The 263,375-nt window shown below is 43.9% G+C and overlaps 5 protein-coding genes across 6 annotated transcripts in view; 2 read left to right on the forward strand and 3 right to left on the reverse strand.

Moving 5' to 3' along the window:
- Positions 1-18,411: 18,411 nt before the first annotated feature.
- Positions 18,412-97,563, forward strand: LOC311099166 (epidermal growth factor receptor-like). The gene is made up of 27 exons (XM_084139843.1): positions 18,412-18,643; positions 69,126-69,277; positions 69,730-69,916; positions 70,998-71,129; positions 71,404-71,472; positions 72,318-72,436; positions 73,480-73,621; positions 76,345-76,461; positions 76,808-76,934; positions 77,059-77,132; positions 77,214-77,301; positions 77,451-77,650; positions 80,230-80,362; positions 81,848-81,938; positions 85,125-85,291; positions 86,903-86,941; positions 87,101-87,245; positions 87,363-87,485; positions 87,837-87,935; positions 89,340-89,525; positions 90,166-90,321; positions 90,680-90,755; positions 92,849-93,093; positions 93,262-93,429; positions 94,838-94,891; positions 95,057-95,150; positions 95,600-97,563. The coding sequence occupies exons 1-27, from the start codon at positions 18,514-18,516 to the stop codon at positions 96,040-96,042; spliced, it is 3,756 nt and encodes a 1,251-aa protein (XP_083995969.1). The 5' UTR covers positions 18,412-18,513; the 3' UTR covers positions 96,043-97,563.
- Positions 97,564-97,847: 284 nt separating this feature from the next.
- On the forward strand, positions 97,848-125,606 carry npc1 (Niemann-Pick disease, type C1). Its single transcript, XM_084139842.1, has 25 exons — positions 97,848-98,003; positions 104,629-104,757; positions 104,926-105,032; positions 105,255-105,418; positions 107,020-107,187; positions 108,255-108,504; positions 108,603-108,685; positions 108,828-109,198; positions 109,475-109,701; positions 109,979-110,079; positions 110,548-110,650; positions 110,803-110,992; positions 111,419-111,601; positions 111,748-111,862; positions 114,097-114,224; positions 117,214-117,348; positions 117,476-117,565; positions 117,668-117,858; positions 118,149-118,264; positions 119,283-119,412; positions 119,671-119,856; positions 121,729-121,960; positions 122,165-122,278; positions 123,018-123,180; positions 125,115-125,606. The coding sequence occupies exons 1-25, from the start codon at positions 97,926-97,928 to the stop codon at positions 125,192-125,194; spliced, it is 3,834 nt and encodes a 1,277-aa protein (XP_083995968.1). The 5' UTR covers positions 97,848-97,925; the 3' UTR covers positions 125,195-125,606.
- Positions 125,607-129,194: 3,588 nt separating this feature from the next.
- Positions 129,195-160,724, reverse strand: LOC311150435 (CDK5 and ABL1 enzyme substrate 1-like). Its single transcript, XM_084187921.1, has 10 exons — positions 157,430-160,724; positions 147,484-147,555; positions 145,450-145,542; positions 143,840-143,917; positions 141,794-141,899; positions 141,425-141,584; positions 140,941-141,047; positions 134,426-134,532; positions 133,975-134,182; positions 129,195-133,329 (listed from the first exon to the last, which is right to left on the reverse strand). Exons 1-10 carry the CDS (start codon positions 157,996-157,998, stop codon positions 133,189-133,191), a joined length of 1,641 nt encoding a protein of 546 aa, XP_084044047.1. The 5' UTR covers positions 157,999-160,724; the 3' UTR covers positions 129,195-133,188.
- Positions 160,725-198,472: 37,748 nt separating this feature from the next.
- LOC311099228 (GATA-binding factor 6-B-like) lies at positions 198,473-209,571 on the reverse strand. The gene is made up of 7 exons (XM_084139910.1): positions 209,467-209,571; positions 207,622-208,557; positions 206,595-206,761; positions 205,469-205,594; positions 202,948-203,035; positions 202,737-202,831; positions 198,473-201,647 (listed from the first exon to the last, which is right to left on the reverse strand). Exons 2-7 carry the CDS (start codon positions 208,499-208,501, stop codon positions 201,474-201,476), a joined length of 1,530 nt encoding a protein of 509 aa, XP_083996036.1. The 5' UTR covers positions 208,502-208,557; positions 209,467-209,571; the 3' UTR covers positions 198,473-201,473.
- Positions 209,572-241,794: 32,223 nt separating this feature from the next.
- The window catches only part of LOC311150635 (E3 ubiquitin-protein ligase mib1-like), a 105,619-nt gene continuing 84,038 nt past the window's right edge, over positions 241,795-263,375 (reverse strand). The window contains exons 13-22 of one of the 2 annotated variants that reach the window (XM_084188125.1): positions 254,862-254,994; positions 254,217-254,303; positions 253,401-253,559; positions 250,069-250,250; positions 249,688-249,877; positions 249,231-249,309; positions 248,824-248,970; positions 247,483-247,560; positions 246,821-246,921; positions 241,795-244,928 (exon numbers count right to left, since the gene is read on the reverse strand). In XM_084188125.1, the coding sequence (XP_084044251.1) occupies positions 244,788-244,928; positions 246,821-246,921; positions 247,483-247,560; positions 248,824-248,970; positions 249,231-249,309; positions 249,688-249,877; positions 250,069-250,250; positions 253,401-253,559; positions 254,217-254,303; positions 254,862-254,994 (1,297 nt within the window). In that variant the 3' untranslated portion in view covers positions 241,795-244,787. The remainder of the gene's footprint in view (positions 244,929-246,820; positions 246,922-247,482; positions 247,561-248,823; positions 248,971-249,230; positions 249,310-249,687; positions 249,878-250,068; positions 250,251-253,400; positions 253,560-254,216; positions 254,304-254,861; positions 254,995-263,375) is intronic. The other variant, XM_084188126.1, reaches the window with a different exon arrangement.

Genomic DNA, 263,375 nt, shown 5'->3' on the forward strand with positions numbered 1-263,375 from the left:
TTGCCATTCCTTTTGCCTCATCCCTCTCAACCATACATTTTCCAATTCCTCATCAATACACAGGGATTTAACAGTTTTTACAGCAATTTTCTTAATGGGTGCATGCTTATTAGTAACTGGAATTAGCAATGTCATAAATGTGTCAAGTGCAGCATCTAGTTGCTCCTCATTACACACCACAGACCAGCAAATATTATTTACATCTTCAACATAGGAATCACTACATGTGATGCGTGTGATAGAAGGAGTCAGGCGCAGGAGAGTAATACGCATCCAAAGAGTTTATTCCGTCGATAAACAGTTGCGCAAGCATGCGACAACAAAACTCAGGCACAGGGGAAATATCTACCCTGGCAACAACAAGGTAAGGGTAGCTCAACCGAGCTACACACAGCTCACTACAAACAATCACCCACACAGACAAGGAAGCAGAGGGAACACTTATACAATGACTAATTGGGGATATGGACCAGGTGTGTATGATTAATTAGACAAGACAAGTGGAGTGATGATAAATGGATCGGCAGCAGCTAGTAAGCCGGTGACGACGAACGCCGAAACCTGCCCGAACAAGGAGGGGAGGCAGCCTCGGCGGAAGTCGTGACAGTACCCCCTCCTTTGAACGGCCCCACAAACCACGGGCTCAGATTCCGGCAGGGCAGGCGGAGGGGCAGATTCCGGGTCGAGAGCCAGACCCGATCCCCCGGTACAAAGACGGGGGCCTCACTGCGGTGGCGGTCACGTTGGCCTTCTGACGATGCACGGCGCATTGGAGGTGAACGTGGGCAGCATCCCATGTCTCCTCCGCGCGCCGAAACCAGTCATCCACCGCAGGAGCCTCAGTCTGGCTCTGGTGCCACGGTGCCAGAACCGGTTGGTAACCTAGAACACACTGGAAAGGCGTTAGGTTAGTGGAGGAGTGGTGGAGAGTTCTGGGCATATTCTGCCCATGGCAAGAACACAGACCACTCCCCCGGCCAGTCCTGGCAGTAAGACCGCAGGAACCTACCCACGTCCTGATTTACCTGTTCCACCAGAGGTCAGGCTGACCGAGAACCCCAGACATTCCATGAACGCCTTCCAGACCTTGGACGTGAACTGGGGACTTCGGTCAGACACTATATCCTCTGGTACCCCGTAGTGCCGGAAGACGTGAGTAAACAGGGCCTCCGCAGTCTGCAGGGCCGTGGGGAGACCGGGCAGAGGAAGGAGGCGGCAGGACTTTGAGAAGCAGTCCACAACGACCAGGATGGTGGTGTTACCTTGGGAGAGGGGAAGATCAGTCAGAAAATCAATGCTAAGGTGAGACCATGGTCGTTGTGGAACTGGTAACGGTTGTAGCTTACCCGCTGGGAGGTGCCTAGGTGCCTTACTCTGGGCGCACACCGAGCAGGAGGAGACGTACACCCTCACGTCCTTAGCCAAGGTAGACCACCAGTACTTTCCGCTCAGGCAGCGCACTGTACGACCGATACCTGGGTGACCAGAGGAGGGTAACGTGTGTGCCCAGAAGATCAGACGATCACGGATAAGAGCAGGCACGTACTGCAGCCCAGCTGGACACTGCGGTGGAGATGGATCTGTGCGTAATGCCCGCTCTATATCCGCGTCCATTGCCCATACTACCGGCGCCACAATGCAGGAGGACGGGAGTATGGGGGTGTTGTCTCTGGGCCTCTCCTCTGTGTCATACAGCCGGGACAGTGCGTCTGCCTTCACGTTTTTCGTACCCGGAATGTATGACAATGTAAAATCAAACCGGGTGAAGAATAGGGCCCACCTGGCCTGGCGAGGATTCAGCCTCCTCGCTGCCCGGATGTACTCCAGGTTACGGTGGTCCGTCCAGACGAGGAAAGGGTGTTTTGCTCGCTGTAGCCAATGCCTCCACACGGTCAAGGCTCGGACAACAGCCAACAGCTCCCGATCACCAACGCCGTAGTTCTGCTCCGCCGGGCTGAGCTTCTTCGAGAAGAATGCACAGGGGCGGAGCTTGGGTGGCGTACCCGAGTGTTGAGACAGAACAGCTCCTATCCCAACCTCAGACGCATCCACCTACACTACGAACGGTAGTGATGAATCGTGGTGGGCCAGTACTGGGGTTGAGGTGAACAGACCCCGCAGTTTGCTGAAGGCCAGGTCAGCCTCAGCAGACCAGCGGAGCCGGGACGGCCCACCCTTCAACAGGGAGGTAATGGGAGCTGCGACCTTGCCAAAGCCCCGTATAAACCTCCGATAGTAGTTGGCAAAGCCAAGGAAGCGCTGCACCTCCTTAACCGTGGTTGGAGTCAGCCAATTACGCACGGCTGAAATGCGATCTCCCTCCATCTCCACACCTGAGGTGGAAATGCGGTATCCAAGGAGGGAGACGGACTGCTGGTAAAAAACATACACTTCTCTGCCTTAGCATAAAGGTCATTTTCCAACAGTCGGGCCAGCACCTTGCGAACCAGGGACACATACTCGGCACGCGTAGCGGAATACACAAGGATGTCACCGAAATACCTCGTTCACAAAGGACTGGAAAACTGAGGGAGCATTCATCAAACCATAGGGCATCACCAGGTATTCATAATGCCCCGTGGTTGTGCTGAATGCTGTCTTCCACTCATCTCCCTCTCGGATACGCACCAGGTTGTATGCACTCCTGAGATCTAATTTGGTGAAGAAGCGCGCCCCATGCATTGATTCAATCACTGAAGGAATGAGGGGGAGAGGATAACTCAATCTTATCGTCTCCCTGTTCAGTGGTCGATAATCAATGCACGGGCGCAGACCTCCGTCCTTCTTCTTCACAAAGAAGAAACTCAAGGAGGCAGATGAAGTGGAGGGACGTATATACCCCTGACTCAGGGACTCGGTGACATATGTCTCCATAGCCACCGTTTCCGCCTGTGACAGGGGGTATATATGACTCCTGGGAGGTACAGCGTCTACCCTGAGGTTTATCGCGCAATCCCCCGCCCGGTGAGGTGGTAACCTAGTCGCCTGCGTTTTAGAGAACGCTTGTGCCAGATCACGGTATTCAGGGGGAATGCGCACAGTGGAGGTACTATCTGGACTTTCCACCGTGGTTGCACCAACAGAAACATCCAGACACCTACCCTGACACTCACGCGACCACCCCGTGAGAGTCCTCTGCGGCCATGAGAAGGTGGGGTTGTGGAGTGCTAACCAAGGGATACCTAATACCACAGGGAAAGCAGGAGATTCAATAATCGAAAAAATCACATGCTTAAAATGATTCTCCTGGGTGATCATGGTGACTAGTATAGTGACTTCCATAACAAATCCGGACCCTAATGGTCGACTATCGAGTGCTCTGAGGGGACGTGGAATGGAGAGGGGAACCAATGAAATGCCTTAACGGCGTGTGAATGCCCTATCCTTAAAGTTCCCAGCTGTGCCTGAATCGACTAGCGCCTTACACTGGGGAACTACCATGTGATCGGGAAAGTGAATAGATAGGGTACAGTGCGCAACAGAGGGCTCTGAACAAGTGTGGGTGTTCGATACCTGGGGTGATGCGTGAGTGCCCTGCCTGCCGCCTCCAGGCCCAAAAGAACGTTGACTACGACGTGTGGTGGATTGTCCCTTCGTGCCACCAGAGTGGCACTGTCGTTGTCCTCCTCCACTCTCTCGGCCGGCGGCTCCACCCAGCTCCACGACGAACGCCGAAACCTGCCCGAACAAGGAGGGGAGGCAGCCTCTGCGGAAGTCGTGACACTACAAAACCTCTTGTATGACCTCTTATACACTATATTAGTCCCATCCTTTGAAACTTTGGTTTTCCTAGATATGGCTACTATATTATGATCACTACATCCAATGGATGTGTATACTGCTTTAGAGCAGATTTCTGCAGAATTAGTAAATACATGTGGATAATTTAATTCCTGTGCTGTTTGTAAATACCTTGGTAGGTTGACTGATAACCTGAACCAGGTTGCAGGCACTGGGTACACTTTGAAGCTTTTTTTTGAGTGGGCAGCTTTAAGAAAGCCAGTCAATATTTAGGTCACCCAGAAAATATACCTCTCTGTTGATATCAAATACATTATCAAGAATTTCACACATATTACAGTATCCAGATACTGACTGTTGGTCCTTGGTGGTCTATAGCAACATCCCACAAGATCGGGCTTTAGGTGAGCCAGGTGAACCTGTAGCCATAATATTTCCTCAGCATTTGACATGAGATCCTCTCTAAGCTTTACATTAATATACTTTCTGAATATAAACCGCAACACGATCCCCATTGGCATTTCTGTATTTTCTATAGATGTTGTAACCATGTATTGCTACCACTGTATCATCAAACGGTATTATCTAAGTGAATTTCAGAGATTGGCAGTATATTAATGTTATCTGTTACTAACAAGTTATCAATTTCATGAACATTGTTTCTTAGGCTACATATGTTAATGAGGGCTATTAATGTGGGCTATTGTTGATTCTTCTTTTTTTATGGCATCATACTCTATGAGGAAATAGCAAGCATTTTTGAAACGGTCTGTTTGAGATACACATTTGAGGTGGGGTTTTTGAAGTGTTTCTTGTCCAATTTATGCTTTGGCCACAAATACGAGCACAGGACGAGTCAACGATATTATTTCGGTATGTGTTAACAGAATATGAACTTTTAAAAGTGAGATTTTCACTAGACAGTTACTTTAATGGATTGATGGGTCAATCTGCCAGATGCTACAGTGAGGGAAAAAAGTATTTGATCCCCTGCTGATTTTGTACGTTTGCCCACTGACAAAGAAATTATCAGTCTATAATTTTAATGGTAGGTTTATTTGAACAGTGAGAGACGGAATAACAACAAAATAATCCAAAAAAACGCATGTAAACATTTTTATAAATTGATTTGCATTTTAATGAGGGAAATAAGTATTTGACCCCCTCTCAATCAGAAAGATTTCTGGCTCCCAGGTGTCTTTTATACAGGTAACGAGCTGAGATTAGGAGCACACTCTTAAAGGGAGTGCTCCTAATCTCAGCTTGTTACCTGTATAAACGACACCTGTCCACAGAAGCAATCAATCAATCAGATTCCAAACTCTCCACCATGGCCAAGACCAAAGAGCTCTCCAAGTGTCACGGTTTCGGCCGAGACTGCTCCTCCTCCTGGTTCGGGCAGGCTTCGGCGTTCGCCGTCCCCGGAGTACTAGCTGCCACCGTTGTATGTTTCGTGGTGTGATTGCTTTAGTCTGTCTTGTACACCTGTGTCTGTTTGTGTTCTGATTACGTGTCCTATAAGTTCCCTGTTTTGTATTAGTTAGATTGTGTGTTGTTGTTTGCCTGTCGTGCGGAGCTGCGTGTTTGCGCTCTGTTAGTTTTGTTTATTGTTTTACGCATGTTGCGTAATTCCCTCGCCTCCGTTTGTTGTCGAGGTCGTGTATTGTTTTGTTGCACTTTGGACTAGTAAAGTCTTTTTGGACGAATCCTCTGTGTCCTGCGCCTGACTCCTCCACCACATCCACATCGGTTCTTTTGACAGAACAACACACCAACTATGGAGTCAGCAGGAGCAGCGGCGGCACCCAAGTCGATGGAAGAGCGGATCAGCTATCAAGACACCATGATCCGGCAACTTGGGGCCGCCATGGACGAGGTGTCCAACACTCTGCGCCGGTTGGTGACTGGAGAGGTGCCTACGCCTTCTTACTCCATCCCATCACCAACGGCCAGTCCTCCTCTCTCAGCACCGGAACCCAGTGGCATTCGGCTCTCGCTCCCGAGGGCATATGACGGTTCTGCAGCCAGGTGTCAGGGGTTCCTCCTGCAGGTGGAACTCTACCTGGCTACCATACACCCAGCGCCCTCGGGATACGAGAGCGTCTCCGCCCTCATCTCCTGTCTATCCGGCAAGGCGTTGGAGTGGGCCAACGCCGAATGGAGGGGAATAGACGCCGCTACCATCACCTACGCGGAGTTCTCCCGCCGCTTCAGGGCTGTCTTCGATCACCCACCTGAAGGGAAAGCGGAGCGTCTGTTCCACCTCCGACAGGGGAAGAGGAGCGCACAGGAGTTCGCACTGGAGTTCCGGACGCTAGCGGCGGATGCGGGGTGGAATGAGAGGGCCCTCATCGACCATTACCGGTGCAGCCTACGAGAGGACGTTCGTCGTGAGCTGGCCTGCAGGGACACCAACCTATCATTCGACCAGTTGGTGGACATCTCCATACGTCTCGACACCCTGCTGGCTACCCGCGGACGTCCCGAGTGGGGGTCGACCATTCCACCCTCCAGCACCTCCGAGCCGATTCCCATGGAGCTCGGGGGTGCTGGCGCTAGAGAGAGGAGGAGAGAGAACCCGAGGGGGGCCACCCCCTGCACCAACTGTGGCCGTGGAGGACACACCGCGGCCAGGTGCTGGGGAGGGTCTCCTGGGAGAGGGGACAACAGGTCACGCACTGGGGAGTCATTTCAGGTGAGTAGGCGCCCCACTTACCCAGAGCTTTCTGTTGGTCACATGAGTATTCCTGTGAGATTTCCACAGGTGGCACCTCATTCCCAGCATAAGGCGCTAGTAGATTCAGGCGCAGCTGGGAATTTTATTGATCGGGCATTTTGTTATAGGTTTGGAATTCCCCTTCGGCCGGTAGAAGCCCCCTTTCCTGTCCACGCCTTAGACAGCCGGCCGTTGGGGTCGGGGCTGATCAGAGAAGTCACAGCACCACTTACTATGACGACGCAGGGGGGTCATGAGGAGATCATTCAGTTTTATCTGATTGACTCTCCTGCGTACCCCGTGGTGTTGGGGCTTCCCTGGTTAAGCACCCATGATCCTACCATTGCGTGGCAACAGAGGGCTCTTATGGAGTGGTCTGCCCAGTGTGTAGGGAGATGTCTAGGTGTTTCCTTAGGGGCGACCTCGGTTGAGAGTCCGAACCAAGTGCCCGCAATGCACATTCCCCCTGAGTATGAGGACTTAGCACTCGTGTTCAGCAAGACGAGGGCAACACGGCTACCACCTCATAGACAGGGGGACTGTGCGATAAATCTCCAAACAGGAGCGGCTCTTCCGCGGAGCCGTGTGTATCCCCTGTCTCAAGAGGAGACAGCGGCTATGGAGACTTACATAGCCGAGTCCTTGGCACAGGGATACATACGGTCCTCCACTTCCCCGGTTTCCTCAAGTTTCTTCTTTGTGAAGAAGAAGGACGGGGGTTTGCGCCCGTGTATTGATTACCGTAGTCTCAATCAGATCACGGTTAAGTACAGTTACCCTCTTCCACTGATTGCGACTATGACGGAGTCATTACGCGGAGCGCAGTTCTTCACAAAGTTGGATCTCAGGAGCGCGTACAATCTGGTGCGCATTAGGGAGGGGGATGAATGGAAAATGGCATTTAGCACCACCTCGGGTCATTACGAGTATCTCGTCATGCCATACGGGCTAATGAATGCTCCTTCAGTCTTCCAATCCTTTGTTGACGAGATTTTCCGGGACATGCATGGGCAGGGTGTGGTAGTGTACATCGACGACATCCTAGTGTACTCTTCTACACGAGCCGAGCATGTAGCCCTGGTGCGCTGAGTGTTGAGAAGACTGTTGGAGCATGACTTGTATGTCAAGGCAGAGAAATGCCTGTTCTTCCAGGAGTCCGGAGTTTTGGGTTATCGGTTGTCCGCGTCTGGTGTGGAGATAGAGGTAGACCGTGTGTCGGCTGTGCGTAATTGGCAAACTCCAACCACTGTAAAAGAGGTGCAGCAGTTCTTGAGTTTTGCTAATTACTACCGGAGGTTTATTCGGGGCTTTGGACAGGTTGCAGCGCCCATTACGTCCCTGTTAAAGGGGGGTCCGGTTCGTCTGCAGTGGTCAGCTGAGGCGGACAGGGCATTTGTCAAACTGAAGAACCTGTTCACCTCGGCCCCGGTGCTGGCGCATCCGGATCCCTATTTACCATTCCAAGTAGAGGTAGACGCGTCCGAGACCGGTATTGGGGCAGTCCTGTCACAACGGTCCGGCACGCCACCTAAGCTCCGCCCCTGTGCGTTCTACTCTAAGAAACTCAGCTCGGCAGAGCGCAATAATGACGTTGGGGACAGGGAGCTGTTAGCTGTAGTCCAGGCCCTAAAGGTGTGGAGGCATTGGCTTGAGGGGGCTCAACACCCTTTCCTCATTCTGACCGATCACCGTAACCTGGAGTACATCCGGGAAGCTAGGAGATTGAACCCTCGTCAGGCTAGGTGGAACATGTTCCTGACCCGGTTTGTTTTTAAGATCACATACATCCCAGGGTCCCAGAACGGTAAGGCAGACGCCCTGTCCCGGCGGTATGACACAGAGGAGAGGTCCATTGAGCCCACTTCCATACTGCCGGAGTCTTGTCTGGTGGCTCCGGTGGTGTGGGAGGTCGATGCGGAGATCGAGCGGGCACTGCGTGCCGACCCTACTCCCCCCGAGTGTCCTGTGGGGCGGAAGTACGTTCCGCTCGAGGTTCGTGATCGTCTTATTTATTGGGCTCATACATCACCCTCCTCTGGACATCCAGGTATTGGCCGGACAGTGCACTGCCTTAGCGTGAAATACTGGTGGCCAACGTTAGCTAAGGATGTGAGGGTTTATGTCTCCTCCTGCTCGGTGTGCGCCCAGTGTAAGGCGCCTAGACATTTGCCCAGGGGTAAGTTACATCCCCTGCCCGTTCCACAACGACCATGGTCCCACCTCTCGGTGGATTTTGTGACCGACCTACCCCCTTCCCAGGGGAATACCACCATTTTGGTCGTTGTGGATCGGTTTTCCAAGGCCTGTCGTCTCCTCCCAATGCCGGGTCTCCCTACTGCCCTACAGACCGCCGAGGCCCTATTTACCCACGTGTTCCGGCACTATGGGGTCCCCGAGGATATTGTGTCTGACCGAGGTCCCCAGTTTACCTCCAGAGTCTGGGGGGCGTTCATTGAACGCTTGGGGGTCTCGGTGAGCCTTACCTCGGGGTACCACCCAGAGAGCAATGGGCAGGTTGAACGAGTCAACCAGGATGTGGGTAGGTTTTTGAGGTCCTATTGCCGGGACCGGCCGGAGGAGTGGTCCAGGTATATCCCCTGGGCCGAGATGGCCCAGAACTCTCTCCGCCACTCCTCCACCGGTTTAACACCTTTCCAGTGTGTTTTAGGGTATCAGCCGGTCCTGGCACCGTGGCACGAGAGCCAGATCGAGGCCCCTGCGGTGGACGAGTGGGACGCTGCCCATGTCCATCTGCAGCGGGCCATCCGTCAACAAAAGGCGAGCGCCGATCGCCACCGCAGTGAGGGACCGGTGTACGCACCGGGAGATCGAGTCTGGCTCTCGACTCGAAACCTGCCCCTCCGCCTGCCCTGCCGGAAGCTGGGTCGGCGGTTTGTGGGGCCCTTCAAAGTCCTGAGAAGATTGAACGAGGTGTGTTACAGGTTACAACTGCCTATTGAATACAAAAATATTAACCCCTCGTTCCATGTGTCTCTTCTCAGGCCGGTGGTAGCTGGCCTACTCCAAGAAGATGAGATAGGAGAGACCCCTCCGCCCCCTTTGGACATCGAGGGGGCCCCGGCATACAGGGTCCGGACCATCTTGGACTCGAGGCGCCGGATGAGTGGTCTCCAGTATCTCGTGGAGTGGGAGGGGTACGGTCCGGAGGAACGGTGCTGGGTGCCTAGGAGGGACATCCTCGATCCATCCCTCCTGACTGAGTTCCACCGTGGGCATCCCACGCGCCCAGGTCCGCGTCCTCCTGGCCGTCCCCGAGGCCGGGGTCGGCGCACGGCTGGAGCCGCGCATCAAGGGGGGGGTACTGTCACGGTTTCGTCCGAGACTGCTCCTCCTCCTGGTTCGGGCAGGCTTCGGCGTTCGCCGTCCCCGGAGTACTAGCTGCCACCGTTGTATGTTTCGTGGTGTGATTGCTTTAGTCTGTCTTGTACACCTGTGTCTGTTTGTGTTCTGATTACGTGTCCTATAAGTTCCCTGTTTTGTATTAGTTAGATTGTGTGTTGTTGTTTGCCTGTCGTGCGGAGCTGCGTGTTTGCGCTCTGTTAGTTTTGTTTATTGTTTTACGCATGTTGCGTAATTCCCTCGCCTCCGTTTGTTGTCGAGGTCGTGTATTGTTTTGTTGCACTTTGGACTAGTAAAGTCTTTTTGGACGAATCCTCTGTGTCCTGCGCCTGACTCCTCCACCACATCCACATCGGTTCTTTTGACACCAAGGATGTCAGGGACAAGATTGTAGACCTACACAAGGCTGGAATGGGCTACAAGACCATCGCCAAGCAGCTTGGTGAGAAGGTGACAACAGTTGGTGCTATTATTCGCAAATGGAAGAAACACAAAAGAACTGTCAATCTCCCTCGGCCTGGGGCTCCATGCAAGATCTCACCTCGTGGAGTTGCAATGATCATGAGAATCAGCCCAGAACTACACGGGAGGATCTTGTCAATGATCTCAAGGCAGCTGGGACCATAGTCACCAAGAAAACAATTGGTAATCCACTACGCCGTGAAGGACTGAAATCCTGCAGCGCCCGCAAGGTCCCCCTGCTCAAGAAAGCACATATACAGGCCTGTCTGAAGTTTGCCAATGAACATCTGAATGATTCAGAGGAGAACTGGGTGGAAGTGTTGTGGTCAGATTAGACCAAAATCGAGCTCTTTGGCATCAACTCAACTCGCTGTGTTTGGAGGAGGAGGAATGCTGCCTATGACCACAAGAACACCATCCCCACCGTCAAACATGGAGGTGGAAACATTATGCTTTGGGGGTGTTTTTCTGCTAAGGGGACAGGACAACTTCACCGCATCAAAGGGACGATGGACAGGGCCATGTACCGTCAAATATTGGGTGAGAACCTCCTTCCCTCAGCCAGGGCATTGAAAATGAGTCGTGGATGGGTATTCCAGCATGACAATGACCCAAAACACACGGCCAAGGCAACAAAGGAGTGGCTCAAGAATAAGCACATTAAGGTCCTGGAGTGGCCTAGCAAGTCTCCAGACCTTAATACCATAGAAAATCTGTGGAGGGAGCTGAAGGTTCAAGTTGCCAAACGTCAGCCTCGAAACCTTAATGACTTGGAGAAGATCTGCAAAGAGGAGTGGAACAAAATCCCTCCTGAGATGTGTGCAAACCTGGTGGCCAACTACAAGAAACGTCTGACCTCTGTGATTGCCAACAAGTGTTTTGCCACCAAGTACTAAATCATGTTTTGCAGAGGGGTCAAATACTTATTTCCCTCATTAAAATGCAAATAAATTCATAACATTTTTGACATGCGTTTTTCTGGATTCTTTCGTTGTTATTCTGTCTCTCACTGTTCAAATAAACCTACCATTCAAATTATAGACTGATCATGTCTTTGTCAGTGGGCAAACGTACAAAATCAGCAGGGGATCAAATACTTTTTTCCCTCACTGTATATAGCCTCAAACTGACACAGGATCCTCATATATGATATACCATATGGTGTTTACGGTACTGTACAGTATCTCCTCCTCCTCCTCTATGTGCCTGTCTCCACCCACCTCCTCCAAGATACTTCTCTCTCTGAGGAGGATTGGGGAGGGGACTCTGTGTATTATTAGGGTTTAAAGTGTTTTGGTACATTAAATGAATAACCTAGTGAGATGAGAGAGGCCCCTGGTCCAGATGTTTCCTGTGATGCAGAGCAGAGCCCTGAGACCTGGAGGGTACCTCCCTCACATCACGGACACAGTCACATCACTTCTCGCTCTGCTTCAATGAACCACTTAATTGGTTTGACTTCTTTGTCCGGTTATTGTTTAATAATTAGGTGTTACATTTTCCTTGATGGACAGGTAGCTATCATAGTTGGGTTGCTTCTCTTTTAGTTACTGTAGATGCTGCTAATACCTTCTTCAGTCGACTTTGTGTGTAGGCTATAGACCTGCTCCTTAACAACGTCTCCCTCCTTTATATGAAAAACGTGTTTCTCCTCCAACAGGTCATTCCCTGAGGAGCAGGTCTTGAATACCTGAGGAGGGGCTAAATTGAAAGTTGATGAGTGAAAGCAAGAAGGGATGACCAGCCACTACCTTCATTCAGCCACCCTCTCCCTTTCAGAGGAATCCCCAGTAGACTAGCTGGTCATTATGTTGTGTTTGTTTGGAGTTTCTGCTTGGCTGACAGCTGTTGTATAGGGCTGGGGCTGGGGCTCTGAGTAGATTACAGTAGGGTCTACACCACAACAACAGCCTGAGGGAGAGCAGAGCAGTGTAGGGTACCAGATAGGGAATGTTGGGGCGTGCTCTGATAAAGGGTTAACATAGTAAGGGGGTTTATGACAGGTTGATTAGAAGGACCTGTCACAACAACATGTTTTCAATATGGCCATACATTTACAGTGCATTCGGAAAGTATTCAGACCCCTTGACCTTTTCCACATTTGGTTACGTTACAGCCTTATTCTAAAATTGATTTTTTTTTAAAAGCCTCATCAATCTACACATAATACCTCATAATGACAAAGTGAAAACAGGTTTTTAGACATTTTTGCAAATTTATACAAAATAAAAAACAGAAATACCTTATTTACATAAGTATTCAGACCATTTGCTATGAGACTCGAAATTGAGCTCAGGTGCATCCTGGTTCCATTGATCATCCTTGAGATGTTTCTACAACTTGATTAGAGTCCACCTGTCGTTAATTCAATTGATTGGATATGATTTGGAAAAGTACACACCTGTCTATATAAGATCCCACAGTGAGAGTGTATGTCAGAGCAAAAACCAAGCCATGAGGCCGAAGGAGTTGTCCATAGAGCGCCGAGACAGGATTGGGTCGAGGCACAGATCTGGGGAAGGGTACCAAAACATTTCTGCAGCATTGAAGGTCCCCAAGAACACAGTGGTCTCCATCATTCTTAAATGGAAGAAGTTCGGAACCACCAAGACTCTTCCTAGAGCTGGCCGCCCGGCCAAACTGAGCAATCGGGGGAGAAGGGCCTTTGTCAGGGAGGTGACCAAGAACCCGATGGTCAATCTGACAGAGCTCTAGAGTTCCTCTGTGGAGATGGGAGAACCTTCCAGAAGGACAACCATCTCTGCAGCACTCCACCAATCAGGCCTTTATGGTAGAGTGGCCAGATTGAAGCCACTCCTCAGTAAAAGGAACATGACAGCCCACTTGAGTGGCCCAACCAGAGCCCGGACTTGAACCTGATCGAATATCTCTGGAGAGACCTGAAAATAGCTGTGCAGCAACACTCCCCATCCAACCTGACAGAGCTTGAGAGGATCTGCAGAGAAGAATGGGAGAAACTCCCCAAATACAGGTTTGCCAAGCTTGTAGCATCATACCCAAGAAGTCTCGAGGCTGTAAACGCTGCCAAAGGTGCTTCAACAAAGTACTGAGTAAAGGGTCTGAATACTTATGTAAATGTGATATTTCAGTTTTTTATTTTTAATAATTTAGATAACATTTCTAAAATCCTGTTTTTGCTTTGTCATTATGGGGGATTGTATGTAGATTGATGAGGAAAAAAAACAATTGAATCAATTTTAGAATAAGGCTGTAACCTACCAAAATGAGAACAGAAATAGCAGAGGTCCTTGAAAGTTTTTCTGAACAGCACGGTCTTTAGCTGTGCCTTAAAGGAGGACATAGACTCTGCACTTCCAGACACTCTAATAGTGTCTGGAAGTGTGTTCCACAGCCACGGAGCCGTGCAACTGACAGCCGTCACCCATAGTTTTTAGTCTGCTGTGGGGCTGCAGAAGGGAGACGGACCTGGAGGAGCGAAGGGTGCGTGTGGGGCAGGAGGGTAGAATAAGGTCAGACAGGTACTTGGGTCCAGAGTTGTGGATAGCTTGGTAGGTGTTGACCAGGATTTTGTAGTCGATGCATGAGCATATGGGGAGCCAGTGGAGGTTGAACAGCACTGGAATTATGTGCTCGCCGGAGGAGGTGTGGGTGAGGACACGTGCAGCACAGTTTTGGACAAATCGTAGCCTGTTTAGGCACTTGGCAGATACGCCAACAAAAAGGGCATTACAATAGTCCAGACGGGATGAAATAAAGGCGTGGATAAGTGGCTCAGCTGCAGGTTATGATGGCATAGGCCGTAACCTGGCAATGTTCCGTAGATTAAACATTTTGACTTGAAATAATTTTGACATTATTTACCATTCATTTATATTGGGCACAACATAATCAGAAACACAACCAAGACAAACTACAAATGCGTCCAGCAAGTTTGTAGAGTCACAAGCTTGATGTAGTCATTGCGCGCTAGGGACATGGGACCAAATACTAAACTTTTGACAATGTAATACACTATAAGTGAATTTGTCTAAATACTTATACCTTCAAATAGGGCTACTAGATACATCATGTGCATTAATTTCTAAACGGTAAAACAGATATGTATGAAAATACCCTGAAATAAAAGGTGACATTCTGTACTGTTGCCTCATATAAAACATTTGATCTCAAATCCAAAATGTTGGAGTATAAAGCCAAATTGAACGTTTTAGCTTCACTGTCCAAATGAATACATAAGGGAGTGTATACTCATGTCTATATGCTCATGTGATGAGTACCCTGAGACCTGAAGACTTGTGTTGGCTCTACTTCTGTCTTTATTCCCAGATATGGGTTCGTCCAGCCATTTGCAAAAATGCAAATTCATAATGTGGGGGGGGGGGGTTGGGACATGTCCCCCGTCCCCAGTGAATGTTGCGCCCCTGCCTATAGCAGTGACCTTTCTGAAGATACACAGTGCTCCATCTGTCTGGATGTGTTGACTGAGACAGTCTCCATTCCATGTGGATACGATTTCTGCATTTCTGCAAGACCTGTATTAGTGAAAACTGGGACAGCAGCGACTAGTAGTATGAAAAAATGTATGCACTCACTGTAAGTCGCTCTGGATAAGAGCGTCTGCTAAATGACTAAAATGTAAAATGTAGTACCAATGTCCACTCTGTCTGGAGATATTCCACAGAAGACCTGAGCTATATGTCAACATAACAATCAGAGAGTCTGTTGATAACCATATAGCCCCAGCCAAAGCCCTAGTCCCAGTCCGAGCTCCAGGCCCTGCCACAGCCATAGACCCAACCCCAGCCCTAGTCCCAGCCCCAGCCATAGCCCTATCCCGAACTCAAGCCACAGCCCCTGCCCTAGACCCATCCCAAGACAAACCATCTGGAAGAAAGAGGTCAATGAGTATTAAAGACAAACCATCTGGGAGACTGGAAAGAGATAATATAAGGCATAACAATACAGTGGAGGCTGCTGAGGGGAGGACGACTCATAATAATGGCTGGAACGGAGCAAATGGAATGGCATTTGATACCATTCCACTGATTCCGCTCCAGCCATTACCACGAGCCCGTCCTCCCAATTAAGGTGCCACCAACCTCCTGTGCAACAATAAGTACCTTCCTATAAAACAAGTAGTTGGAGTGTAGTCCACTCGAAAGACTATTACGGACTACAAAGGGAAGCACAGCCGCGAGCTGCCCAGTGACACAAGCCTACCAGACGAGCTAAATTACTTCTATGCTTGCTTCGAGGCAAGCAACCCTGAAGCATGCATGAGAGCATCAGCTGTTCCGGACGACTGTGTGATCACTCTCTCCGTAGCCGATGTGAGTAAGACCTTTAAACAGGTCAACATTCACAAGGATTACCAGGACGTGTAGTCCGCGCATGCGCTGACCAACTGGCAAGTGTCTTCATTGACATTTTCAACCTGTCCCTGACTGAGTCTGTAATACCAACATGTTTCAAGCAGAACACCATAGTCCCTGTGCTCAAGAACACTAAGGTCACCTGCCTAAATGACTACCGACCCATAGCACTCAAGTCTGTAGCCATGAAGTGCTTTGAAAGGCTGGTCATGGCTCACATCAACACCATTATCCCATAAACCTTAGACCCAATCCAATTTGCATACCGCCCCAACAGATCCACAGACGATGCAATCTCTATTGCACTCCACACTGCCCTTTCCCACCTGGACAAAAGGAACACCTACGTGAGAATGCTATTCATTGACTACAGCTCAGCGTTCAACACCATAGTGCCCTCAAAGCTCATCACTAAGCTAAGGACCCTGGGACTAAACACCTCCCTCTGCAACTGGATCCTGGACTTCCTGACAGGCTGCCCCCAGGTGGTAAGGGTAGGTAACAACACATCTGCCACGCTGATCCTCAACACGGGGGCCCCTCAGGGGTGCGTGCTCAGTCCACTCCTGTACTCCCTGTTCACCCATGACTGCATGGCCAAGCACGACTCCAACACCATCATTAAGTTTGCCGATGACACAACAGCGGTAGGCCTGATCTCCGACAACGATGAGACAGCCTTTAGGGAGGAGGTCAGAGACCTGGCCGTGTGGTGCCAGGATAACAACCTCTCCCTCAACGTGATCAAGACAAAGGAGATGATTTGGGACTACAGGAAAAGGAGGACCGAGCACGCCCCCATTCTCATCGACAGGGCTGTAGTGGAGCAGGTTGAGAGCTTCAAGTTCCTTGGTGTCCACATCACCAACAAACTATCATGGTCCAAACACACCAAGACAGTCGTGAAGAGGGCACGACAAAGCCTATTTCCCCTCAGGAGACTAAAAAGATTTGACATGTGTCCTCAGATCCTCAAAAAGTTCTACAGCTGCACCATCGAGAGCATCCTGACTGGTTTCATCACCGCCTGGTATGGCAACTGCTCGGCCTCCGACCGCAAGGCACTACAGAGGGTAGTGCGTACAGCCCAGTACATCACTGAGGCCAAGCTTCCTGCCATCCAGGACCTCTATACCAGGCGGTGTCAGAGGAAGGCCCTAAAAATTGCCAAAGACTCCAGCCACCCTAGTCATAGACTGTTTTCTCTGCTACCACATGGCAAGCGGTACCGGAGCGCCAAGTCTAGGTCCAAAAGACTTCTTAACAGCTTCTACTCCCCAAGCCATAAGACTCCTGAACAGCTAATCAAATGGCTACCCAGACTATTTGCATTGTTCCCACCCCCCCATCCCCTTTTTTACGCTGCTGCTACTCTCTGTTTATTATCTATGCATAGTCACTTTAACTCTACCTACATGTACATATTACCTCAATTACCTCGACTAACCTGTGCCCCCACACATTGACTCTGTACTGGTACCCCCTGTATATAGCCTCCCTACTGATATTTTACTGCTGCTCTTTAATTATTTGTTATTTCTCTATTTTTCTTCTTCTTTTTTTTTTACTTATCTATTTTTTACTTAACACTTATTTTCCAAAAAACTGCATTGTTGGTTAAGGGCTTGTAAGCATTTCACTGTTAGGTCTACACCTGTTGTATTCAGCGCATGTCACAAATACAATATGATTTCATTTGATTTGATGTTCCTCTCTGTCCACAGCTGAAGAATGTGAAGGCAACAGCAGATCCAGGAGAAACTGAAGGTTACAGAGGTCCAACACAGCAAGGTGAGTCCTGACCTCTCATATCAGGTTCAATTGTGTTCAGGGTAGGCTGCCATAAACTACAAACCCCATATGCCATAGACCAGCCATACTCAACAGGTGGACCGCGGTCCGGATCTGGACCCAGAACAGGGTCAATACGGACTGTGTAAAAAAAATATTTAAAAAAATAAGGATTCCTTTTTCCTAAGAAACAGTTGCAACACACATCCACATTCTCAACATAGCATAAAAAATTAAACACTACCTATTCACACTGTGAGGAGTGTGGAAATGGTAATAACTTCACCAATAAACATGATATCCTCTTCCTCCTCCGTCCTGCAACCAAAGACAATTTGCAGAGCCATTAGACTCCAGCATAATTAGATAACGACTGATGTGACAAATGTTTTCTATCACTCCTGTCCCCATAGAGTCTGCTCTGTGTATAGAAAAACAAACCCCCCACCATTTAGATCACTTTGACCCGGCTGACCAACAATTGTCTGCACATGCTATTAATTGTCCATTAACTTGTCAGCCCCTGACTGTGTTACTGTAATCAGTTGTTTGTTTTATGTTGAAAAAATAAGTGAGGAAGACTGAGGGTGATAAGATTGCAATATATTGTTGATATGGTTTTAGTCAAAGGAACACTTCCTATGAATACCCTCTTCATAATGCATTAGAAGAAGCTATGCCTCTATCTAACTAAAGGCTTATGCATGTAAATTGTAGTGAACCATTTATATAGACTATCAAATTAATTATAAGTCTTATTTTCGTTAATCATGCAAATTACATTAGAATATGTAGCTTCATATAGAAAAATTGGAAAGGGACCCTTAAAATTGGAAAGGGATTTCTTATCTGGTGACCCGCTTACCTGAGAGGATACATGAGAATTTACACCAATGTTCCTCCCTGCCGATGACGTCAGAAATCCCTTCGGTTTCTCTTGCTTTCCTTCGAACGCCTCGTACTGTTGGGATATACAGGAGGAGAAGGAGCTGTCAAACTTACAAGTAAAGAAAAGTCCTTCAGTTGACGCCACCTCACAGTTTTAATGTAAAGTTAGTTGAATTTTATGCAGAATTAGTATGGACTGACATGTTTTCATACATTCGGGGAGGAAGAATGAAGACGAGTTTAAAAAATACCATGGCTACACAGTTTCAAATCTGGATCATTTTCACCTCTTTGGTATCCTTGGGCTCATATGCTTTGCCGGAAAAGAAAGGTAAGACAACGAACTTTAATGTGCTTATATTTCATTTAGAAACTCCAGACAACCAGCACGGGAAAGAATCCAGTAGTGAAGAACTCTTCCTGGTTATTACTTGTCTGGGACTATGTAGCCCACTTGTGAAAAATAGTTAACTCAAGGTATATTATGATTGCCTAAATGTAAAGAAAGTTCGATGATAGACTGTCATAGTAGGTCCTGTTTGAGGTGCCAAGGAACACAAACACAAACATGGACCAATAGACCACTATAGCGCAACTACAGTACGCATCCCATGCGAAACGAAGAACGTATACTGCGTTCATAACCAAGTGGGAAGGTGGTATTTACCACATAAGAATGGGAAAAATCCACTTGAACCCCCCTCAAACTGGTAATTACTAGCGGGAAACTTGTCTATCATCCCTGAGTTCCGACTTCTCCCACATGCTGACCTCTGATGTCACCTACTAAGGAAATGACCTCAATAACAGCATTTTCAGCAGTTAAATGCAACAACAAAACATTATTTATAAAAAGCAATCTATTCATATGTTTATTGAATACTATAATTTATTTACAAGCATGGTAGCTGTACTTTTAGTTTATGGTTGACACAGCTTGTTGGCTATTAGTTTCTTAACAAGTTCAAAGTTGGAAGAACAGAATTGTCTAGAATGTCATTGTATGCTGTAGCGTTAAGATTTCCCTACACTGGAACTAAGGGGCCTAGCCCGAATCATGAAAAACAGCCCCAGATCATTATTACTCCTCCACCAAAATGTACAGGTGGCACTATGCATTGGGGCAGGTAGCATTCTCCTGGCATCCGTCAAATCCAGATTCGTCCGTCGGATTGCCAGATGGTGAAGCGTGATTCATCACTCCAGAGAACGCGTTTCTACTGCTCCAGAGTCCAATGGCGGCGAGCTTTACACCACTCCAGCCGACGCTTTGCATTGCGCATGGTGATCTTAGGCTTGTGTGCGGCTGCTCGGTCATGGAAACCCATTTCATGAAGCTCCCTAAGAACAGTTATTGTGCTGACGTTGCTTCCAGAGGCAGTTTGGAACTCGGTAGTGAGTGTTGCAACCGAGGACAGACGATTTTTACGCGCTTCAGCACTCGGCGGTCCTGTTCTGTGAGCTTGTGTGGCCTACCACTTTGCGGCTGAGCAGCTGTTGCTCGTAGAGGTTTCCACTTAACAAAACAGCACTTACAGTTGACCAGGGCAGCTCTAGCAGGGCATACTTTTGACAAACTGACTTGTTGGAAAGGTGGCATCCTATGACGGTGCCACGTTGAAAGTCACTGAGCTCTTCAGTAAGGCCATTCTACTGCCAATGTTTGTCTATGGAGATTGCATGGCTGTGTGCTCGATTTTGTACACCTGTCAGCAACGGGTGTGACTGAAATAGCCAAATCCACTCATTTGAAGGGGTGTCCACATACTTTTGTATATATAGTGTATGTTGGAGAATATGTTTTTGTGCATACTTAATTGACATACAGTACCAGTCAAAAGTTTGGACACACCTACTCATTCAAGGGTTTTTCTTTATTTTTACTATTTTTTACATTGTAGAATAATAGTGAAGACATCAAAACTATGAAATAACACATATGGAATCATGTAGTAACCAAAAAAGTGTTAAACAAATCAAAATATATTTTTGATTTTTCAAATAGCCGCCCTTTGCCTTGATCACAGCTTTGCACACTCTTGGCATTCTCTCAACCAGCTTCATGAGGTAGTATAATAATAATAATCACCTGGAATGCATTTCATTTAACAGGTGTGCCTTCTTAAACGTTAATATGTTTGAGCCAATCAGTTGTGTTGTGACAGAAGATAGCCCTATTTGGTAAAAGACCAAGTCCATATTATGGCAAGAACATCTCAAATAAGCAAAGAGAAACGACAGTCCATCATTACTTTAAGACGTGAAGGTCAGTCAATACGGAAAATTTGAGATGGTTTGGGATGAGTCGGACGGCAGAGTGAAGGAAAAGCAGCCAACAAGTGCTGTGCTATGTGGGAACTCCTTCAAGACTGTTGGACAAGCATTCCAGGTGAAGCTGGTTGAGAGAATGCCAATAGTGTGCAAAGCTGTCATCAAGGCAAAGGGTGGCTATTTGAAGAATCTCAAATATAAAATATATTTTGATTTGTTTAACACTTTTTTGTTTACTACATGGCTCCATATGTGTAGGCCGTCATTGTAAATAAGAATTTGTTCTTAACTGACTTGCCTGGTTAAATAAAGGTTTAAAAAAAAACACCCTTGAATGAGTAGGTGTGTCCAAACTTTTGACTGGTAGTGTAGGTTTTTTATTTTGACCATTGCTGCAGCATCCTCTGGTGACCGATGGTAGATTGAGTGATGTCCCATCAAACATACACTATATATACAAAAGTATGTGGACACCCCTTCAAATTAGTGGATTCTCCTATTTCAGCCACACCCGTTGCTGACAGGTGTATAAAATCGAACACACAGCCATGCAATCTCCATAGACACATATTCATCAGATGTGGTTGTTTGAGTATGCCAGTATGCCACTGACTTTACTTGCTGGATGATTTGTGCATTAGCTTTGAGAAACTCCAGGTGGTGATTGTTCTGCTTTACTCAGTCAGTTGCCATTTGACCACTCTTCTCTCCTGTTCTTTGGACTTCACATTTTAGACTTGACGTTAACATTTTCTTATCTTTGGGTATTTATTGCTCTCCCTACTATGTACTTTTGACACCTCATATGCATTTTCAGCCACTGTACACACCTCAGAACATCTTCTGTTTTAAATAGCCTTTATCTGAATTAAACACTGACAAGTCAACAGCTTTTTCTGCTTCTATTAATAAACATCAAAGAATATATTACATTTATGGAGGAATCAGGTTTACTGTAGAGAAAGCAGTGAAGGTCTTTTGAAGTAGATACATTCTCATGGCCTTGTTTTAAAGGTCATTAAAATGAACGTAGCCTATTATTTTTCAAACTAGAGACAAGTGGAGCTGTTATGGATGCTCCTCTAAACAATGTTCTTTGTCTGTATTCTTCAACCATTATAGATTTACTTTTAACCACTTCGGACACCAGTGTGTAATGAAACAAGCAGGGAGAGTGAGCTTGTCCGCGGTGGTATTCAAACCCCCAACCTTCTGGCCCGTAGCCCAGCGTGCTTCCACAAAAGCATGCGGCAGAGTCGATATCTGCGCTTATAAACACAAGTTCACTACAATACCATTGTAATGATTCTAAAGTAGACAAATTAGTTTAGTTACATGTCACATTAAAGGTGTTTTGGTTGGTGGGACTTTCTCTATACAACATGTATGACTTCTGCCACCATTTATTTTGCATTCTCAGTAAGCCTGAATAGACTAAGTAAACAGAAGCTTTGAGGCAGAATAAACCAGAGTAAACCAGAATAAACCAGAGTAAACCAGGAGGCAATAAGACAAACATCCAGTGAAGTACATGTTATCCCTCAGCTGACAAGAAGGCAAATTGATTCTTTTGTGGTGGCAATATCGTGGAAAAAAATCTTTATTGAGATCAAAACATTTATGTTTCATTTGAGTCATGTAGGTTAGCTAGCGGATGTTCTTATTTAGAGCGATTTACAATAAATGCACTCAAACTAGGTGGCAAAAAAACATAGTTCCTGACTAGTCCCAATTGCAACCGGTTTCATCAGCCGGTTCTACTAAGTTTAGGGCTGGGAATTGCCAGGAACCTCACCATATGATATTATCACGATACTTGGGTGCCGATACAATATGTATTGCGATTCTCACGATTCTATATGTATTGCGATACGATACTGGGATTTTTTTGCGATTCGATGTTTTAAACATATTGCTCACCATATGTCTGCCTCAGAGAGACAAGAGAGAGCATGAGAAAACTAGTTTTGATCATCAGTCAGGGAAATAAAAGTGTAAAAATAAATTGGCTCCCTATTTAAAAAGAAGATCGAGAACAAGTTTTGGAGGAAAAAATAATTTTGGTAAAGGTACTGGCAACAAAAAAAACAATTATATTGCGATATTGTCAAAACAATATGATATATCGTCAAAAATAATATCCCGATATGTAACTGTATCGATCCCCCCCCCCCCCCCATCAGTAATTAAGATCCTCTCCTCTCCCAGTCCCAGCCGGTGTTCACAGAATCATAACAAGGCAGGCGTGTTTGTGAGCCAAAAGACAGATTTCCTAAATATTTCAGAGCAGCTAAACAAACCGGACAGCGCACATTGGGCCCCTGTTGTGAAAGGACCCTAAATTAGGCTTTTAGAGAGTCAATAAAAAGAGAGAAAACCAAAGAAATAGTCACTGGACTGGAGAAGTTGTCTTTTTAAGTTTCAGTACATAGAACATACGTTTAGAAAGCTGGTGTTACATAGAATTTCACAGAAGTTCAAGTCCTGACATATGGTTTAAGAGGATGAAGGCAAAAATGGTTTTGTTTTTGTTCTTTGGCCACGGGCTGTGACAGATGTTTATTTTACGCACAACTTTTTAATGACACACACTCACAATTTCCAAAATATTAAATCCAGTATGAACATGTTGCGAAATTACAGTATGTTATAGTCTGTTAATTTTACATAATTCTCCTCATTTTGGCTGATGTCAAAACAACAATCTGAAATGTTTCAGCTCCTGTATGTGTGATAAAAGTAGCTGAGAAGTTCGGATTGCAAAGATGAGTGTTGGTGGTTACACATAAAGTGATGTGAGTTACTCAGTAGAGAGAGAAGAATGTCACAATATGTTAATGAGGTTCAGGTTGTACCTTGTCTTTCCCATTCAACTCCTCTTTTGAAATGTACTCAAAACTAGTGGATTTCACTACAATTCTAGATAGACTATTCTATTTCTCTCCTGGGGATAAATGTCAGTGTTGAACTGGTGGGAGAAAAACACTAACAAACCTCCACAGTACTGTTCTTCCTAAATGAGTGACAATAAGAACTGAAAGTCTTGCCTGAGTTTGCACTGGGTATCTGAATGTATTTAGTAGAGGTTGTTATCCTGTATGCTTGGGGAAGACATCAAGGCGAGGCAGTGGGCTGCTGTGCTCCTTATTCCATATTTGAGATGAATGGGAGATGTTGATAATGCATTTAGCAGCAATTACCCATCTCCCACAGGAAGGGGGCCCTGTCAGTTCTGCCAGTCCTACTGTGACAGCCTGGGCCCGGCACCCCATTTAGTGCTGCTGGTGGTGGGATTTAGGTAGAACTAGTGTTGAGGGACATCGTCCAATGTTTCTTCCTGCAAGTTGGTCCTGACCTGGTCCCAGATCTGTTTGCACTGTCTTGCCAACTCCATTGCTGTCATCGTCATGCCAAACAGGCTACGTTGGCACAGAGTTTCCCCTAGATAGTTTTTCACTGGCGGGGTCCCTAAATCAATATCCATGGACTCTAGCCAAGGGCCTGCCTACAATATAAGGTAAAAAATAATATTCTGAAAGATCTGAGAGATTATCTGATGTTTCTTACTGCACGTCATTGGTATCAATGATAATAAACTGTTATCTTCTGAGAGGACGCTAATATAACCCATATAATGATCCTCATCATCCACCCAGAAGCAATCACTCCAGCAATTATACATTATTGGGCTCGAATGCATTTCAGTCAATGTGTCTTCCAGTGGATCTCTATTTGGAGAATTCGGAGATGGTTGAGATGGTTCTTGTTGCAGTCACCCCAAAATTCCGTTTTTTGATGGGTAGAGATAACACATTGAATTTGCAGATAGCTGACATTTTTCTTATTGCAGGCAGTCCTAAAAATGTATCCTATCTTTTTGATGTGTCATCTCATCACATCTCTCCCCATGCCAAGCTGTCAGAGAGAGAAGAGATATGGAGTAGGAAGAGGTCCCCTCAGGGCCTTTCTATCTGTCTCTGTGGGTCTAGAGATAATAAAAGATGACCTGTGACAGATCAGTCTAATCATAGGGACATGTTTGCAGCTAAATCCTTAATCAGGCTGCCTGAAAAGCAAGGCCTGCGTGGGAACAATTTACCAAACCCGCTTGTATCAATATGCTGCAATATTCTGCTATTCCCGGTTAATAGATTACTGGAGCTCTTGTATGACTGTAGGTCTGGTTGAGTGAGAGCATGTGAGACGTGTAGGTAAATGTCCAGTGAAAGTGCCACAGCCAAACTGCTATCTTTTAATGAAGCTGTGTGAATAGTATCGTATATTCAGACTAATGTATCTCTCCTATTCTTGTATAAGATAATATTACATATTGGCACAGCAGGTGCTGGAGGTCAAAGACTATGTTCAGGTCTGACCTGATGAAGACCTAAGGGATAAAATATTGTCATTAAAGCATAGATTGCATTGTGCTTACTAGCCTTTTTTTTTTACCACTGGCCTTCTTGCACACCTTATATGATCATACCTCAGTGCCACTACACTACACCATACCAGAAACCTTATAATCTTCCATAACACTTCATGTTCTCTGTTGCAATCCAACCAACCAACATCTCTCTATTCTCTCCATCCATCATCTATTGTTTTCCATCATTTCAGAAAAAACATTGGATTTTATTTTCATTAAGGCCCACTCTTTAGGATCAGATGTGAAATATAGGTTACAATACTTCAGTAACACTAGAATCTCAGCCGTGCTGTTCAGTAGAATCTAGGGGGTGCTTGCCTGGTTATTGTAGCCTCTCGGACAGACCTGAGTTCAAACAGTATTGGTTTTCTTTCAAATACTTTTGAGTGTTTGATTGAGCCCTGCTTAGAGTGCCAGATGTGAGGGGATTGCACTTTCGGGACTACCCCATTGTTTCAATTGCGCCAGGCCAAGCTCATTCAAGGGCAGCTAAAGCGTTTGAAAGAAAACAAACACCATTTGAACCCAAGTGTGTTTTCTGATGACCTTCCCAGATTTCTCAAGCCATTGTTGTGGATATGGCTTCTGGAGCGTGGCCATGAGAGCTAACTGCTGGCTGGCTGCTGGGGGAAAACGCACTCTCTGTTTCTGCTACTCTCTTTGATAAACTACCCAACCTCAGTGGCAGAGAGAGATTACATTTGGAGTACGGTTTCACAGAGGGACAATGGTGTCTCTGTAGATTGCAGGTATCCAGGAAGCAACACCTATATACCTCTGGTGAGCACTGTGATCTATGGCCGACATGAGCAGGGGCACCCAGCTGTGGTTCTAGGTAGGGCCGGGACGATACCAGTGTCACGATACTCGTTAGTATCGTGGCAAGGAAACGGGAAAAAAAACGGATTTAACTAATGTTGGAAACAAACATCATTATGTTGTCAGCCAGAGTCACATGTATTTATTTTCCAAGCTATAGCACACAATATTTTACATACAGCAGGTATTTAAAGGACCAAAGAGTTGATCTGCTTCGTGTTTTTCAAAACATATTGTGATACTGGTATCATCACAGCCCTAGTTCTAGGCCATATCTGGTCTTGAAGTGCTGTTAGAAATATCACTGTATGTGTTCCACAGGAGGTTGGTGGCACCTTAATTGGGGAGGATGGGTTCGTGGTAATGACTGGAGCGGAATAGGGGGAATGGTATCAAATACATCAAACACATGGTTTCCATGTGTTTGATGCCATTCCATTTGCTCCGTTCTGGCCATTATTATGAGCCGTCCTCCCCTCAGCAGCCTCCACTGATGTGTTCATAAGCTAGTGCTGAGCGATTAGTGCTGTTTGAGTTCGGATCAATTAGCGCTAACTATACTCAACAAAAATACAAACACAACATGTAAAGTGTTGGTCCCATGTTTCATGAGCTGAAATAAAAGATCCCAGAAATGTTCCATATGCACAAAAGCTTATTTCTCTAACATCCCTGTTAGTGAGCATTTCTCTTTTGCCAAAATAATCCATCCACCTGATGTGTGGCATATCAAGAAGCTGATTATACAGCATTATCATTACACAGGTGCACCTTGTGCTGGGGGCAATACAAGGCCACTCTAAAATGTGCAGTTTTGTCACACAACACAATGCCACAGATGTCTGATGTTTTGAGAGAGCGTGCAATTGGCATGTTGACTGCAGTAATATCCACCAGAGCTGTTGCCAGAGAATTTAATGTTAATTTCTCTACCATAAGCCACCTCCAACGTCATTTTAGATCATTTGGAAGTACATCCACCGGCCTCACAATCGCAGACCACGTGTAACCACGCCAGCCCAGGACCTCCACATCCGGCTTCTTCACCTGCGGGATCGTCTGAGACCAGCCACTCGGACAGCTAATGAAACTGTGGGTTTGCACAACTGAATAATTTCTGCACAAACTCAGGAAGCTCATCTGCATGCTCGTCGTCCTCACCAGGGTCTTGACCTGACTGCAGTTCGGCGTCGTAACCGACTTCAGTGGGCAAATGCTCACCTTCTATAGCCACTGGCACGCTGGAGAAGTGTGCTCTTCACGGATTAATCTCGGTTTCAACTGTACCAGGCAGATGGCGTCATGTGGGCGAGCGGTTTGCTGATGTCAACGTTGTGAACAGAGTGCCCTATGGTGGTTATGGTATAGGCAGGCATAAGCTACGGAGAACGAACACAGTTGTATTTTATCGATGGCAATTTGAATTCACAGAGATACCGTGACGAGATCCTGAGGCCCATTGTCGCCGTCATCACCTCATGTTGCAGCATGATAATGCACAGCCCCATGTCGCAAGGATCTGTTCACAATTCCTGGAAGCTGAAAATGTCCCAGTTCTTTCATGGCCTGCATACTCACCAGACATGTCACCCATTGAGCATGTTTGGAATGCTCTGGATCGACAAGTACGACAGCATGTCCCAGTTCCTGCCAATATACAGCAACTTTGCACAGCCATTGAAGAGGAGTGGTACAACATTCCACAGGCCACAATCAACAGCCTGATCAACTCTATTCAAAGGAGATGCTGCGCTGCATGAGGCAAATGGTGGTCACACCAGATACTAACTGGATTTCTGGTCCACACCCCTACCTTTTTTTTAAGGTATCTGTGACCAACAGATGCATATCTGTATTCCCAGTCATGTGAAATCCATAGATTAGGTCCTAATGAATTTATTTCAATTGTCTGAATTCCTTATATGATCTGTAACTCAGTAAAATCTTTGAAATTGTTGCATGTTGCATTTATATGTTTGTTCAGTGTATGTAGAATATTGGCCTGTTGGAAACTACAATTCCCTACTACATCGCACAGTTCGGGCTTGATCTGATTTATCTCTAGAGAAACTGTGCAATGTGCGCATTGAGCTCACCAAAAGGTCAATTAGTTGTTTAAAAAAAATAAACGGGATTTTTAGTTAATCGCTCAGCACTATCATAAACTGAAGCTATAGGAGCCCCATTGTAATTCTTGATTTCCATTCTGTCATTAGGACATCATTAATGCCAGCTTGTTATCATTAATCTGGCTTCTGTTCATGTTTGCTGTCATGGAAATGAATCAATACATGTCATGATAAGCAGTTTCTGTGCTGTTAGGCATAGCAGATGGTCAATAGTGATTTCAGTGATGGAAATTATTGAACAAAGTCCCTGTCCCTCTCTCACACAGACACACTTACAGTTGATTATCAATAAATAACTGTTTGTATCCCTATGTAGACTACTATGTCATCACCAATGTAGAATGCTGAAGATATGCATGGGAAAAGTGACTTTGTCTGCATGTAGTTACTCATTGAGCTGATTTCTTTGTTTGGACATGGTAACAGAGTCATGGAGTTCTTTTTCAGCCTTTCCATGATCCAGTGGGTCACCTGTGGCTGTGTGAGAGGCTCCAGTGGAAAGAGACGCATTAATTTAGGCTGGAAAAACTAGCTGAAGGACCTGCTGCTATCTTACCATCTCAACAGGTGCAGCCAGTCTCGTGTACCAGGAAAACAGCCCACTGTTCACTTGAGTTCTTCTTATAATTATTGCATTTAAGCCATATTTTACCAATAACAAAGTTTATCAGATAATACAGATTGTGAATTGAATGCTTTGACTGAATATAAATGTTGTCTTCCCCATAAGCAAAAGCACTCCCAATATCCATTAATACAACACACAGATAACTTACAATATTTGTATATGTTGTTGCATGATCTATAAATGTGGCATAACAGTAGGCCTGCATCAATATACAGCAGCAAACAGCTATTCAAATATTGAACAGCAATAATGGCACAAACATTGGCAGTTGTCCCTCTGTGTTGTAAAAGAGACGAGACCAGAGCCATAAGTGCAAAAGGGGTTGTATGCCAATAATACCATATTGATGTCAGCTAATTGAAAAAGCAACTTCCAGTTCCCCTGCTTGTTTTTTGTCTGCTTGGTTGGCTGAAAGCACTGAAATGGTTTATCCAAACAGAAGTAGTACGTAAAGATGGAAAGTGGCAAATAAATGCATTTTCCATTGTGGCTTAGGCCTTTCCTGTGGGTCTCTCACCCTCTCTCTCTCTTTCTCTCTTTCGCTCTTTCTCTCTCGCTCTTTCTCATCTTGACTCATCTCACAACTAAACCTTGGTCTTCAACAGCTGAATAAGTGACTCATCTTTCTTCTCTTTTGACCAAAAAAGGAAGATTTGATCACCTAAAAATACAATGCACATTTACCCTACGGTGGTTTGCAAAGGATATAAATATTCATACCTTTTTGTTATTGTGCATATTCATTTGCGTATGGTTATACAAATTATGTGTGTTGTTGAAAGATGACAGAGAGATAGACAAGATGAACAGATCAAGGAGAGAATCATAGAATAAAAACAGGAAAATCAAAGATGCACAAATTTCAGAAAGACAGGGTCATATTTTTTTGTCTTGCTAACATCAGCCTCTCTACGTGGGTTACTTGTCAGCCAGGCTACGGATTCTTGACTTTATTTCCTTGCCATCCCACAGTTGCCTATCATAGTCAGTCAACTTTATTCACTCCCTAACATATATCACATTTCGATACCACAGTCTGGAATTTCTAATTTTCTCATCACTCTAGGTGTGGCAACTTTAGTTACAAGCCTACTCTTGGGTCTTTAACCAGAACATTTCTGTGGAATATGGCTTGCACAAAAAGGGAATCCCCATTGGCAAGAGAACAATGGTTCCACTAACCAAACAAAGTGTCTTCCCTTCTCCAAACCTTCCTCAGGGCTAGATCAAGGGAGGTGGTTGTTTGATTTCAATAATGGGTGCGCTTTCCTAATACCATTTAGTGTGTTCCTGTGTGGTCCTGCCATCGGTCTAATAAACTACATGGTTATATGAAATCTCTACATGAGTCTCATGTTTGTCATTCATTTATCATGTTTGTGATGGGTCCTATCTGACCTGCTCCATTAGTTCACATAGCCTACAGTGCATTCGGAAAGTGTTTTTGCAGAGCTATTTTCAGCTCTCTCCAGAGATGTTCGATCGGGTTCAAGTCCGGGCTCTGGCTGGGCCACTCAAGGACATTCAGAGACTTGTCCCGAAGCCACTCCTGCGTAATTCTGAATTATCATCAAAGGATCCAACACATTTTCAATAGACAATTACATATTTGAAGGTATAGACAGGTGCTCAATTAAGCCTACGAAAAATCACGGCTCTTTTATGCCCAAGCACCTCTCTGAAGTGTCATGGGCGGCAGGTAGCTTAGTGGGTAAGAGCGTTGTGCCAGTAACCGAAAGGTCGCTGGTTCTAATCCCCGAGCCGACTAGGTGAAAAATTGGTCGATGTGCCCTTGAGCAAGGCACTTAACACTAATTGCTCCTGTAAGTCGCTCTGGATAAGAGCGTCTGCTAAATGACTGTAATGAAATGTAGATTGATGAGGGGAAAAAATAATGTAATACATTTTAGAATAAGGCTGTAATGTAATAAAATGTGGAAAAAGTCAAATACTTTCTGAATGCACTGTACACTTTTATATGTAAATTCATTCTCCCATCTGTTCTGAATCTAGATTGAGATTCGGAATGTTTCCCTTCTAATTTCCCTTCCGGTTCTAGTTCTAGGTTTGCTGCTTGTTTTATGATATCTTGATTATGAGGAATCCCTATTCACTCTGGCCCCAATTCTGACCTGACTTAAGCGCGCGTAAATGGAACGTAATTCCCTTTTATATGCACTTTTCTCTCTAGCGTATTCTGACCTTGAACATAAGCATGAGAGTGGCATGCTATTCACCCGCAATTTGTTTGGGGTGGAAATCGAATAAATGAATGTGTGGCAAAGGTGTGTCTACAGATATGCCCGTATTCTGACCTTGACTTCATTCCCTGATAATTCCACCACCTTACCTCGCAAGGAAACCATGAATAAGGTCAAGCGAACCTACCAGTTCCAAGTGGAAAAAGCATCTAGTTCCCATAGAAATAACACCATTCTCAATGCACTGTAATTTACAACTTGATAAGAGATTTAGGTAAATGAGAAATCCGAATGGATAAGGAAATTGTCAATATAAATGACACTTGTTTTAGATATATTTTACCTTATCACTGGAGACAAATGTGAAACCAGTCATATTGCAGGAAACTGAAGCATTAAAGTTGATGAAATGCTTATGCATTCTCAAATGTCTTAATTATAGGCTACCCTGAACTCTGTCTCCTTTTTCTGTCATGTTAAATATCAGTCTCGACCTTCAGTAGGCCTAATAACCACACACATTAAACTTCCAATTTCCCTTCAGTAGGTATAGCCTGCATTATTATTCCATTTAATTACATTATTTAGTTTACCTTACCTAATTTGTTTCCTCTGTAAACGGCGTCACGGTCATGTGATTGTTTCTGAGGATCGTTTGTAAAAGTTGATCATATAAAAATAAAAGTAGGCTAAATAAATCATTATGGAGCGCAGACCAAGCCATATAGCCTCATTCACATTACCCATAAGCACTCCGTTATGTTGCGTAGGATGTAATGCAACATTTCAATTGAGACGTCCACAACAGAGTGAAAACGCAATGCTCCTTTACAGTTGAAGGCTCCGTTGCGAGACAGACACTGCATACTTTAAAATTGTTCTAACTTTGCGTTGTCTTCAGTCCAGCCAGAGTCCGTCGAAGAACAGGAAGTTAACAAAACAGAGAAGAAGATGAAAATACAGTATGTGGTTTTCACCTGTGGTAAATTCAATTGATTGGAAATTATTTGGAAAGGTACACACATGTCTATATAAGGTCCCACAGTTGACAGTGCATGTCAGAGCAAAAACCAAGCCATGAGGTCAAAGGAATTGTCCATATAGCTCCGAGACAGGATTGTGTCGAGGCACAGATCTGGGGAAGGGTACCAAAACATTTCTGCAGCATTGAAGTTCCCCAAGAACACAGTGTCCTACATCATTCTTAAATGGAAGAAGTTTGGAACCACCAACACTCTTCCTAGAGCTGGCCACCCGGCCAAACTGAGTAATCAGGGGAGAAGGGCCTTGGTCAGGGAGGTGACCAAGAACCTGATGGTCACTCTAAGAGAGCTCCAGAGTTCCTCTGTGGAGATGGGAGAACCTTCCAGAAGGACAACCATCTCTGCAGCACTCCACCAATCAGGCCTTTATGGTAGAGTGGCCAGACGGAAGCCACTCCTCAGTAAAAGGCACATGACAGCCCGCTTGGAGTTTGCCAAAAGCACCTAAAGGACTCTCAGATCATGAGATACAAGATTCTCTGGTCTGATGAAACCAAGATTGAACTCTTTGGCCTGAATGCCAAGCGTCACGTCTTGAGGAAACCTGGCACCATCCCTACGGTGAAGCATGGTGGTGGCAGCATCTTACTGTGGGGATGTTTTTCAGCGGCAGGGACTGGGAGACTAGTCAGGATCGAGGGAAAGATGAACGGCGCAAAGTACAGAGAGATCATTGATGAAAACCTGCTCCAGAGCGCTCAGGACCTCAGACTGGGGCAAAGGTTCACCTTCCAACAGGACAACGACCCTAAGCACACAGCCAAGACAACACAGGAGTGGCTTCGGGACAAGTCTCTGAATGTCCTTGAGTGGCCCAGCCAGAGCCCGGACTTGAACCCGATCAAACATCTCTGGAGAGACCTGAAAATAGCTGTGCAGCGATGCTCCCCATCCAACCTGACAGAGCTTGAGAGGATCTGCAGAGAAGAATGGGAGAAACTCCCCAAATACAGGTATGCTAAGCTTGTACCGTCATACCCAAGAAGACTCGAGGCTGTAATCACTGCCAAAAGTAAAGGGTCTGAATACTTATGAAAATGTAATATGTCCGTTTTGCATTTTTAATACCTTTGCAAAAAATTATAAAAACCTGTTTTTGCCTTGTTGTTATGGGGTATTGTGTATAGATTGATGAGGGGGAGAAAAAAACAATTTAAATCATTTTAGAATAAAAAAGTCAGGGGGTCTGTATACTTTCCAAATGCACTGTATATTATTAACTGTTTCTAATGATCCTCAACAACAACCACACGGCCGTGTCGGCGTTTAAAGAGGAGGAAAAATGAAGGTAAAGGAAACAATGTCATTAAATGGAATGATAATGTACAGTCGTGGTCAAAAGTTTTGAGAATGACACAAATATTAATTTTCACTAAGTCTGCTGCTTCAGTTTTTATGATGGCAATTTGCATATACATTTACATTACATTACATTTACGTCATTTAGCAGACGCTCTTATCCAGAGCGACTTACAAATAGGTGCATTCACCCTATAGCCAGTGGGATAACCACTTTACAATATCTTTTTTTTTTTTTTTTAGGGGGGGGGGGGGGGGGGGGGTAGAAGGATTACTTTATCCTATCCCAGGTATTCCTTAAAGAGGTGGGGTTTCAAATGTCTCCGGAAGGTGGTGAGTGACTCCGCTGTCCTGGCGTCGTGAGGGAGCTTGTTCCACCATTGGGGTGCCAGAGCAGCGAACAGTTTTGACTGGGCTGAGCGGGAACTATGCTTCCGCAGAGGAAGGGGAGCCAGCAGGCCAGAGGTGGATGAACGCAATGCCCTCGTTTGGATGTAGGGACTGATCAGAGCCTGAAGGTACAGAGGTGCCGATCCCCTCACAGTTTCATAGGCAAGCACCATGGTCTTGTAACAGATGCGAGCTTCAACTGGAAGCCAGTGGAGTGTGCGGAGGAGCGGGGTGACGTGAGAGAACTTGGGAAGGTTGAACACCAGACGGGCTGCGGCATTCTGGATGAGTTGTAGGGGTTTAATGGCGCAGGCAGGGAGCCCAGCCAACAGCGAGTTGCAGTAATCCAGACGGGAGATGACAAGTGCCTGGATTAGGACCTGTGCCGCTTCCTGTGTAAGGCAGGGTCGTACTCTCCGAATGTTGTAGAGCATGAACCTGCAGGATCGGGTCACCGCCTTGATGTTAGCGGAGAACGACAGGGTGTTGTCCAGGGTCACGCCAAGGCTCTTCGCACTCTGGGAGGAGGACACAATGGAGTTGTCAACCGTGATGGCGAGATCATGGAACGGGCAGTCCTTCCCCGGGAGGAAGAGCAGCTCCGTCTTGCCAAGATTCAGCTTGAGGTGGTGATCCGTCATCCATACTGATATGTCTGCCAGACATGCAGAGATGCGATTCGCCACCTGGTTATCAGAAGGGGGAAAGGAGAAGATTAGTTGTGTATCGTCAGCGTAGCAATGATAGGAGAGGCCATGTGAGGATATGACAGAGCCAAGTGACTTGGTGTATAGGGAGAATAGGAGAGGGCCTAGAACTGAGCCCTGGGGGACACCAGTGGTGAGAGCACGTGGTGCGGAGACAGCTTCTCGCCACGCCACTTGGTAGGAGCGACCGGTCAGGTAGGACGCGATCCAGGAGTGAGCCGCGCCGGAGATGCCCAGCTCGGAGAGGGTGGAGAGGAGGATCTGATGGTTCACAGTATCAAAGGCAGCAGACAGGTCTAGAAGGACAAGAGCAGAGGAGAGAGAGTTAGCTTTAGCAGTGCGGAGAGCCTCCGTGACACAGAGAAGAGCAGTCTCAGTTGAATGACCAGTCCTGAAACCTTACTGGTTTGGATCAACAAGGTCATTCTGAGAGAGATAGCAAGAGAGTTGGCTAAAGACGGCACGCTCAATAGTTTTGGAAAGAAAAGAAAGAAGGGATACTGGTCTGTAGTTGTTGACATCAGTGGGATCGAGTGTTGGTTTTTTGAGAAGGGGTGCAACTCTCGCTCTCTTGAAGACGGAAGGGACATAGCCAGCGGTCAAGGATGAGTTGATCAGCGAGGTGAGGTAGGGGAGAAGGTCACCGGAGATGGTCTGGAGAAGAGAGGAGGGGATGGGGTCAAGCGGGCAAGTTGTTGGGCGGCCTGCAGTCACAAGTCGCAAGATTTTATCTGGAGAGAGAGGGGAGAAAGAAGTCAAAGCATAGGGTAGGGCAGTGTGAGCAGGACCAGCAGTGTCATTAGACTTAACAAACGAGGATCGGATGTCGTCAACCTTCTTTTCAAAGTGGTTGACGAAGTCATCCACAGAGAGAGAGGAGGGGGGGGGGGGATTCAGCAGGGAGGAGAATGTGGCAAAGAGCTTCCTAGGGTTAGAGGCAGATGCTTGGAATTTAGAGTGGTAGAAAGTGGCCTTAGCAGCAGAAACAGATGAAGAAAATGTAGAGAGGAGGGAGTGAAAAGATGCCAGGTCGGCAGGGAGTTTAGTTTTCTTCCATTTCCGCTCCGCTGCCCGGAGCTCTGTTCTGTGAGCTCGCAATGAGTCATCAAGCCACGGAGCTGGAGGGGAAGACCGAGCCGGCCGGGAGGATAGGGGACACAGAGAGTCAAAGGATGCAGAAAGGGAGGAGAGGAGGGTTGAGGAGGCAGAATCAGGAGATTGGAGGGAGAAGGATTGAGCAGAGGGAAGAGATGATAGGATGGAAGAGGATAGAGTAGTGGGAGAGAGAGAGCGAAGGTTGCGGCGGCGCATTACCATCTGTGTAGGGGCAGAGTGAGTAGTGTTGGAGGAGAGCGAGAGAGAAAAGGATACAAAGTAGTGGTCGGAGACATGGAGGGGAGTTGCAGTGAGATTAGTAGAAGAGCAGCATCTAGTAAAGATGAGGTCAAGCGTATTGCCTGCCTTGTGAGTAGGGGGGGACGGTGAGAGGGTGAGGTCAAAAGAGGAGAGGAGTGGAAAGAAGGAGGCAGAGAGAAATGAGTCAAATGTAGACGTAGGGAGGTTGAAATCCCCCAAAACTGTGAGGGGTGAGCCATCCTCAGGAAAGGAACTTATCAAGGCGTCAAGCTCATTGATGAACTCTCCAAGGGAACCTGGAGGGCGATAGATGACAAGGATATTAAGCTTAAATGGGCTAGTGACTGTGACAGCATGGAATTCAAATGAGGAGATAGACAGATGGGTTAGGGGAAAAATTGAGAATGTCCACTTGGGAGAGATGAGGATTCCTGTGCCACCACCCCTCTGACCAGATGCTCTCGGGGTATGCGAGAACACATGGTCAGACGAGGAGAGAGCAGTAGGAGTAGCAGTGTTTTCAGTGGTAATCCATGTTTCCGTCAGCGCCAGGAAGTCGAGGGACTGGAGGGTAGCATAGGCTGGGATGAAGTCAGCCTTGTTGGCAGCAGAACGGCAGTTCCAGAGGCTGCCTGAGACCTGGAACTCCAGGTGTGGGGTGCGTGCAGGGACCACCAGGTTAGAGAGGCAGCAGCCACGCGGTGTGAGGCATTTGTGTAGCCTGTGCGGAGAGGAGAGAACAGGGATAGGCAGAGGCATAGTTGACAGGCTGTAGCAAATGGCTACAATAATGCAGAGGAGATCGGAATGAAATGAACTAAACATCTGGGAAAGGAGAGAGTAAAAACCAAAACTCCCAAATATAACTCTCCCAACTTCACCTCAGAAACTATAATTGTTTCACTGAACCACCCGAATAAAACTCTCCCAACTTCCACTTTAGAAATTAGAATTGTTGTGAACTACAGCGGTTCAATGTTTCAAGGAATAGACTCAACTTACTTTATTCAGCTAGCTAACTATGACGCTATAGCTAACTAGCATGCTAGCATCCAATAACACACAGTTTAGCACCAATACTTGGTTACAACAAACTACCAATAGTGTGTTAACACACTAAACAGATAATTCGTGTCCGTGTCTAGTTCCTTTCATAACGCAGCAATAATTAAACGTTGGCTAGCTAGCACAAATATATTGTATTTAGCTGCTACAGTACAGCTAGCTGGTCGTGTTGGCTAGCTAGCAATGGCTGCTGTGTTGACTTTGTTTGAATAACGGCGGCGCTGCGAACAATTGTAGCTGGCTAAAAGGATATTGTATTTAGTTGCTACCGTTGCTAATAGCTACTCGCCAGCTAGTCCAGGAGGTGAGTTAGCTAGCTAGCTAGCTTCGTGCTACACCCGGCACCGCCGAATACTCCAGAATGTTATGAAGAGTGATCAGATGAATTACAATTAATTGCAAAGTCCCTTTTTGGCGAGGCCACTCCAGGACCCTAATGTGCTTCTTCTTGAGCCACTCCTTTGTTGCCTTGGCCGTGTGTTTTGGGTCATTGTCATGCTGGAATACCCATCCACGACCCATTTTCAATGCCCTGGCTGAGGGAAGGAGGTTCTCACCCAAGATTTGATGGTACATGGCCCCGTCCATCGTCCATTTGATGCGGTGAAATTGTCCTGTCCCCTTAGCAGAAAAACACCCCCAAAGCATAATGTTTCCACCTCCATGTTTGATGGTGGGGATGGTGTTCTTGGGGTCATAGGCAGCATTCCTCCTCCTCCAAACACGACGAGTTGAGTTGATGCCAAAGAGCTCGATTTTGGTCTCATCTGACCACAACACTTTCACCCAATTCTCCTCTGAATCATTCAGATGTTCATTGGCAAACTTCAGACAGGCCTGTATATGTGCTTTCTTGAGCAGGGGGACCTTGCGGGCGCTGCAGGATTTCAGTCCTTCACAGCGTATTGTGTTACCAATTGTTTTCTTGGTGACTATGGTCCCAGCTGCCTTGAGATCATTGACAAGATCCTCCCGTGTAGTTCTGGGTTGATTCCTCACTGTTCTTATGATCATTGCATCTCCACGAGGTGAGATCTTGCATGGAGCCCCAGGCAGAGGGAGATTGACAGTTCTTTTGTGTTTCTTCCATTTGCGAATAATCGCACCAACTGTTGTCACCTTCTCACCAAGCTGCTTGGCGATGGTCTTGTAGCCCATTTCAGCCTTGTGTAGATCTACAATCTTGTCCCTGACATCCTTGGAGAGCACTTTAGTCTTGGCCATGGTGGAGAGTTTGGAATCTGATTGATTGATTGCTTCTGTGGACAGGTGTCTTTTATACAGGTAACAAACTGAGATTAGGAGCACTCCCTTTAAGAGTGTGCTCCTAATCTCAGCTCGTTACCTGTATAAAAGACACCTGGGAGCCAGAAATCTTTCTGATTGAAAGGGGGTCAAATACTTATTTCCCTCATTAAAATGCAAATCAATTTATAATTTTTTTTACATGCGTTTTTCTGGATTATTTTGTTGTTATTCTGTGTCTCACTGTTCAAATAAACCTACCATTAAAATTATAGACTGATCATTTCTTTGTCAGTGGGCAAACGTACAAAATCAGCAGGGGCTCAAATACCTTTTTCCCTAACGGTGTATATATATATATATATATATATATATATATATATATATATGCGAGAAAAAAAACGACAAAAAAAACATATGGGGGATTGGAAGTGATGCAGACAATTACATTGATGGAAGTTACAATCTACAGTGAGGGAAAAAATCTCTCCACCATGGCCAAGACCAAAGAGCTCTCCAAGGATGTCAGGGACAAGATTGTAGACCTACACAAGGCTGGAATGGGCTACAAGACCATCGCCAAGCAGCTTGGTGAGAAGGTGACAACAGTTGGTGTGCGATTATTCGCAAATGGAAGAAACACAAAATAACTGTCAATCTCCCTTGGCCTGGGGCTCCATGCAAGATCTCACCTCGTGGAGTTGCAATGATCATGAGAACGGTGAGGAATCAGCCCAGAACTACACGGGAGGATCTTGTCAATGATCTCATGGCAGCTGGGACCATAGTCACCAAGAAAACAATTGGTAACACACTACGCCGTGAAGGACTGAAATTCTGCAGCGCCCGCAAGGTCCCCCTGCTCTAGAAAGCACATATACATGCCCATCTGAAGTTTGCTAATGAACATCTGAATGATTCAGAGGAGAACTGGGTGAAAGTGTTGTGGTCAGATGAGACCAAAATCGAGCTGTTTGGCATCAACTCAACTCACCGTGTTTGGAGGAGGAGGAATGCTGCCTATGACCCCAAGAACACCATCCCCACCGTCAAACATGGAGGTGGAAACATTATGCTTTGGGGGTGTTTTTCTGCTAAGGGGACAGGACAATTTCACCGCATCAAAGGGACGATGGACGGGGCCATGTACCGTCAAATCTTGGGTGAGAACCTCCTTCCCTCAGCCAGGGCATTGAAAATGGGTCGTGGATGGGTATTCCAGCATGACAATGACCCAAAACACACGGCCAAGGCAACAAAGAAGTGGCTCAAGAAGAAGCACATTAAGTTCCTGGAGTGGCCTAGCCAGTCTCCAGACCTTAATCCCATAGAAAATCTGTGGAGGGACCTGAAGGTTTGAGTTGCCAAACGTCAGCCTCGAAACCTTAATGACTTGGAGAAGATCTGCAAAGAGGAGTGGGACAAAATCCCTCCTGAGATGTGTGCAAACCTGGTGGCCAACTACAAGAAACATCTGACCTCTGTGATTGCCAACAAGGGTTTTGCCACCAAGTACTAAGTCATGTTTTGCAGAGGGGTCAAATACTTATTTCCCTCATTAAAATGCAAATCAATTTATAACATTTTTGACATGCGTTTTTCTGGATTTTTTTGTTGTTATTCAGTCTCTCACTGTTCAAATAAACCTACCATTAAAATGATAGACTGATCATTTTTTTGTCAGTGGGCAAACGTACAAAATCAGCAGGGGATCAAATACTTTTTTCCCTCACTGTATCTGCAATATTAAAGCTGATCTACCCCCTAAAAATAAAATAAAATAAATAAAATAAAAGGAGGCCTACAAACCTGACTCCGTTACACCAGCTCTGTCAGGAGGAATGGGCCACAATTCACCCAACTTATTGTGGGAAGCTTGTGGAAGGCTACCCAAAACATTTGACCCAAGTTAAACAATTTAAAGGCAATGCTACCAAATACTAATTGAGTGTATGTAAACTCCTGACCCACTGGGAATGTGATGAAATAAATAAAAGCTGAAATAAATAATTATCTCTACTATTATTCTGACATTTCACATTCTTAAAATAAAGTGGTGATCCTAACTGACCTAAGACAGGGAATTTTTACTAGGATTAAATGTCAGGAATTGTGAAAAACTGAGTTTAAGTTTATTTGGCTAAGGTGTATGTAAACTTCCGACTTCAACTGTACCTACTGAAGGGAACAAACAGTAAATTGGCAGTTGAATATGTGTGGTTATTAGGCCTACTGATGGTCAATACTGATATCTAACATAATAGATAAAGGAGACAGAGAAAGTCAGGGTAGCCTATAATTAAGACATTTGAGAGTGCCCATCCCTGCAAGTTAAAAGGCCATACAATTTAAATTCTGCATAATGGCACAGCATTTCATAAACTTTACTGCGTCAGTTTACTGCCATATGACTGGTTTCAATTTTGTCTCCAGTTATTATAAGGTCAAATATATCTAAAACAAGTGTCATTTATATTTATAATTCACTTATCCAAATGGATTACTCATTTACCTAGCTCTAATCAATAGCGCTTATCAAGTTGTAAATTACAGTGCATGGAGAATGGTGTTATTTCTTTAAAATAAAGAAAAAATAAAGTACTGTAAATGCTTTTGCGACTTGGAACTGGTAGGTTCGCTAGACCTTATTCATGGTTTCCTCGCACGTAAAGGTGGTGGAATTATGAGGGAATGAAGTCAAGGTCAGAATATGGTGTATCTGTAGACACACCTCCGCCACACCTTCATTTATTCGATCTTTACCCGAATGAATAGCGGGTGAATAGCATGCTATTCTCATGCTTAAGTTCAAGGTCAGAATACGCTTAGAGAGAAATTCCCCCCTATATAATGCTCTGCTTTTGGCTAGAGCCATATGTCTGTCTGTCTGTGGTTCAATTTCTGCCCCCTGGAAATATTAGTCACACTTTATTTGGATAGTCTGAATAGTCCTTCTGTAGATTCTCTACAGATTGTCATACTATCAACAAACTATCTGTTGATAAGAAACTGCTTGCTAAGGTTAGGTTTAGAATAAGAGTTAGGGTTAGGGTTAGGATAAGGGTTAAGGCTAGGGTTAGTTTACTGAACAAAAAATAAACAGTTACAGTTCATATAAGGAAATCAGTCAATTGAAATAAATTCATTAGGCCCTAATCTATGGATTTCACATGACTGGGAATATAGATATGCATCTGTTGGTCACATATACCTTAATAAAAAGGTTAACCAGTCAGTATTTGGTGTGACCACCATTTGCCTCATGCAGCGCGATACATCTCCTTCGCATAGAGTTGATCAGGCTGTTGATTGTGGCCTGTGGAATGTTGTCCCACTCCTCTTCAATGGCTGTGCGAAGTTTCTTGATATTGGCGGGAACTGGAACACACTGTCGTACACGTAGATCCAGAGCATCCCAAACATGCTCAATGGGTGACATGTCTGGTAAGTATGCAGGCCATGGAAGAACTTGGAAATGTTCAGCTTCCAGGAATTTTGTACAGACCCTTGCAACATGGGGCCGTGCATTATCATGCTGAAACATGAGATGATGGCGGCAGATGAATGGCACGAATAGGCCTCCGGATCTCGTCACGTTATCCCTGTGCATTCAAATTGCCATCGATAAAATGCAATTGTGTTCATTGTCCGTACCATAACCCCACCGCCACCATCGGGCACTATGTTCACAAAGTTGATATCAGCAAACCGCTCGCACATACAACGCCATACACGTGGTCTGCAGTTGTGAGGCCAGTTGGACGTACAGCCAAATTCTCTAAAATGACAGTGGAGATGGCTTATGGTAGAGAAATTAACATTCAATTCTCTGGCAACAGCTCTAGTGGACATTCCTGCAGTCAGCATGCCAATTGCACGCTCCCTCAAAACTTGTGACATCTGTAGCATTGTTGTGTGACAAAACTGCACATTTTAACTTGCCTGTATTGCCTCAACTTGGTAAGGAGAACTCAAATGTCTTACAAAACCGAGTGAGCAAACAGTTGATTCATGGCTTGTCAGTGACTTTTCATCACTTGACGACATGTAACTGCAGTACGGCATGTTATCTTTCCCCATGATGGCATTGCATGTTCTCTTTCAATGGGTGTGGTAAAAATTTTGATCAAAGCCTATATAGCTTTCCATTATCTACTTGAATGTTACTTACAGTGCATAGAGACTGTTTACAGATGAACAGCCATTGTTTGGTCTAAACGTGCCACCATTTTAAGTACAACTGATTGTGCTTCCTGCAAGGCCATGGCCGAAGAAAAAACCTGAGCCAATAACGTTATATAATTGCCCTCAGAAATTCTACTGTTTCTACTGCAAATATATTTATCTTACCAGAATACCAACACTAACAGAACAGGAGTTGTGGAGACTTTCAGCTGGACAACTTTGTATTTTATACCCCCATCGATCTGCCTAATCAGTCAGAAAATCCCTATAATTTATTTTCACTGTACAGTCAGTGTTCCTGTGACAGTTCCTGTTACAGTTCCTGTGAAAGACAGTTCCTGTGATAGTTCCTGTGACAGTCAGTTCCTGTGATAGTTCCTTTTGATAGTTCCTTGTGATAGTTCCTGTGATACTTCCTGTAATGAGAAGAGAAGAGCCTAAACAGAACAACCATCAAGTGATACATGTAACTCCCCCACCCAGCTTCATTCAGTCAAAACCCTTCTGTCAATAAATACAGGTCTGAATAATGTTGACAAGGGAGCTAAAATCTGAAAGCATGGGCCTTTGACTACATTCTGAAGTCATGGCCCCGTGTAGCTCAGTTGGTAGAGCATGGCGCTTGCAACGCCAGGGTTGTGGGTTTGATTCCCACGGGGGGCCAGGGGGGCCAGTATGAAAATGTATGCACTCACTAACTGTAAGTCCCTCTGGATAAGAGTGTCTGCTAAATGACTAAAATGTAAATGCATGCTTTAGGCCTACAGACAGAGCAATGGCGATTTGTGTGTGTGTAGGCTATGTGTGTTATCCCCCTGGCTCCTGATCAACAGCCTCCTTTGACATGACTCGTTCTGAGGGCTGGATTCACTAAACACACACAAGGTCCCAAGAGCTTTACTCAACAGGAGCTTTACTCAATGGGCCGGCTGGTCTGTCTGTAACATCTACAAGCTTTACTCAACGGGCCAGCTGGTCTGTCTGTAACATCTACAAGCTTTACTCAACGGGCCGGCTGGTCTGTCTGTAACATCTACAAGCTTTACTCAACGGGCCGGCTGGTCTGTCTGTAACATCTACAATCTTTACTCAACGGGCCGGCTGGTCTGTCTGTAACATCTACAATCTTTACTCAACGGGCCGGCTGGTCTGTCTGTAACATCTACAATCTTTACTCAACGGGCCGGCTGGTCTGTCTGTAACATCTACAATCTTTACTCAACGGGCCGGCTGGTCTGTCTGTAACATCTACAGATTGAGTGCTGTCCTGTTTGGGTGTTACATGTTCTGATGAACTTATTATATGCTAGAGAGGGAGAGGGAGTGCTAACTGTATCCAGCCTCTGATCCAAAAATACAGACCGACCCTGAATGGATAGCTCCATCTCTGTGGAAACACCAACCCCGTTGGACAAAAGGTTCTTTCTCCACCGCTTTGGTGTCTGCTGTGACACTGGCTTGTCTGTCTTCTGGGGTGTTAATGGCTAAGTAGACATGACATTTAGACACATTGTGATTTAGCTCTATGTCAACACAGGGAGAAAGGCCAGTTTCTTGACTGATATTTATGGGCACCAGAGAATGCACTTAGATGGGTCAATCTTTCAGATAATAAGATAATCCAGATTTTAGCTGATGTACCTCTCTGATAAAACATTTAGGCATAAAGAAAGCAACTAGTCCAATTTTACATTGTGTCAGTAAAGCTTTGTATTAACATAGTATTTATATAGGCAGTTATAGTGTAGGCTAACTAGTGTGCAGGTACATGATGTTAAAACTACAATATGAGTACAACATTTGTTGGAGGGAACTGGTAAACCCTACCTACGTGTACTATACGTTACTGGGGAGGAAATTACAGACATTGCACCTGATGACATAGTGCCTATCCCTGTTTGAGTTACAGACATGATGATAGGGTAGCAGGCAACACTAGCCAGACTAGCAGCACGTCATAGCCAGGCTAGCAGCACGTCATAGCCAGACTAGCAGCACGTCATAGCCAGGCTAGCAGCACGTCATAGCCAGGCTAGCAGCACGTCATAGCCAGGCTAGCAGCACGTCATAGCCAGGCTAGCAGCACGTCATAGCCAGGCTAGCAGCACGTCATAGCCAGGCTAGCAGCACATCATAGCCAGACTAGCAGCACTTTGGGCCTTCCTCTGACACCACCTAGTATATAGGTCCTGGCCCCAGAGATGTACTGGGCTGTACGCACTACCCTCTGTAGTGCCTTATGGTCGGATGCCGAGCAGTTGCCATACCAGGCGGTGATGCAACCGGTCAGGATGCTCTCGATGGTGCAGCTGTAGAACATTTTGAGGATCTGGGGACCCATGCCAAATCTTTTCAGTCTCCTGAGGGGAAAAAGGTGTTGTTGTGCCCTCTTCACGACTGTGTTGGTGTGTTTGGACCATGATAGTTTGTTGATGATGTGGACACCAAGGAACTTGAAACTCTCGACCCACTCCACTACAGCCCCATCGATGTTAATGGGGGCCTGTTCTCCTTTTCCTGTAGTCCACGATCAGCTCCTTTGTCATGCTCACATTGAGGGAGAGGTTGTTGTCCTGGCACCACACTGCCAGGTCTCTGACCTCCTCCCTATAGGCTGTCTCATTGTTGTCGGTGATCAGGCCTATCACTGTTGTATCGTCAGCAAACTTAATGATGGTGTTGGCTACGCAGTCGTGGGTGAACAGGGAGTACAGGAGGGGACTGAGCACGCACCCCTGAGGGGCCCCAGTCTTAAGGATCAGCGTGGCAGATGTGTTATTGCCTACCCTTACCACCTGGGGGCGGCCCGTCAGGAAGTCCAGGATCCAGTTGCAGAGGGAGGTGTTTAGTCCCAGGGTCATTAGCTTAATGATAAGGTTTGTGGGCACTATGGTGTTGAACGCTGAGCTGTAGTCAATTAACAGCATTCTCACATAGGTGTTCCTTGTGTCCAGGTGGGAAATTGCAGTGTGGAGTGAAATGGCGTCATCTGTGGATCTGTTGGGGCGGTATGCGAATTGGAGTGGGTCTATGGTTTCCAGGATGATGGTGTTAATGTGAGCCATGACCAGCCTTTCAAAACACTTCATGGCTACCGACTTGAGTGCTACGGGCCGGTAGTCATTTAGGCAGGTTACCTTCGCTTTCTTGGGCACAGGGACGATGGTGGTCTGCTTGAAACATGTAGGTATTACAGACCTGGTCAGGTAGAGGTTGAAAATGTCAGTGAAGACACTTGCCAGTTGGGCCGTGCATGCTCTGATTACACGTCCTGGTAATCCGTCTGGCCCCGCGGCCTTGTGAATGTTGACCTGTTTAAAGGTCTTGCTCACATCGGCTACGGAGAGCATGATCACACAGTCGTCCGGAACAGCTGGTGCTCTCATGCACGCTTCAGTGTTGCTCGAAGCGAGCATAAAAGGCATTTAGCTAGTCTGGTAGGCTCGCGTCACTGGGCAGCTCGTGGCTGGGTTTCCCTTTGAGGTCCGTAATAGTTTGCAAGCCATGCCACATCCGACGAGCGTCGGAGCCGGTGTAGTAGGATTAAATCTTAGTCCTGTATTGACGCTTTGCTCAGCATTCCCGAATAGTCCAATTACAAGTCAGAATGTTGAACAAACTTCATTTCAACTTACTTTCACTGTTTTATTCCCTTGTTGGAGGTAATTTGAGACAAAATATCCACAGAGAAGCGTTATAACCTGACCTTCAGTACACTTGTCTGTATATAGCTTTTTCGCAGCGTCAAACACTTGCACAATATGGCTAAGCCTAACCGAACCACAAACCAAGCATTGTCCCACACAATCAGCTGGCAAATTTCACAAACACTTCCAGCTGATTGCGAGGAAACATGATTCGGTCGACTACGTTTGGTTACATTCGGCTATTGTTTACATATTGTGCATCACGTGCAATGCGTCTGGACATTGAAAATACAAGTGACAGAACCTACCGGCGCCGCAAAAAGTAAGGGTATCCACAGGAAGGTGTTGTTTAACTATCTCCACCTCCTACCGTCAAAAGGACCAACAGCACAGACACCTGGTAAAGTAAGTCTAAATATCATTTTATTTAACATTCTGGCTTGTAGAGCAGGGGTCTCCAACAGGTCGATCATGAGCTACCAGTAGCTCGCAGACCACCTATGAGGTGCTCACCAAACAATTCTGAAAGTACATGCAATTTTCAAGTGTTGCACCGCAAACTGGCATAAAGAAATGTATCAGACACCGCAAGCTTCCAGCTACTATCTAGCCGACGCAACATTGACATTATCTCACCCCTGGTTAGAAAGTAGTGATGGGTCGTTCGTGAATGAACGGCTCTTTTTGAAAGGCTCTTTTTGGTGAAAGTCAGGAACCGAATCGCATATGTGAAAGAGCCGTTCATTTGGCTCCCTGATTTGCATACTTTTACTATTGCTATTGAGCTCCAGACATCAATTATCTGCAGATAAGTTATAAAAAACATTCTCTGAAGATAGTAATTCCTCAGTGCAGGAACAATATAGTGAGGAGAGAGCCTCATTCAGTCTTCATTTTATTTTGCAGGGCATCTAATAATTTGGTCAGGTAAAAATGTATTTCAACTCACATTTCACGATCTGACTTTTTAGGCTTTAATAATTTTTTTAAATCATGGTTTTAGGTCAATTTCGAAGCATTACTGAGCGAAGAGCCATTTGGGAACCAAATGAACGGCTCTTTTAGGTGAACGGAGCAAAATGATCCGGCTCACAGAAAAGACTCGGAATGCACCATAGTGCCCTCAAAGCTCATCACTAAGCTAAGGATCCTGGGACTAAACACCTCCCTCTGCAACTGGATCCTGGACTTCCTGACGGGCCGCCCCCAGGTGGTAAGAGTAGGTAACAACACATCAGCCACACTGATCCTCAACACGGGGGCCCCTCAGGGGTGCGTGCTCAGTCCCCTCCTGTACTCCCTGTTCACCCATGACTGCATGGCCAGGCACGACTCCAACACCATCATTAAGTTTGCCGACAACACAACAGTGGTAGGCCTGATCACCGACAACAATGAGACAGCCTATAGGGAGGAGGTCAGAGACCTGGCCGTGTGGTGCCAGGATAACAACCTCTCCTTCAACGTGACCAAGACAAAGGAGATGATTGTGGACTACAGGAAAAAAAAAGAGGACTGAGCACGCCCCCATTCTCATCGACGGGGCTGTAGTGGAACAGGTTGAGAGTTTCAAGTTCCTTGGTGTCCACATCACCAACAAACTATCATGGTCCAAACACACCAAGACAGTCGTGAAGAGGGCACGACAAAGCCTATTCCCCCTCAGGAGACTGAAAAGATTTGGCATGGGTCCTCAGATCCTCAAAAAATGATACAGCTGCACCATCGAGAGCATCCTGACTGGTTGCATCACCGCCTGGTATGGCAACTGCTTGGCCTCCGACCGCAAGGCACTACAGAGGGTAGTGCGTATGGCCCAGTACGTCACTGGGGCCAAGCTTCCTGCCATCCAAGACCTCTATACCAGGCGGTGTCAGAGGAAGGCCCTCAAAATTGTCAAAGACTCCAGCCACCCTAGTCATAGACTGTTCTCTCTGCTACAGCACGGCAAGCGGTACCGGAGTGCCAAGTCTAGGTCCAAAAGACTTCTCAACAGCTTCTACTCCCAAGCCATAATACTCCTGAACAGCTAATCATGGCTACCCGGACTATTTGCACTGCCCCCCCCACCCCATCTTTTTACGCTGCTGCTACTCTGTTAATTATTTATGCATAGTCACTTTAACTCTACCCACATGTACATATTACTTCAACTACCTCAACTAGCCGGTGCCCTCGCACCTTGACTCTGCACCGGTACCCCCCTGTATATATAGCCTCCCTACTGTTATTTTATTTGACTTCTGCTCTTTTTTTCTCAACACTTTTTTGTTGTTATATTCTACTTTTTTTATTAAAAATAAATGCACTGTTGGTTAAGGGCTGTAAGTAAGCATTTCACTGTAATGTCTGCACCTGTTGTATTCGGCGCATGTGGCCAATAAAATTTGATTTGATTTGATTTGAATGCCCAACACTAGTAGCCAGTTGATGTGATAACAGTCTTGTGGGTTGACAGAAATGCTTTCCCCAAAACCTTCACAGTTAAATGTTACTGCAAAGTAGGCTTACCTGGCAGAAGTATATCATGAGTAACTATATAATTTGTATCAATTATTTGTTATTTGTAAACTTTGCCATGAAGTGAGCAGCAGTACAGAACCATCACTAGACCGGCACATTAGACGGCACACTAGATATGCAATTAATGGGCCAGATGGGCATTTAAAGGGGAATAACACTCAAATCTAAATATTGCAGACTAATTCAGAACATCTAATTTAGTTGTTTCTCTATGAACAGTTGTGAAAAACCAAAAAAATCTAAAACCAGGAAAAATGAAACTGAGAAAACATAATTTGGGAAAATATAAAACAGAATTACCATGGGGTAACCATGGTAACAGTTTGATGTTTAGGCAACCTCCAGTTCAGCCTTTACAAGCTCACATCAATGTTTTTTCCACGTCATTTCAATGAAATTACGTTGAACCAACATGGAATAGGCGTTGAATTGACGTCTGTGCCCAGTGGGGAGGCATCTCGACTATGGAACAATGTTTTATCATCCACAGTTCTTTACTACAGGGAGGATCTGCTTGTTGATATCTAGTGGGTATCATCGTTTACTATCAGTAGCATAAAGATGATCTGTGATTAGTTTTTTGTCTGTTTAACTTGAGATACTGGTATTGCATTAACTATCAATAGCATGGTGAAGTTTATCTCTTGATGTCTCTAACTTGATGTTAGAGAATAGATACCGGTCAGTGTCATTACGATTGCCCGTCTCCCACCTTTTTAACTGTCTTGTCTTGTTGATTCAACCAACTGAGGCCTCATTGCACTTAAAATTAATTTCCTGGTGGGAGACCGAGAGAGGGGGGTCTTTAAAAGGCGGAATTACTTAATGACCACATGTCATAATAGGAGCCAGAAGCCTATAAAAAGAACATAATTTTCCCGTCTGTAGAGCAGGGCATGATTCAATTTCTCATTTTTTGACCGTACAATGTTAGGCTACTTCCAATTAAACCTGTATTTATCCAGGTTAGTCTTGTTGAGATAGAATCTATTTAAGAGAGACCTGGTTGACATTAGCATATTAGGCCATGTGTATTTCATCCCATACATGGCATGACATTATAGCATAATGAGTCATCTGGAGCAGAGGTATTATTGGAAACTCATCTGCTCTCAGTCTAGTGGAAACGATTCGTTCTAGGGACCGAATGGAGGTTTATGGTGGTTTCCATGATAGATGGAGTGAAAAGTTGGACTGATTCCAATAGGATAAGCCCAGTATACTTCTGTTTACTGTACCAACCATCTCACTCTGAACTGATTATGCTAGAGAGTCTCTGAATTTGTAATATGGATGCACTTGTCACACTGGGTATTATTAAGGTATTATCCACCGTGGGCATACACAGTAATAATCGCCCACACAGAATATTGCCCCAAAGATTAGAATAAGCTTACATTGGTTTAGGGGGTCAAAGAGCAACACAAGCAAGTTAAATTGCTTTCAAATAGTCACACATGAGGCATGTGAAGAAAGCCAAGCTGCTATCTCCATTGGCAGCGAAGGGGGAACACTCCGTTGGGTCATGGTAGTATGTGGGTCATTTTCCCCTGTTTCGTTTTCAACTCTGTCTGTATGAGGCAAACAATGGATTTGCAAGCAATGGATAGCCTTTAGATCTCAGGCATTTAGCGAAAGGATGTGATGTTCTCCCAGGTCAAATTACCCCTAGTTCTGTGTTGTGAAGTTTTGGCACCAACAAAACCTAGGACTGGAAAAGACATGGAAAGTTAAAGACATCCAACATTTTTAACAAGAAACATCATTGCATCTGCTGAGAGGAGTTAGATCCAAAACTCACATCTCTCAATAAGAATGCTGTGATGCCATTGGTTGGACTGCGTGTTAGCCGTTTTAGCCAAACAATTGTGACATAGGACCAAGTTCTTCATATCTTCTCCCTAGCTACTCACTCCTATAAGCGGTCTGTGTGTATGTCTGTAGTATAGAGCATGTCTCACCCATACTGACTGTGAGCCAGGGCCTTAGTGCTCAGAAGTGAGTGCAGTGCACCCTGATAGGGGAAAGATTCCCTGGCCGCAAAGCCCCAGACCCTTTGATGACTGACGCAAGACAGCCAGCGCTCAGCACTGAGGTCCAGAGGTGCCTGCCAAGAGCACTGCTTTGTATCCAGTGAGATGAGGGGGCGGCTTTGAAACAACTGTCCCCCGCTCTGCACTGCAGCCATGATCACTTCAAACAACCAATGGCATTGTTTTGGCTTCCGTTACCATCCATGTGTGATATGTATTTTTGTCACACAGAGGATCATCACACACTCCGGATCTAACAATAGAAGCCATATGAGCTGCCGTTTCTGTGAGAGAGTGGTTTTTCACATTAAGGAAGTGTTACAGCGTTTAATGTCAGTCAGGTGTCATGTCATATTGTTCACTCCATTTCCAGAGAAGGGGATTGTTTTCTAAATACTCGAAGGATTATTAACAAGCTGAATAATCTACTTTATTATACCCCAAGCTCCAGCTCTTGGCACCTCTTTCACATTTCTGGCATTTCAGTTTGATGTGTCATCTGCAAGTCATGGCTAAATTCTGTTGAGCTTCACGGTGAAAATGTAATTGGTCACACTATGGGCCAAAACAAGACACAATGTAACCAAATCCCCCTTTCTTAGTGTCGTTAATTCTGAGGGCTCCTTAGACAGCTAGGCTAATTCTGCTAGGCTAAGTCGCTAAAGACCTTGCAGTCATTGTATTGAGTCACATAGCTAGTAGCCAGCTACCCTCAGTGTGTGTGTGTGTGTGTGTGCGACTGAATGAGAAGGAAACTCTTCATCACTAGTAGGAGGTTATAGGAGAAGCCCCCAGTCTGTCTGTTTAATGCCTTAACCAGGGGGGAAACTGACGGTGAGTAAGAGCTGAGCAACACAATGCAACTTACGGACTAAAACCTCAGTCTCTTTTAGAAAAGGCCTATGTATTTTTATGGGAACCCTTGTAGGGCAACTGACTGATGTGTGAGTCCAGAGCGGCATAGGGTGAGTTAATAGGGAAATGACTAAGGCAGTAGTTGGAATCACACAGGAACAGTACTGGAAGAAATTCAATGTGATCCTTGATATCGCCACCCTCCAAGCATCCCTAGTATAGACTGTTTTCAGACTACTCTGTCCCATTTAAAAGTTGAGAAAGTTCAGGTTCTACTCACTACAGATGGTGTAGGATCTTCATTTGATCACCCTGTTGCAGGATAACCTTCCTGCAATGCAGGACATTTTAAAACGGTGTATTTGAGGTTTAAAAAGGCTTCTGAAGTTTGTAATTTCCACTTTGAAATTGACTTTGACTTACGAAAAATGTATCAACCCCTACAAAAATGTCCATTAACTATAATCCACATAATAATTAACATTTCCTGTTGCTGCAGGATTATTTTCCTGCTGTAGCAAACTGGCTCAAATGAAGATCCTACACCTGTAGCACTGACTGACTACCATGACTTAACTGTAGCTTTCAGTGTAGGGTTGAAAAGTGGCAACCAATGTCTTTATCTCCTGTGTCCTCAGATTCTGTTAAGGAGGGAGAGCTCAGCCTCCTTATCTGTGCTGTGTACTGCTCCACTCTGAGCCGGTACGGCTTTGGGAATGCTGCTCAAACCAACCTATAGGGGAATCCTGAATCACTGCGGCTTTTTCCTGCTGGAATGATGTGTGAAATGTGTTGTTTTTTCTACCTGTGGTTGTCTTTTCCCCCCTCCTTTGACAGGCATAGTTCTCTAAGAGCATTTGTAAATAAAAGGAGACCAACCTCTACCTCTGTGTGTGTGTGTGTGTGTGTGTGTGTGTGTGTGTGTGTGTGTGTGTGTGTGTGTGTGTGTGTGTGTGTGTGTGTGTGTGTGTGTGTGTGTGTGTGTGTGTGTGTGTGTGTGTGTGTGTGTGTGTGTGTGTGTGTGCGTGCGTGCGTGCGTTAGCAGGCAGCAGTGAGTTTGTCTTGCTGGCCTCTCTGCCAGCCGAACCGCCCACTCTCTCCAGTCTTCCTCTAACTGACTTCCTGTGGGATTTCTGAAGAGGAGGATAGTGTTAGCAGTGGATGGGGGAGATGGGGGAGAGGAGTGGGGAGACGGGGTAAAATGTATTGAGTTTAAAGTGGGACAATGGGGAGAATGTCTGGAGTGAAAGGAGGAGTGGGCAGACTGTTGAATGTTTAAGGAGGCTGGTGGGTAGATTATTGGACGCTAAAGGGGACAGAGGATAGGAGGTTGGGGAATAGGAGTTTTGAGTGTTGGGTGACTGGTGGGATGCAGTGTGATTTGAAAAAGGTCAACAGAGAAATTGATAGCACATACAGATAGTGCCAAGTATGGCTTTGTTTATGACGTGGGTGTTTAATGATTATAAGGCCCAGTTTCTATAGTGCTGTTCTACTGTATATGGGACAGCTGTGTGGAGTGAAACTGGTGCAGATATGTATGAAGATTGGCAAGCTAAAATACATTGTTTCTGTGTTAAATTGACACTTGTACTTGGTTATTTACATATCTATAATATCTCTTTCTGTGACCACAAAGGGGCATCATTAAGAGCAGTGAATGCACCATTGATAGTTGAAATAAATTAATGAATAGTATGTCTGTTGTGTGACCAGGGATCACTGTGGCAATTCAAGGGATCACCGACTTCAATGCCATGAAAAGAGCTTCTTATATGTTCAGTCATTACATGATTGATACATGCTTACTCAATATCAAACTGCAGCTCTGTATAAGCCAAGCCTACATGTCTATTGGCAAGCTTCCCCAGTTAAGTCATAGCCGAGAGAGGCACTGACATGTTTGAAACTATCTGATGACGTTGTGGCTTCGTAGGGAGAATGTTTGGGGGGAGGGGGGTAGATATACAATCAGGAGCCCCTTGGTTATTGTTGCGACTTACGAGCAACGTTGTGTGTGCTGTGTGCCGGAGTGCAGAGTGACTGGGTCTATTCCTGTGTGTTTGTAAGGAACTTACATCCAGCATTCCACCACAAGGTCACAGAGTAAATACACGACTGACCATTCCTGCTGCAGATATCTGGAGTGTCTCAGTGATGTTAGAGAACCCTCTGTTAGCACAGAAACCCTCTCCAACTGGGATAAACATGAGCCTTTCGGCCTTTATTTGGTCTCTTTTCCTTCAGCTTCTAAAGGACCAAGCCGCTAAGAAGACTCCATTTTCAAAGGCGTTTACTTTCAGCTCAAACTGTTAGAGCTCTCCCAGTGAGAAGTCATGGAGTTGTCTTCTAACAGAAGACTCAATCTGCTCTCCAGATAGACGTACGTCATTTAAAGTGAACACAGTTTGGAAGGATAATCGGTCATTCACAGCAGTCACTAGTGTTTGCTTGCCTTGTGCTCCACAGCTGGGCTGGTGTTTTGTCCTCTATGCAACCCTAAGGGATACAGGCAGCCATTTTATTTTCCTCTATCAAGGATGAGGCCTAAAGATATCCCTCTCTCTCATTACAGTATGCAACACAGCTTCAGGCACAGTGGCTCTTCAACATCTGGCTGGGTTGGTTAAATCACCTTCCTTTCTCTATAGCTCAGATCTAGAACATTCTCCTTGCCCCCCTGAGACAACAATCCAGGCAGCATCTGGGTTAGCATAGCTTTGTAGCTCATATCTCAGCATAGCTCTCTCTGACGGGACTGACCCCATGCAAAGAAGACATTTCCTGAGACAAGTCAGAGGGGCCTGCTGTGTAGTTGCATCCATCCATTCTGTATGTGTGTGTGTGTGTGTGTGTATGGAGGAGGGATATCCGCCCCCCCTCCACTCCCCTTGTGGGCCCTTTTCTTCTGAGAGAAGTTGTTTTCTCAAAAGGATTGATGCTGCATGCATTTCTCACGTAGAGGAAAATGGAGTGTCCCTCTGGCCTCACAGTAAAAATAACAGGAGGTTAGGAGGAGGGTTTCTCAAACTGCATGTCTTTACTCATGCACAGTAGGCCTACGCAGGGTACTTAGAATTAAGGTTTTAAATTATGATCCCATACCTATGTATGTTAACTGCATTGGTAACTGGTAAACCAAAGTATTATCTTTAGAATCATATTGTGAAATCGGGACTTAATCTCTCACCCCCTCGTCAACATCAGCCAATCAGAAAGGAGGAGAGGAGGAAGTGTGTGCTCAAAGCAAAGGAAGTATGGAGGCTGGGGGTCTGGATGAAAATTTGAGGCAGTGCACTGCACCCAAGGAAAGCAGAAGAACTGCTACACAATGCATCTGTTTTTCCCCTCAGAAGCATGGTGTCTTTGCGTTTAGGAGATTGATTGTTGTAAAGGAAATAGATGATTATTTTTATTAAACTTTTCTGACTCTGACACAATTTATTAAATATATTTAATTTTATATTGATGATACTATATTTCTGCATTAATAGAAATGTAGCCTAAGTCTTACTAAGGACATTCGTTTGGCAGTGATTTGTAATGAAGAGAGGAAAACACTGGTGGTTGGGTTATACACAATGCTTTGCTGGGATTCTTTCTTCATGGGGGAAATATTAACAAGAGTATCAATTAACATAGCCACTTCCCTTTAATGATGAGTAAAACTGAACTAATAGAATGATCAGACTCTGGCTGCAGTGTAATTGAATTGTAGGTAGTAAATGAGGGGAAGGGAACAAGGTTGTTGGATCATTTCTATTGTCCCCAGTAGGCTTTCAATCATCATGACCTTTAGTGAAGATAGGTTATAGATACATTAGTACAACCCAGTTGGCATAATATGAATATTGTTTACAGTTTGCTTTGGTGAAATGAGAGCAATTCTTGATACAAAATTAAACTTGGACAAATTCCTCACCCTAATAGGCCTACAGAGGTTCCCTGTAAACACTCTTTAGTAACAGCTTTTAAAAACAATGTAATACATATGCTCACTTTTGGAGATGAAGTAGGGACCTCATTCCATTTCCTGCAGCTTAAAGATCTGATGCCTCCAGAAACAGAAACCTGTTCTCACACCCTTGAGTTCTAACACTAGTCCAGTGAGCAAACATCAAAAGGCAGATATCTGACCGCACATTGCAACAAGCTCAGATGACTAATGATCAGGTTAGTCTACGCTGTGTGTGTATGTGTGTGTGTGTGCGTGTGTGTGCGCGTGCGTGTGTTTGTGTGTGTGTGTGTGTGTGTGTGCAGGCACGCACCCGTATGCATTGCAGTACAGGGCTCTGCAGGGAATGTTCTGTACACCTACCTGGGCCTCTGAAACAGGGTGTCACCTACCTGACTGCATCTCTCACACACACACACACACACACACACACACACACACACACACACACACACACACACACACACACACACACACACACACACACACACACACACACACACACAACGAGGTAGAGGTTGTGGAGACTTGCCAGAGCCGCCACACCCTGCGTCCTTCTCCTTGGCTTCTGGACATACTTAGTGACGCCACCACAGCTGGGAGAGAGGAAGTGAAGCAATCACTGAAGCATTTTAACAATCTCACAAACTCTCCTCACTCGTCCCATTGACTTACTAATTAACCACTCCCTGTGTATCTTATGTAGAGTGACAGTACTGTCTTTCTTGATGAGTCAAAAGAGCATCAGGTGTGACTGAAGATATGGATTATCAGGTTTGAGTTGCAGTTTCCATTGACATTTCCTATCAGGTTTTTTTAGTTTTTTTATGGGAACCTCATTGCTACTTGTGGGTTCTTGATAAGCTATTTCCTCAATCAGTTCTCATGAAGGATTGTAATGGAATAATATCCAACTAGGGCTGTGTCCAACGTATTTTAATGGTTCTCAGATGCGTGTACAAAAAGGAAAAAGCACTTGCACAAATACCATTTTTCAATGAGGATCTGTTATTCATTAAAAATCGTATGATCTCTGTGAAATATGAGTGTGTGCATGCCGGTTCTGTGTTGCTGTTATTCTAACTTCAACAACCAGGCCACTAAAAGGACTAAGGCTACATCTGAAAGGGCATGATATTTCCTATGAAGTACACTACTGTTAACCAGTATAGTGCACTACTTTTGACTAGAACCCTATAGACCCTAGTCAAAAGAAGTGCTCTATATAGGGGATAGGGTGCCATTTCATACGCACCTTAATTTTGTTTCTCCTTGTCGTAGCACAGTGTAATATCAGGTATTTTAGAGCACCGCTGAGCCTGGGTCTGACTGCCATAAAACTATTGATTAAATCAAATATAGTGCAATGTTTACAATAGCTTGTACACACACACACATTTATATATATATATATATATATATATATATATATATATATATATATACAGTGGGGAGAACAAGTATTTGATACACTGCCGATTTTGCAGGTTTTCCTACTTACAAAGGATGTAGAGGTCTGTAATTTTTATCATAGGTACACTTCAACTGTGAGAGACGGAATCTAAAACAAAAATCCAGAAAATCACATTGTATGATTTTTAAGTAATTAATTTTCATTTTATTGCATGACATAAGTATTTGATCACCTACCAACCAGTAAGAATTCCGGCTCTCACAAACCTGTTAGTTTTTCTTTAAGAAGCCCTCCTGTTCTCCACTCATTTCCTGTATTAACTGCACCTGTTTGAACTCGTTACCTGTATAAAAGACACCTGTCCACACACTCAATCAAACAGACTCCAACCTCTCCACAATGGCCAAGACCAGAGAGCTGTGTAAGGACATCAGGGATAAATTGTATACCTGCACAAGGCTGGGATGGGCTACAGGACAATAGGCAAGCAGCTTGGTGAGAAGGCAACAACTGTTAGCGCAATTATTAGAAAATGGAAGAAGTTCAAGATGACGGTCAATCACCCTCGGTCTGGGGCTCCATGCAAGATCTCACCTCGTGGGGCATCAATGATCATGAGGAAGGTGAGGGATCAGCCCAGAACTACACGGCAGGACCTGGTCAATGACCTGAAGAGAGCTGGGACCACAGTCTCAAAGAAAACCATTAGTAACACACTACGCCATCATGGATTAAAATTCTGCAGCGCACGCAAGGTCCCCCTGCTCAAGCCAGCGCATGTCCAGGCCCGTCTGAAGTTTGCCATTGACCATCTGGATGATCCAGAGGAGGAATGGGAGAAGGTCATGTGGTCTGATGAGACATAAATAGAGCTTTTTGGTCTAAACTCCACTCGCCGTGTTTGGAGGAAGAAGAAGGATGAGTACAACCCCAAGAACACCATCCCAACCATGAAGCATGGAGGTGGAAACATCATTCTTTGGGGATGCTTTTCTGCAAAGGGGACAGGACGACTGCACCGTATTGAGGGGAGGATGGATGGGGCCATGTATCGCGAGATCTTGGCCAACAACCTCCTTCCCTCAGTAAGAGCATTGAAGATGGGTCGTGGCTGGGTCTTCCAGCATGACAATGACCCGAAACACACAGCCAGGGCAACTAAGGAGTGGCTCCGTAAGAAGCATCTCAAGGTCCTGGAGTGGCCTAGCCAGTCTCCAGACCTGAACCCAATAGAACATCTTTGGAGGGAGCTGAAAGTCCGTATTTCCCAGCGACAGCCCCGAAACCTGAAGGATCTGGAGAAGGTCTGTATGGAGGAGTGGGCCAAAATCCCTGCTGCAGTGTGTGCAAACCTGGTCAAGACCTACAGGAAACGTATGATCTCTGTAATTGCAAACAAAGGTTTCTGTACCAAATATTAAGTTCTGCTTTTCTGATGTATCAAATACTTATGTCATGCAATAAAATGAAAATTAATTACTTAAAAATCATACAATGTGATTTTCTGGATTTTTGTTTTAGATTCCGTCTCTCACAGTTGAAGTGTACCTATGATAAAAATTACAGACCTCTACATGCTTTGTAAGTAGGGAAACTTGCAAAATCGGCAGTGTATCAAATACTTGTTCTCCCCACTGTATGTGTATATATATATATATATGTGTATGTGTATGTATGTATATATACAGTGGGGAAAAAAAGTATTTAGTCAGCCACCAATTGTGCAAGTTCTCCCACTTAAAAAGATGAGAGAGGCCTGTAATTTTCATCATAGGTACACGTCAACAATGACAGACAAAATGAGAAAAAAAAATCCAGAAAATCACATTGTAGGATTTTTAATGAATTTATTGGCATATGATGGTGGAAAATAAGTATTTGGTCAATAACAAAAGTTTCTCAATACTTTGTTATATACCCTTTGTTGGCAATGACACAGGTCAAACGTTTTCTGTAAGTCTTCACAAGGTTTTCACACACTGTTGCTGGTATTTTGGCCCATTCCTCCATGCAGATCTCCTCTAGAGCAGTGATGTTTTGGGGCTGTCGCTGGGCAACACAGACTTTCAACTCCCTCCAAAGATTTTCTATGGGGTTGAGATCTGGAGACTGGCTAGGCCACTCCAGGACCTTGAAATGCTTCTTACGAAGCCACTCCTTCGTTGCCCGGGCGGTGTGTTTGGGATCATTGTCATGCTGAAAGACCCAGCCACGTTTCATCTTCAATGCCCTTGCTGATGGAAGGAGGGTTTCACTCAAAATCTCACGATACATGGCCCCATTCATTCTTTCCTTTACACGGATCAGTCGTCCTGCTCCCTTTGCAGAAAAACAGCCCCAAAGCATGATGTTTCCAACCCCATGCTTCACAGTAGGTATGGTGTTCTTTGGATGCAACTCAGCATTCTTTGTCCTCCAAACATGACGAGTTGAGTTTTTACCAAAAAGTTATATTTTGGTTTCATCTGACCATATGACATTCTCCCAATCCTCTTCTGGATCATCCAAATGCACTTCAGACGGGCCTGGACATGTACTGGCTTAAGCAGGGGGACACGTCTCGCACTGCAGGATTTGAGTCCCTGGCGGCGTAGTGTGTTACTGATGGTTGGCTTTGTTACTTTGGTCCCAGCTCTCTGCAGGTCATTGACTAGGTCCCCCCGTGTGGTTCTGGGATTTTTGCTCACCGTTCTTGTGATCATTTTGACCCCACGGGGTGAGATCTTACGTGGAGCCCCAGATCGAGGGAGATTATCAGTGGTCTTGTATGTCTTCCATTTCCTAATAATTGCTCCCACAGTTGATTTCTTCAAACCAAGCTGCTTACCTATTGCAGATTCAGTCTTCCCAGCCTGGTGCAGGTCTATAATTTTGTTTTTGGTGTCCTTTGACAGCTATTTGGTCTTGGCCATTGTGAAGTTTGGAGTGTGACTGTTTGAGGTTGTGGACAGGTGTCTTTTATACTAATAACAAGTTCAAACAGGTGCCATTAATACAGGTAACGAGTGGAGGACAGAGGAGCCTCTTAAAGAAGAAGTTACAGGTCTGTGAGAGCCAGAAATCTTGCTTGTTTGTAGGTGACCAAATACTTATTTTCCACCATAATTTGCAAATAAATTCATTAAAAATCCTACAATGGGATTTTCTTGATTTTTTTTTCTCAATTTGTCTGTCATAGTTGACGTGTACCTATGATGAAAGTTACAGGCCTCTCTCATCTTTTTAAGTGGGAGAACTTACACAATTGGTGGCTGACTAAATACTTTTTTTCCCCACTGTATATAATATATATGTGTGTGTGTGTATATATATATATATAATATATATATATATATGTAGGTGTATGTATGTATATATATATACAGTGGGGGGAAAAAGTATTTAGTCAGCCACCAATTGTGCAAGTTCTCCCACTTAAAAAGATGAGAGAGGCCTGTAATTTTCATCATAGGTACACGTCAACTATGACAGACAAAATGAGAAAAAAAAATCCAGAAAATCACATTGTAGGATTTTTTATGAATTTATTTGTAAATTATGGTGGAAAATAAGTATTTGGTCAATAACAAAAGTTTCTCAATACTTTGTTATATACCCTTTGTTGGCAATGACACAGGTCAAACGTTTTCTGTAAGTCTTCACAAGGTTTTCACACACTGTTGCTGGTATTTTGGCCCATTCCTCCATGCAGATCTCCTCTAGAGCAGTGATGTTTTGGGGCTGTAGATGGGCAACACGGACTTTCAACTCCCTCCAAATATTTTCTTTGGGGTTGAGATCTGGAGACTGGCTAGGCCACTCCAGGACCTTGAAATGCTTCTTACGAAGCCACTCCTTCGTTGCCCGGGCGGTGTGTTTGGGATCATTGTCATGCTGAAAGACCCAGCCACGTTTCATCTTCAATGCCCTTGCTGATGGAAGGAGGTTTTCACTCAAAATCTCACGATACATGGCCCCATTCATTCTTTTCTTTACACGGATCAGTCGTCCTGGTCCCTTTGCAGAAAAACAGCCCCAAAGCATGAAGTTTCCACCCCCATGCTTCACAGTAGGTATGGTGTTCTTTGGATGCAACTCTAATTGTCCTCCAAACACGACGAGTTGAGTTTTTACCAAAAAGTTCTATTTTGGTTTCATCTGACCATATGACATTCTCCCAATCCTCTTCTGGATCATCCAAATGCACTCTTGCAAACTTCAGACGGGCCTGGACATGTACTGGCGTAAGCAGGGGGACACGTCTTGCACTGCAGGATTTGAGTCCCTGGCGGCGTAGTGTGTTACTGATGGTAGGCTTTGTTACTTTGGTCCCAGCTCTCTGCAGGTCATTCACTAGGTCCCCCCGTGTGGTTCTGGGATTTTTGCTCACCGTTCTTGTGATCATTTTGACCCCACGTGGTGAGATCTTGCGTGGAGCCCCAGATCGAGGGAGATTATCAGTGGTCTTGTATGTCTTCCATTTCCTAATAATTGCTCCCACAGTTATATATATTTTCCCCACTGTATATATATATATATATATATATATATATATATATACACAGTACCGTTCAAAAGTTTGGGGTCACTTAGAAATGTCCTTGTTTTCGAAAGAAAAGCAATTTTTTGGTCCATTAAAATAACATCAAATTGATCAGAAATACAGTGTAGACATTGTTAATGTTGTAAATGGCTATTGTAGCTGGAAACGGCTGATTTTTAATGGAATATCTACATAGGCGTACAGAGGCCCATTTTCAGTAACCATCAGTCCTGTGTTCCAGTAGCCACCCTTTGCCTTGATGACAGCTTTGCACACTCTTGGCATTCTCTCAACCAGCTTCATGATGAATGCTTTTCCAACAGTCTTGAAGGAGTTCCCACATATGCTGAGCACTTGTTGGCTGCTTTTTCTTCACTCTGCGGTCCAACTCATCCCAAACCATCTCAACTGGTTTGAGGTCGGGTGATTGTGGAGGCCAGGTCATCTGATGCAGCACTCCATCACTCTCCCTCTTGGTCAAATAGCCCTTACACAGCTTGGAGGTGTGTTTTGCGTCATTGTCCTGTTGACAAACAAACGATAGTCCCACTAAGCACGAACCAGATGGGATGGCGTATCGCTGCAGATTGCTGTGGTAGCCATGCTGGTTAAGTGTGACTTGAATTCAAAATAAATCACTGACAGTGTCACCAGCAAAGCACCCCCACACCATCACACCTCCTCCTTTCTTTGCAGCAATTCGACCATGAAGGCCTGATTCACGCAGTCTCCTCTGAACAGTTGATGTTGAGATGTGTCTGTTACTTGAACTCTGTGAAGCATTTATTTGGTCCGCAATCTGAGGTGCAGTTAATTGCCGATTTCTGAGGCTGGTAAGTCTAATGAACTTATCCTCTGCAGCAGAGGTAACTCTAGGTCTTCCTTTCCTGTGTCGGTCCTCATGAGAGCCAGTTTCATCGTAGCGCTTGATGGTTTTTGCGACTGCACTTGAAGAAACGTAGAAAGTTCTTGACATTTTCCGTATTGACTGACCTTCATGTCTTAAAGTTTGACTGGTACTATATATACAGTTGAAGTCAGAAGTTTACATACACCTTAGCCAAATACATTTAAACTCAGTTTTTCACAATTCCTAACATTTAATACTAGTAAAAATTCCTTAGGTCAGTTAGGATCACCACTTCATTTTAAGAAAGTGAAATGTCAGAATAATAGGAGAGAGAATGATTTATTTCAGCTTTTATTTCTTTCATCACATTCCCAGTGGGTCAGAAGTTTACATACACTCAATTAGTATTTGGTAGCATTGCCTTTAAATTGTTTAACTTGGGTCAAACGTTTCGGGTAGCCTTCCACAAGCTTCTGGCCCATTCCTCCTGACAGAGCTGGTGTAACTGAGTCAGGTTTGTAGGCCTCCTTGCTCGCACACGCTTTTTCAGTTCTGCCCACAAATTTTGTATAGGATTGAGGTCAGGGCTTTGTAATGGCCACTCCAATACCTTGACTTTGTTGTCCTTAAGCCATTTTGCCACAACTTTGGAAGTATGCTTGGGGTCATTGTCCATTTGGAAGACCCATTTAATAATAATAATATGCCATTTAGCAGACGCTTTTATCCAAAGTGACTTACAGTCATGTGTGCATACATTTTTACGTATGGGTGGTCCCGGGGATCGAACCCACTACCCTGGCGTTACAAGCCCCATGCTCTACCAATTGAGCTACAGAGGACCACGCTTTAACTTCCTGACTGATGTCTTGAGGTGTTGCTTCAATATATCCACATAATCTTCCTTCCTCATGATGCCATCTATTTTGTGAAGTGCACCAGTCCCTCCTGCAGCAAAGCACCCCCACAGCATGATGCTGACACCCCCGTTCTTCACGGTTGGGATGGTTTTCTTCGGCTTGCAAGCACCCCCTTTTTCCTCCAAACATAACGATGGTCATTATGGGCAAACAGTTCTATTTTTGTTTCATCAGACCAAAGGACATTTCTCCAAAAAGTACGATCTTTGTCCCCATGTGCAGTTGCAAACTGTAGTCTGGCTTTTTTATGGCGGTTTTGGAGCAGTGGCTTCTTCCTTGCTGAGCGGCCTTTCAGGTTATGTCGATATGGGACTGGTTTTACTGTGGATATAGATACTTTTGTACCTGTTTCCTCCAGCATCTTCACAAGGTCCTTTGTTGTATCCCTGTAGCTCAGTTGGTAGAGCATTGCACTTGCAACGCCAGGGTTGTGGGTTTGATTCCCACGGGGGGCCAGTATGAAAATGTATGCACTCACTAACTGTAAGTCGCTCTGGATAAGAGTGTCTGCTAAATGACTAAAATGTCTGTTGTTCTGGGATTGATTTGCACTTTTCGCACCAAAGTACGTTCATCTCTAGGAGACAATGCGTCTCCTTCTTGAGCGGTATGACGGCTGCGTGGTCCCATGGTGTTTATACTTGCGTACTATTGTTTGTACAGATGAATGTGGTACCTTCAGACGTTTAGAAATTGCTCCCAAGGATGAACCAGACTTGTGGAGGTCTACAATTTTTTTTCTGAAGTCTTGGCTGATTTCTTTTGATTTTCCCATGATGTCAAGCAAAGAGGCACTAAGTTTGAAGGTAGGCCTTGAAATACATCCACAGGTACACCTCCAACTGATTCAAATGATGTCAGTTAGCCTATCAGTAGCTTCTAAAGCCATGACATCTGTTTAAAGGCACAGTCAACTTAGTGTATGTAAACTAACTGACTTGCCAAAACTATAGTTTGTTAACAAGAAATTTGTGGAGGGGTTGAAAAACTAGTTTTAATGACTCCAACCTAAGTGTATGTAAACTTCCGACTTCAACTCTATATATATATATATATATATATATATATATATATATATATATATATATACACACACACACACACGCAGCCAGATACAGTACAATGTTTAACATGGCTTATTGTGCAACTGCCTTATGTAGTGTTTTCTTCAGACTGAATGTGCCACTGTACAGCTAGTCAGCCAGGCCTCAGTTGTGTTATTGTAAACAATAACTTTTGACCTTTGCTCATCTTTCATTTTAATTCTTCAATAGATAACCTCTCACTGAAAGAAAGGTTACATTGATAAGACACAGGGTCATGTTGTAGGCCTGATTTGTAGCTGAACGTGTAGTTTGATATAGTAAATAATGCTTATGCCACACGACTGGGATCAATATGTTATCCCTCCCTGTGACGATATATTATATGATGTCAAATTAGATAATATGTTTATACAATTTCCACTTACTGTATATAGACAGGTTGTAATTATATATTTTGTTTATTCCTTTTCAGCCTTTATGTCAGAGTCTTAATTCAGTTGATTAAATTAATTAAATCTCACATCATGCCTCTCCTAATTATAAAAGAAGAGGCAGCTTGCTGCAGTAACATCCTAAATCTGCCTCTGTTGCCACGGTGTCACGGCGTTAATTAAGTTGTGTCCCAAATAACACTCTATTCCCTGTATTTAGTGCCCTACTTTTGACCATATTAGTGCACTATAAAGGGAATAGGGTGCCATTTGGGTGGCATCCTTAGTCAGGCCAGTGGTTTGGATGGTAAGGGTTCATGTCAGGGTGTCCCCTCAGGGACATGTTAATGAGGACAAGAACTTAATGTCTTCACAGAAGAACACAGCTGTTCATGTCCTATACGCTCTCTCTGATTGGGCCCATCTCTATCCTGGTCCAAGATCTGTTTGTGCTGTCTTGCCAGCTCTTATTTTTTTAGTGAGACAATTACCAGATTAATTGAAAAAAAAAGCATAAACAGATCTGGGACCTGGCTAGCCCATCTCAACTGATCATGAGTGGGAGCAATAACAGACAATTGAAGTGTACCATAAATAAACAGATTTGATTGTACTTTGACATTTGTGTTGCCAGTTTCATTATCAAGTTCAATGGCATCATTCCCAAAAAAATTGTCAGTCTTTACAGCTATGGTATAGGAATCTACTTTCACTTATTTTTTAAATTGATTTCATCACTTATTTTGTTTTATTGTTCAATAGAAGAACAAAGACCACAAAAAAAAAATGCCATAAAAAAAAGAACTTTGAAAGAGGACAACCTTTGATAGGAAAATAATCCTGGTGACATGTTTATTTCCTCCATTCTTGGAAATGAAAAGGTCAGTGTACGACAGCAAAAGGTTTGTTTTATGCTGAGGCAACTGCTTGAGTTGTGGAGCTGTTCTGGCTTTGCTGTCTAGACCAGGCATGTTTAGGAATGTACTGTATTCCTAGGAATAATACAACAACAAGACCGACTGAAATAGGAGGAAGAGAAATCCCCTGTTTGTCCCAAAGCGCTTACTCTGACACCAGGGACAAAATCACCAGAATGTAAAGTGAGGCAGTGTCACTCTTGCTCAACCAAGACCATAGTTTGGCAGAGTGATTTGGTAGAAGGCTGCTTTAGTGAGTGTTGTGTAATCTCAGCAATGCAGAACCAAATCTCTATGTTTCGTCTGTCCGTGAGAGACTAGTTGTTGTGCAGAAGATCCCTGGTTCGAGCCCAAGCTACTTTGTTACAGTGAAAGTAAATAGAATTTGTTCACACATTTAACTCTTTACTGTGCTTATATACGATCCCTTTCTGTCTGTGGTCTTTAGTGTGTGATGGATGGTTCTTGGGAAACCAGACGTCATGCATCTTTCCTGTTGCCTAGTGACTTTACCCCTACAATACATAGCTACCTCAAGTTCCTCGTACCCCTGTACATCGACTCGGTACTGGTACTCCCTGTATATAGCCATGTTATTTTTACTCTTTATTGTTATTCATTATTCACTGTGTATTTATTCTTCATGTCACAATTTCTATTTGAAAAAAATCTTCTTTATCTTTAATTCTGCATTGTTGGAAAAGGACCCATAAGTAAGCATTCTGTTAGTCTACACCTGTTCTTTACGAAGCATGTGACAAATACAATTTGATTTGATGTGCCCCTGCTTCACAGTATCACAGTGTCAGTCACAACAACCTGTCAGACCAGCTCAAGGGACAGACATACTGAACAGGAAGTCAGTAAAGTGACCTGTTTCCTCCAGGTCTCCTCAGTCAGCCTCTACTACTCTGTAAAGGATCCTCTTGTCTTCCTCTGTATCTTCAATAGTGTCTCACTGCATTGACTTATTCAAACACGTTTTTGTAATCGTAGATTAGAGCAGGGGTTTTCAATCTTTTCTTCCCCAGAAAATAATCACGTCTCGTCTTATCAGGTGAATGATAATGGCAAGAAGAAGTAATCAACATTTTAAAAATGAATAGATTTTGTAGATATATTTTAATTATTTTGACCATCCAACTGTTCATTGGAAGAGGAAGTGTAAACTCTAACATAGTCTATTAGCTAGAAAGGTATCTTGGCGGTGTAGAGAAAATGTTGCTGTTGTAAAGCTAATTTTCTGCAATTCTACACATTAAAATGTTTCGATTCTCCCTGATTGTCTAGCTTTTATTTGATTGTTAGTTCTCAAAGATTGTATTATAAAAAATATATATATTGTTCAATATCTTCTCTTCTCTATCTGGTTTTGGTCTTTTAAGTTGACACTGAAACTGTTTTTCCATCCCGCCTAAGAATTTTCTATACAGAAAAAACCCCTGTAATTAGCTCCAATGACTGTAATTTCTTCCATATTAAAGGGATAGTTAGAGATTTTGGCCATGAAGCCATTGATCTACTTCCCCAGAGTCGGATGAACAGGAACAGCTAGCTTGCTAACTGTTCCTGTGGACTTCCAGTCATTGCACTAACGCTAGTTAGCATTGGCTTGTGAAACTACCTCTAACTTCCTTCATACTGGACGCAGAGACATAAAAATGTTATCCACGATGCTATTCTGTTGCAGCTAGTGATATTCATAAAATAGTAATTTTTCACATTAAGGCACTACAGAGGGTAGTGCGTACGGCCCAGTACATCACTGGGGCCAAGCTTCCTGCCATCCAGGACCTCTATACCAGGTGGTGTCAGAGGAAGGCCCTAAAAATTGTCAAAGACTCCAGCCACCCTAGTCATAGACTGTTCTCTCTGCTACTGCACGGCAAGCGGTACCGGAGCACCAAGTCTAGGTCCAAGAGGCTTCTTAACAGCTTCTACCCCCAAGCCATAAGACTCCTGAACATCTAATCAAATGGCTACCCAGACTATTGTCATAGACTGTTCTCTCTGCTACTGCACGGCAAGCGGTACCGGAGCACCAAGTCTAGGTCCAAGAGGCTTCTTAACAGCTTCTACCCCCAAGCCATAAGACTCCTGGACATCTAATCAAATGGCTACCCAGACTATTGTCATAGACTGTTCTCTCTGCTACTGCACGGCAATCGGTACCGGAGCACCAAGTCTAGGTCCAAGAGGCTTCTTAACAGCTTCTACCCCCAAGCCATAAGACTCCTGGACATCTAATCAAATGGCTACCCAGACTATTTGCATTGTCCCCCTCTAACTACATGTACATATTACCTCAATTACCTCGACTAACCTGTGCCCCCGCACATTGACTCTGTACCGGTACCCCCTGTATATAGCCTCCCTACTGTTATTTTACTGCTGCTCTTTCATTATTATTTGTTATTTTAATTTTTTTGTTATCTATTTTTTACTTAAAACTTATTTTTCTTAAAACTGCATTGTTGGTTAAGGGCTTGTAAGTAAGCATTTCACTGTAAGGTCTACACCTGTTGTATTCGGCGCATGTGACAAATAAAATGTGATTTGATCGTAGGCGTTTGTTTTACTGGCTCGCTCAATGGCTCTATAGTTGTTGTTACATACATACATCATCAACACTTGGAAGATCCTTAGAGGTTTGTTGATTCGTGCCAAGATTGGGAGTTATCACTCAAAATGGCTCCGGCTATAATTTCTAGGAAATCCTTAAATAATCCTCGTTATCTAACTCGAAAACCTGTCTGTTCATAAACTTCAGAAGATGCAGTATTCGTGGACCGATAACGTTAATGCTGCCATTATTCCTCCTAGTGACAGGGAGATGAGTGGAATAGATAATAGCCCCCATGAATAATGTGTGTGTGAATAATAACTCCAACATTTCTACACAAAGATGACATGGCGCAGAGTCGGTAGGTGTTTGTTTTAACTAGCCTGAAGAGCAGTGGAAAGAGTCTCAGCCAAGATAAATACGGCCAGCCAGCTCAGAGCTCACTGCGACTCATGAGTAAGCACTAGCATTGTAGGTATCGAGTTCTCATTCTAGATTGAATCCAGATCAGTTATTTAATGCATCTGAATGAGCCAAATGATGACTGTGCACACTTACAAACAAATATACTAAACAACTGTGATACCTATGTGAAGAGAAGCCAAAGGGAAACAGAGAGTGGTGTCCTTTGTTGTCTTGGGTATGCCAATATGAATTTGAACAGAGACTGCATGATCCATGTAACTGGGCTTGGTAGCTTAGATATTTCCTGTCTACACTGAGTGTACAAAACATTAGGAACACCTTCCTAATATTGAGTTGCACCCCTTTTGCCCTCAGAACAGACTCAAATTGTTGGGGCATGGACTCTACAAGGTGTCAAAAGCATTCCACAGGGATGCTGGCCCATGTTGACTATAATGCTTCCCACAGTTGTGTCAAGTTGGCTGGATGTCCTTTGGGTGGTGGACCATTCTTGATACACACGGAAAACTGTTGAGCGTGAAAAACCCAGCAGCGTTGCAGTTCTTGACACACTCAAACCGGAGCGCCTGGCACCTACTACCATTCCCCGTTCAAAGGCACTTAAATATTTTGTCTTTCCCATTCTGCCTCTGAATGGCACACATACACAATCCATGTCTCAATTGTCTCAAGGCTTCAAAATCCTTCTTTAACCTGTCTTCTCTCCTTCATATACACTGATTGAAGTGGATTTAACAAGTGACATCAATAAGGGATCATAGCTTTCACCTGGTCAGTCTATGTCATGGAAAGAGCAGGTGTTTTGTACACTCAGTGTAGATCAAGGCAGCAGTTTTTTGAGAACAGCCATATTTGCTCTGGCCAGCTCACCAACTTCAAGTTTACGCTCTGATGTTCTCTCTTCTACTTTCCTGGATCATCATCTCCTCACTCTTCCTCCACAGTGTGCCAGGGCGTCACCAACCGGTTCAACCTGCTGGGGTCAAAAGAGGACCACTACCTGAACATGGTCAAGACCTACAGCAACTGCACCGTGGTCCTGGAGAACCTGGAGGTCACATACATGGAGGACTACCATGATCTGTCTTTCCTCAGGGTAAGATAAAGGAATGCTAGCCTGGTCCCAGATCTGTTTGTGCTGTCTTGCCAAGTCCTATGGACAATGACCATAGGAGAGACCAGGCTACAGGTCAGGAACACCTTTGTCTGGAGAAAGCAATACTGGATAAAAACATAACAGCTCCTAAAAACATCTAATAAGCTTGCTTTAACCTACAGACATGGTCCAAAGTGTCCAAAACACTTGAAGCCTCATTAGAGCCTTGTTGCTTCAGTTGAAATAGTCTTAGGTTGAGTTTATAATGCTGAATAGGATCAGTGGGTTACTGGAAGTACCCTTGTGTGAACCTTGTCTAGCTATGAGGATATAGACAGGCTGATGCGAAAACCAGCAGGACTGGAGCTGGACCATGTAGGTCTGGAGTTGTTCACCCCTGGCATCGCGTGTGAAGACCAGCTTATACCAAACCTTTCCTTGTTTGTCTCCAGTCCATCCAGGAGGTGGGTGGCTACGTTCTGATCGCCCTCAACACAGCCAATAGGATTCCCCTGGACAACCTGCGCATCATCCGAGGCCACACTCTCTACGACAGTGGCTTTGCCCTGGCTGTGATGCTGAACTATAACAAGTCCATGGGAGAAGGCACCACTGAGCTGCCTCTGACCAGCCTCACAGGTCAGTCTCTAGGCCTGTCCCTGCTCTGCCCAGGCAGTTGTAAACCCAGCCTCATAATGACTAGTCACTGAGGGCCTTCTCACATACTAGAGCCAAACCAGGGAAACTGAGCCCTAGTTATAAGCTATAAGCTATGGTTAGAGTTAGGATTAGGGTTAACCCGGGATGTGGACACGAAGCTAGAGTTATGGTTAAGGCTAAGGTTAGGGTTGAACCAGGATGTGGACACGAAGCTAGGGTTATGGTTAAGGCTACAGTTAGGGACACGAAGCTAGGGTTATGGTTAAGGCTACAGTTAGGGTTGAACCAGGAATCTAGGGTTAGGGTTGAGGCTAGGGTTAGGGTTGAACCAGGATGTGGACACGAAGCTAGGGTTATGGTTAAGGCTACAGTTAGGGTTGAACCAGGAATCTAGGGTTAGGGTTGAGGCTAGGGTTAGGGTTAGAATTGAACCAGGATGTGGACATGAAGCTATGTTTAGGGTTGAGGCTAGGGTTAGGGTTGAACCAGGATGTGGACACGAAGCTAGGGTTATGGTTAAGGCTACAGTTAGGGTTGAACCAGGAATCTAGGGTTAGGGTTGAGGCTAGGGTTAGGGTTAGAGTTGAACCAGGATGTGGACACGAAGCTAGGGTTATGGTTAAGGCTACAGTTAGGGTTGAACCAGGAATCTAGGGTTAGGGTTGAGGCTAGGGTTAGGGTTAGGGTTGAACCAGGATGTGGACATGAAGCTATGTTTAGGGTTGAGGCTAGGGTTAGGGTTAGAGTTGAACCAGGATGTGACATGAAGCTGAGGTTAGGGTTGAGGGTTAAGGTTGAACCAGGATGAGGTCATGAAGCTGAGGTTAGAGTTGAGGGTTAAGGTTGAACCAGGATGAGGTCATGAAGCTGAGGTTAGAGTTGAAGTTAGGGTTATGAAGCTGAGATTAGGAATGAGGGTAGGGTTGAGGTTAGGGTTGCATCTGAATCTGGAGATTCAGTAGTTTGTTGTATTTCATCTGCACAGCTTTATTACATTGATTAATTTAAACCAATATTTAGCTTCCACCTGAAAATAAACACATCTCTCTCCATTTTCCAGAGATCTTGAAAGGAGGAGTGAAGTTCTCAGACAACCAGCTGTGTAACGTGGAGACCATCCAGTGGTTGGACATTGTAAACAGTAACAGCAAACCCAACATGCAGTTACCTGAACCCAGCAGCAATCGGCTCTGTAAGGAGCTCCTGTTACAACACATTAAACATTGCATCATATAAATGTACATACCATAATCCCATTCAAAGTTTTGTGTTTTTATACACCCTTGAAGCTAGATTGGTTCATGTTGTAAGATATTAACAGGAAGCTGCTTCAACAAGTTTAGCCAACAGTTTAGTAATGTTTCACCTTCAACTGTCAAATATTCCAACTTTATTTGATTAAACATTAAAGTAACAGTTTTGAAGTTAAGCTTTGCTAAACTTTTATTTGGATCTATGTTTTGTAGGTAAAAGATGTGATCCTGGATGCTTCAATGGTTCATGTTGGGCGCCCGGCCCAGAACACTGCCAGACATGTAAGTCTTTCAAGTTTAAACCATACTCAACTGCAAGGTGCTACAGAGGGTAGTGCGTACGGTCCATTACATCACTGGGGCCGGGCTCCCTGCCATCCAGGACCTCTATACCAGGCGGGTGTCAGAGGAAGGCCCTAAAAATGTTCAGACTCCAACCACCCAAGTCATAGACTGTTCTCTCTGCTACCGCACGGCAAGCGGAACCGATGCACCAACTCTGGAACCAACAGAATCCTGAACAGCTTCTAACCCCAAAATAGTTAGTTAAATACCTACCCGGACTATTTTACGTTTGAGTTGTTTAGCAGACGCTCTTATCCAGAGTGACTTACAGGAGCAATTAGGGTTAAGTGCCTTGCTCAAGGGCAAATTGACAGACTTTTCACCTAGTTGGCTCGGGGATTCAAACCAGCAACCTTTCAGTTACTGGCCCAACGCTGTTAACCGCTAGGCTACCCTGCCAACTATCTGCATTGACCCTTTTTGCACTATCTTTTTTGACCAATCACATATGCTGCTGCTACTGTTTATTATCTATCCTGTTGCCTAGTTACTTCTTTCCTAGTTATTGTATATGTACATATTTACCTCAGTTACCTCTTACTCCTGCACATCGACTCGGTACTGGTACACCATGTATATAGCCAAGTTATAATTTCTCATTGTGTATTTATTATTACTTTTACAGTATTATTATGTGTTTTACTTTTCTATTGTTTCTCTATTTTCTTTCTCCCTGCATTGTTGGGAAGGGCCGTAAGTCAGCATTTCACTGTTAGTCTACACTTGTTGTTTACGAAGCATGTGATTAATAAAATTTGATTTGACATTTCCTCTCTTTATAGTGACGAAGCTGAACTGTGCCCAGCAGTGCTCTAAGAGATGTAAGGGTCCGTCCCCCATCGACTGCTGCAACGAACACTGTGCTGCAGGCTGCACTGGACCCAGACCTACAGACTGTCTGGTGAGAGACCCTAACCATAACCCTAACCATAACCATAACCCACCTTAACACTGTACTGGACCCAGACCTAGATCATCTGGTGAGAGACTGACAGACTGACAGACATACAGACAGATACACCACCTTCACACACTGTACTGGGGTCAGGATTATTACCTCACCATGTCATGTGATTTTACCACCTTCTGAAGCCACCTTCACATTGTACTTGGGTCAGAGGTTATAGGGAGAGAGGCCAGGAGTGACTCCATAAGGGAGGACACTTGCATCTCTCACATAAGCTATTATGTATTATTTCTAGTTATTTCTTCACCCAATAAAAGTGTCATCACTCAAGAGTTAAGGGTTTGAGGAAACAGACCCACATTGCATTTCACACATTATTATTTATCTCTTATGAGGCTCCCTTGTGACTTACTGGCTCATGACCAACCATACACTGACCCGTAACAGTGTTTTCTATCCACTTTATGATTGAAACCACATTGTGTTGCTCTTGCATCCAGTGACCCATTCTATCACTGGTTAAACCCTGCTTTTTGACAGTGCCTTGAGAATCAGGCTTGGCCCCCAGCTGGGAGCTAAGCCAGCGTCACATATTCCTCTCTGGCTAAGCTAAGCTAAGGCGTGAAATAGAAATGCAGTGTTATGATCTGAGTATACAGCTCTGTTATATGGTCCTAGTGCTCTCTGTCAGTGAAGGCTGGGTCGTATTCATGATTAGGCAGTGCTTGACTTGGGCAGGAGCTCACCGGAGCTGAGTACCGGCACCTCAAATGTTCTACTGCTTGAGCTCCTGTTCCTCTTATAGAAGATTAGCTCAAGAGGATTGAGGAGCTCCTGCACCTAAATATTAACAGTGCCGGCACCCAAAATGAGTACCCAAACCTATTTGTCCAAGTCAAGCACTGTGATTAGGACATTTAAAACATCTTGCAATGGAAAGTGAAAACAAGCGTTTCAGGTTCAGGTTGTCCCTCCCGGTTTCAGTCTGTTTTCTTCTGTTTGGTGCCTAATGAACACAACCCTGTTTGATGTCGTAGGCTTGCCGGGACTTTCAGGATGATGGGATGTGTAAAGACTCGTGTCCCCGCCTCCTGCTCTACGACCGCAACCTTCATCAACTGGTCAACAACCCAGACGGAAAGTACAACTTCGGAGCCACCTGCGTCAAGACCTGCCCTCGTAAGAAAACCCCCATGTCCATCCATGTCCCTCCGTGTCCCCTCCATGTCCCTTCGGTGTCCCACCGTGTCCCCTCCGTGCCGCTCCATGACTCCTCCGTGTCCCCTACATGTCCCTCCATGTCCCTTCTGTGTCCCTCCATGTCCCTTCTGTGTCCCTCCATGTCCCCTCCATGTCCCTCCATGTCCCCTCCATGTCCCCCCATGACCTCCTCTATGAGGCAACAGTATATAATAAATTATATAAGGATTGTTTAGAACGTGGCTGCCCCATCCTGGTCATGGAGGGCCCAAACACTTGTGGTTTTCATCCTCTCCTAATCAGGGACTAATTCAGACCTGGGACCAGGGGAAAACGACTCCCCCATCTCATTGAAGCCACGGAGGTTCAAGGCTGACCGCGGTACAGCAGGCATTGTTAGCAGAAAACAGGATCCCCCATTATAGTGAATGGAAAATTGGAAATATTCGTGGTCAATCTTCGTGTAAATAAATAAAATATTAGAAGACAATCATGATACGAATAATTGCTTCAAATACACCAACTGTATCTCCTTGAACTGATTATTTTACAATCACACACAAAATAAGGACCAGGATTGGGCAGCCCTGGTTTAGAAGATTTGTACACAGAGGGGGCTTCAACCAAGTCTACAGAGGAGTCTCAGTGATGTGAAACGTTCAGAAATGGTATGCTGGTATGCTGAACAAGGGGCCACATGGTCCCTCTAGCCTGGTGTTAGTGTCAGTCAGTCTGTGACAGACTCTGAGTTTAATCATAAACTGCATGAACGAGGAAATGAAAATGATTTAGTTTCAGGGTGTTTTAATGCAGCAGCTTCCACTTTTTGTTAGAATCAGCTCTGAAACACTGGCATGCATACAATACTGTCCTGCACAGGACACAATGCATTATATAGGTTTATTATACAGTTGGAAGTTTACATATACCTTAGCTAAATACATTTAAACTCAGTTTTTCACTACTCCTGACATTTAATCCTAGTAAAAATTCCCTGTCTTAGGTCAGTTAGGATCACCACTTTATTTTAAGAATGGGAAATGTCAGAATAATAGTAGAGAGAATGTTTTATTTCAGCTTTTATTTCTTTCATCACATTCCCAGTGGGTCAGAAGTTTACATACACTCAATTAGTATTTGGTAGCATTGCCTTTAAATTGTTTAACTTGGGTCAAACGGTTCGGGTAGCCTTCCACAAGCTTCCCACAATAAGTTGGGTGAATTTTGGCCCATTTCTTCTGACAGAGCTGGTGTAACTGAGTCAGGTTTGTAGGCCTCCTTGCTTGCACACGCTTTTTAAGTTCTGCCCACAAATGTTCTATAGGATTGAGGTCAGGGCTTTGTGATGGCCACTCCAATACCTTGACTTTGTTGTCCTTAAGCCATTTTGCCACAACTTTGGAAGTATGCTTGGGGTCATTGTCCATTTGGAGGACCCTTTGCGACCAAGCTTTAACTTCCTGACTGATGTCTTGAGATGTTGCTTCAATATATCCACATAGTTTTCCTTCCTCATGATGCCATCTATTTTGTGAAGTGGACCAGTCCCTCCTGCAGCAAAGCACCCCCACAGCATGATGCTGCAACCCCCGTGCTTCACGGTTGGGATGGTGTTCTTCGGCTTGCAAGCACCCCCTTTTTCCTCCAAACATAACGATGGTCATTATGGCCAAACAGTTCTATTTTTGTTTCATCAGTCCAGAGGACATTTCTCCAAAAAGTAAGATCTTTGTCCCCATGTGCAGTTGCAAACTGTAGTCAGGCTTTTTTATGGCGGTTTTGGAGCAGTGGCTTCTTCTTTGCTGAGCGTCCTTTCAGGTTATGTCGATATAGGACTCGTTTTACTGTGGATATAGATACTTTTGTACCTGTTTCCTCCAGCATCTTCACAAGGTCCTTTGCTGTTGTTCTGGGATTGATTTGCACTTTTCGCACCAAAGTACATTCATCTCTAGGAGACAGAACACGTCTCCTTCCTGAGCAGTATGACGGCTGCGTGGTCCCATGGTGTTTATACTTGCGTACTATTGTTTGTACAGATGAACGTGGTACCTTCAGGCGTTTGGAAATTGCTCCCAAGGATGAACCAGACTTGTGGAGGTCAACAATGTTTTTTATGAGGTCTTGGCTGATTTCTTTTGATTTTCCCATGATGTCAAGCAAAGAGGCACTGAGTTTGAAGGTAGGCCTTGAAATACATCCTCAGGTACAGCTCCAATTGACTCAAATGATGTCAATTAGCCTATCAGAACCTTCTAAAGCCATGACGTCATTTTCTGAAATTTTCCAAGCTGTTTAAAGGCACAGTCAACTGATTGTATGTAAACTTCTGACCCACTGGAATTGTGATACAGTGAATTATAAGTGAAATAATCTGTCTGTAAACAATTGTTGGAAAAATTACTTGTGTCATGCACAAAGTAGATGTCCTAACCGACTTGCCAAAACTATAGTTTGTTAACAAGAAATGTGTGGAGTGGTTGAAAAACAAGTTTTAATGACTCCCACCTAAGTGTATGTAAACTTCCGACTTCAACTGTATATTCTCTTATTTTTATTCCTTTGAAGAAAATGACAACTTGGTAGATAAAAAAAAAAAAATACAATATTTGACTTGATATTAGAACCAGATTTATATGATTAATGAGTGCTGATTGTGTACTCTTAGAATATAATCATATTTTATGTTTTTTTCCCCTCAGATAACTATGTGGTGACGGACCATGGAGCGTGCGTTCGGACGTGCAGTGGTGACACATACGAGGTGGACGAGGGAGGGGTCAGGAAGTGCAAGAAGTGTGATGGACTGTGTCCCAAAGGTAGAGTTGATACTACCACAACTCCTACTGTACATTCTGATGGCAGGGATTATAGCACTCATGATAATACTGCATGAATGTGCCTCTCTGTAACATGGAAAGTTCACCCCACAGTGTTATTCCCCAAAGATGCACTGTAGGGTTGTGTTTAATACCATTTTATTTCCAATAAAGGATTTTCAGATTTTTGAATGATACTTCTTGAATAAAAATGTATTTTAACCTGCTGTACTGCACTAGTCTTCTGTTTTTTGGGGGGGCTTGTGATATCTCAAACTAACTTTTCCGTGTGGCAAGACATTAGTAGCCACGTTTGTTTTTATTAATATGTTACTAATTTTCACAGTTTGCAATGGACTTGGAATGGGGAAACTTACCAATATTCTGTCCATTAATGCCACCAACATTGACACATTCAAAAACTGTACCAAAATCAATGGGAACATTGCTATTATCTACACGTCTATCCATGGGTAAGTAGTGAGCGCATTAAGGTTTTTTGAAATTGTAGAAACATCATAGATAATTTATAACCTTTGTATTGTGCATTTCATGAATATGACAGATACATGTCACAGTTGTTATTACTATTCACAGGGACACATTCACCAAAACACCTAAGATGGATCCGGCCAAGCTAGACGTTTTCAAGACGGTCAGAGAAATTACCGGTAAGAAAAGAGCCATGGCAGTTCAGATCAGACAAAAGAGCACTTTTCACAATTATTAAAACAAATCTATTCATCTTCCAGGGTACTTGCTGATTCAGAACTGGCCTGAGGACATGACGTCCCTCAGTCCCTTTGAGAACCTGGAGATCATCCGTGGACGGACCAAGCGGTAAGAGTACTGTCCCTGGCCTAACTCTCTAAACCTCAGCCTCTACTACAGGGTGCCACTGACAGTAAATGGATGTGACTCATCCAATATCCCTTTAACTCCTCTCTCTCTCTTTCTCGCCATTTCCCCTCCCCTCTCTCTGTTCTCAGTGTTCTGGTGAGCTTGGCCGTAACCCAGTTAACCATCACCCACCTGGGCCTGCGCAACCTGAAGGAGATCAGTGACGGAGACGTGGTCATCGCAAAAAACCCCAACCTCTGCTACACCAAGAATCACCACTGGAAACATCTGTTCAAGTCCGACACGCAGACCGCTCGGCTGGAGAACAACGCCGACGCAGCCGTATGCGGTAAATCAATCAGTCTTTTTTTTATGATGAACATCTTTATAGATTTTTGTGGTCACATAACAGAAAAAAAGGAACACCAACAAACAGGAGATATACAACAAACACCAGGAGTCAACACCATAATGTCAGCTCAAGCCCATGACAAATTAGAGATAACATGATGTTCGGTGCTTACTAAAACAAAGGTTACACTGGGATATGAGTGGTTCCGAGATTAATATTTACCCTCTATTGTTGTGGTCATAAAACTGTGATAGATACATAATACAATGATGATGGAGTATTGTGGGAGAAAGAGGAAATTAACGCTAGCCTGTTGCTTGTACGGTGTTGTGTGAAAAGCGAAAAGTTTTATATTGGTCTGGGTTAAAACTATTATTTTGTATTGATATCAAATCAAATCATATTCTATTTGTCACATGCGCCGAATACAACAGGTATAAACCTTATCGTGAAATGCTTACTTACAAGCCCTTAACCAACAATGCAGTTCAAGAAATAGAGTTAATAAAATATTTACTAAATAAACAAAAGTAAAAAATGAAATAAAAAGTAACACAATAGAATAATAACAATACTGAGGCTATATCAAATCAAATCAAATCAAATGTTATTGGTCACATACACGTGTTTAGCCGATGCTATTGTGGGTGTAGCGAAATGCTTGTGCTTCTAGCTCTGACAGTGCAGTAATATCTAACAAGTAATATCTAACAGTTTCACAGCATATACCCAATACACACAAATCTAAGTAAGGAATTAATTAAGAATATATACATATATGGACAAGCGATGTTAGAGCGGCATGGACTAAGATACAGTAGAGTAGTAGAGTAGTATACAGGGGGTACCGGTACTGAGTCAATGTGGGGATTACAGGTTAGTCAAGGTAATATGTACAGTGAGGGAAAAAAGTATTTGATCCCCTGCTGATTTTGTACGTTTGCCCACTGACAAAGACATGATCAGTCTATAATTTTAATGGTAGGTTTATTTGAACAGTGAGAGACAGAATAACAACAAAAAAATCCAGAAAAACGCATGTCAAAAATGTTATAAATTGATTTGCATTTTAATGAGGGTAATAAGTATTTGACCCCCTCTCAATCAGAAAGATTTCTGGCTCCCAGGTGTCTTTTATACAGGTAACGAGCTGAGATTAGGAGCACACTCTTAAAGGGAGTGCTCCTAATCTCAGCTTGTTACCTGTATAAAAGACACCTGTCCACAGAAGTATTATTCGCAAATGGAAGAAACACAAAATAACTGTCAATCTCCCTTGGCCTGGGGCTCCATGCAAGATCTCACCTCGTGGAGTTGCAATGATCATGAGAACGGTGAGGAATCAGCCCAGAACTACACGGGAGGATCTTGTCAATGATCTCAAGGCAGCTGGGACCATAGTCACCAAGAAAACAATTGGTAACAGATAAGAGACAGAATAACAACAACAAAATCCAGATAAATTCATGTCAAAAATGTTATAAATTGATTTGCATTTTAATGAGGGAAATAAGTATTTGACCCCTCTGCAAAACATGACTTAGTACTTGGTGGCAAAACCCTTGTTGGCAATCACAGAGGTCAGATGTTTCTTGTAGTTGGCCACCAGGTTTGCACACATCTCAGGAGGGATTTTGTCCCACTCCTCTTTGCAGATCTTCTCCAAGTCATTAAGGTTTCGAGGCTGACGTTTGGCAACTCGAACCTTCAGCTCCCTCCACAGATTTTCTATGGGATTAAGATCTGGAGACTGGCTAGGCCACTCCAGGACCTTAATGTGCTTCTTCTTGAGCCACTCCTTTGTTGCCTTGGCCGTGTGTTTTGGGTCATTGTCATGCTGGAATACCCATCCACGACCCATTTTCAATGCCCTTGCTGAGGGAAGGAGGTTCTCACCCAAGATTTGACGGTACATGGCCCCGTCCATCGTCCCTTTGATGCGGTGAAGTTGTCCTGTCCCCTTAGCAGAAAAACACCCCCAAAGCATAATGTTTCTACCTCCATGTTTGACGGTGGGGATGGTGTTCTTGGGGTCATAGGCAGCATTCCTCCTCCTCCAAACACGGCGAGTTGAGTTGATGGCAAAGAGCTCGATTTTGGTCTCATCTGACCACAACACTTTCACCCAGTTCTCCTCTGAATCATTCAGATGTTCATTGGCGAACTTCAGACAGGCCTGTATATGTGCTTTCTTGAGCAGGGGGACCTTGCGGGCGCTGCAGAATTTCAGTCCTTCACGGCGTAGTGTGTTATCAAATACTTTTCTTCCCTCACTGTACATGTAGGTAGGGGTAAAGTGACTATGCATAGATAATAAACAGCGAGTAGCAGCAGTGTAAAATTAAAAGGGGGGGGGGGGTCAATGTAATTAGTCCGGGTGGCCATTTGATTAATTGTTCAGCAGTCTTATGGCTTGGGGATAGAAGCTGTTAAGGAGCCTTTTGGACCTAGATTTGGCGCTCCGGTACCGCTTGCTGTGCGGTAGCAGAGAGAACAGTCTATGACTTGGGTGACTGGAGTCTTTGACAATTTCTTGGGCCTATCTACAGTATGTGTCTGTATGTGTGTGTTTGCAGGGATGCAGAACAACACGTGTGACAGGATGTGTACCAGATATGGCTGCTGGGGCGCTGGACCCACCATGTGTTTCGCCTGTCAGGACTACAGCCGAGCAGGAAGCTGTGTGGACTCCTGCAACCTACTGGAGGGGTGAGATAGGAGCCCCTTTCTGTTTCCCATTGTAACCTACTGAAGGGGTGAGATAGGAGCCCCTTTCTGTTCCCCATTGTAACCTACTGAAGGAGTGAGATAGGAGCCCCTTTCTGTTCCCCATTTTAACCTACTGGAGGGGTGAGATAGGAGCCCCTTTCTGTTCCCCATTTTTACCTACTGGAGGGGTGAGATAGGAGCCCCTTTCTGTTCCCCATTTTAACCTACTGGAGGGGTGAGATAGGAGCCCCTTTCTGTTCCCCATTGTAGCCTACTGGAGGGGTGAGATAGGAGCCCCTTTCTGTTCCCCATTGTAACCTACTGGAGGGGTGAGATAGGAGCCCCTTTCTGTTCCCCATTTTAACCTACTGGAGGGGTGAGATAGGAGCCCCTTTCTGTTCCCCATTGTAACCTACTGGAGGGGTGAGATAGGAGCCCCTTTCTGTTCCCCATTGTAGCCTACTGGAGGGGTGAGATAGGAGCCCCTTTCTGTTCCCCATTGTAACCTACTGGAGGGGTGAGATAGGAGCCCCTTTCTGTTCCCCATTTTAACCTACTGGAGGGGTGAGATAGGAGCCATTGAAACCTACTGGAGGGGTGAGATAGGAGCCATTGAAACCTACTGGAGGGGTGAGATAGGAGCCATTGTAATGTGATTCTGCAGCTGAAGTATTGAAGAAGAGTGAAAGTAACTTTTTGTACACTTGGCAAAGAAAAACTGTTGGTAACTGAAGCTATCAATTAAACGTGTATTTAGCAAGAAACGATGTTGCATGGAATTTAACAGTAAAAACAGACAGTACATCTAAGGAAGGCAGTAAGACAGTACTATACAGTAGAATTGTTCACTTTTGGTAATGAACTCAATGAACTAATAGCTGTTTAACTTTGGCAGTCCTCTCCTCTATCAAACATTGAGTATCAAACTTGCTTACAATTTAACATTTACATTTACATTTTAGTCATTTAGCAGACGCTCTTATCCAGAGCGACTTACAGTTAGTGAATACATATATATATATATATATATATATTTTTATACTGGCCCCCCCCTGGGAAACGAACCCACAACCCTGGCGTTGCAAACGCCATGCTCTATCAACTGAGCTACATCCCTGCCGGCCATTCCCTCCCCTACCCTGGACGACGCTGGGCCAATTGTGCGCCGCCCATGAGTCTCCCGGTCGCGGCCGGCTGCGACAGAGCCTGGATTCGAACCAGGATCTCTAGTGGGACAGTTAGCACTGCGATGCAGTGCCTTAACTACTGCTATGAGGAACAGGATCAAGTATTTCACTGCAAATGCAACCATCTGAAATTAAATGTTAAACCAATAGAAATATAGCCTGGTCCCAGATCTGTTTGTGCTGTCTTACCAACTCCTATGGGACAACGACTAGAGGAGTTGGCAAGACGGCACCAACAGATCTGGGACCAGGCTAGTGAAAATATGCTACATGCTAACATGTGTCCTAATTGTTGCAGGGAGCCACGTGAGACTGAAGTGAATAAGACGTGTGTGGAGTGTCACCTTGAGTGTCAGCTCCTCAACGGAACCCAGTCCTGCTCTGGACCAGTATGTGTGCCTCTTATATATGCTACGTCCTAAGTACAGTATGTGTCTCTATAATATACTATGAAGTAGTATGTGTCTCTATAATATACTATGAAGTAGTAAGTGTCTCTATAATATACTATGAAGTAGTATGTGTCGATATAATATACTATGAAGTAGTATGTGTCTCTGTAATACAGTGGCTTGCGAAAGTATCCATCCCCCTTGGCATTTTTCCTATTTTGTTGCCTTACAAACTGGAATAAAAAATTATTTTGGGGGGTTTGTATCAGTTGATTTACAAAACATGCCTACCACTTTGAAACAAACAAGAAATAAGACAAGAAAACTGAAAACTTGAGCGTGCATAACTATTCACCCCCCCAAAGTCAATACTTTGTAGAGCTACCTTTTGCAGCAATTACAGCTGCAAGTCTCTTGGGGTATGTCTCTATAAGCTTGGCACATCTAGCCACTGGGATTATTGCCCATTCTTCAAGGCAAAACTGCTCCAGCTCCTTCAAGTTGGATGGGTCCCCCTGGTGTACAGCAATCTTTAAGTCATACCACAGATTCTCAGTTGGATTGAGGTCTGGGGTTTGACTAGGCCATTCCAAGACATTTAAATGTTTCCCCTTAAACCACTCGAGTGTTGCTTTAGCAGTATGCTTAGGGTCATTGTCCTTCTGGAAGGTGAACCTCCGTCCAAGTCTCAAATCTCTGGAAGACTGAAACAGGTTTCCCTCAAGAATTTCCCTGTATTTAGCGGCATCCATCATTCCTTCAATTCTGACCAGTTTCCCAGTCCCTGCCAATGAAAAACATCCCCACAGCATGATGCTGCCACCATCATGCCTCACTGTGGGGATGGTGTTTTCGGGGTGATGAGAGGTGTTGGGTTTGCGCCAGACATAGCGTTTTCCTTTATGCCCAAAAAGCTCAATTTTAGCCTCATCTGACCAGAGTACCTTCTTCCATATGTTTGGGGAGTCTCCCACATGCCTTTTGGCGAACACCAAACGTGTTTGCTTATTTTTTTCTTTAAGCAATAGGTTTTTTCTGGCCACTCTTCCATAAAGCCCAGGTCTGTGGAGTGTACGGCTTAAAGTGGTCCTATGGACAGATACTCCAATCTCCACTGTGGAGCTCTGCAGCTCCTTCAGGGTTATCTTTGGTATTTTTGTTGCCTCTCTGATTAATGCCCTCCTTGCCTGGTCTGTGAGTTTTGGTGGGCGGCCCTCTCTTGGCAGGTTTGTTGTGGTGCCGTATTCTTTCCATTTTTTTATAATGGATTTAATGGTGCTCTGTGGGATGTTCAAAGTTTCTGATATTTCTTAAAAACCCAACCCTGATCTGTACTTCTCCACAACTTTGTCCCTGACCTGGTTGGAGAGCTCCTTGGTCTTCATGGTGTCGCTTGCTTAGTGGTGCCCCTTGCTTAGTGGTGTTGCAGACTCTGGGGCCTTTCAGAACAGGTGTATATATACTGAGATCATGTGACAGATCATGTGACACTTAGATTGCACACAGGTGGACTTTATTTAACTAATTATGTTACTTCTGAAGGTAATTGGTTGCACCAGATCGTATTTAGGGGCTTCATAGCAAAGGGGGTGAATACATATGCACGCACCACTTTTCCGTTATTTATTTTTTAGAATTTTTGGAAACAAGTTATTTGTTTAATTTCACTTCACCAATTTTGACTATTTTGTGTATGTCCATTACATGAAATCCAAATAAAAATCCATTTAAATTACAGGTTGTAATGCAACAAAATAAGAAAAATGCCAAGGGGGGTGAATACTTTTGCAAGGCACTGTATACTATGTAGCAGTATGTGTCTCTATAATATACTATGTAGCAGTATGTGTCTCTATAATATGTAGCAGTATGTATCTCTGTAATATACTATGTAGCAGTATGTGTCTCTATAATATACTATGTAGCAGTATGTGTCTCTATAATGTACTATGTAGCAGTATGTGTCTCTGTAATATACTATGTAGAAGTATGTGTCTTTATAATATACTATGTAGCAGTATGTGTCTCTATAATATACTATGTAGCAGTATGTGTCTCTATAATATATTATGTAGCAGTATGTGTCTCTATAATATACTATGTAGCAGTATGTGTCTCTATAATATATTATGTAGCAGTATGTGTCTCTATAATATACTATGTAGCAGTATGTGTCTCTATAATATACTATGTAGCAGTATGTGTCTCTATAATATACTATGTAGCAGTATGTGTCTCTATAATATATTATGTAGCAGTATGTGTCTCTATAATATATTATGTAGCAGTATGTGTCTCTATAATACACTATGTAGCAGTATGTGTCTCTATAATATATTATGTAGCAGTATGTGTCTCTATAATATACTATGTAGCAGTATGTGTCTCTATAATGTACTATGTAGCAGTATGTGTCTCTGTAATATACTATGTAGAAGTATGTGTCTTTATAATATACTATGTAGCAGTATGTGTCTCTATAATATACTATGTAGCAGTATGTGTCTCTATAATATACTATGTAGCAGTATGTGTCTCTATAATATATTATGTAGCAGTATGTGTCTCTATAATATACTATGTAGCAGTATGTGTCTCTATAATATATTATGTAGCAGTATGTGTCCCTATAATATACTATGTAGCAGTATGTGTCTCTATAATATATTATGTAGCAGTATGTGTCTCTATAATATACTATGTAGCAGTATGTGTCTCTGTAATATATTATGTAGCAGTATGTGTCTCTATAATATACTATGTAGCAGTATGTGTCTCTATAATATATTATGTAGCAGTATGTGTCTCTATAATATACTATGTAGCAGTATGTGTCTCTATAATATAATATATAGCAGTATGTGTCTCTCTATGATATACTATGTAGGGGGGGGGGGTCAATGCAAATAGTCTGGGTAGCCATTTGATTAGATGTTCAGGAGTCTTATGGCTTGGGGGTAGAAGCTATTTAGAAGCCTCTTGGAAGCCTCTTGGACCTAGACACGGCTCCGGTACCGCTTGCCGTGCGGTAGCAGAGAGAAAAGTCTATGACTAGGGTGGCTGGAGTCTTTGACAATTTTTAGTCCCAGGGTGCTTGTGTGGTTGTGTCTGTTCAATATTCTATGTCTCAACACAGTAGGGCTGTTTCCTTAGAATGTTGCTATCCTCTTCTCTCTCTTTCAGGGCCATGAGCAGTGTACCCAGTGTGCCAACTTCAAAGATGGCGACAACTGTGTCCCGTTGTGCCCTAGAGGGGTGCCAGGGGTGGCAGGGGGCAAGAACACCTTCATCTGGAAATACGCAGATAAGATGAAGGTGTGCCAGCTGTGCCACCAGAACTGTACCGAGGGGTAAGTAAGGGCATCTGTCACAACCACATAAATACACTGCTCAAAAAAATAAAGGGAACACTAAAATAACACATCCTAGATCTGAATGAATGAAATAATCTTATTAAATACTTTTTTCTTTACATAGTTGAATGTGCTGACAACAAAATCACACAAAAATTATCAATGGAAATCAAATCTATCAACCCATGGAGGTCTGGATTTGGAGTCACCCTCAAAATTAAAGTGGAAAACCACACTACAGGCTGATCCAACTTTTATGTAATGTCCTTAAAACAAGTCAAATTGAGGCTCAGTAGTGTGTGTGGCCTCCACGTGCCTGTATGACCTCCCTACAACGCCTGGGCATGCTCCTGATGAGGTGGCGGATGGTCTCCTGAGGGATCTCCTCCCAGACCTGGACTAAAGCATCCGCCAACTCCTGGACAGTCTGTGGTGCAACGTGGCGTTGGTGGATGGAGCAAGACATGATGTCCCAGATGTGCTCAATTGGATTCAGGTCTGGGGAACGGGCGGGCCAGTCCATAGCATCAATGCCTTCCTCTTGCAGGAACTGCTGACACACTCCAGCCACATGAGGTCTAGCATTGTCTTGCATTAGGAGGAACCTAGGGCCAACCGCACCAGCATATGGTCTCACAAGGGGTCTGAGGATCTCATCTCGGTACCTAATGGCAGTCAGGCTACCTCTGGCGAGCACATGGAGGGCTGTGCGGCCCCCCAAAGAAATGCCACCCCACACCATGACTGACCCACCGCCAAACCGGTCATGCTGGAGGATGTTGCAGGCAGCAGAACGTTCTCCACGGCGTCTCCAGACTCTGTCACGTCTGTCACATGTGCTCAGTGTGAACCTGCTTTCATCTGTGAAGAGCACAGGGCACCAGTGGCGAATTTGCCAATCTTGGTGTTCTCTGGCAAATACCAAACGTCCTGCACGGTGTTGGGCTGTAAGCACAACCCCCACCTGTGGACGTCGGGCCCTCATACCACCCTCATGGAGTCTGTTTCTGACCGTTTGAGCAGACACATGCACATTTGTGGCCTGCTGGAGGTCATTTTGCAGGGCTCTGGCAGTGCTCCTCCTGCTCCTCCTTGCACAAAGGCGGAGGTAGCAGTCCTGCTGCTGGGTTGTTGCCCTCCTACGGCCTCCTCCACGTCTCCTGATGTACTGGCCTGTCTCCTGGTAGCGCCTCCATGCTCTGGACACTACGCTGACAGACACAGCAAACCTTCTTGCCACAGCTCGCATTGATGTGCCATCCTGGATGAGCTGCACTACCTGAGCCACTTGTGTGGGTTGTAGACTCCGTCTCATGCTACCACTAGAGTGAAAGCACCGCCAGCATTCAAAAGTTACCAAAACATCAGCCAGGAAGCATAGGAACTGAGAAGTGGTCTGTGGTCACCACCTGCCAAACCACCACCTGCCAAACCACAGAAGTGTGATTGACTTGGAGTTACATTGTGTTGTTTAAGTGTTCCCTTTATTTTTTTGAGCAGTTTACATTAATAATTCACAAATACTCAAATACAGACACAATAACAAAACAATAAGATATACAAATAAATTCAGCAGATCTATTCATATATGTGCTAATATCTTTACAGATGTACTGGTCCTGGTCTGAAAGGCTGTCAGTCTAAAGGGTAAGCAAATTACTCTAGTCATGAACAGTAACTTACAAACATACTGTTCAAATTTAACATAAACGTAGAAACACTAAGCTCACTAAGCTAATTAACATTTTATCATTTGTATGAAGTATTTTCTTTGCATTGATTGGTTACCATCTGTTCCCCATTCAGTAACTCTGGCCTATCAGTGATTGCAGCTGGCGTGGTGGGCGGGATGCTGGCCTTCCTCATCATGGGCCTGTCCGTCTTTGTGTTGCTACGACGACGCCACATCAAGAAGAAGAGGACCCTGCGAAGACTCCTCCAGGAGAGAGAGGTGAGAGGCAGAAACTGAACTGCTGAGTCTCAAGGGCTTTCTAGGGCTGGAATTCAATCACCTGAGATAGTGCATCAAAGTGAACCGAAAGTAAACAATCCTTATCCGCATCTACAGTTAGTTGAACCGCTGACTCCCAGTGGTGAGGCGCCCAACCAGGCTCTGCTCCGTATTCTGAAGGAGACCGAGTTTAAGAAGATCAAAGTGTTGGGATCAGGGGCCTTCGGCACTGTCTACAAGGTAAATACAAATGCTCACGTTTTCTAGGTTTCATTCTGGAACTCCAGTTTCATGGATTGTACTGTGGTACTGTACTTAAGGAACTTATGGGGAATGTGTGTTCAGACTGAATATAAACCAACACCTTTAGACACATCTACATCTGTTGTCAGTTTTTCAATTAACAGCCACATATTTAACACACCACATCATGCATCAATCCACTCTCACCCTCCTGTCATTATTAGTTATTTTACCATTCCCACATTCTACTGTAACAATAAAATATTTCAAGAAATGTTCAAAGTACACACACTGACACATATATCTCATGTTAGCCTGTTAAAAAACCCTACTATCTGTCCTGTCCAGGGTCTGTGGGTCCCTGAAGGAGAGGATGTGAAGATCCCTGTGGCCATCAAGGTTTTAAGAGAAGCCACATCACCTAAAGCCAACAAGGAGATCTTGGACGTGAGTTATATCACTCTATATCACTTCACTCTAAGATGTTTGTTCATGGGAGTTAGAAACTGTTATCTTCCAAATATAAAGACATTCTATATCTAATTTACAGTAGAATCTAAGTTAGTGCTATTAGGCACAGTATGGTATTATACAGTCTAAGTTAGTGCTGTTAGGCACAGTATGGTATCATACTGTCATTGATGGTTATCCATACCATACTGTACATGTACTTTCAAACTAAACAATTCTTTGACAAATTAGTATTTTGACCTAATTTAGCGGCATAATACACTCAGTATTATTGCATGTTACTGGCCAATTTAGGTGTCACGTTTCCTCTAATAGTCTAATTCCAAGCACATGCTCTTCCATTTAGGAAGAAGCTGAAATAATGACAACATTTAGCTTGAAAATGGTGTCAGGTTTCTAGTCAGCGACCTCTTGATGGGGGCGTAGGAAATGGGATTAACTCATTGAGAAGCTTTGGTCCAGGGTTGGGCGTGGGAGGAGGATACTAATTCAAGGTTAAGGTGTTCTGGAAAGGAATTTAGAATCTCTTCCAGTAACCACAGTTAAAAAACACAATCCAGACCTGGGTTCAAATAGTATTGGAAATCTTTCAAATACTTTGGCTGGGCTTGATTTAGCTTTCCTGGCATTGTTGAACCAATATAATATTCCCAAAAGCTCAAACTCCACCCACCTGGCACTCCAGCCAGGCTCACGTAAACGCTCTTAAGTATTTGTATGATTGAAAATGCTTTTTGAACCCAGGTCTGACACAGTCATGTGAATATTCAGTGTCAGACTTCATGGAGCGCGTGGACAGCTGAGGTTTTGCAGTGATGTTGCGCTTGACCTCTTGTCATAAGGTCAAGAGCTCTCTTTAAAGTATTCACTGTTTTGACATATTTTTCTGATCAGTGTCAATGTCTTTTAAGCTGTGAGTTGTTATGAAATGCTCATGTTGTGTTTAGATATCACTACTGGATGTGGGTTTTATGAACTCACAGTTGAATGATGCCACCATCCCTAGCCCTAAATGCTGTGTACTGCACTGTACTGTACTGTATACTGTACTGTATACTGTACTGTATACTGTACTGTACTGCACTGTACTGTACTGCACTGTACTGCACTGTATACTATACTGTACTGTGTACTGTATACTGTACTGTACTGCACTGTACTGCACTGTATACTGTACTGTATACTGTACTGTATACTGTACTGTACTGCACTGTACTGCACTGTATACTATACTGTACTGTGTACTGTATACTGTACTGTACTGCACTGTTTGTGTGTTTTGTAGAAAGCCTATAATGTGATTACTAGTGTGGAGCAGAGTAGTGATGCCCTCCTTCTTGGCCTGTAGTAAATGTTGGTACTGTATCTATCTGACTGTAGGAGGCCTATGTGATGGCCAGTGTGGACCACCCCCATGTTTGTCGTCTACTGGGCATCTGCCTGACCTCCACAGTCCAGCTGGTCACCCAGCTCATGCCCTACGGCTGTCTGCTGGACTATGTCAAGGAGAACAAGGACAACATAGGATCCCAGTACCTCCTCAACTGGTGTGTACAGATAGCCAAGGTAAGACTAAGTTGCATTTAAACAGTCATCGACCGGAAAGTGTTTTTTTAATTGCAGTGATTTTCCAAGACGCAGTTTTCATTTTCCAACTAACCAAAATAAAATGAATGAAAGGGTGTGAGTTTGTGAAAATATGTGTTCTTATTTACTCCTGTTACGGTTACATTTGGAATTTCAAACCACAAAATGCTGGGTTCACCTCCTGGTTGAAGTCATTTTCACGTACTTCCTCATCCTCCTTTTCCCTTTCAAACTGCTCGAACACTAATGGAACTTGACAACTCCCACTCCTAAGGACACATCCAACTTACTGATGAATGGCACCCAGACTATGATGAGGCCCTGAGTTTTCCTGACCCTCATTTCTGACTACCCATGAGTCACAGTGTATGGTATTTAATCAAACAGGATTCAGGGGAACGTCTGGTATGGCCATGTATAGACTCCTATAGACCCCTACAGTTCAAACCTCATTTGACCTCTTGTTGACCTCTTTAAAACCTAATCAAACAACGAGTCATTCAAAAATGTGAATACTGTTAGAATGCTTCCTTAATTTTCAGTAGTAATCGAACAGGCCCCATGTATGGACGTAGACTTCTACCTCCTCATTTGACCTTTCACCTGTGGTTGATCCCAGGGGATGAGCTACCTGGAGGAGCATCACCTGGTGCATCGTGACCTGGCAGCGAGGAACGTCCTGGTGAAGACCCCTCAGCATGTCAAGATCACTGACTTCGGCCTGGCCAAACTCCTCAATGCTGACGAGAAGGAGTACCACGCAGAAGGAGGAAAGGTCTGCCCAATCTCCTCATTCTTGTCATTACTGTAAAGAAAATAGTTTGATTTTAATTGAATTACTGTGAAGTAATGTAACACAAGAAACACATTTTTTGTAGCGTAAATATGATATTATAATCCCCTTTTGACTATGATAGTATGATAGTATGATAGTATGATAGTATGATAGTATGATAGTGATAATCTATGTTGTTGTCATTATCTCCATCCCTTACCCAACCTATGATAATCTGTCCATAACACAGATGCAATACTTTACCTACATACCTAATGTTGTATTAGCCATCTGGAAGAACTACCTCAGGTTTGTCTTGCACAGTGAGCCCTAAGTCATGAGAACCCTTTCTCTGCAGGTACCAATCAAATGGATGGCACTGGAGTCCATCCTCCACCGGACATATACACATCAAAGTGACGTGTGGAGCTATGGTAAGTCAGGAGAACATACATACATAGTCAGGAGAATTAAAAAATGGTAAAGTGGTTGTCCCACTGGCTATCATAAGGTGAATGCACCAATTTGTAAGTCGCTCTGGATAAGAGCGTCTGCTAAATGACGTAAATGTAGATGTATACAGTACATCATGTGGAGCTATGGTAAGTCAGGAGAACTTACATGGTGTGGAACTATGGTAAATCAGAAGAACATACATCGTGTGGAGATATGGTAAGTCAGGAGAACATACAGTACATCATGTGGAGCTATGGTAAGTCAGAAGAACATACATCGTGTGGAGCTATGGTAAGTCAGAAAAACATACATCGTGTGGAGATATGGTAAGTCAGGAGAACATACAGTACATCATGTGGAGCTATGGTAAGTCAGAAGAACATACATCGTGTGGAGCTATGGTAAGTCAGAAGAACATACATAATGTGGAGCTATGGTAAGTCAGAAGAACATACATAATGTGGAGCTATGGTAAGTCAGGAGAACATACATAATGTGGAGCTATGGTAAGTCAGGAGAACATACATAATGTGGAGCTATGGTAAGTCAGGAGAACTTACATGGTGTGGAACTATGGTAAATCAGAAGAACATACATCGTGTGGAGATATGGTAAGTCAGGAGAACATACAGTACATCATGTGGAGCTATGGTAAGTCAGAAGAACATACATAATGTGGAGCTATGGTAAGTCAGGAGAACATACATAATGTGGAGCTATGGTAAGTCAGAAGAACATACATAATGTGGAGCTATGGTAAGTCAGGAGAACATACATAATGTGGAGCTATGGTAAGTCAGGAGAACATACATAATGTGGAGCTATGGTAAGTCAGAAGAACATACATAATGTGGAGCTATGGTAAGTCAGAAGAACATACATTGTGTGGAGCTATGGTAAGTCAGAAGAACATACATAATGTGGAGCTATGGTAAGTCAGGAGAACATACATCGTGTGGAGCTATGGTAAGTCAGAAGAACATACATCGTGTGGAGCTATGGTAAGTCAGGAGAACATACATGGTGTGGAGCTATGGTAAGTCAGAAGAACATACATTGTGTGGAGCTATGGTAAGTCAGGAGAACATACATCGTGTGGAGCTATGGTAAGTCAGAAGAACATACATAATGTGGAGCTATGGTAAGTCAGAAGAACATACATAATGTGGAGCTATGGTAAGTCAGAAGAACATACATCGTGTGGAGCTATGGTAAGTCAGGAGAACATACATAATGTGGAGCTATGGTAAGTCAGAAGAACATACATAATGTGGAGCTATGGTAAGTCAGAAGAACATACATCGTGTGGAGCTATGGTAAGTCAGAAGAACATACATTTACACTATTTAATAGGATTAATGCACTAATACCTTTACATTCTGCCAAAACACTAACATGTCAATGCTGCATCGTGTCAGAATTAACTACATTGCTTGTGTAACTCCAGATACATAAATAATGATTATGGATCATGTAGATCTGTTAGAATCAGGTCCAGATAGGGATATTGGTTTGCTAGAGCCTGGGAGATGAGAGAAACGGGTATCTTGTCAAAGAAAACAGTGTCTTGTCAAAAAAACATTGAAACCTCAACTTTCTCAAGTCCCCAACACACACCCCACCCCTAGTTTAGACACACGCAAGCCTGCACACAGACACACACATGCTCGGCGGGCCAGTCTCCAGATCCTGTCCCCTGAGGTTGGATCGTGTCTTCCGTTCTACAAGGCAAAGACATCAGTAGCAGAAGCCAGCCCTCCTCCTCCTGTCTTTCCATCCTCTTCTCCTTTTCCCTTTCAAACTGCTCCAACACCAACGGAACTTGACAACTCCCACTCCTAAGGACACATCCAACTTAGTGATGTTGACTGTGGAATGTTTTGGAAACTAACTTAACATTGTGTTGATATCTGCCTGTCCACTTTTCTGGAATGAAAACAATCATCTTCCCTAGTGATTGAACTTGAACTGAGATTGTGCCACTATCATTAAGTGTGACAGTAATTAATGTTTTTAACTGCGATTATGTCAATGATTGTGCCTCAATCTGTTTCACTGTACCTCTGTTTAGGTGTGACCGTGTGGGAGCTGATGACGTTTGGGACCAAGCCCTATGACGGCATCCCAGCCAATGAGATAGCAGGGGTGCTGGAGAAAGGGGAGCGGCTGCCCCAGCCTCCCATCTGTACCATAGACGTCTATATGATCATGGTCAAATGTTGGATGATCGACGCAGACAGCAGGCCTCGTTTCCGGGAGCTGATAGCGGAGTTTTCCAAGATGGCGCGGGATCCCCCACGTTACCTTGTCATCCAGGTAAGCATTTTAACTCCTTTGTCAGGAATAACTGTAGAGTCACACACAACACAAACCTATTAGACTCCCTCAGACACTGTAAGGTTAGTGAATAACCACCTAGCTACTCTATCATTCTTTCTGACTGGTCTTTTGGTACTGATGGTGAGTTGTGTGTGTCTCTTCCAGGGTGACGACCGGATGCACCTCCCCAGCCCCACCGACAACAAGTTCTACCGCAGTCTGATCAGTGGAGAGGACATGGAAGATGCTGTGGATGCAGACGAGTACCTGGTGCCTCAGCATGGCTTCTTCAGTAGCCCCAGTACATCCCGTACCCAGCTCCTATACTCTATGGTACAATAATAGTAATATATACCTCAGCACCTTCAGCACACAGCTCCTACATTATATGGTACAATAACACATCAACTAGGCTAGCCATCATCTACTGCTATGTGGCAGACACTTGTAACTGAAAAAGAGGCAATTTCCCGGACATAGTCTACGACTAGACTAAAATGCATGTTCAATGGGGAGTCTGAATCCGGTAAACCAGTCCAAAGAAAAGGTTTCCACCAGCCACTGGCTCTCTGTCTCTGCGCTCATTTCTAACGCAGAGAATAGTTTTTTAGTCTATTACAGGAACTGGATAATATGACATCATTGCACTGAATCAAAGAAAAGTGATTCCATTATGTCTCACTTTTTTATGCTCACAGCTCTTCTCTGTTCTTTTATAAAGAAGGGTCTGCAGAATGTTGTTATCCACCTCCAAAATGGACGTAATTGGGCAATTTAGACTACTGGAGGCAATTTAGGTTTCCCTACACCCTGGATTAGAACCAACAACCTTGTGGTGAATTGTTTCTCCAAAGGCTAGAACATTCTCTTTGTTTATTTATTTATCCTGTATTTAACTAGATGAAACCAGGTCAGGTCATGTTGATACTGCGTCTCCCAGTTCAAGTTCATAGTTAGCCCCTGTTGCCATTGTGGTGAAATTGAATCATGGTGTACGTAGGCTGGGGAGGAAACAGAGTAAATTACATTGACGTGGGCGTTCATACCGGGTCATACCTGGCTTGAACCAGACTCCCCTCAATCACCCAATCTTTCCTGTTAAATTGTCATCAGGGGTACTCTTCTTCTTCCCCCGTCCTATTTCTGTTCTCCCCCCTCACCCCTGCTTCCTCCCAGGTGCCCCTTGATTAATGGCATTTAAGATGAGGAGAAATCATCTCTCTTTCCTTCTCTGTCTGTCTTAAGACTCATCTCCAAGAGGTCCAGTGTTGGCCGTATATCTAGGAACTTATGCCTGCCACTGAAAGCCGGCTGGTTACTCCATAAGCTTTCAACTTTGATTACTTTTGCAGGCAGCACTACTTATTAAATAATTTTCTGGCAGAATACAAGTGCAGGAACCTGATTTTTTATAATAGCAGCGTTTGGTTCACTACACAGATGGTCGCCTGTTTAACTTAGTCCCATTTCCTCTTATTCAGCCTGTCGAAAATAATGAAATATGTCTCAGCTGTTTTGTCACTCTTTTTATTTATTCATTGTGGTTGCTTTTATTTTACCATCTTCTTCATACACATTTATGAAATTAAAAGGTTTGACCTTTCGAAACATTACTGTAAAGAACTACCAAGAGCTTATAAGAAGTATGTCTACAGTAATGAGTATGTGTTTTTGTGGGATTTTACCATGTGTGTTCAGATGTAAATGGAAGTGTTGACCTGAGTGTGAATCTGTGTTTCAGAGCCAGAACAGCACATTGAACAGCAGCATTGGACTGTGCCACAGCAGAAATGGGGTAAGAGAGTCAGTAACCATCACAAATGCACATTGAGGTGTATTGAAAAGGAAACTTTGCAGTATTGACATAGTCTTTCACCATTCAAAACAACTGATCTCTAATTCATTGGATACTTGCAGTTAAGGTGTGGCTTTGGGTCAACAACATTTTTATTTTACCTAGAACGGGTTCCCAGTCAGAGAAGGGAGCATGGTTCTCCGGTACATTGCTGACCCCACAGACAGGTTCTTGGACCACGCCTTCCAGCCAGCTCCAGGCAAGTATCCTCCTTTACCTCCCAAAGGGTCTTAACCCCAGAACATGGCTAATGTCATTGGATATAATGGGGCGGCAGGTAGCTTAGTGGTTAAGAGCGTTGTGCCAGTAACCGAAAGGTCGCTGGTTCTAATCTCCGAGCTGACTAGGTGAAAAATCTGTCGATGTGCTCTTAACCCTAATTGCTCCTGTAAGTCGCTCTGGATAAGAGCGTCTGGTAAATGTAATATAGTGATACACCTTCCTTTTAAAATAAAACAGTAATGTATTATTTTGAAAGGAAGAGTGACCTCTGCTGGGCAATAGCTGTAGTTCATATTCCAAGTAGAGCACCTCTGTCATTGCTTACAAAACTACAATTTAACGTTTCATTCACTGTATGTCCACTTAGTACACAGAGGGCTTGTTTTCCTGCTGTAGTAAGTAACTCCTGTAATTTTGCCCCCACAGACTACATTAACCAGAACGGAGTTTCGGACATGATGAACCCTGTATACCAGCACCCTGGTCCCCCTCGCACCCTCCTCCCCACCATCTCCTCAGACGACACAGAGGCAGAGTACCTGAACTGCTATAAGAACGGGGCGGTTGGGCCTGAGTACCTCAACACCCTCCAGCCCCCCCTCCTCTCCCCGACCACCTCCAATGGCATCTCCCCCATCACCTCCAATGGCCTCAACCCAACTGCTAACGGCCATTACCCCATGTCCAATGGTCTCCTCTCTCCCACCTGCAATGGCCTCTCCCCCACTTCCAATGGTGGTCTCCACTGCGTCCAGAAATACCAGCCCCAGAACAGTATAGATAACCCAGACTACCAGCAGGACTTCACCCCCTCCATCAAGACCCACATCCCGGCCGCAGAGAACGCAGAGTACCTGGGCCCAAACTGAGTCCTATTATCCCCTCTACTCCCACTGTGGAGGGAATGAGACACCAGGGAATAAGGCTCTCTATCCTACTGAGAGAAGACATGAGGTCTTTGTTTAGGAGGGGTAGCAGTACCATGGATTGGATTGTACTTTGCATTGTATTTATCCCTGCCTAAAGAAGCCAGAAGTGAGATAAGTGCAGCTTTCCATTTTGTTTCGCCAGTTGTAGTATTGTATAGTACTGCGAAACTCTCCTCATTCCAAAACCTCTTCCATTTCAAACTGAGTCTGAACAGATAGAGATGTGAATCATGTGATAGAAATGAGGCTCTAGGTCTGGGTGTATTCCACTCCATTGTGTTCAAACAACCAAGAGAAAACCTTAGGCCTATGAGATACTGTAGCCCCTATCGGAAACCCATAAGAGTTGTCATGTTGCACAATGAAAAGTTGTGATCAGAATGTATAAAAGGAGAAACACTATTACTAGACAAAATAGTGTATCCTTCAATCCTTGGTATCAGATGCTCCAGAAATACTATTATATGTGGCAGCACACCCTTTTCTTGCCTACACATAAACGGTACTTAAAGATGTCACTGATACAGGATTGGTGTATTGAGTACATAGTATTATTGGATATTTAGCTTCCACAGCTTAAGGGCTGGAAACTGTTAGAACAACAGTTAGATGTCTGGGCTCTTCTGTGTGGAACCTGCAGTTTGAGACCCACTGGAGTCAAATGTTGCTGAACGTTGGTGTTAGAAGTGGGAAGGAGGAGGCTCTCATCAGTCTGATGGTGGCTGGTCCATGGAGTTCATTGATGGAGGAACTTCTGAATCATGACGGCACTCTTTCTGAAGGAGGGGTTCATGAGGACACAACAATGTCAAATGTTGCTAGAGATGACTCTGCTGAAGGCTCTATAGCAGGGGTATTCAAATCTTACACTGAGGTCGGGAGCCTACTGGTTTTCTGTTCTACCTGATAATTCATTTCATCCACCTGGTGTCCCTGGTCTAAATCAGTCTCTGATTAGAGGGAAATAATGAAAAAAGCAGTGAAACTGGCTTCGAGGTCCAGATTTTAATTTGAGTGCTCTATAGCCTTTATTATATGGCCAGATGGGAGATACACTGTCCCCTGTTGGTGCCCCAGTGTAAAAGCATCAATATTAGTACATCTGTGCTTATTATTGTTTTGTACAGTTGGGTCTTTAGTTCTGACACTACATCTGTAAATCTTCTAACAGCTTTAAAGTCTTGCACTCTTGCAGGAACTCAAACTTTCAAAATGAATCTCTTTCCTAGTTTTAAAGGAATATATGAAATAGTTACTTGACATTTGAGAGCCTGCTGTTCGACAAAGGTACATGTACAGATAAATGTGAGATTATGCTGTGTACAATATACTCAATATGGTCACCTATAAATTATCCTATCAACATTCCTCATCTAAATGGTCTTGCCACTTTATATATAAATATACACTTATTCATGAACTATAATTTTCATTTCAAAGTGAAAATGAATAAAACGTTTTATATTTAACTATTTCTCGTTTTCTTTAAAGACATATTTACACTGTTCAACAGCTCATCTGAGAGTGTTTTTCAACCTGTTTTATTTAGCTGAACAAACAAGATAATTAAAGGGTTTCTAGTTGAAAAACAAAACATGTGTCAAAGTAAAAAACAACAACATTTCAATGTGACTAGAGCTCGTACTTTCCAATCCTTTAGGTGGCAGCAGTGTGCCAAATGGTTGTTCTCCAGTCACCAATGTCGTAATGAAGAAGACTAGCGCAATAACAGGAAACGCCGATTTTTTGGGGGGTTCATATTGCTAACTATAACGATAGTCATTAGTTGGAATGCCAGTGAAGTATTTGTGACAGTAAGAGGGATGGGGCTCTTATCAGAAAGAAGCAATTTATGTTTATTTTTCCTCTTCATAATTTTGACAGAGGGGCATTATAAATGGGTAAGTCCACCTACGTATTAAATAGCTTTCTATAGACTTCTTGAGCTAGCTAGCTAGCTAATCTCTTCTTGTTGCGTATGGTTAGCAAGCTGCCGGTTGCTTGCAGTAAGCGTTTGCTAGCTTGCTTTGTTGATTCATTCACCGGTAACGCTAACGCTACTACGGCACACCCCTAATAACTAACTAAAGTGTGTCAAGCGAGCTAAATCAGTGTCAAAAAGCTAGCAAGTTCGCTTACCCAAAGCAAGTCCTGTTCATGTTTACAAGGTGGTGTGTTTGTTCAGCGTAAATTATCTTGCTAACGTAACTAGCTAGTTAGTGTTAGGTAGCATCAATAAACTAGATTCAGCTCCCAGCTACAAATTGTACAAGCAGCTAGTTTTGGACATCATGTGATCGTGCTCCGTGTTAGGACAGGGATCATCAACTAGATTCAGCCGTTGGACGATCTCTTATTGAGCGGATGGTCAGGGGACCGGAACATGATTACAAATAATTTGTAGACTGCAATATATATTTGACTAAAACATAGTAATTTAAAACCTTGCTTATATTTGTATACGATCACATATATCTATTGTTTGGCAATACTTTGGAACTGATTTCCAAAATGTAAAGTCACTTGGAGCTGATTTGCTGTTGTTTTTACAGTCTTATGTCCAACAATTAAAAAAAGAACAAAACCAAATTGTTCTTTTTTATTGTTGGACATAAGATTGTAAAAACACCAGTTGGGGAACCCTTGTTTAGGAGATTCCTGGCTAAGCTAATTATGGCTCTTTGAGCTAGCTTGTAAGCAAACCGCCCAGACATTACGAAATATTTTGCGTCACTTGTCACGGGATTGTCATGTAGCTCGAAACTCATTCGTCAAATGCAGCTAACGTTAGCTACTCAGCAAGGTAAAGCAAATAACCACCTCTGTTTATCTCAAATCAAATATTTGCGTGACATGGGCTTACATGCAAAAATCTGTACTCTGATTCAAGTGAGAGTGAGACATCTTCAAAGCCACTGATGCGCGTCCTCCATCTCCTACTTCAATATAAAACAACTATTGCTAAAAATACATGAATCCAACAAACACAACTGTCATGTTTTGATCAGATTTTCTCTCGTGGAATGGAATTCAATAGCCCATTGTCTAAATTGACAAGCGCTATCTTTGTACTCGCGCAGTCATTTGCATCCATAAGATAAGTTGATCAGTCCACCTCATTCCTATAGTCAAATCATTTCCCATACACTTCACAACAACATGCAGCAAAAGGGCAATTAACTTTAACATACAGAATGTTTGGCTACAGTGCTATATGGGGTAGCAATACACAAATGTTGGATACTGAAAACGACTGTAATGGGAGACCTGTATCGTCAAGGAAGTAACTGGAGTTGCTCTTCGGGATTTCCCTGCTTTAACCAGACATTTATTTGGGGGATTTGTGTATTGTTTTGTATCGCTAGGTATTACTGCACTGTTGGAGCTAGAAACACAAGCATTTCGCTGCACCTGCGATAACATCTGCAAATATGTGTACGCGACCAATACAATTTCATTTGACATTACTTAGCCTGTTACGTGTGCCATCCTCCTCCTAGGCAGCTGGTTTGGTGGTGGATGGCGGGTACCTTTTGAACTTCGCCCCACATAGAAACACAATGTGTCAGACTCTGAACAGAGGCTTAAGCCTTGTTCACATTGTCAGTTTGAAGTTACTCAAATACAAATCTAAATCATATCAGATTTGAATCTGTTATTTTTCCTGCAGTCTGGACAGCCAGCCAAAAAGCACATGGAATCAGATATTTCAAGCCACATTTCAAATCACTTTTGTAGGTGGTTTGAAATCGGATACAAATCTGGTTCGAGGCCATGCGACTTGTGTGAATGGTCAAATCTGATTTATTTGCCCTCAAGTAGTTTTTAAACTTATTTGGCATATCTGCAGAGAAGAATGGGAGAAACTCCCCAAATACAGGTGTGCCAAGCTTGTAGCGTCATAGCCAAGAAGACTCGAGGCTGTAATCGCTGCCAAAGGTGCTTCAACAAAGTACTGAGTACAGGGTCTGAATACAGGGTCTGAATACTTACTGTATGTAAATGTGATATTTCCGTTTTTTATTATACATTTGCAAACATTTCTAAACCTGTTTTTTGCTTTGTCATTATGGGGTATTGTGTGTAGATTGATGAGTGGGGGAAAAAAACAATTTAACACATTTTAGAATAAAGCTGTAACGTAACAAAATGTGGAAAAAGTAAAGGGGTCTGAATACTTTCCGAATGCACTGTAGCTAAATGTATTGAGTAACTGGAGGCCACAGCTTTCCATCACCACGGCGTAATAGCCTGAACCGATGAGGTTAGTCTAACCTGGTCCTTGAGCAGTTGATGAAACTTAATTTGGTGGTCTTTTCTCCTACTATTGTTCAAACAAAAATGGTACGCAACAGGGACGTATTCTGTTGCAAAGTGTTTCTTAAACTGAAGGAAATGGAACGAAACGGGGAAGGACCTACCTGAATTTGTACAATAGAAACTCTAGTTTTGCTCTGTTTGCTTCCGTTTTGTTCTTCAATGGTAAACGGTTTCCGTAATGAATACACCACAGCTTTTCGGCTCTTTGGCTGATAATCGTGATGTAGGTTCCATGCGACAGTCTCTGATCATGCTAACATTTTTACGTTTTAGAATAAAAGTGTTTTTAGGTATGTAGTTTGTTGATTTAAGACGACATGGAAGAATGTTAAAAATGACCAACCAAGCATATGCAAATTTTTTTATTGAATAATATTTTTAAAAAGAATACAGACGGTTAGGAGTGGCGCAGTGGTCTAAGGCACTGCATCGCAGTGCTAGCTGTGCCACTAGAGATCCTGGTTCTAATCCAGGCTCTATCGTAGCCGGCCGCGACCGGGAGACCCATGGGGCGGCGCACAATTGGCCCAGCATTGTCCAGGGTAGGGGAGGGAATGGCCGGCAGGGATGTAGCTCAGTTGGTAGAGCATGGGTTGTGGGTTCGTACTGCTGTACCCTACTCGGAGGCGTGGTCACATTAAGACATGCCTCGCTGTGTCTATCTATGGCTACGCAAGTTGTCATAGTAGCAACGGGTGTGTACGCAGTGGTGTAGGCTCAGCAATGTGAACAAGGCTTTAGACTAGGAGGAGCACAGACAAGGTCTGGTCACAGAAAAGGCAGAAAATAAGTGCATTAAAGTCTTCATACACACCCCTCTTTAAATGCCAGTGTAATTTATTTATTTAACCTTTATTTATTTAACTAGGCAAGACAGTTAAGAACAAATCCTTAATTACAATGACTGCCTACACCGGCCAAACCCGGACGACGCTGGGCCAATTGTGCGCCGCCCTATTGGACTCCCAATCACGGCCGGTTGTGATACAGCCTGGAATCGAACCAGGGGGTCTGTAGTGACGCCTCAAGCACTGAGATGCAGTGCCTTAGACCGCTGCGCCACTCGGTAATAACTGATGAGAGACACGTTGGAAGTAATATGCCATTAGCAACATGTAATTAGTGAGTTCAGTCTGGTCGTAGAGTGCATCTTACTGTGATTCACATGAAACACCGGACAGTGACAATAAAGGAACCAACCAAGTTTGTCGAGTGACATATGCAAAAGAACAGGGCGCAGTGTGTACTCTGCATGATCAGTCAGTACAACCAGGATACATTCGTGCTAGGAAGTCAACCGTCAAGAGTAGATTACAATTGGAAAGCGGAAGACCTCTGATTTGCAGAAGTGAAGGTTTTATTTTAGGATCTGAAACACAGGGCCTTTTGAGGTGCATAGTAGGCTAATATTACACTCAGATGTGGTACAGAGAAAATAGTGACAATAACCCCAAGGTGCACAAGATGTCAACTCACTTCTGCTTTAATTTAGCAATGATATAATTTGGGTTTGGGTAAATCATTTGAATTCTATCACTTTTTGACAGCAACCCTTTTGATTTGAATGAAATGAAACCTTCCACACATATTTGTCTATAGTAGAAGTGCTCAGAATGTGACCAAAACCTTCAAGAGATAAAGGTGCTCCAAGGTGACTCCTTTTGCATACCCCACCATACCATGTCACATCCATGTCTTCATCACTGGAAAAGATATATGGTTGAAATTGATAGAATGTAAAGCTTACAAACAGAGTTGTCAAACTATTCAATAATTTCTAGATAATTTTTTTTTAAAGACACAATATTTCATTATTTAACCTTTTAATGTCAATTATCAAAAAATGTGTATATGTTGTAGCTTAGACCCTATTTTCTATCATCTGAGGTGTTTGTTGTGCCCGTCATTGGTTGAGAGACAACATGCTCTTGAATACAGGGTGGGTGTCATGTTTTGGCTGATGAATGTACTAAAATGGGAATATAATTTTAATTTCAACTTTCAAATGGTACCACAAAGATGGTTGTAGGTCCAGACATCAGAGAATGTTGACTTGAATGGGAATATCTGTTTTAAATTATACTGTCAATCCTCCATAGGAAAACCTATTGAAATTATAGAGAATAGACATGACCGTTTAAATTGTAATTTGATGGTGGGTGGACTGACGACCATCTTTGAATCTATGAATTATATTTCTATGATTAAAATGACACCCACCCTGTATTCCAGAGCATGCTGTGTCTCAACTGATGGCAGGCACAACAGATGATGTGAAACAGGGTCTAAGCTACAACGAATGCTAATATGATTTTTTTTTAAGTATACAGTGCTTTCGGAAAGTATTCAGACCCCTTTCCTTTTTCCACATTTTGTTACGTTACAGCCTTATTCTATAATTGATTAAATAAAAAAATGTCCCTGTCAATCTACACACAATACCCCATAATGAAAAAGCAAAAACAGGTTTTTAGAAATGTGGAGATGGGAGAACCTTCCAGAGGGACAACCGTCTCTGTAGCTCAGTTGGTAGAGCATGGCACTTGCAACGCCAGGGTTGCGGGTTCGTTTCCCACGGGGGGCCAGTATGGAAATGTATGCACTCACTAACTGTAAGTCGCTCTGGATAAGAGTGTCTGCTAAATGACTAAAATGTAAAATGTAAATGTCTCTGCAGCACTCCACCAATCAAGCCTTTATGGCCAGACGGAAGCCACTCTTCAGTAAATAGCACATGACACCCCGCTTGAGTTTGCCAAAAGGCACCTAAAGGACTCTGACCATGAGAAACAATATTCTCTTGTCTGATGAAACCAAGATTGAACTCTTTGGCCTGAATGCCAAGCATCACGCCTGGAGGAAACCTGACACCATCCCTATGGTGAAGCATGGTGGTGGCAGCAGAGAGATCCTTGATGAAAACCTGTTCCAGAGCACTCAGGACCTCAGACTGGGGTGAAGGTTCACCTTCCAACAGGACAATGGCCCTAAGCACACAGCCAAGACAAAGCAGGAGTGGCTTTGGGACAAGTCTCTGAATGTCCTTGAGTGGCCCAGCCAGAGCCCGGACTTGAACGTGATCGAACATCTCTGGAAAGACTTTGAACATCCCACGGAGCATCATTAAATCAATTTGGCACCACAACAAACCTGCCAAGAAAGGGCCGCCCACCAAAACTCACGGACCAGGCAAGGAGGTTATTCATCAGAGAGGCAACAAAGAGACCAAAGATAACCCTGAAGGAGCTGCAAAGCTCCACATCGGAGATTGGAGTATCTGTACATAGGAACACTTTAAGCCGTACACTCCACAGAGCTGGGCTTTACAGAAGAGTGGCCAGAAAAAAGCCATTGCTTGAAGAAAAAAATAAGCAAACATGTTTGGTGTTTGCCAAAAGGCATGCGGGAGACTCCCCAAACATATGGAAGAAGGTACTCTGGTCAGATGAGACTAAAGTTAAGCTTTTTGGCCATCAAGGAAAATGTCTAGCGCAAACTCAACACCACGAGAACACCATCCCCACAGTGAAGCATGGTGGTGGCAGCATCATGCTGTGAGGATGTTTATCATCGGCAGTGACTGGGAAGCTGGTGAGAATTGAAGGAATGATGGATGGCGCTAAATACAGGGGAATTCTTGAGGGAAACCTGTTTCAGTCTTCCAGAGATTTGAGACTGGGACGGAGGTTCACCTTCCAGCAGCACAATGACCCTAAGCATACTACTAAAGCAACACTCGAGTGGTTTAAGGGGAAACATTTAAATGTCTTGGAATGGCCTAGTCAAAGCCCAGACCTCAATCCAATTGAGAATCTGTGGTATGACTTAAAGATTGCTGTACACCAGCGGAACCCATCCAACTTGAAGGAGCTGGAGCAGTTTTGCCTTGAAGAATGGGCAAAAATCCCAGTGGCTAGATGTGCCAAGCTTATAGAGACATACCCCAAGAGACTTGCAGCTGTAATTGCTGCAAAAGGTGGCTCTACAAAGTATTGACTTTCTTGTTTGTTTCACAATAAAAAATATTTTGCATCTTCAAAGTGGTAGGCATGTTGTGTAAATCAAATGAGACAAACCCCCCAAAAATCTATTTCAATTCCAATAGGAAAAATGCCAAGGGGGGTGAATACTTTCGCAAGCCACTGTATGTAGCCTACAGAACACCAATTGGAAGTTCCGATAAGTAGCCTACCTATCTCCTCTCAGGTTCAAGCCCAGCACTGTGTGTGGTACGGTGAGTGTGGGGAGTCCGAGAAGGTCCAGGGGAAGAAGTACAACTGCAACTATACAGGACCGCCCATCCCACTTCCAGCAGAGGGCCATGACCTGCTCACGGTAAGGTTGACCATAGACATTTTCTTTGAACTGGTTCTCAAGATGTCTTCTGTGAACTTCTGAAATGACACATGACTTACGTTCAAATGTGTTCTCTCTCACATGTTTTACTTTAGTAAATCCAGGTTAGGTAATGGAAATTATACCATTCTTGTTGTGTGTGTGTAGGAGCTGTGTCCAGGCTATGACTATGGGAACCGGAGTCTGTGCTGTGATGTCCAGCAGCTCCAGACTCTGAAAGGGAGCCTTCAGTTGCCCCTACAGTTCCTCTCTCGGTATGTACCATGGTGGTTTTGCAAAAAGGACTTGTGTCATACTTGGACAGACCCCTGTAATAGCTATAATTTAGTTTAGCAAGATGCCTTGGCAGTAAGGTAGCTTTGTTGGCATGTTATCATTGTCACCTGTATCCTTCTAAAGGTCTCTATAAATGATGATGATGATGATGATGATGATAATAAGTGCATTTATCCTGACTCTGTGTTTTCCATCTCCAGATGCCCAGCCTGTTTCTTCAACCTGATGAACCTGTTCTGTGAGCTAACCTGCAGCCCCCACCAGAGTCACTTTATGAATGGAACCAAGTTCACTAATGACACAGCTGCCAACGAGACCAATGTGGTGGAAGTCCAGTACTACATTGGACAGACATTTGCCAATGGTGAGGGGAGGGGGCACATTTCCTGGTCCCAGATCTGTTTGTGCTGTCAGAGCCAACTCATATGGTCGTTATCCAGCTAGTGGGCACAGTCTCTAGATCACAGTTTGAGACTTACACTAAATATACAAAGTATGTGGACACCCCTTTAAAATAATGGATTAGGATATTTCAGCCACACCCGTTGCTGACAGGTGTATAACATCGAGCACACAGCCATGCAATCTCCATAGACAAACATTGGCAGTAGAATGGCCTTACTGAAGAGCTCAGTGACTTTCAACGTGGCACCGTCATAGGATGCCACCTTTCCAACAAGTCAGTTCGGCAAATTTCTGCCCTGCTAGAGCTGCCCCGGTCAACTGTATGTGCTGTTATTGTTAAGTGGAAACGTCTAGGAGCAACAGCTGCTCAGCCGCGAAGTGGTAGGCCACACAAGCTCACATAATGGGACTGCCGAGTGCTGAAGCGCGTAGCGCGTAAAAATCGTCTTTCCTCGGTTGCAACACTCTCTACCGAGTTCCAAACTGCCTCTGGAAGCAACGTCGGCACAATAATTGGTCGTCGGGAGCTTCATGATCTGGGTTTCCATGGCCGAGCAGCCGCACACAAGCCTAAGATCACCATGCGCAATGCCAAGTGTCGGCTGGAGAGGTGTAAAGCTCACCACCATTGGACTCTGGAGCAGTGGAAAGGAGTTCTCTGGAGTGATGAATCACGCTTCACCATCTGGCAGTCCGACAGACAAATCTGGGTTTGGCGGGGACATAGTTGCATAGTGCCATCTGTAAAAATAAATTGGGAGGAAGAATGGTCTGGGGCTGTTTTTCATGGTTCGGGCTAGGCCCCTTAGTTCCAGTGAAGGGAAATCATAACGCTACAGCATACAATGACATTCTAGACGATTCTGTGCTTCCAACTTTGTGGCAACAGTTTGGAGAATGCCCTTTCCTGTTTCAGCATGACAATGCCCCTGTGCACAAAGCAAGGTCCATACAGAAATGGTTTGTTGAGATTGGTGTGGAAGAACTTGACTGGCCTGCACAGAGCCCTGACCTCAACCCCATCGAACACCTTTGGGATGAATTGGAACGCCGACTGCGAGCCAGGCCTAATCGCCCAACATCAGTGCCCGACCTCACTAATGCTCTTGTGGCTGAATGGAAGCAAGTCCCCGCAGCAATGTTCCAACATCTAGTGGAAAGCCTTCCCAGAAGAGTGGAGGTTGTTATAGCAGTGACGGGGGGACCAACTCCATATTAATGCCCATGATTTTGGAATGAGATGTTCGACAAGCAGGTGTCCACATACTTTTGGACATGTAGTGTATGCTGACTGAGTAGCAGTGCCAGTGAACATCTTGATAAGTAGATTTCTACAAACTCCTTAATTTCCTTGTATTATGCTATTCTTTGGGTTACTAAGGGTCAGATTAACACCCCTGTGTTGTGCTGTATTTGGCAAAATGCAGTTGACGGTCACAGCGTGAAGAGTGGAAAAACACAATCCCTTCCCTTGGCTAACATAACTATTGTTGACATAATGCTACAGATGTCGGTCAGTGCCAAGGTGTATAATGTAATTCTGGTCCTCTTTCTTGGCAGCCATGTACAATGCTTGTCAGGATGTCCAGGCTCCCTCCAGTAACGTGAAGGCCTTGTCACTGCTCTGTGGGAAAGACGCCAGTGACTGCAACGGCACCAACTGGATCGAGTACATGTTCAACATCAACAATGGACAGAGTCCCTTCCCCATCATCCCTATATTCTCAGGTGAAATTATGTGGACAAACACAGAATATTTGCACTTTGTACATACAAGGTTTGGATGTCCCGACAAGGGTACATCAGATCTGTAATTTCACTGTTTTAAAATGTCGCAGGTTTCAGTGAAATTACACTGAACAAAAATAGAAACGCAACATTCAACAATTTCATTGATTTTACTGAGTTACAGTTCATATGAGGAAATCAGTCAATTGAAATAAATTCATTAGGCCCTGATCTATTGATTTCACATGACTGGGAATACAGATATGCATCTGTTGGTCACAGATACCTTAAAAAACAATGGGCTTCACAATGGGCCTCAGGAACTCATTACGGTATTTTTGTGCATTCAAATTGCCATAGATAAAATGCAGTTGTGTTTGTTGTCCGTAGCTTATGCCTCCCCATACCATAACCACACCGCCACCATGGGGCACTATGTTCACAACGTTGACATCAGCACACCGCTGGCCCACACAACGCCATACACATGGTCTGCGGTTGTGAGGCCGGTTGGACGTACTGCCAAATTCTCTAAAATGACGTTGGAGGCGGTTTATAGTAGAGAAATGAACATTAAATTATCTGGCAACAGCTCTGGTGGACATTCCTGCAGTCAGCATGCCAAATGCACGCTCCTTCAAAACTTGAGACATCTGTGGTGTTCTGTGTCAAAACTGCACATTTTAGAGTGGCATTTTATTGTCCCCAGCACAAGTTGCACCTGTGTAATGATCATGCTGTTTAATCAGCTTCTTGATATGCCACACCTGTCAGGTGGCTGGATTATCTTGGCAAAGGAGGAATGCTCACTAACAGGGATGTAAACAAATTTGTGCACAACATTTTAGAGAAATAAGCTTTTTGTGCGTATGGAAACTTTCAGGGATGTTTTATTTAATCTCATGAAACATGGGACCATCACTAAACATTGCGTTGCGTTTATATTTTTGTTCAGTGTATGTAATACGTACATTAACACAATATTGAGTACTGCTGTCTAATTCTTTCTTCGTTCCTTTTTAATGATCACAACAAATAACATCCTCGTACCACCCCCACCTCTCCAGACGTGCCAGTGTCCGGTATGACCCCCATGGACAACAAGACATACGGCTGTACTGAGGGTCTGGAGGACGGTTCTGGTCCCTGCTCCTGCCAGGACTGTAGCCAGGCCTGTGGCCCCCAGCCTGTCCCCCCTCCCCTGCCACCACCATGGACCATCCTGGGCATAGACGCTATGGTCGTCATCATGTGGATCTCCTACATGGCCTTCCTCCTTGTCTTCATCGGAACCGTGATCGGCGCCTGGTGCTACAGGTGCTGACTGAGGGGCACTGATGCTGAGATTTCAGTCACACTTTTAATCAGTGCTGTTTTGGAGCAGTATGTAATGCTTGTGTATTTTTCTTATTTAGAAAAAGGACGATAGAGTCTGAGTATGGCCCAATATTGGACAGCAATAACCCTCACTCTCGGAACAATGAAAACATTGAACAAGGTACTATTTTATTTGACATGAGTTGTGACTCTGTCTCATCTTGTAAAATAATCAAGCACAATATTCAATATTGAGACACCTACAAACCTGCTCTTGCTGCAATCTGACCTGTAACCTTCTGCCTTCCCTCTCTCTGTCTCAGTGGATGCATCGTGTGGCGAGACAGTGGGCGAGCGCTTCGAGAACGCCCTGCGTTACCTCTTTACCCGCTGGGGCTCGTTTTGTGTACGGCAGCCCCTCATGGTCATCCTGGGCAGCCTGGTCGTAGTGGCCGCATGCTCAGGGGGCCTGGTCTGCATGAAGATCACCACAGACCCCGTGGAGCTGTGGTCCTCGCCCAGCAGCCAGGCCAGGCAGGAGAAAGACTACTTTGACAGCCACTTTGGACCCTTCTTCAGGGCAGAGCAGCTCATCATCACCACCACATTGCAGTCAGAATCCATCTACTCCCCGTACCCCACGGGGGATGACGTGCCCTTTGGAGCCCCCCTGGACAAGGACGTCCTCCACCAGGTGGGTTAGGTAGAGGAACTAGGCTGGGTGGTGATTGATTGATGTGTGATTGATACTTTCAGATGGAATTGTTGTAGCATTTTGAATGGGATTATGGGTTCTGGACATTTGCTTCAAACTATCTGAGAGCCAAGAATATATTCGCTCTTGTAGACCAATTGTGGAGGCTCTTCTCTTCAGGAAAACATCTTTGGTCCTTGCCTTAGTTCTGATGTGACATTTTATAGCTTTAGTTTGTGGAAGAATTAGAGGGAAAAACAATCTCTCATCTTTCAGGTGTTGGATCTCCAGACGGACATAGAGAACATAGTGGCCTCATACGGGGACCAGAAGGTGACCCTAAAGGATATCTGCTTGGCCCCGCTAGCCCCCTACAACGACAACTGTACCATCCTCAGTGTTCTCAACTACTTCCAGAACAGCCACGAACAGCTGGACCGTAGCATAGGAGATGACTTCTACGTCTTCGCAGACTACCACACACACTTCCTCTACTGCGTCAGGTGGGTGGCCCTCAGAACACATTCTCTAGTGACATCTGCACCTGGGGAATGCAGCTGAACTCATGAGGTTATACTAGTTGGAGTTCCTCTCCAACTCTCAACTCTATCATTCACATTGAGAGATTGGTTCTGATATTGCACATTAAAAAAATCTCTTTCTTTCTCCTCATTTCCCTTCAGCAAGTAAATACTCATAGCTGTAAATGGTGAATAGTAGTCATCGATTTGTGTATATTACCTCAGTTCTTAAAGCATTCTCTCGGTCTCTCCTGTGTAGTGCCCCAGCATCCCTCAACGACACCAGTGTGCTCCATGATCCATGCCTGGGCACCTACGGAGGCCCCGTCTTCCCCTGGCTGGTCCTGGGAGGCTATGATGGTAAGTGGGGATGCGTTTACATCATCACACAAATAAATATAATGTACTAGTCAGTGGGCAATGTATTTATTTTTTGCTGCTTTTTCTGTGGGTATGTTTAAGTGTATTATTTGTATGTTTGAATTGGGAAAACTTGTCAGTGCTAAAAATGCTTAACTTTATTGCACAACTCCTTTTATATAGTCAGTTTAAACACAAATGTTTTTATATTTTTTATTAGGCAGAGACCAAAAAAATAGGTATTTGATAATTGACCTGTGTATAATTGGATGTAATTAGCTGTCTCTGACTGTTTGCAGCTTTGAATCTATCCCTTGGGATATGCGATCCTTCAGTATCTTCGCTATTGATTTACTATAGTTTATTGTAGTTTTTATACGGTTTAATGTAGTTGACTATTGAAATGTGTCTACTGTCAACACAAATTCCCTGACCATGTCATCTTTGCATCTTTCTTCCCCACTGCAGCCACCAACTACAACAACGCCACAGCTCTAGTGATCACGTTCCCTGTCAACAACTACCATAACGACACTGTCAAGCTGGGGAAAGCTCTGGCCTGGGAGAAAGAGTGAGCAATAATCTCATACTTTGTCAGCTATCAACCTTCAGATGCTAGTGTATAGAGTAAAGGAATTTCATATTTCACAAGTCAAATATGGTTTGGTTTTGTGCCATGAGTTGCCATTGCAATAACACCACCCTCCATGTCTCTGTTTCCAGATTCATCAGCTTCCTGAAGAACTATAGCAACCCAAACCTGACCATCTCCTTTAACTCTGAGCGGAGCATCGAGGACGAGATCAACCGCGAGAGCGAAAGTGACCTCAGCACCGTCGTGGTCAGCTATGCTATCATGTTCGTCTACATCTCTCTGGCGTTAGGACATATCCACAGCTTCAGGAGAGTACTGGTTAGTAGGAACTAACTTCAGACATTATAATAGTTGATTTTAATTTAGTAAGATCATGTTTGTCTACATCTCCCTGGCTCTGGGGCATATCCACCGCTTCAGATGCCTACTGGTGACACGACTAACTCAGACTTTACAATAGTGTATTGTCCAGCTGTTCACCTTGTCACCATTTCATTTAGTAACATGATATCTGTTTAATTTGCGAAGATCATTTCATTTGCGATGTGAGTTGGTAAAACTAATTTAGAAAGCATTGATAATGAATTAATAATACATTCAGGAACTCAAATGTCAGAAAAGGGATATGAGTGAATGTATGAGCAAATGTATCCACTCACTTCTGTAAGTCGCTCTGGATAAGTGTGTCTGCTAAATGACTAAAATGTCAAATGCGAGCAAGTCATTGTCTTTGTCCCTTCCCAGGTGGACTCTAAGATCTCCCTGGGCATAGCAGGCATCGTGATCGTGCTGAGCTCAGTGGCCTGTTCTCTGGGCATCTTCAGCTACGCTGGCGTCCCTCTGACACTCATCGTCATCGAGGTCATCCCCTTCCTGGTGCTGGCCGTGGGCGTCGACAACATCTTCATCATCGTACAGACATACCAGGTAGGCATTATGGTTGTCTGACTACACTAACCATGATTTGTTGGACATAGCTGTGAACACCAGTGTTAACTCTGTTTGTTGCACACACACACACATTTACACATACACACACTGTATTGACCACCTGTGTGTGTTGTGTTGTACAGAGGGATGAGCGGATGCCTCAAGAGGAGCTGCACCAGCAGATAGGCCGTATCCTTGGAGACGTGGCTCCCAGCATGTTCCTCTCCTCCTTCTCTGAGACAGTGGCTTTCTTCCTGGGTACGAGAATTACCTGTAACTAGGGCTATTACGGTGACCATATTACCGCCACACCGGCGGTCACGAGTCATGAAGGCAGTCAAGTTCCATGTGACCGTTTAGTCACGGTAATTAGGCTTCTCCAAGCTCTGATGCTGCTGATGGTCATTAGTAGCCTACCAAACTTGCTAACTGCCTGGTACTCAGCACTCTATTGTCCCTCTAATCACTCTGACATCAATGTTCTAAAAAATCGAATCAAACACTTAATGAGAGCCCATGAGCTCATGTTGCGCAACATTTCTATAGGCTATGCAATTGCATGAGAAAACAGAGTGATGGCTCTATTAAAAAGAGGAGGATCCCATCAGCTTTCTACAATCATTTGCGCTTTAAGCCTACTGCCGTGTGCGCATTGCTGCGCTTATAATGTGAAGAAATAGCCTAATAGTTTATCAACATTTTAAGCTAAATGTTCTGATCTGTTGCATCAGCCTCATTGTTTAAAAACGTTTTTTTGATGCTAGTGGTTGTATTTATTTGGGATCTATTGCATCCCACAACTGTCCCAGACTATGTTTGGAATATTTATTTCTCGCACAGAATAGGTCAATAGTAGATTGACATAGGCTAGTGCTTTTGCTGATCGTTAGGCCTACTCATCTTGTTGGCTGACAAAGTAAATGTGGACAGTTCTTCCAATATCTTCAATATGCGCCTCGGAATTGGATATGGACGCGCGCAGTTGCGTCCCGGATGTGTCTGTCTTCACTTGTAGCCTGTGAGAAAGACCCGATCACCTGACGGAGAGCCATGTGAGTGAGAGGTGCTTCGGAGCACTCAGCATGCAGGGAAAAGGGAATTATAATGATTACATTCAGCCCAAGGGCACAACGGCCACTGGCTGTAAAAGGCATGGATTTTTTTTCAGGGGACATTATGGCCACACAAAGAGGATTCTGTCGAGAAATTCGAGGCATTATCAAGTGCTTGTCAAATTGTGAATGAGAGACTGATGAAGTGTGTACAGCCTGCACAAAAAAATTAATGAAAGCTCATGCCTTTCATGCAACTTTTTTCAAATCATCATTAGTCGCATCATGCAGCCTTAGAATGTATTAAAAATCAAAACATATAACCCAACGTTTGTATCGCAACTAAAGTTACATAAATAACTCTAAATTAAGCATATAGGAGTACCTGTTTCTTTGTTAACCGCTTAACACAGAATAGCTGCATGTTGTTTGGAGAAAATATCCATTCTATTTTATTCAGCTTTGTTCAATTGTATTCTTACTATAAAATACTATAAAAATAATGCCACGAAATTCTAAGCAAATCTTGTCTGCTAAATGAACTATTGTAGCCTACAGCAATATGACATAGCCAGATCAGGACCTAACATAAGGACAACTCAAGAGTATGCTATTCTGTTCTTCTGAAATGGACTACATTTTCTTCATATCATGTTTCGTTAGACCTGTCTAAAATGAATAATGGATTTATTGTGAAGGTGTAGGCTATATTACATGGATTTATTATACTTTTTTTAATGTAGATGTTCCAAAGGTCTGCATCAGTGGCTTGTATGATATGTGTGGAAGCCAGGAGATGCTAAATGTGTTTATGTTAAGTAACGGTCAATTACCGTGAGACCGGCAGTTATTTGCTTGACAATCACGGCTGATGAAATTATGTGACCGCCACAGCCCTACCTTAACACCTCTAGTGTTGACACACTACTTGGCATACTAAGGAAGGCAGGTAGCCTAGCGTTAGAGCGTTGGGCCAGTAACCGAAAGGTTACTAGTTCGAATCCCCGAGCTGACTGTGCAAAATCTGTTGATGTGCCCTTGAGCAAGGCATTTAACCCTAATTGCTCCATGGTCGCCGTTGATAATGGCAGACCCTGGCTGTGACCCCACTCTGAGGGTTTCTCAGGGGGAGTTGGGATATAAAAAATATATATAGAAAAAACATTTCCAATTCACACATGCGTATTAAAACACACTTGTACATGTGTGAAATGGGACAAATATAAGCAACCACCAAATTATAATTATCATACATTATACAACAATCAAAACATATTGTATAATGTATCCAAGTAGTATGTCTCAACACACTAGGTGTAGATAATTGAAGATGTCAGCTAGGTCATTTCTATGGATTTCAGTATTGACTGCAAATGTTTTGTAACCACAGTCTTTAGTCCGGAGCTCTGTCAATGAGTTACCTACTATTTTCCTCTCCAGGGGCCCTGTCCACTATGCCAGCGGTGCGGACCTTCTCCCTGTTTGCTGGGTTAGCTGTGTTCATTGACTTCCTGCTACAGATCAGCTGCTTCGTCAGCCTGCTGGGCCTGGACGCCAAGAGGCAGGAGGTGAGGAGCATAGACATTAAAACTAGTAGATGGTGATCGCGCTGAGGTCATCCATGTATTTCTATGAAAACTCCTGATGGCGCATGAAGCCGGAAGTATTTTAATTTGAAGCGCGCCATATTGCTGAATAGGGCTAACTGACACAAAAAAAGTGTCCGTAACTAGCAAAGGATCATGGTTAACGTAGTTGTTTTCATTCTGCCTGAGAGAGTCAACCTGGTTTTAATGTACACTACCAGTCAAAAGTTTGGACACACCTACTTATTCAAGGGTTTTTCTTTATTTTTTTAAATGTTTAACATTGTAGAATAATAGTGAAGACATCAAAACTATGAAATAACACATATGGAATCATGTAGTAACCAAAAAAGTGTTAAACAAATTTTATATTTTATATTCTTCAAATAGCCACCCTTTGCCTTGATGACAGCTTTGCACACTCTTGGCATTCTCTCAACCAGCTTCATGAGGTAGTCACCTAGAATCTATTTCAATTAACAGGTGTGCCTTCTTAAATGTTAATTTGTGGAATTTATTTCCTTCTTAATGCATTTGAGCCAATCACTTGTGTTGTGACAAGGTATACAGAGGATAGCCCTATTTGGTAAAAGACCAAGTCCATATTATGGCAAGAACAGCTAAAATAAGCAAAGAGAAACGGCAGTCCATTATTACTTTAAGACATGAAGGCCAGTCAATATGGAACATTTCAAGAACTTTGAAAGTTTCTTCAAGTGCAGTCGCAAAAACCATCAAGCACTATGATGAAACTGTCTCTCATGAGGACCACCACAGGAATGCAAGACCCAGAGTTACCTCTGCTGCAGAGGATAAGTTCATTAGAGTTACCAGCCTCAGAAATTGCAGCCCAAATAAATGCTTCACAGAGTTCAAGTAACAGACACATCTCAACATCAACTGTTCAGAGGGGACTGTGTGAATCAGGCCTTCATGGTCGAATTACTGCAAAGAAACCACTACTAAAGGACACCAATAATAATAATAATAAGAAGAAGAGACCTGCTTGGGCCAAGAAACACGAGCAATGAACATTAGACCGGTGGACATGTGTCCTTTGGTCTGGAGTCCTACCATACCCCGTTCAAAGGCACTTAAACCCTCTCATCCTGTCATCCTCTGTTCTCCACTCTGTCATCCTCGGTCATCCTCTGTTCTCCACTCTGTCATCCCCATAGACGTTGGTCAGCCCCTCCATCACTTGACAGGCTTGTTGACTCTGCTCTCATCTGGATAATAATACATTTCATTTTAAGAGCTTTTCACAAAACCCAAAGTCACTTTACATACACAACAAAACCAGCAGGATAAAAATATATAAAATCCCACATTACAGTAAGTATATAAAAGTACACTAAACATAAGGACAGACTAACCACGGAGAACACTAAACGTGATGACGGACTAACAAAGGAATTGAACTAGACAGAGGATAAAAGCACACCACACCACATAGCACACCACACCACATAGCATACCACACCACATAGCATAGCACACCACACCACATAGCACACCACACCACATAGCACACCACACCACATAGCACACCACACCACATAGCACACCACACCACACCACATAGCACACCACACCACATAGCATACCACACCACATAGCACACCACACCACATAGCACACCACATAGCACACCACACCACATAGCACACCACATAGCATACCACACCACATAGCACACCACACAGCACACCACATAGCATACCACAGCACACCACACCACATAGCACACCACATAGCACACCACACCACATAGCACACCACACCACATAGCACACCACATAGCACACCACAGCACACCACATAGCATACCACAGCACACCACACTACATAGCATACCACGCCACATAGCACACCATAGCACACCACACCACATAGCATACCACAGCACACCACATAGCACACCACACCACTTAGCATACCACACCACATAGCATACCACACCACATAGCACACCAAACCACACCACATAGCACACCACACCACATAGCACACCACACCACACCACATAGCACAAAACACACCCTTAGATGCGCATGCATGAGGGCGGGAGCGTTCTCATAGCCTGCCGGCCCGTGATTGGTCTGTGTCAGCACATGGTCCTGTGTGAACATGATCATAATAAACGTCCGTCTCCAAGTTTTGTTTGGCCGTTCTGGCGATCGTAATTTACATAGGCTTTCTAGGGCAGCCCAGGGCTTTTGGCACAGCTAGGTTGCTACGCAGTAACCGACCAGCAGAGCTCGTGACCTCACGCTCCCGACCGGAATACTGAGGTCCTGGTGAGGAGGGTTCCGGGCTGGGGGTGACTCAGAAGGGGAAGGTGTAGGGTTGGTTGGGCTGCTAGTGTTGTTCCTCTGTTTGTTAAGAGGTGAGTCTGGCTGGGGATTAAAAGAACAGAAATGTCTACACACTATTTGCTGCTCCTCTGAGAGGACTGGTGATGACTGTGAGGACTGGTGATGACTGTGAGGACTGGTGATGACTGTGAGGACTGGTGATGACTGTGATTAGTGGTGAAGACTGGTGATTACTCACGGGGCTAGGGTAGGATTGGCTTGCTAGAGTATCTGTCAGCTTTCTGTGTCACTATTAAGTCCCTGGTCCATTATTACCATGTCGTGCCCGTCTAAGCATGAACATCACGGCCTACTTCAAATGAGTAGTGCACTGATGTCACTTTTAATAGAGAGAGACACTGGAGTTGTCTAATATGGAAGTAAATTCTCACCTGTTTTACTGATTGGTCCTTGGGGCCTTCTGCTGCTGGAGGTTGGAATAGACCAGTTGTGAAGTTGTAAATACTAGTTGGATGCATTCACATGCTTTGAACTCATTGAGAAACTCATGGATACAATTTGTATGTCTCTGTGTGCAGTTTGAAGGACGTTGAAGGTAATTTCTGGAGCCGTTGTTAATTAGTGTTTCAAGAATGAACATGTTGCGTTCCCAGGGGAATCGTCTGGACATTGTGTGCTGTGTGAAGCTGCCAGAGGGCCAGGAGAAGAAGACTGATGGCTTCCTCTTCCGCTTCTTCAAGAATATCTACGCCCCCTTCATCCTCAAGGAGTGGGTCAGACCCATAGTGGTGAGTGCTGATACTCAGATTTGAATGTATATGAACAATAGAGCCGGCATTCAAGCCAACAATTGATGTAAACAGTTAGCCACTAAACGTCCATAGTGTATCTTTAATATCTCCTCTTCTTGGACAGGTGTCTGTGTTTGTGGGGATGCTGTCCTTCAGTATCGCTGTCACCAATAAGGTAGAGATTGGACTGGACCAGAAGCTCTCCATGCCTGATGTAAGTATGTTTTAGTACGTATAACCCCACCAGTCTCACTCAGTGGGCTAATGACATTTGGATCATGTTGGACATCTCTCTATTGAATCTCCCATCCTATAGGACTCGTATGTGCTGGACTACTTTAAGAACCTGAGTGCGTACCTCCACACGGGTCCTCCGGTCTACTTCGTGGTGGAGGACGGCCATGACTACCTGAGTCTGGATGGCCAGAACTCTGTGTGTGGAGGGGTGGGCTGCAACAATAACTCTCTGGTCCAACAGGTCTACACAGCATCTCTCATTAGCAACTAGTGAGTGACACACAGACTCACACACGCACTCACACACCGCCTCCCTTAACTGCAACTAGTGAGTGAAGCAACAGCAACCTCCCCTCTTTTTACCTTTGGACTGCATGTTGAGTATTATGCTGTGAAGTCAGTCTAGCTCAAACGGGGTGACTAGAACTCTGGGTTTAGCTGCAGTTGTTATGGCAATGAACTCATTGACAAATACCTGCTTGTTTAAAGGAATTCTAAGACTTTCTTGAATATCTTCCAATCGAAAAGGATCAAATAATCTCCATGTTATTGTCCCCCAGCACCACTATAGGATTCAACCCGTCATCGTGGCTGGATGATTACTTTGACTGGGTCAAGCCTCAGTCCACCTGTTGTAGATATTACAACTCCTCTGGGGCCTTCTGCAATGCCTCAGGTAACACAAACACACTGTAGATATTACAACTCCTCTGGGGCCTCCTGCAATGCCTCAGGTAACACAAACACACTGTAGATATTACAACTCCTCTGGGGCCTCCTGCAATGCCTCAGGTAACACAAACACACTGTAGATATTACAACTCCTCTGGGGCCTTCTGCAATGCCTCAGGTAACACAAACACACTGTAGATATTACAACTCCTCTGGGGCCTCCTGCAATGCCTCAGGTAACACAAACACACTGTAGATATTACAACTCCTCTGGGGCCTCCTGCAATGCCTCAGGTAACACAAACACACTGTAGATATTACAACTCCTCTGGGGCCTTCTGCAATGCCTCAGGTAACACAAACACACTGTAGATATTACAACTCCTCTGGGGCCTTCTGCAATGCCTCAGGTAACACAAACACACTGTAGATATTACAACTCCTCTGGGGCCTTCTGCAATGCCTCAGGTAACACAAACACACTGTAGATATTACAACTCCTCTGGGGCCTCCTGCAATGCCTCAGGTAACACAAACACACTGTAGATATTACAACTCCTCTGGGGCCTCCTGCAATGCCTCAGGTAACACAAACACACTGTAGATATTACAACTCCTCTGGGGCCTTCTGCAATGCCTCAGGTAACACAAACACACTGTAGATATTACAACTCCTCTGGGGCCTTCTGCAATGCCTCAGGTAACACAAACACACTGTAGATATTACAACTCCTCTGGGGCCTCCTGCAATGCCTCAGGTAACACAAACACACTGTAGATATTACAACTCCTCTGGGGCCTCCTGCAATGCCTCAGGTAACACAAACACACTGTAGATATTACAACTCCTCTGGGGCCTTCTGCAATGCCTCAGGTAACACAAACACACTGTAGATATTACAACTCCTCTGGGGCCTTCTGCAATGCCTCAGGTAACACAAACACACTGTAGATATTACAACTCCTCTTCTGCAATTTATAAAAATATTGTATTAAAGTACCTATTTGTCTCCGCTCATCAGTGGTCGACACATCGTGTTTGCATTGCCGCCCCATGACCCCGATCGGGAAGCTGAGGCCTACGGAACAGGACTTCATGAAGTTCCTACCCATGTTCCTGTCAGACAACCCCAACGTCAAGTGTGGGAAAGGGTAATTGTTGTTTCTCTATGGCAATCCAAGCATAGTTCATAATGGATTGTGTATTGAGAAATATTGGATGTCGGGTTTGAGTTTACGGTAAACTACTAATCTGAATCTTTAGTTTTCACTTTTGCTTTTCACCACAGCTCTGATAGAATTGTCTCTGTTGAACTCTTAAACTCTTTGTTCATTCAGTTTAAGGGAATTGAAATTAGTTTGAACTGAATGACTCTCTCTGCCTCTAACTTGGTCTTTGTGGTCCTGTAGTGGTCACGCAGCCTACAGTTCAGCGGTGGTTCTAAAGGGGAACGACACGTCTGTGGGGGCCACCTACTTCATGACCTACCACTCCATCCTCAAGGACTCACCTGACTTTATAGACGCCATGAAGATGGCCCGTGTCCTGGCTGACAACATCACAACTGCCATGGGACACAAAGTTTTCCCCTACAGGTAAACTAGGCTAACTCCTATTTTAGTTAAGGGTTCTTGTTATCTCACTCAGATAGGAGTTATCTGCTCCAGTGTTGTTGTTTCCATATCACCCTCACTTAAGAAAGTTTGAGGCGGGGCCTCCCAAGTGGCGTAGTGGTCTAAGGAACTGCATCGCAGTGCTAGAGGCGTCACTACAGACCCGGGTTCGTTCCCGGGCTGTGTCACAACCGGCCGTGATCGGGATTCCCATAGGGTGCCGCACAATTGGCCCAGCGTCGTCTGGGTTAGGGGAGGGTTTGGCCGGGGGGGGCTTTACTTGGCTCATCGCGCTCTAGCGGCTCCTTGTGGCGGGCCGTGCTCCTGCAGGCTGACTTCGGTCGTCAGTTGAACGGTGTTTCCTCCGACACATTGATGCGGCTGGCTTCTGGGTTAAGCAGGCGGGTGTTAAGAAGCTGGTTTGGCGGGTAATGTATCGGAGGACGCATGACTCGACCTTTGCCTCCCGAGCCCGTTGGGGAGTTACAGCGACGAGACAAGATCGAAATTGGGGAGAAAAGGGGGTAAATTACAACAAAACATTTATATTTTAAAAAAAAGAGTTAGTGTGACTGGCTTAGCTGCTGCTATAAAAGTCACTGGTAAAATGTTGCAGGTTTACATTTTATTGACGTTTTGTTGACATGAGGCTTGTCCTGGAGGCAGAACTGAGCAATTTCCCGTTAGATAAACCAGCTGCAAATTTAAGGTTAGGGTTAGTCATTAGGGTTAGCATAGCTCTCAAACTATAGGCGGCGTTCTTCCTTCTCCCTACAGTTTTCAGCCCTCAGCTTCACCCACGACTGGCTCATGTGAACTACAATCCCGTCCCTGTGTTATGTTTAGAAATGTCAATAATCATCGCTTGCGATACGGCTTTCGAAACATATGGCCCTTATCTTTCATCAGCAAGAAATAAACTTACTGTAGCAGTTTAGCACAGACCCATACAGCAATGGGTGCCTCCAAGCTACACTTCCTCCCCAGTTACGTTTACACACAGGTGTTCGGAGTACGCTAAATAGCTAGTTAGCCCAGGTGGTCGCCTCTGTTTTGTGCTGTAACATGAAGATATGGCCGTGTAAGAACCCTAACCCTACAAAGGTGTGTATCAATTTAACTTGTATTTTTTATTATTTCTCACTGATATGAATAATAAGGTCCTTGTGCTTCCAAAACTGTACCGCAAGCAGATTTGATGACTTTGTGGCTGTGCTAGCTAGTGATCAAACGCTAACCTGCTAAAATGTTCTCCCATGAGGAGAGATTATCTTTACTAGTGGGATAGATACTCCCTTAAAACACTGTTTCTGAGTTCCTGATTATCTGGCTAAATGAACCGGCTCTGTTAAATTGTGTAGTCTCTTAGGACTCAAAGTCCAGGGTCTTTGTTCCTTAAAATAACCATAAAAGGTAGAGAAGTTAGTCGGTCCTAGATAACCACACACTCATAACATGTTGTTATAGCTGCCTTTGTAACATATTGTTTTTCTCTGGCATTGTTTGACCTTGACATCTAGGTCCTGTTCACATGTACAACACTTCCTGTTTTAAGAGTTAGAGAGGGGTTGTATAGTACATTTAAACACAGCATGTAAGGTAAATGCCAGCACTGAAATATGCCATCTGTATGTATTCTGACCAGTCAAAAGTGCTGCCCTGTTTGTTTTTTGTTTTGCTTCTTGGTCAAATAATTGTTTAGTATCTTCGGTGGCCACCACTAGGGCAATGCATGTTATACCTTTTTAAATGCACACTTCACAACATGTAGCTTTCTACATCCTATAATATGGTCATGTTGCAGAGGTTGAATTAGTTTAGTCTTCAATTCTAACCGTTCTTTTCCGTCTTCAGTGTGTTCTACGTGTTCTACGAGCAGTACCTGACCATCGCCTACGACACGGTCTTCCAGCTGGGCGTGTCGCTGGCGGCCATCTTTGTGGTTACCACGGTGCTGCTGGGCTTTGAGCTGTGGTCAGGAGTGCTGGTCAGCATCACCATCGCCATGATCCTGGTCAACATGTTCGGGGTCATGTGGCTATGGGACATCAGCCTCAACGCTGTGTCCCTCGTCAACCTCGTCATGGTGAGAGAAGGAACAGGCTGATAGCAGCTGATTTAAAAATCTCAGATAAAGACAGAACCATGTCTTCCTATAACTTGGCATATCTGGGTTGTTTTGGTAGTCATTTTTAGTTGCCATATTTTGACACCAAGAGGATGCAGAAAACTCCTTGTTGTGGATACAGCCCAGTATTCCCAGTCTATTAATAGTTTGTGTGTGTTGCAGAGCTGTGGTATCTCTGTGGAGTTCTGCAGTCACATAGTGAGGGCCTTCTCCATCAGTGTGAAGAGTACCAGGGTGGAGAGGGCTGAGGAGGCTCTGGCCCACATGGGCAGCTCAGTAAGTACAGGGGTGTATTCATTAGTCGGATTCCATTGCAAAACGTTTAGTCTGCAAAACGTTTTGTAACTAAAACTATTGTTTCTATAGGACAAATTCCGGTAGGTCCCTCCATGTTTTGTTCTGTTTGCTTCCGTTTGGTTGCTAGAGTAAACAGTAAACTGTTTAGGTTGCAACAGACAATGTTTTTCAACGGAATCTGACTAATGAATACACCCCAGCTCTACTCTTGTAGTTCACCACAGACTGGCACACTGTTTTCTGTCCAGAAAAACAGCACGCGGTCTGAATATTTTTAAGGAAAAAGCATTTGGTTCATCCCTTGCCCAATGATTGTCTGTTATCAGTATATCTGACATGTAAAAATAGTATCGTAAAAAGAACTGTGGAGTGAAATTGAATTCTTGGCTTGAATCAAATATCTAGGAAAGTAGAAACTAACATTTACATTTTAGTCATTTAGCAGACGCTCTTATCCAGAGCGACTTACAGGAGCAATTAGGGTTAAGTGCCTTGCTCAAGGGCACATCGACAGATCTTTCACCAAGTCGGCTCGGGGATTAGAACCTGCGACCTTTCAGTTACTGGCACAACGCTCTTAACCACTAAGCTACCTGCCGCCCCAGAAATGACTTCCTTGTTTTACTCAGGTTTTTAGAAACGGGTTATTTGACTCATTATTGACTGGAGGGAATGCTGACCAGCAGAAGGTAACTAAACCAGGCTCCTCTTCTCCCAGGTGTTCAGTGGCATCACTCTGACTAAGTTTGGAGGGATCCTGATCCTGGCTCTGTCCAAGTCCCAGATCTTCCAGATCTTCTACTTCCGCATGTACCTGGCCATGGTGCTGCTGGGGGCCACGCACGGACTCATCTTCCTCCCTGTGCTGCTCAGCTACGCAGGTGCACATAGTGTGTGTGTGTGTGTGTGTGTGTGTGTAAATGTGTGGCCTTTCACATCACATATACAGTGGGGAGAACAAGTATTTGATACACTGCCGATTTTGCAGGTTTTCCTACTTACAAAGCATGTAGAGGTCTGTAATTTTTATCATAGGTACACTTCAACTGTGAGAGATTGAATCTAAAACAAAAATCCAGAAAATCACATTGTATGATTTTTAAGTAATTAATTTGCATTTTATTGCAAGACATAAGTATTTGATCACCTACCAACCAGTAAGAATTCCGGCTCTCACAGACCTGTTCATTTTTCTTTAAGAAGCCCTCCTGTTCTCCACTCATTACCTGTATTAACTGCACCTGTTTGAACTCGTTACCTGTATAAAAGACACCTGTCCACACACTCAATCAAACAGAGTCCAACCTCTCCACAATGGCCAAGACCAGAGAGCTGTGTAAGGACATCAGGGATAAAATTGTAGACCTGCACAAGGCTGGGATGGGCTACAGGACAATAGGCAAGCAGCTTGGTGAGAAGGCAACAACTGTTGGCGCAATTATTTGAAAATGGAAGAAGTTCAAGATGACGGTCAATCACCCTCAGTCTGGGGCTCCATGCAAGATCTCACCTCGTGGGGCATCAATGATCATGAGGAAGGTGAGGGATCAGCCCAGAACTACATGGCAGGACCTGGTCAATGACCTGAAGAGAGCTGGGACCACAGTCTCAAAGAAAACCATTAGTAACACACTACGCCGTCATGGATTAAAATCCTGCAGCGCACGCAAGGTCACCCTGCTCAAGCCAGCGCATGTCCAGGCCCGTCTGAAGTTTGCCAATGACCATCTGGATGATCCAGAGGAGGAATGGGAGAAGGTCATGTGGTCTGATGAGACAAAAATTGAGCTTTTTGGTCTAAACTCCACTCGCCGTGTTTGGAGGAAGAAGAAGGATGAGTACAACCCCAAGAACACCATCCCAACAGTGAAGCATGGAGGTGGAAACATCATTCTTTGGGGATGCTTTTCTGCAAAGGGGACAGGACGACTGCACCGTATTGAGGGGAGGATGGATGGGGCCATGTATCGCGAGATCTTGGCCAACAACCTCCTTCCCTCAGTAAGAGCATTGAAGATGGGTCGTGGCTGGGTCTTCAAGCATGACAACGACCCGAAATACAGAGCTAGGGCAACTGAGTGGCTCCGTAAGAAGCATCTCAAGGTCCTGGAGTGGCCTAGCCAGTCTCCAGACCTGAACCCAATAGAACATCTTTGGAGGGAGCTGAAAGTCTGTATTGCCCAGCGTCAGCCCCGAAACCTGAAGGATCTGGAGAAGGTCTGTATGGAGGAGTGGGCCAAAATCCCTGCTGCAGTGTGTGCAAACCTGGTCAAGACCTACAGGAAACGTATGATCTCTGTAATTGCAAACAAAGGTTTCTGTACCAAATATTAAGTTCTGCTTTTCTGATGTATCAAATACTTATGTCATGCAATAAAAAGCAAATTAATTACTTAAAAATCATACAATGTGATTTTCTGGATTTTTGTTTTAGATTCAATCTCTCACAGTTGAAGTGTACCTATGATACAAATTACAGACCTCTACATGCTTTGTAAGTAGGAAAACCTGCAAAATCGTCAGTGTATCAAATACTTGTTCTCCCCACTGTATAATTCCCCTTCCTAACAGCACGCTATAGCACCTCTCTGTAAGCTCACTAGCACCCTCTATCCACAAAAGGAAGTGTGGTGTGAAGTTCATATTTGCCTAACATCTGAATATGTTGCGTAGTGCCTCATAGTAAGTACCAGTTTGTCTGTATGTCAATGTTCACACTCCATGGAAGAGGGGGAGGGGGGGGGTTTGCCTCCAAAAAGTCCTAAACGATTATGCCTTTGAAAAAATGACACCATCTGTCTGTCTCTCACCTCAGGTCCTTCGGTCAACAAGGCCAAGGTGTTTTCAGCCAACAAGCGCTACGCCGGCACAGAAAGGGAACGCCTCCTCAACTAGAGACAGTACAATGGTATGAACCAACTAACCAGCCTGTCAGGTTTGGGAGAGACTGTGTGGGTATGGGGTGACACAGTGCGACAGGAGCAGCTGTTTCTATGATTATTGACACACTCATCAACAACTCACTACGCAGCGCAACGCAGGGATGCAACTCAGGAATAACAGTGTGGGGTGTCTGTCAGAGGCCTTGTCCAGTGCTTCCTTTCGCTTATTTAATTATCAAGGGTAATTCTGGGTAGTATGCATTAGTGCACACAGTGGCAAACGTTTTGCAACGGAAAATGAAAAAATTGCATTTAAGTCCAGGGCCCGTATTCACAAAGCATCTGAGTAGAAGTACTGATTTTAGGATCAATTTAGCCTTTTAGATCACAATGAATATGATTACGTTGACAGGGCGGGGGGGGGGGGGGGGGGGGGGGGGGGGGGGCTGGTCCTAGATCACTATTCCTACTCTGAAGACGCTTTGTGAATATGGGCCCAGGTAGTCCCTCCCTGTTTTTGTCCTTTTTTCCCCGTTTGGTGCCTAGTGAACACTACTCATTTCAGTAACCTAGAATAGCCCCCTAAATCAACATGAGCAGCAATATGATGATGTATACTGTTTCCTCTCAACACAGGAAGTCAGCAGTGTGAAAGTAGGAGACACTTCAACTCTCACAATCTTCTAGTTTAGATAATAAAACCCATGCTACTCTTTCTCAAAAGTACAAAATGTAAAGAGTAATATATGCAAAGTTTTCTTCTCTGAGAATAGCTATTTAATATGATGAATCATTGATGTATACTGTACTGATTATATTGTAATGTAACTAATAATGAAACAAAATAATAATAATATTTAAAGAAAAAATGTATCTTGCATGTGTTGGATGTGATCCACACATAGAAACACAATAACTATAATTCTGTAATTATATTTCTATGGTTCCACAGTTACTGAACACTTGACCAGTTGGATTGAGGAAACTTTGTTCATGTTATAATAACAATATGTATTCCTATAGCCAAGGGTCCGTATTCACAAAGTGATCAGGGCCCCCTTGTCTATTCAATTATGATCGAAAAAGCAGAACTGATCCTAGATTAGTGAATACGGGCCCAGAGCTGAGGTATTCTAGGCCAGGGAGTACAGTAGTTATGTTCTTTTTTTCTTTTTTTACATTATACTGAGTTTGGGCTGACTCCCTGTTTTGCAGTGATGTTTTTGCTTACAGTTAAGGGTAGTGTCCAGTTGTCTGTAGTACTTCAGAATGTAAGGTTGAGCCTAGATATTAACGTAATGGTTATTATGGGGCACCCAGGGGCTCTAAATGTTTGTAACAGACACAGACATGCTTGTTGACAATGCTGCACATTGGTGCTGGAAAGGAGATGCACAATGTTGTAATATCATAACCAGGTCTTGAATGGAAAATCTTCATTTTTAACCATTTTAATGGGTGGACTGCATTGCAACTCTGTCTTGACAGATTACATCTGATGTGCAGTAGAACCTCCTAGTGGTATTGCGGAAAAGATCCACCACTATAGATTTCTATGATTTTGGGGGGGAATAAATCACTTACTAATATCTCATGTGTGCCTGATTTGAGTAACCTCACACAATAGAATAGATGTTCAGAAGAAACAGCCTGGTTGATGGTTGTTATTTACAAAGAGACCACATTGTGGAGCCAGACACCATAGTCGCTGTCTGAAGTGTCTGAAACTACCTCTCCAGACTAATGGTGTTGACCTATTTTTCATCAGTCTGTAAGGCTATAGTGGCTGGTATGCAATATTTCCTCACTTCAGGTGGATGTGGTCTAACATGGTAGTTTCAATGCTTTGCATTTACTGCCAATTTGAGGGCTCACTTTTGTTTTTACTGTCTTCTTGTGGTTGAGACATGAGTATTTTAAAGATTTATTAATATTTTTTGTATTTTCTAAAACCAACAACCATTTCTAACAATATGAACTTTGAACTTCAACCACAGTGTGTGCACTTCCATATCCCACATTGAACGTAATATCCTAACTGAAATCGGCTGCCAAACCGAGGAGGACTGATGGTTCGTAACAGTGTCAACTTCCTTTCTGTCCTGACTTGGCTGGGGCTGCACAGCCTTGTTGTCATACATACTGCCACTTCATCATTTATTCATCAGTTTTCTCTCTCAGCGTTTGGGCTGTTAATTGAATCTGTCAGAGATTTAAATATTAATTTCCCCTTGGCTAGGGTAGGAGGGGAACATATTAGTCTATGTAGGAGAGGGAAACAGAGGAAGGGGAGGGGAGGGGAGGGGAGGGAAGAGAGGAGAACAGAGGAAGGGGAGGGCAGGGAAGAGGGGAGGGGAGGGCAGGGCAGGGGGGAGGGAAGAGGGGAGAACAGAGGAAGGGGAGGGCAGGGAAGAGGGGAGAACAGAGGAAGGGGAGAACAGAGGAAAGGGAGGGCATGGAAGGGAAGAGGGGAACAGAGGAAGGGGAGGGCAGGGAACAGAGGAAGGGGAGGGCAGGGAACAGAGGAAGGGGAGGGCAGGGAACAGAGGAAGGGGAGGACAGAGGAAGGGGAGGGCATGGGGGAAGGCAGGGAAGAGAGGAGAACCGAGGAAGGGGAGGGCAGGGAAGAGAGGAGAACCGAGGAAGGGGAGGGCAGGGAAGAGAGGAGAACAGAGGAAGGGGAGGACAGAGGAAGGGGAGGGCAGGGAAGAGAGGAGAACCGAGGAAGGGGAGGGCAGGGAACAGAGGAAGGGGAGGGCAGGGAAGAGAGGAGAACCGAGGAAGGGGAGGACAGAGGAAGGGGAGGGCAGGGAAGAGAGGAGAACCGAGGAAGGGAAGGGGAGGGCAGGGAAGAGAGGAGAACCGAGGAAGGGGAGGGCAGGGAAGAGAGGAGAACAGAGGAAGGGGAGGGCAGGGAAGAGAGGAGAACAGAGCTCCATCACATACATCTGAGCCCCACTACAACTGAGCCCACCACAGGGCTTGCATAACACCACTGTCATTGTAGCAGACACTGCTGTTATATGAATAAAAATGTGGCTGTCATGTACAGATTATTTGCCATTGCTGACATTTCAGCAGCTGGTTTCCTCCAGGTTGCAAATCACATGCCAGAGATTAGGCTTTGCATTCATTTATATCAACTGTTTATTTGAATAGAAACAGATACACTGAATTATCGAATGTCAGATACTGTACATTACACCATCATGCTTTTGCTTATTTTTAGCATCAGTCCCTCAATCAGCTTAATAAATGAGAAATGAATATAGCCGTGAAACATCAAGGTAATGTTTATGAACAGTATACTGTAGTTTACTATCTATCAGGTGCAAGGTTGCTGTATCCTGCGGGTATTCAAGTACAGCATTTTTCATCCATTCAGTTTGTACTGGGGAGCCAGGCAGGCTGAGTTCCGGTTGTGGCCTCTGTCCATCTGTCTGGTTTGGTCTGGATGACTGTGACCTTGGATTATCAATCCCTCTAAATAATCTGTTTATTCACCCTCTGAGGCCTCATGATATATCATTATTGACTGAAACATAAAATAATCGATGTGGTTTTATGAGTGAATGAGCTCATTAATTGGTCACCAGCAATAGATAGATGAAAATATAAAATATGATTTGCTGACCTCAATGTACATTATGCACTTTGGAATAAGAGTAATTATTCTAAGGAAAGAGAGTCAACCCATATTACACCACTTTTTGTTTTTAAGAGACACAAAATGGTTAATAAAAGGCAGAGTAGAAATGTGGGCAAAAATGGCAGCAGCCCACTAAACTAAAGCATGTTATGTAAATGTTCTACTGACACAAAGAGAAAGAAGGCTAACTGTACAGTACCAGTTACCATACAGGCATGGTACATTATTACCGTACATTCCTCAAATGTAATAGGTTATTATAAAAAACACCAGTCATTTTGCATTTCTTGCCTCAGAGGAAATATTTAATGTGAAATAATGTAGAGATTAAAGTGGCGAGTCAAAGAAAAGTCATACTGTAAATTGACACATTATCAGACGGCTCCTGCTGCCATGAGGTCACTGCTTGACATGCGTTGCCTTGATGCCTTACTGTCACAATGACATATGCTTTCCAAAACACTTAGTCAAGCAACACGCCACATGATTATAAGGGCATACAGAGGACAATCTCCTGCTCTCTCGCTAGTCGCCCACCCGGAATCCAAAGCAAATTCTGCAACACCTCCACACCTCTCAAAGCTGGTTCATGAAAGTACACATACTTCTTGTCAACACCTTGGCTTTCTCCAAAGTACCCCTAACAAGTCATTGAGTGGCCTTAATTGCTGCCAACATTTTCCTTGGGGTTCAATTTCCAGCCACCGGACATATTTTCCACTTGACTGATTCACTTGGACTGACTCACTTTAAAGGGTCCATTAATAAGTAAGGTGAGAGAGACATTTAATGCCCTGTTGTTTTGAGTCACTGGTTTTCTGTTACAGCCAGGCTCAGTTGACACCAAACTAGACTGAGTGGAACAGTGGGACTAGAGAGTCATCTCAGACGTGGAGAGGATCAAATTCACACACATGTCCACCTGCAGTGCTGTCTGGGTCCTGTTCAGGGGGATGTAACGTTACACAACGTTCACATAGATTACATTCCCTATATCTATTTTTATCTGCAACATACAGAACATTTCACATCACTGAATACACCCCATTCCCCCCCTTGCTGACCAGACAAACAGCCAACCAGGGAGTCCCTCTCCCACTGATGGCCACAACACTCACCATTCAATTCCCAACATTCACTTCCTTCTTTGCCAACTTCCAGGGGGGCAAACTGCCGTTTCAGCCAAATGTTATTTTAAATAGTGGGAAGGGCAATAGACTAGGCCAGGGGGCTTGTCCCCCAAACGATGGAACACATATTTGGCACAATGGCAGTGGCTGATGTGCGAGCCGACCCCAGGAAGGGCAGTCAATTGTCCCTTTATGAGGCTCAGAGGGGTATTAGGGGTATCAATGGAGAGGGCTAAGCCATGTGGGTGTGGCCAGGCCTGGAACTGTTTGTTTTGATGGTAGCACGATACTGGGACTGGCGTGACCGCCCGCCAGCCTTGTTTACCTTGGATGTGTGTCAGGCGGTACCGGGAGAGCCCGTTTGTTCTATTTTCCCCTCTCAGATTGCATCAGAGCCATAGCAGGGCATAGCATGATCACTGAGCTCCATATAGGACAGAGCCACCACTCACTGGCCTTCTCAACTCACACTGACTTGGAGTGGTTTCTGCTGCTCTACTGCCAAGAGATATGTGGGACATATTCAGGCTAAATTACAACCGGTTGGGTGACAGACTCAACGTCACAGTGCTGATGTGTCACAGACTTTTTAACACTTGGGCTAAACCTCACGTTCTCAAGGGTTTAGGATTTGTATAATGAGAAACATGCACTGCCTTCATGCATGTTTGAATTGTAGTAAATGCTATTGGTTCTCTGCAACTAATTTTAAGAGTGAAAAAATATGATCTCATGTTATGCCAGTAAATCAATGCAGCAACATCAGCAGGAGGGAGTAACACAAAATGAAGAAGACACACATTTCAGGAATCTTGTTTTTATTGAACAAGCAAAGCAGTAAATTTACAATCATATGCACGTGTATTTGCGTGCTTTCTGGCAAAGCCTAAAAGTGGGCATCCTATGGCAAAACCTCTGGGCTTACAAATAGAAGCAGAACTTCTCCCAAAAGTATTTCACCCCGATTTCAGCACTATCCATCTTTTCTGATTACTCAATCACAGCGATCAGTTTAAAGTCAAATAACACTTTTTTATACAACCCTTTTATACACCACTCAATTAAACAATGTGTTGTATACAAAAGGCCTGATTCAAACTCATGGCAATTCAGACATTGTTTACTTTTACAATGTATCCATGTTTCTCAGTGACATAGTTCAGTATCAACCTACGTTGTTGTATCAAAGTTTCTATAGTTCATTTCAGATTGAGAGACTATATGCCCAACATTACAGGTCAATATTACAGCTACACACATTTGAAAAGGGTAATTTAATAAGCTTTGCAATTTGAGGGCATGGCTGTCTGAGGTGCATGACAAAAGGATTTTCAGCATCCTAAACTTTCTCATCAGACATGGAAATGTGCATGTAGCAAAAAGCTAATTTCTATAACGTCTATGTTTGATTTCTGTAGATCCAATCAAAGTAGTGTTCAAAAGACAAAAGTTGAATCTAATAAAATAAACAATACTTTTCAGTTTTTCAAGAGAAACTCTTCGTAATACTGCTATGATGTCGCAACAATAGCATTAGCATACCATTCCAAAGGTGATCTTCGAGCTTGAACCACTCGTCATAAAAGATTGGTGGCACAACAATATTGCGATCATGACAGATACCATGCCATATAAACACTTGGTCCGGTCATGACCGAAACCATGCCATATAAACACTTGGTCCGGTCATGACCGAAACCATGCCATATAAACACTTGGTCCGGTCATGACCGAAACCATGCCATATAAACACTTGGTCCGGTCATGACCGAAACCATGCCATATAAACACTTGGTCCGGTCATGACCGAAACCATGCCATATAAACACTTGGTCCGGTCATGACCGAAACCATGCCATATAAACACTTGGTGTGGTCATGACAGATATTGTGATTATGACGTTCAGTTTCAATATCAGACCTGTATCATTGGCATCATCATGCCTTGCTTCCAATACCTTTCCACCCACTCTAGTATAGCACGAGAAACGCACCGATAACACACTCTAACATAGAGCACAGGAGACTACACACTGATAAGAAAGGGAAAGGGGGATACCTAGTCAGTTGTACAACTGAATGCATTCAACTGAAATGTGTCTTCCGCATTTAACCCAACCCCTCTAAATCAGAGGTGTGGAGAGTAGGCCCCGTCACCGAATGTCCAAAGCAAGCACTCCACAGGTAGAAAACAAGAAGAGTACTTAAATGTACTGAATAAAATACAGTATTTAAATCTGTGTATTTTGCAATCTAAACGTTTTTGATAAATTGTCATGCTGATAGTGGGATTGGTGGCTAGAAAACAGAAAAAGGAAAATGGATGAGAAAATAAATGGAGAATAATTTACATCAACTTGCCCTTATGTGGTTTGAGTCAACTGAACTTGATCAGAATCCATTTGTTTCATCGCAAGTCAGTCTCAGAAAATCACCGCCATCCATGTCTGCATTATTCAAAAGTACACTTCTAGTGAGGAGACTGGAATACGTCTTTCAAAAAGCACAGAGTCACTTTGATAACTGTCCTGTCAAAATCTGAAGCACAATTCATTCTTATGATGATCATAAGGCAACCAAAACATGCCAAGGAATGATTAGGAAATAGTTATGAACAACTTTAGCCAACTTTGGGTTACCAAGTTCAACATAGGAACGAGGGACCAAGGAAATCAATTCTCTCTCTCTCTCTCTCAGAAAAAAAGATGATAGTGAAAAATGTAACAATCACAAAACAATCATTTGCTTTGACAAAAAAAAACTGTTTCATCTTGCAATGCTCTTTAACTAGAAAGACAACATGAAACCTTAAAGAAAAAGTAAAGCAGGATGTAAAAAGAGATTGAAAAACATACAAACTCTAAAAAATATCAACAAAGTGGAGGAAGATCGGATTCTCCCTTTCATAAGTCTTTTGAAGATGTAGCTAGTGTCGAATGTACGACTAAAAGTCTGAGAAAAATGTTGAAGTAAGAATACGTGTATGGAAATATGTCACTTTGGCTGCTTTCAAGTCTCGATCTGAAAATGTCCATATGAATGTGACCTGCAGTAGAGCGTCGTGGAGCTCCAACATCATGGTCCATAATGGATCCCCGGGCTGCAGGGAGGAGACCTGGTCGTGGCACCCAGTGGTGGGATGTGGGGTGGGGAGGAGGGCGTTGTGTAGATTCTGGTCCTGGATCAGGAGGTCGTGGTGTAGGTGCTCCTCCTGACGGGTCACTAATGCTAGGAGGTCTGGATGAGGCGTCTGTAGTGGGGCATGACCTCGTGCTCAGGCAGGTACAGGTTGAACTCCAGGGCCACCAGCACAGGGAACTCAAAGGCTATCAGCTCCCTCCTGTTCACACGAAACCTCTCCTCCAGTTTCTACAAATCAGAGAAAAAGGGAGGAGAGGTGATGCAGTAACTAAACCACTGTACTACTTAATATATCCAGTGAATAATATGTAGTGACTGAAAAAACGACTTTGTCTACAATCCCTGAGCTAGCCACTTTGCTATCTGTCATGTGGTGCTTTCCTGTCATGCAGATAAATGCAGATATTTATAATGCTTGTAAAATAACCACATTATTATTATATAACCATCCTATCATCAGATTTTTATAACATCTGAAAAAGTGTGTAACATTAAAGCTGGGATCCGCGAAAGGAGAAACAGCCGCTACTGGTTGTTTTTGTGGGGGAGATGAGCATCATGGTAAAACATTAAAAAATCGTAGTGCATACTCTGCTGTTCTATCGCGCGTGTAATGATGTGCAATGATGACCGAGGGGGGGAAAAAACAGTGTTCGTTGTTTGAAGTAACGTCTTTGTTGTTGTAATATCGCAAACGGACGTGGCAGTTTCACCGCTAAGGATTACAGCTTTAAAGGAAACACTTAATGAATTCATATGATATAACAATCCTATAAATCGGTGTTTGTCCGCGTGACAGGAAAGCACTAACAGTTTCCACCAGGCTGCTCAGAGCTGAAGCCCAGTGCACGATGAGATAAGTACGACACTTACGTCTATGAGCTGCTTGACCTCGTGCTTCTTGAGGTCTCCGCCGATCTTGGCGGCGAGCAGGACGCAGGCGCCGGCGCAGAGTTTGCGGTTCTGCTTGTTGAGTTTCCCCTGGAGGACCAGCTTCTCAAAGTAGACGAAGGCCATAGCTACGGTGGGTTCCTCATAGCCACACTCTTCCTGGGCCAACTTACGGATCTCTCTCTTCAGACTGGGGATGGAGGGGGGTGGTAGAGAGGCAGGGGGTAGAAGGTGGTGAAGGCAGGGAGATGAGACAAACGCTAAAAGGTGAAAGCTAAAAAACTTTTTTTTTTTTTAAAGGTACCATAGTGTGGCCAATGTCTGTCAGTAAACTATTTTTGATACGATTAACCACAAGGGATTAAATACTGCTGCCACAAACTGATCATTTCAACATCATACTCCAATATATGTTTGGAATAGACGTCCCTACCTCCTGATTTTGCTGAGGGTCAGCCGTATGTGGGGGAACTTCTCCTTGAACGTCTCGTTCATGTCCTTCTTGAGGTCAGAAGGCTTGACGTACTCTATGACTGTAGTCTGAAAGGAAGATGAAAGTATTGGTGTCAGACAGACAGTGCAGGTGATAGGCTCTGTATTGAATTTGTGCGAGTGTTATACGTTATTGTATACATATGTGGAAGAGGACACAAAGGTATCTTTCTCTGCTCTCGCTCTCTCCATGCCGCTTTCCACACAGACCTAGCCCCGGCCCCTGTCACTTAAGGAGCGCATTTGTTGCTCCTTGACCATGAGACACTTGCATTCATTCAGTCTACATGGTCAATGCAGCACATGCATCAATGTTGATGACAACAATGCTGTTTTCACTTTGCTTCTTCATATAAATCCCCTAGCGTTCTATAATTACACTATTAGTTTGTGTTTCTTACATCTGCAAACAGCTAGTTTGTCTTTTTATAGCAAGTTGGGCCTAAATCATGTTAGCCGCTAATGCTAATTACTAGTTAGCTGGTTAGCTAGTTAGCTAGCTAATAAATGTACTGAGTCAGAGCAAACGTAATTAGCTATACAGCCTGATAATACCAGTGATGGTGTAGACCTAAATCAGCATGTTGTTTGTGCAACAGTATCTTCTAAACTAAAGAAGAATACGCAAAGCATGAATATGTTAGCTACATGAAGTAGCTAAGAGAAAACATTCAATGTAGCCAAAGATTATACGGTCCACTAGCAAACACTTATCAACCCTTTGGTTCCTACCCTGTCACAATAACTCCTCCCTGCCATTTTCATTCGTTATCATGTCAAACAAGACTGTATTTAAAGTACCTACTATTATATTCTAACTATATAATTAGAATAATCATTCTATTTCCATGATTCCAACAGTTCACCAAAGTGTTTTGCTATAAATCACAAGTCAAATCGCAATTGCAACATTTACAAATAAGGCCTAGATGGTTTGCCCATATCATGCAGCCCTAAGTGGAAGGGATCTCAAATGAGTGATGAAAATGCTGAAAATTATTTCTGGTTGAATTGAACAGTATAAAACAAATCAGAATGGAGAACGACCCATTAATCACTTAGAACGTATGTGTTGCCACCCTAGGGTCACGCTCTACTCATAAAGCAAATTTAGAACTTGTATTATTCTAAAACAAGAAATACTGTCAAATATCGTCCCCAAAAACATTCCCGGCCGTGATATGATATTTGGGCCATATCGCCCAACCCTAGTTCCATTGGGTTATGGAGAAGGTGGTTGAGTATCAGAGTCGGAGCACGAGACATTGGAGTTAGGTGGCATTGGGTGGCACACCATACACGGGCCACAGAAAGACAGAATAATATATTATAGAACGTTTATGACGCTTTACATTTCCGAGCTCAGTATGTTCTGTTGATGTAGGGGAGAGTGGGGTAAGTTGAACCGCCCTTGTTTCTAAGAAACCATACACAAAATGTATCATTTGACCAAATATTTAGGAAGAGGTCATCATTTCATGGAGTCTGTGAAGGAAGAAACCACATGGAAAAAGTGATAAGCAAGTTAGGTCCAAAAAACTGATTTTTACCAAGTCAAATGAATTTATTGTGTTAGAGGTTTCATGATGCTTGTATCTAAACCAATGTAGATATTTTTAAGATTGTTCTATACATCAGTTGGGGTCTCTATAAGCTTCAATATGAGGTCCTAAACCTAGCATTAAAGTGCATCGTTGTAGCTGTGTGGGCTAATATAGTCAAAATGGTTGCCTTGGAGTAAGTTGAGCCAATGGCAGAGCCAATGGCAAGTTGAAGTAGTTTCTTCCCAGGCGTTGTGCAAGGCATTAACTCTGGGATATGAGGTAACAACAGGACCTGGCCTATGTTAAAAGTGTTTTAATAAAGTTCTAAGTATTTGTTAGGTGTTAAACCTGTGTTAAAAGATGCTTAAAATAATTAAGAGACAAAAAAGTGACAAGCTGTAATGTTTACATGAATACTGATTATTTCCTGGGATACACAACATCCTGAAATATATGTAGATATCTTTGTTAGAAAGAATACTATATTTCCCTTGACAGAATGATGCCGAATGTTTAACAAAATGGCTAAACTTACCCCACTCTCCCCTACTGTATTTTAGCCATTGAACTTTATTTCAGGTCAGAGGCTCAACTGTTATCTAGGAAGATAGAAGGAGCACTGCAGTTGACCCACTAAATCTGGGTATGTGATAAGAGAGAGAGATAACAATTATGAAATTACAGCATATTTCCCAAGTTGGCTCATGCCAAGTAATTTGCTTTGCTCAAGCTTGCAGTAATATGACTTATCAAACTAGTATTTGTAACTTGGTATTTTTGGTCATAGATAGTATTCCTCCATGCAGCTCCCCATCAGAGTTCAAAATATACCAACAGCTATTTGTAATACAAAGTACTTAGTACTTTGACTACTGCAGCAAACTTGTGGCTACTATGGGAAACCTACAGGGAGCATTTCTAACCGAAAGGAATGTGATTTATAGATATTTACTTGATCACAAAGGAAACTAAACATACTAAAATGATTTGCATCTCATGATACAGTTAGAAGTAGAACCTGAAAGATCAGTTCAAGAAAGATAAAAAAGTAGGGCTGTCAAAGTTAACGCATTAATAACATGTTTATCGGCAAAAAAACTATTATAACGTTAATTGAGTCTCCATTTCTTCACCGCACGGACCCTTTTAAGAGCAGAAAACAACACGGAACACAGCTACAGTCAATGCTTGCGATTTTACAGTGCTGAAGACCATGTGGCTAGCTAGCAACCTGATTACTTGACCACTGACTAGTCTATGCACACATTTGGATGACACAGGAAGAACTGAAAAGGGATAGGCTACTCAAATAAAGGTTTCAAAAGGTAGGCTGCATATGCAAGAGTGGGGTGTGTAGAGGATGTGTGAGAGCGGGAGTATGTGGATGAGTTCGTTTTGTATGGCATGGGCTACCGAGTGGCGCAGTGTCACTACAGACCCCCTGGTTCGATTCCAGGCTGTATCACAACTGGCCGTGATTGGGAGTCCCATAGGGCGGCGCACAATTAGCCCAGCGTCGTCCGGGTTTGGCCGGTGTAGGCCGTCATTGTAAATAAGAATTTGTTCTTAACTGACTTGCCTAGTTAAATAAAGGTTAAAAAAATAAATAAAATGGCCTGGTGCTCCGGGTGGGTGGAGATTTCACCTAAGGACCAATGGAATGGCCTAAAATGTGCAAACTCCGCCCACCCTGGGCACCGGGCCATGCATAACAAGCTCGCCCTGTGAGAGAGAGAGGATGTGGGAGGGTGGGAAAGTGTGAAGGCCTATGTGTGTAAAGTTATCGGAACAGTACAGATGGTTACAGCGTTTTCAGAACATTGTTGGACAAGTTTAAAAGCTCTTTGTTCTTTGTATCCATTGAGCCAGTTATATTTGTCACACTCATTTAGAATGCCTGAAGCTTTAACAGTACTTAAAACTGTGTGTGTGCGCGTGTGTGAACGAGAGAGTGTGTGTGTGTGTGTTGTGCGCAAGTGTTAAACTTCAAGAACATTGATAAGAGGGAGTAGGCCTATCTAAACATTGGGAGCATTAATAGCTGTATTTTACAGTAAATGTTGTGTTGTTTATGGTGAAAATGCTATTAAAACATTCTGATGTAGATCATTTGTGTTTCAAAGCAGTGTAACTCAATGCACTGCTTTTTAAATGAAAAAAAGCTTTATTTTGGGCCAAATTTGAGCAAATAAAAAATTGCAATTCACTAATGCCATTAACTCAATTAAATATTTTTATCATTTGACAGCCCTAGAAAAAAAGTAATGGTACTTAGATAAGAACAGCAACTGATGGTGGAGCGTAGTTTTCAGAACCCACTGGTCATATTCCTTGAGTGTAAACAATAGCTAATCGAGAGCTTGGGAATATAAGGTTCTATCTGCATTTTTGTCCCCCAAAAATGATTGACATAGCCTTGTTCTGGTCAATGTTCTCTACCTACAGTTGAAGTCGGAAGTTTACATACACCTTAGCCAAATACATTTAAACTCAGTTTTTCACAATTCCTGACATTTAATCCTAGTAAAAATTCCCTGTCTTAGATCAGTTAGGATCACCACTTTATTTTAAGAATGTGAAATGTCAGAATAATAGTAGAGAGAATGATTTATTTCAGCTTTTATTTCTTTCATCACATTCCCAGTGGGTCAGAAGTTTACATACACTCAATTAGTATTTGGTAGCATTGTCTTTAAATTATTTAACTTGGGTCAAACGTTTCAGGTAGCCTTCCACAAGCTTCCCACAATAAGTTGGGTGAATGTCGGCCCATTCCCCCTGACAGAGCTGGTGTAACGGAGTCAGGATTGTAGGCCTCCTTGCTCGCACACGCTTTTTCAGTTCTGCCCACAGATTTTCTATAGGATTGAGGTCAGGGCTTTGTGATGGCCACTCCAATACCTTGACTTTGTTGTCTTTAAGCCATTTTGCCACAACTTTGGAAGTATGCTTGGGGTCATTGTCCATTTGGAAGACCCATTTGCGACCAAGCTTTAACTTCCTGACTGATGTCTTGAGATGTTGCTTCAATATATCCACATAATTTTCCATCCTCATGATGCCATCTATTTTGTGAAGTGCACCAGGCCCTCCTGCAGCAAAGCAGGCTGCGTGGTCCTTTCTGAGGTCTTGGCTGATTTCTTTAGATTTTCCCATGATGTCAAGCAAAGAGGCACTGAGTTTGAAGGTAGTCCTTGAAATACATCCACAGGTACACCTCCAATTGACTCAAATGATGTCAATTAGCCTATCAGAAGCTTCTAAAGCCATGACATCATTTTCTGGAATTTTCCAAGCTGTTTAAAGGCACAGTCAACTTAGTGTATGTAAACTTCTGACCCACTGGAATTGTGATACAGTGAATTATAAGTGAAATAATCTGTCTGTAAATAATTGTAAATAAAGTAGATGTCCTAACCGACTTGCCAAAACTATAGTTTGTTCACAAGAAATTTGTGGAGTGGTTGAAAAAACGAGTTTTAATGACTCCAACCTAAGTGTATGTAAACTTCCGACTTCAACTGTATATAGTACTCTAAATACCCCCAATTCATGTTTCTAAGTGAAAAAGAATACAAGATAAAAAATGGCTGACATCATTAAAATCAAAGAGGGTTTGGAACTTTAAAGCCAATTATCTCTGAATCATCTTTTTGCAGATAGAACCTTATAGTCCCAAGCTCTTGAATTGTTGTGAGGAAGAGAATAAACCACACAGTCTGGCCTTGACTTAATACTTCATGTCTGGTCTGTGTATTCTGTCAGTCCAGATAACACCAATAGAGCCAAATGAGAAATTAACTGGGAGTCTGTTGTTGTTGCTTTGATTTGAACACAATAAAACTACCGTTCCCTTCCGAAGTTCTGGACATGAGAAAGTGATTAAATAAATAAATAAATAAATAATAATTGGTCATTTAGCAGACGCTCTTATCCAGAGCGACTTACAGGAGCAATTAGGGTTAAGTGCCTTGCTCAAGGGCACATCGACAGATTTTTCACCTAGTTGGCTCGGGGATTAGAACCAGCGACCTTTCGGTTACTGGCACAACGCTCTTAACCACTAAGCTACCTGCCGCCCGACCAACTAACAGTGGTATGGCCACAGGAACAGGAACGGAGAAACACAACACTAGAGGTTTGCCTGAAACGGCACTCTATTCCCTATATAGTGTACTACTTTTGACCAACACCCTTTTGGCCCTGGTCAAAAGTAGTGCACTATACAGGGAATAGGGTGCCATTTCGGAAGCAACCTAGCTGTTATGATGGTGGCTGCTTAAAGAGCTACTGGGTAGAAAGACAGAGTGTATTCACACACCACAGACTCTAGTAGGAGTGGGAGCTGAGCCAGGGATTGGGCAAATGACCTTGCTGATTAGAATGGTCAGTCAAACAGACTCTTATGGCTTACAGTGAGTTCAGTTGATACAGTATGAGGCAGTATGTGATTATAAATAGGAGTTGGTTGGTCTCTTAGTTATTTTTCTGAAAAATATAAAATAATAATAATAATCTGAAAAACAAGCAAGATATCTCATGACTTGATACAAACGAATGGAAGAAATACCACTGATAGTGGATCCATTCAACAATACAATGTCCTTGACCACAAATAGCCTAATTCCCATTACACTTACTTACATAAGGTGGACTCTTGACAGGCCGGAATAAATAAAAACATCCCTGGTTGTGAAGAGAGCAACATGCACGGCCATAGTAAACAGCAGATCTGGTTTCAAATACTTTAGCTGTGCTAGATTGAGTTGTCTGGCGCAATGGAACCAATGGAATTGTCCCAAGAACAAACCCTGTCCATGTGGCATAAAGGCAGGCTCAATAAAACACTAAGTACTTTAAAGGAAACAAATACTGTTTGAACCCAGGTCTGGTAAGTAGAGTGGTCTCTTACCATGTAGGAGGGGAAGATGAGGACTCTCTTGTGCTTCCCACACGGCCACTGGGGATCTTCCAACAGACTGGGGTCATACTCCCGGATCAAGTCCCCCAGATCATTCCCTGCAGAGGAAAAAAGGTCACAGTCCCGGGACTACTCGTATGTAAAATCTATGCACAAATGACTAAAAGCGTCTGCTAAATGGCATATATTATTATTCTATATTACAGTCACACAATGAGCCAGGGACAAGCAAACTTTGGGGCCGAGAAATAAAAATGGTGTTTTTCCATTTCTTCTAATACATAGTCAAGCCCTCAATGTTGAGCAAGTAACTGATAAACTAAAACTTCACACTGTGGATGGGAGAAAGTGATATGTATCATCCTCACTCTGACATACACCTATTCAGGGGCTCTCTCCAGGGCGGAGGATCCACACACTGACCTATATGAATGCCACAACTACTCCAGAGGATCCACACACTCCTACAACTGACCTGTGTCGATGCTGCTCTGGTTGCTGTTGGCCCGGCCAAGGCTGAGGCTGCGGTGGCTGGCGTTACGAGACTGAGAGAAGGATGACGTGGAGTCGATGGTGTTCCTGCGTCCACTGCCCAGGGCGTTGGTGGGGTACAGGAACTGGGTGTACGACACAGTCTGTGGAGAGAGAGACATACTCACATTTTAACAGCATGTTATTGGACCACTGTCCGGACCTCTGTCCGGACCTCTGTTTAAACCTCTGTCCGGACCTCTGTTTAAACCTCATACTCAGACAATCCTTCCCTATTCTCTTTCTTGAGGTGATAACTGATCTGTAACTGAAAGTAAGGAGGAAAGGATGTATGTCTCCCGTCCTCTCTCACCTTTCCATCCGCCCCCAGCTCCACTCCCTCCAGCCCGATCACCATCTCCTTGGCACTGACCCCGCCCGAGGGGTGCCGCTGCCGCCCGCCTTCCAGTTTCACATCCCTGCCGGGGCACAAAACCTTTAGACACCCCTTCCCCTAAAACCCACTCCCCCTGCCAAACAGTGATCTGTCTAGGGTCTAGACTCTACCTCAGCATCTATATCTCTCTATCTATCACACAGAAAATAAATGGGAGCTCTAAAAAAAGGAATGTGGAATTAGACCAGATAGAGAACCTAAGAGAAGCTAGCATTCCATGTTCCCAGAATTCCACAGTGCCATATTGCCCCAGAGGACTGAGCTAATTAACAAGGCAATTGAATCACCCAGTTATTGGGGCAAGAAAGCGGGAAATGCAGGAAAAAGTCCTAAAAGACAGAAGCTTGGGCTTGTTCACAGTCTCGTTCTGTCTCATGGACATCATTTAGATCATTATTATTTTAGGCCTACATGGTTCTGAGTACAAGACTGGGCATGGTATTTTAGCTTGGTCAGTTCTCTACATAGTCAATAAAGTACATTTTGCTGCAACGACACTCGGCCAAGCAATCTCAACTGCCAGTTAGCAGCATTGGGCAGTCAGGAATGGGGCTATTGGATTCACTAGAGGCTTCATTAGCTCTTTAACGCCTCGTCGTATGGCTAGGCTTAGGAAGATTACGCCGCATAAATTACCCTGTTATGCTCCTCTCTAAGCTTCCTGAATGGTGCTTTCTTTCTCTCTGTCCATTGTATTCTCTGTGTTAATCACTTATTTTTCTTTCTCGCTTCCTCCAAAACAAGCTCTTTCATTAGGGGGCACCAGGCCCCAGGTCAGATCAACACTGCCTCTTTCCCCAGGCAGGCAGGGAGGCTAGTAGGCAGGCCAGGTGGGAAGCTATATACATTTACATTACATTTACATTTTAGTCATTTAGCAGACGCTCTTATCCAGAGCGACTTACAGTTAGTGAATATATATATATATTTTTTTTATATACTGGCCCCCCGTGGGAAACGAACCCACAACCCTGGCGTTGCAAACGCCATGCTCTATCAACTGAGCTACATCCCTGCCGGCCATTCCCTCCCCTACCCTGGACGACGCTGGGCCAATTGTGCGCCGCCCATGAGTCTCCCGGTCACGGCCGGCTGCGACAGAGCCTGGATTCGAACCAGGATCTCTAGTGGCACAGTTAGCACTGCAAAGCAGTGCCTTAGACCACTGCACCACTCAGGAGTACCATATACCAGGCCGGAGAGTGTTCAGGACTACCATGGGTTCCCATAACACGAAGGAGTCTGAACCAAGGGCCAAGAAATATAATCTCTAACTGCACAGGGAGAAATATAATCTCTAACCGCACAGGGAGGAAAACAATATGATCAACAACAAACTGGGATGTCATGTGTAAACTCCAAACAGAAACGACATAATGCTCTGCTATGGATGGATCATTTGGGTCCACTCCGAAATGTAATGTGTGTTATGCAATTGCAGCAAAGTGCATGCAAAGAGTGAAAGTGCTGAGATAAAAGCATGCTACGGAATCTTTGAGGGCAGCAAGGAATTGAGGAAAGGTGCAGCCTACATGATAACAGCAAAGCCAGAGATGGTTGCAACGGGCAAAACGATGTCGTATTAGAATGAAACTAAACAACTTCATGACGTCTTCCAAAGACAAATAGCCTAGATACAGCCAACAGCAAACTACAGGCCTACATGAAAACATAGCGAAATGGATACAAGCCTTCAATGGGTGTGATTCATTACTTTTAAGTTAATTAATTCAGTAGATTACTTGTTCATCTCTCTTACAAACATTTATTTTGTTGTAGTAAAAATGCATCCACCAAAACCAACCCGTGTAGGACATTGTTCATTGTAATAATGTTTTCCCCTTCCCAATGTTATAAAGTACCAGTTATATAATCGGCAGAAACAAAAGGGATGCGAGAACAGAGGGAAAGCAGGGAACGAAGGATGGCAAAATTGAGGTTGGCATGCTGTAGGATACATACCCTGCTTGGCTACAATCTCGATAGGGCAGGACAGAAAATACACTATACAAGGATCTTCTGCCACTGATTAGGACTATCCTATAAAAACAAAAATGATAGAAATATGCTAATTAAGAATGAACTATGTGAAAAAGACACTCAGATTTAAAGGTTAAGATGGAGGAAAACGTGAGCAGTAAAACAATCAAGATTTAGAAAACTAAATGAAATACTGTTTTTTTATATGTGTTGTGTGAGTGTGTTGTGGAGTATGTTGTATGTAGTCAGAGGTTTGGGGACAAACTGATGCAGATCTTTTCAAATGAGGCTACTAGCCATGTCTTGCATTGGAGACTAAACAAGACCAAACTTGTTTATCTTACAATATCAGAATAGCAGCTGCACGCGAGGTAGAAACCCCTATAGTACAGTAAAGTTGAACCACTCCCGAAATAAGTGGTTTGCATAACTGCTGCTGCAATTTGTTGAGAAATTGCTTCATAAAACTTAATCACTGATTTATACTTTTTGAGTTATGACATACAATAAGAGGCCTACTCACTGATCAATATCAACGTCACTGGCAGAATGGGATTTATAGCAATTCATTACTGCTGTATATGGCACAATGATAAGCTAGATAAGAGCAAATAAAAACAACAACTGGATAGTTGCTGTCCAAATTCAACCACCTCGAAACCAGAAAGAAGCTTTATTAAAAGCTACTATGAAGAAGACAGAATATATCATCATATTCTAGTAACATCACACTCCTTTTTATTCCTGGGCCAAAATAATGGCTTTGCACCCATTCAAATACCTGTCAAGACAGATATATAATAATTCATCAAAATAAATAGGTCTGGCACATTTTACATTTTAGTCATTTAGCAGACGCTCTTATCCAGAGCGACTTACAGTTAGTGAGTGCATACATTTTCATACTGGCCCCCCGTGGGAAACGAACCCACAACCCTGGTGTTGCAAACGCCATGCTCTACCAACTGAGCTACACCCAAGTGTAAAAGAAGCTTGAGGCTTGTAGCCCAAAACATCCAGAATAAAAACCGAGTTGAATAATCTGTAATAGTTTAACCGTCCAATTCCTTTTAGATTCCAGGAAATATCCATAAAAGGCTATAGTATTTATTACTGAGAGAAGCTGCTGTACACTTGCTACATCAAAAAAATCATTGTAACATCTGTGTGACCAAATGTCTTCAGTGCTCTGGAATTTCTAAGTGAAAGTGCATGCATCATTGTTTATAAAAGTGAGATAGTGTAATGTGTTTCGTGACTCATTTGTGATTCAATGGTGTGGTCGTCAATGTATAGCTTTAATAATATATACAATATGAAATCTGAACTCAATTTGAGAGAATTAATTTCTGTGAAAATTAACAGATCTTTCAATGAACTGCTGAGCAGTCATATTTATAATTCAATAGGATCATTTATCAATCAATAGTAAATTGTTTTATACTACCAAGCAATAAGGAATAGCTTAGAATAAGTGACCTACATCTCTAGTAGATTTCAGTAACCTGAGAGGTATTCAAACTGCTGTGCATCCTGCCATTTTCCATTGAAGGTTTGTATTGAATTAGGGATGGGGTTGTTTTCATTCATACCTTCCATTGCGCATATCATGTTGCCTCATGTTCTTGATGAAGTGGACCTTTTTGAAGCTCTTTGGTCGGGGTGAACCTGAGAGGGTTCTGCATCTAAAAACACAACAAATACATTCAAGACAGATCAAAACAAATGTGATTCATTGGGATCCATTTGGAGCAGTAAAAGACCAAAACATACATTACCAGTGAAAAGTTTGGACACACCTACTCATTCAAGGATTTTTCTTTATTTTTACTATTTTCTACATTGTAGAATAATAGTGAAGACATCAAAACTATGAAATAACACATGGAATCATGTAGTAACCAAAACAAAGTGTTATATTTGAGATTCTTCAAATAGTCACCCTTTGTCTTGATGACAGCTTTGCACACTCTTGGCATTCTCTCAACCAGCTTCACCTGGAATGCTTTTCCAACAGTCTTGAAAGAGTTCCCGCATATGCTGAGCACTCGTTGGTTGCTTTTCCTTCACTCTGCCGTCCGACTCATCCCAAACCATCTCAATTGGGTTGAGGTCTGGGGATTGTGGAGGCCAGATCATCTGATGGAGCACTCCATCACTCTCCTTCTTGGTAAAATAGCCCTTACACAGCCTGGAGTAGTGTTGGGTCATTGTCCTGTTGAAAATCAAATGATAGTCCCACTAAGCCCAGACCAGATGGGATGGCGTATCGCTGCAGAATGCTGTGTTAGTCATGCTGGTTAAGTGTGCCTTGAATTCTAAATAAATTACAGGCAGTGTCACCAGCAAAGCACCCCCACACCTCCTCCTCCATGCTTTACGGTGGGAACTACACATGCGGAGATCATCCGTTCACCCACACCGCGTCTCACAAAGACACAGCAGTTTGAACCAAAAATCTCAAATTTGGACTCCAGACTAAAGGACACATTTCCACCGGTCTAATTGCTCATATTTCTTGGCCCAAGCAGGTCTCTTCTTCTTATTGATATCCTTTAGTAGTGGATTCTTTGCAGCAATTCGGCCATGAAGGCCTGATTCACACAGTCCCCTCTGAACAGTTGATGTTGAGATGTGTCTGTGACTTGAACTCTGAAGCATTTATTTGGGCTGCAATTTCTGAGGCTGGTAACTCTAATGAACTTATCCTCTGCAGCAGAGGTAACTCTGGGTCTTCCATTCCTGTGGTGTTCCTCATGAGAGCCAGTTTCATCATAGCACTTGATGGTTTTTGCGACTGCACTTGAAGAAACTTTCAAAGTTCTTGAAATGTTCCGTATTGACTGACCTTCATGTCTTAAAGTAATGACGGACTGTCGTTTCTCTTTGCTTATTTTAGCTGTTCTTGCCATAATATGGACTTGGTCTTTTACCAAATAGGGCTATCTTCTGTATACCCCCCTACCTTGTCACAACACAAGTGATTGGCTCAAACGCATTAAGGAAAGAAATTCCACAAATTAACATTTAAGAAGGCACACCTGTTAATTGAAATGCATTCCAGGTGACTACCTCGTGAAGCTGGTTGAGAGAATGACAAGAGTGTGCAAAGCTGTCATCAAGGCAAAGGGTGGCTATTTGAAGAATATCAAATATAACATCTATTTTGATTTGTTTAACACTTTTTTGGTTACTACATGATTCCATATGTGTTATTTCATAGTTTTGATGTCTTCACTATTATTCTACAATGTAAAAAAAAAAAAAGTTAAAATAAAGAAAAACCCTTGAATGAGTAGGTGTGTCCAAACCTTTGACTGGTAGTGTATCTTTTTAACAACTGTAAAACACAGAGACTGAGCCAGACCATGTCATTACAGCAGCAAGTGTAGCCTGATGTGCCCACCACCACCTCCCCACAGGACACAAAACGGCTCCATATAGCAAACTGAAGTTAAATTACAGTTCCCCCAATGTAACCATCTAACAAAATACTTCCCAGGCCAAAGCTGTTATTGACTTTGAGTACCGCTCTAAAATGAGAGGAGAATATGAGCAAATCAAACGTATGTTTCTGGGTGGTGTGCCGACTTGTGAGATCTGTGACAGTTGTTGCTATGCAGTACCTGCGTAGAGGAGCGTTCTCCTCAATGTCTTCCAGTGTCTCCAAGGAGGAACGCTGAGAGATGAGCCTCCGTCTGTGGAGAAAAGGAGTGAGGAAAAGAGGGAGAGAGAGAAATAAGGAGCTGGTTGCTGGTTTTGAGTTTACAAGCAACTTGCGATGCTGCTAAACAGTTCTACCTGGCCCTGTAATAGGAAAGACTGGACACAATATGTATTAGGCCTATTTATAATAATTCATTCTGCATTGCAAGATATTTGCTAAATATGATTGCTAAATTATGGTAATGATTATGCAGGTTCAAACCCTTGGCTTACCATAACAGAGAAAGAAATGTGGTGATGTAATTAAATGGTCATAGCACTCTTAATCATGGGATTTTGCAAAGAGGCCTAAATGTCAATAGAGTGAGGTTCCTTGTTCATGATAAATCCTGAACACATTTCTTCCTAATTAATGGTATAAACCACATCATTCCTCATCTAACAGCAAGCAAGGTAGTTCTACCCAAATCCACTGGTTGACCTCCATTGTATCAGTATTGGGAAACCTTCCAAAAAATGTCTACGTTGTACTGTTTTGAACACAAATCATTGAAGCTCTAAAAGCAACAACGATCATCCATAACAATAATTTTCATACTTCTTTAACGGTCTGGAGAATGAATGAGTAGCCTAAACTAACTCGACCTCTTACATCTGGCCCATGTAGAGTACCTCCAAGTCTGATGTGAAGCATAGCTAAAGCTTCTATGGCTTTGTGCTGTGCTATCTTGTCAGGCACAGTGGCTTACTTACAAAGCAGAGCTGTAATCATTGAATCAAGTAATCACTGACATCAGCACTGTGTGACTGGCTGGCTGCTGTGGTCAATGATCACTGTTGTGTTCTAAATTCTGACCAGCAGCCTCTATGTGTGAGATCATGTAGAATGGTTAGAACATTCTAATCTAGAGTAAGGCACTGGTTTAGTTGGTAACTAATGCTGCTTTTCAACTAACATCAGTGTATACATACGTTATACTAAGGAAATTGTGTTTCCATAGCTAGCAGAATCAACAACGTCTGCATAATCAAAACATTTGCTTTGTGTGAAGGTGTTAAAGTTCACAGTTAGCCATAGCTAGCAGAATCAACAACCTCTGCATAATCAAAACAGTTGCTTTGTGTGAAGGTGTTAAAGTTCACAGTTAGCAATTGTTATGTAAATGAAGGCTGAAAAGTACCAGTGGCCATGGCCCAGTGAGACACGGGTGCCGGCCCACATAGATGGAAACAGAGTAGTCTGAGCCTTTTGGGTAAAACACTGAGGTAAATCCTGTATGGAAATACGCCATAAGAGGATTAAGACATTGGATGGTTCATTTTGTCGTAACACTGTTTCCTCACAGACAGGTCTTTCTTTCACACTTGGGTTGCATGACTCAACAGCCAAGGCAAAATCTATTAGCCCATTGCTATAGAAAAAACATATTGCACAACTCCTGCCAGCCTGCTTGTCAGTTGTCACCAAGCTTTCACTTATTTAAATGTGACTCAATGACACTCAACTTGACTTGTCCCCTCTTCAATGACTAATTCAGTGAGACAGAAAGAATGAGCTGATGATCACAGAGTATGCCCTCAGGCTGGTTAATCAACTACAGAACAAATTAACTAAAAATGACTGTGTCCTTGACAAACTCCTAGCAGTAAGCAAGCCTAAACCAACAGAGGATGATTAAACATAGTCTTTATACCACATACAGTGGGGAACAATTTTATTTAGTCAGCCACCAATTGTGCAAGTTCTCCCACTTAAAAATATGAGAGAGGCCTGTAATTTTCATCATAGGTACACGTCAACTATGACAGACAAAATGAGATTTTTTTTCTCCTGAAAATCACATTGTAGGATTTTTAATGAATTTATTTGCTAATTATGGTGGAAAATAAGTATTTGGTCAATAACATAAGTTTCTCAATACTTTGTTATATACCCTTTGTTGGCAATGACACAGGTCAAACGTTTTCTGTAAGTCTTCACAAGGTTTTCACACACTGTTGCTGGTATTTTGGCCCATTCCTCCATGCAGATCTCCTCTAGAGCAGTGATGTTTTGGGGCTGTCGCTGGGCAACACAGACTTTCAACTCCCTCCAAAGATTTTCTATGGGGTTGAGATCTGGAGACTGGCTAGGCCACTCCAGGACCTTGAAATGCTTCTTACGAAGCCACTCCTTCGTTGCCCGGGCGGTGTGTTTGGGATCATTGTCATGCTGAAAGACCCAGCCACGTTTCATCTTCAATGCCCTTGCTGATGGAAGGAGGTTTTCACTCAAAATCTCACGATACATGGCCCCATTCATTCTTTCCTTTACACGGATCAGTCGTCCTGGTCCCTTTGCAGAAAAACAGCCCCAAAGCATGATGTTTCCACCCCCATGCTTCACAGTAGGTATGGTGTTCTTTGGATGCAACTCAGCATTCTTTGTCCTCCAAACACGACGAGTTGAGTTTTTACCAAAAAGTTCTATTTTGGTTTCATCTGACCATATGACATTCTCCCAATCCTCTTCTGGATCATCCAAATGCACTCTAGCAAACTTCAGATGGGCCTGGACATGTACTGGCTTAAGCAGGGGGACACGTCTGGCACTGCAGGATTTGAGTCCCTGGCGGCGTAGTGTGTTACTGATGGTAGGCTTTGTTACTTTGGTCCCAGCTCTCTGCAGGTCATTCACTAGGTCCCCCCGTGTGGTTCTGGGATTTTTGCTCACCGTTCTTGTGATCATTTTGACCCCACGGGGTGAGATCTTGCGTGGAGCCCCAGATCGAGGGAGATTATCAGTGGTCTTGTATGTCTTCCATTTCCTAATAATTGCTCCCACAGTTGATTTCTTCAAACCAAGCTGCTTACCTATTGCAGATTCAGTCTTCCCAGCCTGGTGCAGGTCTACAATTGTGTTTCTGGTGTCCTTTGACAGCTCTTTGGTCTTGGCCATAGTGGAGTTTGGAGTGTAACTGTTTGAGGTTGTGGACAGGTGTCTTTTATACTGATAACAAGTTCAAACAGGTGCCATTAATACAGGTAACGAGTGGAGGACAGAGGAGCCTCTTAAAAGAAGAAGTTACAGGTCTGTGAGAGCCAGAAATCTTGCTTGTTTGTAGGTGACCAAATACTTATTTTCCACCATAATTTGCAAATAAATTCATTAAAAATCCTACAATGTGATTTTCTGGATTATTTTTTCTTAACTTGTCTGTCATAGTTGACGTGTACCTATGATGAAAATTACAGGCCTCTCTCATATTTTTAAGTGGGAGAACTTGCACAATTGGTGGCTGACTAAATACTTTTTTCCCCCACTGTAGGTGAGACTACATAATGTTTACAAGGGAATGTGGTTAGAAACAGCAATCATAAAGGAAATAAGTTATAAAACATCAAGCACTGAGATGTGCCAGAAATTGTAAACATGGTCAACTAGACGGCATACATCCACTCTGCACTGAGATGGAGGAATTTGTTAATTTACATGTTTATATTTAACAAGGATAATCTCTTGAAGTTGGTTAAAAAGGATAATCTCTTGAAGTTGAGAACCTCTCTTTTGAGAGAAACATGGCAGGAAAGTAAGTAATGAAGGAAAGCATGTAGCCTACATGAACTCATCACATCACCAACATCTCTGTGAAGGTCAAAGAGATGGATCATTGACATTTACTCCCGAGGTGTTGAACTGCTGCACCCTCTCTAACCACTGTGGTTATTATGTGACCCAGCTGGTCATCTATGAACGTCTTGATGAACGATCTGGCCTTAATGGCCATATACTCTTATAATCGCCACCTGGCACAGCCAGAAGAGTATCTGTATAGCACTTTGTGACAACTGCTGATGTAAAAAGGGCTTTATAAAATACATTGGATTGATTGATCATGGATCGTCAAGTAATTTATGGTCGTCAGGCCCGGCAACATCCTCCAGTGAGAACCCTGAGTGATGGATAGGATGGCTACCATCATGCTTACATTCCTAGCCTGCTATAGCTGGGCTAACATGCTAAGGTTAACATCCCTGATGGTGAGGTGAGACATTCGTCAGCTGCACAGAGCAGAGCAACTGAAATAAAACCCATGTCTTAGCTATGTCTCTCCACCTTCACCCTGGAGAACAAGTTAACCAGAACAGCTAGTCTGTAGCAGTCAGCTGAACAAATACAGCCCTCACTGTGTTACAAACATAACATGATCTCGTTCCAGGTACTCTAATCTATCTATTGACATGACACATTATTAGGTTAATAATTTCATTTTTGAACAGAATAAAAGTATTATTTTGACTACTAGGTTTTTCTTTCGCAGTTTGTACAGTACTGATGAACTAAGCCCTTTGAAAATCCAGCTGGCATGAAAACTAGTTTCCACAGTTCAGCAGGATGCTCAGATCCAGACACTGTAGATGAACAACGGCAGGCCAGCCAGGACGTGCAAAGGATGTTTTCCACACCCGCGCAAACTGTGGAAACAATAACACACGGACCACGGACCAGACTACTCATCCACTTCAAACAAGACTGTGACACAATCAGCTATTGATGTTTAACTGCGTGTCAAATCAAATCAAAGTTTATTGGTCACGACGCATCCACAGATTTTCAGATGTTATCGTAGGTGCAGCGAAATGCTTGTGTTTCTAGCTCCCACAGTGCAGTAATGATACCTAGAAATACGCGCATAATCCAAAAAGTAAGAAAGAAATGAAGAAATATCATAATGAGTCCGGAATATACATGACCAAAAGTATGCAGACACCTGCTCGTCAAACATCTCTTTCAAAATCATGGGCATTAATATGGAGTTGGTCCCCCCTTTGCTGCTATAACAGCCTCCACTCTTCTGGAAAGGCTTTCCACTAGATGTTGGAACATTGCTGTGAGGACTTGCTTCCATTCAGCCACAAGAGCATTAGTGAGGTCGGGCACGGATGTTGGGCGATTAGGCCTGGCTCGCAGTCGGCATTCCAATTCATTCCAAAGGTGGTCGATGGGGTTGAGGTCAGGGCTCTCGACAAACCATTTCTGTGTGGACCTCGCTTTGTGCACAGGGCCATTGTTATGCTGAAACAGGAAAGGGCCTTCCCCAAACTGTTGCCACAAAGTTGGAAGCACAGCATCGTCTAGAATGTCATTGTAGCATTAAGAACTCCCTTCACTGGAACTAAGGGGCCTAGCCCGAACCATGAAAAACAGTCCCAGACCATTATTCCTCCTCCACCAAACTTTACAGTTGGCACTGTGCATTGGGGCAGGTAGCATTCTCTTGACATCCATCAAACCCACATTCGTCTGTCGGACTGCCAGATGGTGAAGCGTGATTCAGCACTCCAGAGAGCGCGTTTCCACTGCTCCAGAGTCCAATGGCGGCGAGATTTACACCACTCCAGCCGACGCTTGGCATTGCGCATGGTGATCTTAGGCTTGTGTGCAGCTGTACGGCCATGGAAACCCATTTCATGAAGCTCCCGACGAGCAGTTATTGTGCTGACGTTGCTTCCAGAGGCAGTTTCCAGTGAGTGTTGCAACCGAGGACAGATTATTTTTTACGCACTATGCTCTTCAGCGGTCCCGTTCTGTGAGCTTGTGTGGCATACCACTTCGTGGCTTAGCCGTTGTTGCTCCTAGATGTTTCCACTTCACAATAACAGCACTTACAGTTGCCCGGAGCAGCTGTAACAGGGCAGAAATTTGACCAACTGACTTGTTGGAAAAGTGGCACCCTATGACGGTGCCACATTGAAAGTCACTTGAGCTCTTCAGTAAGGCCATTCTACTGCCAATGGAGATTGCATGGCTGTGTGCTCAATGTTATACACCTGTCAGCAACGGGTGTGGCTGAAATAGCCGAATCCACTAATTTGAAGCGGTGTCCACATACTTTTGTATATATAAATATTTTTTTATTTTTTTATGGTGTGTATAGACAGTATGGACAGTATATTAATAGAAAAGGTGTGTACAGCAGTGACCAGCTTTCAATGACTCTGTACATAGGGCAAAGCAGTCTCTAAGGTGCAGGGTAGAGTACCGGGTGGTAGCCAGCTATTAACAGTGACTACGGTTCAGGGTAGGGTATTAGGCGGAGGCAGTACAGGTGACTGTTTAACAGTCTGATGGCCTGGAGATAGAAGCTGTTTATCAGTCTCTCAGTCACAGCTTTGATGCACCTGTACTGTCTCCTCCTTCTAGATGTTAATGGGGTGAACAGGCCGTGCTATGATAAATCAACTCCAATCGAACAGTAGCATTCTGACGTTAACAAGGACTGGTCAAACTCAGAAGCTTTAAAGCAGAGCCCAGGCTACTTCCGATTATCGCCTCCTTCAACGTTGAAAGAATAACAATGGGCCTCTGTTAGTAGAGCTGCCCATGAAAGACACCCTCTGTCTGTGTTTTTGTTGCCTCAAATGGTTGTTTTCAAGCACTGTTCACATTCACAATGAATTTCAAGCATGGTCCATTGAATCAATCTTTACAACATTCCTATAGACGTCCTATGAGGACATTCAAAAACAATTTGTATGTAACCTGACTGCTATGCTTGTCGCTTTTTAGGCTAAGGAGCTGTAGTGCTCAACATAGAAGATTAAATTGTTTCACATGCACGCCCATTGGCAGCTTGCCATGGACATTGTCTTCCCATTCCACTGTCGGGTGACAGAGTGGAAGTAAATATAATGTTCTAGCCTTCTACTTACAATTACAGGCCAAGCCAAAGAAAATTGAATCATTTGGGTAAAAATCCAAATCAACAAAGGCTATTCTCAGCCCCTTCAGTCTTTCTTCTCCAACAATGCTGCAACAACAGTGAATTCCTTCCTGCTACTGTAGCAGTTTGGCAAGGGTAGCGGGGGGGGGGGGGGGGGGGGGGGCAGAAATATGGCCCAACGCTGCTAAATTCTTGCCACTGCTGTAAAAATATATATAATAATAATAATAATAATACAGGGCAAACACTGCTGCAGACATGGATAAAGGACAACAACACATAGACCTATATTGTTCAAGACACACAGAACCTTGTGGTTAGTTGCGCCGGTTGCTTGACATACAGTAAAACCACACTGAATCCATACTTCCCCCTCCCTTTAAATAGCATGTTGTTTAGGGTGAACAGTGTGGAACTTGAACTAGTGAACTTGTATTCCATTTTGGAACTAAAGAGTATACCATCATGTCTATCTTTCTCATCTCGAGACTCATTACCAGTAATGGTTTGATTATGGTGGCCGTTTTAACCATAAAGGCCTATCCTGCAGCTGCTTTGGAGATTTCGCTTACAGTTCAAGCCACAAGGGTTTCAGAGGCAAACTAGCCTAAGTATGCAGCTTACATAATCATGTGATTATGCCAACCATTACCTCACCAAACAACAATCAACCTCTTAACCAAAAGGATATGACTCAATTGCACAAAACTGCAAATGACCATTGTAATGGTTTATACTGCATGTGGTTTCTCTGCTATTGCTTCCCTTGGCTTCCTAGTCTCCCTGTAGTAGGCTTTTGATCACAATGAGGACTTCTGAAAAAAAAATTAAAACATGGGGAGACTTTGGAATGCAGAATATAATTTACTGATTAAAAACTGTCAATCCATAACATTTTATTGGAATTTGATTTTGTGGTAACAATGTTCACTATGCTAAATTTAGTTTTCATTTTAGAGCGGTTGAAACAGATCCACACCTTGGGCTGACACCTTTACAGTAGCAGCAAGACAGAGTGGGCGCCTTAGATGGCTTTTTACATTCTAGCATAATTTATGAGCCTAGGTTGAGCAGTAGAATACTGCAGCCTATGTAGACCCAACCATCATCTGCATGCATTAGAATCAATGCACACCGAATAAGAGGATGGCTTTAAAGCAGCTCCAAGCGCTGATCTCTGAGTATCTTTTGGCAGCTGATCTGAGTGTTGGGGCTTCCTGGCTGGGAGCAGGACTGGAGGCCATGAGAGAGAGGGGGAAGGGAGGACGATGGAGAGCGAGGGGGGAGGAGAAAGAGAGAGAGAGAAAAGGAGAGAGAGGGGAGAAAAAAAAAAGAGTATCTAGTATGGTGCCCTTGGGAGAGGAAGTGGAGTGAAGGACAGAAGATGGAGAGAAACAGAGAGAAAGGAGAGTCTGTCCAGGCAGCGTCTCTGAAAGCCTGGGCGTCCTGCCTTTCTCTTCCCAGCCAAGGCTCCCTCTCTGGATCTGGCCACTTTCCCACCAAGCTGCTGCCCTGGGAAAACAGACCAGGCACTGTGTGAGACGCCCATCTATGATGTGTCTGTGGAATATGGCCGGGGTCCCTCAACAGGTCGCCTTAGTTATTTCTCAACAGCTTATAATTCAGTTTACATGGGCTTCCTCCTTTGAACGACCGCATTCCATAACCTGGGGGGGTTTAGCTACTAAATCATTGTAATGTACAGTGCCTCCAGACAGTATTCACACCCCTTCACTTTTGTTACAAAGTGGGATAAATTGTAATTTTTTGTCAACAATCTACACAAAATAATATGTAATGTCAAAGTGGAAAAAATACAATAAAAAAAAAGTACACATATATCTTGATTAGATAAGTAATCAACCCCCTGAGTCAATACATGTTAGAATCCCGATTGGCAGCGATTACAGCTGTGAGTCTTTCTGGGTAAGTCTCTAAGAGCATTCCACACCTGGATTGTGCAACATTTGCCCATTATTATTTTCAAAATTCTTCAAGATCTGTCAGCTCTGTCAAATTGGTTGTTGATCATTGCTAAACAACCATTTTCAAGTCTTGCCATAGATTTCTAATTTTTACCCATCTACCAATAGGTGCCCTTCTTTGCAAGGCATTGGAAAACCTCCCTAGTCTTTGTGGTTGAATCTGTGTTTGAAATTCTTGCTCGACTGAGGGACTTTACAGATAATTGTATGTGTGGGGTACAGAGATGAGGTGGTCATTCGAAAATCATGTTAAACACAATTACTGCACACAGAGTGAGTCCAGGATTCCTGACAGCTCTCCTGCTGTGGAGAGAGAGAGAGTGAGAGGGCAAGGTGGCAGGTGCTGGACAGCTTTGTAAAGTCATCCAACGGGTTATGGGGAAAAATCTGCATGGGGGACCGCATCTGCACAGGGGGGGAAACAAGTCCACCTTCCTGCTGGACATGCCTTTACTTGTATGATCTCTCAAATGGTTTCAGTGCTACCACTAATATAACATGTTTTACAAATTCTGTTATTTGAGGGCACATGCTTCATACTGGTTAATAGGCAGGCTAATCGAAATTATTCCACAATGGTTGACCTTTTCAACCTAATCCTGCTGATTCCACCTGAATCAAATGGGCCACTGCATGTGTCTTGGTGTACAGTTGTAAGCAGCATATTAATGAATATCGACAAACAAGTGTGTAAGTTGCTTATTGATGAGATAGATACAGTTTCACAAATCTGAGAGAAAGCCAGGGCACTTTCTCTTTGCTGTCATCTGTCTCTTTGTATAAACTTGTCTTTAGCAGTATACTGACTGACTAAGACTGATGATGCCCTTTGAGCAGCCCTAGTACAAAATGTGACTGGAGAAACCTGTGCTATTGCTGAGATGATAATTGATGATAAACATTAGTCTAGTCTAGGTCTGTGTGGATCCTGTTTGGTGGCTTCACTCAACAAAGACCTTCATGAAGATAACTCTTACCTTACTTTCAGTGACTATTGCAATATGAGTGTTGCAATACTGTAGCCTGTAGTGTAATGTTGACACTATTGGGTTGCAATATGGTAGCCTATGACATGCATAATTTGTGAGAGTGCAGTGCAAACATTGACTGTGGGCTTGTGTCACTATTCCCAATCCCAATATGGGCAACCAGTAATCTCATTCACACATGTCATGAATGTAAACACTACATGATGGAGATATCTACAATTACCCTACCTTGATCTCTGCAGCTCCAGGACAGAGTTGGCTATCTGTCCTCCCTCCAAACAGAAGCCCTGGGAAGTCTGCCTAGAGAAGGCAGCAGGCACAACTCCCTGAGTGTAGGTCTGAAGCCTGCCTCTAATCGCGGCTGGTACTGCAGAGAAAGGCGAACTGAAAATCGAAGGGCCGAAAACATCCCCTTCCGGATCTGTACACGCTTGAGCTGTAGCGGCGGGATCAATCCCAAAACTGTCTCGGGCGTTAGCAATCAGAGCCTGGTTTGCAATAGCGAGCGCCTGGGCGGCCGTGGGGGTCGCTCCTCCAGCGCCACCGCCAGCCGCGTACAGGGGACGCTCTGCTGCAGAAACCAGGCTCTGTCTAGTCCTCTCCTCAATTGAATTATCCTCTTCGAAATGATTGTCGGCATCATCTTGCACCGGTCGACCATCCAAAGAAATGTTACTGAGAAAAGAGAGTGCGGCTTGTCTCCTCCGAGGGTCTATGCGTTTCCGCGTATGCTCGATACTGGAATGTTTGATCTGTAGCGTGGTTGTGGATGTATTGCTGCTCGTGGCAGCCGCCATGGTCAACTTCCAGCGATTTGAATCCGCGAGCAGAGTTTTTGTCAAGATGACATTAAAAGTGTGTAAAGTGTGCTTATGTAGGTAGCAAATGTCAAAGCCTTGTTTTTTAAGTGCAAGCTTAAACTGACTAAAAACAGGATGGGTACGTGTCTGCAGTATTGTGTCAGCAGGGGAAAAAATTGGACCAATAGGCTTTCAGGTACACACGCGAAAGGGTTATTTTTTTTCATTTTCCTCCGGTGCCTCCCTCTTCGGACTTCTGGACTGGTTATCCAAAATTATATAAAAATGTAATCATGTATAGCAGATTTTGGCCACATTCAGAAATAACTAATGGATAACCATGTGTTACGTTTGCATGTCAAAGCAGTTAAATTAATTGGAAAGATCCTTTTTGGAAATTGTGCTTTGGGGTTCATATTACGGAAGTAATTGGTAACCCTAATAGCCCTAGGCTATTTACCAAGACCTCAAAGCATAAACTATTTCATCTTCAATGTAAGTCTCTAAAATACCTAGGGAATCTTTAGAAGAACATCCATTGATATTGAAAACAACAATGGGTTGTGTACCTTTTGAGGAATTGGGAACATGCTGTATTTCCCAAATATGCAAGTCTGCATTTCTGCAACATTTGCGCCATCTGTCTGTTTTACATGGTTTAGTCTGGTTTAGTAGTCAGGTTTGGACATTTTTTGACTAAATATGCCATCTAGTGGTGTTAGATACATATCACAACACTGCAGATACACACCAATGCAAAATAGTGCTATTTTCACTGAGTCTGCACTCACCACCAATGTGTAGTACTCCACCTGGGTGGCATTAGCTGTTTATGCGAATACTTTTTCACTAGTTTTCCCTTTCATTTATATAGTCCATTTATATGAGGACATCAAGGAAGCTATGTTAATCAGACAGTTTAGGACGACAACAAGGCATCTACTCACCACTGGATGTCCCTGTTGCTCTGCTAATCTCACTATGTTTCTTTAAAACCCTCCCAGGCTTCCATGGTGGATTCTATCAGAAAGCATCCTAAAACGAGCAACTCCTGCAGTTTAGGAGTAAGTGAGGAGGGTTGTTCTTTGGGTCAAGTTGAACATTCTTTAGAGAAGACAAGCAGCAAAAAGCATTGGGGTGAATGACTACTCAGATCACATTCCAATTGAGTTTTAGATTGACTATTGAATAATAGATTCAGAGGGAAATGAGGGTATGCTTTAGATCCCTCCAACTCAACTCTGGACCTCCAAGCCTGTTCCACTGCATTTTTTAATTGTTCCCCTCTAATCAGGGACTAATTTAGACCTGGGACACCAGGTGGGTGAAATTAATTATCAGGTAAAACAGAAAACCAGCAGGCTCCGGACCTCGTAGGGTCAGAGTTGAATACCCCTGCTTTAGATTAATCCTTATAATTGGAGCCAGGAATTTTTCCAATCCTGGTCAGGTCATATGCTAACGTATATCTCTGGCCTTAGCTATAGTAACTTCTCAGTTGTGTTGGTTTTGAGTAACTCTTGACACAGATCCTGAGCCATGCCCATTTGTTTTTATTACTTCCTAATAAAAAAGGTTTACCTTAATTTCACTCCAGTAGCAGAACACTACTGTGCAATGCCATACATTACAATGATGTAAAATGAAACCAGTGTGCACTGCAGACCTTGGGCTCAGGTTAGGTTGTTTCTGGACTGCAACAATGAGGTGTATGAGCTGCAGGTTTACCACCCACCGTTAATCTGAGCTGCCCATCAGAGGAGAGAGAGAGAGACGCAGGCCACGGCTCCGACTCCTACTCCCCTCGCCGTTGCCTTGAAACACTGGACTTCCTGTGTTTGTGTGAAGCTTCCTAGACATGAAGGGATTTGGCACCTCAGTGTGAGCCACGATCCACATCACTCTGCTATTACTTTAGAGTTGATTAAGGAAAAACATGTCAAGTGTTAGAGCACCATAAATTATTACCAGCAGGATAATGATGTGTAGACAATAGTTTTGAGCAACAAAGATGGAGTGGAGGTAGTGTATATTGATGTATGATGGTAATAATAGGGGTAATTAAAAAGAGGAGGCTGAGAAGAAGGAAATAGGAGACAGAAAAGGGTGACAATGAGGGTGAGATAGCAAGAGTATCTTCAGTGGCGAGTATCTTTTATTCTTTGTTGTGACTTGTGATCCTTTTGATCCATTACCTTAACTTGGCATAAATCAATGTGGCATACTTTCTTCAATACTGAGTCAGGACTGTTGAGGTTTCTGTTAATACTAGTGCTGGGGAAGTTTGCATCTATTGTTTATGAACCAGTTACATTTAGAGTTAATGCAGGGAATGGCAATTAACATGCCTGTCAAGCTATTTTCAGGGGGTGTTATTTTCGCTTGCCTTAGTTGGGCTTGCTGAGAGAGGGACACACTTTGCATGTCTAGAACACACACACACCTGCAGAAAGCTGCTCCATATGTCAGCAGCCACAGGGAAAAGCCCCTACAAGACCTTCATCTTCAAGACTTCCCCATGAGCATTGGAAAACACAACCCATCGAGACTGCAGAAAATAGAGTAAATCCTTAACCGAGTAAATCCCTAACAGCCATAACAATTATTCCATTAAGCTTATTTGTATTATTCCTTTTATTACATTGTTGAAAGTGAACCTGCAAGTAAGCATTTCATTGTACTGTGTATCACGTGTACCCTGTGCATATGACAAATAAACTGGACTGGACTAAACACATCTGTAACATGAGAAATATAATACGTTGTTTTTGTCTTTGATGTGTCATTCCTTACATGCCCTGAGGAGACTAAAACAATCTATCAAAATTAGCCCCTGTGTTCAGATTAGCGTCTGTATTGATGAAGGATAAGAGTGTGAGGAGGGAGAGCAGCACTTCCACTGTGTGAGCGCCTGAAGTAATGTAATGGGGTGAAGAAGGTATTTTATCAGTAGCTAACATCTAAAGAGCTCCCAGTGGTTCACCTCAGTTCATATACACTTCTGGATGACACATATATACACATAGACTCTCGTGATGTACGTGTTAGAAGGGATAGCTCTCTCAGGGTAATCTCAGGAAAATCCATCTGAACTGCATTGGCTTTGATTGCACTTTTAGGTCACACTTTACATTAAATTGCCTTTTACCCCTGTAGAAGCTCTGTGAAAAATACAACTTAATGTAAAGTGTTACCCACTTTTAGTAAAGATGAGAGAATAGAGAGAGAGAAACACAGAGAGAGAGAAAGAGAGAGAGATTACCATCCTGGTCCTGTATGGTGTTTGTGCTCTGTGGTCAAAAGGACAGCAGGAATGGTTTTGTTGTGGTCTGGTTGGGTGTGAGTGTATATGGTTTGAGGAGGAGGGGGAGGTGGGGTCTGTGGTCATGGCCCAGGTTGATTACTCTGTTCTGGGTTGTGAGGAAGCCCCCCCAGCCCTACCCCACCCCCTCCCGTCACCCCTCTCCAGGCCCACACACGCCATGCAGCACAGCCCACCACAGCCCCCCAGCCCAACTTCAAACATGCTGTGTTATGGTGATCTATGGAGATGGTCAGACAGCACTTTCAACTGAGTCAGGCTAGGTCCATCAATGGATTTATCTCCTCCCTAGATTAAAGGGGGCCAAGGCGTCTGCCAAACAAAGGCTAAGGCTGAGGGTCAACCCAGGCCTTTGAGTGAGAGATTTATACAGAGGCAGCCTTCACATAGAAGACATTGTAGCCTGCTCATCCCCTTGTGACGTCCCCTCACCTAAACCTATATACTAACCAGACCGGCTCCAATATGTTGAGAATTCACATCGGTATGTCTGCAAATTGTTAACCAAATAGGATCATTGTGTGAAAATATTTTCAGAAATAATTAGGAAAACATAAAGTTAGAGCCGATCAGCTGAAATTGTTGAATTGAGAGACTTGAGGATGATTTGGCAAAATGTAGGTGTAGTATATATAGTTATTTGCATCATCACGTACATAGATACATATACTAAGTTGTGAGGTTAAAGCACATTTTCAGCAACATCAACTATAAATACATTAGCAAATAGTTGGAGTCAGACTCGGAGGCATGTTGTAAGTTATTCAACCCTCCTCTATATTTCTGACATGTTCCTGGCATCGCTCAGAATTCCACAGTAATGAGGAAATTGCAAAACAGTATATTAATAGCTATGTGTTCTGTCTATAATCCTATTGTCTGAGGGAGTAGCTCACCTGATCCAACATAAATATGTAGCACTCCCCTATAACCTACTAGTTTATCATAATACAATACATTTTCTGTTCTTCAGTTTCGTTATAGAGCATGCCCTCTCAATGACTCCTGACCGAAACACTTCACAAATCTATCAAATCTACTGGCTCACTGAATCAATCAAGCTCTCCCTCTGTCCTCAGCTCCAGTCATTAAGGGACATTAGAAGCAATTTGATCACAATACGATTGCATCTTCAAGAGTTCCACCACATCATATTTATTTTTCATGGGGATGAGATTGGTTCGTTTTAAGAGTAGGAACTCAGGCTTGTGATAACATACTTTGCCGTCTAGCTCAGAATGAAAACACTCATTTGTATTCATTTGCAGGCGGCTGGGTGTGAGTAAGACATAGAGGGAGGGAGGGAGTTGAGGCTGGTGGCTAGATAGGACCAGGCACCATTTTGACTGGGGGGGGGGGTGGGGGGGGGGGGGGGGGGGGCAATATGGGTCCACTCAGACCATCTGCAACACCAGTGGACTTCTCATTAAGAGGGAGCAGAGACCGTTTAACCAGAATACATTTTCCATAATGAGTTGTTATCTTTCAGATGAAACATACCAGTGAATTCCGTAGTAAAGAACATTGGGCCATGTAGAGGAAGGAGGTGAGGGAGGGAGGTAGTGCATTTACCCCAGAATTCCAATAATAGGTTTAGTGAATGGACAATCTTCAACTGTATCAAAGTCAGAGATGTGACCTGAGATGACCTTGACCACCTCCTCCTTTACCTCATGTGGATCATGAAACTCTAGTCTAGTTCACCTGTGATGATGAACTCCGAGGCAATACATTTGTCTTCCTTCTACTCCACCTTCTCCATACCCTTGGTGTGTGTGAGTATCAGTGTGACTGTGCATTCATTTGTGTGCTTTTTAAAGTGCTTGCCTTTGTATGTCTGTGTGTGCACGCCTGTGTTTGTGTGTGTGTGTGTGTGTGTCTACTGTACGTGCAGCCTCGCCCAGAGTAGTAGGAGAAGTATTCATCACCAGGCACTCAGACTATACAGGGTCAACACTGGGCTGGAGGAGACGCTCACTGTGCCTGGCACCAGCAGGCACCACACACACACACACACACACACACACACACACACACACACACACACACACACACACACACACACACACACACACACACACACACACACACACACACACACACACACACACACTAGTCAAGCAGCCTTGAGAAATGCAGCCAAGACAGAATGTACATTACGTAAAATAGGAGGGAGGCCCTTCTGTCTCTCCTCCCCTCTCCTTCTCACTTTCTCTCTCTACGTCTCCTCTCTTTCTTCTCACTGTTTCATCACATTTGTTGTGTGAAGTAGAGTTCTTCAGTCCCTCCCTCCCTCCCCTCCTCCACACACTCAACGACGTAGGCTTTGTGCTGAGTTGGAGACAAATCACGGTCTCCCTCATAATCCTCTCTCCTCTTGTTATGTTTACAGTGGTGACAATGGGAGCAAAGTGGATAATGTGACCCTTGGAAATGGGGTAATGTAGCATAGCACTCGGCTCAGAGCATGACGAAACCTCTACTCTAGCCCTGCCAGTGGACCTGCTATGCTCCCATTAATGTTTCTTACTGAGTAAAGAGAGCATGTCCATCTTTTTCAGTGTCTTACCATTTAAATAAGACACTGCTTAAATGCAACCATACCTCCTGCCATTACTATAACATTGCTGTCTTTTCTCTGCAGGAGAGCCATATGACACATCATAGTGCTTTAACTCTCTCTCTCTCTCTCTCTCTCGCTCTCTCTCTCTCTCTCTCTCTCTCTCTCTCTCTCTCTCTCTCTCTCTCTCTCTGTTTTATTATTTTATTTTAGTGTTAGAGGTCATGAGATGTAAACACTCAGACCTGTAGCTGCAGTGCTGAAGGTCTGACTGGAACAGTGCTCCCAATGAGGAGCAGATGAGGAAATCTGTGCTCTAGAGGTTTATGGCTGTGCCTGTGTCAGTGTCAGGTAGACTGTCAGAGAGGGTTTAGGATCATCTACAGCAGGTCCTAAAGACTGCTGGATTACTATAGGATCTACCAGCATCATCAACCCCCTGTTTTTCAGCCCCAGAAATGTGAAACTGAGACATACCTTTGTCCTACAGACTAAAATACAGTCTAAAGAACCTCTACCGAAGGATAAATAAAATAATTTTAGGAATCATATTTACTGCAGAAGTATTGGACTGTTGAACATGTCAGTTGTATATATATGATGTCCTTGGGACATACAGTATAACATGCCTCTAATAGTTATATCATTTTTATGACGATGCCCCTATTTCAAATTAATCACTTCTCAATGATCTGAGGTACTTGACCTTGGCAGTTCTAACCAGCAGACAGACAAGCACTGCTCTCCATCATAATATTCCCCTTTATTTATCTCCATTTCATCACTCTGTCAGAATCATTCAAATATAACTGCAATTTTTCTGTCAGAAGAACGATTCAAATGTAACTGCCATTTTTCTGTCAGAAGAACGATTCAAATGTAACTGCCATTTTTCTGTCAGAAGAACGATTCTAATGTAACTGCCATTTTTCCCCATGCAGTAAAATCTGTCATGGCTCTCTAGTTCTGTTGACGATGGAGTGGAGGGGAGAACAGAGAAAGCATAAGCAGCAGCTTTCAGGCATTCTACAATGCATTAGGTCATGAGAATTGGAGCGCATGCTGTTTGAATGATGAAATGACTGGCCAATGGGACCTGAATCGAGCGCCACAGATTGGTCACAGCAAGGTCATCTCAATCCACAGAGAGAAGGAATGATAAATACACGCGGCTCCACTAGAGTTATTACATTTTTCTCTCCCTCCTTTTCTTAACAGTAGAACAAATTAGCTGTCCTCGCAGTAGGCCCGACACGTGAGCTTGTTACACGTGTGGGAATTTCAAGTCAGAGACAGAAAGACTGAGGAGGGCTAGGGGGGCAGAGAGTGTCCTGGCCAGCCAGTTACTGGCCAGCCAGTTATGAGAGCTATTTTCGTTTGTCTGAAATTCAGAAGTGCATAGGCCTGTTAACCGGGAGGGGGCTAGTGTTTTCCATAAAGCTCAGCTCAGCAACTTGGCAGGGCCCTGAAAACTCAGTTTCCCATTGAGCCCCCTCCCCTCCTCCCCCTCCTCCCCACTCTCTCCCTCCTCTCCCCTCCCCAGAGCAGGAAAAGGATCGCAGGCCGCCATGGAGACAGGCTGACTGCACAGGCGGCCCGGCAGATGCACTGCAGATAAGTTTGTGTGTGTGTATGTGTGTGTGTGTGTATGTGTGTGTGTGTAAGCTTTGGCCCGCGACCCTCGGCGGCAGGACATTGACCAGATCCTGTCAGAGAGAGGGCAAGAGTCGGCCCAGCACCTCCTCTCTTTCCCTCCTTCTCTCTCATTCTCTCTCTCCCTGTCACTCCCACCCTCCCTCTATCTCCAGCCTCATCCTCGTCCTGCCTGCCTGTCTCACCACCAGCCCAGAGGGGAGCCATGGGGGTGGACAGGACAGGCCCCCTGGAGCCAGGGCTTTCCTTTGGAGCTTCACACGCACACACACACAGACACACACACACACACACACACACACACACACACACACACACACACACACACACACACACACACACACACACACACACACACACACACACACACACACACACACACACACACACACACACACACACACACACACAAAGGTCTGCCATACACACAATTAGGCCTCTGGATCACTTCCTCTCCCCAACAGAAGCTAATGTATAGCTGAGGCAGGGTGACAGGACAGCCTTTGTGACAGAATCGACGCCGGACCACTTATGAAAACAGCCTTCTTCAAGCAGAATCAGCACTTTGTCCCTTTCTTTTGTCTGTAGTTGCGGAGTGGAGGAAACTCATGGGGTGGAAATATGAATAGTTTGTCATGTGAAAGGATGGCGGATGGCACTAGAAGTTTCAGTTTGTCTTGTGGTGAGACTATTACACAGCTGGCTTCATGCACTCCTTTATGAAGCAACTCAAGGCCTCATTTAACCTGTGAGGTAACCTTGCTCACAGAGGTTTAATGACCTTTCAGAGGATGAAGCACTGTAAAAAGATTTCTATGAGTAGAAGATTATTCCAAGCCAAAAAATATATGGTGTTGTGATTACCTTCTAGACTAGCCAACAGGACCGTCTATCTCCTTGTTCCTCAGTATCCCAGCATGCCAAGCAATACCACCCACTGGGCAAATCTGGTTGAATCAATGTTGTTTTCATGTCATTTCAACAAAAAAATTATATGTGATAATGTTGAATCAATGTGGAAAACTTTTAACCTCAATCCAATGTCATGGTCAATTTTGGGGGGTATTTCACTTTGAATTCATGTTAGTTGACAACTCAACCAAATGTAAATCAAAACTGGACGTTGAAATTAAGTCTGTGCACAGTGGGCAATGACTTCCAGACTCCGTCTAACTGGCGGAGATGAATGAACTGACACAAGTTGAAATGCCAGTAGGGAAGTATTGAAAACGCTGCTGCAGCTTTGAAGTCCAGCTAATTGAGCTTCCAGCTTTCACTGGTTTTATCTCTTCTAGAGAGAGGAGAGTATATTTAGAGCATAATCTAGAGAGGACTGACTGGCTATGGAGAGATATTGAACTGGTGTGACCGACTGGGTTCGAACTTGAATCTCCTTCATGCCACAAAACTGTGTTGACCTGCTGAGCTAAAGCCTATAGGCATTAGCTTAGGGAGCCGATGAAAGTCTTCAGATCTCAAGTAAGATTACTCATCTTGTGAGCACGGTTCCTTACAATAGGCATATTTTGTTAAGAAAATATTTGCATTATAATTTAATTCCCGCCTCACTGTTTCTGAACCCTTTGTCTTCCACGTAAGTAGTGAGAGGCGTTATCCCCCGCACCTCTCCTCACATGATGCAAGGTGTTCACATTAGTCATCATCTCACAGTCCTGGACTTTTATACCCCTTTCCCCCTTTGCCCTGAATCATAACCTAGAGGCTACTACAGAACAGTACAGTACCAATCCACCTCTCAATGGAGAATACAACTCCCACACCCTGGAGTGTTATGAAGTGGTGGAGCAGCACATCTCCTCACTGCTGGGAGGTTAAACCTAGTTTGTCAACAGATTCCAGTGGGAGTGAGGAGGTTGTGCAAAGAGCAACCAGTCTTGATCATAAGCAGGGGATGACTCCTCACTCCTCCACATCTACCATTTCCACGGTTTATAAGTGCTACTCTTTGAAACTGGAATCTTCTCTTTCAGTGCCCCATTGCAGTGTTTTTGGAGACAGTGGGATTCTGTTATTGTAGCCACGATGCAAAACCATCTTTATTCACCTTTCATTGTCAGAGTTTCCACTCTTCTTCACTGTGTTCATATGTGGCCCAATTCCTCAGTGTCCTTGTAGTATGTCTTCAATTGAGGTACAGTACTTATCAGTCGCAGTCGGTGCCATTTTAAGATGAGGGAGGACGATTATGTTTTGTTGTTGTTGAGCAATGCCTTATTTCTATTGCAGCATATTGGATGGCTGTCAATGTAACATCGATAGGTTTAGGCTACTACTAGAATTTTCAATATACCCATCATGAGGTTGCTACAACATAGCCTACTAAATTAAAGTTCAAAACATAGGTGTACAGGTCAAGTGAAATTTGAGTAATCAAGGTGACTGACAGCGACATATTCAATACCACCTTGCACACTATTGCCTGCATCTAGCTGATCTAGGTTGTAATCATTAGTCCAACAGTTGCAAACAAGAGTTTCTACTGGACAAATTCAGGTATGTTTATACCCGTTTTGTTCCGTTTGCTTCCGTTCAGGAATGTAGTGAAGTAAAAGTAAAAGTTGGCTGTCACGGTTTCGGCCGAGGCGGCCCCTCCTCCTTGTTCGGGCAGGTTTCGGCGGTCGTCGTCTCCGGAGTACTAGCTGCCACCGTTCTATGTTTCTTGTTTGATTGGTTTTGTCTGTTTGTCACACCTGTTTTGTTTTATGTCTCATTAAGCACCCTATTTAGTTCCTTGTTGTTAGTTAGGTGTTGTGTGTAATTGTTTTCTTGCCATGTTGCTGCGCTACCTATTTTGGTGCGCTATTTAGTAGTTTGCCTCCTTGTTGTTTTTAGGAGAGATTTACGCACATGTTTAGTGCGCCCGTTTGGTTACGCCTGTGCTCGCTTTTCTCGCCTCCGGGCTGTTCTTGGATTATTTTGTGTTGATTCTACTAAAGACTTTGTTTGGACTTTACTTCTGCGTCCTGCGCCTGATTCCACACCACACCTACCTACAGCAACTCTGACAGAATTACACACCACATATGGAATCAGCAGGAGCTACCACCGACGTCATGGAGGAGCGTTTTCGTGGTCAAGAGGATCGAATCAACCAGATCGGGCACGCCTTGGACCGCGTCATGAACACCCTCCATCGATGGGAGACAAGCGGGGTACCCACACCCCCACCTATCGCACCATCACCATCGGACAGCCCGCCCGTCCAACTACCGGAACCCAGTGGGATTCGGCTCTCGCTCCCGAGGGCGTACGACGGCACCGCTGCCGGGTGTCAGGGGTTCCTATTACAAGTGGAGCTCTACCTTGCCACCATACACCCGGCGCCCTCGGGATACGAGAGCGTTTCCGCCCTCATCTCCTGTCTCACCGGCAAGGCGTTGGAGTGGGCCAACGCCGAATGGAGGGGAATAGACGCCGCCACAGTCACCTATGCGGAGTTCTCCCGCCGCTTCCGTGCTGTCTTCGACCATCCACCAGAGGGGAAGGCGGCGGGGGAGCGTCTATTCCACCTCCGACAGGGGATGAGGAGCGCTCAAGAGTTTGCGCTGGAGTTCCGGACTCTGGCGGCAGATGCAGGGTGGAATGAGAGGGCCCTCATAGACCACTTTAGATGTAGCCTTCGGGAGGACGTCCGCAGAGAGTTAGCGTGCAGGGATACTACACTAACATTTGACCAGTTGGTGGACATGGCCATTCGGCTGGACACCCTGCTCGCGACCCGCGGACGTCCCAGGTGGGGGCCTCCCATTCCACCCTCCAGCGCCTCCGAGCCGAGCCCGATGGAGCTTGGAGGTGCTGGCGCTAGAGGGAGGAGAGGAAGGAGCCCGAGGGGGGCAGTCTCCTGCACCAACTGTGGCCGCGGAGGGCACACCGCGGCTAGGTGCTGGGGAGGATCCCCTGGTGGGGGAGATGGCAGGTCACACATTGGGGAGTCCTCCCAGGTGAGTAGGCACCCTACTTACCCAGAGCTTTCTGTCGTACACATTACATTACCTGTTTGTTTCCCACAGGTTGCACCTCGTTCCCAGCATAAGGCGCTAGTCGATTCAGGCGCAGCTGGGAATTTTGTAGATCGTAAATTCTGTGTTAAGTTAGGGATTCCCCTCCTTCCAGTCGATAAGCCCTTCCCTGTACATGCCTTAGATAGTCGTCCGTTAGGATCTGGGTTGATTGGGGAGGTCACAGCGCCACTTAGGATGATGACGCAGGGGGGTCATGAGGAGACGATTCAACTCTATCTGATCGACTCTCCTGCGTATCCGGTGGTACTGGGGCTTCCCTGGTTGATTACCCATGATCCTACGATTTCGTGGCGAGAGAAGGCTCTTAAAGGGTGGTCTGCTCAGTGTGAGGGGCTATGTCTGGGTGTTTCCGTAGGGGCGACCTCGGTGGAGAGCCCGAACCAGATGCCAGCACTGCACATTCCGCCTGAGTATGAGGATTTGGCACTCGTGTTTAGTAAGACCAGAGCGGCACGGTTGCCGCCTCATAGACAGGGGGATTGTGCGATAAACCTCCAGATAGGAGCTGCGCTCCCGCGGAGCCATGTGTATCCTTTGTCACAGGAGGAGAAAAGGGCAATGGAGACTTACATTGCCGAGTCTCTGAGACAGGGATACATACGGCCTTCCACTTCTCCCGCGTCCTCGAGCTTCTTTTTTGTGAAGAAAAAGGATGGAGGTTTGCGTCCGTGTATTGATTACCGCGGTCTCAATCAGGTGACTGTGAAATATAGTTATCCACTCCCGCTGATTGCGACCATGACGGAGTCATTACACGGGGCACGGTTCTTCACAAAATTGGACCTCAGGAGCGCCTATAACTTGGTGCGCATTAGGGAGGGCGATGAGTGGAAGACAGCATTTAGTACTACCTCCGGCCATTACGAGTATCTCGTCATGCCATATGGGTTAATGAATGCTCCATCAGTCTTCCAATCGTTTGTAGATGAGATTTTCCGGGACATGAAGGCGCAGGGAGTAGTGGTGTACATAGATGATATTCTTGTGTACAGTTCTACTCGGGCCGAGCATGTAGCCCTGGTGCGCAGGGTATTGAGGAGACTGTTGGAGCATGACCTGTATGTCAAAGCCGAGAAATGTCTGTTCTTTCAGGAGTCAGTTTCCTTTTTGGGTTACCAGTTGTCTGCGTCAGGGGTGAGAATGGAGGTGGACCGAGTGTCTGCCGTGCGTAATTGGCAAACCCCAACTACAGTTAAAGAGGTGCAGCGGTTCTTGGGTTTTGCGAATTACTACCGGAGGTTTATCCGGGGTTTTGGACAGGTGGCAGCTCCCATAACGTCTCTTCTGAAGGGGGGTCCGGTGCGCTTGCAGTGGTCGGCTGAGGCGGACAGGGCCTTTGGGAGACTGAAGGACCTGTTTACCTCGGCTCCGGTGCTGGCGCACCCGGATCCCGCTTTACCCTTCCAAGTAGAGGTGGACGCGTCTGAGGCCGGTATCGGGGCAGTTCTTTCGCAACGGTCCGGCACACCACCTAAGCTCCGCCCCTGTGCTTTTTATTCGAAGAAGCTCAGTCCGGCGGAGCGGAATTATGACGTAGGGGACAGGGAGCTGTTAGCCGTAGTACAGGCCCTAAAGGTGTGGAGGCATTGGCTTGAGGGGGCTCAACACCCTTTCCTCATTCTGACCGACCACCGTAACCTGGAATACATTCGGGCAGCTAGGAGACTGAATCCTCGCCAGGCTCGATGGACTATGTTTCTCGCCCGGTTTGTGTTCAAGATCACTTACATCCCTGGGTCCCAGAACGGGAAGGCAGATGCCCTGTCCCGGCGGTATGACACGGAGGAGAGGTGCGTGGAGCCCATTCCCATACTACCGGAGTCTTGTCTGGTGGCACCGGTGGTGTGGGAAGTCGATGCGGAGATCGAGCGGGCATTACGCACCGACCCTAGCCCTCCACAGTGTCCGGTGGGTCGGACGTACGTCCCGCTCGAGGTCCGGGATCGGCTGATTTATTGGGCTCACACGTCACCCTCCTCTGGACATCCAGGTATTGGCCGGACAGTGCACTGCCTTAGTACGAAGTACTGGTGGCCAACGTTAGCCAGGGATGTGAGGGTTTATGTCTCCTCCTGCTCAGTGTGTGCCCAGTGTAAGGCGCCCAGACACTTGCCCAGGGGTAAATTACAACCCCTGCCCGTTCCACAGCGACCCTGGTCTCACCTCTCGGTGGATTTTGTTACCGACCTTCCCTCCTCACAAGGTAATACCACCATCCTGGTCGTTGTGGATCGGTTCTCGAAGGCCTGTCGTCTCCTTCCCATGCCGGGTCTTCCTACTGCCCTACAGACCGCTGAGGCTCTATTTACTCACGTCTTCCGGCATTACGGGGTACCCGAGGATATAGTGTCCGATCGAGGCCCCCAGTTTACCTCCAGAGTCTGGAGAGCCTTTATGGAACGGTTGGGGGTCTCGGTGAGCCTTACCTCGGGTTACCACCCGGAGAGTAATGGGCAGGTCGAACGAGTCAACCAGGATGTGGGTAGGTTTCTGAGGTCATATTGTCAGGGCCGGCCGGAGGAGTGGGCGAGATATGTGCCCTGGGCCGAGATGGCACAGAACTCTCTCCGCCACTCCTCCACTAGACTAACCCCTTTCCAGTGTGTGTTAGGGTACCAGCCGGTTCTGGCACCTTGGCATGAGAGCCAGATCGAGGCCCCTGCTGTGGATGAGTGGGTGCGGCGCTCGGAGGAGACGTGGAACGCTGCACACGTCCATCTGCAGCGAGCCATCCGTCGACAGAAGACGAGCGCCGACCTACACCGCAGTGAGGGGCCAGTGTACGCACCTGGAGATCGAGTCTGGCTCTCAACCAGAAACCTGCCCCTCCGCCTGCCCTGCCGGAAGCTGGGTCGGCGGTTTGTGGGGCCTTTTAAAGTCCTGAGGAGATTGAACGAGGTGTGTTACAGGTTACAACTGCCCATTGATTACAAGAATATTAACCCCTCGTTCCATGTGTCTCTCCTCAGGCCGGTGGTAGCTGGTCCACTCCAGGACTTTGAGATTGAGGAGACTCCTCCGCCCCCGTTGGACATCGAGGGGGCTCCGGCGTACACTGTTCGGACCATCCTGGATTCGAGACGCCGGATGGGGGGTCTCCAATATCTCGTGGAGTGGGAGGGGTACGGTCCGGAGGAGCGGTGCTGGGTGCCGAGGAGGGACATTCTGGATCCGTCCCTGCTGACCGAATTCCATCGTGGTCATCCTACGCGCCCTGCTCCGCGTCCTCCTGGTCGTCCCCGAGGCCGGGGGCGGCGCACGGCTGGAGCCGCGCGTCAAGGGGGGGGTACTGTCACGGTTTCGGCCGAGGCGGCCCCTCCTCCTTGTTCGGGCAGGTTTCGGCGGTCGTCGTCTCCGGAGTACTAGCTGCCACCGTTCTATGTTTCTTGTTTGATTGGTTTTGTCTGTTTGTCACACCTGTTTTGTGTTATGTCTCATTAAGCACCCTATTTAGTTCCTTGTTGTTAGTTAGGTGTTGTGTGTAATTGTTTTCTTGCCGTGTTGCTGCGCTACCTATTTTGGTGCGCTATTTAGTAGTTTGCCTCCTTGTTGTTTTTAGGAGAGATTTACGCACATGTTTAGTGCGCCCGTTTGGTTACGCCTGTGCTCGCTTTTCTCGCCTCCGGGCTGTTCTTGGATTATTTTGTGTTGATTCTACTAAAGACTTTGTTTGGACTTTACTTCTGCGTCCTGCGCCTGATTCCACACCACACCTACCTACAGCAACTCTGACATTGGCAAAATTATAAATTTTGAGTAAAGTAAAGTACAGATACCCCAAAAAAACTATTTAAGTAGTACTTTAAAGTATTTTTACTTAGGTACTTTAAACCACTGGCTACTAGAACTAACACGTTAGTAAACCCGCTACAATCCTGCAGTACAGTGTACAATAAGCAGTTTAGCAGTTAGACCGGCGGGCCCGGTGGCAATAAGAGTTCCGTCCCTCCCTCCCTCTTTGGATAGCCATAGCCAGCAAGGTAACATAGCATCCCTCTCTGTTTGAACGGGGTGTTTGAGTAGGCTAGTTGCATTTGCTAGCTAAGTAAGTGAAAGTGAAAAATATGTGTATATATATATATATATATATATATACTACGAAATACTAGCTCTCTCGCTCTCGTTCTCTTGCTACTCCTTAATTTTGAAATAAATGTATTTATTTAAAACTGTTCAACTATTGTCTTTCTCTCTCTTTGAGTCAACTACTCACCACATTTTATGCACTGCAGTGCTAGCTAGCTGTAGCTTATGCTTTCAGTACTAGATTCATTCTCTGATCCTTTGATTGGGTGGACAACATGTCAGTTCATGCAGCAAGAGGTCTGATAGGTTGGAGGACGTCCTCCGGAAGTTGTCATAATTATTGTGTTATTATTTATGTTTTCCTGCAGGGAAATATCTACTGTTATGTTTTATTTTAGATTTGTATACCCTGTCATTATAATTAATGTGGGCTTTTTAAGGAAAATATGTATATTTCTTTAAAAAAGCTATTATATATCAGATTCAATAAGCAAATATGAATTAATCTGTTCTTGAGGGAGTGTTTTGTTTCAATTTAGACTTAAACAATAGCATGGCCTGAACTTGATATCCCACAATTTGTCTTGTACTTTTGAACATGTCTTTCAATGAGTACCGTTTTGTAACAAAGAAATTCACGATATAATAAATATTAAGGCAAAACCTTGGGATGTTTCCCAGATTAAATGATCAATGATTAAAATGTTCATTTTTCCTTTTGTCCTTTGAGACTGAGAGCACTCCATTATGACATGGAGGGAGAATATGCTGTTGGGCTTTTCACATTCCTTTGGTGGGAAAACCACCAAGCTGTCGATGGGAAAAGGCCTTTAAATTGAACAATACTCATATTAAATGTCTCAGTCAAATTTCCTTTTAAAATACAGTATTGTGTCTTATTCAAGTTCCCACTCAAGCAGGTAGGTATCAAAGAGCCAATACAGTTCATTCACAACACATTTCTGGCACTGATTCAAAGCAGCCAGCCACCAACCTCTGTTCTGTAATGTTCTGTCTAGCCCCCTACATCTGTTCTGGACTGTTCTGTCTAGCCAACAACATCTGTTCTGGACTGTTCTGTCTAGCCAACAACATCTGTTCTGGACTGTTCTGTCTAGCCAACAACATCTGTTCTGGACTGTTCTGTCTAGCCAACAACATCTGTTCTGGACTGTTCTGTCTAGCCACCAACCTCTGTTCTGTACTGTTCTGTCTAGCCCCCTACATCTGTTCTGGACTGTTCTGTCTAGCCAACAACATCTGTTCTGGACTGTTCTGTCTAGCCAACAACATCTGTTCTGGACTGTTCTGTCTAGCCAACAACATCTGTTCTGGACTGTTCTGTCTAGCCACCAACCTCTGTTCTGTACTGTTCTGTCTAGCCACCCCCTGTTCCAATACCTCAGATGGAAATGTCAACATCGAATGACAACCTCAAAGTAAGCCATTTGACACCAACATCCGCTGAACTGGGACAGCAGGTAAAATATAGTTTACCTCTCATGTTTACCTAACACTAGACTAGCTTTTCTTTAATCTCTAATCCAAGGCTCAGGCTTCAGACAACACAAGGCTAACAGACCCATTGTATGGATCTCCACGTCACACGGCGAGGGCTGCAGCAAAGGTGAGTGTGTAAGCCCTACTGTACATAGTCTACATGTAAACAGTGGATCAAAGGAGGGCAGGGGGTGCCTGCAGGTGAGAGGTCAAAGGGAGGTGAAAGGTCAGAAACAGGCTGGCTAAGGAAAGGAGGGAAAGTAGAGAGGGGGATGAAGGGAGAGGGAGGGAGCGGTAGGCGAATGGTGTGGGTGGATCAGACCCCTCCCAACCCCTCTGAATCAGAGAGGTGAGGAGGGCTGCCTTAATTGACATCCACGTCTTCGGCGCCCAGTGTGCCAGTATCCATTGAAACACCACACAGCCACATCTCGTGTGTGTGTGGGGGGGCGGCAGGTAGCCTGGCGGGTAGCCTGGCGGGTGGGCGCGTTGGGCCAGTAACCGAAAGGTTGCTGGATCGAATCCCCGAGCTGACAAGGTAAAAATCTGGAACAGTGGGTTAACTGCCTTGCTCAAGGGTAGAACGACAGATTTTTACCTTGTCAGCTTAGGAATTTGATCCAGCAACCTTTCGGTTACTGGCCCAACGTGCCTACCCGCCAGGCCAACCGCTGCCCCCCCATATGAGATGTGGTTGTGAGGTGTTCCCATGGATGCTGGCACACTTTATAAACAGTAATGAGTTCAGGGTGCGCTCAAATACAAGCACCCCACGAACACACACAAGCACAAGCACATGCACGTGCACACACACACACCTTGCCCCACCAAAGGAGTCGTCCCACCAACATAATCAACTAGAGAACCACACAGTGTGTATTTACCTCATACTTCTCTGCATAAACACCTCTGTTTATGAATTGGTCCTGGGCAGGTTACCAACTCTCCTCTGGCATCAGGGTGGGTTAAGTTACGGGAACAGAAGGGATTAAAGAGTAAAGCTTCTCTCCCCCTCTTTCCCCCTTCTCCCCTCTACTTCCCTCTTTCCCCCTTCTCCCCTCTCCTTCCCTCTTTCCCCCTTCTCCCCTCTCCTTCCCTCTTTCCCCCTTCTCCCACCTCCTTCCCTCTTTCCCCCTTCTCCCCTCTCCTTCCCTCTTTCCCTCTTTCCCCTTTCCCCCCTCCCCCCCTCCCCTCTACCAATTTTTCCCACCATCTCCCCCCGGTTCACTAATTGAGTGGTTCCATACAGGGTTTAGGCACACTGCCCTCAAAGTCTGTCTCCCGCTAGACTATTATCGGAGTGCGCTGTCAGATACCAAGAGCAGCTTGTATGGAATGCGGCCCGCCACCATAGGCCAGTAACAGGCCCCATGCTCTGCTGTGTGTGTGTGTGTTCGTGCATACGAGTGTGTGTCTGTTTTTGTGTGTATGTGCATGTGTGTCTACGACGTTCTCCCAGCCAGCCAGCCACGTAGGGCCAATTAGTCAACAGTTCCCCTGGGGCCATTTTGAAAACCAATCACTCTCTAAGTCGTCAAGAGATGCCACGGCTAATTATAAACAAACTATTGATGTTCCAGAGGCCCAGTAAATGTTTGGGAGTGTGTGTGTATGTATGTGTGTGTGTGCATGCGTGTGTGTGTGTGTGTGTTAGGGTCACAGGAGGGTTCTGCTTGACAGAAAGTTCAATTGGCCATTTAGCAGACCTCAGTCGAAGTGGAGTGGCAGCAAGATAGCCTCAGACTAAGTAGTAAGTACCTAAGGCAGGGGTAGGCAACTAGATTCACGCGGGACTGAAAATAATCATAATAATTTGTACACTACAAATTGACCACATCTAAGGCCAAAAAGAGATTGTATTTGAAAATATCAATAATTTCATACCTTGATTACATTGAGACACGATCAGATACAGATACTAGTTTTTCAACCACTCCACAAATTTCTTGTTAACAAACTATAGTTTTGGCAAGTCGGTTAGGACATCTACTTTGTGCATGACACAAGTAATTTTTCCAACAATTGTGGTCCTCTGTAGCTCAATTGGTAGAGCATGGCGCTTGTAATGCCAGGGTAGTGGGTTCGATCCCCGGGACCACCCATACGTAAAAATGTATGTACACATGACTGTAAGTCGCTTTGGATAAAAGCGTCTGCTAAATGGCTTATTAATTGTTTACAGACAGATTATTTCACTTATAATTGTCACGGTTTCGGCCGAGGCTGCCTCTCTTCCTTGCTCGGGCAGGCTTCGGCGTTCGTCGTCTCCGGAATACTAGCTGCCACCGTTGCATGTTTCTATGTTCGTTTGCTTTTGTCTGATTGTTGTTACACCTGTTATCGTTTAGTGTAATTAGTGTCCTATAAGTTCTCGTTGTGTTTGTCAATTGTTGTGTGTGATTGTTTTCTCTGTCGTGCGTTGCTGGACGTAATTATTGTATTGCTCGGTTGAGCTGTTCTCCACTGTGTTGGAGCGTTTTGGCGCACCTGTTTAGTGCGCCCGTTTTGTTTTTCGCCTGCGTGCGGAGTTTCGCCTTCGGGCTAGTTTGGTGCGTTTCCCTTGTGATTTTCACTAAAGTCTTTGGACTGTGCTTCTGCGTCCTGCGCCTGATTCCACCACCACACCCACCTACAGCAACACTGACAGAATCACACACCAGCTCGAATGGAATCAGCAGGAGCCGCATCAGCACAGGAGACGCTGGAGGACAGGGTCCTCCAGCAGAATGACCAGATCCTGCGGATGGGGGCCGCTCTGCAGGAGGTGATCACCACCATCCGAGGCTGGGAGACCCGAGGGACACCTCCACCGCCATCTTCCCTGCCCTCACCATCGGCAAGTCAGCCCATTCCCGCTCCGGAACCCAGAGGAGTTCGACTCTCGCTCCCGAGGGCCTACGATGGGACCGCTGCCGGGTGTCAGGGATTCCTTCTCCAGGTGGAGCTTTACCTGGCCACCGTGCACCCGGCGCCTTCGGGACACGAGAGCGTGTCCGCCCTGATCTCCTGCCTTTCCGGCAAGGCGTTGGAATGGGCCAACGCGGAGTGGAGGAGAATAGACGCTAACACCATTACGTACGACGAGTTCTCCCGCCGCTTCAGGGCGGTGTTTGACCATCCCCCGGAGGGGAAAGCGGCGGGGGAGCGTCTGTTCTGCCTCCGGCAGGGGAAGAGGAGTGCCCAGGAGTTCGCCTTGGAATTCCGTACTCTAGCGGCGGATGCAGGGTGGAATGAGCGGGCCCTCATCGATCACTACCGATGTAGTCTACGTGAGGACGTCCGTAGGGAGCTGGCCTGTAGGGACACCAGTCTCTCGTTCGACCAGTTGGTCGACATGTCCATCAGGCTGGATACCCTGCTAGCTACCCGCGGACGTCCCGAGGGGGGTCCGTCCATTTCACCCTCCAGCGCCTCCGAGCCGTGCCCCATGGAGCTCGGGGGTGCTGGCGCTAGAGAGAGGAGGGGTCGGCTTACGAGGGGGTCCATCTCCTGCACCAACTGTGGTCGGGGAGGACACACCGCGGCTAGGTGCTGGGGATGGCCTCCTAGGGGAGAAGACGACAGGTCCCGCACTGGGGAGTCCTTCCAGGTGAGTAGGCGCCCCACTCACCCAGAGCTCTCTGTTGCACACTTCTGTATACCTGTGCGTTTTCCACAGGTAGCACCTCATTCCCAGCATAAGGCGCTGGTAGATTCAGGCGCGGCTGGGAATTTTGTTGATAAGAAATTTTGTTTAGCCTTAGGGATTCCCCTTCTCCCTGTTGACGTCCCCTTCCCCGTTCATGCCCTAGATAGCCGTCCGTTGGGTGCGGGCATGATCAGGGAGGTCACGGCGCCACTTAGGATGTGTGCGCAGGGGGGTCATCAGGAGATGATCCAGCTATTTCTGATTGACTCGCCTGCGTATCCGGTGGTGCTGGGCATGCCCTGGTTGAGTACCCATAACCCATCTATTTCGTGGCAGGAGAGGGCTCTGATGGAGTGGTCTGCCCAGTGTGTGGGTCGATGTTTAGGCGTTTCCGTAGGGGCTACCTCGGTGGAGAGTCCAAACCAGGTGCCCGCATTGCACGTTCCCCCTGAGTATGGGGATTTGGCTATTGTGTTCAGTAAGTCGAGGGCGACGCAGTTGCCTCCCCATAGGCAGGGAGATTGTGCGATAGACCTCCAGGCAGGAGCTGCGCTCCCACGGAGCCATGTGTATCCTCTGTCTCAGGAGGAGAAGAGAGCTATGGAGACTTACATAGACGAATCTCTGAGACAAGGATACATACGGCCCTCCACTTCCCCTGCGTCCTCAAGTTTCTTTTTTGTGAAGAAAAAGGATGGTGGGTTACGCCCGTGCATTGATTACCGTGGTCTCAATCAGATCACGGTGAAGTACAGTTATCCACTCCCGCTGATTGCGACCATGACGGAGTCATTGCACGGGGCGCGTTTCTTCACTAAATTAGATCTCAGGAGCGCGTACAACTTGGTGCGCATTAGGGAGGGCGATGAATGGAAGACAGCCTTTAGTACCACCTCGGGCCATTACGAGTATCTTGTCATGCCATACGGGTTGATGAACGCTCCTTCAGTTTTCCAATCATTCGTGGATGAGATCTTCAGGGACATGCAGGGGCAGGGGGTGGTCGTGTACATAGATGACATTCTCGTGTACTCGCCTACCCGAGTCGAGCATGTGGCCCTGGTGCACCGAGTGTTGCGGAGGCTGTTGGAGCACGACCTGTATGTCAAGGCAGAGAAGTGTCTGTTTTTCCAGGGGTCAGTCTCCTTTTTGGGGTATCAGTTGTCTGCGTCAGGGGTGAAGATGGAGGTAGACCGGGTGTCAGCCGTGCGTAATTGGCAAACGCCAACCACTGTGAAGGAGGTGCAGCAGTTTTTGGGGTTTGCGAATTACTACCGGAGGTTTATTCGGGGTTTTGGACAGGTGGCAGCTCCCATAACGTCTCTTTTGAAGGGGGGTCCGGTGCGTCTGCAGTGGTCAGCCGAGGCGGACAGGGCGTTTGGGAGGCTGAAGGACCTGTTTACCTCGGCCCCGGTGCTGGCGCATCCGGATCCCTCTTTACCATTTCAGGTAGAGGTGGACGCGTCAGAGGCCGGTATAGGGGCCGTGCTTTCGCAACGGTCCGGCGCGCCACCTAAACTCCGCCCCTGTGCTTTTTATTCCAAGAAGCTCAGTCCGGCGGAGCGAAATTATGACGTAGGGGACAGGGAGCTGTTAGCCGTGGTACAGGCCCTAAAGGTGTGGAGGCACTGGCTTGAGGGGGCTCAACACCCTTTCCTCATTTTGACGGACCACCGTAACCTGGAGTACATCCGGGCAGCGAGGAGGCTGAACCCTCGCCAAGCGAGGTGGAATATGTTTTTGACCCGGTTCACATTTAAGATCACGTACATCCCTGGGTCACAGAACGGTAAGGCAGATGCACTGTCTCGGTGGTATGACACGGAGGAGAGGTCCGTGGAGCCCACGCCCATACTGCCGGAGTCGTGTCTGGTGGCACCGGTAGTGTGGGAGGTCGATGCTGAACTCGAGCGGGCGTTACGCACCGACCCTAGTCCACCTCAATGCCCGGAGGGTCGGAAGTACGTTCCGCTCGAGGTTCGGGATCGATTGATCTATTGGGCTCACACGTCACCCTCCTCTGGACACCCTGGTATCGGCCGGACAGTGCACTGTCTTAGTGCCAAGTACTGGTGGCCCACGTTGGCGAGGGATGTGAGGGTTTATGTTTCCTCCTGCTCGGTGTGCGCCCAGTGTAAGGCGCCTAGACATCTGCCTAGGGGTAAGTTACTACCCCTGCCCGTTCCACAACGACCATGGTCTCACCTCTCGGTGGATTTCCTCACTGACCTTCCTCCTTCACAGGGGAATACCACTATACTGGTCGTTGTGGACCGGTTTTCTAAGGCCTGTCGTTTGCTCCCTATGCCGGGCCTTCCTACTGCCCTGCAAACTGCCGAAGCACTATTCACCCATGTGTTCCGGCACTACGGGGTACCCGAGGATATCGTGTCTGATCGAGGTCCCCAATTTACCTCCAGAGTCTGGAGAGCTTTTATGGAGCGGTTGGGGATCTCGGTGAGCCTCACCTCGGGTTACCACCCGGAGAGTAATGGGCAGGTGGAACGTGTGAACCAGGATGTGGGTAGGTTTCTCAGAACATACTGCCAGGACCGGCCGGAGGAGTGGGCAAGGTACGTTCCCTGGGCCGAAATGGCCCAGAATTCCCTACGCCATTCCTCCACTAACCTAACCCCTTTCCAATGTGTGTTAGGTTACCAGCCGGTTCTGGCACCTTGGCAGCAGAGCCAGATCGAGGCTCCTGCGGTGGATGAGTGGGTGCGGCGCTCGGAGGAGACATGGAACGCTGCACACGTCCACCTGCAGCGGGCCCTCCGTCGTCATAAGGCGAGCGCCGATCTCCACCGCAGTGAGGGACCGGTGTACGCACCTGGTGATCGAGTCTGGCTCTCTACCAGAAACCTGCCCCTCCGCCTGCCCTGCCGGAAACTGGGTCGGCGGTTTGTAGGGCCATTTAAAGTCCTGAGAAGATTGAACGAGGTGTGTTACAAATTACAACTGCCTGTTGAGTATAAAAGTATTAACCCCTCGTTCCATGTGTCTCTTCTCAGGCCGGTGGTAGCTGGCCCACTCCAAGAAAGTGAGATCTTGGAGACTCCTCCGCCCCCATTGGACATCGAGGGGGCACCGGCGTACTCCGTGCGGTCCATCTTGGATTCGAGACGTCGGATGGGGGGTCTCCAATATCTAGTGGAGTGGGAGGGGTACGGCCCGGAGGAACGGTGCTGGGTGCCGAGGAGAGACATTTTAGACCCGTCTCTCCTGACGGAATTCCATCGTGGGCACCCGACGCGCCCTGCTCCGCGTCCTCCTGGTCGTCCCCGAGGCCGGAGTCGGCGCACGTCTGGAGCCGCGCATCAAGGGGGGGGTACTGTCAAGGTTTCGGCCGAGGCTGCCTCTCTTCCTTGCTCGGGCAGGCTTCGGCGTTCGTCGTCTCCGGAATACTAGCTGCCACCGTTGCATGTTTCTATGTTCGTTTGCTTTTGTCTGATTGTTGTTACACCTGTTATCGTTTAGTGTAATTAGTGTCCTATAAGTTCTCGTTGTGTTTGTCAATTGTTGTGTGTGATTGTTTTCTCTGTCGTGCGTTGCTGGACGTAATTATTGTATTGCTCGGTTGAGCTGTTCTCCACTGTGTTGGAGCGTTTTGGTGCACCTGTTTAGTGCGCCCGTTTTGTTTTTCGCCTGCGTGCGGAGTTTCGCCTTCGGGCTAGTTTGGTGCGTTTCCCTTGTGATTTTCACTAAAGTCTTTGGACTGTGCTTCTGCGTCCTGCGCCTGATTCCACCACCACACCCACCTACAGCAACACTGACAATAATTCACTGTATCACAATTCCAGTGGGTCAGAAGTTTACGTACACTAAGTTGACTGTGCCTTTAAACAGCTTGGGAAATTATAGAAAATGATGTCATGGCTTTAGAAACTTCTGATAGGCTAATTGACATCATTTGAGTCAATTGGAGGTGTACCTGTGGATGTATTTCAAGGCCTACCTTCAAACTCAGTGCCTCTTTGCTTGACATCATGGGAAAATCAAAAGAAATCAAGCCAAGACCTCAAAAAAAAAATGGTAGACCTCCACAAGTCTGGTTCATCCTTGGGAGCAATTTCCAAACGCCTGAAGGTACCACGTTCATCTGTACAAACAATAGTACGCAAGTATAAACACTATGGAACCACGCAGCAGTCATACCGCTCAGGAAGGAGATGCGTTCTGTCTCCTAGCGATGAACGAACTTTGGCAAATCAATCCCAGAACAACAGCAAAGGACCTTGTGAAGATGCTGGAGGAAACAGGTACAAAAGTATCTATATCCACAGTAAAACGAGAACACCATCCCAACCGTGAAGCACGGGGGTGGCAGCATCATGCTGTGGGGGTGCTTTGCTGCAGGAGGGACTAGTGCACTTCACAAAATAGATGGCATCATGAGGAAGGAAAATGATGTGGATATATTGAAGCAACATCTCAAGACATCAGTCAGGAAGTTAAAGCTTGGTCGCAAATGGGTCTCCCAAATGGACAATGACCCCAAGCATACTTCCAAAGTTGTGGCAAAATGGCTTAAAGACAACAAAGTCAAGGTATTGGAGTGGCCATCACAAAGCCCTGACCTCAATCCTATAGAACATTTGTGGGCAGAACTTAAAAAGCGTGTGCTAGCAAGGAGGCCTACAAACCTGACTCAGTTACACCAGCTCTGTCCGGAGGAATGGGCCAAAATTCACCCAACTTATCGTGGGAAGCTTGTGGAAGGCTACCCGAAACGTTTGACCCAAATTAAACAATGTAAAGGCAATGCTACCAAATATTAATTAAGTGTATGTAAACCTCTGACCCACTGGGTATGTGATGAAAGAAATAAAAGCTGAAATAAATCCTTCTCTCTACTGTTATTCTGACATTTCACATTCTAAAAATAAAGTGGTGATCCTAACTGACCTAAGACGGGGAATTGTGACTAGGATTAAATGGCAGGAATTGTGAAAAACTGAGTTTAAATGTATTTGGCTAAGGTGTATGTAAACTTCCGACTTCAACTGTATGTCAATTTCTTTATTTGTGGGAATACTTGGGAACAGATTTCCTATATTAAACAAATTTTTAGCTGAATTCCTGGTGATTTTACAGTCTTTTTTGTTGCTGACCCCTGGCCTATGGGCTCCCCATTGTAAGTGCAGGGAGAAGTCCCTAACCTTAACTGACCAGGAGGAGATGAACCACTGCTTCTTTAGGGCTGGTGTTATACAGCTCTCTGACTGCTACTGTAGCCAAAGAACAGCAATTTCACTACTGTTCTCTCTGAGTGGAATCCCTAGGATACGCTACTGACACAATTCTCACATTTGTGTCATCCACTGAATTTCAATACAACATTTTTCAGCGCTATGACATCCAATACTGTAATGTACTGTAATGTCAACAACAGTTGCTGCTCGGGTAAGTTCCCATTTGTAAGTGGTGTATTGGAGGGTAAATCAACAGATGTGCTGTGTGACAGAGTGACAGACACACTCCAGAGACAGATAGAGTTCCATCCTCTTCCGGTTAAAACAACAACATTGCATTCTAGCGATTTTAGCTATCTCACTAACTCTAAAACACAGCTTCATCCAACAAGCCCCATGTATTTATTTTGGAATGCGCTGCACTGCCTTTCTTTCCTCTGAATAATGAATTAGAAAAACATGAGGCCTGGCCGCCTGAATGCCTGGCATGGGATGTGTGGGAGAGAGATGTGTGTTCAGTCCCAAAGCTGAAGGGGTGAATGGATGGATGGAGGAGAGGAGAAGGAAAACGCTGATGGGGTGGATGGATGGAGGAGGAGAGGAGAAGGAAAACGCTGATGGGGTGGATGGATGGAGGAGGAGAGGAGAAGGAAAACGCTGATGGGGTGGATGGATGGAGGAGGAGAGGAGAAGGAAAACGCTGATGGGGTGGACAGATGGAGGAGGAGGAGAGGAGAAGGAAAACGCTGATGGGGTGGACGGATGGAGGAGGAGAGGAGAAGGAAAACGCTGATGGGGTGGACGGATGGAGGAGGAGAGGAGAAGGAAAACGCTGATGGGGTGGATGGATGGAGGAGGAGAGGAGAAGGAAAACGCTGATGGGGTGGATGGATGGAGGAGGAGAGGAGAAGGAAAACGCTGATGGGGTGGATGGATGGAGGAGGAGAGGAGAAGGAAAACGCTGATGGGGTGGATGGATGGAGGAGGAGAGGAGAAGGAAAACGCTGATGGGGTGGATGGATGGAGGAGGAGAGGAGAAGGAAAACGCTGATGGGGTGGACGGATGGAGGAGGAGAGGAGAAGGAAAACGCTGATGGGGTGGATGGATGGAGGAGGAGAAGGGATGGGAGGAAGAAAGGGAAGGGTGGAGGGATGGACAAGCGCCTCTAAGTTGTAGTAGCCTCAGAAAATGTTATAGTTGTGCCCCCCCTTATTTCTCTGTGTCCTCTCTCTTTGTGCTGTGCTGGAGAGAAGGGTTAAATACATGTTAGTGATGTGATAACCGTCCTGTTTATCGAGGGGCCTCCGGCTAGCGGGCCACTGATACGAGGGCTGCCGGGTTTCCTCCCCCTTCACCCCCACCATACCCCCATCCTCCAGGCAACCCCCTTCCTCCTCATAATCACTCCAATACCATCCCCAATCTCTATGACATATCTAGTCATATGACCTCATCTCACCATTTGTCAACACTCTCATTCCTATCTGTTATCACCTGTTATTTATCCCTATTCGGCTTTAAAAGAGAAAATGTAAACCACTAAAAATGTAAAGTTATGCAGGAAGAAATTGCCATTCAAGTAGGCCTATTTTTCCATTATTATTTTTTTTTATCTACTGCAAAATGACTGGGAGCAAGGGAAGCTGTTTTAAATTTGTACATGTCTTATCTGTCTATCTCTACCATGAGTTGTTTACTTCTCACTTTCATTTACTTTCACCACACAATCTGACAGATCTGCAGCATAGATATCATTAGGCTAATACAATAGAGAGCGTTTATCTGATACAGAGCCTGAAAGAATGTGTCACCCCCTACTGTAGAACTAACATGGGAATTAGGTCAAAATACAGACTTTCTGAAGCTTCAATCTTCCATTAAAGTCAGTTTTAACTGGCCCTGCCCTGGATGGCGCACTTTAAGTCTTCACTTTCTCCTCCTTTCCGGTTTCCCTGTGAAAAACAGAGGGTGAGGCAGCCAGGAGGTGAGTTTCAGTTCAGAGTTTAAAAGGGTAACGTTGGAAAACACTGGCAGGTATTCAGCAGGCAAATAGGCTACAGAGCATTTATGATAACATTGGAGTTGACTTGTTGCTCTTGAACGCTACGCTGTAGATTTACTGTAATTAGAACTGTTTTAGCAGAAAGAGGAGAGGAAGACAAAGTGTGTGTCTGCTGTCAAGGTTGACTTGTCAGGTGCTGGCTGCATGGGGAGAGAGTCAATGCTTTGTGCAGAAACTCACTTGGCAACAAAGCTACAGTAGAGCAGAATGTGTTGTGAATACCAGGCAGCATATCCCTCAGCATTAGCTGAAGTTATGTTGTGGCGCTGCACTGTGTTTGCAGTGAGTGAGAGGGAGCCAGCCATCATGGTTGCCTAATGGTAATAATGGAAGAATTCAATGGAATTTTGTTTTCATAAAAGAGGACAGGAAAAGTGTAACAGAGGAGGGAATAAATCAATAAACATAGTCAGAGATTGATGGTGGATGACGGGCCTGACTAAGGCATGTTCCAGCTAACCCTGGCATAGGGCAGTGGGCAGTGGCCATCTCAGATGAGCTGCACCAGACTTCTCTTCACAAATTCCCACACTACGCAGGCTAGAAACAGGAAGAAATGACAGAAATATTTTCCCTGTGATCAAACATTGTTGATCTTTACATTAACACAACCTGATGCAATCTGATTCAGACCGGGTGGTACAAAATAATTGAACGTGCTGAAATTAGAGACTATTTTAAGGGTATTTCCTCGGTTTCCAGCACTGGGGCAGATTGGCTTAATTGAAGAGAGAAAAACAGGAAGCTTTAAAGTCACGTCTATAATTAATTGGCAGGTCCAGCCAAAGGGTCTGCGCTGGTCAGTCTTTCCAGGGATCAAGGGAAGGGTTGAGTTGTGTTCTCTACTGCCAGAGTAGACACTGTTTTTCACATAATTGAAATAGAATTAATAGAGTGTTGATTTGAATGGGTATGTCAGTTTTAGTCATTCTATTTCTATGGTTCACCTCTCAGGCCCTGGGCAGCGGGGTTCTTCTATGGTTCACCTCTCAGGCCCTGGGCAGCAAGGTTCTTCTATGGTTCACCTCTCAGAGCCCCAACAACATCCTACAGCTATCTGGAACTTTTCAAGCCTTCAGTGAGCAGAGTGAGCAGAGTGAGCAGAGTGAGCAGAGTGAGCAGAGTGACCAGAGTGAGCAGAGTGACCAGAGTGAGCAGAGTGAGCAGAGTGACCAGAGTGAGCAGAGTGAGCAGAGTGAGCAGAGTGAGCAGAGTGACCAGAGTGAGCAGAGTGACCAGAGTGAGCAGAGTGACCAGAGTGAGCAGAGTGACCAGAGTGAGCAGAGTGAGCAGAGTGAGCAGAGTGAGCAGAGTGACCAGAGTGAGCAGAGTGAGCAGAGTGAGCAGAGTGAGCAGAGTGACTGTGACTCAAAACCAAATGTCTACCTGGCCCACCATTCCACCCTGGACTTGAACAGCCTTTACAAGCAGGTCTACCTATACAAGGCAGCAGTGCCCACCTTCGCCCGGACCCTAAAGGACATCGCCCTCAACCGCAGACCCAACACCTCACACAGGAGCAACACATCAACAGATACATAGAGGACCCACGTCGAGAGGACATACATCCAGACCACAGCACCACAGCACCACCAGCCACATCCACACCCCCACCCCAACCAATCAACACCCCCCCAAGTCAACCATGCCCACACCCCATTTAGGCCCCCTCAGATCAGACCTATGCCCCTCCTACCTACCCCATGCCCCCCACTCCCGCAAAGAAGGCCTTAACATGAAAGTCACACATACGCCCAGGCCGTGAGCAGGCAAACAGGCCCAACCCCCACTCTTACACTAGCCCAAGACAATGGCATATACCAGATGCTCAGCAGGCTCTGCTCACACTTACTGGTCTGAGGCCAAACCACACGACTAACAACATTGGACACTTTATGGAGCACAAAGCCTTCACTATCTCATCCTGGAATATCCAAGGCCTGAGGTCATCTGCCTTTGGCCTAAAGAGCAGGAACTTGGACATCACCAAATAAATCAGAAATACATACATTGTCATCCTACAAGAAACATGGTATAGAGGAGATGGATCCACTGGTTGCTCTCTAGGTTACAAAGAGCTGGTAGTCCCATCCACCAAACTACCAGGTGTGCAACAGGGAAGGGACTCAGGGGGTATGCTAATTTGGTATAGAGCAGACCTAACTCACTCTATTCAATCAATCAAAACAGGAACATTTTACATTTGGCTAGAAATTCAAAAGGAAATCATCTCAACAGTGAAAAATGTCCTCTTGTGTGCTACCTATACCCCCCCAGTAGAATCCCCATACTTTAATGAAGACAGCTTCTCCATCCTGGAGGGGGGAAATCAATCACTTCCAGGCCCAGGGACATGTACTAGTCTGTGGCGACCTAAATGCCAGAACTGGACAAGAACCTGACACACTCAGCACACAGGGGAACAAACACATACCTGGAGGTGACAGCATTCCCTCCCCCATATGCCCCCCTAGGCACAACTACGACAACATAACCAACAAAAACGGGTCACAACTCCTGCAGCTCTGTCGCACGCTGGGTATGTGCATAGTCAATGGTAGGCTTCGAGGAGACTCCTATGGTAGGTACACCTATAGCTCATCTCTTGGCAGTAGTACTGTAGACTACTTTATCACTGACCTCAACCCAGAGTCTCCGAGAGCGTTCACAGTCAGCCCACTGACACCCCTATCAGATCACAGCAAAATACAGTCTACTTGAACAGAGCAATACTCAATCACGAGGCATCAAAGCCAAAGGAACTGAATAATATTAAGATATGCTATAGATGGAAGGAAAGTAGTGTAGAAACCTACCAAAAAACAATTAGGCAACAACAAATTCAATCCCTTTTAGACAACTTCCTGGACAGAACGTTTCACTGCAATAGTGAAGGTGTAAACTTGGCAGTAGAAAACTTAAACAGTATATTTGACCTCTCAGCTTCCCTATCAAATCCAAACATTTCTAACAGAAAACAAAAGAAAATTAACAACAATGACAAATGGTTTGATGAAGAATGCAAAAACCTAACAAAGAAATTGAGAAACCTATCCAACCAAAAACATAGAGACCCAGAAAACTATGGTGAATCATTAAAACAATACAGAAATACACTACGGAAAAAGAAGGAACAGCACGTCAGAAATAAGCTCAATGTAATTGAAGAATCCATAGACTCTAAACACTTCTTGGAAAATTGGAAAACACTAAACATACAAGAACACGAAAAGTTATCTATCCAAAATGGAGATGTATGGGTAAACCACTTCTCCAATTTTTTTGGCCCTATAACAAAGAACAAACAGCAAAAACATATACATTATCAAATACAAAATCTTAGAATCAACATTTAAAGACTACCAGAACCCACTGGATTATCCAATTACATTTAATGAACTACAGAACAAAATACAAACCCTCCAACCCAAAATGGCCTGTGGTGTTGATGGTATCCTCAATGAAATGATAAAATATACAGACCACAAATTCCAATTGGCTATACTTAAACTCTTTAACATCATCCTTAGCTCTGGCATCTTCCCCAGTATTTGGAACCAAGGACTGATCACCCCAATCCACAAAAGTGGAGACAAATTTGACCCCAATAACTATCGTGGGATATGCGTCAACGGTAACCTTGGGAAAATCCTCTGCATTATCATTAACAGCAGACTCGTACATTTCCTCAGTGAAAACAATGTACTGAGCAAATGTCAAAATGGCTTTTTACCAAATTACCGTACGACAGACCACATATTCACCCTGCACACCCTAATTGACAAACATACAAACCAAAACAAAGTCAAAGTCTTCTCATGCTTTATTGATTTAAAAAAAGCTTTTGACTAAGTGTGGCATGAGGGTCTGCTATACAAATTGATGGAAAGTGGTGTTGGGGGAAAAACATACGACATTGTAAAATCCATGTACACAAACAACAGGTTAAAATTCGCAAAGAACACACTATTTTTTTTTCACAGGGCCATGGGGTGAGACAGGGATGCAGTTTAAGCGCCACCCTCTTCAACATATATATCAATGAATTGGCGAGGGCACTAGAACAGTCTGCAGCACCCTACTAGAACCTGAAGTCAAATGTCTACTGTTTGCTGATGATCTGGTGCTTCTGTCCCCAACCAAGGAGGGCCTACAGCAGCACCTAGATCTTCTGCACAGATTCTGTCAGACCTGGGCCCTGACAATAAATCTCAGTAAGACATAAATAATGGTGTTCCAAAAAAGGTCCAGTTGCCAGGACCACAAGTACTAATTCCATCTAGACACCATTGCCGTAGAGCACACAAAAAACGATACATACATCGGCCTAAACATCAGCGCCACAGGTAACTTCCACAAAGCTGTGAACGATCTGAGAGACAAGAAAGGCCTTCCATGCCATCAAAAGGAACATAAAATTCGACATACCAACTAGGATCTGGCTAAAAATACTTGAATCAGTAATAGAACCCATTGCCCTTTATGGTTGTGAGGTCTGGGGTCCGCTCACCAACCAAGAATTCACAAAATGGGACAAACACCAAATTGAGACTCTGCATGCAGAATTCTGCAAAAATATCCTCAGTGTACAATGTAAAACATCAAATAATGCATGCAGAGCAGAATTAGGCCGATCCCCGCTAATTATCAAAATCCAGAAAAGAGCTGTTAAATTCTATAACCACTTAAAAGGAAGCAATTCCCAAACCTTCCATAACAAAGCCATCACCTACAGAGAGATTAACTTGGAGAAGAGTCCCCTAAGCAAGCTGGTCCTGGGGCTCCGTTCACAAACACAAACAGACCCCACAGAGCCCCCGGACAACAACACAATTAGACCCAACCAAATCATGAGAAAAAAGAGAATTACTTGACACATTGGAAAGAATTAACAAAAAAACTGAGCAAACTAGAATGCTATTTGGCCCTAAACAGAGAGTACACAGTGGCAGAATACCTGACCACTGTGACTGACCCAAACCTAAGGAAAGCTTTGACTATGTACAGACTCAGTGAGCATAGCCTTGCTATTGAGAAAGGCTGCCGTAGGCAGACCTGGCTCTCAAGAGAAGACAGGCTATGTGCACACTGCCCACAAAATGAGGTGGAAACTGAGCTGCACTTCCTAACCTCCTGCCAAATGTATGACCATATTAGAGACACATATTTCCCTCAGATTACAGAGATCCACAAAGAATTTGAAAACAAACCCAATTTTGATAAACTCCCTTATCTACTGGATGAAATACCACAGTGTGCCATCACAGCAGCAAGATTTGTGACCTGTTGCCACAAGAAATGGGCAACCAGTAAATACAACCCATATTTATGTTTATTTATTTTCCCATTTGTACTTTAACTATTTGCACATTGTTACAACACTGTATATAGACATAATGACATTTGAAATGACTTTATTCTTTTGGAACTTCTGAGTGTAATGTTTACTGTTAATATTTATTGTTTATTTCAGTTTTGTTTACTATCTCACTTGCTTTGGCAATGTTGACATCCTTTTCCAATGCCAATAAAGCCCTTAAATTGAGAGAGAGAGAGAGAGAGAGAGAGAGAGAGAGAGAGAGAGAGAGAGAGAGAGAGAGAGAGAGAGAGAGAGAGAGAGAGAGCAAGAGAGAGAGAGAGAGAGAGAGAGCGCAAGAGAGCGAGAGAGAGAGCAAGAGAGAGAGAGAGAGAGAGAGAGAGAGAGAGAGAGAGAGAGAGAGAGAGAGAGACCCTGCATTGGCTTAATAGCAGGAGGGGGGGGGGGTCTGGTATCCCACTAGACTACGTAGCCTGTACTTGACCTGAATGACTAGGGCTGTGACTCCATGCAGAATCTCTACAGACTGAGACATGGAGCCAGAGGACTGATACCAGCCAGGAAGAGGGATGTGTTTTCCAGCCACTTCATATGAGGTTAAACACACGCACATACACATTATGGACACATACACACGTGAATGCATGCATGCACGCACACGTACGTACACACACTGTGAAGACGTGGGAACGGGGTGACCATCCTTACTTATCCTCCTCACATTGTTCTCTATCTGTCTCTCACCGGACGGTGTGTTTGCGCTGCTGCTGGCGGGACCTGGTTCAGATAAGATGCCTATATTTACGTGTCAGATGTGAAAGCATGGGAAAGCCATGATGAAGCCATGATGCTGGACTGTAATAAAGGAAAAGAATGTCAGAGTGTGGAACTGTGGGCAGGTTGAAAGAGATGAGCATTTTAAAGTCATAACTTAGATAACTTAACGTGTATAACAGTCTAAGAATACATGTCAACATAATAGTGTTTATATAAAGGGTTATACATTCTTGTAGGCCTATATACGGTCAGCTCCAAAATATTATGACAGTGACCATTTTGTTGTTGTTTTGGCTCTGTACTCCAATGATTTGAAATGATACAATGACTATGAAGTTAAAGTGCAGACTGTCAGCGTTAATTTGAGGGTATCTTCATCCATATCAGGTGAACCGTTTAGAAATTACAACAGTTTTTGTACACAGTTCCCCTATTTTAGGGGACCAAAAGTATTGGGACAAATTCACTTATGTGTATTAAAGTAGTAAAAAGTTTTGTATTTGGTCCCATATTCCTAGCGTGCAATGATTACATCAAGCTTCTGACTCTACAAACTTGTTGGATGCATTTGCTGTTTGTTTTGGTTGTGTTTCAGATTATTTTGTGCCCAATAGAAATGAATGGTAAGTAATGTATTGTGTCATTTTGGAGTCACTTTCATTGTAAATAAGAATAGAATATGTTCCTAAACACTTCTACATTAATGTGGATGCTACCATGATTACAGATAATCCTGAATGAATCGTAAATAATGATGAGTGAGAAAGTTACTGAGGCAAAAAATGTGTCACTGTCCCAATATGCCTTTGGAAAATATTCAGACCCCTTGACTTTTTCCACATTTTGTTACGTTACAGCCTTATTAAAAAAAAAAAAAACAGAAATGCCTTATTTACATAAGTATTCAGACCCTTTGCTATGAGACTCGAACTTGAGCTCAGGTGCATCCGGTTTCCATTGATTATACTTGAGATGTTTCTACAACTTAATTGGAGTCCACCTGTGGTAAATTCAATTCATTGGACATGATTTGGAAAGGCACACAACTGTCTATATAATGTCCCACAGTTGACAGTGCATGTCAGAGCAAAACCAAGCCAAGAGGTCGAAGGAATTGTCCGTCGAGCTCCGAGAAAGTATTGTGTCGAGGCACAGATCTGGGTAAGAGTACCAAAGAATGTCTGCAGCATTGAAGGTCCTCAAGAACACAGTGGCCTCCATCATTCTTAAATGGAAGAAGTTTGGAACCACCAAGACTCTTCCTAGAGCTGACCACCCAGCCAAACTGAGCAGTCAGAGGAGAAGGGCCTTGGCCAGGGAGGTGACCAAGAACCCGATGGTCACTCTGACAGAGCTCTAGAGTTCCTCTGTGGAGATGGGAGAACCTTTGAAGCACTCCACCAATCAGGCCTTTAAGGTAGAGTGGCCAGACGGAAGCCACTCCTCAGTAAAATGCACATGACAGCCCACTTGGAGTTTGCCAAAAGGCACCTAAAGGACTCTCAGACCATGAGAAACAAGATTCTCTGGTCTGATGAAACCAAGATTGAACTCTTTGGCCTGAATGCCAATGTCACGTCTGGAGGAAACCTGGCACCATCCCTACAGTGAAGCATGGTGGTGGCAGCATCATGCTGTGGGGATGTTTTTCAGCGGCAGGGACTGGGAGACTAGTCAGGATCGAGGCAAAGATGAACGGAGCAAAGTACAGAGAGATCTTTGATGAAAACCTGCTCCAGAGGGCTCAGAACCTCAGACTGGGGCGAAGGTTCACCTTCCAACAGGACAACGACCCTAAGCACACAGCCAAGACAACGCAGGAGTGGCTTCGGGACAAGTCTCTGAAAGTCCTTGAGTGGCCCAGCCAGAGCCTGGACTTGAACCCGATCTAACATCTCTGGAGAGACCTGAAAATAGCTGTGCAGCAACGCTCCTCATCCAACCTGACAGAGCTTGAGAGGATCTGCAGAGAAGAATGGGAGAAACTCCCCAAATACAGGTGTGCCAAGCTGTAGCGTCATACCCAAGAAGACTCAATGCTGTAATCGCTGCCAAAGGTGCTTCAACAAAGTACTGAGTAAAGGGTCTGAATACTTATGTAAATGTTATATTTCCGTTAAAATTAAAAAATTTAAATAGCAAAAATGTCTAAAAACCTGTTTTTATTTTGATGAGGGGGAAAAAAACAATTTAATACATTTTAGAATAAGGCTGTAACGTAACAAAATGTGGAAAAAGTCAAGGGGTCTGAATACTTTCCAAAGGCACTGTAAATGACCTCAAGGGTATGATTGACACCTGCTCACTCGTCACCACACTACAATTCATCTCCCCAATTAAAATAATGACTTGCATGTTGTTTGTTGACACATAGCTAATTGATTAAAATGTCTCCGTTATGATTTCATATTGTTTTGTTTTTAAAAGGCCTGGGCTTTGACAGAAATACATGGGGAAGTATTGCATTTGGCTGCGAGTTGGGTTTCCCATAGACACAAGTGCTGAACTTAATTCTAAACCCCTTTGGACGCCAGCCTGACTGTTGAGCTAGTGAGAGCGGAGAGATAGCTATGACCCGACTCTGAACTCAGAAGAATCTTGGATTATGCCTTCCTCTTGGATAGCCCAGGACAGAAAATACTTAAATGAGTTGCATGATTTAGTGGATAGGTTTCAAAGTACTAGCTAGGTTGTTTATTGAGAGAGGGAAGAGAACATACTCAGTCAGAGAGCTTGTGCCATTAGTAGTGAGTTTTCCATTAGGAACGATAGCTTCTGACCTCTAAGACAAAACTTTCTTTGTTGTGGGGGAATAAATTATCATTTGACGGTCACATTTTGTCAGGCTTTTGTCAATTTTGAGGCCAGAGAAACCTACCACTCTTTTGTGAACCACATAATATTTACTGTTCAGCTCAATAATTGATCTGGTTTGGAAGCAGCATCAGTGGACAGAAAGATATATTCCTCTGTGCTTCTGGGTCAACTGCCTGAATAGGAGGAAAACCCTTTACATGCAAATTAAATAACGGTAGGTTCATAATCTGCCCATACGCATTTTTTTTTTTTTTTACGTAATGTTCATTAGAAGTAGTTGGGATAGCTGAATCACATATTCATTACATTTAAAAACATGTGTTGTGTCCAGAAAGTAAAGTACCCTTCACAATGACCTGATGTGGTCAACTGTGCAATGTCAGATCAGTATTGACAAGTTTCTTTGGGAACCTGGTGAGAGAACAAAAGGGTTGGAGTTGGACAAACACTTGGTAAACATGACCAATCTCTTCTCTGCTAGAAGTAGGAGTTAATCTTTAGATCCTATTGTTGTGCTCTGAGTTCTCAAACAGAACAGACCTTTTACCTGCTTATTGCAGCAAGGGATAGTCCAAATAAATACCTTCTAGTCTACTGTGCTGCACTTAGCACACAATAATAAAGCATGTTATATTTAGGTGCTCTAACCTTCAGTGTTACAGTATATCAGCACAATAGATTTTATTTATGATAAAATAATCAGGTACAGGTGGAATAACTGAAAGAGGATACTACTAATTTACTAATACTTTAGGGTTAGGTTTGAGGATAGGGTTGAGGTTAGGGTTAGGATTGAGCCAGCATTGTGACATGAGTCTAGGGTTAGGGTAAGGATTAGGGTTAGGGTTAGAGTTAGGGTTGCAGTTAGCTTTACAGCTGTAAGGATATTTGAATACCATTCTAGTGTTAGGGTTAAGAATAGGATTAGGGTTGAGCCGGTATGTGGAGCCAACCGTAACCCTAAGCCTAACCATCATATACAGTATATAGTGGTCATATTGGCCCATACAGTATTTGTAATTACTGCATCAATTTGAGCATGTTATATGTAAACAACTGTTTTAGAACTACAGCATTGTAATACTCATGGAAGTCTCAGAGTCACTTCCACCTATCATTGTATCCAGGGTCAGGGGTGTCCCGGTTGTCAGTTATGACTGATCCTCACTCTTCCTCTCTCCTGGCAGAAAGGGCTTGCTCTCTTGCCCGTCCTCCATTCTCAGCCTCCGACTACATCTCCTCCCATTAAGACTGGTTCCTACTACTTCCTCACATTCCTCACAGTCAAAGAGTGAAAAAAACAACAACAGATAGACAGAAAAGAGAAAACACTATCAGGCGGGCTAGGGTCGCTGGCATCTTTCCTCTCTCTGTTATTCATGCTTCTACTGTCATTGTCAACAAACTGTTATGGTCAAGTAAAAAGCTTCACTCAACTCACACTCAGTAATAGTGTATAGCTATCTCTCTCCAAAAAGTATATGATAAAGAATCCCTATCTATGATAAGAGAATTTGAATTAGAGTGAATCTCATGACTTATTGTCATCCATATGCAATGGGAGCATTTCTCCAATATCAAGCGAAATGATTGGATGATGAATAACAATTGTATATGGAGAACTTTATACTAATGACTTCAGACCATATTGTTGGCTTTGATGTATGGTCCCAGCTTCCTGTGAGTAAGTCAGTAAGAGTGTATGACTAATGACTGGTGATGGAGAGGAACTGTATTTCCAGGGATTTTATTATGTGTTTTGTTTGTATTATTACTGTTATTCCCAGCACTGAAACAGTGTTGAAAAGATCCAAATACCTTGAGAGAGTGGTGAATGCTATGACATTGAATATGAGAAGTATCAAATACTCAACAAAACACCACTAGGCAGAATGTTTTTAATATTTTCTAATTATGCCCCTCGCTCGCTCTCTCTCTCTCAATTCAATTAAATTAAATTATCTCTCTCTCTTTCTCTCTCAATTCAATTCTCTCTCCCTTTCTCTGTCTGTCTTTCTCTCTCTGTCTGTCTCTCTCTCTCTCTCTTGGTGGGTCTGTTGAGGAAACCCAAAAGGGCTGAGTCAGAGATTCCATCTCTTCCGGAGGCAGACAGGGCCAGGCAGGCCAGGCCAGGGCAGGGCAGAGCCAAGCGAAGGGAGCTCCCCTTTGAAAACCCTGTCTGTGGAAAGATCAACGGGCAACTCCTGGGGGAGTCACTGTGCTGTCCTACCCAGTCCTACCCAAACAGCCCCATGGCCTGGGGCCTGGCTGGGGTCATATTCATTAGGCACTAAATGAAAGAAAACGGACTAAGACAGGGACAAATTACCTGGATTTGTCCAATAAGAACCGCTTGTTGAAAAACTGTTTGCTACGGTGTGCCCTAATGACGATGACCCAGGCCTGCAGCCTCTATGTCCCAATGTAGCTCTGCTCTGTTGTGCTGCTGACTGTTTACCTTGGCCCCAGCCCTCCCACCAAAGGACTTTCAACTCAGCAGCGCTGCCCTCCAGGGTGACACTGTCTCTCTTACTCACTGTCTAAATAAAGCAGCTTTAGGCGTCAGTCGCTGTTTGTCTGTGTCGCTCTCTTGCTATCTCTGCCTCTCTCTCCCTATATGTATCTCTCTCTCTCTTTCTGTCTCTGCCAATTTAGAACAGCACGTTCAACACAGATAAGGTTCTGTTACTCTATAGTATCTGCTAAGTGTCAAATACATCAGCCTATTGCATCATTCACCAAACTTCTAAAATAATTTTGAGGCTTTGCTTTGTATCACTTGTCAGTTTTTCCTACTGATCTTCTCAGCTACAGATCATTTATGGTGAAATAACGTAGAGTGAATGTTGTCATGCACATGAATACCACCCAACCTTAACTTAACGGTAAGAGCGGTGGACCAGTAACCGAAAGGTCGCTAGTTTTAATCCCCGAGCCGACAAGGTGACAAATCTGTTGATGTGCCCTTGAGCAAAGCACTTAACCATAATTGATAATGGCAGACCCTGGCGGTGACCCCACTCTCCGAGGGTGTCTCAGGGAGAGTTGGGATATGCAAAAAACACATTTCCATTTCACACATGGGTATAATACATGCTTGTACATGTGTGAAACAGCACCCATTATATATTATTATTATGCATATGAATTCAGACAGCGGAACGAATGGGAGGAGGACCTCAGTGATGTAATGTGTTGTGAATTCTCCCTCAAAGTACCATGGATACCTTGTAGATATTACCAGCCTGGGACCACTTCATAAATTGACAGACCTATACAAATGTTGGTTCTTATTTTAGGTTTCACTCTTGGTTTGATTTACATAATTAGTCTCGGTTGCAGCAGAGTCTATCTTAATGTTTGTGTGAGGTCGTCTCTGTTAACATGAATGATGCTTAACAACAACACTTTAAACAAAGACTGGGGGGAAATGAAGCCTGCAGACACGCCAACTCCTTGGGCATAAAATACAAGCGGTGTAAAGTTGGTGACATAATCAAACTAATGGATTATCATTGTAAAAAATCTACACTGGTCTGCTCAAAGCGAGTATCATGCAAGGGGACACATAGGTCAAACCAACTGATATTTTATTGTAATAACATTGAAATGACAATGTTGATAACCAACAAAGTCTCCAAACGGTGTACCTGGTTGATGTGCAGTACAGAGAAAGTCTTGCACATAGCTACACTGACACTCATAAACTCTCCAACATCAATATCTCAAAGTGCAGCCAGATAACCTAAAGCTCAGGCATAAATCTAGCCATCTCTAAAATGTTGCTGTCTACCAATGGTATCTTTTCCAGGCTATATTCACTTAAATATACTTCACACAGTGACAGGCACTCTGTGCTGGGTAAAAGGGTAAGCTTTGTTTAAACACACATTGAGTGCATATAAAGGAAAAGTCATAATAAACTGTTGTTGTGTGCAAGAGGAATGGCTAACTTTAAAACAGAATGAGAAAACAACTAGAAAAACTGTCTGGAGATTCAAATCCCTCAGGGATCCATTTCTACTGTCTATCCAACAGCTTATCATAACATATTTATCTTTAAAACTTCAAAATGGTTATATGTACCTTTACAGCACATGAAGATGGCGCTCAAACCCTTCAAATTCCATTTGCTGCTAACCCTGGCACAGTATACACTACCAACAAGGTGATACAATGACACAAAGACAACCCCAGTGTGTTGATTTCCTTCAAATATTCTAAGACAGGGGCAATTATTCCAAATTCACATTGATATCATCAGAACAATTTATTTCAGAGATTTAAATAAGATCATTAAAAACTGTATCAGGAATAAAACAACCAACCAAAGAAATACAAATATCCAAACAGAAAAATAGGGAAAACAATGCTATTAATAAACATGATATTTCAAAAAAATAAATAAGTCCAGAAAAGAAAACAATTACCAGGCCCTGTTTCAGCTGAAGAACCCTGATGGTGAAACTGAAATGCAGTTTAAACGGCAGTTTCACAATGACCTACTCATCAGATTCATTCCACTGAAATGGACATTTCCCAGGGAGCTAGAGGAATTTGTCTGGCCTCAAAATGGATCTACTTAGAGTTCTGCAGAGCAAGGCACCGTTCACACCCCTACTGGAGGAGAGGGAGAAGTACAGTATGATCTGTGTAATGAATGGGAAAGTCATAATTCTACTTAGAGCGTTGAAAGTCAGGAAAATGTACTGTAGACCTTTTGAGTAAAAATACAAGGGCAAATTGTATCAGACCAAAATCAACAGTGATTTGTCATATAAGGTTATTATGTCTTGAAACCTGTGAAAGGTTGTTTTCCAGCTACATACATAACATACTTTTTCACATCACTGAATCATAACTGGCATACTTCACTCTTTTCAGATTATTCTCCATACATTTCAAATACATCTCAAACTACAGTTTCATCACCATGGAGCCAATGTGTGACATTTCACAAATTGACAAATGTTGTTTTATGACAACAGGTTGTACAGATGTAGGATCTTCATTTGATCACTCTTTTGTTGCTGAGAATTTTCTGCAAAGCAGGAAATGCAAACTTGTAGTGTATTTGAGTTTTAAACAGTATTCTAAAGTTTGTAATTTCCACTTTTACATTTCAGACATGATTTTCCCTAACGAAAAATGTATAAACCGCTACAAAAATGTCCATTAATTATAATCCACATTTCCTATTGCTGCAGGATTACTTCCCTGCTGTGGCAAACTGGCTCAAATTAAGATCCTGCATCTGTAAGATTCCTCTTTTATCAACTGAAAAAGAGGAGGTCAACTGAGGGCAATTTATTAATTCCACCTCTATTTCTCCATATTGTGACATTAAATTAATATATGTTGACCTCAGTGCCATTTAGCCTTTTCATTGTATTTCTGTCAAATTTTATCAGGAAAATCACTTGCATGTATGCAACAGTAAATGTATACAGTTTATATCAGTTAGGTAGTCTTTGTTGCAACCAGAGAATACTGCAGCAGTCCTCTTTTACAGTTTTGTATTGTAACAAAAAGATGCATCTATAAAATGATTATGGGTGCCATTTGTTCAAACCGTTTTAGCTAGCTGTGTCAAAAAGTTTGCGAACATGTTCTCTATTTTTTATCCTCACCTTAGAAAAAACAGCTTCTACCAATTTCTTTAAAAAAAATAGTACCATAAATTAACAGTATTTTAATTTCATCTGTAGGATTTGATTATTTAAGAATTGAGTAAATAATTTAAAAATAAAATGGACTGACATAGGATGTCACAGTCTTTGATACCCTGTTTAAAACCATAAGAGTTTCAGTCAGATAGGCCTACAGTAAGAGCTATCAGTGGAAAAACATGTTTGCTATAACTAACAACTACGAACTCAACAAGAGAGAAAGAAATGAAAAATCATATTTAAAATGAAGACATAAGAAATGTTTTTCTTTCAGTTCTACTCTATATCCATATCTTTATTTAACAATCATAGTCATATTTTCTACAATGGAAGATTAATAAATACTTTCTCTTGATTCAGGAAGGTTGTCTTGGTAACTTGATAGCTTGATTCCAGTTGCAAAAAAAAATTATTATCAAAATGTCCTTTGTATGGATAGTGCTTTTATCAAGCACTAATATCCAATTAACTGCTTTTGTCTTGAGTGGGGGAATCCATAGCATTATGTAAAGGTTTCTTCATTTCAGACAACAAAGAACATTTGATCCACCTCCATGGCTGAGAGAGAGAGATATTGAGTACACAGCAGGTCGGTCCAGAAAGCATCTAAACTGGAGACTAACAAGAATGCATCAACTGGCCTCTCACATATTTCCCTTTGTGTTAAGGCACTAAGGTTTTCCCATATCATTCTGGAAATCAATCCCAAATATTCCACAGACATTTCAAGATTGCAGGGATGTGAAGGGGCGAAAGGTCTGTCTCTGTCCAACAGTTGTTAGCTGGGAAGTAGGAAACAGGCCCACAACCATCGAGGCACTGAATACTTCCACCACTCAGCAGCAGGACATCCAGAGCGAGAGAGAGAGGCTAGTGCAGTGGGTTCCATCCCCCAGCTCGGTGACTCAGGCCAAGGCCATAGGGCACCAGGGCTCCCCCCTGACGGAGCCGGCTACGTCTGCAGACTGGGTGAGGCCCACACGGGTGTAGAGGCCGTCCTGGTCTGGGTACTTGACCACGGCAGAGCCACCAGAGCCAGCTGAGCCCTCCGCTGGGCCACTCAGTACAGAGGACTGAACCTGGAATAGGACGGAGAAATGTTAGTCACAGATTCAGGAGAAATTACTATTATCCAAAGGTTTTCTATAGTCACAGCCAGGGCTTATCAACGATAAAGCTTAATCTGTAACTGCTAAGATGGGTATATAAGGTGGATGTTCTCATTATTATAGAGCATTTATCAAGTGATATAACATTTTACATTTACATTTTAGTCATTTAGCTCTTATCCAGAGCGATTTACAGGAGCAATTAGGGTTACGTGCCTTGCATCGACAGATTTTTCACCTAGTCGGCTCGGGGATTTGAACCAGCGACCTCTCGGTTACTGGCACAACGCTTTTAACCACTAAGCAACCTGCCGCCCCCTTAATCTGATATGTTTATAATAGCAATAATATTGGCCTAATAGTATTGGATTCATAAGTATTGAGTCATACAGTATGTGGGATGTAATCTACTGTATCTGGTGTCATCAGAGGTATTTAAAGGCCTCTACTGGCCTTTAATTAACTAAATGTAGTTGTTGGAAGTAGGCCTTTAATAGTGTCTTATATGGAATAAATCAGAGACTACAATGTTTTACAACACAATTCCAAAGAGCATCATCTCTGAAAAATGCAGACCACCTCCCAGAACCCAGTAGAGGCCTTTAAATACCTCTGATGACACCAGATACAGTAGATTACATCCCACATACTGTATGACTCAATACTTATGAATCCAATACTATTAGGCCAATATTGTTGCTATTATGAACATATCAGATTAAGGTTTATTATTAGCCTGCCTGTATGTCCTATATTTGTCAACAATATCCAATCAAAATAATACATTAGTGCAATAAATAAAACGATAAAGCCTCTTCAAAAACGTTTTAGATATGTTTTCGTTTGAAAGGCAACGTCCCTCTATTTGACCAAAACCGTGGACCTATATTTGACGCTAACTGAGAATTGGACGAAGAATTTCCGTGCATCATTTGTTACACAAGACAGGTGTCAGTTGGCCTGCATGGGACAACAGTTTCAAACGGCCTCGAGTCAGTTTTTACAACATACGGGGCCCGCCTATCCCACACCTGAATATGATTAAAATCATCTTCTTACCCCTGGCACCTGCGTGTTCGGAGAGCTGTTCTTCGAGTCTTCAGAGTTGGAAGAAGACGTGGACGTCGGAGTCATGGCGACTGAATTACTATTTCCTGTGGTAAAATTATATAAATTAATTATAAAGAGGACCCAATAACACGAGAGAGAGAGAGAGAGAGAGATAGAGATATACTGTGTGTCATGAGGTGTTAAAACAGAGGTTGCTTACCAGAGGACCCCTTGGTTTTGTTCAAAGTTTTAGGTTTTCTTTTCCTCGTCTGAATTCCCTCTTTCTTCATGGCGAGCGGCCGAGGTACCTGCAAAAATAAAGAATACATGAATCTTTGTCATGAAATTGTTCGGCGGCGTTCTCTGTCTTGTTATTTGGCTAAACGTTTTGTCAATGTCGAAAAACATGTAAATTGTCCTTTAAATCTATACTTCATTAACAACTACTATAATTAATTGGGCACACTGAATAAACTGCTTGTGTTTAATATTGCTCTCGATATTCAGTGGACAATTACGCACGGCAATTTAACGTGTTCATAATTTTTTTACGTAGTTATTACACTATCACTCGTATTTCATATGTCACAACGATTCATCGACACGTATGCTATGATGCTGGGAAAGTTTTGTCTCGCGCACATACAGTGCTGGTCATTAAAAAAGCTAGCTAGCTGATGGATGCAAACAATGTTCTTCCCCAAAAACATAACAAAACTACATAATCTGTTTCAGTAGCTATAGTTAGCTAGCTAAATATCTAGCTAGGTGTCATCATCTAAAATAACCCTAATTTATGAGACAGTTCTTATTTGATTAATGGTGGTCGGACCCATCTATGTGAAGCTAACCACAATAAGGATTAGCCACGATAGTGGATTTTGCGGTTAGCCTTCAAAATAAACGTATGTCATTGACAGTGACGCAAATGAATACAAATAGTAGAATTATGCCATAATTGAATAGATCATGCTAAACAAAGTTGGAATGTTGTTATATAAAATCTACAAAAGACAATAATTGGTTAATTTGACAAAAATCTGTTGAAATCACACTTGATGTAGTAGACTCTGTAGATGTGGTCCTCTGTAGCTCAGCTGGTAGAGCACGGCGCTTGTAACGCCAAGGTAGTGGGTTCGATCCCCGGGACCACCCATACACGAAAATGTATGCATGCACGACTGTAAGTCGCTTTGGATAAAAGCGTCTGCTAAATGGCATATTATTATATTATTATTAGACTGTAGAATTGCATTGGGGACATACTTATTTCACTGTACAGCCTTACCTATGAATAGTGGATCAATGACATGGGGTATCAAGTCTACTCAGTGACACCCAGAGAACATTAGCGTCGTAGCTCTTATTGCGGGACTCTGAAACAACTGTGAATTGAGACACATTTTTTGTCAACCTACTATGTGTATTGAACACAATTCCAGAGGAAAAACAATACAACCTGGATGTTTTGGAGTCTGATAACTATGAGGAGGACGTTGGGAAAAAAGCTATTGGGTACTGAGTAGACTGATACCCCATTTCATTGATCCCCAATCCTTAGGTAAAGCTGTACAGTGCAATATGAATGTCAATACGCACAATATGCTGACTGGGGAGGTCACACAGTCACAGTACCGCGATAAGAGCTACAACGCTAATATTTGCGTAAACTCTTCACAGTTGTGTTCTGTGGGTGTCACAGAGTAGACTGATACCCCATTTAATTGCTCCACATTCCAACCTTGTTTAACATTATCTAGTTTAAATATGGCATGATTCCACCAATTGTAACCTTCTGCATCACTTTCAAATAGGTACTTTTATTTTGAAGGCAACACCCAAATTCCACTATTGTGGCTAATTCTTATTGTGGCTAGCTTCACGACACATTACCCCGGTCAGGAAGCTAGCTGGCTGCTTATAACGTTGGCTTTGGGCAACAGGGTTAAGTAGCTGGCTAGCTATTTATTTTCATGAACTGAAGTTCAATTTCAATAGGCGAACAACAAACGGCTACCTAGCTAATACTTACTCACAAGGATTCCTAAATCATTGCTAAGAATATTGGAAATGACTGCAGTTTCTACTGGTCATTGTTTTCAACCTGGTTGCATTGGTGCTAGCTAGGTACCAAGCTAAAGCTAGCTAGCTACCCCAGAAGTTGCGGTCGAACAAATAATGCCTTATTACATTTACATTACATTACATTTTTACATTTTAGTCATTTAGCAGACGCTCTTATCCAGAGCGACTTACAGTTAGTGAATACATATATATATTTTTTTTATTCTGGCCCCCCGTGGGAATCGAACCCACAACCCTGGCGTTGCAAACGCCATGCTCTATCAACTGAGCTACATCCCTGCCGGCCATTCCCTCCCCTACCCTGGACGACGCTGGGCCAATTGTGCGCCGCCCATGAGTCTCCCGGTCGCGGCCGGCGGCGGCTCTGCCGCGTTGGTAATTGTGTTTACAATTACCAACGCGGTATTGTAAACACATCGTTCGTGGCCGGTATGTGCTTGTTTGCAGACTTTTATTATTTTTTTACAGTTTTTACAGTGCTACTGATAGTAGTGGTGGCGTTTGCCTTGCACGTGCAAATTCAGCGACACACAACATTCTATAATAGAATTGTGTTATTTAACGCGTCAAATAGTGTTATTTGTATCTTTTTTGACAAGCAAAGACCCAAACGGCGTTCCATAAACTTGTGACATAATGTTAAGATTGTGTCTTACTCCATGTAATTTTGTGTAGAGCCCACATGCGTTGCACACTGGTTCTCCCTCTGCGTTTCTGCGCCACAAGGTGGTTGTGCTCGTCTGACAGTTGGCACAGGAGAGGCCGATTCGCCGGGATGATGACTGGGGAAAGGCAATACATAAACAACGATAAACACACTGGTACATAAAGATATGAAGCTATGATTAAGCAACGGTGAGCTATAAAAGTGAGATGCAGAGATGTCTCAGGTCGAGACTAGGCTACGTGACTAATGGAATCTTTGGCTGTGATCCAATCACTTATAATTAATCCTTGTATTTGAAGGGCACGGATTCTCCTCTCTTATGACTATATTTATGTTATCTGCACTAATTTCCTAACAATAATATTGGTCGTATTCATGTATTCCATTTACAGTAACAGACAGTTAAGTTCGGCTTATTTCCATGAATTTCATTGGCAGAGAGTTTGTGGAATCAAGGCATCACACGTTTGTTCGTGTGCGTAGCCTAATAACTGCGTAATTGCGCCAGGAAAATGTGTCTGAACATTACATTTTTCCTCACGTAGCCAATGGCTTAAGGTTATCGCCTAAGATCTCTATATACTTCCTAAATAATGGGGATTTTCTTTGACCAATAATTCACTAAAATGGAAGACCATTTTTATTGTACCCTCCGTTCGGCCAGCATTCATATATTATTAATAATAAATAATATGCCATTTAGCAGACGCTTTTATCCAAAGCGACTTACAGTCATGCGTGCATACATTTTTTTTTGTGTATGGGTGGTCCCGGGGATTGAACCCACTACCTTAGCGTTACAAGCGCCGTGCTCTACCAGCTGAGCTACAGAGGACCATATTAACAAGATAATTCTGGCTGTCATAGGTAATTTAATCAGGGTCAAGAAATGTAATTACTTATATGACAGCCAGAATGATATTGTTAATATATGAATGCTGACCGAACCGAGGGTACAATAAAATGGTCTTCTATTTTAGTGAATTTTTGGTCAAATAAAATCCCTATTATTTAGGAAGTATATAGAGATCTTGGGCGATAACCTTAAGCCATTGTTTTAAATAAATCGACAGGAAATTTAGTGACTAAGTAGTCCCTGAGCATGTGCTGCTTACCATCCGCTTCTGTGGTTTAATTAATGGCCGGCTGAGTCCATTCATTTTGCTGTACAGGCCGCAGGCGTTGCAGAGAAAGTGGCCCGTGCCATCGCGTCTCCAGAGCGGCGTGGAGATGGAGCCGCAGTTGACGCATTCCCTGCTCTCCCCCAGGTCATCGAGAATATCTGCGGGAAAAACAGACAGGCAATACAACAATCACTTACATGACACTTCAGAGAGGTGCTTGGGCATAAAAGAGCCGTGATTTTTCGTAGGCTTAATTGAGCACCTGTCTATACCTTCAAATAGTATGTGATTGTCTATTGAAAATGTGTTGGATCCTTTGATGATAATTCAGAATTATTTTCCGAATGAGGTCTATTCTAGGCCTATGAATGTGATATTAGGCCTATACATTCAATACACAAGGAGACTGCTCTTTTGACTCTATTTGAGCTATTTATGTCTACCGTATTGGGTTACATTTAGAAACTCCAAATGTTTCGATAGCCTACTAGTTTTCTATGTGCAGTCAGAGGGTGTAATCAAAAATCTATTTTATTTACATAAATTAAAATGTCAAAATATGATAGGCCTAGAAGTCGTTATAAAATATTCGATATCAGGGATATGCCTAATCTTCAATTCATGCCACAAATGAATTGATAATAGCCTAGTTATAATATCTAACCTAATTAATGTGCTATTCTTAAAAGGAAGCAATTTAACATTCCTTACCATTACTATAAAAATTTAGACCTATTTTACCTGTGATAACAATCTCCTTAACTCACTTGAATGTGAACTTATTCGGGCCATTAGGTCTACTAAACTGTTGTCATCGTAAATGATCATCAAATGTACACCCAAGCCCTCCTTGCTTTTAAACGTTTTTAAATGGTTATTTTAATTATCGTACATGCGTCAAACAGTTGTTCAATAGATAAAAATATCAGCACATATAAAATAAAGTTGTCATATAGGCTAATTGAAGTCCATATTATTAATCATCTTTCATCGATAATATTTGGAATAGAAGCCCTACCTCCGTTAGGTCCTCGAATCGTCAAGGGCGCACCTCTGCTTTGCAAAGTGTGCAGCATGGTGTTATCAAATGGTCCTCCAGACCAAGGCGAGGACAACTGGGATAGCTGTGGTCCAACATACGGGGAGTAGGGGCTGGTGTAGGAGCCACTGAGGGGGCGCGAGAGGCCATACTGGTCTCGGCTGGTCACATTCAGCGGATTACTGTAGCCGTTATCCCTGGGCACCCCGTTGTTCATGGGCGGGCTTGGAGGGTAGTGGAAACGGTTGGAGGTATGAGGACTCCCGGTGCTGTAGGAGGGACTCTCCGGAGTAGACTGCGACCAGACTGAGTGGCTGGTGACCGCATGGCTGGGCTGAGACGATCCACTGGCTTGCAAATAAGGAAGGCTGGGTATCATGGGTCCCACCCGTGAGCTCGGTACATACACTGGAGAGTTGGGGTTGGAGTGCATATAGCCCCCAGAGGGCGAGTCATACCCCGCCTGGCTCTGGTGGGCCGCCGCGATGGCTAGTGTTTGATACATGTCGCTGGGGTCAACGATAAGGCCCCCCTTGTGGTGCGGGTGCGCTCCACTGGAGATGATGAGTTTGTTGCCCTGGTCTAAATCTGTGAACAGAGTGATGTCCTCAGTGTTGCTGTGATGGTGTCCGAACTGAACGTAGGAGTGTAGAGATGATCTACTTGGCCCCTCGGCGCGCCGGTGTCCCACTGTGTCAAGTTGATCGCTTGGCAGCGGTGACCTGAGCCCCTCCGAGTCGTGCGCGTTGCCGTCCCTCCTGCCCTGCCCGCCGTGTAAGTAGCTCTGTTCAGCCGGTGACCCTGGCCTGCTGGACACTTCTCGCTTGACCATGGACCAGATGTTTTCGCCCAGGTCCATCCAGGATCACTTTCCATACACAGTAGGACTAGAAAATCGTGAGGGTGTTGTCTGCCCTGGGAATGAGAGAGAAGACATTGTCATCAATATCAAGTAGGCTAAAAGGGCCTATCATACTGTAAATTGTTAACTTAAAACAGGCCCCTGGGCTTCATGCAAATATAATTCCAGTGTAACTACATCTGGTATCATAAAGGATCTGTAAGGCGAGGCAATCAAATCTTATTACGATCTCAGCTATTCTTCCAAGAGATTTGTGCCAAAGAGTTAGCCTACATTTTAATGACATAATATACATAAACCATGGTGTTCCCTTTCAAGCGAAACTATTCATTTGCAAGAAATATGTCCTTCCCATGATAATAATATCATATCAATTCCATAGCTTACCCTCTGGGAAACTACACAACGCAAACCTAACATTGCCCTTGATGCGGGGCTTGGTTTCATTTTGAAACGTGTTGGCGTAATTTTGAGAACACGATACAAAGGCTAAAGGCTACTTAACACACAAGACTCGATCCTCTCTATGAAAACGATATGATGGTTATGGACTTATAGATAAGACATTTTTGGTAATAGCATCTAAGGGATTAATCCATTAGCAATGTAACCACAGTGCGCGCACTGACCGGAGGAGTTGAATCCATCCGTGTCAAAACCCTGTCCTCCCCTCTCGAGATCTAGCCTTTCATAATTACAAAAAAACACACACCGTTACAGATAGGAAACAAAACGCAATTTGTCTTTGGGGCAAAGAGATAACCGCTTGATAAGACGCATAACAGATAAGGCCCAATAGGCACGGTAACGGTGACAAAACAATAATCCAAATGATTTAGGTTCTGCGCAGCTGGCACCCAGGAGCACGAGCACGGAAACCAGATGTTTTACCAGATGTTTTACGAAGACTGGACTGAAAAATAGAAAACAGAAGAGGAGAGGAGCGAATATTCACCACGTACCTTCTAGTTCTGTGCCATCGGTCGCTCCTTGAAGTTTCCAAAAATGTGTGGGTCGTAGCTGGTCTCGGGGAAGATAAGAATGAAAGTGTTACTGCGCTCGTGATGAGGTTTTTAGAGAGGAGGCGCTTCTCGAGGCTGTAGTTGAAATCTGAGGGCGTTCTCTGATTGGATTTCAGTTGAGCAAACAGATCAACTCGATGGGGGTGCTATAGCCTTTGACATATTTGATCATGTCTAAAACTGTAAATGTAATCAATTTGACGTTTTAAAGTAGTATATGGACTTTTTTTGTTTAAATAAAATCGAAATATTCTAACAGTATATTCAGGGAAATATTCAGAGAAAGCTCGTTTTGGCAGTGCATTTGGGTTTACTCACAACGTATTGAAATAACTATCATAATGACCCTTCGTCCGGGTTTGGCCGGTGTAGGCCGTCATTGTAAATCATAATTTGTTCTTAACAGACTTGCCTAGTTAAATAAAGGTAAAATAAAAATAAATAAAATAATAAGTGCGTTTTATTTAGAGCAAAAATGGGGAATTTTTCATCATTGACATCAAACCTGTTTTCAAAGGATATTGTGTAAAAAATAGTTAATTGTTCTAATGTAGAATGATAGTCCTACTATAATTTGTGAGCCTCTGATAGGTTAATTTTAATCATGATAGTTGTCGTCATAAATCTAAGTAGCCTAACATATCTTATTCAGAATGTGTTTACAAGTAGGTTATCTGTTCCAGCAATAAATTGGAATAATGCAAGATGTTAGAACTATCTAAAAAAATGTTACAAAAATAATATTATTTAGAAAAATTTGAAACAATTTACAAAGTGAGATATTGAATAGCTTATCAGCTGCACAATATAACTAACATTGTTTGATATACATTATTATTATTAGAAATTGCCCTAAAATCCAAACCCGGGGAAGTAGCCTATAGGAAAATATAGCTATATTTTAACATTGGCTTGTTTTGTTTATTTGTTTGTTTATTCTCCTTTTCGGAGTTATGTTAGGGCAGACCATTCACTAATTAGTTTATTTAAGTGAGACGCCTTCATTTGGGATTAAATGGGTTCAGCCTCAAAGAAGCACAAACTCTCAGCACGCATCTGTTGTTGCAGAGAGGATTTACTTTGAACTGGTGATGATTCATTCAGTTGGAATATACATTGGCTCAGTGAAATGATCAAAAGTGACGAGGTGTCAATTGAATCATTCATTTACTAGTCTTCTGTATCTTCCAGGGGTTAACAAATAGGCCCGTCGTTCGTCAACCTGGGAAGAATTCAACTGGTATTTCTTTCTATTTACATTTTGCCTGGATAACACTTGTAGGCGATACCCGTTTCAGGGTAAATTGTAGGTCACCATTTCGTTGCACAGAGAGAGGAGAGCCACGAGTCATTGCAACATTATCTATTCTCTGTTTGACTCCTCTTGTAAATTGAGCTCGAACAATGGCTATTCTTCTTTTACTTTAGATTTTTAACAATTTATAAGTGTTCCAACTCCCAGTTCGATAATACCAATTTTATCAGATCAGAGCCCATAGCTATTTGTCCTTCACTTGTTCTTTGCATTCCTTTCACTTTTCGTTGCTTTGCAAAGGGCAAACCTAGGTAGCATATCAGAAACGTTGTCAATAGAGAGGTGTAACTTCATACCTGTAAAATAGATATCAGAACTATGCCTATTGGTTTAATGCGCCATGGATTGATTGGAAGCTCCTCGTGCGTAAAAGGGATAGCACGAACAGCTATGTTCTAGGGGCTAGGCTATTTAAATACTTTTAAAAATGACATAATATATAAAAATGCATAGTGGAACATGGAGTAAACAGTTGCTACTGTCTCGGCTGTACATTGGGAGGCCAAGGCAGGCAGGCAGTTGTCAGGGAGGTGCGAGAATACATAATCCTGGTTTTACTCTCTGTTCCAATCCGACTTGACGAATTAGGTGTTTTCGCTGTGATGCTATGACATGAAGTGTGTCTCTCCGACAGTTACCTGTGACGAATCACCACGGGGAAAGTGGCAGGACGCCGCTCAGTCTCAGCCTCTCTATCTTCACACTGTCCAGGGACGGCCTGGCTCAGACAGGGGCTGACCAGGAAGACCGTTTGCAATCAACAATAAATAGTCTATAAAGCTAATTTGGCAACTTAAAACGAATAGTTTATTGTCACTTTACTTGTTAATCTGTCATTCATTAGCCTACACATGTGGAATAATTTAAGGTTTATTATACTTTAATGGCGTTGTTATTATGACTAGATATATTTGGATTACCTAAACAACCTTATAATATTTAATAATAACTTTTGAAAATAATGTCCATTATTTGTAGTAGTGGTAGTACTAGCTATGATAATAAAATGTCATTTTTTTATATTTTTATTTCTTTATTGATTTTCAAGATGGCCGTATCTTCAGTCGTATCTCAATAATGTTTGTCTGTTTCATTGCATAATCGCCCTCTCTTCTTTAGGTGTCATTGCCTTTTATGTACTGACTTGATAATGCTTATCTCCCACTACTCGCGTTCTATTATACTGAAAGACAGAGTTTCCTATTATAAAGCAACTATGTTCGCCTATTAGATGAATCATGCAATTATTCCGATAAAAAGGAACATACATTTCATTACATCAATGTATAATAATATATAACGAAAGCTATATTCCTTAACGTTAATATGGAAAGGTTTTAGATGCATAATTGTGAGAACTATTTCTGGCAACTAACCATAAACCTACTGCATATCTCAGGCCAAAGAGCCTACACTTCCTTCCTACTTTGCATCATGGTGCATAGGCCCAGTAGTGTTGTAGTATAATGTTTTGCTCAATGCCCCAGCTTCCCCAGAGAAATACAATTCGATATGCAGCTTTAGCTTTATATTTATTATTATTTACTGGGTATACAATATGCCTATTCATGTAATGGTAAAAGTTATACTTTCATTAAAGCCCCCATGCAGTCTTTGTAATTTTATTTTTAAATCATCACTGTATGTCTAATAAATCACTGTGTGTGTTTATTTAATGAAAATAACTCAGAAATATATTTTTTTATCATTTATTTCCCTGAGCCTCCTTTGGCCCTTGAAATGCTCAGTCTGATCATGTGTGAGTTAGGAAACAAATGTGAAGATATTTACATACACATCCCTGATTGGTTGATAGGATGGTCTAGAGCCATTCCTTTACCCAGATGAACAGTCATTGGTCTATTATAATCAGATCACATTGTGATGTTATGATTTGGCCAAAAGTTCCATCCCACATGAACATGCTGAAATTCCATGCATTTTTTTTTCAAACAGCTCTTACACAAAAGGGGCATTATCATAATTTTCACAATTTCAGAGTGTTATTTCGACCTCATAGTGTGGAAATATCATCAAAATCACGTTTGTAACTGCACTTCCCCTTTAACATCAGTTTTAGGTGGTTTCATACACAACACCTTTCAAGGGTAGGCCTTCTAATAATTTATGGTATTAATGAATGGCGTTGAAGGCATACATTAAGTCTGTGGTGTAATTATGTCAACAAAGGTGCGAGTTTATGATGAATGAGGAACAATCAGCGATTTGTAAAACATGTCTACCTTGTAGCATTCAGACATTTAGTCTAGCCTACTCAATTATTTACCTCTGTCTCAATTGCTTCTCAATAGACTGATTAGATCGTCAAGTGGAGTTGTTTTTTCTGTGCTCACAAATTGAACGAAAATGTTGCAGTTAGTGTATTAATGTTTTGTAGAATTGTATTTTAATTGCTAGTAGCAATCTCGTTGAATCCCAAGTCATTGCCAAGACTGTTATGCTATCACATTTTAGGTATCATATAATGCCAATATTCAATTTGATAATCCAGACATATACATTATCATAATAATAATAATACTTATTATTGTTATTGTTATTATGCTATTAAAACAATGATTATAACAACAATAAGATACATGTATCTAGAGTGGATGCAACAAATGTAACACAGCATTTTATAATTACTTTTTGAGTGTCCATTTAATCTCACAAAAGGGTGATAAAAATACAAGGTGAAGATAAGCAACGGAAGCAATGGGATTTCTCGTTGTAAATTCCTCTTTCTTGAAATTACTGGACAATTTCTCTCTCGCATTTTGGGAGTTTTGAGGATGCTGCTGGTATTGAGATCATTCAATCAAAGAATGACACACTCATAGCCTAATGTAAAGAAAATGGCTTAGGACATTAATCGAGATAATCCACATGAATAGAAAATAAAATGCTATTTAATTGTTAATATTTTCACGAAGAAAACCCCATGGTTTGATTCAATCCAAATGACATCACTAATGCCCACTTATTATGGTTAACTGTTTTCCCTTATACTAACTAGCCTATTGAATATTGCAAAAACGACGAGTGAAAATACATTCGATCGACATACCACGTGATCAGCCGGTTCTCCCCCGCATCTTGACTGAGGTGGGGGCAGATATACAGATAGTTCTAATAAGCCAATTGATATCTCCGACTAGAAATATTGTCAAGTTATGCTGCCATCTTTACATTTTTCTCATGTGTCATCATGTTATCTCAAGACAAATAAATAATTGTCCTCCACATATTTCTAAATGTATTCACGTTATATTTTAGCCCTGGTGTGTACTATAAAACGAAACATACAATCTAATTTAAATTGGCACGTTGAATATTGCTGATAATTGATTCTTATTGAACTGACCCCTGACCCTGATGACATAATATGCAGTGTGATAACTCCATTGAGAATTCATTGCCTAAAACGGATATATCTAACCTCCTATGTCACATACAGAGAGCATAGTATCCCCCTTCCTTATTCAGATTCACAGTTACCACAGCGTATAGGTCTGACTAGATGTAAATAGTTTAGACTTTGGGAGGAAGAGCTGTGATTTGTTCTGGGAGCCAAATAAAACTCTGTCCCATTATGTAGGCTGTGAAAGTCATTTCCTGTATTTGATTAATCTCTTCACTGCCTCTGCAGGGTTTGGGGCTTTAAAAAACTGAAATGACCTATTTACACATGCTGCTTTATGGAAGGCAGGCACAGCACAATTACGTTTTATGCCTGAGACTGTCTGTCTCTGTGTGTGTGTGTGTGTGTGTGTGTGTGTGTGTGTGTGTGTGTGTGTGTGTGTGTGTGTCTGTCTGTCTCTCTGTCTGTCTGTGTGTCTGTCTGCGTCTGTGTGTCTGTCTGTGTCTGTGAAAATGTATTGAAATGAAAAGTAGCTTTTAGGACTTAATTTAAAGTTAGGATAAGGCAAACATTTAGCAGTGTGGTTAAGGTTAGGGATATTCTTATAATAAACATTTTAAGAGAGAAATTGTAGAACTTCCGGCTTTGCAGCTTGGCCAGTTAGTGACAACTCCCATGGAGGCTGCCCCAGTGGCTGCTGGGATGTGGTGAGTGAGCGTCAGGTTGAGGGCTGGGAGGCTGTTTGGAGTGGTAGATGATTAAGCGAGTCAGGGCAGGTGTGTAAAAGCAACCTTTGTCATTTCGACAGTGTGAACCGTTCTTGCTGCTTTCCAGGGCTCGCCCACAAAACGGAACACCCTCACCTGTCCGATTACGAATATGTCTAAGAGTGTGTGTAGGGGAAAAGGAGAACTATTCCAATTCAGACTCAAACTAGTCTTGCATCAGGCAGTGAGGGAGACACCCAGTCTGTAATACTGTCTCCATACATATCAGTCTATCGTAGTGATGGCGTCACAGGTTGGTGACATGCGTGTGTTTGGCCCAGTTGCCTCTCATGTCTTGACCTTGGCTCTGTTTATTAATTGGGTTGTATATAATCACAATAATGACATACAAGGTAGATAGGAGTTACAGACGAGCCAACAACTATATGAGATACAATGTAGATGATATTATGAGGTTCAGTATCTTTTTATACAACTATATCAGGACCTTTTACAGATGTAGGATCTTAATTTGATCACCCTGTAGCAGGACATTTAAAACTTGTAGTGTATTTGAGGTTTAAAAAGGCTTCTGAAGTTTGTCATTTCTACTTAAAAATGTCAGACTTGAAAAATGTATCAACCACTACAAAAATGTCCATTAATTATAATCCACATAATAATTCAAATTTCCTGTTGCTGCAGGAAAACATTTCTGCTGTATCAAAATGCCTCAAAATAAGATCCTGCATCTGTATGCCTATAATAATGTGTAACTTCCAAAAGGTATACCTGATTATGTAATGTATGTTAACTCAATGGAGAAAGTGATGTTGCATTTTAGTTTACTTAATTATGATTTTGTCAATTTTACACCAGCTGAAAAGAGGTCACAAAATCGGCTAAACTGGGGCCAAACTATTCTCCATGACTTCTTTCTAAACCAGCATTTCTTGGGTCAGCCCATCTTAACTCATTATATTTGCATTTCCTCTCATTCTGAAAGAGTCCTCATAAAGCAAACAAGGGATTGATCTTTCCAGTATAGTTGGAGGAGGGACAGTAGCCTCGCAAGCCGCCTGATCGCAGCTTGTAATATGTCTGGTAATTATGAGGCTAGAGGGACAGGGTATGACACACATAAATAAATCTAGTCTGACAGACAATTAGATATGCCTATGTGAATCACTGGTCTTGTCATTGACAATACTTGACATGGTGACAGAGGTTACTGAGGGCCACATTGAATATGACATGCATTGGTGTAGATTTATAATGGTAGATAGTCATTTCAAGTTGCATGCACATATTTGTCGCAAAGTGAATTTCTCGGGGAGTGTGGTCTGAATGGTGGCATACCAGCTCCAGATATGGGGGTGTTTCCTCTAGCTCTACCTTTCTCTCTGTCTTGGTTCCTGCCCCTCTATACCTTAACCTTGTCAGTATGGGGAGGCTAGCTCCAGTGGTGGAGGTCCGTGGTCATCCAGTCCCTCACAATCCCATGCCAGAGAGCTCCTGCTGGGATACTCCTCCAGGGATGGGCCCCAGATGAGCCCTCCATCCATCCATCCATCCATCCATCACCCATGTGACTCAAGTGTTTAAAAAGCCATTAGACAACCTAACCAGATAAGCCTGAGGTGTATAATTCAACACTCGCACAAATTGAAGGCAATAAGAATTTAAGCACTGTAATTTTGAGGGTTTACAATTTTGAGGGGGGATTACAATGGCAGAATGGCTGATCCAGTCTACAATTTATATTAGTTACCTCTTCTACAAAGATGATAGGGCAGCACTTTATTTTACAGTTTTTATACCATAGTAGCTAAGCACCAATATATATTAACTAAGAAATCACATATAAAAATGATCATTTCCAGTAATAACCTGTGAATTACTAATCATTTTTCAGCTGGACAGAGCCTTTAAATGAACACCGTTGTATTGGGTCTCTGAAAGTACAGCTAATAGATGAGGTTTGGTTTTCCAAGCCCTAGCAACGCTGTGTTATTATTTCCACGTTAACATCCCGTCATCTCCATCCTGTTAGCTCACCAGCCAGAGCCAGTCCCTCTCTATGTTTTGTCTTAGCAGAAGGTCAGGTTTTCAGAACACACTGTGACTTTCCCTGAATCAGCTGTTTTGAGGTTCGGCGCGCCAGAGAAAAAGAGCAGCCTTGGCAGGGGGGGGGGGGGGGTCGAGAGTGGATAGGCCGACAGACAGAGGCAGACAGACACAGGTGCAGATTCAGACCTTGCCATACACAGGCCTCTTGGCTGGTATCAAGGCCTGGGCATTGTGTTGTATTATACCTAGTGGATCTACTGCTCATTAGGGAGATACTGAATGAGAGGGGAGTGAGACCTGTTAGATTAATGAACTATCCACTTGTCCATTGTTAATTGTTTTAGTGCAGAAAGTGTGCATACCTGTACTGTACCTAAGTTAGGTGGATCATGGAGATTTGTGTTGCAATTGAAATAGCTGAGTAAAAGTCTTAGAATCTCAAAGCCTGAAAGAGTAAAAGTATGTAATACCATAGCTGATTTTGGCTGTGCAGAACAGAACACTAGCCCCAAATTGGTCTTTGGTGTTGTGAGTTGCTGAGTCAAGCCAATACTTTTTGGCGACATTTTACAAACACTGATGACCAATCCAATTGTAACAAATTACAAAACTCAAAAGGTCTTGCCCTCTTTCACTATTCAGTTGAAATGCACAACCCTAGCCTAGAGCCTTGACCTTCTTCACAGACATTCACAGTAACACTTTCTTTGTTTCCCTTGGAAAATGTATTCAAATGTGTGAGGCTGTTTGAATGTATAGAACAAATAAGGGGCCCAGCAGACCTGATAACATCTTGCTACTGAAAAGACAGCGGAGTTCAACTAGCCAAACATGGCCGCCATCATGTGGCAACGTTTCCCCTCGTCATTCCATGACCATATGACCTCGCCTCGTCTCAGACATCTCAAACGGCTACACTTGCACGTGTATGCGCCTACGCATGCACATGCAAACACTCAGAGACACACACACATGTCTATCCTTCCACACACATGAAAATATAAAACAGTCATTCCAACTGTGCACATGATTGCAAGGGTTTCTTCCTCCTTACCACTTTACTTTACCCCAGTTGCCCAGACAATGAAAACATTGAGGTGCAAGTTCAGTCCAGTTTATGGCGTGACATAGTCTTTGTTTGACTGACAACAGTCAACATATGCATTCTACATGCTCCAATTATAATTTTTATCAGATCTCCATCAAACAGACCAATCATGCACCTTCCTTTGTGCCTACGTCTCCGTCCTCAGTGTGCTGTACCAGGCAGAGCCATAGCGCCCACAGCTCCCTCTGTTTGTCCGGAACTGTTTGCTCATGGTGGGAGCATTATACCTGCAGCCTGGTTATGGTCCCTACCTACACTACAGGAGAAAAGACATGCAATGACTCCAGGTCAGACTGAAAAACAATGTGTCACCTCCCTTCCACTTCACCGTAACTGATTGATTTTTAAAATCACAGTCCTTCCCTATAAAGCTGTTCTCTGCTGATTTCACAAGGTTCGGACTGGGGCCTCAGTAAAACATGCCTCATCGCATATACTGTAGCCATAACAGAAATCCCATACAAAGTCAACACTTTAAAAAAGTAGACTTGAAGCACTGGCCCAACGCACTTAACCGCTAGGCTACTTGCCGCTAGGCTACCTGCCTGCAAATGTGTCAGGAAAACATGGTAGTGTATGTGTAAAGACAGACTTCTTTGAAAAAAAAGGCTATAAAGAATAATCCTCATGGCCAATATTTGATACATTTTAATTTATTTCCTGGATTGAACAGAATAGCAAATGAATTGACATTTCGTGACCTTGGGACTATAAGGCTCTATTTGACATTTAGGTAAAAAATGAGTTATTCATGTAGAATTGCTCTTTAGGTGGTCATTTACATGTGAGATAAAATATAAATATATTTATGATAAAGAATATGAACAATCTGAAAGTTAAATCTGCGCAAACACCTTTTAACTTTGTGCCATTAGGTTCTATCTGCAATCCAATAACACAATGCTGGGTTGTCAATAAAAAATAACTGTATGTAAGGTGATATACTTATTGAGTCACGAAAGAGGAAGACATCACAAAACCGTTCTGAGATCTGGCTCATGGAAAATAATAATTATCTCAAAACTATACATTTTGCAGACAGAACCTTATAGTCCCAAGTCTTTGATTATTCATATCATAGGTTCTGTTCCTCTTTTTCAATTAATTAGATTTTTTCTTTCACCACTTTTTCAGAAGAATGTAAGCTCTTAATGGTAAAAACAAATAAATACAGGTGCCTTAGAGCATGTTTAAGGCCCTTGGGAGAGGCATTGCTGTTTTTGTCTTGTTCTATATCAATACAAAAACATCCATGGAGGGGTATTTCACAAAAATTACAAATTTACCACATTTTATTGATATCTAGCAAGTAGTTTACTGACTTTGGGTATCAGAGACCAGAAAAATATATCAGTTTACTCATCCAGAGCTAAGCTTTAGCAATGTTGCTAGTTATCCATAGGTTATAGTGTATTTTTTCATTTTAGGGAACTATCACTTTAAGAAAGAAGAATTCACTAAAAAACAGTTCTGAGATCTGGGATGTGAAAACTTTGATGCTCAATATCTCAGAACTATGCTTTGCGCAGATAGAACCTTATAGTTCCAACGTCTCTAAAACATATATTTTTGAGTACTTACATTAATATTCTCTCATCCACTGATCCACTACCCAGGACTCTTGTTTGACACCACATCACCCCCAACTCTCCTACCACCGCTCCTTCCACCCTCTACAAAGACAAACCTTGGGCATTGTGTGTGATTTGTTTTGATAGACCCAGGTATACAGTAGATAAATGTTTAGAGAACACACAGTTCAGACTCACAGAGCATCAAGATGCTGCAGGCACTGGGGACGATGAGTGTGTGCGTGTCTACTGAGCTCCAATAACACAGCATGGAACTAGATTACCAAGCCCTGATAATGATGGGAACCGATGGGATTGGAGGAAATGACAGCATTTATCTGAAATGCTGCTCTGTGACGTCATGATATGTCTAAACTGTCCATAACAAGTTGGATAATAGTTAGGATAATGACATATCCTTCACAAAACGTTGGATCAAATGTTATCCATATTGAGATAATAATAAGGCGGGCCAAAATCACACTTAATTTCAAAGTTAGTATTAAATAATGACTGGCAACACATTTTTTATCAAAATATCGTTACAATGTTACAAAGACCAGGAATAAAAAATACATTGGAGGCACTAATCTTGAGATCTGCTTGAAGTGTTAAAACTATGTTTTCTATAAGTGATAGCTATTTTACAAAGGAGCAGTTTATGGCAAACAAATCCCTGTTGAATTGTGATGTAAGTAGTTGAAATGTCTAAGAACGTCAACAAGCAGAAATGTTTCTATATCTACCGCACCTGTGTGAGGCTGATAACTCCCAGGGTTGCTATAGGCTAATAAACCATTGACCTCACCTCTCTCCACAGCCAACTGTTGGGAGATGTTGACTAGAACAACAACACATTCTCTCCTCTGGCCCACTTCAAAGCTGCATCACCAAGGAACAATGGGTAAAGATGTAATGACGGAAGGTAGTTCTGAGAATGCGCCTGTTTGTCCCACTACAGCGTACCAACACTAGTATTCAAGAGAGACATGCCTTCCAAGAATAAAGAGAAGGTTTACATATAGGTTACCAGCAAACACATGGCTTATGGCTTGAAGCAAATAAACCAAATATCCAAACAAACCTCCTTATATTTTGTGACTAGATGTTGTAGCAAGTCCATTACAACACAGTGAGGTAGGTTGATTAAATTTGCTCACAGAAGAAAGTGTGCATTATTTGATAGAGTCCAACTGTATGACACATGCACAGTACAGATGTTGGATCTTAATTTGACTAGTATTGTCGCAGCAAAATAATCCTGCACCAACGGGATTTGAACGTTTAGTCTATAATGTTGCTTGAGCGGTGATTAGGCTATTAGCTGGCCAAAATTATGCTACATGAAAAGTGCAATACTGTTAATATAACCATGTGTTAGTGCAGGTTTTCAGTGAATTTATGTGAATCATGAAACTCATCTTCATTTCCTGCAGTGCAGGAAAATTCTCAACAACAAAAGACTGATCAAATTAAGATTCTACTGTATATTTGTGTGACACATGAATATAGGCCTACCGGTCGATTACTTCAACCTTTCATCATCTCACACGGACATGTCTCTCCATACATGTGCTACAGTGTCATGTATCATATATCAAAGGTTCCCCAGAGAACATACTTTTTCCCGGAGGAAAGCACTAGAGGCACTAAATGTCAACCAGAGCTTCCTACACTTTGCACATGTCATCTTTACGCCTTAGCGTTTTATGGTGCACAGGATAAGGGTCACTTTGAAGGTCGCTCAAAGGATCCAGTCAGTGAAGGACTGGAAAGATGGAGGGAGTCAGAGGACAGGTTAGAGGGGAGGGGAGGAGGAGGGTATGGAGAAGTGAGGAAGAGAAAATAAGAGAGAGAGAGAGAGAAAGAGAGAATGAGAGAGAGAAAGAGAGAGAAAGAAAGAGAGACAGAGAGAGAGAGAAAGAGAGACAGAGAAAGAGAGAATAAAAGAGTCCAGGCCTAGATGGGAGGTTACGCGTGTACAATTCTGCTCCCTGTAGGGAGATGTTCCTACTGGATAACACAACCTGTGTGTGGAGGACCCACCGATGCCAAGCCGCACAGGTCAGCAAGAGTCCCAAGAACAAGAGGCGTCAATCAGTAACGTGGTTATATGGCTGTGTTAATAGTTAACACGGCCCCTAGACATGTGTCCCTGGTCCAAGCACCTGCAGACCCTTTTTACAGGCATAATCCAGGGCAAAAACAAATACTCCATGCTTATTGGACACATTAACAATGCATGTACCACCTTGTTTCATTTTTTAACCACACTCCACAGTCCCCTCAATAGGTGGTTGAGGCGTTAGATATCACAAAAGACAAGAAAATATTTCCTTGAGAAATACAATTTTGGGAGTCCTACTAGTGCCTTATACTGAGCGAGTATTCGCACAGCTCCAAGTGTGACTTATTATACTGTGGTATTCACACAGCTCCAATAGTGACTTATTATATTGTGGTATTCACACAGCTCCAATAGTGACTTATTATATTGTGGTATTCACACAGCTCCAATAGTGACTTATTAAATTGTGGTATTCACACAGCTCCAATAGTGACTTATTATATTGTGGTATTCACACAGCTCCAATAGTGACTTTTTATATTCTGGTATTCACACAGCTCCAATAGTGACTTATTAAATTGTGGTATTCACACAGCTCCAACAGTGACTTATTATATTGTGGTATTCACATATAAAGTGTTGTCTGTGGCATCCAGACAGGCCTATTAGCCTTCCAGGGTCAGAGGAACATGAGTATGGGCGATCTATCTCCCCCCTGGCTCTGCTCCCCCATTCGGCCTTGTGGCTCCACACAGAAAGAGCCTCAATCCTTGACAGACACCTTTGCTAGATGCTGATCGGCATAGAACTGGAGCTGCTCCCCCTCGTCTTACTACACCATCATATACACATACAGAAACAAACACACTTGCACATTCGCATGCACACACGCTCTCACACACACACACACACACAAACACAACTCCCTCCCTCCCAGCTTGTTTTGCTTGATACATACGGCCGTCAGAATCCAAACGCAGGTCAGGATAACCTCATGGTGACCCACAGGCTCCATCTCCTGTTGTGACCTCCCTCACCCCCTCACCCCGCCTCAACCCCCTGACAAGCCTGGCCATCTCCACCCCCTCCCTCCAATACTGTTCGCACATTCGGTCCTCCTCACTAGTATACATTTATATATTTCATCCAAGCTTTCGGAAGCCAGACAGAATGGATTCAGAAGTCCAAAAGCCTTAATATGAACATAATTGCAACATTAAAAGAGCGCTAAAGCAATGCTAAAGAAATGTTGAAGCAATGTTGAAGTAATGTGAATGTCTCCATGCAGCCAGCCAGCCAGATGGAGGTGTGTGCACAGTGCAAACAGACCCTTGTACCCAGGAGGGTAAAGAAAAAGCACTCGGCACAGCTAAAATCTGGGCTAATGTCGTTTTCTCCTGCTAAATTGTTTTTTGATAAGGGAATATCTAGAGATAAGTGTTGTCACTATCCTATCTGCAAAGCGGAAGCTATCTCGATAAATACTCTGTAATCCAATACTGCCTGTATTAGGAGTCTGCTGGACTTGTTGGGACACATTTAGTAGATAGGTGATTTTGGTCAAATAAAAGAACAGGGTATTATTTCCGACACTTTCAGAGCTCATAGTATGAAGCTACATGACCTTTCACTATATCAGCAGAGTAACTATAATCTGTACTTTATAGTCAGCGTTGGATTTGTTGACATTCGTTGACTTGCTCATTGCACAAGGTTGTGGCGTTGAGCCATTGGGCTGAAAGTGAAACAAAACCCCAAATTGTGTCTTGAAGTGTAGCTCGAAACAGTTAACACAACCTAGCGTGGTGGGAAGAAGCACTGGACCTAAGGTGAGGCTGTATAGTGACTAACAGCATCATTGAGCCCCTTCTCAAGGATGGATATGTAGGACAAGGCCTTGTAGTACCAGACACTGAGAGAGCGATAGCAACAGAAACAGTGAGAGGGACGTAATGATAGGACCACCTGGCATAGAGCTGCTGGCCCAGTCTACAGAATGCACAACAATAATTTAGACCCAAACAGACAGTCTATGGAATGGGGACAGGGCTCTTCACAAGTCCTCTGTGTCAGCCCTAGCTATGGAAACACATCTTCCCCAAAATAACACTAGAGCTTACATTGAAATAATCACTGGCAACACACCAGGTTTGTACACAAAATAACTGTCAATCTCCCTCGGCCTGGGGCTCCATGCAAGATCTCACCTCGTGGAATTGCAATGATCATGACAACGGTGAGGAATCAGCCCAGAACTACACGGGAGGATCTTGTCAATGATCTCAAGGCAGCTGGGACCATAGTCACCAAGAAAACAATTGGTAACACACTACGCAGTGAAGGACTGAAATCCTGCAGTGCCCGCAAGGTCCCCCTGCTCAAGAGAGCACATAAACATGCCCGTCTGAAGTTTGCTAATGAACATCTGAATGATTCAGAGGAGAACTGGGTGAAAGTGTTGTGGTCAGATGAGACCAAAATTGAGTTATTTGGCATCAACTCAACTCACCGTGTTTGGAGGAGGAGGAATGCTGCCTATGACCCCAAGAACACCATCCCCACCGTCAAACATGGAGGTGGAAACATTATGCTTTGGGGGTGTTTTTCTGCTAAGGGGACAGGACAACTTCACTGCATCAAAGGGACGATGGACGGGGCCATGTACTGTCAAATTTTGGGTGAGAACCTCCTTCCCTCAGCCAGGGCATTGAAAATGGATCATGGATGGGTATTCCAGCATGACAATGACCCAAAACACACGGCCAAGGCAACAAAGGAGTGGCTCAAGAAGAAGCACATTAAGGTCCTGGAGTGGCCTAGCCAGTCTCCAGACCTTAATCCCATAGAAAATCTGTGGAGGGAGCTGAAGGTTCGAGTTGCCAAACGTCAGCCTCAAAACCTTAAGGACTTGGAGAAGATCTGCAAAGAGGAGTGGGACAAAATCTCTCCTGAGATGTGTGCAAACCTGGTGGCCAACTACAAGAAACGTCTGACCTCTGTGATTGCCAACAAGGGTTTTGCCACCAAGTACTAAGTCATGTTTTGCAGAGGGGTCAAATACTTATTTCCGTCATTAAAATGCAAATCAATTTATAACATGTGTTTTTCTGGATTTTTGTTGTTGTTATTCTGTCTCTCACTGTTCAAATAAACCTACCATTGAAATTATTGACTGATAATTTCTTTGTCAGTGGGCAAACGTACAAAATCAGCAGGGGATCAAATACTTTTTTCCCTCACTGTACGTACAACCAGATCTCCTTACTTGGTTGTATATGCATAACTTGCCCTTAGTTACAGTGTCTTCAGAAAGTATTCACACCCCTTGACTTTTTCCACATTTTGTTGCGTTACAACCTGAATTTAAAATGGATTACATTTCAATTGTGTGAGACTGATCTACACACATTACCCCATAATGTCAAAGTGGAATTATGTTTTCACAAATTAATAAAAAACGAAAAGCTGAAATGTCTTGAGTCAATAAGTATTCAACCCCTTTGTTATGGCAAGGCTAAATAATGTCAGGAGTACAAATTTGCTTAACAAGTCAAATAATAAGTTGCATGGACTCAAACAATAAGTTGGATTTTGTGTGCAATAATGGTGTTTAATATGATTTTTGAATGACTAGCCCATCTCTGTACCCCACACATACAATTATCTGTAAAGTCCTTCAGTCGAGCAGCGAATTTCAATGACGAAGACCAGTGAGATTTTCCAATGCCTCGCAAAGAATTGGTAAAAAAAATAAAAAAATAAACAGACATTGAATATCCCTTTGAGCATAGTGAAGTTATTAATTACACTTTGGATGGTGTATCAATACACCAAGTCAATACAAATATACAGGCATCCTTGCTAACTCAGTTGACGGAGAGGAAGGAAACTGCTCAGTGATTTCACCATTAGGTCAATTTTAAACCAGTTACAGAATTAAATGGCTTTGATAGGAGAAAACTGAAAAATTGTAGTTACTCCACAATACTAACCTAAATTACAGAGTGAAAAGAAGGAAGCCTGTACAGAAATCCAACAAAACACATCACTGAATACCACTCTTCATATTTTCAAGCATGATGGTGGCTGCATCATGTTATGTGTATTGTTGTCAACGGCAAGGACTAGGGAGTTTTTGTAGGATAAAAAGAAAAGGAATAGAGCTAAGCACAGACAAAGTTATATTGGAAAACCTAGTTCAGTCTGCTTTCCAACAGACACTGTGAGACAAATCCACCTTTCAGCAGGACAATAACCTAAAACGCAAGGTCAAATACACACTGGAGTTACTTACCAAGACGACATTGAATGTTCTTGAGTGCATGGTTACAGTTTTGACTTAAATCGGCATGAAAATCTATGGCAAGACTTGAAAATGGCTGTCTAGCAAAGATCAACAAACAACTTGACAGAGCTTGAAGATTAAAAAAATAAAATAATGGGCAAATATTGTACTATCCAGGTTTGCAAAGCTCTTAGAGACGTACCAAGAAAGACTCACAGCTGTATCGCTGCCAAAGGTGATTCCAACATGTATTCACTCAGGGGGTAGAATACCTATCTAATCAAGATACAGTGCATTCGGAAAGTATTCACACTCCTTGACTTTTTCCACATTTTACAGCCTTATTCTAAAATTGATTCAATTGTTTTTTTTCCCCTCATCAATCGACGCACTATACACCATAATGACAAAGCAAAAACAGGTTTTTAGAAATGTAAATAAAAAACTGAAATATCACATTTACATAAGTATTCAGACTCTTTACTCAGTACTTTGTTGAAGCACCTTTGGCAGCGATTACAGCCTTGAGTCTTCTTGGGTATGATGCTACAAGATTGGCACACCTGTATTTGGGGAATGTCTCCCATTCTTCTCTGCAGATCCTCTCAAGCTCTGTCAGGTTGGATGGGGAGCGTCGCTGCACAGCTATTTTCAGGTCTCTCCAGAGATGTTCGATCGGGTTCAAGTCCGGGCTCTGGCTGTGCCACTCAAGGACATTCAGAGACTTTCCCGAAGCCACTCCTTTGTTGTCTTGGCTGTGTGTTTATGGTCATTGTCCTGTTGGAAGGTGAACCTTTGCCCCAGTCTGAGATCCTGAGTGCTCTGAAGCAGGTTTTCATCAAGGATCTCTCTGTACTTTTATAATAATAATAATAATAATACTTTTCTCTGTTCATCTTTCCCTCGATCCTGACTAGTCTCCCAGTCCCTGCCGCTGAAAAACATCCCCACAGCATGATGCTGCCACCACCATGTTTCACCGTAGGGATGGTCCAGGTTTCCTCCAGACGTGATGCTTGGCATTCAGGCCAAAGAATTCAATCTTGGTTTCATCAGACCAGAGAATCTTGTTTCTAATGGTCTGAGAGTCTTTAGGTGCCTTTTGGCAAACTCCAAGCAGCCTGTCATGTGCCTTTTACTGAGGAGTGGCTTCCGTCTGGCCACTCTACCATAAAGGCCTGATTGGTGGAGTGCTGCAGAGATGGTTGTCCTTCTGTAACTTTCTCCCATCTCCACAGAAGAACTCTGGAGCTCTGTCAGAGTGACCATTGGGTTCTTGGTCAGCTCCCTGACCAAAGCCCTTCTCCCCCGATTCCTCAGTTTGGCCGGGCGGCCAGCTCTAGGAAGAGTCTTGGGGGTTCCAAACTTCTTCCATTTAATAATGATGGAGTTTTTGCCCTGACATGCACTGTCAACTGTGGGACCTTATATAGACAGGGGTGTGCCTTTCCAAATCATGTCCAATGAATTTAATTTGTTGTAGAAACATCTCAAGGATGATCAATGGAAACAGGATGCACCTGAGCTCAATTTCAAGTCTCATAGCAAAGGGTCTGAATACTTATGTAAATAAGGTATTTCTGTTTTTTACAGTGCCTTGCAAAAGTATTCATCCCCCTTGGTGTTTTTCCTATTTTGTTGCATTACAACCTGTAATTTAAATTGATTTTTATTTGGATTTCATGTAATGGACATATACAAAATAGTCAAAATTGGTGAAGTGAATTGAAAAAAATTACTAAATAAATAACAGAAAAGTGGTGCGTGCATATGTATTCACCCCCTTTGCGATGAAGCCCCTAAATAAGATCTGGTGCAACCAATTACCTTCAGAAGTCACATAATTAGTTAAATAAAGTCCACCTGTGTGCAATCTAAGTGTCACATAATCTGTCACATGATCTCAGTATATATACACCTGTTCTGAAAGGACCCAGAGTCTGCAACACCACTAAGCAAGGGGCACCACCAAGCAAGCGGCACCATGAAGACCAAGGAGCTCTCCAAACAGGTCAGGGACAAAGTTGTGGAGAAGTACAGATCAGGGTTGGGTTATAAAAAACATCCCACGGAGCACCATTAAATCCATTCTTAAAAAATTTAAAGAATATGGCACCACAACAAACGTGCCAAGAGAGGGCACCCACCAAAAATCACGGACCAGGCAAGGAGGGCATTCATCAGAGAGGCAACAAAGAGACCAAAGATAACCCTGAAGGAGCTGCAAAGCTCCACAGCAGAGATTGGAGTATATGTCCATAGGACCACTTTAAGCCGTACACGCCACAGAGCTGGGCTTTATGGAAGAGTGGCCAGAAAAAAGCCAAAAGGCATGTGGGAGACTCCCCAAACATATGGAAGAAGGTACTCTGGTCAGATGAGACTAAAATTGAGCTTTTTGGCCATCAAGGAAAACTGTATGTCTGCCGCAAACCCAACACCTCTCATCACCCCGAGAACACCATCCTCACAGTGAAACATGGTGGTGGCAGCATCATGCTGTGGGGATGTTTTTCATCGGTAGGGACTGGGAAACTGGTCAGAATTGAAGGAATGATCGATGGTGCTAAATACAGGGACATTCTTGAGGGAAACCTGTTTCAGTCTTCCAGAGATTTGAGACTGGGATGGAGGTTCACCTTCCAGCAGGACAATGACCCTAAACATACTGCTAAAGCAACACTCGAGTGGTTTAAGGGGAAACATTTAAATGTCTTGGAATGGCCTAGTCAAAGCCCAGACCTCAATCCAATTGAAAATCTGTGGTATGACTTAAAGATTGCTGTACACCAGCGGAACCCATCCAACTTGAAGGAGCTGGAGAAGTTTTGCCTTGAGGAATGGGCAAAAATCCCAGTGACTATATGTGCCAAGCTTATAGAGACATACCCCAAGAGACTTGCAGCTGTAATTGCTGCAAAAGGTGGCTCTACAATCTTTTGACTTTGGGGGGGGGGGGGGGGGGGTGAATAGTTATGCACGCTCAAGATTTCTGTTCTTTTGTCTTATTTCTTGTTTGTTTCCCAATAAAAAATATTTTGCATCTTCAAAGTGGTAAGCATGTTGTGTAAATCAAATGATACAAACCCCCCAAAAATCCATTTTAATTCCAGGTTGTAAGGCAACAAAATAGGAAAAATGCCAAGGGGGGTGAATACTTTTGCAAGCCACTGTATGTTTAATACATATGCTAAAATGACTAAAAACCTATTTTCGCGTTGTCATTATGGGGTATTGTGTGTAGATTGATGAGGAAAAATTAATTTGATACATTTTACAATAAGGCTGTAACGTAATTATTTTTGGGAAAAAGTCAAAGGGTCTGAATACTTTCCGAATGCACTGCATATTAGTGTTTTATATATATATATATTTTTTTTACAAAATTAATTGTTATTCCATAGAGCATTTTGTGTAGATCGTTGACAAAAAAATGACAATTCAATCCATTTTAATCACACTTTGTAACACAACTAAATGTGGAAAAAGTCAAGGGGTGTGAATACTTTCTGAAGGCACTGTATATAACAATTACAGGAGTATGAATATTATTATATAGATTATAGGAATAGTACTATTACCAAAGGCAAATGTTTTGTCTGTGGGTCTGCAGGTTTAGAGTTATGCCAGTAAACAGTGACCTAATGCTAAGCATTACTGTAGACTAAAGAGCAGCGGACTGGACTCTCCCCTGCCCCCTGGCTGCCCCCCTAGCCTGTACTATCCAGGGGCTTTGTGTAAAGTAAACTGTCTGTCATAGTGACTTCCAACAGAGAGCTGTCTGTCTGTGGTCATCATGGGTCTTGCCCCCCCCCCCAGACAGGGTTCAGTAAGGGGAAGGGGCCCCCTCCACCAGTCAGTTCCAGCCAGTCAGCACTAGCCAGAGACCCACCCCGCCAGTCACCCAGCCCCAGTCATCCAGGACCCTAGCCTGGCCTGCTCTGTGTCCTAGCCAGCATGGCCTGGTCTGAGCCTAGCCTGGCGTCTCGTCGCCTCCATGGAGACAGCCTATCAGGGGCTCACGTCATCCGTCTCCTGGACCCGATGGGCAGGGCGACCTGGACAGATAACAGCCAGGCCCTATCAGTGGGGGATGCCTATTTTAAGTGGATTCTCATTCTCTCTCTCAGAGTTGTTTTAAAGCAGCTAAAGCTTTGTTGTCAACCAGTTACAGTGAGGGAAAAAAGTATTTGATCCCCTGCTGATTTTGTAAGTTTGCCCACTGACAAAGAAATGATCAGTCTATAATTTTAATGGTAGGTTTATTTGAACAGTGAGAGACAGAATAACAACAAAAAAATCCAGAAAAACGCATGTCAAAAATGTTATAAATGGATTTGCATTTTAATGAGGGAAATAAGTATTTGACCCCCTCTCAATCAGAAAGATTTCTGGCTCCCAGGTGTCTTTTATACAGGTAACGAGCTGAGATTAGGAGCACACTCTTAAAGGGAGTGCTCCTAATCTCAGTTTGTTACCTATATAAAAGACACCTGTCCACAGAAGCAATCAATCAATCAGATTCCAAACTCTCGACCATGGCCAAGACCAAAGAGCTCTCCAAGGATGTCAGGGACAAGATTGTAGACCTACATGAGGCTGGAATGGGCTACAAGACCATCGCCAAGCAGCTTGGTGAGAAGGTGACAACAGTTGGTGCGATTATTCACAAATGGAAGAAACACAAAATAACTGTCAATCTCCCTCGGCCTGGGGCTCCATGCAAGATCTCACCTCGTGGAGTTGCAATGATCATGAGAACGGTGAGGAATCAGCCCAGAACTACACGGGAGGATCTTGTCAATGATCTCAAGGCAGCTGGGACCATAGTCACCAAGAAAACAATTGGTAACACAATACGCCATGAAGGACTGAAATCCTGCAGCGCCCGCAAGGTCCCCCTGCTCAAGAAAGCACATATACATGCCTGTCTGAAGTTTGCCAATGAACATCTGAATGATTCAGAGGAGAACTGGGTGAAAGTGTTGTGGTGAGATGAGACCAAAATGGAGCTCTTTGGCATCAACTCAACTCGCCGTGTTTGCAGGAGGAGGAATGCTGCCTATGACCCCAAGAACACCATCCCCACCGTCAAACATGGAGGTGGAATCATTATGCTTTGAGGGTGTTTTTCTGCTAAGGGGACAGGACAACTTCACCGCATCAAAGGGACGATGGACGGGGCCATGTACCATCAAATCTTGGGTGAGAACCTCCTTCCCTCAGCCAGGGCATTGAAAATGGGTCGTGGATGGGTATTCCAGCATGACAATGACCCAAAACACACGGCCAAGGCAACAAAGGAGTGGCTCAAGAAGAAGCACATTAAGGTCCTGGAGTGGCCTAGCCAGTCTCCAGACCTTAATCCCATAGAAAATCTGTGGAGGGAGCTGAGGGTTCGAGTTGCCAAACATCAGCCTCGAAACCTTAATGACTTGGAGAAGATCTTCAAAGAGGAGTGGGACAAAATCCCTCCTGAGATGTGTACAAACCTGGTGGCCAACTTCAAGAAACGTCTGACCTCTGTGATTGCCAACAAGGGTTTTTCCACCAAGTACTAAGTCATGTTTTGTAGAGGGGTCAAATACTTATTTCCCTCATTAAAATGCAAATCATTTTATAACATTTTTGACATGTGTTTTTCTGGATTTTGTTGTTGTTATTCTGTCTCTCACTGTTCAAATAAACCTACCATTAAAATTATAGACTGATCATTTCTTTGTCAGTGGGCAAACATACAAAATCAGCAGGGGAGCAAATACTTTTTTCCCTCACTGTATCTATCTGGAAGAGAAATAGTTTTTTTTTTATCTTGAGGTTGACAAACAGAAATACAGTTTAGCAGACAGATTGTGACGTATCTCAGGTTAACTACAATTTGGGAAGCCAGTTCAGACAGAGAGAAAGGGGAGCGAGTAAGGGCCACCTAGCTTGATTGTTTGGGGCCATCATTTCCCACCCAAATATCCCCTGAACTATACGGTGCCAAGGGTGAAATATTCCACCAATGGAAATGTGCAAAGCTGACATGTGCTGCTGTCTAAACCAGGTGCTGTATTCTCAGGGTATGGGGCAAACTGGCCTTCAGCGCTGGAAAATAGAACTGTATACACTTTTCTACATTTCACACGGACAGTGGAGGCCGTAAGATTTTCTGCCACTTAAGTTGAAATATTAAAACAATCTTCCAAGCACCTGACAACCTAATTTATATTGATTAACACAACAATCCTGTTATCACCAGGTTCCTTCTGATGGTCTCTTTTCCCTGTGTAATGGCATCTGAGCTTGAGACAAACTGCCTCAACCACTATGGTTTTCCCTTTCAGTTGTCTTAGGAACAGTGGAGAGAGTGGAGAAAGCAAATGCAACAAAGACACTCAGTCAGTTGAGTGTGAAACAAAACAACAGTTCCTCTCAGGCAGCTGCAGCAGCAGGTGCTCAGAGTTCTCCCCTCCACCACACTGTAACCTTGAAGGGAATAGACAGGAATGCTGCCTGCCGGCCGCGCTATCTATCTGAGAGGAGAAATACTGACCGCAAAGGCTTTTTTTCTGTGGGTGAGAGAGAGAGAGAGAGAGAGAGAGAGAGAGAGAGACGGGAGAGAGGACTAGTCAATATTCCAGAGTCCATCAGAGGAATCAGGTTTTTGTGTGTGTGTCGGTAGGTCTATGTGAAACCACACTGTGACCCCTGAAAAAATAAAGTTAATGTCTAACTTCTTTATCTCTCTTTTACAGCCAAGGGTTGTACCCCGAATCAATACACGATGCACAAATATCTCAGAGTTCAGTGTTCTGGACAGAGAGATAGAGAGGTAGGTGATGACGAGAGCCTGAGATTTCCCCAGCCTTAAACCACCTGGAAAAAAAGGCTTTTGTAGAACAGGCCTCTGATACAGTGTGAATGCAGATTGAGGTCAGACAGTTTAACTCTCTTTCAAAGAGAGAAGGCAGAAATCCCTGAAAGACAAAGCATGCAGTAGAATCATGATTACACCATGTGTAGGCTGCGTTTAATTGTTAAAAGGTTTTCAACTGAAAAATTATTCAGTGAAATAGATACTATTCATTGTGAAATATAATGCTAAAGCATGAACATTGGATTCAAATTTGTTGAAATATTCATAGTCCACAGAGCTTACTCTATAAAATAAAGGCCCAGTACAGTAAAAAAAAAAGGATTTCCCTGTGTTTTCTATATATTTCCACACTATGAGGTTGGAATAATACTGTGAAATTGTGAAAATTATGATAATGCCCTTTTAGTGTAAGAGCTGTTTGGAAAGACCGCCTGAAATGTCAGCCTGTTTTGGTAGGAGGGAGTTTTGGCCTTCCATGGTGACATCACCATGCAGTAAATTAGTTAACCAATAAGAAAGAGAGTTCCAAACCTCTCTGCTAACAACAGCTAATTTTCAGTTTTCCCCTCCCCACTCAAACCACTCCCAGACAGTTCTGCTCTTTGCTAAGAAGCAATTTTGGTTTCATTTTAATTGAAAACAATCACAATAAGGTTGTTGCCCTGAAATTATTTGATATTGTGACAAAAACAGCTGCATTGGACCTTTAAATACTGTAACAAAATCTATTTGGTTATTAATTACCACTCTGATAGCCCAGTCAGATACCCTGGTAGTGAAGCCAAACCCCCAGGGCACAGGGACCCAATACAGACCAGGGACTGTGTTAATGGTGTAATAGGTCTTAGTTGAGGTGACATCCCTCATCTTGTGCCAGCCAGACTGGGGACACAAACTTTTACATTAAGACGCCGCAGTGAGGTGACAGCTAAAAATGCAGGAATTGTTTCCAATATATTGTGTGCAAGCTTATTTGAAGCCATTTACATCATGATAATTTATACTTTTTGGGAGGTAAAATATACAAGATAAACACATGGTAAAATGAATAACATCCTATGTTATATATAGGGATAAAATACACAAAATAAACACATCATAAATGCAAAGATGCTCCCTCAAAAATGTTTTAGTGTTTCGCGATGTAACACAGTGCAGTTATGGATCTTGCATCCAACTGGTGCAGACCATAGCTACATAAAATGTGGTGCATTCTATCTAACCTGCTAATGCTTTTCTCTGGGTTAAAAGTACATACACAATGTACCGGTACCACCACTGTGCTAATAACCTGCATGTGTATATTTCATGTGTTGTTTGAGAGGCACATCATGATTGGTTCAAGCCAAATGTTGATTAGTCACAACTCCTCCATTGTTCAACAGAGTGGACCTAATCACCACGATGGAAAAGATAGAGCAGACAGGTTTGTGTGATGGCTACTCTCTCTGTCTCAGTATCACCCGATTACATCACAGCTATTTGTTCTGGCTTGTATTTACATTGTGACAGAAAAATGTGATTTTGCTAAAATGTTCTGCAATATAATATTATTATTTTAAAGTTTATTTTGTTGTTTTTCCTAGGTGGGATGTGTATCCTACCAACAGTACTCTGCGTGTTCTGTTGCTGCTCTTGCCTGAGAAATGCAGTGTTGAAAATATATTTTCCCCTACTACACCCACTTCTTTAACCTTTTTTATTGAACTACATTCCCTTTCTTAATAAATTATATTTTCTCTAATACTTATTTACATAAACATTTGTACAAAACATTAGGAACACCTGCTCTTTCCATGACAGACTGACCAGGTGAAAGCTATGATCCCTTATTAATGTAACCTGTTAAATCCACTTAAATCAGTGTAGATGAAGGGGAGGAGACAAATTAAAGAAGGATTTTTAAGCCTTGAGACAATTGAGACATGGATTGTGAATGTGTGCCATTCAGAGAGTGAATGGGCAAGACAAAATATGGTAGTATGGTAGTAGGTGCTAGGTGCACCGGTTTGAGTATGCCAAGAACTGCAACGCTGCTGAGTTCTTCACACTCAACAGTTTCCTGTGTTTATCAAGAATGGTCCATCACCCAAAATACATCCAGACAAGTTGACACAACTGTGGGAAGCATTGGAGTCAACATGGGCCAGTATCCCTGAGGAAAGCTTTCAACGAAGTGAGGCTGTTCTGAGGGCAAAAGGGTGTGCAATTCAATATTAGGAAGGTCTTCCTAATGTTTGTACACCCAGTGTATAAATATGTTTATAACATGGTGGTACAGCATTTACAGCCTCTCTGTGTTCCCAGAAGTCTCTCTTCCATCTCTCTCTGCATCAAAAACACTTGAGGCTCTTTAGTTTACTACCCAGCCAAAGGTTGCCCTTCTAGAGCTTTATAGAATTATTAAGTAAGCAATTATGATAACCCACTGTTTCAAAGATAATACAATGATAAGGTTCTGCCAAAGTCCCACTGTAGTGTAGTTTGCTCTATAACACTGATTTCCCTTCCTGTAATAAAATCAATTGTTTCTCCACAGAGGCCATACTGTCCTCTCCTCTTTCAGGTCGAGTGTTTGTTTTGATTTCTGTCGAGTATGAAATGTACCCAATAGAGGCACGGTAAAAACCTCTGCCATCCACACTTTGTAATGACCCTGCTTAGCTAGTGCTAGTGGCATTTTATCAAAGCTCATAAACCTTGAATGACTATATATTGATAAAGACTGTTTAAAGTGTCATCTGAATGATAACATTTGCACTGTAAATGTGACCCTACAGGCTCCTGCATTGGGCTCTCAGCGCTCCAATCAGGCTGTGGTGGTGATAAGCACGGTGCATATAGTGGGCCACAGCCCTACACATCAATAAGGTCAAAAATCACACAACCTTTTGTGGGGACTTATATATACAGCTGAGGAGGCTGCATGGGAGCTTGTGGTGCAATGTGGACTTTCTATGTCAATTCCTCACAAAATGTATATAATTTCTCTCACAACATGAGTTCTACAAAAAAATATATTAATAATGAGGTGAGAAATATTATACGTAAAAATATATATTTTTTAAACGGATTACAAATTGAAGAGAAAAGTGAGAAAGGTAACCCTTATTTTAAAGCCTGGTATTTACCAGGCAGTTACTTAGAAATGACTTGTTAAAACGGTAACTACCTAATTAGTGCATAGTAATTACACTTGGGTTCTTTGAGATTCATTGACACAAACGTCACTATGTACCATTTGGTTCCAGGTAGTTACCAATTATGTATTCTCTGAAAGATGGGGAATAATGAACATTTCATGAGGGCTACTGGGATGTCATTATTAAATGTAAAAACCTATAGAAAGATTCCGATAGGGAAATTCACACACACACTATGACAACAATACAGGCTATCTGCCATTGATAACAAAGCGTGAATAAATATATAATGCAATGATATCTTTCCCCAAAAAAGATAAGTATTAATAATACTGTAGTATGATATAAACTGTACAGACACTGTGCAGTATTGCATGAATAGATATGTGATTCAGTGGGCGGCAGGTAGACTAGCGGTTAGCGTTGGGCTAGTAACTGAAAGGTTGCTGGTTCGAATCCCTGAGCCGACTAGGTGAAAAATCTGTCTGTGCCCTTGAGCAAGGCACTTAACCCTAATTGCTCCTGTAAGTCGCTATTGATAAGAGCGTCTGCTAAATGATGTAAATGTATAGGTTAACGTCACTTTTTAAATTGTGGTGCAATGGAGACACATGCCAACAAGCTCTCACAGTCAGTGCAGAATTAGACGTTCATCCACGTTCTCCAAACGTCAAATTTCAAAGTGTTTTTGTTGCTCCTGCTGCTCTGTATCGTTCCATTTCTCCAAACGTCAAATTTCTAAGTTAAAGGTGAAGTTTAGGCACTCATTCTGAATTGTTAAGGTAAGGGTTAAGGTTTGGGATAGGGTAAAAACAAAAATGTATCCACAACTGGGATCAAACACGCAGTTTTCTGATCCAGAGTCATGGGATTACGCCCATCCACCACGCCCTAGCAAAACCCAAGCCTACTTGATGGTGATAGTGCTCACTGTTGCCCCTAGTGACCGGTTTTGAAGGCATTTCCTGATGTCCTCAGGACATTTCGACATCAATCTTGAATGATCTCCTTGCACATGCAACCATAGGTGTAAGCTAATAAAATGTTACTTCAGCGTTCGAACAACAAATTGAGTAACAGGAGTCACCACATCATTGAGTTGTTCAGTCCTTTGTTCCCCCTCCATGTTACATGTGTAAAATGTTTCCCACATGAGAGGGCTAGGACTCTTTGCCCTGATCAATATCAATAAAGCAATCAGTGTGTCAGTTAGGGGGTGAGGAAGACAGTATAGCTCCTTTATGACTTTACTGTGGAGGTGGGGCGGCCAAACTCCATGAACACGCGCACACACACACACAGCCGCCCCCCCCCCCCCCCCCCCCCCCCCCCCCCCCAACCCAACCCAACCCAACCCAACCCAACCCAGTATAAGGCACTCTATGATCCAAGATGTACCTGTCCAGACAGAGTGCACTTTGCCCCGGCCAACCATAAACCCCAACCATAAATACAGCTCTGCTTCTGAACTGGATGACGTGAGAGGACCTTCAGACGGAGAGTGATCAATGCCTCCAACACGGCACTCAGACTCAAGACAGGCACATACACTGCCAATTGCTGAACACACACATACACAGTTATGAAAAAATCATTACTCTTATCTGGAATTGGGATGACATGGGTCGACATCCCAAATAAAGAGGAAGGAATAAATTGAAACTAACACATAAATAGCACTTATTCTGAACATATCTAGGGGAAATACTATTTTCAAAGATGGTTGCAATTGATTTCCCTTCATAATGTTTTGGCAGGACAAGATGCATGTAGCCTCTCAGAAAGCTTTGTCCAAGAGGCCAATACACTGACTGGGCATTGGATATACTGCCACCTTGTGGTGTGTTCAGGAATTTGCACATCAACTACACTGAAGATACAAAACATTAAGAACACCTGCTCTTTCCATGACATAGACTGACCAGGTGAATCCAGGTGAAAGCTATGATCCCTTATTGATGTCACTTGTTAAAACCATTTAAATCAGTATAGATGAAGGGGAGGAGACAGGTTAAAGAAGGATTTTTAAGCCTTGAGACAATTGAGACATGGATTGTGTTTGTGTGCCATTCAGAGGGTGAATGGGCAAGACAAAAGATTTAAGTGCCTTTGAACGGGGTATGGTAGTAGGTGCCAGGCGCACCGATTTGTGTTAAGAACTACAACATTGCTGGGTTTTTGAGGCTCAACAGTTTCCCGTGTATCAAGAATGGTCCACCACCCAAAGGACATCCAGCCAACTTGACACAACCGTGGGAAGCATTGAAATCAACATGGGCTAGCCTCCCTGTGGAATGCTTTCGACACCTTGTAGAGTCCACGAACCCACAAATTGAGGCTGTTCTGAGGGCAATAGGGGGGCTGCAACTCAATATTAGGAAGGTGTTCCTAATGTTTTGTACACTCAGTGTATATTGTTCCTCTCACCCTTCTTTAGTTTAGAAAAATAGAATCCAACATTTTAAAATGATGGGATACTGAAAACTTCAATAGAATGATTTTCTACACAAAACCAAAAAATACATTATATTCAGGATATGATTTTAGCTTGGTTAGCCTTCATCGTGCTGCTTACACAAACTTGAAAGGGAAATCTAAGTTTACAAAAAATTAAGTTCACCCAAATGTCTACATTTTCTTAAAGGGAAACGGTGAGGCGCTGTAATGTTCTATGAGGTTCTGTACCTTATTGAGGTTCTTCTCCACCAGTGTCAGCATTCTTCTGCAGCTTCTCGATCAGAGCAGACAGCTCAGTGTTGGGTGCCATGAGAGAAGAAGACAACACTAAAGTTAGTTATAGACGATAGGAGGGAAAGACACCAGTTAGTTATATATACAGACCCTTTTTGTGCCGGGTAAAACAGACCACCGTGAGGTTAAAGGGATAGTTCACAGTTGGATTACCTATCCCTTTAAACCTAGTTTTGGTGTTTCTATTGTGTTATACAGTATGTATGTTCTGTGGCAAGCCCTAGACGGCCATAGGTGTATACTACAAAGCAGGGGGGCTGATGGTTCTGACGTTACTGGGGAAACAGCTCCTCGCCCTCCACACATCCCCCTGCCTCTCAGGAAGTGTGGGGAGAGATTGAACACAAGCTGAGCCAGCTAACTTTGATAAACAACCAGAAATAACTACTGATTTTCTGGTTCATTAAGAAAGCTAAGCTTCGATATGTGTTTTTGCTTGTTGTCAATTAGATCATAATATTTAGGCAAGTTAACTGGCCAAGCCATTGATCTTGCTATGTAGTATCCCCCCTGGTCCTTGCCCTGAGCCATGGGTGGGTGATCAGCAGTAGATAGGCCCAGACAGGCAGTTTGCTGATCACCTACCATGGTTCAGACCCAGCCGGACCCAGTCGTCCATTCCAACATCCATCACCCTGACTGATTGTCTGCAGCCCTGCTGTCCCGTCAGGGTGCTGGAGACAGCACTATCTCCTCTGGCTTGGGGAGGCTGGCTAAGCTGCCTGGGGAGAGCTGTTTGCTGACTGGGCCTTGAGGGGTTAGGGGCTGTTGCTCCCCCACTAGGCGGTCAGTTTGTCAGTTAACCCCTGCTGGGTGTGAGTGACAGCAGCCCATCAGTTCAGCCCGGGGAGAGGGATGGAGACGTGTGTCACCCCAGGACACTGACTTCGTCTTTGACCCCTCAAGACTGTGCTGTGATCAGTGAGGGAGATCATAGAGCCATCCCTAGTGTCTTATGATTTACAGAGCCTTCAGAAAGTATTCTCACCCCTTGACCTTTTCCACATTTTGTTGTTTTATAGCCTGAGATTTTGTGTCACTGGCCTACACATAACACCCCATAATGTCAAAGTGGAATTGTGTTTTTTTTAATATATTTTTTTACAAATGAATTAAAAATGAAAAGATGAAATGTCTTGAGTCAATAATTGTTATGGCAAGCATAAATAAGTTCAGGAGTAAACATTTGCTTAACAAGTCACAAGTTGCATGGACTCACAGACTGTGTGCAATAATAGTGTTTAACATGATTTTTGAATGACTACCTCATCTCTGTACCCCACACATACAGATAATTGTAAGGTCCCTCAGTCGAGCAGTTCAACCACAAAGACCAGGGAGGTTTTCCAACGCCTCGCAAAGGGCACCTATTGGTAAATACTGTAGGTACAAATAAAACAAAGCAGACTTTAAATATCCCTTTGGGTATGGTGAAGTTATTAAATACACTTTGGATGGTGTATCAAAACACCAAGTCACTGCAAAAATACAAACTGCTTAGGGATTTCACCATGAGGCCAATGATAAGTTTAAATCAGTTAGAGTTCAATGGCTGTGATAGAAAACTGAGGATGGATCAACAACATTGTAGTTACTCCACAATACTAACCTAAATGACAGAGTGAAAAGGAAGCTTGTACAGAATAAAAAAATATTCCAAAACATGCATCCTGTTTGCAATAAGGCACAAAAGTAAAACTGGAAAAATTGTGGTGAAGAAATTAACTTTATGTCCTGAATACAAAGCGTGGTTTGGGGCAAATCCATCACAGAGTACCACTCTTCATATTTTTATGCATAGTTGTGGCTGCATCATGTTATGGGTATGCTTGTCATCGGCAAGGACTAGGGAGTTTTTTTGTTGTTGATAAAATGAAACAGAATAGAGCTAAGCACAGGCAAAATCCTAAAGGAAAACCTGGATCAGTCTTCTTTCCAACAGACACTGGGAGACAAATTCACCTTTCAGCAGGACAATAACCTAAAACACAGGTCCAAATATACACTGGAGTTGGTTACCAAGACAACATTGAATGTTCCGGAGTGGCCTAGTATAGTTTTGACTTAAATCGGCTTGAAAATCTATCGCAGGACTTGAAAATGGCTTTCTAGCAATGATCAACACCCAACTTGAGAGCTTAAAGAATTTTTTTAAGAATGTGCAAATATTGTACAATCCAGGTGTGCAAAGCTCTTACATTCTTACCCAGAAATACTAATTGCTGTAACTCTAACATGTATTTACTCAGGGGTGTGAATACTTCTGTAAATTAGACATTTCTGTATTTCATTTTCAATAAATTAGCAAAAATGTCAAAAAACATGTTTTCACTGTGATTATGGGGCATTGTGTAGATGACATTATTGAATTCAGGCTGTAACACAAAATGTGGAATAAAAGCCAAGGACTACAAATATATTTACATTTACGTCATTTAGCAGACGCTCTTATCCAGAGCGACTTACAGTTAGTGCATACATTATTCTTTTTTATTTTCATACTGGCCCCCCGTGGGAATCGAACCCACAACCCTGGCGTTGCAAACGCCATGCTCTACCAACTGAGCTACCTCCCTGCCGGCCATTCCCTCCCCTACCCTGGATGACGCTGGGCCAATTGTGCGCCACCCCATTGGTCTCCCGGTTGCGGCCGGCTACAGCAGAGCCTGGATTCGAACCAGGATCTCTAGTGGCACAGCTAGCACTGCGATGCAGTGCCTTAGACCACTGCGCCACTCGGGAGACTTGAAAGAAATACTTTCAAGTCTCCCGGCACTGTACCTTAGTTTGCAGCCCTTCAATTTTGTTTTGTGACTGATTGTTTTGTATATTGGTATGCTCGGTCAGCCGTATAACTTTAAAATGTTTGTACATTTGTCAAAACGATGCCAGCCTACACTGCAGGGGAAAGTCAACATGCTAATTGCCCAAACATGTTAAAATAAACAAACAAGTTGACAAATGTCGTCCTTCAGTTAATTTACATTCACAAGAAACAAAGGAATAAAAACAAGACGGTGTGGGTAGAGGTCCCAAGGTTCATTTAGAACTTTATTTCAGCTATACGTTTGTTTTAAAAGCACTTTTAAGTGACCAGCTTTCATGATACGTCATACATCAAACATTCATGCCTAAAAAAAGGAAAGAATACTACTGAAACCTTTAAATCTTGACAGGTATAAGTTTTGAACATAAGGTACAAAATAGGCCTTTATAACAACTAACAAGACAATACTACCATAAAGCAATATTAGTGCTTTTAGAATGTTAACGCAATCAGTGAAATAAAAACTAGTAGTAAAAAAGTATGAAGCTACTTTTCTTTCTTTCCTATAAAATTGCTTGTTTACATTGTCAAGCTGGTCAGCGTATACTGAGGTGAACAGCATTTGCTCCACACAGAGGGATTTGCTGTATTAGTGTCAACTTTACCAGTGGAACCATTTTTTCCTATCCCCAAAACACTGGTAGAAGAATACATGTAGAACCTGACAAAAAGGTCTCCCTTATCACCAATCTCACTATTGACTCTGAACATGTTTGACTTGCAGACAAAACAAGACAAAATAATGCTTAGTGTTTTTTTGCTTTAAGTCTATCAAACTAAAAGACACATTTCAACATTGAAGCAGGATTTGTGGGCGAGAGTGGGAGGCTACATTACATTATAGGTAAGGCTTTATAGAGATATACCTCTAAATCCTATTTGTGGGCAGCAATACAAAATAATTTACTCTACATTTTATCATCTTGGCTTTCTATTAGATTGTACACTCTAGCTCAATAAATGTGTGTTTATTAAAAAATGTAAGCAAATACATTTAAATTAAAGCAATACCAGGTTAAGAGCACCTTATCCCCAAACAACATTTAACAGGCAAATCATTTTTGGAAGCAATGGCACAGGAATAATCAATGGTTATTAGCGATGCTTATAAGAATTATAGGATGGTTGTATATCAGACAGGTAATACCACCTGTAGTCTTGGAACAGCTCCAAAGCAACTTGTGACGTACATGACATACTGTTTGGACAAATGCTCAATAATGTTAATTAATCCTCAGAAATGTCCAGCAGGTACATGATAGATACTATTCACTTAGAAGGAAGTAGGCTGAATGAAACACTGTCTTGACTTGCATCTATAGTGGGTCTACTGTACTTAAGAGTTAACAGTGGCAGACCAAAGGTGTTGCAATGCTAAACGTGTATTTCCTGGCCTGCCTGTGTTTCTCCAGAGAGAGGTTGGTAAACAAGGTACAGGTGATGAGGTGTTAGCTGGCGATTGGACTGCAGCCGTATCACCACCTTATCAGTCAGAGTTAAGGTGGACAGCCAAAGTCTTGACAAACAGAACAGCACTTTTGCTTTATGTTCAATCAGCAGTTTTTCTCCCTAGATAGCATGCTAACTAGTGCAAACCTGTCCTGTGCAGGTCTTAAACGGATACTTCGGGATTTTGGCAATGATGACCTTTGTTTACTTCTCTAGAGTCAGATGAACTCGTGGATACTATTTTTATGTCTGTGTCCAGTATGAAGAAAGTTAGAGGTAGTTTTAGCGAGCCAATGCTAACTAGCGTTAGCACAATGACTGGAAGTCTATTGGTATCTGCTAGCACGCTAGCAGATTACGCACAGACTTCAAGTCACTGCGCTAACGATAGTTAGCAATTGCGCTATCGCTAGTTAGCAACTTCCTTTAAACTGCACAGAGACATAAAAATGGTATCCACGAGTTCATCTGACTCTGGGGAAATAGATAAAGGGCCTCATTGCCAAAATCCCCAACATGTCACAACGACAACCCACCTCAAATATGCACGTGTAGCAGAAGACTGGTTGAACTATTAAAAGTGCTGGACATTGCATTTTTTGTATGTTTACAAATATGTCATCATATTGTAGCTATCATCATGAAATGTTGAGTAAACTCCAAAAGTACTGAATATCCACGTCAGTAGCTTCCATTACGAATAGGTTTGCATAAGAAATACAAAGATAATAGAATCAATGATAAATGGGCTTTAGGTTCAACAGGAGAGGCAGCCCTTCAACAGGAGAGGCAGCCCTTCAACAGGAGAGGCAGCCCTCCAAACAGGAGAGGCAGCCCTCCAAACAGGAGAGGCAGCCATCCAACAGGAGAGGCAGCCCTCCAAACAGGAGAGGCAGCCCTCCAAACAGGAGAGGCAGCCATCCAACAGGAGAGGCAGCCCTCCAAACAGGAGAGGCAGCCCTCCAAACAGGAGAGGCAGCCCTTCAACAGGAGAGGCGTTGGGGAGGAGAGTGTGATGATGAGGAGAAGAGAACACTACATGATGGCTGATAAGCCAAACGCCCTCTACCTCCCAGGCTGTACACAACACACAGCAGAACCTGGGTCCTGTTTATTAGGCACCAAAACAGAACAAAACAGACAGAAACAGGGAGGGACTACCACAACTTGTCCAGTTACGTTTTATGTTGCAAAACATTTTGCTACAGTGTGCCCTAATGAATAGGACCCTGGAGATGGGACTAAGTGGCTCTGACTGCCCCCCCCCACCAGAAACAGGAAAACAACAGAGAGAGAGAGGGGAGGGGGAGGAGAAGAGCGAGAGAGAGATACGAGAGAGAGGCGAAAGGGCATTCTGAGGAGCATAGCAAAGAATCAAGAGACTACAGGCTTTCAGCTGAGCTACAAACACCAAGGATCTCTTTCAATACAATGTTTGATTGTTCTATAACAAGGTTTCCATTTTTAAAAGAAGCCACATTGGTAATGCTGAAGTGCATGTTATGTTTTTCTGGTTGTAAGACGTTAAGACGCCCTACGCTGGGCTGGGCTGGCAGAGACACAGATGGGAGCAGTGAGGATGAGATAGATGGGAGAGCAGCAGCTGGTGTGGTTGGTTGTAGATTGGGGGTGGGGATTGTAGTAGGCCAAGACTGAAGCCTGGGACTCTAGTACAGAAGGATGCGCCTCTCGATGGCCTTGACATGGGGGGTGTTGTAGGCTGAGACTGAAGCCTGGGACTCTAGTACAGAAGGATGCGCTTCTCGATGGCCTTGCGGCAGATGGGGCACTCGCTCATGCGGTCGCCACACAGCTGGCAGGTGCCGTGGCCACATATGAAGATCATGTTCTTCAGCCGGTCCAGGCACACCGGACACATGGTCTGGAGAGATACACAAAATAACACTTAGTTCTCATCTCTTAGTGGATTCATCCCAATTCTGATAAACACATTGTATTGGAAAAATTATTGATTGAGACATGGCTATAGATTCCAAAATAGTCTACAGGCATGTCTCAGGGCAAGGAAAAGGTGACTCATATCCACACACTATGTTCCTAAACATATTTTGTATACATATTTTTACACTAGTGGTTGGAATAATACTGTGAAAATTATGATAATGCCCTTTTAGTGCAAGAGCAGTTTGAAAATACTGCATTACATTTCAGCCTGTTTTGGTGGGATGGTGTAATCACCAGGCGGTAAATGAGTTAATAGACCAATAAGAAAGAGTTAAAAACCTCTCTGCCAATAACAGCTAGTTTTCTGTTTTTACCCTCCCCACTCAGACCACTCCCAGACAGTCCTAGTCAAATTCTTGCTTGAGAAATGCTCTTTGCTAACAAGCTATATTTGTTTATTTTTGACCATTTTAGTTTAAAACAAATCACAGTAAGGTACATAATTGTTACCCAGAAATGATTTGATATTTAGATAAAAACGGCTGCATTGGATCTTCAATGTTTATTGGATGTGCCTAGCACACACATACGGTTAACATTTATTACAATTCAACCAAATCTGAACTAAGTATATAACTCAAATGATGCATGGTGTTTGATGCTGTCTTTAGTACATACCACCATGCGGTCTTTAGTACATACCACCATGCTGTCTTTAGTACATACCACCACGTCGTCTTTAGTACATACCACCACGCCGTCTTTAGTACATACCACCACGTCGTCTTTAGTACATACCACCACGCCGTCTTTAGTACATACCACCACGTCGTCTTTAGTACATACCACCACGTCGTCTTTAGTACATACCACCATGCTGTCTTTAGTACATACCACCACGCCGTCTTTAGTACATACCACCACGTCGTCTTTAGTACATACCACCATGTTGTCTTTAGTACATACCACCACGCCGTCTTTAGTACATACCACCACGTCGTCTTTAGTACATACCACCACGTCGTCTTTAGTACATACCACCACGTTACATACCACCACGTCGTCTTTAGTACATACCACCACGTCGTCTTTAGTACATACCACCACGTCGTCTTTAGTACATACCACCACGTCGTCTTTAGTACATACCACCACGTCGTCTTTAGTACATACCACCACGTTACATACCACCACGTCGTCTTTAGTACATACCACCACGTCGTCTTTAGTACAGACCACCACGTCGTCTTTAGTACATACCACCACGTCGTCTTTAGTACATACCACCACGTCGTCTTTAGTACATACCACCACGCCGTCTTTAGTACATACCACCACGTCGTCTTTAGTACATACCACCACGTCGTCTTTAGTACATACCACCACGTTACATACCACCACGTCGTCTTTAGTACATACCACCACGTTACATACCACCACGTCGTCTTTAGTACATACCACCACGTCGTCTTTAGTACATACCACCACGTTACATACCACCACGTCGTCTTTAGTACATACCAGCACGTCGTCTTCAGTACATACCACCACGTTGTCTTTAGTACATACCACCACGTTGTCTTTAGTACATACCACCATGTTGTCTTTAGTACATACCACCATGTTGTCTTTAGTACATACCACCATGTTGTCTTTAGTACATACCACCACGTTGTCTTTAGTACATACCACCATGTTGTCTTTAGTACATACCACCATGTTGTCTTTAGTACATACCACCATGTTGTCTTTAGTACATACCACCATGTTGTCTTTAGTACATACCACCATGTTGTCTTTAGTACATACCACCATGTTGTTTTTAGTACATACCACCATGTTGTCTTTAGTACATACCACCATGCTTACCTGCTCCTTGATGTCCTGCAGTTGCTGCTGCAGTTTCTGAACGTCAGCATTGACATTGGTGTTGTCTTTGTCTCTCTGCATGGCCGGGATGTTACCGCTGGCTGAAGAAGGGAAACACACACAACGTTGAGAAACTAACCAACAAATGCAGGTTCTCAAACTAGTGGCCGATTTATTGCGGCCTAGTGTGATAGCATGTGGGAGAGAGAAGGTGAGATGCCTTTCACTCTGTTGGTGGCAATGTCAATGCAAACCTCTCTTTACGATTGCATGTACTAGTAAGCCTTTCACTGTTGTATTCTGTGTATGTGTTCAATAAAATTGGAATAGATTTTAATGACATGCTGCTCTAAAGGCCAAACTAATCAAGCAATCATACAGCCTCGTCTATGTGGGCCATTTAACCCAGTCCATTTTTTTAACAAGCAGGGATTTCAGAGTTCGACACCATGCAGTGTTTGGCTGAAACTGGTCTGAGGCCCCGTGCTCGAGGGCACAACCTGTCTGATTGGTGAAAATCACTGTCATTTGTATGTGTGTGATTCTGTGTGGTTTTGAGGGGTGGGCGAAGGATCGCTGCAGCAGGGCATAGGCCAGGCAGGGCAGACAGCGCTGGGGATTATTGGGGAGTTTTGAACCAGGGAAGAGGATGAGATACTTACACCAACTTAGCGCCAGATTGTTGGGCTGGAGCAGATCCAGTGACCCCCCTGCCATTAGAGCTGAGTTAGAGTTACCTGCTGAGAATAACCAGTCACAGTGTTATAACAGGAGCCCCTGATACAACTCCACAAGACAAGGCCTGAGGAGGAGCAGTCTACTCACTACTAAAGGCCTGGAGACAAAGGAGGGCAAGGACAATGAGGTTATTAGATCTAAAACAGATGTTGTTAGGTGGGAGGTGGGGGAGAGGAGTCTCTTCTAGGTAGAGTAAGGTGGATGGCTGCAACCGCTTCCTTCAAAGTCTAAAAACATTCACACTAAGTAGTATTACTAGAACGAAAGCTACCAGGACAAAAGCTGTTTGGGTCAGCAGTACTCAGCAGGTAACCTGACAACTATTAGTGCTCCCCACTAAACACTAGCTAACAGTGGGCTAGGAGAGTCGTCTAGGTTGGCACTGGAATCCCTCTCCAAATGTCCAGGGACATAGGGGAATGTGTGTGATTGACATAATGTACTTTGTATTTGAAGAGATCTGTGTGTGTGTGTGTGCGTGCGTTTGTGTGGCAACACACTGAAACACAAAGATCTGTCGACAAGCGAATCTTTGGCAAATCAATATAAAATCAGTGAACTTACAACAGTCTCCCTTTTAACTCAACATAAAATAATAAGGGAAACTAAATAAAGGGAAGTGCGTGTAAGGTGCAGTCATAAAGGATGGATAATAACGTGATAAAAGACTAACTTAAAGACAACACTAGGGATGGTAAAAGTAACCCAAAATACACATTCACACATTGAAATACCCAACATTGTACCATCACTGCTTAGCTAACAGATTGGATGGAGAAATTGGATCGAGCAATGGACTGATGGCGATATTAAAATCAGTTTGCCAGGTAAGGGAGAATTAATAGCCGGTTATGGAGGTCAATTTCTGTTAATCAAATCAGTGCATGCTGCTGAAATGTTATAAAACTGACTTCATTGAATTGCATGTTATGATTAAAACACATTCCATCACACTAGGTAAGCCAGTTCTCGTCTGATTAAGTTAAAGATCATACATTTTGCATTAATGACCTCAACTAGGGTGGTTTGTTTCCAAGTCTGGGAAAATGACACATTCAACTGAAATACACAAAACAATGACAACATTAACATTCAAATAATGCAGGAGGAAGACGGCTGTGAATCAACAAACCAAAGCCGACACAAACAAACAAAAACACAACAAGTTCATCATGGGGGAAAGGAGGAGGTGGGGAGTCATGACAACGAGAGAGAAAGGAGGATAAAAAGGGAATTAAAAGGGAACATGTGGAAGATTCACTCACTAAGGTCCTCATCATCATCCTCATCATCATCATCATCATCAGCGGCATCACCCTCCATACCTTTCCCTCCACAACAAAGGACGAAGGGTGTGCGGCGTTCCACAACAGCCCGGCACTGTACGCACTTCTTCATGAGGCCGGCACAGTCTGCACGGAGGGAGGGAACACACACAGACAGAATAACAGGTCAGTATGGCCCCACTAGAACGCATCAAAGATTCTGGAGAATCGTTCAGTTCTTGCAACGAGGCAGGGTCGTAGGTAGGGCACACCGTAGCAAAACATTTTGCAACGGAGAAAAAAGGTAGTAGGCTACCTTCTCACTTCAAAACGTTTTCTCCCTACTGAGCACGCGCCAGGTGGCATACCGTATGAGGAAGCAACCTTAGTTGGTTTTGTGTACTTACTCTCACAAGCGCACATGTGACCGCAGGGCTCGAAGAGCACGGCAGCCTTCTTGTCAGAACACACGACACACTCCTCGATCTGAATGGAGACAAACATGTGATGTCAGTGACGGGAAAGAGAAGAGAAAGTCCTACCTCTGATTGGAGGATGTCTTTACACCCAAAACCAATGGAAAGCATCTATCAATGTACTAACTCATTAGTAACTTATACAACTTGATACTTACAGAGGCACCACAACAGTTGGCCTAAAATCATTCATTGACATCAATGGGAGACTTGATCGAAAAGCATGCAGATCTGAATACCGGACACAGATTAAGTTTAGTCCTGTACTAATAAGTTATTTCAATGGAGAGTCATCAGTTTTCAGTCCAAGACTAGATTTAATCTGTTTCTGAGAAACCGTCCATAAACGTTTATATTTAAACCAACGAGGCTGGGTTTGGTACAATACCTTGGTTCTGGACTGGACCTGGTCCTTGCAGATGAGACACTTCTTGACACGCGGGGAGCAGAGAGAGCAGGTGGCGATGTGTCCGCAGGGCCCGAACAGGGTGTCTCTCTTCATGTCAGAACAGACCATACACTCCTCCAGGGTTTCACTGTTGCTGTTCAGAGACGGGCTACGAGAGCCCACCTGGCCACTGGAAGAGAGAGAGGGATGGGGAGAGAAAAGGGAGTTTGTGAGAAAGAAAAGACAGGACATAATAAAGGAAGATGGGGAGAAAACAAGTTGAAGCTCAACAGCTGATTAATCTAAAATAGTCTAAACCATGTCCTATTGTATGGGTTTAGGGGCTGGGCTGAGGGCTAGACCTGGGGCCGGGTTTCTTACCTGCTCTTCTCCTTGTGGCACTTGGCCAGGGCCTTACAGAGGCTGGGGTCGGGGCAGAGGTCCAGAGGGGACTGGCCCTTCTTGTTGCGCATGGTCAGGTCTGCTCCGTTAGCTGCCAGGAAGCAGGCGATGGACGCTGCACTCTTCTTCTCTGCTCCCTGGGTGCCCAGGCCCATGATCAGCTGTGGAGGACCAACACACACAGGAGTCAGTAACACTTTCTCTTTCTGTCTCCTTTTCTCTCTCCCTCTTCCCCCTGTCTCTCCCTCTTCCCCCAGCTCCACCAGACAGAGGAGAGCAGAGTGCAGAGGAGCATACAGTGTAATTGGGACGTGTGCAGTGTGTGAGGTAGGGTAGGGCGATATATCGAATTCATTAGATTAGTGCGATGTTCCAAATGCCTTTATCAAGATTAACTTTTTTCCTGTTTTTATGAGCGTTCTGTGTCTTATTGGTCTAGTCTCCTTCGCGCATTTTGTGCACCTTCCCACTCGTACACAGACACCAAGCCCCTACCCTTGCCACTTACAACAACAAAATAAGAAAGATAACTTCTTCCTCCCTGACAACAAGCCGTTTAAACTCGCCATTTGCATTAGAGGTTTGGTCCAACAGAATCGGTCACATGGACACCGAAACACTTAGACATTGTTTTACCTTTCTAACGATACCCTTTTCATGTCTCATCTCCCAAAATGAAGAACAGAGCAGACCCTCCTAAAACCAGAGTATCAATGAACATGATTGTGGAAAATTAATGCTCAGTTGTCACGCACGACTTTGAGGTAGCCACAGACTTATGTGCTGGCTGTATAGTCTGTTTAATAAATGTGCAATGAGCATAAAAATACACATTTAAATAAGAAATTGACAACTGGTTCTCATTCTGAGAAATAAGCATCTTCTTATCCAGGTAGGCCACTGATTTCAACCATCTAAACAAAGTGAACAGGCTGTGTTGTTCAAACAGTTGGAGACAGACAGGAAGGTGTATTCATAACAGTTCAACATTCAACTGTTCTAATGTTAGCAAGTAAATAGATCCACGTTGGCTAGACTTGAAATATAAAGTGAAGCTGGCTACTCACTAGCACGTGGGCTTGGCTTGAGAGATTGTTTATGAGACCGGTGTTACATTTCTATAATGCCTGCTACCAGAAGTTGGTCATTATTAGTGGATGTGCATTGTGCATGGTTCTGTTTAAATGTGTAACAAAAAGGGCATTTTGATAGACAGACGAAAGCCTTATCAGTGATTGTTGCAAAAAAAAGCAGGTTAAACTATTTTGATAAAATAATTTAATTACTAGTGGGTTTTATGGTTGTGTAAGGCTTATATTTATTCTAGGTATAATTTCACAAGCTCTGAATTCATTAGATTATTCCTGACTGTTTGAAATTTGGTGAATTGACCATTAATTGTGCAACAAAGCTTATTCAGAGAAAACTGATTATATATATATATATATACACTGTGGTCCTCTGTAGCTCAGCTGGTAGAGCACGGCGCTTGTAACGCCAAGGTAGTGGGTTCAATCCCCGGGACCACCCATACACAAAAATGTATGCACGCATGACTGTAAGTCGCTTTGGATAAAAGCGTCTGCTAAATGGCATAATATTATTATTATAATATATAATACACACACAGTGAAGGAAAAAAGTATTTGATCCCCTGCTGATTTTGTACGTTTGCCACTGACAAAGAAATTATCAGTCTATAATTTTAATGGTAGGTTTATTTGAACAGTGAGAGACAACAACAACAAATCCAGAAAAAAGCATGTCAAAAAAATTATACATTGATTTGCATTTTAATGAGGGAAATAAGTATTTGACCCCCTCTCAATCAGAAAGATTTCTGGCTCCCAGGTGTCTTTTATACAGGTAACGAGCTGAGACTAGGAGCACACTCTTAAAGGGAGTGCTCCTAATCTCAACTTGTTACCTGTATAAAAGACACCTGTCCACAGAAGCAATCAATCAATCAGATTCCAAACTCTCCACAATGGCCAAGACCAAAGAGCTCTCCAAGGATGTCAGGGACAAGATTGTAGACCTACACATGGCTGGAATGGGCTACAAGACCATCGCCAAGCAGCTTGGTGAGAAGGTGACAACAGTTGGTGCGATTATTCGCAAATGGAAGAAACACAAAATAACTGTCAATCTCCCTCGGCCTGGGGCTCCATGCAAGATCTCACCTCGTGGAGTTGCAATGATCATGAGAACGGTGAGGAATCAGCCCAGAACTACACGGGAGGATCTTGTCAATGATCTCAAGGCAGCTGGGACCATAGTCACCAAGAAAACAATTGGTAACACACTACGCCGTGAAGGACTGAAATCCTGCAGTGCCCGCAAGGTCCCCCTGCTCAAGAAAGCACATATACAGGCCCGTCTGAAGTTTGCCAATGAACATATGAATGATTCAGAGGAGAACTGGGTGAAAGTGTTGTGGTCAAGTGAGACCAAAATCGAGCTCTTTGGCATCAAAGATGCCGTGTTTGGAGGAGGAGGAATGCTGCCTATGACCCCAAGAACACATCTGTGGAGGGAGCTGAAGGTTCAAGTTGCCAAACGTCAGCCTCGAAACCTTAATGACTTGGAGAAGATCTGCAAAGAGGAGTGGGACAAAAGGGGTTTTGCCACCAAGTACTAAGTCATGTTTTGCAGAGGGGTCAAATACGTATTTCCCTCATTAAAATGCAAATCAATGTATAATTGTTTTGACATGCGTTTTTCTGGATTTTGTTGTTGTTATTCTGTCTCTCACTGTTCAAATAAACCTACCATTAAAATTATAGACTGATCATGTCTTTGTCAGTGGGCAAACGTACAAAATCAGCAGGGGATCAAATACTTTTTCCCCTCACTGTATTGTGAATCACCCATAAATTTGAAAATATTTCTATATGAGTTTTAGGCTATATCGACCAGCCTTAGTGTAGGGCTATACAGGCTGAGGCTGGCTCACTCTCCCATAGTGTCACTTTACAAAATGACAATTGAATTAGCCGCCCTCAGCACAGATGTAAGAGCCACCACTTAGAAGGGGTATCAGACATTTCAGGATAAATTACTGGGGGATTAATCCCCTACTGTGTTTTTGGAGGGTTCAAGAGGTATGTATGTTAGGTGTTTGTGGAGGGTTCTAGCGGTATGTATGTATGTTAGGTGTTTGTGGAGGGTTCTAGAGGTATGTATGTATGTTAGGTGTTTGTGGAGGGTTCTAGCGGTATGTATGTATGTTAGGTGTTTGTGGAGGGTTCTAGAGGTATATTAGTTGATTTAGGATGGTTTTAGAGGTATATGTAAGGTGTATTCTCTACCGTGTTTTTGGAGGGTTCCCAGGGCTCCACCTTGCTGACGTCTTGCATGTCCTGCAGCTGGCGGAGCTGGGACAGCGTGTGGTGACGCAGCGCCTCGTGGAGAGGAGTGTCCCCGTCCTTGTCCTGCACGTCCAGCTTTGCCTCTGCTCGCACCAGCAGCTGGGGACAGACAGACACAGAGCATTCCAAATTAACATAGAGATCATTTAAAATGAGAATTTATTTGCAGAACAGTCCAGTACTATTTTTAATTTTTTAAACGATCACCATCCAAATGAGTCTAGCATGGCATCACAGCTAGAGGTCCTGCATATTGTAGTCCCCTGTAGCTCAGTTGGTAGAGCATGGCGCTTGCAACGCCAGGTTTGTGGGTTCGTTGTGGGTTCATTTCCCACAGGGGGCCAGTATGAAAATGTATGCACTCACTAACTAAGTCGCTCTGGATAAGAGCGTCTGCTAAATGACTAAAATGTAAATGTATATTGACTGTGTTCCTGCACCACTCTGAAGCTGCACTTCTCCACCACTCCACAAGATGGCGGCAGCGTAACAACCTTTCCCTGATAGGACACCCATTACTTCTCTCATGTTTCTCTTCCAGAAAGCATTCTCCTTTCCTTGGCACTACGTCAGTTTGGCCCTAGCGGGTTAATTCTACTGCAGGAGATCCTCCATTTTAAATCATACATGGTTGCTGTCTTCATCTTCTCAACAGCCTTTAGTGCACTGTCAGGAGTGAGAGACAGATGGGGAGATAACTGCAGATAGCATCTTCAGTTAGCGGAAGGAGAGAGGGAGTGAGGAGAGGAGACTGACCCTGACTATCTGTGTGTGCTGTCTCTCCACGGCCAGGTGCAGGGCTGTCTGCTGGTTGACGTTCTGGATGTCCAGGCTGGCACTGCCCTGAGAGTGGGAAAGCGAGGGAAAACAGAGAGAAGAGAGACTGCGTTGGCATTCAAATATTCCTGTATGAACTCTGCAGTAGTCTATAACACACATTCTGCAGTGCACCTCCTCCTGTATTCTCACAACGTTTCTAGAATGTTACAATAACATCTCTTCTCTCACACTGTTGCCATACAGCAGCCTCATTAGCCCAGTTCCTGCTCTGCTTGGTGGGATGCTACTTACTACATTATGGCCCTGTTAGATAGAGAGGTCTGCACCAATACTGTCATCTTAGATGGGAAATAGACTGAGCATGATCCTATGACGAAGCAGGTTATAGGCTAACAGTGCTTGTGAGCCACTAGGGACCCAAAGGACAATATGGATTCAATAAAAAATAAAAGCAGTTATTGCTCTCCTATACTGGCACAAACCTATACAGCATTGACTATTAAGAATAAGGCCAGCACTTACTGTGTGTGTGCGAGCCAAGATGGAGACACTAGGGCTGCTACGGACCATCTGTATGAAACCAGTGGTGTCAGTGGTTAGCTTAATGTGAGTGGGTTCTACCTGGTGCACCAGCAGCTCGGCCACCTCTACGTGGTTATTGAGCGCCGCTAGGTGCAGGGCGGTGTAACCGTCATCTTTCTTCTCATCTACGATCCAGGGCCGCGGCAGCTTGGACAGCAACACACGCATGGCACTGCCCAGAGAGGGAGGAACAGAGGGAGAGAGGGATGAGTGGAAGGTGACTGCAGGTGCATGACAACAGGAACCTAGGACGGAAGGAAGGTCATGGCGCAGTATGAAAAATGTATGCACTCACTAACTGTAAGTCGCTCTGGATAAGAGCGTCTGCTAAATGACTAAAAAGTCAAATGTAAATACAAGTGTTGAGTGTAATTGTAGAACCCACGTCCTCAAGTCAAACCCACTTAAAGAGGAGAACGTCTTCCCCTGGTGAAGCAGCACAAAAGCCCCCGTTATCGAGAGGCAAACTGGTAATTACACCACAGTTAGCTGCATTGTCAGTTCTCATGAAGTGTGTGTGTGATATTGTTTAAACAGGGTTGTTTAAGAGTGGTGTGTTGCGAGGCAGCAGCAAGTAGTTGTGTTCCTGTTTGAAGGTCATTTGGAGGCTACGTGCCTTAGAGAGAGATGGCTGCTGCATGGGAAACTGTATGACATGAGAAGAAGGCAAGGAGTAGAGTGTCTGACTCGGGACTGGAATAAAACTAATTGACAATCTTCACAGCACTCGCAATGGACAGCTGACTGACTATGATGCCACACCACAATGGAAAAGAGAGAACATCAGAGAGAGCAAAATGATCGTGGAAAACTCCCTCAATATAGTATATGGGCAGAACATATTTGAACGTGGGAGGGAGAGAGACAGGTAGGAGAGTGAGGGGGTAGAGAGTGAGAAAGGGTAGAGAGTTAGAAGGAGAGAGGGGAAGAGAGGTAAAAGGAGAGAGAGAGAGTGAGCGAGAGAGAGGAAGAGAGGTAAAGGGGGAGGGAGAGAGAGAGAAGAGGTAAAAGGAGAGGAAAAAGGAGAGAGAGCGAGGGTAAGAGGTAAAAGGAGAGAGAGAGCGAGAGAGAGAGAGAGAGGGGAAGAGAGGTAAAGGGGAGGGAGAGAGAGAAGAGAGGTAAAAGGAGAGGAAAAAGGAGAGAGAGCGAGGGTAAGAGAGGTAAAAAGAGAGAGAGCGAGAGAGAGAGGGGAAGAGAGGCAAAGGGGAGGGAGGGAGAGAGAGAAGAGAGGTAAAAGGAGAGGAAAACTGAGAGAGAGCGAGGGTAAGAGAGGTAAAAGGAGAGAGAGAGGGGAAGAGAGAGAAATGTAAAATGAGAGAGAGAGAAAGAGAGGTAAAAGGAGAGAGAGAGAGGTAAAAGGAGAGAGAGAGAAAGAGAGGTAAAAGGAGAGAGAAAGAGAGGTAAAAGGAGAGAGAGCGAGAGAGAGGAAGAGAGGTAGGAGAGGGGAAGAGAGGTAGGAGAGGGGAAGAGAGGTAGGAGAAGGGAAGAGAGGTAGGAGAGAGAGAGGAAGAGAGGTAGGAGAGGGGAAGAGAGGTAGGAGAGAGAGAGGAAGAGAGGTAGGAGAGGGGAAGAAAGGTAAGAGAGAGAGATAGAAGAGAGAGAGATAGAGGGGTAGAGAGGTAAAAGGAGAGAGAGGGGTAGAGAGGTAGAAGGAGAGAGAGGGGTAGAGAGGTAGAAGACATGCAGGCAACAACCTCCCTGCTGAGCAGACTGGGTCTTCCATTCTGTCCCATCATGGCAACTTCCTCAGCAACCCAACACTCATCCATTATCTCTCGTCTCCTCTCCTCCTGCCCTGCCCAGCCCTGGGTAAGCAGCCTGGGATAGAAGTGAACAGCCCCCTGACCAGTCCAGTGGGTCTCATCCCAACACCCACCGCATGTAGTGAGGCAACACTAACCTACCTACTACAGTCAACCAGGTCACTATTGTAAAAAAAGACTAAAAACAGCTATATCAAGGTTAATGTCTACTGACTTTCTGTGGGGAGGCTTGTCACCTTAGCCAGCCCTAGGTTGCATCTTTGAACGGCGACAGAAAAGCAGCCGCCAATTTCACAAGGGTTATGACACTGCTGAACAGCTCTGGGAAGGCACTGGAGCAAGCAAACACACACACACCAAAAGAGTGCAGTAGATGCTAGGTAGATATTAGGCACTTATACACATGTAGTAGTGAAACAAAAAGAAAGGGAATGATAGAACAAGAAAAAAAGGAGAGACGCGCACATTAACACATGCGCTGGGAGTAGAGAAGGCTTTGGGGCTCAGAGCTCTCTGGAGTACTGGTTAGCTGCAGGGTGGAGCTCTCTGGAGTACTGGTTAGCTGCAGGGTGGAGCTCTCTGGAGTACTGGTTAGCTGCAGGGTGGAGCTCTCTGGAGTACTGGTTAGCTGCAGGGTGGAGCTCTCTGGAGTACTGGTTAGCTGCAGGGTGGAGCTCTCTGGAGTACTGGTTAGCTGCAGGGTGGATTCTGATAAACCCACAGTCTCTCTCTCCCACTCTCTGTAGAGTAATAAAATACCCTCCTAGCTGCACAGAGCAGAGCTGGCTGCTGTACTACTACAGTGCTGCGCTGCAGAACACACTGAACCCCAGTCTCTCGCTCTTTCACCGCACAGCGGCTATGTCTTAGGTACACCTGCATTGCATGCAGCTTAAATGTGACCAGCTGCAACTCTGGTTCTACCTCATTCCTAAACAGTCAAAACACGTCACTGCGAAATAGTACAGTAGTTGCTAGGTAGATCTTTTGATCACATGGGACACAAATCATTCCCCTCAAAATGTTTACAAAATTAGTAAACTTATAATTGAGTAATTAATCTGCCTGCTGTATTGACTTCTACTCCACAGGATTGTGTTGACATTTGAGTTGAGAGAGAAGACAAATGTTCTCAACCCAATATATTTCTACAGCGTGACATTAAGAGTCAACATGACTACTAGTTTTCACCAGACCCACTTGCAACCGTCCCATGCAAAAGCTTTTGTCCCCCCCCTCCCCCCTTGTTCTTAGGATGTTTGAAAAATACCCTCAACAGACAACCTAACCTATGACAGCCCTGCTTGTGTCTCTAGTCCCCCACTATAGTGACTCGGGCCTGACAGCAGACCGGCCCTCTGCTGTTTCCTAGGTGGTACTGCGGAGCGAGAGAGGCGAGCCGCTCCAGTAACAACAAGCCGGACCATAGAGATGGATAGAGGACGCACTTGCACACTGCATGGGCAGCGCCATTCAGAGTTTTCACAGAAGGCATCAAAGCAAAGATAGGTGTTCCCTCTTTCCATCTCTATGAGTCTGACTAGATTGACAGGCTTGCCACGCTGGGTGAAATGGGTGGACATTAATATTAATGCCTCAGCCACACTGCCTGCCTGGCTGGCACTGCTGCAATGCAGTTAGCTATTTGCCAGAAATACAATAAAAAAATGAGGGCAGAATGAATGAAGAAAATAGTTTCTTGGCTGTGAGTGAGTTTTAACTGCAAGAAAGGGGGTCTGTGGGAAAGTGTGGGGGGAGAGAGAGAAGGCATAGGGAGAGAGAGAGAAGGCATAGGGAGAGAGAGAGAGAGAGAGAGAAGGCATAGGGAGAGAGAGACAGAGAAGGCATAGGGAGAGAGAGACAGAGAAGGCATAGGGAGAGAGAGCGAAAGAGAGAGAAGGCATAGAGAGAGAGAGAGAAGGCATGGGGGGAGAGAGAGAGAGAAGGCATAGGGGGAGAGAGAGAGAGCGAGAAGGCATGGGGGGGAGAGAGAGAGAGAGAAGGCATAGGGGGAGAGAGAGAGAGCGAGAAGGCATGGGGGGAGAGAGAGCGAGAAGGCATTGGGGGGGAGAGAGAGCGAGAGCGAGCGAGAAGGCATAGGGAGAGAGAGCGAGAGAGAGAGAAGGCATAGGGAGAGAGAGAGGGAGAGAGAGAGAGAAGGCATAGGGAGAGAGATAAGGCATAGGGAGAGAGATCGAGAGAGAGAGAAGGCATAGGGAGAGAGCGCGAGAGAGAGAGAAGGCATAGGGAGAGAGAGCGAGAGAGAGGAGGCATAGGGAGAGAGAGCGAGAGAGAGGAGGCATAGGGAGAGAGAGAGAGAGAAGGCATAGGGAGAGGGAGAGAGAGGAGGCATAGGGAGAGAGAGGAGGCATAGGGAGAGAGAGCGAGAGAGAGGAGGCATAGGGAGAGAGAGGAGGCATAGGGAGAGAGAGCGGAGGCATAGGGAGAGAGAGAGAGGCATAGGGGGAGAGAGAGAGAGAGAAGGCATGGGGGAGAGAGAGGGGGAGAGAGAGAGAGAGAGAGAGGGGGAGAGAGAGAGAGAAGGCATAGGGAGAGAGAGAGAGAGAGAGAGAAGGCATAGGGAGAGAGAGAGAAGGCATAGGGAGAGAGAGAGAGAGAGAAGGCATAGGGAGAGAGAGAGAGAGAGCGAGAAGGCATAGGGAGAGAGAGAGAGAGAAACGGCATAGAGAGAGAAGGCATAGAGAGAGAGAGAGAGAGAGAGAAGGCATAGGGAGAGAGAGAGAGAGAAGGCATAGGGAGAGAGAGAGAGAGAAGGCATAGGGAGAGAGAGAGAGAGAAGGCATAGGGAGAGAGAGAGAGAGAAGGCATAGGGAGAGAGAGAGAAGGCATAGAGAGAGAGAGAAGGCATAGAGAGAGAGAGAGAGAGAGAGAGAGAGAGAGAGAAGGCATAGGGAGAGAGAGAGAGAGAGAGAAGGCATAGGGAGAGAGAGAGAGAGAAGGCATAGGGAGAGAGAGAGAGAGAGAGAGAAGGCATAGGGAGAGAGAGAGAGAGAAACGGCATAGAGAGAGAAGGCATAGAGAGAGAGAGAGAGAAGGCATAGGGAGAGAGAGAGAGAAGGCATAGGGAGAGAGAGAGAGAGAAGGCATAGGGAGAGAGAGAGAGAGAAGGCATAGGGAGAGAGAGAGAGAGAAGGCATAGAGAGAGAGAGAAGGCATAGAGAGAGAGAGAAGGCATAGAGAGAGAGAGAGAAGGCATAGGGAGAGAGAGAGAAGGCATAGGGAGAGAGAGAGAGAAGGCATAGGGAGAGAGAGAGAAGGCATAGGGAGAGAGAGAGAGAGAAGGCATAGGGAGAGAAAGAAGGCATAGGGAGAGAAAGAAGGCATAGGGAGAGAGAGAGAGAGAGAGAGAAGGCATAGGGAGAGAGATAAGGCATAGGGAGAGAGATCGAGAGAGAGAGAAGGCATAGGGAGAGAGAGCGAGAGAAGGCATAGGGAGAGAGAGCGAGAGAGAGAGAAGGCATAGGGAGAGAGAGCGAGAGAGAGAGAAGGCATAGGGAGAGAGAGCGAGAGAGAGGAGGCATAGGGAGAGAGAGAGAGAGAAGGCATAGGGAGAGGGAGAGAGAGAGAGGAGGCAAAGGGAGAGAGAGCGAGAGAGAGGAGGCATAGGGAGAGAGAGGAGGCATAGGGAGAGAGGGAGAAGGCATAGGGGGAGAGAGAGAGAGAAGGCATGGGGAGAGAGAGAGAGAAGGTATGGGGAGAGAGAGAGAAGGCATAGGGAGAGAGAGAGAGAGAGAGAGAAGGCATAGGGATAGAGAGAGAGAAGGCATAGGGAGAGAGAGAGAAACGGCATAGAGAGAGAAGGCATAGAGAGAGAGAGAGAGAGAGAGAGAGAAGGCATAGAGAGAGGGAGAGAGAGAAGGCATAGAGAGAGGGAGAGAGAGAAGGCATATGGAGAGAGAAAAGGCATAGGGAGAGAGAGAGAGAGAGAGAGAGAGAGAGAGAAGGCATAGGGAGGGAGGGAGAGAGAGAGAGAGAAGGCATAGGGAGAGAGGGAGAGAGAGAGAGAGAGAGGGCATAGGGAGAGAGAGAGAGAAGGCATAGGGAGAGAGAGAGAGAGAGAAGGCATAGGGAGAGAGAGAGAGAGAGAGAGAGAGAGAGAGAGAGAGAAGGCATAGGGAGAGAGAGAGAGAGAAGGCATAGGGAGAGAGAGAGAGAGAAGGCATAGGGAGAGAGAGAGAGAGAAGGCATAGGAGAGAGAGAGAGAGAGAAGGCATAGGGAGAGAGAGAGAGAGAAGGCATAGGGAGAGAGAGAGAGAGAAGGCATAGGGAGAGAGAGAGAGAGAAGGCATAGAGAGAGAGAGAGAGAAGGCATAGAGAGAGAGAGAGAGAAGGCATAGGGAGAGAGAGAGAGAAGGCATAGGGAGAGAGAGAGAGAGAAGGCATAGGGAGAGAGAGAGAGAGAAGGCATAGGGAGAGAGAGAGAGAGAAGGCATAGGGAGAGAGAGAAGGCATAGGGAGAGAAAGAAGGCATAGGGAGAGAGAGAAGGCATAGGGAGAGAAAGAAGGCATAGGGAGAGAAAGAAGGCATAGGGAGAGAGAAAGAGAGAAGGCATAGGGAGAGAGAAGAGAGAGAAGGCATAGGGAGAGAGAGAGAGAAGGCATAGGGAGAGAGAGAGAGAAGGCATAGGGAGAGAGAGAGAAGGCATAGGGAGAGAGAGCGAGAGCGAGAGAGAAGGCATAGAGCGAGAGCGAGAGAGAAGGCATAGGGAGAGAAAGAGAGAGAGAGAGAAGGCATAGGGAGAGAGAGAGAAGGCATAGGGAGAGAAAGAGAGAGAGAGAGAGAGAGAGAAGGCATAGGGAGAGAGAGAAGGCATAGAGAGAGAGAGAAGGCATAGGGAGAGAGAGAAGGCATAGGGAGAGCGAGAGAGAGAGAAGGCATAGGGGGAGAGAGAGAGAAGGCATAGGGGAGAGAGAGAGAGAGAAGGCATAGGGGGAGAGAGAGAGAGAGAAGGCATAGGGGGAGAGAGAGAGAGAGAAGGCATAGGGGGAGAGAGAGAGAGAGAGAAGGCATAGGGAGAGAGAGAGAGAGAGAGGGCATAGGGAGAGAGAGAGAGAGAGGGCATAGAGAGAGAGAGCGAGAAGGCATAGGGAGAGAGAGAGAAGGCATAGGGGTAGAGAGAGAGAGAATGCATAGGGGGAGAGAGAGAGAGAAGGCATAGGGGGAGAGAGAGAGAAGGCATAGGGGGAGAGAGAGAGAGAGAGAAGGCATAGGGAGAGAGATAGAGAGAAGGCATAGGGGGAGAGAGAGAGAGGGCATAGAGAGAGTGAGAGAAGGCATAGAGAGAGAGAGAGAGAGAAGGCATAGGAGAGAGAAGGCAATAGAGAGAGAGCGAGAAGGCATAGGGAGAGAGAGAGAAGGCCATAGAGAGATAGAAGGTATAGAGAGAGAAGGCATAGGGAGAGAGAGAGAGAGAAGGCATAGGGAGAGATAGAGAGAGAGAGAAGGCCATAGAGAGAGAGAGAGAGAAGCATAGGGAGAGAGAGAGAAGGCATAGGGAGAGAGAAGGCATAGGGAGAGAGGGAGAGAGAGAGAGAGAGAAGGCATAGGGAGAGAGAAGGCATAGAGAGAGCGAGAAGGCTATGGGAGGGGCAAATTGAAGGCAAATTGAAGGCAAATTGAAATGAATTGAAATTGAATTGAGAGAGAGGGAGATGGAGAGGAGAGGGAGAAGGGAGAGAGGAGAGAGAGAGAGAGAGAGAGAGAGAGAGAGAGAGAAGGCATAGGGAGAAGAGCGAGAGAAGGCATAGAGAGAGAGAGAGAGAGAAGGCATAGGGAGAGAGAAGGCATAGGTGGAAGAGCGAGAGAGAGATCCCTTATCTACTGGGTGAAAAACCACAGTGTGCCATCACAGCTGCAAGATTTGTGACCTGTTGCCACAAGAAAAGGGCATCCAGTGAAGAACAAACACCATTGTAAATACAACCATATTTATGTTTAGTTATTTTCCCATTTGTACTTTAACTATTTGCACATTGTTACAACACTGGATTATATATAATAATATGACATTTGAAATGTCTTTATTCTTTTGAAACTTCTGAGTGTATGTTTACTGTTAATATTTATTGTTATTACACTTTTGTTTACTATCTACTTCACTTGCTTTGCAATGTTAACCACACGTTTCCCATGCCAATAAAGCCTTAAATTGAATTGAATTGAGAGAGAGAGGGGGCAGAGAGAGAGAGAGAGAAGGCATAGGGAGTGGGAGAGAGAGAGAGAGAGAGAGAGAGAGAGAGAGAGAGGGACATAGAGAGAGAGAATGCATAGGGAGAGAGAGAGAGAGAGAGAGAAGGCATAGAGAGAGAGAAGGCATAGGGAGAGAGTGAGAGAGAGAAGGCATAGGGAGAGAGTGAGAGAGAGAGGCATAGGGAAGAGAGAGAGAGAGAAGGCATAGGGAGAGAGAGAGAGAGAAGGCATTAGGGAGAGAGAGAGAGAGAAGGCATAGGGAGAGAGAGAGAGAGAGAAGGCATAGGGAGAGAGAGAGAAGGCATAGGGAGAGAGAGAGAAGGGAGAGAGAGAGAAGGCATAGGGAGAGAGAGAGAAGGCATAATGACATTTGTTAATAATCATAATAATATAATAATAATGTCTTTATTCTTTTGAAACTTCTGAGTGTAATGTTTACTGTTAATATTTATTGTTTATTTCACTTTGTTTACTATCTACTTCACTTGCTTTGGCAATGTTAACACACGTTTCCCATGCCATAAAGCCCTTCAATTGAAAATTGAATTGAGAGAGAGAGAGAGCGAGAAGGCATGGAGA

Source organism: Coregonus lavaretus, assembly GCF_964263955.1.
Source record: "Coregonus lavaretus genome assembly, chromosome: 23".
Lineage (NCBI taxonomy): Eukaryota > Metazoa > Chordata > Actinopteri > Salmoniformes > Salmonidae > Coregonus > Coregonus lavaretus.

Coding starts and splice junctions, on each gene's coding strand:
- LOC311150435 (XM_084187921.1), bottom strand. CDS start 157,998: ATGGCGGCTGCCACGAGCAGCAATACATCCACAACCACGCTACAGATC. Junction 145,543..147,483: donor GAGAACGCTCCTCTACGCAG/GTACTGCATAGC, acceptor TTGTGTTTTTAG/ATGCAGAACCCTCTCAGGTT. Junction 141,900..143,839: donor CGAGATTGTAGCCAAGCAGG/GTATGTATCCTA, acceptor GTGCCCCGGCAG/GGATGTGAAACTGGAAGGCG.
- npc1 (XM_084139842.1), top strand. CDS start 97,926: ATGGGGCTCTTATCAGAAAGAAGCAATTTATGTTTATTTTTCCTCTTC. Junction 108,686..108,827: donor CAATGAAAACATTGAACAAG/GTACTATTTTAT, acceptor TCTCTGTCTCAG/TGGATGCATCGTGTGGCGAG. Junction 119,857..121,728: donor CACAAAGTTTTCCCCTACAG/GTAAACTAGGCT, acceptor TTCCGTCTTCAG/TGTGTTCTACGTGTTCTACG.
- LOC311099228 (XM_084139910.1), bottom strand. CDS start 208,501: ATGGACCTGGGCGAAAACATCTGGTCCATGGTCAAGCGAGAAGTGTCC. Junction 205,595..206,594: donor TTAAACCACAGAAGCGGATG/GTAAGCAGCACA, acceptor GCCTTTCCCCAG/TCATCATCCCGGCGAATCGG. Junction 202,832..202,947: donor CAAAACCAAGGGGTCCTCTG/GTAAGCAACCTC, acceptor ATTTTACCACAG/GAAATAGTAATTCAGTCGCC.
- LOC311099166 (XM_084139843.1), top strand. CDS start 18,514: ATGTTTTCATACATTCGGGGAGGAAGAATGAAGACGAGTTTAAAAAAT. Junction 69,917..70,997: donor GCCTCTGACCAGCCTCACAG/GTCAGTCTCTAG, acceptor TCCATTTTCCAG/AGATCTTGAAAGGAGGAGTG. Junction 93,430..94,837: donor CCCAGCTCCTATACTCTATG/GTACAATAATAG, acceptor TCTGTGTTTCAG/AGCCAGAACAGCACATTGAA.